Consider the following 286,642-nt stretch of genomic DNA (forward strand, 5'->3'; position numbering starts at 1 on the left):
TTGCTGAGAACATAAAAGCCATCAGGAAGGAAGTCCCTCATCCTATGGTACTCCTCCTACCCCACCAAGAAAAGGCTCTTCCCCATCTTGAGAGGCTGTGAGACCTCCTTTCCTGGCCAAAGGTAACCAACCCCTCCTGAGAGCTCCTGCAGCCTTGGCACCTCTTTGACTTCCTCAGTTCCCCTCTCTCCTCTACTTTCCCATCTCTCTATCTCATCTTGTCTTTCTTCTGAGCACGTAAACATGTTCTCTCTCCATCTAGATGAGATTCTTCTTCCCAGCTGAACTTCACAATAAAGTATGCTTGGTGAGGCCACAGCCCGCCATGACCATAAAAGTATGCAATAGCCACTAATTACCCTCTCATCGTCAAGTCCATGACCGCTTTCAGCCTGTCTTGGCCTTGCTGACGCTCTGACACTGTTGACCCTTCCTCTCTTCTTGCTTCTCTCCCTTCTCTCTTCCCCCCCTCCCTTCTCTTGATTGTCACCTCTGTGTTACTACTGCCTCTCCCCCCCACCATTCCAATCTCCTTAGACTTTGCCCCCCACCTACACCCCCGTACTCTCCTGGTGAGGATCCTTCAGGCACTTTGGGATGAAATTCAAGTTCCTTTGGAGAGCAGAGAAGGGCCTTTGTCATTTGACTACTGCTTTCTCTCCCTTCCCCTATTACATGATTTATCCCCTCCTCCACTGGCCACATTCTCTCTCATCTCTGTGCCTTTAGTGCATTTCGTCCCCGTCTGGAACACCCCTTCTCACTCCCCACCAAGTCACCAGGAGAACTCCATCTTTTAGGGACAAGCTCAGGGATTGCCTCATTCCTAAGTCAGTCATTCATAATCATGCCTCATCTAAATTCCCAAACCATGTTGAGCATGTCTTAGTATTTATCACATTATATTGAAGTTATCTGTGTCTGCTCCTTGAGGCTGAGGACGGGGCCTCTTCACCCCCATATGCTTAATGCCCAGCACAGCTTGGCATATAATACATGCTCAACTCATTCATGTTTGCTGAATGAGCAAATGACTTCATGTATTAGTTATTATTCCCAACGAGGCTACTACCGGGTAATGAATGTGATCAGTCAGAGCATTCATGTGGTAGATTTATATTTTATTGTGGTAAAACACATATAACATAAAAAGTTAATGTGTACAATTTAGTGACATTTACTACCCTCACAATGCTGTGTAGCCATTACCACTTTCTAGTTCCAAAACATTTTTATCACCCCTCCCCAAAAAGACCCTTTACCCATTAAGCAGTCATTCTTTTTTTAAAAATATATTTTATTGATTTTTTTACAGAGAGGAAGGGAGAAGGATAGAGAGTTAGACACATCAATGAGAGAGAAACATCGATCAGCTGCCCTTGCGCATCCCCTTCTGGGGATGTGCCTGCAACCAAGGTACATGCCCTTGATCGAAATCGAACCTGGGACCCTTGAGTCCGCAGGCCGACGCTCTATCCACTGAGCCAAACCAGTTAGGGCAAGCAGTCATTCTTTATTCCTATATCCCCTCACATTTGGCAACCACCAATCTGCTTTCTGTCTCTAAGATTTGCCTAGTCTAGATATTTTATATAATAGAATCATATTATATGTTATCTCTTGACTTCATTCACTTAGCATAATGTTTTTTTAAGTATATCTTTTAGCAAAATGTTTTTAAGGTCCATTCATGTCAGCTCTTCATTTCTTCATATGACTAAATAATATTCCATTATAAGACTATACAACATTTTGTTTATCCATTTATCAATTGTGGACATTTGGGTTGTTTCCACCCTTTGGCTATGTTGAATAGTGCTGCTATGAGGATTTATGTACAAGTTTTCATTTGAACACCTGTTTTTAATTCTGGGTATATACCCAGGAGTAGAATTGTTGGGTCAGATGGTAATTCTATGTTTAATTCATTAAGGAAACACTGAACTGTTTTCCATAGCAACCATGCCACAATACATTTATATTTATATTGCCATTTACATTTCATGCAGATTCTAATTTGTCCACATTCTTGCCAACAGTTGTTATTTTCCTTTTTTTTTTTTTTTTTTTTTTTAGTATAGCCATCCTTGTGGGTGTGAGTGGTAGCTATATTTTGAGGTATATGCTCAGCTTAAATGATTCCTATCCATAAATGCCTTATTGCCAGCTGTAGAGGGTGGCATTCCACAGCTGTTTATGCCTAATGGGACCCAGACCCCTGGTCATAGTTGACTGAATCAAGGATGGATTCCTGAGTCAACTTGGGTCAAAAGAGTTCCTTCCATGGGAGTTTATGTTCGAGAGAGAGGGATAGTAGGAGAAAGAAACTTGGTTAATAGGGCTGGAATGTGAACTTGAGAGCTGTGGGTGTCTGTCTTTGATCCCACATGTGGACAGAGCAGTGGAGGGAACTCCCAGAAAAAAAGATGGACACAAATGTTCAGAGACAAACAGAAATGAAAGATGAAGAGACGTATCTCTTGAGTGTCTGACAGTCTGCAAGTTCCCAGTTGTATTGTTTCCTTAAGCCTCAAGGCATTCTTGCCATCAGGGCCTATATATAAGTCACCCTTCTGTCCTATTGTGGTTAAGCCAACTGCAGTGATTTTCTGTTTCTTGCAAGCAATGAATCCAGGGCAATACTCATTGGTACTCTCACAATCTACTTGACCTAAGAAGGTCCCTCAAACTGTAGGCCAAACAAAATAGCTGTCAGGCTACTTCCATTTTTTTGGGGGGGGGGGTGTCCTAAAAATCATTTCTTATGACCTCAATGACCTCACCTCTGCCCACCAACCCAATATAAAATTGGAGTCAAATCCAGTGAACTAACATCATCTAATATTCATGAGGCATCCTCAAGGGCAGGGTGTCCAGCACTTGGCTATCACCTTGATGTGCCTTTTGGCATCTGTTCTAGATTCCCCTTTTCTGCCCCCCAATAGCAGAACTCCTGTTCAGTTTTCTAAGTGTCATGTTTTCTTGTCTTAGTTATCACTCTAACTTCTCTTACAGAGCTTTTTCAAGGGCAAAAAGGCAACATGGTGTGAAAGAGGACATCCAACTGGGAGTTTTGAAGAACCAAATTCTATCCCTCTTCCTGCCACTGGCTTTGCTTTGTAATGCTGAGTAAATCATGAGACTCTCTTGATCTGTTTTCCCATCTGTGGAAGTGGGAGAGAAAAATAATACTTTCTCTGCCTACTTCACAGAGATGCAAGCTAAAATTAGGTCGTGGATATGAACATTTCATGAGGCAAAAATACATAAATTCCTGTATACATAATGGTAAAGAAATCCTTGATTTCTTTCCTACTCCCAGACACCAAGTTCAAAGTCCTCACTCAATAATTACTTGAATTTAACTGTAGTTGCTTAGTTATTGTTGTTTTTTCATGTGCTCTGTCTCTTCACTTCTTTTGAACACAGATAAACACTTTTAAAAATTACAATAAAGGAAACAAGAGTCATGCATCCTGGTGTGGGTTTTTTCCCCCATCTTATTCTAAAGCAGGCCAATTTTTTGCCCTTTCTTAATGACTGCATTTATTTCCCTTTAATCTAACATGCCATTTCCAAACATGTCTCCACCAGGCATATTGTCCATTACACAGTGGTTCCCAAGCTTGTCTGCACCCTGGAATCAATGGAGCTTTGACAACTACTAATGCCTTTGTTCCACCCTAGAGACTGTGATGTAATTGGTCTGGGGTGTGGCCTGGGGTTTTGGAAGTTTTAATAGATCCCTAAATTATTCAAGTATCTAGCCAAGTTTGGGAACCACTGCCTTTAGGGTTCTCCTTTTTTTAAAGAAAATCTAATACTAATAATCTTGGGGTTAATTTCCATCTTGGCTTTCCCCTGAAACATTTCCTTTATAAATTGCTATACGAAACAACAGGAGAGTAATCCTAAATCCATCTCTTTATCCTACTGTGATTGTCTTGGTTTCATCAGGGTAAATGAAATCTCTTCTGATAAGTGCAGTGAAGCCATTAGTGGAGGCTTCACTTACCTGCACGCACATTTCCTGTTCTGCTGTGTCTTCCCTCCAATGATTTAGTTATGATTTACATGATACCTTTCCCCCCCTCCCAATTCAAATGGCCTCTTGCTGTACCTGAGAGACTGGCTGGGTCTCTCTACCTGCTATTTCACTTCTGGGAGGACAAAATTTCCCTCTCTCCACTTATGTCATCTCTGGCACATTCCAGATGTAGCCAGGCAGCTTGGTGAGCTTGTTCAAAGGGTTGCTTGGGCGATATCTCAGACTGAGATATTTCACAATTTGGAGCCAGACTTGGTAAAGCTTTTGCACTTCTGTGTTTATCCATTCCTGCCTGAGAGGGGGCCAGAGTGAATCTGAGGTTGATTCTGTAGTATAAGCAAACTGTATAAGGGACCTTCTGATGGTTATGACTGACACCTCATTGGCTTTGGTTAGGAGCTAGGGCAGATTCAGATCTGAACACAAATCCCTTTCGACCTATTGGGCCACTCCCTGACCCAAAGGAGTATATGAGCTTCATGTCAACATAGATGTGAATTCTAAAGTAAAAACCTGGACTGCTGTTTCACCAGGGCCTCATCCCCACTCAGGATGAGTCACTGTCTTTCATCTGCTTTGGCTCTCTGGGTTTATAACACCATCTGATTTCCAGGGGACGGGGATAACAGAAGAATAGATGCTTTCAGTCAAACAGGCATTACTTCGTCCTGGGCTGTTTTAGGCCATATGGTGCCACAGCCTGTGACAGTCCTCATTCCCTCTCTTCTTGTGGTTCACTGCCTCTTGAACTGGCTACAGCCAGAGCCTCAATCCTACCCCGGGGTGAGAGTTCAAACTCACCCATGTCATCAACAAAGGGCCAAAAAATCATTCTCTCTCTTTTTAAAGAACCGACTTTTAAAAATTATTTAAATTCTTTTATTCTCTGTCTCTGAAGAAAGCAATCTTTTACATTAAAATACAATTTGAGGTATTTCAAAGAAACTTACCATTACATTCAATGATTAAAACATATGGCATTTTTTCCACTTTACTTTGCTTCAGGAACTCAGGAGAATTCCAGAAAGGTATGTGATGCCTGAAGCCACAGTTGCTCCTCTGGATTTGAGTGAACAAGGGTCACTTCACTTATTATTGATGCAGTATCACTATTAATAATAACTGAATCTATTGAGCATTTACTAGGTGCCAGACACTATGCTAAGCCTTTTCCATAATTTATTTCAATTACTCTTTGTCTCAGACTATGAAGTAGGTATTACTTATTATCTCCATTTTATATATGAGGACATAGAAACTTAGGAAACATAAAGCTTACACAGCTAGAAAATGGTGGGATCAGAATTCGGACCTATTCTGACCACTGCAGAGTCTGTGCTCTTAATCTCTAGAGTCTTCTAAGATGATCTCCTTTTATGAAAATGTCCTTATGTCCCAGTAACATAAGTTTCTCTGATTTTAAAAATTAAGGCCTATATGATTGTTAGGGTTGTAAATATGAGGGGTCAATAGTTTAATGCACGTAATAGTCACTTGAAAAATAATTATCATGGGGTTGATCGACAAACAGCATTTTATTCACTCAGATTCTGAATAGGGTTCTGGATGTTAGAAGATGATGGAAGGGGAGCAGACTCTGACCTGCTGAGGGTTTGTGCAGAAGGCCTCTTCAGCCACACCTGGGCCTGTCACTGCTCACTTCGAATCTATTCGAAAAGGCTTCCTTAGTTCACAGACCTAACATGAAAGCAATGAAGCTGGCTGACAGTGCTGAGGATGACTGAGGTTTTTGAAGGGAAAGATAGCAGTTTCTGAAAATGAACCCTGTGGTTTAGAAAGAAATCAGCTAAATTTATGATCTGAGCTCATTTGTTCTATTAAAAAATAAAAGAATAGAAAAATGTTATTCTTATTACAAAGAAAATAATTTTCCTAGGCCTAGAGAATTACAGTCTATCCATGAGGCCTTCAACTCTCTAAAATATCTAGATTTTTTTAAAGGTGAAAGGTACCTTTAAAGATAGCTTTTTCATCACAGTCCTGAATATCACAGAAAGGAAACTAAGGCCCCAAGAGGGTTTGGGGCCACAAAACTAGTTAGTAGAAGGTGACTCCCAGATTTCCTCCCTTCTCTATCTCATTCTTTCTTTTCACTTACCCTTTTTGAGTGATGGAATATTCACAGGCCACTGGGTAGAAAAAAAAACAAACCATAAGATAATATTTGCTTCTTCAAGAAAGGTCAGCAAGAACTCCAAAACTTCTAGAAAGAGGAGAGTCAAATTACTTAATCTAATTTCACAAATAGCCTTGATCTTATTAGTGGAGGGAATGAATAAGGAGACAGAGGCCCCACAAAGTAAAATCTATTACTGCTTCCCATGAAAGCAGAAGGAAAATGAATATTGGCTTAATGGGGATTTTGGCCTATAATTTAATTCTTTGTCTCAGCTTAGAGAAACAACTCACAGACAAAAAGTCAGTGGGTCCTACCTAGTAGTGATCTCCTGAGCTAGTGAAGAAAGGGGTCTCCTGCTATTTGTCCATGGACCCTTAGGATTCTAAGTCACCTCTATGGTATGAAAACCTAGAAAAGAAAAAACTTCATTGGACTCTCATTGGCCTGGTAAGTGTGTTAACAGTGCCATTGCTTTCTCAGACCAGTGAAACAATGAGTAAGATTTTCTTAGAGAGAAGATCTCTAGCAAAGACGTGGCCAGCGATACTAATATTAATTCTCAGGAGAAGAATTTGAAAGTGAAAATGGAGAAAAAGAAGGAAGGCTGGGGCCATATCAATTCAATAAGTCTTTATTGAATGCTAACTATGAAGTAGACACCAGGAGATAAATAAAACCTTCTCTGTCCCTGAAAATGCTTGCAGATGAGTAGTTACTAGCAACCACAGAGAAATTTGTTACCCAGGATTCAGACCCCAAAATGCAAAACTGTCCAGCATGCCAGCAGCTCATTTCCATTCTGAGACTCTTGTTCTGTTACAATTATGGGGCAGCACAGTTCGCTTCTGCGGGCTACAAAAAATCCCCAAGTAATTAGCAGCTCATAGATATTAACCTGGCAGCTGGGTGCTGGGTGAGGAACACACATCCAGCCCAAGTCTAAGGGTGCTTCAAATAAAAAAAGAGAAATTCGGGGTGGGGGTGAGGGGGAAGGGGAGGTAAAAAAAAAAAAGAAAGAAAGAAAGAGAGAGAGAAATTCAGAGTTAACTGAAGCAACCCATTCCCTTCTCCAGATGTCATCAGTGTAAATGGGCAGCAGGCCCTGCCCCAGCCCAGCTCATACATTCAGCTCTCCAAGGCCGCCTCACTCTATCTTCAGTTATTGGGGAAAGGGACTGTTTACTTATGTTAAAAAAACAAAATAAATAGCATTACCCATCATGGGATCGGATCCAGGCCAGTGCCAGTTGGGTCAGTCAACCCTTTAAAAATCTTCTTAAGATAAATATTCAGTTGCAGTTATGAATTAAGGATGTGAGGGAAAGAAAAACAGTATGCCTCTTACAGTGGTTAACACTGGGTTTAAAACCAAAGTATGATACTGTATTGATCTTCTTATTGAAGCCTAAAAAAATTAGGAATTGAGTAAAATTTTATTTAACCATTTCTGTTCTGATAAACATTAAAGATAATTGAATTTTGTGTAAGGTAAGAAGGGGAGGCAAGCCCTACCTGGTTTGGCTCAATAGATAGAGCGTCAGTCTGCGGACTGAAGGGTCCCTGGTTCGATTCCTGTCAAGGGCACATGTGCGGGTTGCGAGCTCAATCCCCAGTGTGGGGTGTGCAGGAGGCAGCCTATCAGTGATTCTCTCTCATCATTGATGTTTCTCTATCTCTCTCCCTCTCCCTTCCTCTCTGAAATCAATAAAAATATATTTTAAAAAAAGAAAAGAAAAAAAAGAAGGTGAGGCAGATCATGGCTAAATCAACCTCTTTTTAAAAAATAAAATAAAATAAAAAACAAGATGAAATTTCCCACCAAAGCTGTGTATCTGCTAAATATTAAATAAATGCCTTATTGGCCAATTTTACTCATGCCCCTACAGATAATCGTTCCAAGTCATGAATCCTTGTATACATACAAAACAGTAGATGGTCGTTAGGGTAGCTCTATGAATCCCTAAGAGAATTACCCATGGTTCCTCTGTATTTCCACAGGTAGAGTCATGCCAAAGACTGCAGGAAACATTGAGGCTGGCTTCACTGGGTGTGCACCCAGTGAGGTTACACAGGACCTCACACTCAGAAAGGCCGCATGTGTGGGGTTTAATGCTCAGCATTCCCCATCTTAAAATTGTTAGTAATTTTGTCTTTGATTTTGTGTTCTGTAAGTGAAGTCTAAGGAGGCCGTTAAAACATGTGCCCAGGGGCTTGGAGCCTTGACTCTTCTTGTAACCCTGTCTTCCTAGCTTTGCTGCCTCCTCAGGATGGATCCTTGATTGTCTGTTCCATGTCCCTTGGTCACCTGGGCCTCACCTGGCCTTCCTTCCAAAATGTAGAGGCCAGTGTGACCTCACACATATGCTGACTTGATGATTGTTGTATATTTTTGGTTCAAGGCATTCCATATTAGGGGGGGGGGGGGGGACTATCCTGGTAAGAGAGGGCAATGTGGGAACAGGTATGGCTGATATGGACCCCTGAGTACAGAGGCCAACAGAACCCAGGTGTGGGATTAAGGTGGGAGATTGGCTGCATGGAGCTGAATTGTGGTGGGCAAAGAAGAGAAAATGGCCCTGACCGGTTTGGCTCAGCGGATAGAGTGTCGGCCTGCGGACTCAAGGGTCCCAGGTTCGATTCCGGTCAAGGGCATGTACCTTGGTTGCGGGCACAACCCCAGTGGGGAGTGTGCAGGGGGCAGCTGACGATGTTTCTCTCTCATCGATGTTTCTAACTCTCTATCCCTCTCCCTTCCTCTCTGTAAAAAATCAATAAAATATACTTAAAAAAAAAAAAAAAAAAGAAGAAGAAGAGAAAATGGGTTGAGAGCCTCCCAGCCATGCACACTGAGGTACATGCAGCTGGCTGCTACTGTTAAACACAGCAGGCCACTCAAAGTTCTTCCTAGATGGGGTGGGCGAAGAAAGGACAAAGGGAACTGACCTTGTGCTTAAGCAAACCATGGAGGGAAGTCAAGTTTCACAGTGAGCTCAATGATGAGGGGGAAAAGCAAATATTCTCTGGTGAAGGTTGACTTAATTAGCCATTTTAATAATTCATGAGTCTTTAAAATGTTTGCCAGAAGATTCAGAGCTCAGATTCTGCTTCTGGCATTTAGCTCTGGGATTTCTTGTTCACAAATTGTGCTGCCTCATGGAGCAATGGCAGCAGCCAGCCTGAGAATGTGAGGTCTGGTTCAGCCAGGCCACACATAGTTCTTAACCCTTTGGGGCTTAAAACCTCTTTGAGAATCTCGTGAAAGTTCAGGGCCCTTGCCCTAGGAAAATATATATTTTTTCATCCTGAACTCCAGCTTAAGAATCCCCCACTTACATGACCTCTAAGGACTTTAACATTCTTTTTTAAATTACGCACCAGCCAGGCAGTCTACCAATATGTCACCTGGAAATGCTGTGACTCTGGGATTGTAGGCAAGCAATCTCATGTGGATGTTTGCAAAGTGAGAAAGGCATAATGCGATATTTGTTCATTAGGCTGAAGCAATGCTAATGCCAAAAAGAGGGCTGAATGAATCAAAAGCCATGAGTCAGCTCCCTCTCCGCCACCTGCTGTCAGAGGCATCTTGTTGAAGCTGAGGGGATGAGCTCTGGAGTCAGACAGCCTGGGGCCCTCAAACCCTAGCCCAGGCACTTTCTGGCTGTGACTTGGAGGAGTGAATTAACCTCTGGTAGCCTCAGTTTCCTCATTTGTAAAATTGAAACCAAGAGTCTTATGACTGATTACATTTTGTTTTAAATCCTAGCTCTGAAAACGCCCCCACTCCTCCTCAGAGACCTAGCCTCTCCTCCAATAATCAGCAACCCCTGAGACAGCAGTAGACAGTAGCCTAGACCTGAACAATAGTCCAGACCTCTGGCAGGCAAAAGATAATATTTTGACCTAAGTTATGTTTCAGTTCCTGAACCCTGAGGTGGTATAACCCCCTGGCTACTTTCCCATGAGACTGGACAGAACGACACTGGAAAAGACCTCAGAGCTGTCCTCAAGACCTAAAGAAATGATTCATCATACTTACCTCACCTCTGACCAATCAGCTCCCAGCAAGATGTGGAACCCCCAACCCACGGTGTCTTGTGATTTTGCCCTATATAACCTGTAACCTATATGCTACAGAGGAGTTTGGGCTTGTGAGCATTAGTTTCCCATTCTCCTAGATGGCATCATTCATCAATAAAATAGCCAGTATTTCTCCACTCGGTGTTCACTGTTTGGCCCTGCTAGTACCAGGCAGACAACTCTTTCTGTTCTATAACAAGATGGAGCCAATAAGATTTATCCTATTTCCTCATGTTTGAGGATGAACTAAACCAACCTCTATAAATCATCATGCATAGTGCCTGGGCCTGGACAATAGTGCTCCGTCAAGGGAGTTCATTCTTCTGATCTCACCCAAGAGGAGGAGGGTGCTGTGAATTCAGGGACAGTGTCTTGATTTAATGCTGGAGGGAAGGGACAGACTGCAGAGTGGCTGGAACTCTCTGAACTCCTCTATATGTGATGCCTTCCCCCTTCCTCAACACCCCCCTCCCCTGATTCCCCTAAGGAATTAGGGATGAGTTCAGCACCCAAGGCTGGAGCAGGAGTAGCAGCCTTGGTTTGGAGCAGCTCCCTGTCTTTTCCTCTCCTCTGCTGTCAGAAGTGTGGAGGCTGCAGGAAACGATGGGGAGGAGGGGGCGGGAGGGGGAGATACTGCGCTTTTTCTGGCTGCAGGCCTGACTACAGCAGAGGAGGAGGGAGGGAGGGAGAGAGGGAGAGAGAGAGAGAAGAAAGAGAAGAGGAGACCAGCTTTCCCTCAGCTTCTGAACAAGCAGTCTGCATGCTATTCAGGAGCCCACAGTGAAGCTGGGGCTGGTGGTGGTGGTGGTGGGGGGCGGGGGGCATGCAGATCTGAGCAAGATGCAGCTGCCGCTCTCAAGGACCTTGCAACTTTGATGTGGAAATAAGATAAGCCCCAGGAAGAAGAGTGATGAGAGGCTGGCTGCACTGCTGGATGCAGAGCATCTTGTCCAAATTGTAGGCCGGGAAGGGGGGCGGGGGGCGGCATGGGGCAGGATGGTGGAGAACCCGCTTCCACTTCCGCAGTGCCAGGCACTGGACATGCACTCTCACGGTCACAGTCACATTCCAGCATAGACGCTGTTATCTTTTACTGTAGGATGAAGAAACGAGTTCAGAGTGTTAGTGACTCACTCAAGGAACAGCTGTTAGGTGGTGCCACAGCATTCAAACCTAGTCTTCCTGCCTCTGAAATATTTCCCCCTGTTCTCCATCCAGGCAAGCTAGGGGAATCAGAGACCTCCACAGTCCTGGCTCGGAGGCCTGGGAGCTGTTGCTCAGCTGCTACCATGCCATGCAGCCTCGCTCGGTGCATATTTGCCCCGCGATTGGTAAGGAGAAAATACTCCTTTCTGGGTTCTCAGCAGTTCACACACCCCGTTTACTTCCCTCCCACATTCCCCCATGAGGACTCATCAGCCCTGCCTTCCCTCACTGAAAAGGAAGGCGGAGTGGAATGAGGCAAAGCGCTTGGATTATATAGAGCCTATCTCAGACCTGCCCTAGGTCTCCTGTCAAATATTAGAAAATCCTAGTTCGGAAAAGTACCTCACAGCATGTATTAAGGCCGACTTCGGAGGAATAAATGTCTCGAGGCGTTTCCAGCCCCAACAGCAAGAAAGACAGCATGCATTTGCGCTCCTCGGAAGGAAGGCATTTTGGATTTCCTGGGAAAGCCGGCTCCCAGAGACTGACAGTGCGTCAGGGAGAAGTAGGTCTACTGCAGGCAGCAGCGGGGAGCGTCAGCTGAGCCTGGGCCTCTGCGGAGGAGGAACCCTGTCCCTGTTGTCCCAGGGAATTTTCTGAGCAGAGTCTCCTGACCTGATTTGTAGCTGGTTATGTGAATGTATTATCCAAAGCTAGGTGCCCAGCCAAGAGCAAAATGAGACCACCTCTCCATTCATTTTCAGCCTTTGATTCAATGATGTTGATGAACAGTGATTTTTTAAATGGAAAGGGCTTTGTCATCATGATTTTTCAATAAAATTCCAGCACAGCTCTTTATTTCCTGAGGCCCTAGGGATCCTTTTTAATATGCTGGGTATGACATATTCCCCAGGGTCAGCTTTTTATTTCACTGCCAGTTTAAGGGTATCAGAGCATGTGGTTAGAATGTACATCTAAATAATAGATAGCTGCATGATAAAAGCCTGTATCATTACTTACACTTAGTAAAGTCCCTTTGGATAGTAAGAACCAGCATGCTATTAATGTTTCTTGCTGTCACCTGACAATATGAATTGGTTTTGTGTAAGAACCAGGAACTCATTGGATTGAATTTAGGAAATTGGTAAAACAAATTTGATTTCAGTGGGTTTGAATGATTACAATGTAATAAACATATAAAGGCTAGGAAGCTAATTTATCATTGCTTTCAGTCGTATTTATTTGAAACTCCTTCATCGTTGGTATAAACAGGCTTTATTAAAGATGATGAATTCAATTTCCAAATGAGCTGTAAATGGCTTTCTATGGAGAAATTGCTTGATTCCTTATTTCCCTGAATAAAACATGCTTTTGCCCTGTGGGGTTGTATAGCCCACATATTAATATTAGAGTATTCTGTTGAGCTTGGCATCTATGATGTGCAGTGTTTGATTTGTTCTCTGATCTATTTGTCTTCACTATCTCTAATAAACACTGAGACGGAATGCATAACCTCTTAAGACCTGCACTTCAATGAATCATAAAAGAATGTCTGTCTGTGTGGCGGTTTATCATTTGGATGATAATTCTGGCTCCTTTAAAAATGTTAAAGTGTCTGCTCTTCAAAATAGACTACAGTGAACGGCATGAGAGATGCTGAGGGTCACTGATGGGAATCATAATTGACCTTAGCTTTGGTCGCATGGTAACAGACTCTCCGGGTATTAGATCATTGCATACCACAGAACTACCAACATGCTTCCCTCAAAGTCAGGGGAAATTTTTGCATTGGTAATTTAGAAAACTACATGTAGCAGACCCTGGTAGAGAGAATCAGACTGTCAGAAGAGGTGAAACCTCTGGAAGATGGTCCTCCAGAAGCCTGTCATATTGTAAAAACCTTTCAATTTCAATTTTTCACAAAAGGATTATAACTTTCACAGCCCAGTGCCTACTAGAATAATGCACTGCACAAATAAAAACACTGAAAAAGAAATTAGTATCTGTATGAAGCATCTTTGAATGCTGAGACTGGGGAGGACCTTGGTGGGAGGGGGCATTTATTCTCATTGTCTCAATGCCAGTTGGCATACTTTATAATATATTAAAGTTATTGTCTATAGAGCTGGAAAAACTAATTGTCTAAAGAGAGAAGATTCTACCTCTCCCCAAGAACCCTCGTTTGTTGTTGTTGTCTTACTATATCATAAAACTCTAGATGTAAGGATACAAAGTTCTGGTGGATAAGAAGTCGTTACCCAACCTCGGTTTTGGAAGAAAGGATTTCACTGTTAATGACGGTAGTATGTTCACTCCATAATCAATAACTTCAAAGCAGTCTGCAATAAAGAAACTTGGGGATTTCAGATTAAACTAAACTGGGCCACCGACCAAACTAATTTTAAATTTATTGTCTTCAAGCTTTTAAGTTGACTCAATAATTCTGAAGTCTAGTAAAGAAATACAAATAAACTATTTACTCATAAATGTGTAGCAACCTCAGGAGTGTCAGTCTAGACCTGTACAATGAAAGCAAGGCAAATTCCCATTTTCTGTCTGTGAATACTGTATTCACAGACAGAAAAGTGCTATGGGTAGGTTTGGAATTCAGATAGAGATGAGTTAGAAATCTAATTCTGAGACCTACTAGCTATGTGACTGGGAAAATTATGTAAATACTTTAAACTTCAGCTATTCCATATGTAATCTTGGGTGGTTGTAGAACTGACCCTATAAGTTTGCTATGAGGATTAAATGTACTCATACTAAATGTAAAAAGCTTAGCAAAGAACCTAGAATATAGTGTTTGAAAAAATGTTAGCTCCTATAATTATAACTGGAAGTGAAGCACACACACACACATACACACACACACACACACACACACAGGTGTGAATGTGGGAAATGGGGTTACTGAAGTTACTATGGCTGGGATAGAGGGTTAGCAGTATTTTAAAGAGTGTGGAGATGGAAGTCACTCTTATAAAGTAAAGAAGGGTCTAGACTGGGAATCAATGAAACTTGGTTCCAGACCTGGCTCTTCCTTCAACTAGATGCAGGACCTTGGGCAAATCACCTAATCTTTAGGACCTTAATTTTCTCATTAGAAGGTTACATTAAATGACCTTTGAACTCTGTTTCTACTCAATTTATAATTTAAGGAGAAAGATTCTTAGGCTGTCTCTCTCCCTCTTTCCCAGATCTACTAAAAGGGACCTTAAAATCAAGAGACCATGTGAATGATTTACAATCTGAGGTCCAAGGAGGCCATGAAACTTACCTCAAGATCATAGAGCTAACTGGTGGTTACTTGGATACAAATCCCTACCCCTGTGTCCCTGTGCAGTGATGGATCTTCTATATGATGTCCAATGACTTGGAGACAGAAGAGCACATAGCCAGGAGGCACTTGCTGGGGTGGGAGAAGTATAATGCAGTGCTTGCTGGGAGATAATGCCACTAGATATAGAAGGAATCAGCAGTTTGGTGCAAAACTAAGAGTTTTAACATGATCAAGATAACTAGGAATTATTCCAGTTTCATTTATTACTAAAAAAGTAATAAATCCCAACAGAATATATTCAAACACAAAAACTTAAACAGAAGCACGAGAAAAATTAACATAGGAATTTTCTATATAAATAGTCAAAATAATAGTCTTATAGTTCATATGATTTACTGAAATGGTTTTAGAGACCTAGGGCAGTAATCTCCCCTTTTCTCTCCTGACCTTGGCATCACCCTACCCCAAGCATTGAACTCTGAGATTAAAGCAAAGATCCTTCCCCACCCCCCCCAAGTTCTGTCTTCGAGGAAGCAAGCAGGTATGAGGATGAGAGCAGGGGCTGTGGGAAGGTGAAAGGCCTCCCTGCCAAGGGCAGTGATAGCTGCATTCAGCCAGTTATCCCTTGTCGAGGCCCTGCTTGTCTAGGCCTTTCACCTGCAGCTTCCTAATGGCCTTTGTCATATTATCCATTTTCTAGTTTGACCCAGTGCTCACCTTTTACACCCACAGGTATGACACGTTGGGAAAGACTAGAGGCGATGCGAAGACCTACACAGAGATAGCACAAAGAATTGAGCACTTTGAGCAAGAGTCCAGGATAAAAGCGATATTGAGAAGAAAAACTACTGAGGACTAAGAGAAAGCCATTGAAGTGTTTATGGATAGGCTGAATACAACAAATACAGAAAGATGACCGTTTACAAGTTTGGAATGAAAACCAAAAAAAGGATGCGTTAAACATTTCAGAGGATCCTTGAATAAAATGACTGATTCCAGGTCCGAGCAGAGAAAGTACAAGGTGAGCCTGGAACATTTTGTGCCAGAAAGCAAAAAACTACTCAAAAACTGTTGGAGGTATTTCAAAAGGACACAGGAGTTGGGCTGAACAGTACATACTGGCCAAATTTGGGACAACTTGAGCACCAACAACTAAAATAAATACAATTGATTAGGATACCCTGAATTTTTAAAAAAGTCCACCAGTTAGTAGGAATATTCAGAAAAGGAAAGTACTCCTTTACAAAAAAGAATGCCAGCTAATGCATACAGAAGGGACCATAGAATTAGAAAAAACACCATTTTGTAACTCACAATGTAATTATACTGTAAGACTCATGAGTGGATGATAAAATCACTAGAGGAAGAGTTGTTGGGAAAAACACGATATTTACATGGTGGTAGAATACTGTCCCACAGATTACTTATTAATTGAAAGTGAAAAATGTACCCTTATAGTGATGAGGTCTGGTAGAAGTCATCTTAACTAAGTGAGTGAATTTATCATCACTAAATGGAACAATGACTATTATGTGCTCTTGAGATGATGCAGTGTGAGATATACAATATTATCTGTGAAATGTTTTTTTCCCAAAGTCTTCAACCAAAGCCTTTAAGAACTAAATTCTGGTTTATAGACAATATAGGGTAGGGGGCAGAGAAACAAGTTAAATGACACTATGAGAACACAATCAGACAAATCTAGAATGTGGCCATTATAAAAAGAAAACTGTCCTGAATTCTTCAAAATATAAATGTATGATCAAACAAAGGTGGGAAAACTGATTTAGATTAAAAGAATTAAAAGAGTCTACAGAGATACGATGTAATCTTGCAAAGTGCAGGCCTTGTCAGATCCTAATTAGGAAAAAAAAACATTTTGGGGACAATTAGGGGCATTTAAGTATAGATTAGATCTAAGGTAATTAAGGGATTTTTTTAAAAAAAAACACAAAAATAACTGTGATAACACTGTTGTGGCTTTGTAAGAGAATATCTTTATTCTTAGGAGAATTATGCTGAAATATAGGGCTGAAATATGATGTCTGCAATTTTCTTTCAAATGGTTCATCCAAAAAAAGCACATCCTTCTGTGTGTGTGTGTGTGTGTATGTGTAGAGAGAGAGAGACAGAGAAAGACAAAAAAGAAAGCAAACAGCCATTGCTGAATCTAACTGGTCAGTAAATGAATGGCTTACTGTACTATTCTTTCAAATTTTCTATGCATTTGAAATTTTGAAAAATAAATTGAGAACTAAATTTTTGAGTAATATTCAGAAGTAAAAAAATAAGCTTACATCTGGAAAAACAAAAATTCATTCCTAATTAATCCTGTTATTGCAATATGGGCACATTTATGTCTCTTTGAGCTGCCACATGAATGGCAGGGGCTATTTTACTTTGGACCCAGGGAAAATGAGAATGTGGTGGTAAAATAAAAATGTTTTCAATAAGTGACTTCCATTTTCTCATCCAGAGGGGAAACTGAATTTAGTTTAGAACATTTTAAAATCTTTTTTCAAAGCAGACAATGATTTACTCCAAGTTCCATGAGCAGAACCTAGAAATATTGGCTAGTTAGATGTGGAATGGAAAGCAATGAGAAGTAGGAAAGAGAGGATTCCCAGTAATGCCAACTTCCCAATCTTGAGAATGAGAATTCTATTTTTTTCCTGTTAAACCAGCCAAAGAATAGTAAAAAACCAAGCTGGTATGAAGAAAATGAAGTTAAAATGTGAGGTCTTAAAAAATAAATAAATAAATAATAAAAATAAAATGTGAGGTCCACAGCAGAGAATCCATACCTCCATGTAGGCCCCACACTGCCAATACAATACCAACCACAACATCAATCACCTTTTCTGTGAAACCATTCAGATGGAAAGCACAATTATTGTAGCTTAATTATGTGATGCTAATTGTTTTATTTCTTAATTTCATCAAGCTAATATAATCTGAACCATAAATTATCTAAGTAAGATGGGGAAAAAACAGTTTAAAAATTATATAAACAGCTACTGTACAATGACATGCAAAATAATCCCAAGAAAGATGAAAATTTAAAATTATATTTGATTAAGTACATATTTAACATTTTCAAATTGACTTAACTATAATAAACTATATAAGGAGATCAAAATTATTCTCTTGACTACTTTCTCTGATAAAAAAAGGATTTCAATATTTATAAGAACTCATACTTCATACAAAATCTTCTGAGTGCTTATTAACAACCATATGAAAAAGGCATGTACAAAACAATAATTATTTTTGTCCATTCATCCATCTATTCATTTAAGAAAATTTACTGAGCATCAACTATGTCCCAGCACCCTGCAAGGTAGTGACAGCAAAAACATATTATAGACCCTGAAGGTTCTCCACCTAGTTGGAATGACAACTTGTAAAGAAATACTACCTTAAAATGTTGTAAGGATATTTTGAGAGTGATTTTTTCTCTTTGGGGCCAGGAGAGAGGGCTGGTGGAGTTAGGATGACATCATAGGGAGTATGATGCTTGGGCCAAGTATGATCTATGTGCAGCAGGCAGTGGGAAAAGGAAGTAGGATGTTCCAGGCAGAGGGAGCAGCTGGAGCAAAGACATAGGAGTAGGAAACTATATAGTGCATCCAGATCTCTACAAATAGTTGGGGTGACAGTGTAGAGGGAGGCACTTAAATTTTTTTTTTTTTTTAATTTCAGAGAGGAAGGAAGAGGGAGATAGAAACATCAATGATGAGAGAGATTCAATGATCAGATGAGATAGATTCAATGATCAGCTGCCTCCTGCACGTCCCCCACTGGGGATCGAGCCCACAACCTGGGCATGTGCCCTGACAGGGAATCAAACTGTGACCTTTTGGTGCATGAGCCTATGTTCAACTACTGAGCAACAATGACCGGGTTCCTGTGCTCATTATCATAGCACATTTATTCTATAATAAAAAAAGGATAATATGCTAATTAGACCAGATGTCCTTCTGGACGTCCTTCCATCCAGACAAAGCTGGAAGAGGTCGAGGCAGAGATGGCAGAGGCCCCCAGCCACAGCAGCGGTGGTGGTGGGCGGGGGCCGGGGCCAAGGCCCTTGCATGAATTTCGTGCATCCAGCCTCTAATATTACATAATAGGCTGCTGGTATTTATTGAATGAATGGTTTAGGGTGACCCTAGTTTGCCTGGTACTGTCTGATTTTAGCACTGAAAGTCCTGTCCCAGGAAATTCCTCAGTCCTAGGCAAATCTAGATAAATGGTCATCCTAAATTGACATCTCAAATTTTTTTGAATGAGCAAATGAATGAATGACAGTGTCAATATCAAAGTTAATGACCCTCAACTTTTCTTGTGTGTATATGAGCATAAACCCATTCGGAATGTCTGGAGGATTCAGTTCTTTTCCTATATGCTTCACCCCTCATTGAATTGAGGATGCTGTGGAAAGACATTCTCATGACCTGGTTGAATTCCAGTCCCAGCTCTGTTTTGCCCTATAATCCGGTAAGAAAATAGCTTAACTTTCTCAAGCAGGGCTCCTTATCCAAACCAAAGAACAAGAAAATGGTTTGAGTATTATTTCTCAATTCTCTAAAAGTTGGCACATAACAAGTATTCTAGATGCACAGGAGAGAACCTAATGCAATATTATTGATGCCTTAAGTCACTTAGGGTTTAATTCTTTCACCTGGAGAGAATTACACAGGCCTTACAGTCAAGAATGCCACTGTGATTGTCCTCTGCTCTTGTTCATTAGCACAACTGGCTGAAGGAGAAAAGCTATAGAAAATGTCCAAGGACTGGACTTGTGTTATCTGTGTTCTGCAAATTGAGGAACTGAGGCCTGGAGAGGAAGTGCATACTCATTTTACAAAGACAGACAAAGGTAGAAAGATCTCACTGGTTAGGAGGGGGAAATAGAAATACAACCAGCTACCTCCTATGCCTTGATGTAGTGGTTGTCACCAACTTGTTTTCTCAGCTGGCAATTGCCAAAGTCAGGCTGCACTGTATGTCATCTTGTGAAAGACAAATGATCTATAAATAAATTGACTTGGAACAGTCTCAAATACACAAAAACCACAATGGCTTTAAAAGTAAGTCTTGACTTTTCACCCCTCATTTTCTTTCTCTTCTTGGAGAGGTAAGCAAGGAAGTTTCCGTAGATAGGTCTTACTGAAAATCAACCCAAGAAACCAGAAAGTTCTTTGTATTTTCTTTAACAGGCATATTTCAATACCAAATACTTGTTTGGAAGCTCCTTGAGTCAATAATACATCTCTAAGCATGCGCCTGTATATTAGACTTAAGCTCCTGCTCGTTATATCAATTCTTTAAAAACATTCATTTTCTAAAGGAGGTGATTATGTATTTTGTCATTCAGTTTCCCATCATTAAAAATTTCATATGTAAATCACTGAATACGGGTAGGGTAATGTGTAAAGAGGGAATGTTTTTAGTGACTAAACTGAAGGAAAAGGTTATTGATGGCTCTTCCATCCGAGGAGGAATTTCTGAATAATACCTTGTATGGACTTAGGAGCTACCAGAATGCAGAGCAGTGGTGGCCTTAGGGCTCTGTTTTCAGCTCAGATTCTGGAACAGAGGTACCCACTTTTAAATAACATTCTTAATAGTATTTCATTTGTAGGATGCCTTTCCCCCATGGCATCATTACATCACCACAGGACAACAGAAGCACAGGGTCCTGAGTTTTCATTGAACAATCATTCATCTGAAAGGAAGGTCACAGGGTTGCCGATACTAATTTAAAAAGCACTTATTTTACGCCTGATTTGCATGACTGACAGAAAGAAAATCCATCTCTGGCCTAGTAAAGGAAATACTTTTGAAGGCATTTGAAAATGTCTAACTTGGCTAAAAAAGGTGGAATTCTACTGAAGCTTTACAAGTGGGTGCAGATAGCCACTAGAAAAGGTCTTGGTCTTGCTGGACATGAAGATGCTCTGGAGGGAACCTTCTTCTCAGAAGAAATGATTTAAAGTTAGGTTGCTAAGAAATGCTATTCACTAGGTTTAAAAGGTCCACACATTTGTGCTTTTTACTAGAAAATTCGAAGGACTTGATATGGCCCAAGATGATTTTTTCTAGATGGCTGCTCTACCAACAACCACCTTAAGGAATTTAGTTTGAGCATTAAACCCTAGTTCCTTTCTAACTTCCCAGTGCCCTCTTCTAAGCTCAGCTGGCTCTAGTAATGCCTAATCACTGGCAGCTCCTACAATTGCATGCCTTTGAGCCTTTGTTATTTTTTTCCCCTTTCATCTAAACTTTGATTCCCTCTTCCTCCCCACCTTCCCATTTTTTCCTGCCCATTTTTCATGTCAGACTTAATTTAGGAGTCACCTTTAGGAATCCTTTTTAAAACCTGTGGTAAGCTAAGATTCTCTCCTCTGTGTCTTGTAAGCCCCCCTCTATGGTAACAGTTATGTTATATTCAAATTGAGTTCCCACAGTAGGTGTTCACTATCTGCTTGTTAAACATTCCAGGTTATGGACACCCTTGCTTATTTTGGGGAGAGCCAAGGAGATAATTTAAAAAAAAAAGTGTGTGTGATAAAATACACACAAAATTTTGCCATCTTAATTTTGGCATTAAATGCATTCATAACGCTGTGCAACCATCACCACTATTCATCCCATAACTTTTTTCATCTTGTAGAACTGAAATACTATACCCATTAAACGACTCCCCGATTTTGACAATTCTAAGTACTTCATGTAAATGGAATCATACAGTATTTATTCTTTTTGTGACTTATTTTACTTAGGTTAATATCCATGTTATAGCATATTGTAAAATTTCCTCCATTTTTAAAGCTGAATAATATCCCATTGTAATCATATTTTCCCTATCCATTAATCCATTGATGGGAATTTGGGTTGCTTCTATGTTTTAGCTATTCTGAAATAATGCTGCTATAAATATGAATGTACCAATATCTTTTCATGATTCTGCTTTCAGTTCTTTTAGGTATATATACCTATAAGTGGAATTGCTGAGACAATCTGGTAATTCTTTTTTTAATTTCTAAAGGAACTACCTGCTGTTTTCCTCAGTAGCTGATCCATTTTACCGACTCCCCACAAACAGTGCACAAACAAGGATGCCAGTTCCAAGGAGCTGTCATATGGTTTTTAAAATGTCCGTTTAAATTTGAGACATTAGAGACCCAAAAGGGCAAATTCATTATGAGGAGACGATATATTACAGTGACCTGCCCTGTGCCAGGTGCTTCAACATTTTACATTCACTCTAATTCTATGTAATAAAAGGCTAATATGCAAATCAACCCAACAGCAGAACAACCGGTTGCTATGACACACACTGACCACCGGGGGCAGAAACTCAACGCAGGGGGAGCACCACTCAGCCAGAAGCTGGGTTCACAGCCGAGGTGGTGGGAGCCTCTCCCGCCTCAGGGGCAGCGCTAAGGGGCAGCGGTAAGGATGGCCGACTGTCAGCTTGGGGTGCAGGACCGGCTGAGGGACCGCCCCTCCCCACATGAATCTTGTGCACAGGGCCTCTAATCTTCTAATTCTCACAATAATCTGATAGGCATTATTATCTCCATTTTATAAATTAGGCTAAAAATTAAATCACTCATCCAAGGTCATACATCTAAGGAAGTGACCCAACCAAAACTCGGACCCAGAACTGACTCCAAGCCAGAACCCAATTATTCTACAGCATCAAGGAGCTATTGGGAGTGACTAACCCCACAGAATCTCGGGTACTGAGGGGTTTGACTTTTCTTTTCCCTGATAAATTACCCCTGGCAAGGAAGGCGAAGGGGCAAGTATAAACGGAAGGCCTTTTCAGATTGGTCAACTGAGCAGCTTCATTTGCCCTTATCCAGATTTTCACGGGTTTTGTGAGGGAGCGAAATGTAAAATGTGTGGCCTCCACGAGGCTGAAATACGAAGGTGAGCGCGGGGGACGGTTTTCCTGAGGTCTTTCTACATCCACTCAGGTGTCTACCCCTACCCAACGGGCGGCAAACCACGTGCGAGCGTGGCGGGGAAGCGCGCGTGGAGGAGGAAGGTTCTCCGGACAAGCGCAGGGAAAACGACCTGCCGCCCGGCGCAGTCGCCAGGACAGCGCGGTCGGAGCAGCAACGGCAGGATCCGCACCGCGTCCCCGCGGCGGCCGCTGCGAGCCCGAGTGACGCATTGCAGGTACAAACCAGCCAATCAGAGGCCGGCGCAACGGCTATCGCACACGCGCCTCTACGACTATGCTCCTCCGCGCCGCAAAGTAGCGCCCCTCAGGCGCCTCTCTGCGGGCATTTTAACGGCTCACCGGAGAATGAAAACCACTTACGTCGTCCGTTTGTCCACTTCTCTTTACCCTTTGCATCGTCGGCCAAATAACTGTGGAGGATAAAAGGTTCTCGAGAAGAGTCGGCGGGGGGAGGGGGGGGAAGGGTGCCTGGGAGAAAGGGCCGGGACTCGTTTGTAATGTTCCGTTATCTGGCATGCGGCGGAGGGATCTGGCGGAGGGAGGTGTTTATGAGGCGCTGGGGGCGGAGGGGGAGAATTAGTCCGAGTGGAGCGAGCGAGCTGACTGGTTGTGTAGTTGCGTCTCGGAGACCGGTAGCGCTTGCAGCATGGTGAGTGCGTTGTTAGGCTGCTGGCGCTTGGCCTGTGGGGGGAAAGAAGCTGAAGCGGATTGACTAAAGAAAGGGGACTCGCTCCCTTAATACCTCCAGGAGTGGTCTTCGCCTGCCGGAAGGCGCGCAAGGGCCTGGGGGCGCCCGCGGCGGTTGTGTCGCAGGTGTCCTCCCACCCCTATTCTCCTCCAGGAGCTGTCCCCTAGGGCATTGGGGGCCCTGCTCCCGAGACCGCCAGGTCCTAGGGGCTTGGCCGAGTGAGGATGGATCCGGGGCGGGGGGCAGCCCAGCACATGAGGGAGGCGAACGAGTGGAAGGGCGGGCGGGGGGAGCAGGAGCGCCAAAGCTTTGGGTCGGGCATCTCGAAAGGTCGCCGGATTCAAAAGCCCAACGGACGGTTAGCACGGTTGCCAGGAAGCGCCTTTGTCCGCTTGTGGCCGCCATGCGCCGAGGAGGCGGGAGGGCGCGCGCGAGACCCGGCGAGCGCCACCGCCGCCGTTAGCCCACAGCCTCCGCGTGCGGGGGGCAGGGGGGCGCAGGGGAACGCGCGAGCGGGTGCGGCGCGCTGTGTGGGCCGAGTCCGCGCCGCGCGGGGAGCGGCGTGGGGGGGGGGGCGGGCGCGGGGCTGGAGCCGCCGCCCGCTCGGCTCGCGCCCCAGCTGCTGCGCTGGCACCTGCAGGGCTGCGGAGGTCCGGCGGCCGCGGCGCTGCGGGGCTGGCCCGTTGGGGATGGGTGGGTGGGGGAGGGTGGCCTCGAGAGCTTCCCCTCCCCCCCGGAGGCGAGAAGGAAGCTCGGTGAATGCCGATTTTTCCCCCCGTCTGGTTTCTGGGGCCTTTTTCCACTACCCAGGCTGGACATTTAAAAAAAGAATTATTTTTAAGTGGCTTTATCGTTGGAGGAAATGATCTTTGTATCACGGAAGTCGGGCGCGTTCCCGAAGTACGCATCTTGTTAGAGAAAGCCCTCGTCCCCGGTTAGGTGAAAGGCGTTTCCTATCTGCCCTGCCACCTACGGAAAGCCGGCTCCGCGGCGACTGTTGTGAAAGTCGGTCTTGTTCTCATGTAACAACTGGAAGGATGCTTTTGAAAAGGGCCACTGGTATGTCCTATTTTTGAGCAATCACGTGCACGCCTTATGTCAGGGAACCACGACCACGCAGCAGCATTGCCCCCGCTCCAGTCCTCTTGGGGATCACTCCGATTTCCCTACAGAAGTTGCCAGATCATCTTCAGTTCAGTTCATTTGTGCAATAATGGTCGTCAAATTCCGGAGTATGATAGAAGAGTATTTGGAGGGCAGGGGATTTAAAAAAGCGTTTTCCTGTCACTGGAGACCAGAACTTCTGTTTTTAAAAAAAATCTAATGAGGGCGGTAATTTGCAGTACTTAGTTCGTGGTTCCTTCTGCCAAGTAATTACAGCGATGGGTGTGTCCAGGAGGCAAGGTGACATCTTAAACAAGAGCTGGAGCTCCTTGCCAACTGAAACCTTGAGCCTTAATGGGTGTGAGGAAAGGACTTCATCTTGGTTAAAACTAGTGCTCATTTAAGTTTGATGCATTCGTTCCATACTGATATTTTTAAGTTATTATGAGTTTGTATATGCTGGTTGAACTTACTACTATTTTAGGTGAAAGTACATTATAGGCATGTAATCGAAGTTCTTAATTGTGAGGTAAATTTTAAAATGTTTTTAAATGAAGGGTAAGATCGGTTTTTGTGTTTTTTCCCTTCAGTATAATTGGAAACAAACACTGGAATAGGGTTTTTTTCTTTGGTGATGGAGAGAGTTTATCTATGCTTTCTTTTGCCCGTGATAAACTTTTTTTAAAATATATTTTATTGATTTTTTACCGAGAGGAAGGGAGAGAGATAGAGAATTAGAAACATCGATGAGAGAGAAACATCGATCAGCTGCCTCCTGCACATCTCCCACTGGGGATGTGCCCGCAACCCAGGTACATGCCCTTGACCGGAATCGAACCTGGGACCCTTCAGTCCGCAGGCCGACGCTCCATCCACTGACCCAAACCGGTTTCGGCCCGTGATAAACTTTTAAGTTACTGTTTGCATCGTTGATGCTTTGGGGGTTTTTTGTTTGTTAAATTGACAGTCATCATTATTTAATTTGGAAATTGTCCTCTTTAACTTTATAAGACTTGGAGATTTAAAGTTTAGAACTCTGACAAGTTAAAAGAAAAAAAGTTATGTGAAAGTGGAATACGATTGCTCACATAGCTCTTAGGTTTACATATAGTTGATATATGCTCTTTGAAGGGGGGAGTGCTTTAAGAAGACTTAAGGGCTGGGGTGGTTAAATAAATAAAAGCTGTGAAAAGGTAGAAAATGTTGTCATTTGTCTAAATAAATAATCATTATTCCATCAAACTGCAAGGAGATCTATTTCTGTTAGACTGAGGAAATTCACTATGGCTCTATTAAAATGCAGGAAATTCTAGATTCAGCTAGAATGATCAAATTAGGCCCTTGGTAAAGGTCCTAATTTTTATAAAGTAATTTGATGGGTTCTTTTTTTTTAAATCCAAGATGCTATATATATTAAGTACTGTTCTACCAGTATTACTGATATAATTATTGAGCTAATTTAGAGACTGCTTTTTATATAGGTAAAAAACAATTCTGAAGTTGTAGGAAAACTTTAATTATGAAGCTTATATCTAAGTAGGACTTGGAAGAAACAGGAATGAATGAAGGATAGAAGTTTGTGTGCCATTTCAAGCCTATGGATTCATCATTTACGTAGATAAGAATTTTGGATCATTTGTATAAAACCTTTCACTAGGTGAGCTCCAAGAATACCCATACCTACTTTTGAGAGCCATTTAGGAAATATTTAATAGGTACATAATGCATTCACTTCAGGTCACACCTAGTCTAGATTAGTGTTTCTCAATAGGTGAATAAATCACCTGTGGTTTTGAACCTGAGAGTAAGTATGCTAATGCCTGGAAGCTTTCTCTGGCATGACAAGAGCAGTAGGAAGAAGTGTAGAAATAGAGTAAGAACTAGTCAGCTCTCTAGTGAATTATCCTTTACTGAGATAAATACACATGTTATTGAGCTTGAGTTTTCCCAAAAGTATAATTCTTGTAGTTCTTCTAAGTAAGAAGATGTCACTCTCCATAGACAGAAATAAGAAATTGATTCGGTGTAGTTGGGAAAGGCTTACAAATTAGAATGCTAGGAAGTGTTGTGTTTCTGCTTTTAGTAGGTTTTAATCTGAATTGTTTAATATAAAGATTTGTTTGATATAAAGATTACTTTAAAACCTTGAACTCTGGGTTAGTAGTAAATATGAAGAATGTCTCTAAGTTTCTCGAAACACTCCAAACAAAAATCACACAGTGCTTTTAGGTTATGTGAGTAACTTAGGCTCCCATGTACTTAGTTTATTCCTTGAAGCTTATTTGTGATCTTTTCTAAGATTACCTTTGCCTAGATAGAGGTAGGGAGCTGGACAAGATGGTGTGGGACTATTAAATTTGGACTTTAAAAGAAAATTGAAAAATTTCTGTTTTCTTTTATAGCTAACATCTTTGTTTATTCTTGAGGCCTTAAGCTTTCTTATAAACGAGCTTCCCCAAAATCTTCCCCCAACCATGTTTTGAGAACAAACCCACTGTCTACCATTCTGCACATAGCCCATCAATCCATCAGCTTTCATACATGCTACATTGCCTTCCACATCTGTCCCTGGACTTCAACTGGTGGTTTCAGTTTGTGGAAATAAATTTTCTCAGCTTAAAGTTAAACATGAAACATGGTAGGTTTGTTGTAAAGGTCTTGATAATACTGTGCATGTTTACCTTCTGTGTGGAAGTTGAACTAGTTAGGTTGATAGTTAACATTGTAGGTTCTTTCATTTATTTATGTAAAATAATTATCACTAAACTCTTTTGGACAGCCTTTGACATAGCTTCTGATTTACTCTACACAATAACCCTGTTAGGTAGGCATTACTGTGTTAACAGGTGAAGTTGATTTAGAGGTTGAATAACCTGTCCAAGGTGTCACAGCTATTAAGTTGCAAAGCTGGGATACCAGCCCCATGATGACTCAAAGCACTATGCTTTTTCCTGTACCATACCATATTGCCCTTCCTTCAGAAATTATAGAAATCTTGCAAAATGAAAGACTAGAAGTAAATCCTCGTAGGGGTGGGAAACCTTTTTTCTGCCAAGGGTCATTTGGATACTTACGACATTATTCGTGGGCCATATAAAATTATCAACTTAAAAATTAACCTGCTATATTTGGTTAAACATTTAATTAACTCACCCCTAATGCCTTGGCATGGCCATACCAAATGATATCTCGGGCCTGACATTCCCCATCCCTATAGCCTCTAACGAAGGAAACAACTCAGTGGGTTTACTGGGTTTTAAATCTTTTTCCTAGGGAAAACAATCTGGCTGATCTTATACCAGATTGCTGGAGATAATTTATTTTATAAATTTCTGCATTTGAACTTAATTATTTGCTCTTCAATTTTAATTATCAGGCCTTTGGCTTTTTTTCCTTTTTAATTTTTAAGAATGGAAATGAGTTGATTGCATTGAGATCAAAGCAAGCAGGGAAAGAAACGTCTGCTTTGTTTCTCAAATATTCTCATGCTGTCCCCTAGAGAAAATGTGATACTATTCTACATTAAGGTGTTACCCTTTCTGGGGGTCTTTTTACTTAAAAAGAATGAAACCAGACAGTGCTTTTGTTTTCATACCAAAAATGAATGGATTAATCATAGTATGTTTGACTTCATGTAGGTATACATACTATAGGAGGCTATTTCTTGTCAGTGCCTCCCAGAACCACATAAACAGTTGTTTCATGGGTATGTATACTGATAAGCAGAGAAATGTCTAAAGATGAAAGACACATGAAGAACAAAGCCTTGATATTTTGCAAATATCCTTATATATTATGTGCTCTGAATTTTAAACTTAGAGGCATTGGATATGTCTAACACCTTAATGTTTAATCGTCACTCTACTAGATAACTAATACTGCATTCCCACTCCCGGAAATATAATCTGAGTCCTTCTTTCCCCTTTTGTAAGCTAGGGAGTAAGAACACCATTGTTTGGTTACTATGAAGACTGAATAAGAACAACATATAAAATGGTTTTTGCAAATGCCTGAAAATAGGTTTGTTGTTTGTTTGTTTTTTAAAAAAGCAAGAACCAGTAACTTTCCCCATGTGCTAAAGACATCACAAACCTTAAGCTCACTTTGGGATTTCAAAAGTCAAGAGAAGATGAGAGGCTGGACTTACTTAACATTAAATAATGTAATTCAAATGTTCAGAATCCTGCATTCTCTGCAGTTGCCTGGCAGGTGAAGAGGAGTGAAAACTGGTAGCTTTCATGTTGCCCCATCCAAGACTGTAGATTTTAATCTTTCTAATAATTGGAGTTTTGCTTCATTTTGAGATTTGGAAAATTACTTTTATGTCCAATTGATGTGTTTTAGCCATTTATGGGGGCAATTTTGACCATAATCCGTGAGCATTATTTTTGGTTCAATGGAGATTTCTGGTAATAATTTGATATCTACCAGAGGAGGTGAGCTTAAGTTGAGGTATGCTAATTTTGAAAAAGGAAACAATGATTCTATTGGATTCTATCTTTAATTTAGAAAAACTCCAATTAAACTTTTTAGTATTCCAGATTTGTTTTTTTGTGGGTTTTTTTTTTTTTCCAATTTGTGTAAAATTTACTTTCAAACATATTCTGAAATACTTTCCTTATCTTAAATTTGGGGTCAAGACTGTTTAACTTTGAATGTAAACCAGATGTATGCATTTTCCACCTACCCTGTGTGCTTATTGCTGGTACTAAGAAATGTGGAACTAAATGAAGTTTATGGTTCATGCCAAGCCTTAAAAACTTTTAAAACTTGTTTTTGTAATTGCTAACCTACATAGTCTCAAGTCACTTATCTCTTGATCTCTTTGTAGGCTGACCAACTGACTGAAGAGCAGATTGCAGGTGAGAAATAATTTGCCTGATTGTACCCGTTGGATTTTATTATAAACTGAATAGCTAATCCAAAATAAGATACTTGTATGAAAAAATTGACTTTGATCTATATAGTACATAGCAAATGGCTGTAATGTAATACAGTAATTGAACCTGCTTTGGCAAGTGAAAAGGTAAACTTGCCCGAGAAAGATGTGTGGAGCTAACTGTAATTAAAGACATGTTTTTAGGCTATTTTTAGCCATGTTTGGAGCCAGGTGGTGGTCTTTTGTTGTTGTTGGTTATCTTACTTTAAAACATGAATTCTAAGCAGTTTTTAATACTGTAGCTCCAAATCAGTCTCTATAAGAGGGCCACGTCATGTAACCAATAGGTAATTTGAAATGTAGAATCAGAAGATGAACATTGAATTTACGCCATTGTAAAATAGCTAATATTTTAACCTTAGAATTGCATATATAGTCAGGGAATAACCCATTTTTCCAATGAAAAAGCTAGATCTAAAGGTTAGCATTCTATTTTACACATGTAATTATGTCTTATAAAGTAGTGACAGCTATTTAAATGAGCTTAAATCTTGTCTCCTTTGGTTTGCTATGGAAATATGTGAAATTGTTACAGAAAACTTGATGTCATGTTGTCTTTATGCCATACCATTAAACATTAGTATTTTTTATTTTATTCTAATATTTGAGATGTCTGATTAACATTAAAATGTTTTGGAAACTTATTAAAGTTTTGCTTTTTTTATGCAATATTGAAATGTCTTTCAAATTCTGTTCTTTTACTTCACATTAGAAGCTTTTGTTAACACAAGCATCAAGCAGTTTTAACTGCTACAATTTTCCTGGTAGGCAAGGAGTTTGAAGTGCTCAGAAAAACTGAAGCATTTTTTTAAAAACATATTTTATTAATTTTTTTACAGAGAGGAAGGGAGAGGGATAGAGAGTCAGAAACATTGATGGTAGAGAAACATTGATCAGCTGCCTTCTGCACACCTCCTACTGGGGATGTGCCCACAACCAAGGTATATGCCCTTGACTGGAATCCAACCTGGCACCTTTCAGTCCATAGGCCGACGCTCTATCCATTGAGCCAAACCAGTCAGGGTCTGAAGCATTTTTTAAAAGATATTTTTATTGATTTCAGAGAGGAAGGCAGAGAGAGAAAGAGATAGAAACATCAATAACGAGAGAGAATCATTGATCGGCTGCCTCCTGCACACCCCCATTGGGGATCAACCCTGAAATCCCAAAATCCAGGCATGTGCCCTGACTGGGAATTGAGCCATCTTGGTTCATAGGTCGATGCTTAACCACTGAGCCACCCTGGTCGGGCTGAAGCAATTTTTAATGCTAGAGAAAACTGAGAAACACAGAACTCAACTATATAGCCCATTTAAAGTAAATAAATAAAGTAAATAAAACCACCCTTATAAACACAAATTTAGAGGAGCCGGGCATCACTAATCTCAAATATTCATCATGAATATTATTTGATAGGATTATATAAGGTAGAAAGCTATTAGCATTAAGGACAAAATTTATGCAGGTTTTATGTTTAATTGCTGTGTGGATTTGATTTAAACCTGGGATTTGCTTTCTAGGGTTGGTAAATTGCATGTTGGTTTATATTATTATTATTATTATTATTTTTTAATATATTTTATTGATTTTTTACAGAGAGGAAGGGAGAGAGATAGAGAGTTAGAAACATCGATGAGAGAGAAGCATCGATCAGCTGCCTCCTGCACATCTCCCACTGGGGCTGTGCCTGCAACCCAGGTACATGCCCCTGACTGGAATCGAACCTGGGACCCTTCAGTCCGCAGGCCGACAGACACTCTATCCACTGAGCCAAACCGGTTTCGGCAATATTATTTTTAAATGTATCAATGAAATGTAAAATTATCTGAAATAGTTTTTAATATATCCTTCAGGAACTGACCTCTGCGCTATCTAATATTTCCATTCTTAAACTCTTACATTCTCTGATACATCTGGCCTCCCTCTCTGCCCAGTTAGGTAGTTGTGCCTATTGTACACAGCACAAAATGTTCACTTTAAGGTAGAAAATGTATTAGTCAAAGTGCCTGTCACAGAGTTGGTGTTCATTATTGCCTTCCCAAACACACGCGCCTCTTTAAAGAAAGATTGTATCTGTGAGATATAAGAACCGTCAATGACTGTTACAACATTTTGATCAAGAATAGTTGTTCATTGGAATATTGTCTTTAAGACAAATTCTGTCATTTCATTGACTTCCATCATACAATTAAATTTCAAATGGGAATGGAGGAAAATATATTGTAGATTCTCTCCCTACCCTGCCTTTTCCTCGACTTTTAAAGGTGTTCCTTAGACCCCAGGCTTTAATAAACCTCTGAACATTTAGGTTAGAGGAACCAAAGCTTTTATGCTGCTAATAAAAATCCTGTGAGAGCAGTGACCTTTTTGTTTTCTATTCCCAGTGATTCCCATAGTAAGGACTGAGTAAATACTTCTTGAAGGAATAAGTTTTATTTTCAAAGAGGACTGTGACACAAAAAGTGTTCTTAGAACACTACCTTACCCTATCCTAAGAATTATTCTGCTTCTTCCAAAAATCCCTTCCTAAATTTGGTATGTTTCAATGTCCACCTTCGAGGTAAACACAGATTTTTTCTTTATCTGGTAAATTATAATCACTGGTGACCAGTAACATCCCAGCATCTAAGACCTGCTTGTTGAATGTTAAGCTTCATACATGTAATGCAGCATTGAATATACTAAAGTACTTTTAAAAGCTATTTTTATCTTTATGTGACAATCATTACTACTTCAGATTTATTTAGAGATTTTAATAGCAAATAACTTGGTATAGAAAAAAAAGTGCTTGTTGTTTAGGTGGTTACTAGAATTGTTTACATTACTTAGTCTTAAAGAGCAATCTGGAACAGTCAGTGTGATTTCACAAGTTAATTTAATTTGACTCTGCCATGATGTCATTAGTAGTTGACATTTAGAGGACTAATAAAAAGATGTAACAAGAATTTTTCTTTTTAAAAGAAATTTGTGCCTAAACTGTCATTGAGCTTTCAGTCAAGGTCCAGTGAAGGGATAAAACTTGGTTGATAAAATATATTAACTGTACTCAGTTTATAACAATTACAGAGTGCCAACAAGGGATTAAACTAAATACATAAAAGTAGGCATTTGATTTTTCTTTAGTTGTAATTGTTTATTTGATAACCAGTTTTAAAAAAATTGCAAACTTATGTGATATAAATAATTGGAAAAGGGTCCTGGGATTGCTGATGAACACATAAAACTTAAATAATAAGTTTCATGAAAATTTCAACTTAGGCATAACTAGAATGGATTTAGAGGAAGGTCCTATCAATTGTGTTGAAGATAGCTGTTCTGTGTGACATTCAGGACCTGTTGTTTTCTTATTGTGTACTTAGTACTGGGTTTATATTTGAAGTCATTCCTGAGAATTACTGTTTGGAATGACATGCTCCTGTACATGAAGATTACGCTAGTTCTGAAGTACAGGTGGTGAGCTATACAGGCAGGTGAATTTAAATGGTGCTTTTGAGTTTATTATTTCAAGGAATTTTTACAGGTATTTCTGGCTCTTTAAGAGTTATTAGATTTTAAGACTTATTGAAACTTAGAATACACACATAAATTAATACTATGCATCTTCCAGAATTTGGCTTTAAGTTAAATCATATCCTATATAATAAAACCCTAATATGCAAATCAACTGAATGGCAGAAAGACGGGTCGCTATGATGCACACTGACCACCAGGGGGCAGATGCTCAACGCAGGAGCTGTCCCCTGGTGGTCAGTGTGCTCCCACAGGGGGAGTGCCACTCAGCTAGAAGCTGGGCTCTCAACTGGGAAGTGCAGTGGCGAGTGCATTGGCGGTGGCGGGAGCCTCTCTAGCCTCCACAACAGCACTAAGGCTCCCTCGGGGGATGTCCGACTGCCCACTTAGGCCCGCTCCCCTGAGGTCCTGGACTGTGAGAGGGCCCAGGCTGGGCTGAGGGCCCACCTCCATTTGTGCACTGGGCCTCTAGTAGTAAAGTAATTGTAGATACACATTGCGAATTTCGCATATAATGGTGGTGTTAAATGATGCCTGTAGCTAAGTATTACAGCAGAGAATGTAGTGTAAACAAATTACAATTCTCCAAGTCCTCTCATTTTCTTGTAGCCTAAGTTATTAGGTGATAGGTGTTCAAACCTGTATGTTCAAGCCCTAATAATGGTTTGCATATTTCTAGTCATTATTTCTACATTCTGTTTTTTTAAAAAAAAAAAAACATAAGAAATGTTTTCATTAAATTCTGCTATTTGTGGGGTTTATTGATCTATTTTTGTCATTGGATTGATCTATATTAGTACTATATACTATTTTCATAACATCAATGAGTAATTTGGTACTAAGCATTGGTATCAGATGATTTCCTCTAAAAACAAGTATGATTTAAATGAATGAAACTCTGTTACAATGCAGCAAACCACAACTAGTCAGTGATATCTGATTTAAACTAAGCAATTCAAAGATTTTAAATAGAATAAGCAGAAACAAGTAACATGGTATTCAAAAAAGGCAAATAGGCCCTGGCCATTGGTTCGAGCGTTGGCTCAAGGACCAAAGGATCTCGGGTTCTATTCCTAGTCAAGGGCACATACCTGGGTTGCAGGTATAAAGAACCCAGGTAGGAGGCTATCATGATTGTCCAGGCAAAAGGTGATGGTGCCATTATTGGTTGTAGTGATGAAAAAGTATCCGGTAGTATTTAAACAGCAGAGTTCAACAGGACTTGTTGACAGATTTTAGGGGAAGAGTTTTCTTGCTTTAGGTCAGCCAGAGGAGATGTCTGTCCTGTAGGAAATCAGAAATAAAGGATATTATGATGAGAGAGATGTGTATACTAAGACATGAAATCATCATTATAAGTGGGCATAGATGAAATGGCCAAGGAGAGAAGAAAGGATGAGAGTTGGTCACATCTATTTGGAAGAAACAAGTAGGAGCCAAAAACCTTTGGCATTGTAAGATAGGATATAAATTAAAGTACTATTGTGGAGGCCAAGAGAAGTTTGAGGGTTTTTTGGGGTTTTTTTTAGTATAATTTTGGATACTGCAGGAAAATGAGATCATCATTCTCTTAACATTCATTAAGTACTTACTTGCCAGACCTAGTTTTGAGTGCTTTACATGTAGTGACTATGTTCTTAAAATAAGGAATTAGGTATGTTAATCCCTATTTAACAAAAATGAGCAAGCTGAGGCAGAAAAAAGGTCTAGTAACTTAATTTGCTGGAGGTTACATTTCTAATAAGTAACAGCTGGGATTTTCTTTTTCAGTTTTTAAAATATATTTTATTGATTTTTTTACAGAGAGGAAGGGAGAGAGATAGAGAGCTAGAAACATCGATGAGAGAGAAACATCTATCAGCCGCCTCCTGCACACCCCCTACTGGGGATGTGCCTGCAACCAAGGTACATGCCCTTGACCAGAATTGAATCTGGGACCCTTGAGTCCACAGGCCGACGCTCTGTCCACTGAGCCAAACTGGTCAGGGTGCAGCTGGGATTTTTTAAGCCAGCAGTTGAGTTTCAAAGTCTGATTTGAGTTTCTATGCTTTATGGCCTCACATACTGACACATACTTGCTGGATTAGGCACTTAGATCGTTCTTGGTGAACCTAGTATTTTCAGCGGATGAGCTGGAGCTGGAAGCAATTTTAATAGTTGGTTGATAGAGAAGAAATAGATATGAGTAGTGGTGCCTTCCAGAATTTGGGGAGAGATAAGGATAGGGACTTTAAAGAAAAGAAAAAATATATATATATATATCACTAAGGTTTGAGTTTAGTTTTAGGCAAAGAGACATAAAGATAACTAAATAAATTAATGGCAAAATCAGTAGAATGGTTGAGTTCAGAGAAGAGATTATGATAAATGAAACTTTCAGGTATATGGATTGGAGCAAGGATAGACAGGCAGGGGATAAGACGAGACACACCATTTCTTAAATGTGTATCAGGTATATATTTTCAAATGTTTTAGATATGTTGGGAGAGCATATGGCTCCTTGAACTTTGGGACTGTTTTTGTATTTGCTTGCTGATAGAGTTTATTACAGAAAGTACCTTGAAAAGTACTAGGTTTTGTTAGCTCATTTATCTGACCTCGCACTGTCAGATTTAATCTCTGCTTTAGTTTCTCTGTAAAATAAATGGTAAGCCAGGTATTGTGGACTGTCGCTCCAACAGCTTCGCATGTAATCTACTAGTGAAATAAAAGTAATGCAATTTTGTAAGATCTTAATTTTAGGAAACAATTTATTTCACTCTTTTACAAGTTTGGGGTTATATAATGTAAAGAAAGGTCTAAGATATCTTTGTTCTCAGTAATACAGCTGAAACTGGCCACTCATATCTTGATCATCCCATTATCATCAGTACTATAGACTATTTGGTGATAGACTCTTCCAGAAAAGATAACTTAGCCCATTGTCATATTATTCTGAAGTTTAAAGTTTTTTGTTTTTAATTTAGTAGGTGATGAAGTAGACTTACTTTTTGAGGAGTATTATAAACATAATGCAAATAGTATAGTTGCTCTATAGAAATGTGTTTGGAACCAACTATCTTTATTTTTCTGTTCTGAGTAAAGGTTAAATCTGTAATTTTGAATTGTGTTCCACAGAGCAGCTTTAACAGAAAATAGAGAAGCCAGTCATTTGGGGTTTTGATTCTTTTCCTTTTTAAACACAGAATAATAATAAGGGTCTAGATCAGGGGGCCAGTTCACTGTCCCTCAGACCGTTGGAGGGCCGGACTATGGTTTAAAAAAAAACTGAGCAAATTCCTATGCACACTGCACATATCTTATTTTGAAGTAAAAAAACAAAACGGGAACAAATACAATATTTGTATTTGCATGTGGTCCGCGGGCCATAGTTTGAGGACCCCTGGTCTAGATATTGCAGTTCCTTGTAAGATTTTAGATGAAAAAATTTCCTAGTAGATCAATATGAGCATATACTGGTATGATTAGGTAAAGATGTTTAAAATGCTACAAGTGGCTTTCTCATCTAAATCCTTCAGAAATCAAAATTCCATTTCAGGTGTTATCTTCATATATATTTTTAAGAGTTGACTAATACATTTCATTTAGGAGGTTATTATTTGTTGTTAAACTATACATTTGGATTGTGGTCTCTCAAACAGAATTCAAAGAAGCTTTTTCACTATTTGACAAGGATGGTGATGGAACTATAACAACAAAGGAATTGGGAACTGTAATGAGGTCTCTTGGGCAGAATCCCACAGAAGCAGAGTTACAGGACATGATAAATGAAGTGGATGCTGATGGTAAGTCTAATTTTTGTGTTTGGGGAGTGGGAAGTTGAAGTGACATTTAAATTCTATTATAATGTTTCAACGAAACAAACCATTTCAGGTAATGGCACAATCGACTTCCCAGAATTTCTGACAATGATGGCAAGAAAAATGAAAGACACAGACAGTGAAGAAGAAATTCGAGAAGCATTCCGTGTGTTTGATAAGGTAGGTTTTCAGGGGCTGGATTTCTTAAATTTTAACTTGAGGATGAAATGAAGATAACAGTTCAGTATAAGCTCAGATCTCCTAGTAACTTGTATTGCCTTAATCTTGTGGCAAAGCAGGTATCACTTGGTTTTGGAACTAAGACATAGTGCTTGGCTCTCAGTGATGTTTAATTTATAGGTCAGTTGTTTGTAGATTGTCTTTAGTTTGTGTGGATTTCTAAAGTATGTTTTTCTTCCTAATGTGAAATTTAGTAAACTTCTATTCCAACTCTATGATCTTAAGTATTTTAATGACTTTTCTAGGATGGCAATGGCTATATTAGTGCAGCAGAGCTTCGCCATGTGATGACAAACCTTGGAGAGAAGTTAACAGATGAAGAGGTTGATGAAATGATCAGGGAAGCAGATATTGATGGTGATGGTCAAGTAAACTATGAAGGTAAGACGTTCACTGTCACCATCTCATTCTCTGCTTTGACTTTACGTTTAGAGGTACTAGGTAATCTGATAGGTCAAAATTACTAACTTCCTTACCCCATGAAGATGTTAAAATTATATTTTCTAACCTTTTGCTATTTAGAACGTGTGTACAGACTAGGCAACACCTCCTGTTGCCCAAGAACATTTTAGAACTATTTATTAGGTCCTACCCCTATACCGGGGACCTGCAATTTAACAGGATTCCTGGTGGTTGATTTTATATGCACATTAAAGTTTGAGAACACTGTACTCTAAACTGTGCTAAAACAATTTTTGTATAATGTTTGTGGAACAATTTGAAATGCTTCCAACTTTTAACTTCAGGATCCTCAAAATGAAAATAAGGTGATTTTCTTTTCTTCATTGGATTCCCTTCCTCTATTTAACAGATTTAGTCTGAAACTGTTTACATATGCTTCAGGTTAAGAAGTATCATTTGTAATACTAAACTAAGCAAGAATACTTTTTATTTATAATAGCTATCTAAAGCATTAATTGGGTTTATTTGTTAATAATTTTGGTTTATGAAGTTCCAGCTTTGGCAGTTAGTTAGCTTTCCTCATATAGTTAGCTTTTCTTATAATTTTGAGGAAAGAAAGAGGAATAGAGATTGCTCAGTAATTGAGTAAACGAGATTGATTTTGTCGATCTTTTGCCATTAACTGGCTCAACTTTTTGTGTATTTCTTCTTTTTCAGAGTTTGTACAAATGATGACAGCAAAGTGAAGATATTGTACAGAATGTGTTAAATTTCTTGTACAAAATTGTTTATTTGCCTTTTCTTTGTTTGTAACTTATCTGTAAAAGGTTCCCCCTACTGTCAAAAAAAATATGCATGTATAGTAATTAGGACTTCATTCCTCCATGTTTTCTTCCCTTATCTTACTGTTATTGTCCTGAAACCTTATTTTAGAAAATTGATCAAGTAACATGTTGCATGTGGCTTACTCTGGATATATCTAAGCCCTTCTGCACATCTAAACTTAGATGGAGTTGGTCAAATGAGGGAACATCTGGTTATGCCTTTTTTTAAGTAGTTTTCTTTAGGAACTGTCAGCATGTTGTTGTTGAAGTGTGGAGTTGTAACTCTGCGTGGACTATGGACAGTCAACAATATGTACTTAAAAGTTGCACTATTGCAAAACGGGTGTATTATCCAGGTACTCGTACACTATTTTTTTGTACTTCTGGTCCAGTACCAGAAACATTTACTTTCATTGTTACTTGCTTTTTAAACTTTGTTTAGCCACTTAAAGAAAATCTGCTTATGGCACAATTTGCCTCAAATCCATTCCAAGTTGTATATTTGTTTTCCAATAAAAAAAAATTTTACCCAACTGTTGCTCTGAATCTGAGTCATTTCATTAACTTTGGGTTGAATAATTTTGAGAATCAAAGATGTTTGTATTAGGAACACAATCTAAATCTAGGAGGGGTGTGTCATTATGTTTTAACCTCTATTTCCTAATGTTTTACTCATTGTCCTTTTTAAAATACATATATATTTTACCAAGTTCAGGGAGGAAAGGAAGGAGAGAGAGAGAGAGACAGAAACATTAATGAGAGAATAATTGATTAGCTGCCTTCTGCACGTGCCCCACCAGGGATTGAGCCCACAACCTGGGCATGTACCCTGACTGGGAATTGAACTCTGACCTCTTGGTTCATAGGTCCACTCTCAACCACTAAATCAGGCCAGCCGGGCCTAGGGCTATAATTTTAAACCTTATCTTCAAATCTTTACCATACTACCCGTTCTTTATTAGCAGGGTTATGGTAATTGATAATTATTTTCTTAGCACTATCTGTAGCATGTTTGCTCTCAGATAATTATAACAAAACCATCACTATTGTAGTTAAAATTGATCCTGGAATGTAATTTTAATTAAAGATCTGATGCATAGCAAAAGCTTGCCAAGCTCTACTTAATCTTGTATCATCAAAGAAAAATGCTTGTTGTTATGATCACTTTTAAACTTTTCCCAGTAGTATTATATAATACAATGTTATGAGAACATTTTGTTTATCCTATATGCTTAATCTGTTTTATTGGTGAAGTCCTTGAAATCATTGACCCATTATACTGTTTCTATTTTTGGTATACTCAAGCTATTTTCTCTTCTAGATGTTCCCTTGTGTGGGTTTCTGGACTTCTCTGTACCTTTCATCATATTTTAGTCTCTAGGGTACCAGTCCCTAGTCTGCTGAGCAATTTTCTTGAAGAAAATGAAATGAATCACAGTGATAGACTTGATTAATCTTACATTTGTGAAAATTGGTTTTTGCTTGCCTCTTGGCCTTATAATTCTTGATTTCAAACCTGGTGCCTGGTTGTTATTTTTTCCCCTTCTATATTTTTTAAGGTTATATTAAATGAATTTAGAATCCCATTATTTTAAGAAAAATGGAGCTCTCTAGTCTCTTGCTACTCAAGTTGCCCATAGAATCACCTGAAAGCTTCTTAGAAATGCAGAATCTTTTGCCTTGCCCAGAATCTGAATGTGTATTTTAACAAAATGCCCTGGTGTTTGTGTACATTAATTTTTTAAAAGCACTGCTGTAGTTTATCCTATTATAGAGAGGAAAACTGGTTATTCAGTAATTTCATCCTATATTCAAAGGCTCAGACGATGAAACCTGTGTTTTGGATATGTTTAAAATTGGGAACAATTTATCACAATGAGTCCTCCTATAAAGATAGGCACAGGGTCCCTTTGGGCTACAAGGGATTAAGCCAAGGGACTTCTCAGAGACGTTGACCTTTGAGAGGCTGTACCAGGCTGTCAAAGGAAGGCTAGCATATGGGAGACCTTAGAAGTGTGAAGACGGCATATTTGGCGTTTACAAGTACAGCTGACCCTGGGACAACATGGGTTTGAACAGGGTGGGTCCACTTAACACTTTCTTCCCCCCAAAATGTATCGACTTCCATATCCCTGTGTTTCACATCCACCGATGCAGAGAGCCAGTTGTATGTATTGTTAAGCCATTTTACATATAAGGGCCATAAACATCTGAGGGTTTTGGTATCCATGGGGGTTCCTGGAACCAGTCTCCTATGGATACCAAGGGACTGTAGTTAAGGTTTTGGGGAGTCAAAAATTACGCATGGATTTTCGGTGGCTTGGGGTTGGCAGCCCTAATCCTGTGTTCAAAGGTCAACTCCATACATCAAAGCATGAGCTTCTTGATGAGGGAAAGGAGACAATTGTAAATTTGTTTTTGTCCTAAAGGCCATATTTACTGAAAACATTGTGCCACACATGGTTCCAAACATTTCACTCAAGTTAATTATAATCACCTGTGGGTAAGTACCAGTTTATCACCTTTATAGACAAAGAAGCACAAATCACAGCAAATGCAGCCAATGCTCACCCTAACCCTCAAGTTCTGGTAGAGAGGAAGGAGAGGGATTCAAGAGTGAGGGAGTGCAGCAATGACAAATGGAGGTCAAGTTAAGAGCTGAAAAATGCCCACTGTGTTTGGCCATTGGGTCATTGGTTAGTTTAGCAAGTGCAATTTTAGTGGAAAGGTGTGTGTGCATGTCAGATTAAGATGATTTTAGGAAAGTATGGGAGGTGAAAGAATTGAGTCTAGAAAGTTTATAAAAGGGAGCAGAAAGTTCATGGTGGTTTGGACAGTGGGGCACTGGAGTCAGACCTGGACTTGAACTCTGCCACTGCTGTATGATGCTGAGGACACTGTCCAACAAAGCCTCTCCTCATTCTTAAAATGGGATTAATGCCTATTTCACAGGGTTATTGTGAGGATTAATTAAATTTATGTTTGTGAAGTATATGGAACACAGGTACTCCACAAAATGGAATTATTAGGTTGAGGGGAGGGTTTGTTTTTAAAGATGAGAATGTTTATAGGTTGAGATGCTACATCAAAAGAGGTTGAAAGTGAAAGGGTCAATACTGGTAGGAAAGGGCGGTCTGGTTTCTCAGTGAATCCTGTTGGGTCTAGTGCTTACAGCACTTCCAAAGTTAGGCTAGAGAAGTGACACCTACAGGATTTCCATCGGGAGGAGCTTAGAAACGATCTCAGAAAGTGGGTGCTGATGCTAATTTTTGCTTTAAAGCTAGGTATGCCTATCAAGCATTCTGTCCCTTTTTCTGAAGGAATGGGAGTGGGGGTGATTAGCAAAAGGGCTGATGGCGATTATGGTATGTTCAAGCCTTTACAAACCGCCTTTATTTTATTTTTTAAAATATATATTCTATTGATTTTTTCAGAGAGGAAGGGAGAGGGATAGAGAGTTAGAGAGAAGCATCGATCAGCTGCCTCCTGCACACTCCCTACTGGGGATGTGCCTGCAACCAAGGTACATGCCCTTGACCGGAATCGAACCTGGGACCCTTGAGTCCTCAAGCCGACGCTCTATCCACTGAACCAAACCAGTTAGGGCTACAAACCGCCTTTAGAAGTCTCAGCGCAGCCCAGGCCGGGTGTTCAGTTGGTTAGAGCATCGTTCCCAAGCCCTACAGGGGTGTGTGTCTGTCTCTTGTCTCTGTTTCTGTCTCTCTGTCTCTGTCTCTCTTTAAAATAAATAGATAAAATTTAAAAATATTGGTGCAGATAACTGAAGGCTTTCAGGCGGTTCCGCACGTGTGCGTGCCCAAGGCTAAGCGCAGGACTTCAAAACGTGTGCCTGCCTCCCCTCCCCCACTGGAGGAAGACTTGGCGGGGCCCCTGCACATGCGCGAACGCAGCCCCCCTCCCCCTCCCCGTGTCTCCTGGCAACAGGACTCCAGTCTTGGCCTTGGCACTGCGGAGGTCGCAATGGACCAGCCAGATAAGGCGGTCACTTCTACCCCAGTAAGGGAAGACTTGGGGCATGGCGGTTCAGTGGTCCTGGCCTCGGTACTGCCTACTGCCGTTCCCCTCTGAAGCGCCCAACTACGGGTCCCCTTCGCCCCTCTCTCCCGCCAAAATGCCACCTCTAGTCCCAGGCCTTTGCACCCCTCCTGTTCTATCTCCTCTCTCTCTTCTTGCCACCTTGTAGTCCTTTCTTCTGACCTTTGAGTTCTACTTCATTTTATTTCCTCTGCCCTTGCTACTCCTTCATCCTCCCGATTGCCCTTTGTTATCTGTATCTTCCCTCTTCTTCCCTACTACTAATGCTTTAATAGAGTGATTAGATTTCTTTCATTTTCCTCTAACGAGAGAATGTTTCTGTTGTTGTTTTCAGTCTATGAACACGTTTTTGAGTTTAGTATTTATAAAATATTTTAAACTACCTTTGTTTAGTTTTTAAATTTGGGCTAAGGATGTTTAGCCTATCTTTTGTAAAGTGATTCACCCTAAAGCGAATTTGAAGTGGTAGATGGGTGGAGTTTAGATCACCTGCCTTGAGCAAAACAAAGCAGCAGCTGCCAGTCACTTTCTTTTGGATATATATCATGTTTACTTTTCTCTTGTCCTTCCCAACTCATTTTCCTGGCCCAGGTAGAGGTAGGAGACCTGTCTTGACATGCCTGGGAAAGTTCGATTTCTGTGACTATAAATGTGCAACAGAGAACTTTCAATATAAATCTAACAAAGGCAATAGATCAGAAGAAATTCAGATTAGTGTGTATGAAACAAGGCCTTTCTTAGAGAAGTGCACATATTACATAGTAAAACTAAAGCCAGGGGTACTCATAAGTAGAATAGATATAAATTGCTAGACAGGAACAATGAATTATATCAGTTTTGCTAATTTGATTGTTTATTATTTTTAATGTATTGTTGTTTGAGATAACTGATATTTTGTACTAATAACAAAAACATTATAAGTAAAAGTAGAAATCAATATTTTAATGATTTTACTTAGTGGGAATAACACAGAAGAAAACACTGAACAATTGTGTTAACAGTGAAGCTGAATCAATGTGGAAAAATAAAAGGGTATAGAGTACTTATTATGGAAGACAAGAGTGTCCTTGGAAACTGAAGAATACCAAAATAATCTGCTTCTTAACTTGGCAGATGAGTTGTTAAAAATAAAAGCTATCATTTATTATTGAGCACTGGTTGTGGGTGCAAGTATTAATATGTACAACTAGAGGTCCGGTGCACAGAATTCGTGCATGGGGATAAGGGGAATGGTCCCTGAACCCGGCATGAACCCTCTTGCAATCCGGGATCGGGCCTAAACTGGCAGTCGGATATCCCTCTTGCAATCCGGGACCACTGACTCCCAACTGCTTGCCTGCCTGCCTGCCTCCCTGATCGCCCCTAACCATTCGCCTGCCTGCCTGATTGCCCCTAACTGCTCTGCCTGCCTGCCTGATCGCCCTTAACTGCTCACCTGCCTGCCTGATCACCCCTAACCCTCTCTGCCTTGGCCCCTGCCACCCTGGCTTAGTCCATTATGACGTCCAGAAGGTCGTTTGGCTGTCTGGTCTAATTAACATATTACGCTTTTATTATTATAGATGCCTTATGCTCGTGCCAACCCCTGATGTCTTATTTTTTTATTTAAATTCTTTATTGTTGAAAGTATTACATATGCCTCCTTTTTCCCCCATTGACCTCTCCCTAGCCGCTCCCACTCCCCAGCACATGCCCTCACCCCCCTACTGTCTATGTCCATCCCTGATGCCTTATTTTTATCCTCCTAAGAGGAAGTGTGGGCTCATAAGGGCCAAAGTAATTTGCCTAGTGCTCTTTAGCTAGTTAGTGGCAGAGCTGGAGTTCAAGCCCAAGTTTGTCTGGCTCCTCTATCACTCTGACTCTTCAGTGTGACAGCTAGCTGGACAAGCTGAGAGAACTAGCTATATCATATTTATGATATATATTTTTTTAATGTATGTGAACCTAGGAAATAGAAATTGGCAATGTTTGCCATATCTCCAGGAATTTGTATCTCAATATCACATTAATCTGATGACTACACATTTTGACCTTGAATTTCCAGCACAAACACCTGAGCCACACATATTTTTTTAGGGTAAAACATTCAAGCAGTTTTTATTCATTAATACTCACAAATGCACATAGCAGCTTCATTAGAGATTTCAATTTTCCTCTTCAGTTTGAATGTGGAGTACTAGGAGAGCCCTTTGCATGTCAGGGTACAGGAAGCAGAGATTAATCCCTGCATTGCTGCCTACATTTACCTGCTGGAAATAAAAATTAGTGGAAATGATCGTCACATCTATTTTCTCTCTTCCTTTTGAATGGACACAACATAGCAACAGACCTGAAATTACAGTCACCAAACAAACTCAAGATAACTGTTCACTTTCATTGACAAATACAGCGCTGAGGGCATTGTCTACGAATTGGGACCTCATCAAAGAGGAAGGGGTGGAAGCTCATTTCCTTATTTCTTTCTTTTAAATTTAGGTTTTCTAATGCCTCTAAAACACCTAAGGGAATAATATTACACAGCTCTTGGCATCAAAATGTGCCATGTCCCCCAGGTTATCCTCATCTGAGGATGAGCTCTCTTTACCCACTAAAGTAGACAGAAGGACTGAACCAGAAATCTTAATAACAATTACAATAATACAATTTTGATTTACATAACTCCTTTCTTTCCAAGAACACCAAATTTTGTCACATCTAATTATCCTTATGGCACCTCTGTCACATGGGGATGTTTATTGTTCTAATTTTCCCAAAGGGAATTTAGATATTTAAAAAGCACTTAAAATAATAAAATAGCAATTTAAAGAACTATTACAGGCAAAATGGATAACAGTGTTTTTATTTGAATTCAGACTGATAAATTTGGTGCAGGTATTAACTAATTTAAGTAAATATTTTATAAGTTATGTCTGACTTCCAGGGATCACCTCTCAAATGAATAAGCATATTTTATGTTTGTTAATAGAAACCAATCCGGAAGCGATCATCTTTTGAAAGAGAAGGATGGTGGAGAGTAGCGTTAACAGTATGTACATTTTCATTCATATTATTCTTATTCCCATTAACATTTGATTAAGTCAGTCTTACCGTTTAAATCACTAACAATTCGTAAGAAAACAGTAGGCTTTATTTCATCCTTATAATTTTAGCATCAGCATGTGAATGAGAAACTAAAATTTCAATTTAAAAGCTTGGAAAAGTAAATCAACTCTAGAAATCTATTCGTGTCACAAAATATCGAGGTAAGATCCACCTAGTTTATGAACTTGGTAAGAGGACACAAGAAAGATAAGGCATACATTCCTGAGAGGTTTTGGGGTTTCAGTTCTTATCTTACTTAGCACAGAGCCTATGATAACTTTTATTAGTTAACATGGTCAGCAGATGAAAGCAAGGTAGTAAAATGACCAGAAGATCCCCCTATAGGAGACGACATTTCTATATTGCAGAAATGTTTCCCATCCACACCCTGCAATAACAGAAGGGCCCCATGGGCCAAAGCCTTCTTGGAATTGAACTCATTGTAACAGTGGATCTGAGCCGAGTGCTCAGTGGAAAGATGGACACAAAAGCAGCAGTGACTAACCCTTCAGGTTTGGCCGTGTAGCTACATTGCGGTTGGGATTTGAAAGTACCCAACCCCTTATTGGACTAATTAGACAAAATGCTCTGCCAATTCGTCCTCCGCCTCCTGTTATTATCCTGTAGCTTCCCATTTAAGGGCTAGACAGAAGCATGTAGCATCTACGAAGCAGAAGTAGGAGAACGTTTATTTAGCCGAGAAACTAAATTTCAGGTCTCACTAGAGGCCTGAAATTTATAACCAAGTTGAATCTCGAGTTTAAGTATCTGTGAAGCGACTTTTTAAGAAAAAACTTCAACGATAGCCATAACCCATTGGCTATTACTCAGCAGCTGTCTCAGAAAGGAAATAACCATGATTCTCTTAAACTATTGTTCTGCCCAGAGTGTTTACTGTATTTTAATAGAATTTCATTAAACTGTAAAACTAAGAGATGCTGCTTAGGCATGACCCTTTCAAGAATGCTGCTGTTGGAGATGTTGCTGGTTTACACACTGATGTGAAAAACGATGTCAATTTTCCACAGAATACTCCTATCCCTGGCACTTACCACTTGAAAACGTTTATTGAAGAATCCCTATTAAATCCAGTGGCAGCAACTTACAATTTTAAAAATGAAGGAAGGAAAAAACCACCTCTTGTGCAAAGAAACAATCCAGTAGTAACGGACCTTCCCCCGTACATGCCTCCCGGCTTCTTGGACTTGTTGAAGAAGCAAGCAGCCACTTACTCATTTAAAGACCAACCGAGGTCAAGCCCCAGCTCCTTGGTTTACAAAGATCAGGTAAAGCCCTACTAGCAGCTGGGTTTTTGTGGGAAAGCTACCAAGAGCCCCGAGGAAAATAGTCTATATAACTTCGAGTGTATCTCCCCAGGGACAAAGTAACAATCTTTAGGATGCCTTATTTTCTGCAGAAATCAAACAAGGGCTGCCTAATTTGCAAATATGTCCTGCAAGATTTTTGAGGCCTCCTTAACCTAAGGAGAGGACTGGGGAGGGGGGTCTGGCGGAGGATTGTTCTCTCTGGAGGGAATCTTGGCAGGATTCCCCCAACTGGGGGAGCCTCTGGGATCTTATCTGTGGTTGGCCCATGCTTCTGGTCTTTTCAAGCAGTTTACACAGTGTACTCTTTTTTTTAAATAAAGATTAAAAAATATATTTTTATTGATTTCAGAGAGGAAGGGAGAGGGAGAGAGAGACAGAAACATCAATGATGAGAGAGAATCATTGATTTGGCTGCCTCCTGCACCCCCCACACTGGGGATATAGCCCACAACCTGACATGTGCCCTGACGGGGAATCGAACCGTGACCTCCTGGTTTACAGGTCGACGCTTAATCATTGAGCCATGCCGGCCGGACTGTACTCTCTTCCTTTAAAAAGAAAACTCTGCCTTTCAGTGAGTGAGTGCCCTTTTTAGAGCGTGAACATAACCATATGCCACAGGGAAGCTTTTCCCAAAATTTCTTGTAGAAATGAGCACTGGGGTACCAGGAAGGTAAGATTCTACTCTCAGGTCCACCAGTTCATTCATACATCGATAATAATTGCTATGCTTATGGCTCTGTGCCAGGCTCTGTGAATGGAAGATGTCCCTGACTTGCAAATATTTAAGTAACAATGCAAGAGCAAATATATCAAATGCTGAGATAAATCATCAGTTTCCTGATGATGATAAATAGTGTAGCAGGAAATCCCAGAGGAGAGTTCAGTGTAGGCTAGATTGAAAAGTTGGAAGGTTTCCTGGATGAAGTAGAACTCAAACTAGACCTTGAATAATACATGGCACTTATGTGGCTCTTAATAGTTTACTGTGAACTTCTACATATATTCTATTAGCAGTTCTTCCCAGGCATTCTGAAATAGGCAGAACAGATGTTAGCTCCATTTTACATGCACATAAACTGAGGTGAATAGAGACTAAGTAACTTGTTCAGTGGCAGAGGAGTACTTTTAACTGAGGGCTTCTGATCCCCAATTTGGCGCTCTTTCCAACTACCTTGGGCCTCTGGCCATGAATAAGGGGCAGGGTTTGGATGGGTGGAACCCAAGAGCTGTGTCTCCAGGGAGGGGCACAGCACTGTCAAGGCCTCTTCCAAGGACTGAGTTGTGACTTGGACTTTGTTACTTGGGACTTTGGGCCTTAATATCTCCCATTTATAAGGAAGCTAGTAATAGTATTAGTCTTCACAACCCTATCAGAGTGTTGCTGAGCAGAAATGCATTGTAACTGGAAGTTGAATTAAATACAGTGGTTGTAGCGATTATTAGGATGAACGAGAATTTTTCCCTGGGATGAGCGCATGTTGTACGCAACCTGTAAACCCATCTTATTGTTTTGCAAATTATAGCTTTGGAACAGGACAGAACCATAAAAGTTCACTGGGTAAGTCTTATCCTATTCACTTCAGTGGATGAATACAAACACTAAATTTTACTTAGTCTTTTATGGCTTGGTATCAGGTCACCATGCTTCATGTGAAATAATTTGGCCACATCCAGGACAAAACCATTCTTCCTTATTCACCACCACCATTTACTTCCCTTCTGCTTCATCTTGTCTTGCTTTTAGGGGTTTCTGAGGGTTGGTATTAGGCAAAATTTAAGGCTTTAAAAGACCAAAAGAATTTGGCTTACCCACAGGGGTGGACAAAACCTTCTGAAAACATATTTTTCCTGTTTCTTTTCTTTCTCCTCTCTCTCCTCACCTCCCACAAAGGATTGAGCTCCAGAAACTGGGAGAATTACATGTTTTCCTAATTTTCTGTTTCAAAGGTCTATGACAGTATGTTCACAGAAGGAGAGCTACCCAGATGTATCATTGTTTACTCACCAATAAAACTCATAATTCTGGTTTTTTTAATGGCAGAATTCAGTAAAATAATAATTCGAATAATTTGAGGTAGATATAGAATATATTATTATTACTTATTAAGATAGAACAACATTCTCTCAAGCTTCAGAATTTTTAATAGAATATTCACTTTATACCTCATTAAGGCTGTTTATTATTTGTAAGAAAGTTTTTACTATTTTTGTTCGAAAGCACGTAACTCAACTAGAGAACCTGTATCAAAGAATCCTATCATATACTAGAGGCCCAGTGCATGAAATTCATGCACTGTGGGGGAGGGGGGCGCTCAGCCTGGCCTGTGCCCTCTCTCAGTCTGGGAGCCCCGCGATTAATCACCCTGCAGAGGGAGGCCCCGCCCACTTACCGCAGAACCGCTTGCCAGGTAGCCAGGGCCTGCCTCTGAGGGGCTATCATGGGGCAATGGCAGGGCCCCCGACCAATCACATCACACCCTCCTTGGCGGGCCTGGTGCCAGTGGGTGTCATAGTGTGGTTGTCCAGACGGTTGTTCCGCTGTTTGGCCATTGAGTCAATTTGCATATTATGCTTTTATTATTATAGATATATTTGAATGTGTGTGTTTGTGTGTGGGTGTGTATGTGTATAAGGGGGTGGGGGTAGTAAAGGATAAAGGGGGCCAAATATATGGGGACAGAAGATTATTTGTCTATGGGTGGCGGGCACATAATACAATATACAGATTATATATCATAGAAATCTACACTTGAAACCTATATAATCCGTTTAATCAATGTCACTCCAATAAATTTAGTTGATAAAAAAGAGTATTTGAGATGGCCCTAAATTTTTTAAAATAAATTTTTCTTATCAGAGAATTAATACATTTTTATTGTAGAATTATACATACAAAAGTGGGACCATCTCTCTCCATATACACAGCTTGTGACCTGCTTCTCCCCAGTGTTGCTGTCATCCACTAACCCCAGGGTTACTCCCACTTATTTCTGGATGATTTTAACTCCCTTCTCTCCCTGCCTCCCTTGCCACTACTGTCATCATTTCAGTACACATGCAGATGACCTTCCAACAATCTCCCTTCTCAGATTCTTGAACTCTCCTCTACCTCAGCTCCTCACTCCTTGGATTTTTTCAAGACCAATAATTCCAACCCTGCATAATCTCAACTGCATGCACCCCACTCTGACCACTCCTAATGTTCAGCCTCACTCACTCTAGTGTCCCAACCCCCCTCCCCCCAATTTTTCTGTTCCCCACAATCTATAATCCATTGACCCTACTCGCAAAGCTTAAATCCCATAGTCATCAGAGTTACTCTCAGCATACGCCCTCAATTACCTTGCTCCTGATGGCGTATCTCACTTGTTTGTCAAAGCCACAAACCTGGGTGAATCTAACTCTCTGGGGACTTTGTACCTGCATCCATGTTTCGGAATGACTGGCCTCATTTTACAGTCTTCACCTCACATGGGCACTGGATGGACTTCCCTAGTCTGTTTACCTCCCACTCTCCTGGGTGGCTTTATTTCACATCTCTCCTTTCCAAATCCCTGACACCTCCACCTCAATCCTCCTCCTTATTTTTTCTTCTCAGCCTTTTTTTCAGGTTCAGCCCCTTCTCCCTGACCTCTTGTGGGAGTGCCCCAGGCCCCCAGACCTCTTCCTCCTCTACACTTGCTCCCTCTACACTCACTCCCCTGGTGATCTCATTTTAGTCTTTGAACACCATCCCTTTATGATCTCCAAATTATATCTCCTGCCCAGACTTCTCTCTTGAATTCCAGACTTGTATATCCAACTGCTTTTTTTTTTTTTTTTAACTTCTCTACTTATATGTCTAATTCAGGGTTTCTCAACTTTGGCGCGATTGACGTTTTGGAAGGAATAATTCTTTGTTGTGGGGAACTGTTCTGTGCTTTGTAGCATGTTTAGCAGCATTCCTGGAAAATTGATGCCATTAGCTAATTAGATGCCAATAGCAGTCCCCCTCTCAGTTGTAACAACGAAAACTGCCTCCAGACATTGCCAAATGTCCCCCGGGGCGGTACCCCCCTCCTGATTGGGAACCAATGGGTTTAAGTCTTTGCAATAGTGGGTGTGACCTCTGAGTGGTCGTTCTCAGAGTCAGCAGTTCTGTTGGGAACTGGCTTTATTCCAGACCTCCTCTTTTACTCCTCCCTCTCCCTCTCTTTCTGCCCGACTGGCCTCCTGGAAGCTTCCTGACTTGGCCACTCCCATCTCAGGGTCTTTGCACCGGATCTTGCCAGCTCATTGACCTTTGTTAGCTGTGTTTATAGCTGTGATAAAGATATCTCTGAAATCATGTTAATTTGAAAGTGCTCCACGGTACCACCAAAGGGATTTTTTTATTTTTTATTTTTTATTTTTTTATTTTTATTGCTTAAAGTATTACAAAGGGTATTACATATGTGTCCATTTTATCCCCCCGCCCTAGACAGTCCCCTAGCCTCCCCTATCCCCCAAACCAAAGGGATTTTCAACAGGATGGTTTTTCATTGAGCAAGGTATTAACTGGGCTGGCAAGTGCTACTGTAAGGAACTCAAGACTTAAATGTTGAGATAATAAAGAGCAAAGCATAGGTAAGATGGAGCAATTCATTGTACCAACACCATTTAAATTAAAAAAGTGACCCTAAAAATGGGCTCATTTAGCAGATATTTTTGAAACTGAATTTTCAAAGAACAAGTGTCACATGCAAATATGTCAAGAAAGTGGCAAATAAAAATGGACTTTGAAAGATGGTTACAGAAAATTTATCTCAGGGATTGGGACCCATGTAATTCTTAGTTCATTTGGAGCTGATAAAGACTCTAAGGTACTGGTAAATTTACAAATAATATCAGTGCTATCTGCTTTATTTCCACTTTTGTTTACCTTGCCTCCTTAACTCTTTCCTGCTTAAGCCTTTTCCGCTGAGATGAAGCTCACCATCTCAGCTCCAAGGATGTCAGGAGTACATAGCAGTGTTTGAATAGAATATCTCCTAGGATAAACCAAATAGTCTTAAGTGACTCTACAAGGTTGTACAGTATATGATTTTGTCTATATGGAAGACTGAATAAAATCAGATATTGGATAACCTAAAAAAACAAAAAGAACAATATAATTGGTATCATTAAGCAGGCTTCTTTTTGAGAAGGTCCTATATTGTTTTTCTCTCATTCCATAAAGAAGTCTGAGCAGTGAGTCAGTGATACTTCCATACGACACAAAAGACTTTACTTCTCAGAGAAAAGATACACTTGAATTTCTGCCAATAGTACCTACAAAGTATTGCACCTGCCAGCCCTTCGGCTGCATTCACCTTATGATCATTCCGACAGGGCTTGAACACATCGAAAAAATCTGTTTCCTTCTGTCCCACCTATTTATGGATTTGGTTCTCAAAATGTTGTCATACCAAGAGCCTAATAAGTAGGGTTGGATTTTTCCACTTATTCTGACCTTGATGGTGTTGGTACAACAGAACTGAATGAAGTATCCACACTAATATCATTCTGTCATATTGTATGGCTACAAGCTATTGCAAGATTTCTGAGTGCCTAATCTACATGGACTGAAACATTAACTAGAATCAGGTATTTTTCTGAGCACATTTTCTAGATTCTTTGTGCCTCATTACAAATGAAGAAGTGACATGCATCTGTAGGAATTAGGAAAATACATATGTATATTAAAAATCTCCAAGGACAGTGGAGCCACTCAGAATAGTTTGCAATAATGTGCAGAGAAACAATCTTTTACATAAGGCAGCTGACTATTCACAACTTTATGGAAAAAAAGCCCTCTCTCAGTAATATTAAATAGCAAAGAATGGCCAAGCCAAGTAAAGTAAGACAAATACAGAAGTTACAGGGAACCAATATTCCTTTCTAATCTAGTACTGCCTGAGTTTTTCCATAAGTACTTTTTTTATAGAAACTTATAAACAGCTGTTTAAGGGTGTTTTTTTTTCTTCTTCACTTTTCAATTCTCTTTCTTCTTCTGAGTATGTGTGTATATGTACATAAGAGAGTAAGCGAGCATGCGAGAGGAAGCATATAAAGGATTACATGCATTATTTAAAGTAAATAGAAAGCAAACACCCATATAACCATCATCAAAGTCAAGAAATAGGATGTTGCAGCCCCAAAAGCCCCCTGCTTAAAATACATTTTCCTGCTTCCACACTAGAATAATAAATAATACCCTTGTTTCCTGGGTGTTTATTTAATGTCAAGTGAACAATGAACAAGGCACAGGTGCATCAGGACAATGTGTGCATTTTATCATAAAATTTGTATTTACTGCTATTGTCAGTGTATCAACAACAGCTGCCTATACACTCAAAATGGGTACTAATATGTGAATGAAAGCAACAGGGTGAGCTGTATTATCTGAGCTTCCATGGGGCATAGAATGCCAGCATATGGATGCCTTATTCTGAAGGCCTGGGGTGGGGGTGGGGGGTGGAGGGGATGGGCAGCGGGGGCAAGCTAGAAGAGGTCAGTGGGGACATATGTAATACTTTCAACAATAAAGATTTAAAGATAAAATTTAAAAAGGCAGCATTGCATTTTAAAATCTGATTTTAAAATAATAGAGGGTAGGGAGTAGATTGCTCACTTTGGGAAGGATTCTTCCTAGGATTTTATAATATAATTGCTTCCTACCAGCTCCTTCAATAGGAGCTCTGGAGGTTGGGTCAGTCTTCCTGGCTCCTCATTCGGCTTCTTCCTCTCCTTCCCTTCCTTTACATATCCCAAGCTCTGTGCTTACCAGGTCCTTCTACTCCCTTACTCATGCACCTCTGAGCTAAAATCCATAACCCAGGGATGATGCAGCTACCAGGTAGTTTTGCAGCAAGTTTGACAATGGGCAGAGAGACAGTCTCTTCTGCAATGTTTCTCCTTAGAATACCTTCCTGGCTCCCCTCTAGGAAGTTCCTCTTCCTTAAAACCCTCAAATCTCTCTGTCTTTTACCACCTTCAGATCACCCAGTTGGGTTTATTTATCTCCCCCAGTTTTACAGATGTATAATTGACAAAATTATATGTATTTGAGGTTACAACATGATGATTTGATTGTGAATATATTGTGAAATGGTTGCCACAATCAAGTTGATTACCATATCCATCACCTAACATTGTTATCTTTATGTGTATGGATGAGAACATATAAGCTCTATTCTCTTAGCAAGTTTCAAGTATACGAATACAGTATTATTAACTATTGTTACCATGCTGTGCCTTGTATCCCCAGAACTTATTTAGCTTATAACTGAAATTTTGTACCAACCCCCCATCTCAACCCCAGCCCCGGGCAACCACCATTCTGCCCCCCGCACCCCCCCCCCCCCGCCCCCAGCAGGCAACCACCATTCTATTCCTTCAGGAGTACAGGCTTTCTAGTCACGAGTACAGGCTTTCTAGTACAGGCTTTCTGGATTCCACATATAAGTGATACAAAACAGTATTTGTCTTTCTCTGTCTGGCTTATTTCACTTAGCATTATGCATGTTGTTGCAAAAGGCAGGATTTCCTTCCTTTTTTTATGCTGAATTATCGAAATATATTTTTCAGTTATTTATATATCACATTTTCTTTTCCATTCATGCATCAAGGAACACTTAGGTTGTTTACATAGCTTAGCCATTGTGAATAATGCTGCACTGAGCGTGGGAGTTCAGATGTCTCTGGCAGATACTGATTTTGTTTCCTTTGGATAGATACTCCGAAGTGGAATTGCAAGATCGTATGGTAGTTCTAGTTCTAATATTTCAAGGAACCTTTTTTTCATAATGTCTGTACCATTTTACATTTCCACCAACAGTGCACAAGGGTTCCCTTTTCTCTACACCCTCACCAATACTAGTTATCGCTTGTCTTTTTTATAATAGCTATCCTAACAGTTGTGAGGCGACATCACATTGTGGTTTTGATTTGCATTCCTTGATGATTAGTGGTGTTTCAGCATCTTTTCATGTAACTGTTGGGTATTTGTATGGTTTTCTTTGAAAAAAATACCTATTCAGGTCTTTTGCCCAATTTAATCGGATTATTTTTTGGTTATTGGGTTGTTTGAGTTCCTTATATATTTTAGACATTAAAACCTTATCAGATGCATGGTTTGTATCTACTTTCTCCCATTGCTTACGTTGCCTTTTTACTTTGTTGATTGTTTATGCAGAAGCTTGGCTGTGCAGAAGCTTTTCAGTTTGATGTCTTCCTACTGCTTTATTTTTGCTTTTGATGCATTAGCATTATTTTCCTCTTTTTAGTGTCATATTAAAAAAAATTATTGCTAAGACTAATGTCAAAGAGTTTTCCCTATGTTTTCTTCTAGGAGTTTAGTGGCTTCAAGTTTTACACTTAAGTATTCAGTCCTTCTTGAGTCAGTTTTTATGAGTGATATAAGATAGGAATTTAATTTTATTCTTTTACATGAGGATATCCTGTTTTCCCACTACAATTTATTGAAGAGACTATTCTTTCCCACATGGTGAATTCTCGGTGCCCTTGCCAAGATAAGTTGATTATGTATGCATGGATGTTTCTTTGGGGGTGGGGGGAGCTTTCAATCTGTTTCATTGGTCTATGTATTTGTTTTTATGCTAATACCATACTGTTTTTATGATTATAGTTTTGTAATATAGTTTGAAATCAGGAAATGTGATGCCTTCAGCTTTTTTTTTTTTCTTTCTCAAGATTGCTTTGACTTTAAGCTCTTTTGTGGTTCCATATAAATTTTTAGGATTGTTTTTCTGTATCTGTGAAACATGCTATTGGAATTTTTTAAAATATATTTTTATTGATTTCAGAGAGGAAGAAAGAGGGAGAGAGAGATAAAAACATCAATGATGAGAGAGAATCATTGATTGGCTGCCTCCTGCACCCCCCACACTGGGGATCGAGCCCACAACCTAGGCATGTGCCCTGACTGGGAATCGAACGGTGACTTCCTGGTTCATGGGTTGATGCTCAAGCACTGAGCCACACTGATTGGGTGCTATTGGAATTTTTATAAGGATGTTATTGAGTTTATACATTGCTTTGAGTAGTATTAATTCTTCTCATCCATGAGCATGCGGATATCTTTCCATTTATTTGTATCTACTTCTTTTTTAAAATATGTTTTTATTGATTTTTTTAGAAAGAGGAAAGGAAAGAAACATTGATGAGAGAGGAACATCATCAATTGACTGCCTCCTGGCCGCACCCTCACTGGGGATCGAGCCTGCAACCTGGGCATTTTCCCTAACCAGGAATTGAACCAACAATATGTTGTTCCTGAGTTGATGCTCAACCACTGGGCCACACTGGCTGGGCTTCAATTTCTTTCTTATAGTTTTCAGTGTACAGATCTTTCATTGCCTTAGTTAAATTTATTTCTTAGTGTTTTATTGTGTTTGATTCTATTGCAAATGAGATGGTTTTCTTAATTTCTTGTTCAGATACCTGCAACTTGACTAAATTTATTGATTTGTTCTAAGAGTTTTTGAAATGTGAATATCTGTGGAATGTTTTGAAGCTCCACCTTTGAAAATATGCCATTTCCACTGTTAAAATAAAGAATAAATTACATAATGTTGTATGCTCATAAAATAAATGACAGATAATAAGATAAAGTGAGTTTAAGACCTGTATTAATCTATTATTGGTGTCCTGTCCATTCTGTATAGTCAGTTAAGCTTTCACCAGGACAATACAATGTACTTCCTCCACCAGTTCCCAAGTATCCTTCCAGGTAATTATACACTTATTAAGTTACCTTTAATCATTTACTAATGCCTTTCTATATATAGACTTAACAATCAATACTAATGGCTTTTAAACCTCATTTATGCCCATTATGATTAGCATTCTTAAATATTTAATGAGAGATAGGGAATAAATTAACAAAGATCCTCACATTAAAAAATAAATTTAGGAAATCATATCTATTTTTTTAATATAGGAGCTTCGTATTTCGTTCTACAGTTCAAAGATTTCCATCAGCCTATTTCATTCCTGTAAGTACATTGTAGACATTTAACTCATGGTGAATTTGATGTTTAAAATATGCAATGATTCCTTTTGATATATCAAGATTAACATTTTGCTCATTGGAGTAGATAAGCAATGAATGATTATATCATTGATTTTAAATATACATAAAGTATATCCGAAGCAATGCTAGGGATTTCAAATGTAAGTTAGCTATTTGTGTCAATTTACTTTTTTAGATCTTCACTCACATCACCTCAGTGAGGTCATCCCTAGTCTCCTGTTCAGAATTTCCTGTCCCCTTCCTCTATTTATTTTTCTCCATAGCACTCATCACTGGCTGGTACACTGACTACATTAAAGTTTGACCTATCCTGTTTTTATCTGTCTCCCTTACTAGAATGTAAGTTTCATGAAGGTGGGGATAGTTGTTTGTTTTTGTCCTGTATACCCAGTACCTAGAAAAATGACTGACACCTAGTATTTGTTGAGTTAACTAAGTAATAAAGCTCATTCTATTAGCAACAAAAAGAAAAAGTATCTCTAGGTTCTTTTCTTTAAAAAATGTGAAAATGTTTTCTTGTTTCTAAAAATTTCCAAATACATATACATGAATTATGATAAAAATGAACTCTTTTAGCTAAGTAACCAGTAGAATGCCAAAAAATAAATAATTATAAAAACTTTAGAAAGATAAGAAAATGTGAAATTGTTTTGAAACAATGTGATGGACTATAGCTATTTATTTGTAACTAGAAACTTGGGGGTAGGGGGAAGAGGCATAGAGAAAACATCTGAAAAAGTAATTAAGATAACTGAACCAAGCTCAGAAACAGACACTAGGATATAGAAGACTTATATATTTGAGAAAGATGATAGGAGAAATCCATAGGGAAAGGAAGAGACATTTTGTGTTAGACAATTGTTAAATGACTTGGAAAAAACATGTTAGAGTCTTTCTACCACATATTAAAATAAATTCCATATTGATTAAATAATTAAATAATTGTGAAACCATAAAACCAGGAGAAAATATATGAGCATATATCTAATTTTAGGATAAGGCAGATTTTCTGACATAATAGCATGGATGAAGTACAAAGGAAAAGAAATATATCAGATTATATAACATTTTAATATATTTGTTATATATTTTAGAAAACAAACTGTAAACAAGTTAATAGGTAAATGCCAATTAGAAGTTATGTTCAACATGCATGGCAGATAAAGAGTTACTGGTGACCTTATCTAAAATTCTCTTAATCTCTGGGAAAAACACCAGTAGATTGTAAAACAGATAAAGCCACAAATAGATAATTCATAAAGCAAGAAACTCAGATATCCAACAAAGGTAACAAAGTTTTGATGTCACTAACACTAAAGTATGAGAAACTAAAAGGCTGATTGAAAACTTGCTGTATGTGGGTGGTGTGATGGACTAAATAATGGCTCCCAAAGATGTCCAAATCCCCAGAATCTGTGAATATTACCGTATAGGGCAGAAACTTTGCAGATATGATTATGTTAAGGATCTTGAGATAGAGAAATTATCCTGATTATCTCGTGGGCCCTAAATGCAATCACAAGTATCCTTATAAAAGGTAGGCAGAGGGAGATTTGAGGAAAGAGAAGAAAGCAATGTGACCATGGAGGCAGAGATTGACGTGATGTGGCTACAAGCCAAGGAAGGCAGCCGCCACCAGAAACTAGAAGAGGCAGAGAATGGATTCTCCCCTGGAGTCTCCAGAGGTAACAAGGCCCTGCCACACCTTGCCTTTGGCCCAGGGAAACTGATTTTGGATATCTGGCCTCCAGAACTTTGAGAGAATAAAATTCTGTTGTTTTAAGCCACCAGATAGATGGTAATTTGTTGCAGCAACCACCAGAAACTAATAAGGTGGGGATTGTTTCCAGGTGGATTTCACAGTAGATGGATGTGATGAGGACCTGGCTTTTAATTTTGGTAGACCAAATTGCTTATGTCTGTAGGCCTTTTCTCTTGGACCCATCAGTTGCTTCAAAATGACTCCTTAGCCGCCTGCCTGAGGTGTAAGCCAGTTGCCAGTTCTCACCATTTGTAAGGTTTCGTTCACTCAATTCCTGTCTTCAGTAAAGGCCCCTGTCCTCACAGTGCCTGGGGCTCCTGAGTCCAGATCTCTGGCACAGTCTCCCCATAAATGAAACCTTCTGTTTCCTACAGGGATGTGGGATGGGTAACTACCTGACTGCTGGGGATGAGGTAGAGGGACTTGGGAGAAGACGATCAACAAATCCTGTTTTCAGCTCCACGCTCACCTCCATCTCACAGGTGCCTGATGCCTAAAATTTCTGAGCTTCTTTTAGGTTCTGCGGAGCAAATCAGCCTGCTCCACGTCAGGTTCTATTCCTCCTAACTGCTTCACACCTTCGAAAATATGTTATCTCTGTTGGCCATTGTCTCTTCTCTTGGCTCTCTGTGTGTGTACATGTGTGTACAGGTGTGTATGTGTGTGGGGAAGGAGATAGTTACAAATGCACTGTGCAGTCGGCTTTGGCAGCAAGCAGTTGAGACACCAGTTTTTCCCCCACTGGGTGGTATTGTAGTTCCTTTGAATTACACATTTTAAATGGATGCCATGAGTTAATAAGGATGTGTTTATACTCTTCGTAAAGAGAAATGCAATTAAAACAATTTATTAACAAGTTAGGTTAGGCATCCTGCAAGATAAGCGGCCTGGTTTGGGAAATGGCATAAGGCAATGGATTCTGACAAGTTTTGCCTTTGTACTCATTGCTTTTATGGAGGATAAGATTTTGGGGGGAAATGGAGATCACCATTTTCATTGCTATCACCTCATCCATTCCATTTTATGTATAAAAGTGATTCACTGATTTGGAACATCCTGTCCTTCAACCAGGTGAAAAGATTACTAAAATATTCTAAGATAAAGAAGTAGCCCAGGGCTGTGATTCATGTCTGTCCTAAACATGCATTCCCAGAGCAGACTTACGGGTTTGGTTTAGAGCCACAAATTTGTAAACTCAGAGAGTAAACTCCTTCGACCCCAGCAGTGGGAGATGTGCTTGTTCTTGAGATAAATGCACTAATCCTTAGGCCATTATAAGCCTTTATCTGAAAAACTCATTTGATTGACTTTATCATTCAGTTTAATGGTTTTAAAAATTAAAATCATAGTCACAGAACTGTTAAGGGCTCTTAGAACCGAAAGAAACTTTATAAATCTACTACTACTGCTGAGGTCGGCTTGAACGATAATGCATCGAGTGTTTTCTGGTGCCTGGCACGGTGGTCTGTGACAGACATATCCTGTTTCATTTAATTCTCACAGCAACTTGATGGGGTGGTATTTATTATCTCTATTTGATAAATTAGGAAATGGAAGTTAATTGTCTGAGTTCACACAGTTATTAGGAGGTATAGAGGGAGGCAGGATAGTACGAAGCTAGGAAAACTTCTTGGCAAGTGGAATGGGGAAAATGAGACAGCTTAACAAACTGACTGAGCAATTTACAGCCAGATACCCCCGTAGGGATAACATCTAGGCCTCAGTTGTATTTCAGCTCTAGGCCCAGAAAAGTAGCAAAACCAGGTGGGCGACTCTAGGACCAACTGCAATGACCAATGACCCCCAGCGCTGGTGCTGACCAATCAGTAGAGCATATGAGCCTGAAAGAGCACACCTGGAAAACTGATGAATATTCTGCTGAAAGCCTCCGTTGAGACCTCCCCTAAGATTCCCACTTGCAAGGGAGAGATAAAAACCCTAAAGACAAAAAACCCAGTGCTCACTTTCCCTCCCGGGAGCACACCCATGCCTTTGCTCTGGCCCATCTTCTTCCCCCACAAACACGCATCTCCTAAACTCTTAGGGACCCCACAAGACTTGTAACCAGGGAAGCAGCAGCAGCTCGCCCTGGACTAATCCCCTGACCCTATCCCCAGGGCTCTTTTCTCTGACTTCCCAGTGAGCTAAAGCAGCCCAACTTAGGCTCTCCTGTTGCTTCTTCTATGCTAAGGCCTTCTTTGTTTCACTGTCCCCAACTTTAATAAATGTACCCTCAAAGTCACTTGGACTTGTCATATGAAATCTTTCCTGCACAAAGTCAAGAACCCACACACTACCTGCCGACCCTTGGCAAACCAGCTCAGGGCCAGATCCCCTGAACTGTAACAGGCCCACTGTACAGCAGGCTGAGAGAGAAAACAATCCACACTAAGAAAGAAACTGGAAGAACTCCAGAAAGAATGTTCCTACAAGAAAAAGCACTCAAGAACAATTAAGAAAATATGTATAGTAAAATATGCAAGTGAAAAAACAAGTCACCAATTAACTCCAGGTAAAACAAAAGACTCTCCAAACAAGAAATCATGTTATGTATGTTGGCTCTGCAAGGAATAACAGTTATTTAGGAAACATTGATTTAAAATGTACTTTTTGATTGGATGAGCAGGAGAAAGAGCGAGAGATATTTCTTCATTTATTCTAAGAAGTCATCAATAGATAATGGCTAAAATGTCAACTAAGAAATAACAAAATGCACATACTATTTAGTGATAAGAAAATAATTGTCAGAAGAATAGCCAAGACTTAAAAATAGTTGTCTTAGGCTATTTAGAGCCTATTCAAAGACATGTGTGCCTAAGACATGTGTATGAAAGATGTTTCTAAGAGTGCTAGTTTTGTAAATGAATCAGTCTAGTTTATTCTAATGAATACTGTGCTGCATGTATGCTCTTAAAAATATCAAACAGCTCTGGCCAGTGTGGCTCAGTTGGTTGGTCCAACTGAGCTCCAACCAACTGAGCTACATTGGTCAGGACTTGACATTTTTTTTTAAAAATATATTTTAATGATTTTTCACAGAGAGGAAGGGAGAGAGACAGAGAGCTAGAAACATCGATGAGAGAGAAACATCGATTAGCTGCCTCCTGCACATCCCCCACTGGGGATGTGCCCGCAACCCAGGTACATGCCCCCGACCGGAATCGAACCTGGGACCCTTCAGTCCGCAGGCCGACGCTCTATCCACTGAGCCAAACCGGTTTCGGCAGGACTTGACATTTTGATTTTGAAAAAAATTTGTGATGGCCCAGCCCGTGTGGCACAGTGGTTGAATGTCGACCTAGAAACCAGGAGGTCACAGTTCAATTCCCAGTCAGGGCACATGCTTGGTTTGTGAGCTCTATCCCCAGTGTGGGGTGTGCAGGAGGCAGCCAATCAGTGACTCTCTCTCATCATTGATGTTTTTATCTCTCTCTCCCTCTCCCTTCCTCTCTGAAATCAATAAAAATATATTTAAAAGAAAAAGAAAAAGAAAAAAATGTGTGACTAATTCTTCCGAGGTGTGTTTTGTGTATAGTTGCCTGGTAAGGTCGTGGTGTCATTTGAGCCTATTGACTTGGGACAGGTTGTCTCATTGTTGCTATACCTGAAACCTACAATCACCAGAAATCTGACCTGTGGATCTGGTGCAACATAGTACGGCCTAGAGACATTCACCGAGTCACTTTAAACCGTTTTGAGAACGAGCAGGTTATAAAAGATGGATACATACAGGTGCATATCTCATCCTCCTTTCTTTCCATCATCCATGAAAACTAGCTCATTGAAATTTAATCATTTATGCATAAAATCTCTAGGAGCAGTCTATTAAAAAAGGACTAGATGACCATGTAAAGGCATAGCAGAGTACTACACGATTTGTCAGTCATAAAAAGTACATTAACTTTTAATCTGAAAATCCTCTAGGATCCTAGGTGCCTCTCAGGAGCCTTTTTCACTTGTTAAAAAACACAGCCTTCTTGTTTGTCAGGGATTCAGTTGTTGAATTACATTTTGTCCCTGAAGTGTAGGTGGCTCTTGGCAGAAGCAGTTGGTGAGGGATTTGTCTGGTTGGAAAACAGTTTTTAATCTTCAAATTACCAATGTAAGGTGGTGTACTTATTGGCTATTTCAGTTATTGATCAGCATAATTGCTTTGCCCATAAGAAAGACTAAGTATTTGGGGACAGATGCCAGAGCACATGTTCTACCATAAGTAAAAAGGGCCTTTTTGCACCTACAGAAAAAAATTGTATCGGGAACTTCTACAGCCACCATCCCCTTTTAGCACCTTTATAATGACCAAGCCCCACAAATGCCAAGACCCAGAGGTCCAGTCCTCATAGCAGGACTTTTTTATTTTTATTTTTTAAAGAGAGAAAGCAAACTGTAACAAATCTTAGTCATTCTTATGCAATCAGATTGAACAAAATAAAGCTTGTCATTTGTGGATTTTCTTCCTCTTGCCCTCCCTTTAATTAATTTAACTGCTTTTAGAAATGACCCCAAAAATCTCCTGATCTACCAACAAATTACATAAATGTTCCCTACTGAAGGTCTTTGAAAATGTCAGTAAGAAGGATATCAGATATTCTGCATAATTTCTTTGAACATATAGGGGCCACAAGTGATGTTATTTATTTATTTGTTTATGTATGTATGTATGTATGTATGTATGTATAATCCTCACTCGAGAATATGTTTGATTGACTTTTAGAGAGAGAGAGGGAGAGAGAGGAGAGAGAAACATTTATTCATTGATTGGTTGTTTCCCCTATGCACCAACCAGGGATTGAACCTGTAACCTAGGTCTGTGCCCTGACCAGGAATCGAACCCACAATCTTTTTGGTGTGTGGGATGACATTCTATCCATCTGAGCCACTCAAATGGGGTTGGTGATGTGATTTAGAAGAGTAAGGAAGATTTTATTTTTATTTTTCTAAATCTTTTTTTTCTCTCCAATATCTACTTGGCAGTGGTGAACTGTAGAGACTTAGTGCTGATCATATCTAATTGCTGGTGGGAGTATACACTAACACAATCCCTTGAAAAACAGTTTCACAGTATGTGTTGAGCTATAAAAACTATTTATATCTTTTAGCCTACCAATTCCATTTGGAGAAAATCCTCCTAATGTAATAATATTATATGCAGAACTATTCATCTATACAAAGATATCATCAAGGGATTATTTATAATAGTAAGATAGTAACAGCCTCAATTTAATATCAAATAGAAGGGAAATAATTTTTAAAAAATATATATTTTATTGATTTTTTTACAGAGAGGAAGGGAGAGGGATAAAGAGCTAGAAACATTGATGAGAGAGAAACATCGATCAGCTACCTCCTGCACACCCCCCACTGGCGATGTGCCCTCAACCAAGGTACATGCCCTTGACCGGAATCGAACCTGGGACCTTTCAGTCCGTAGGCTGACGCTCTATCCACTGAGCCAAACTGGTTAGGGATAGAGGGGAAATAATTAAAAAAGAATTTTATGTATACACTTAAAGGAATATTTTACAATCATTGAAACAATTGTTAAAATCATGAAATAGCAGCAAAAATGATTGTGATCTAAAATATAATGAAAAATTCAGGATACAGATTGGTGTGTATATTATGATTAAAATAATATAAGAAAAAATTAGAGTATAACAAACAGGAAATGCACCAAAATGCTATTAGTGGCTATGCTGAGGTGCTGTGATTAAGGGTAGTTGTTCACTTTGTTTCTCTCTTTCCATTTCTTTTATAATTTTTCAAAACCCAATTTTTAAAAAATCAGGAAGTAGACAATGTTTGAGGAAAAGAGCCATCAAAATGGTCAACATAAAAATATTTTGTTACTAAAATAAAAATAGTGCCACTTACTACTACTTAATTGGGAATCAGTCGGTCATATGATTCTGGGCTTCCAGTGATTTGCTGAGCAGATTCTTTAGTTATTATTTCTCACAGTTGTACGTAAAGTGAAAAATGAGATGTGCACATCTTTCCTGATGGTAGGAATAAAATCTTACAATGTCAAATGAAAATGGGTTTTTTTTTTTTACTTGATTTCAGAAATATTTTATGATGTTTTTGTACATCTTAAAATCTGACAAGCCTATAAAGAATAAGGCATTATGTGATTTGTCTGTTTTAGTCATGTTTAATAGTAGAGGTTTGAAAAGGGATATGGTATCTGTGGCATAATCTTTGCATTAAAACTAGCATTCTTTCAGCTGTTTTTGCATTGAAGGAATTAGTTTAATTAAAAACTAAGCTGATAAAGGGAAATAAAAGCGAAAATAAACAAATGAGACTTCATCAAACTAAAAAACTTCTGCACAGCGAAGGAAGCCATCAAACAGACAAAAAGACGACCTACTGAATGGGACAAGATATTCACAAATGATACATCTGATCAAAGAGTTGATATCTAAAATATATAGGGAACTCATTCAACTCAATAACAAAAAAATAAACTACCCGATAAAAAAATGGGCAGGGGATATGAAGAGAGATTTCTCCAAAGAGGACATAGAGATAGCCTTATTAAAAGATGCTCAACCTCATCAATCATCAGGGAAATGCAAATCAAACCACAATGAGATACCACCTCACTCCAGCTAAGATGGCTATTATAAAGTCAACAAATAACATGTGTTGTCAAGGATGTGGAGTAAAGGGAACCCTTGTGCACTGTTGATGGGTCTGCAAATTGATGGAGCCACTATGGAAACAGTAGGAAGATTCCTAAAAAAAATAAAAATAGATCTAACATGTGACCCAACAATTCCACTTCTGGGTATTTATCTGAAGAAAAGAAAAAAACTAATTCAAAAAGAAGTATGCACCCTATATTCATTGCAGCATTATTTATAAAACTCAAGATACGGAATCAACCTAAGTGTCCATCGATAGATAAAGGGATAAAGAAGATTTAGTATATACATACAATGGGATATTTTGCAGCAATTAAAGAAAGAATGAAATCTTGTCATTTGTGATAACATGGATGGATCTAGATGGTATTATGCTAAGTGAAATAAGTCAGACAGAGAAAGACAAATACTGTATAATTTCACTTATATGTGGAATCTAAAAAAACCCAACAACAAACAAACAAAAAAAACCCCTCATAAACAGAGATCAAAGGGATGGTTGGCAGAGGGGGGTTAGAGGATGGGTGAAAAAGGTGAAGGGGACTATAGTCAAAATATTGTGATAAGTTTACATGGTGGCAGATGACTACTAGACTTAGTATGGTGATCACATTGTAGGGTATAAAAATGTTGAATCACTATATTATATACCTGAAACTAATATAACTAATCTAATATTGTATACTAACTATATTTAAAAAATGAACTACAAAAAGAAACTAAGCTGATAATTTAAAATTTCATGAAGAGCAGAAAAATAATTAATAAACTTGGTCAGATTGCATAATGCCAAACACGAATTGAATGGAATCTGAAAGTTAAGATTATGAAAACAGGTCTCAGTGTCCTCAAAGATGAGTTCGGTTGTAGGTAACATTTTTGGAAAAATACAAGCTTTCAAATACAGCTACAGATGTACTAGGATTTTTAAGAAAAAGATACCCTGGCAATTTTTCTTTTTCAAAAAAGTTGTGCAAATTTTCCAATGCTATTAACACCAGCAGTCATAGATCCCTGCCTGACTGTGAGTGTGAGGAATTTCCTGCACTTCTTTTTTATTTATTTTATTTTTTAAAAATTGATTTCAGAGAGGAAGGGAGAGGGAGAGATAGAAACATGATGTGTGAGAATCATTGATTGGCTGCCTCCTGCATGCCCCACACTGGGGATCAAGCCCACAGCCTGGGGATGTGCTCTGACTAAGAATCAAACTGTGACCTCCTGGGTCATATAGGTTGACGCTCAACCACTGAGCCACACAAGCTGGGCGCTACACTCCTTTCTTATAACAATATCTTGACTGGAAATAGAAAAAACAATATATTAGGACTTTAGTCAGTGGCAAGTGACAGAAACCCAACCCAATTAGCTTAAGCAAAGAATCTATATATATAAAAGGCTAATATACTAAGTGTCCGACCGTCTGACTGTTTGCTACAACACACACTGACCACCAGGAGATAGGCGCTCAGCGCAGGAGCTGCCGTGACATGCACTGACCATTTACAGAGAAACGGCACTGTGGACCTGGCACCCACAAAGTAACATTCAGCCTCCCCCAAGTAGGACACAGGCTCTGCCACCACCCTGGAGTGACACCCCACCAAATCACAGCCAACGCTGCTGAGACCCCATGGCGCAAAATGCAGCCCACAGCCCAGCCCAGCCCTGAAAACAGTTGCGGTGGGTGCTGGGTGATGACATCATGTAGCAATGCCAGGTTTCCTCTCCCTAGTGACTAACCTCCTTGCAGTTTCTTCAGCCCAGAAACACGGCTTGCTTTATAGCCAGGTGCAAACATTTTACATTTTAACCAAATGTCTGTGAAGCATTTTCCCATGCCTCATCTCATTTGATCCTCACAAAAGTCCTGGAGTAGGTAGATAGGAGACTCGGTGGAATCCTATTTTCTTTTCATTAGACAGAAAAACGGAGATTTAGAAAGCTTAGAAACTTGACCTGACTGAAAAGAAGAAATGGGGACCTTGAAAATGACTTTAGTTTTTCTCACTGTGCAGAATATAGTCAAACACAGTTAAATATTTTGCCCTTTGTTCTCCCTGTGTGATCTACAATAATAATCTGCTTCGTGTTGATATTTACTACTGTGTTGCTGACAATTACCTGAAAGAGAAGTTGGGGTGCTTCACTGGGCTGGAAAAAGTTTAGCTAAATCAGAAAGCAGGTCTAATTAAGCAAGTTTATCTATATATATAAAGCTCTTGCTGGTGCCAATTGCACATGTGTGTGTTTCAATCTGTCATTGTCGATTGTGATTTTGGTTGACACTTCTATTAGAGAGAAAGGTCAAATAGCGATATTAAAATATTTCTTCTAATTAATTTCCTTTCAATGTGCACGAATTCATGCACCAGGCCTCTAGTACAAACATAAAGGTGGGGTGGGATTTTTTGATGCACATAGCCTTGGGCATGTTGGCCACTGATTTACCTTTCTCCATCCTTTGGACATGGTCTCTTCATGAGCTGGGCAAGACCACCTCCAGCAGCCCCAGCTGCTATGAAAAGGCAGGTTCTTCTGATTGGCCAGTTGGTGGTCCTGTGCCTGACCCTGGACCACTTGCTGTGACCAGGAGTAGGGGAGTGCCAGCTGGACTGGAAGTTCCCAGGCAGAAATACCACCTCAGATTTCTAATTATGGTGGGGCCCCTTCTGCTCCCAGGGTCATGTAGAAAAGGGAGGATGGGCCAGTAAACACCTGTGGCAATTCTAAATTACCTGGTGCCCCCTGGCACATGCATTTCTATACAAGCTACATTTCTAGGGCGGGCAGGTTTGTGATGACTCAGTGTTGCCCCACCCACACAGCCCATACCTGGAAACCGAGGCTGCCACGGTCTCAGCAGGAATAAACAGCACCGAGCTAGACTTCAGAGGTGCTCCAATTCCTAATTTCACAAATGTGAATAATTTTGGCCCCTGACAGGTTTGCTTGTACCCCACCCACCAACATGCATGTTTCCCTTCTTTTTCCTCTGAAGATGTAGACCAATATTTACCGAGTTCTGGAATTTCCTTAGTCAGATACACCGTGCCACCTGCCTCCCGAATTCCCCGAAGCTGCCAGCTTCTCTCTGTGCCACCTCCACACAGGATTCTACCCTCCTTGCAGGGCATCTGTTTTCTTCTTTGCACAATATGGTCCTCCTCTCACACCCTTCTCACCAAATTTGGGGGGGGGGGCGGGCATTTTTATTATCCTATGTAGTAATTTCAGTTTATGTTGCATATCACTTACATTTTTTTATATGTATACATTTGGGACTATACATTTTATTTCTGACCCTTTCTCTCCAAGTATGATTCACTGAAAGTTGTTTGTGCTAGGACCATTAGGGACAGACAGTGTGCTCATTCCAGGTTCCCTTTAGCTGTGATTAAAAACAAAAAGCTTAGAACTACATACTGACACCTCCCAGCAGGGAGGAGGGGGGCCAGGAGCTGGCTCTGGCTCCTGCAGCTGAGGTGCTTAGTCATTTGTTTCTAACCCCGCTGAACCTCACGTTCTCATCTGTGAAATGGAGGTAATAGCATCTCCCTACACTGTTGTGAGGGTCAAACGAGAATGGGTATGTGAGCTAGAGGTGGCAGCAGGGATGGGGCAACGCCCTGGCAGTGCCCAAGGTCAGGATGGAGAGTGGGGGTGGGTCGCTGAGCCCGAACTCCTGCCTGCAAATGAGGAGGCTGCGGAACACCGAGGACTTATGGAGACTGGAAATACAAGGGTGACAATTAAATTGTAAAATCATCCTTCGTGTTAATACACATGTAAAAAACAACAAAGTGATTAACTGTAGAGAGAAGGCTGAATTTTACATTCCTAACTGTATTTTTGACAGGAGCCTATGCACTTTATTTTATTTTATTGTTTGTGATGCAGTGAATTTGACTACAGGGTTAAAATGAACAACATCCTCCTCTCTAGGCTCCCTGCCCGCTTTGGCCTTCCCTAACCTTTCCATTACTGCTTCCTCAAACCCTCCCATCAGCCTTTTTACCCTACAAGCTTGCCCCCCCCCCCTCCTCTTCTTCCTCCTCCTCATTCTTTAAGTTTCTGCTCAAATGTACTTCTTTGAGGGGCTTCTTAGGCCCCTCAAATCAGATCAGTTTACCCTCTTACATGCTCTCCCATAGACTGTATGTGTTCCTTTGTGTGATATTCCACACATTCGTCAGTATATTTTTTAGTAAGGTATATATTCCCTGTTAGAATGTAAGCTCCATGAGAGTATATCTTTTCAATTAAGCCAGTAACAAGGACCCCACATGGCTGTTTTAAACAAGGTAGGAACATTATTTTCTCTCGCACAAACTGCCTGCAGTAGGTGGTTTCAGCTTGGGATGGCATTCTACAGCATCAGATTCCGGTGTGCTGCTCTGCTAAGCATGGCTTCCATTCCCGTGGTCCCAGAGAGCCGAGAATATGGGACAAGCTGGCAGGCAGGAGGGCGGGGAAGATGGACAAGCAGCCCTCTCCTTAAAGATGCTCCTTGGAATTTGCATACACTTCTTCTATCTCCATCCTATTGGCCAGGAATTAGCCATGTGGCCACACCTAGCTGCAAGGGAGGTTGGGAAATTTAGTTTTTACTCTGGGTAGACATGTGCCCAGTAAAAAATTATTCTAATACCAAGGAATAGGAGAAAGGATATTGGAGACAATTACATACTGCTGTATTCCCAACTCCCAGCGCACTGTGTGGCACATTCTACACATATTAGTTGAATGAAGAAATGGGCTGAACACTTGTGTATTTCATTGCTAGGGCTGCTGTAACTAAGTCCTACAAACTGAGCAACTTAAACAACAGAAATAGATTTTTCTTCACTGTTCTAGAATCTAGAAGTCCAAGATCAAGGTGCCAGCCATGTGGTTCCTTCTGTACCACTCCTCTCATAGCTCCCAGTGGTTTGCTGGCAATCTTCCGAGAGATCTCTGCCTTCATCTTCACGGCATGTTTTCCCTGTGTATGTGTCTCCGAGTCCAAAATTCCCCTTTATATAAAGAACACCCTTCATTATTGGCTTAGAGCCTGTCCTAATGACCTCATCTTCACTAATCACATCTGGAATGACCCTATTTCCAAATAAGGTCACATTCGGAGCTACTGGGAATTCAAAAGTCATAGGACTTGTGAACTTGGTGGGGGGAGGAGGAATGGGGGGAACACTACTATTCAACAGAACAACGAGTCACAGGATTTATGAATCTTGGAAGGACAAAATTCAACACATACAAACTTGTAATTCATCTACTCTCACACAGTCTTTCAGAGGCACCTGGTACCTTGTCCTTCCTGAGCAGTGTTGTATGGATGAACCAGTTCCATTCTCTCAGCCCTGAAGGAGTGTGTGTGGTGGGGGGATGGCAGGGCTTACCAAAGGCCTATAATGGTAATAGCGTCATTGGCCATAAGGGGTTGTAACCAAACGAGTCAAGCTTCTTCATGGTATGATGGGAACCCAGGAGCACTGCAGAGAAGTCAGGGGGGCCTTCGCATTCGAGTCCTTTGCGGTGAGTGGAAAGCTCCTGACCTTGTAATACCCCGTGGCCCCCAAGATCACAAGTGGCTAGCACAGGCCGGTTCCACCAGGGCCTGGCGTAGAATCCCGGAGCCAGGCAGCTTGCTCAGTCCTCATTCAGCACCTTGCCAACTCCTCACACCTTATTTCTTCTTTTGGGGTGTTTTTATTTGGTTTTGCCTGTATCCCTCACTGGACTATGAACTCTGAGCTTGAAGATAGTATTTTATTCATGTGTGTAATCCCTACAGCTCCTCAAGTAGAAACTCAATTAAATAGGACTTTTAAAAGGGAAAAGAAAGATATTATCATCTTGTCAGGAGGGTTGAGATATAATCACGCCCCAAAGCAGAAGAACGGCTACTATAAAAGGGCTCCTGTAGTTTCTTTTGGCAGCAGACTCGAGGAAGGTGACAGTCTGTTCTCCCTTGGCACCAAATGTCAGTGGTCTCTGAAAGGTTTCGTTTCGGGAAACCCAGAGTTGCCAAAGCATGGCCGTGACAATAGCAAGGTTTAAGAAGTGACCCATTCGATTTATGCAAGAGGTGCCGCCCTTCACCCATGCATCCCACCTTATGTGGACCAAAGCTCTGGGTCACACTCAGTGATCCCCAGTAAATGAGGGAGCAGAGTCCCCAACCTCAAGGAAGAGTAGGGCACAGTTCAAAGTCCTTGTTTTAAACCCCTTCCATTGAACGAGATCCACTCTTCAACGTGCATTCAGAGCCCGCCTGGCCAGGGTCCCCTTCCCTGCATTCCTGCTCTGCCCACTCACGTGTCCTCCCGGGGGCAGAAGCCAGGACTCTGCTGGAAACGTTTCCCACCCATTGCAGGACTCTGACCTGATCATTACTTTTCATTTAGAACAGTATTCCTGTGGCTTCTGGAATATGAGCTTGGGCCTGTGTCCATTTCCCTAATGTTCCCACTTAAAAGATTTCATCTGACACATGTGGGCCAAATAGCATCCAGTCATTTCTTTTTGCCCTGAGTCTTGGTCTTTTTTAATTCAGGTGGCCAAGCCCATGCAGGGAGGCTGCTGGATGGTGCAGGCAGATACCAGTGCTTCGCTAGCTAGGCACCTGGACTCCCAAGGAGCTCATGACTTGGCAGCTTAGAAAAGAAAAAGATAAAGATACAAATTATGAAAAACAAATACACATCTATCAACAAGTGAATCTAAAAATCAAGTGAATAAATAATCTGATGAACAGAATAAACTGGTGAATATAATAGAATTAGGGGCATAGAAAGGGAGTGGACTGACTATTCTCAGGGCGGGGAAAGGGGTGTGGGGGGTGCGGGAAGAGACTGGAAAAAAATCATACACCTATGGATGAGGACAGTGGGGGGGGGCGGTTTAAGGGCAGAGGGTGGGATAGGAACCGGGTGGAGGGGAGCTATGGGGGGGGGGGGGAAGAGAAACAACTGTAATAATCTGAATAAAGATTTATTTAAAAAAAAAAAAAAGAAAGCACATTAAGCAGCGGCGGGGGGTGGGGGTGGGGGGTGGGGGGGTGGCAGGAGGTGGGGTATAGGTGGTGGCATTTCTTGACCATCCTGCAGAAGCTGGGCTGTCGTAGGCATGCAGCCAGTGGTAGCACACTCAGCAGCAGCTTTTGCCCAGCTACCACTCTGGGCTTGAAAGTACTGTGCTTATTAGGGCCAAAGGAAGGGGACGTTGCACAGACTGTCCCTGTCCAGATCTCCTTGGCTTTCTATGCCTTTGTTTGTGGGGCGGCTCAGACTTCTCCAGTGGGAGTGCAGAGGTCACTCCGCACAGAGAACGTCTCCGTCCCCACATATGCATGTGTTTGAAAACATTACTGTTTTTATCTCTCTGCCACGAGTTGTAAAATTATGAGGTGCATCCATCCCTTGATGATCAGACTTGTGCTTGGCTGTTAATAACAGACTCCATTCATGGTGCAGTAATTGAGTTTGGAGCCCTAATTACACTGCTGTGCCCCCCGCAGGAGTGAACGGGGAAGCCCCGCTCCTGAATCCTGCCCTCCTAGGGCCTGCTTGTCCTGGCAAATCCCTTGGTTAATTTGTGGCCCAGCCTTACCTATGATAAGGGATACAGTCTTCCGTTCTGATCATTTTATCTTTTTTTCCCTATCTCCTTTTCTCTTTTACTCCTTTTTCATATTCATTTACCACGTGTACTGGTTAATAATGCGGATTTTTTTCAATAGATGGAGTTACACAAATGTTGATATATATGCGATTTGATATGTATGCTATTTTGTTGTATTGACAACAAGCTTCAAAACTTCATATGTCAAATTTTCTGAAGGTGTTAACATCATAGATATTTTTATGCTTAAAAATGTAGAATTTTGTGGATGTGAGGGCGATCTGGCTGCGACATCTGTCACCCCATTGATCTCCAGGGTTGATTCGGCTGATCTGGCTGGCTAGGCGGGTGTCCCCCTCCTCCCTCACCGATCCATGTGCGTCCCTCCCAAAAATGTAGAATTTTGTGCCAAAAAAAAAGCATTTGCAGGAAGTTTTAACTCATTATTTTGAAGAAAAGTGCTGCTGAAAGTTATCGTATACTTTGGGAAGCTTATGGTGAACATGCTCCATCTCAAGAGACTTGTGAACGCTGGTTTAAATGCTTTAAAAGTGATGATTTCAATGTGAAAGACAAAGAATGTCCAGGTCAACCGGAAAAGTTTAAAGACCAACAATTACAAGCATTTTTGGATGAAGATGCGTGTCAAACTCAAAAACAACTTGCAGAAAGATGAAACGTTGCTCAGCAAACAATTTCCGATCATTTACAAGCAATGGGAAAGATTTTAAAGGAAGGAAAATGGGTGCCATGTCAACTGAACGAAAGACAAATGGAAAACTGAAAAGTCATCAGTAAAATGTTGCTTCAACGGCACGAAAGAAATTATTTTTTGCATCAAATTGTGACTGGCAATGAAAAGTGGATTTATTTTGAGAATCCCAAATGCACAAAATTATGGGTTGATCCAGGTCAACCATCAACATTGACTGCAAGGCCAAATCGCTTCGGAAAGAAGACAATGCTCTGCGTTTGGTGGGATCAGGAAGGTGTGGTATTATGAGCTTCTAAAACCAGGTTATACCATTAATATTGATTGCTACCAGCAGCAAATAATCAATTTTGAACCACACTTTGACCATAAAACCACCAGAATGGGCCAGAAGACACAGCAAAGTAATTTTGCTTCATGATGACGCACCATCACACACTTCAAAACCAGTTAAAGACATGTTAAAAGATCTTGCCTGAGAAGTATTAAGCCACCCGCAGTATTCACCAGACTTTGCTCCTTCAGATTATCACTTGTTCCGATCGATGGCACACGCACTTTCTGAGCAGCACTTCAAAATGTACAAAGAAGTGGAAAACTGGGTCTCTGAAGGTCTGCCTCAAAACAAGAGAAGTTCTATTGGGAGGTATCCACAAATTACCTGAAAGATGGGGAAATGTGTAGCTAGCGATGGACATTACTTTGAATAAAGCACTTTTGATGTTTCTCTTGAAATTATTGTGTTTTCTTTGATTACAAAATCCACATTTTTAACTGGTACTGGATTTCTGCAACAGTCTTGTAACCAGTCTCTCTCCTCTTTCTCTCCATTTGGATAGGTATATATATTTTTAAGTTATTTCATAGGTTGCAAAATTGTGTTCCAGAAAGGCAATCACATTTATACTTTCACCAGAATTATGTATGAGTGTCCATGCTGGTGTCCTGCCATTCTCTCTCTCTCTCTCTTTTCCTCTCTCCCTTACTTTTTTCCCTTCTTTCTTTTTACCTTTGTTAATTTTCTAGACCCCCTCCCCAAAGAATCTTTTTGTTTTAATGAAAACTTATTTGGTTATTAATCAGGTTAAAACCTCCCACTCATCTCCTCATTGAACAATTGTATTTCCTCTTTGTGAATTTGCCTTTTGCTAATTTTTCTCTTGGGATGTTTGTCTTTAAAATTGTGTCCATCCACTTAGGTCAATCTCATGGCATTGTACTTATGTCAGTATGTTGCTGTGAATACTTGTTTGTACTTAGATGTCATATATTACAGTTATATGAAAGAATAAGCGTGTTTTATACAGCTAACAGCTCAGAGTGCAAGCCACTATGAACAGAGGGACAAGTATGGAGTGGGGCATGCCAGTCTGGGGAGGGGCTCAGGAGACTTTTACAGTCACTTATCCTTTTGTCTTCACAGTCATCCCACAGGCAGGTAAAGTAGATAAAGCAGGTATTTTTCCCATTTCACAATGACGTGTGCCAGGGCACACATGAATAAGATCTTCCAAGCCCCAATCCAGTTTTTCTACCATGTCACACTGATTCATCTGTTTATTTATAGAAGGCAAATAAAGCATTAACATATATCAAATATTAGTAATTATGAAACACTTTCTAAAAACTTTTGTATAGCATGAAGGCCCAGGACCAGGGCATTATGACTTGAAAATACCTTCAGCAAGTTCCGTCACTTCTTGTTTTCGATCCAAAGTACCTCGATTCTTGCCTGCTTGTTCAGTAAGTATTCTAAAAGACAGATTGTGGTTGTAAGTTTTATGGCCATGTGCTGGAGGGGGGGGAGGTTGTGAAGGTGGGATGGGGGTATTATATAACAATTCATGTGTGTGTGTGTGTGTGTGTGTGTGTGTGTGTGTGTGTGTGTAATTGCTTGTCAAGGCAGCAGAGTCTAGAGCTCAAATACCTGGCAAGCCCTGGGCCAGGTTCAGGCCCAGGTGGCTCCTGAAGACCGCAGCTGCATTGTGGGTCCAGCTGAGAGGAGTCAGCACAGTGATTAGCCATCCATGCTATGACCTGGGTGCTCTGTGGGGAAACGCCTTTAATGAATTGAGCAGGCAGTGGACAAGTGGCTGCCCCCTCCATCCAGAACTGTCTTTCTTTGTGTGTGTGGCTTCTAAGAGCAAAAAGGAAGAGCAGAAACATTATTATTGAACCCAAGGAGACCATGAGGGCATGCGCAATCATCCTGCCCTTAAGGACTCAGGAGACAGGGAAGAGGCGCAAGTCCACTTAGACATATAAAGCAGGTAGATTCTGGGAGTGTGTGAGAGCCTCAAAGACCCAGGGAAGACCAAGGAAGATCTCAAAAGCGTAACATGAAGTTTATGAACAGTGTTGTTGTTTTTTAATGCCTTTTAAAAGACAATTTTAATTTTCATGGCTTTGGTGTTTCCAGCCTGCACACAGTCTGAAAGTCTCTCAAACTTGCTGGTATATAACCAGATTTGAGGTAGTTGGGAGACAGGAATTTAAATCCCGCCTGTAAGGAAAGGGACCTACCCTGGGGGAAGGAGGCAGGGGAAGCTGGCAGTGGCTGGGAGAGGGTAGCCCAGGCGCTTGCCTTCAGGATCTGGTTCCAGAGTTGCGAGCTGTGCTGTGGGGTAATGCGGTCTTTATCTGGAGGTATGAATACTGAGGAGTCCCTGCCAATAAAATTAAAAACAGATGGACAACAGGAGGTTGGTGGATTCCTTACTCAGATCCTCATACCCTATCGGCATCGCCATGATCCGGATGCAGAATTTTGTTGGCGCTCACAGGGTTGAGCATCCCCAGGAAGCTGGAGCCATGCTAACCAAACCCCCAGGAAATGCTGGAGAAGCCAGAAGGGGGTTGCTGGTGTTGGGGCTGCTACTCAGTGGAGTGTCTCCCATTATAGGAAGCTCTTCATGGAAGCCAAGGACAACCAGGAGCTTCCTGGTGACAGTGAAATCAGGGCTGGTGGGTGGAGCCAGATGTTCTCAAGGTTTCAGAATCGTAATCGGCAGCCTCCTGAGGGGAGGTCTTGGTGGGTGAGTGGGGGGGCAGAGGGAGGGGCCGTGCAGACCCACAAACCTATCCCATGGGCGCGTTTTCCAGGACTTCTCCCACAGGCTGCTTCCTCATTAACAGCACTAATAAAGGCTTCAGCTTTTTTGACATCCGGCCAGGACTTGATGAGATTTCCAGGCTGCTCCTCTGCTTTTGGCAAAGGAAACATCCTGTCATTTAAAGCGGCTTCTGCAGGCAGCTGACCTCATCCAGGCCGGGCTGACTCTGTCCCACTCTCAGAGTAATCCAATTTCCACTCTCACTGTCTCCCGAAGAGATAACAAGCTGCAAGGAAGGAAGGAAATGACAAGAAGGTGATAACAGGGCTAGCTGGCGTGTGGACCGTGGAGCGCCTGTCCTGGAGGGCCTCCTGTGAGCCTCAGAACCTCATTTGATGGGGGAGGCCTGGGAAGCCCATGGCCCAAGGCGACACCGAGCCATTAGGGTTGGGGCTAGGACCTGAATCCAGGCCTATCTGACAATAAAATTCTTCCCTTAACCACACACACAGAACCTGGTGTCCCTCCAGCAACCCAAGATAAAATTCCCTTGGGTTTCGAGAATATGTGGGCACCCCAGCATGGAAAACACTGGCCTAAGAAATCCAAGTCGTAGTTTATGGAAATGACAGTCATTTGCATTTATCACCACACAACAGAAGCTTTGTTTAAACAATTGGCACAATAATTTCTTAAAGAATTTCATCAAAATGAAAACATGACTTTTAAAAAAGTAGAACTCATAGACCCCTTAGAATACGCTGACCCTGGGCCCACAGACCATGGCAGAGAAATGCCTTACGACTCGTGCTGGGTCAGCGAGAGAAACTCACGAGTTGGGGCTTCTGAGGTCAACCACTCAGGTGCAGAGTGCATTCTCTCCAACCCCTTACTGCTGGGGAGGTTCGCTAGGGGGGACGCCGAGGCATGCCCAGGGACACATTGCCCTGTGGGAGCGAGTGTGCCTTGAGCCAGAGGTGGCACGTGAGCTGCCACCCCCGCAGGTCTAGGCCCCGTTGCTTGCTTGTCTCTCAGCACCTGGTCAGCCATGGGGAGAGGGGGCGACAGGAGCAGGTCTGAGCACCGAGGACATGCGCCAGTGCAAGGGTGCCCGGGGCCTTGTCTCCCTCCGTGGGGTTTGCCGGCCACACCGGAGCCAGCGGCCAGGCTCGGCAGGCTCCAGGGTTTTGGTGTCACGCTCTCATCAGTGTCCTTTCCTGTTCTGTTTTCAGAAAACCCCGGGCCCAGGAACATACACATCTTCAGCACAATACCCCAAGCAGCCCCGGAGCATCGCCAGAATGGGGCGAGAACACAGTCTTTTCTTCAACAACACAATTGGCTTTTAAAATAAAGCCATCTTTGTGCTAAGCTGCGTTGTTTTAGCAAGTTATTGGAAAACTCTATTATGTTTACTCTTAGGAGGGTTTGAACACAGAACTGAACAGATTGCCCCAGTGACCACCCAGCCTGCTTACCTGGACTAGTCCCAGCACAACTTCCAGCTCACTCTCAAAAGTGTCCTGATTGGAGCAATAAGTTTTATGCTCAATCTGTTTATTGTCAGAGGTCGTCTTCCTGGAGAGTTTCCCGGCTGCCCTTGCAGCAGCTTAGACAGGCCCGATGTGTCCAGGCCGTGCTCTGTGGGCCTTGACCCTCGGGCTGGGCCTGGACTGCACGAGGGTTGCGATACCTCTCGGCCTCAGGGAGACTTCAGGGGGGTGGGGGGTGGGGGCGCATTCAACCAAGGCCAAGCTGAGCTTGATGGGATCCCAACAGGTGGTTCTTTCTCTCTCTCAACTCCTTGAAAAGAACAATATTTATTCAACTCCATGAGTATTTGTGGTTTCAAGTCAACACAAATATTTTGAGTATCTGCTCTGTGCCAGGTGCTGTGTAGGGACTGGGGAGTGGGGCTTAAAAAAAAGATGAAGGAGGCATGTGACTGAGTTTGGGGAGGGCTGTAGGGGAGATGAGGCCAGGAGGGTAGTTTGGGGTGGTCCTCAGCTGGAGGGAGGCTTTGAACGCTGGGCCAAGCAGCTCCTTCTGGTGCTGGGAGCTCAGGGGCAGTTTCACCGAGAGGACAGGCCCTCGTCTCAGAAAGCTGGTGCCCAGAGGGACAATTTCTCCAATGAAGGCCCAGGCGGTCAGAAGCAGGGACAAGGCAGCATGCGGGAGGACAGCCAAGGGACCAAGAGGCTGAGAGGCAGGGAGGAGAGGGAAGAAGGTGGCAGGCAAGGAACCTGGTTTGGACAAAAGGCAAGGATAAACATTTGCATACTTACCCGGCAGGGGAGACACCATGATCACGAAGGTGGTTTTCCCAGGGCGAGGCCTATCACACTCTGGATGTGCTGACCGTTGCCGTTTACCCAAATGTGGGACACTTGACTGCATGATTTGTGGTAGTGGGGGACGGCGCAAAAGGAATAAACATTTGCTGGAGGGGAACAGAGGGAGCCTAGCCTGGCCGGACTGGCATGGAGGATGGGAGGGGGTTGGGTGAGGTTCGGTCGGAAGGCCGGGACCACAGGCAGCCGCGCATGCCAAGGAGGCCTGCTCAGGGAGCTGCGCTGGAGAGATGGCACACATGAGAGCTGGGGTCTCACAAAGGGTGAGGAGATTCCAGTCACTGGTCAATAATTGGAAGGAACTTTAAAAAATGCTTATACAATAGTTTGTTATATTTTAAAAGGAGTTTGTTATATTTCTCTAGTCTTGTAAATGCTTATCAAAGGGTATTGGGGGCAAGGAAGGACAGGCCCCATCTCACTGAATTCATTTAAATTTCCCATTTGAGAAGAAACACCCAGCATTGCATTCCTTCAGGGCCTAAGAGCCACTGGGAGATCAGAGGGGTGTGCAGGCGCTGGCTCCTGTCCCACTCAGAGCAGAGGGTGGCCCAGGGCAGGTAGTTCCGCCTTTTATTCTCCAAGTGGGTCAGAGTCTCCGCTGGACCAGCTGGTGCTGACAGAGGTGTTTTCTCCAGTTGCACCTGGTGCTCGGGGAAGTGGTTCGAGAGAGAGGCGATTGTGTCCGTCTGAGAGGCTGTGGATGGAAGTTCGAGGAACCCCTCACAACAACAGGGGAGGAGGGCGATGGTGTTGTCAGTATGTAGGGGTACCTCCCGACAAGACTGTGGGCCAGGGGCTGGCAGGAACCACTTCTCTCTCCCTCTGTCTCCCCTCTTCCTTTCTCTGAGGCCTCCTCCCTCAGCAGGCTGACTTCACGGCCTCTTTAAGGTACAGAATCTGATGTAGCCACCTTAGCCTTTTCTCATATCATTTCCTGAGTCAACACCCTGAAAGGATGCAACCAGCTCTCTTGGTTCCAGTATTAGATTTTCAGGAGACAGAATCCAGACTTGGGTCAGGAATCCACCCCTGGGCTCTCAGCTCTGGCCAGAAGGGCCTACCAGGGGTGGGCAAACTTTTTGACTCAAGGGCCACAATGGGTTCTTAAACTGGACCGGAGGGCCGGAACAAAAGCATGGATGGAGTGTTTGTGTGAATTAATACGTTAACACTGCTGCTGGTGAAGGAGCGGAGGGGAGAGCAAGAGAACCCTCCGCTCTTTCGGCTCCGCGGGCCGGATAGAACAGCCCGCGGGCCGTAGTTTGCCCACGGCTGGTAGACCCTCGGTGCAGACCAGGCTGCAGGGCCCAGCTGCGTGGTGTGTGTAACTGGGTGGAGGGCAGCTCCCGGTGTCCCAGGAGAGAATGAAGACCATGCAGAAGGAGAAGGTGTCTGACTGGCCTGCAGATATTCCAGAGGTGAGACTGCAGGGCCTTCTGGACACCCTGGTGCATTGGGTCTGTTCCCTAAGCTTTGCCTTGGGTTCCCACGACATCTGTCTGCCTTTGTGGAGCTGGGGGACCTCGGCCCTGTCGTCCTCACCAGTGCCGCCATCTGGTCTTAATGCAGCCCCACCCTCCTGGGTGTTCGGGGGCTGTGACCGAGACTTTGACCAGGTATTCACTGAGGTGCTGGCAGGATCTAGGTGGTGAGGAGAATGTTTTACTTCTCCTCTTTGGCGTATTCCAATATTTTATAGAATTTTATACAGTTAGGGAGAGGCTCTCCCAAAGAGGCCAGAGGGATTCTGGATGGCTTTCTCTCTCCACGAGCCTAAAATCGAGACACAATTTGAAGAGCAGGGCTCCTCCTGTCCTTGCCAAGATGGAGAGACGGACAGACCTGAGTTGACCTCAACCTTGAGCTCTGAGATTGGGATAGTAACACCTGTCAACTAGGGCCATTGTGCACATCAAATGATATGGCCACAAGGGCTCAGCAAAGCCTAGTGCAGATGGAAGAGACTTGCATCCTAAGCCCCAGAGGCCTTCCCTGCAGGACCCCTCCTCCCTCCTCCATTGGCTGCTGTGACACTGGCTCCTCAAGATCCCTGCCTGGCGTCCCTGAGCAGCCTCTGTTCCTCTCTCCTCTGAATTTGGCTTCAACCAAAGGAAATGGCTCTTCTTGGCTGCAAATGTCTTCTGCTATTTCCATGTGAAATTCCTCTCCATTAAGTCAGAGCATGTCAAAAGTCACAGCACTGCTGGGGACAGTGTGTCCTCCCCCCTCCCTCCCCTCTTTCTCTCCTTCCTCACCCCCACTGCTTTCTGGACCTGCAGGTGACACCTTCCAGACCCACAGGCCGAGGGCCACAGGCTGCTTAGGTGACTGGCCTTGCCTCCAGCATCATCTCTCACCTGCTGGATGCCACCTACCGAGATGCAGCAGAGAGCTGTCAGGGCTCAGGTCCCCCATCTTAGGATTGCTTTGAAAGCCCTGTTATCTTGAAAATACAGTTCAAAATCTACAAGTTCAGAATCAGTGGTTCTGAGCTGCATTTTAGAATCCCCTGGAGAGACTTTAAAATTCTTGGTGTTGTCAGCGCCCAAACAGATCACATCAAACTCTCTGGGGGTAGAACTCAGGCCCAGTTTTTTTTGTGTGTTTTTTTTTTAAAACTTGTCCCCCTCCCCCACCCTAGTTGATTCCAATGAGTGGCCAAGATTCCAACCACCCTAAGATGGTGTGAAGGCACCAAGCACCAATAACTCTGGGTGAGGGCACAGGTAGTTCTCCTACCCCTACAGGTTTATGAGCAGGGCCCTTGCCCTAGAGGACCCTCTCCAGGTATGAAGAAGAGAGTGACCTGCATTAGCATCTGAGTCTAAAGGAAAAAGGATGGTGCAGGGCCAGTTTGCCTAGAGCAGTACCAGGTAGAGGTTGTTCTGGGTAGAAAGGACAGCAGGGCCCTGAACCCAGGCACCTCTTGCCAGCCTGACCCCTCTCTGGGCTCCTCACAGATCTCTGGTTTTGGCCAAAGGCATGGCTACTGGCTTGCCCAGCCTGCCAAGCCCAAAGTGCGTGTGTGTTGGGGTGGGGTAGGGTGGGGGGTAGGGTTGGGCTCTGGATTCAGGGCTGCAGGGGCCGGGTGGGCTAGTGGGGGCCAGCGCTGGAGACCCAGACCTTGCAGAGCTGATCAACAGCCTCCCTAGAGAAGAGGCCACTCTGGCAGGGGGAGTCCAGGCTGAATCCTCAGAGGCTGGTGAGTAAGAAAGGCGGGCCTGGCGGACAGGCAGGAAGGAGGAGTGGCTGGAGGAAGGGGAGGCCCAGGGGGTGGACACATGGAGAATTGTCTCCCAGGGGGTGCTCCTTGCTGCCTTGTTAACACCCTTGGCCATGTCAGATCCCAGAAAAGGTGTCACCCTTCTGAAGAGAGGGGGCGGGGGGGGGGGGAGGGGTGGGAGAGGCCCAGCCAGCAGGGGAGGGAGGTAGCAGTGTGGCTGCTTTGGGTGGGAGTGTGGCTTAGTCCTCGAGGACTGTGGACAGGAAGGTGTTCCATGACATTGCAACTCTGGTCACCAGAGTGGACTAGGCGGAGCAGGTGGCAGGGGCAGACAAGGTTTTCTATGCCTTACCACACTGGGACTGAGCGGCCCGGGAGGGGTCAGGGTGGGGCAGCAAGGCAGGGCCCTGGGGGCTGTGCAGGTCACAGACAGAGCTCAGTGTTGATGAGGGCTGGCCACTACCCCTGCCTCCCTTTTCTGAAGTCTCAGAGCTCAGAGGTCCTGCCTGGTACCCGAGGGCCATCAAGGAGAAAGGAAGTGGCTGGAGCTTCCTTTATGCCACAGGGCCAGAGGGGACCCCTGGAAGCGTGCCAGGCAGGGTCACATCTGCTTAGGCTTCTAATCCCCAACCCGTCCTGGGCTGGCATGGGAGCTGGACCGCAGAGCACTGCTGAGCCCATTGCCCAGGCCTGTGCCTGGGGCAGTTCTTTATCCAAACCGTCTGTATCAGTTTCCTGTGGCTGCTATAACAAATTACCCTAAACCTTGTTGCTTAAAACAACACAAATGTATTCTCTTACAGTTCTGGGGTTCAGAAGTCCCCAAATCAGTCTCACTGGGCTCAAGGCAAGGTGTTGGCAGGGGGGTTCCTTCTGGAGGTCCCAGGGAGAATCCATTTCCTTGTCTTTTCCAGCTTCTAGAGACCATCTGCAGTCCTCTCCTCAAATCATTCCAAACTCCTGCTCCCTTCGCTTCTGGTCCTGCCTCGGACCCTCCTGCCTTCCTCTTTGAAGGATCCTCTTGGTTACATCGGCTCACCTGGATAATCCAGATAGTCTCCCCGAGGCCTTTAACAAAACCCCTTTACCATGTAAGAGAGCGTCTTCACAGGTCCTGGGAATTAGGACGTGGACACCTTTGGGGGGATGTTATTCAGCCTCCACGCCATCTATCTAACCTGCAGCTGGAATGGGAGTGAGGCGTTCTGCTGCTGACACACTGTCCTCCCGGTGGCCCTCCGTGTACCCCAAGAACCCTCCCCAGTCCTCTCCAGGCTGTTGGGGGCCTCTCACCGGGGCCCCAGCAGCCCCTGATCCTCGCCTGAGGCCAGGTTGCACTGTGGGCTCTGGGATCGCAGTGGGTTGCCATCAAGAGCTGGCAGCACGGGCTGAGGGAGGTTTCGTTAACTGGCTGGTTCCCAAACAAGGCCAAGAAATATTTACATGGTGACGACATCTGAATGCCCGGGATGGGGTACAAATGAAACAATGAGCACTTTGGTACCAGAAAGGAGTCTGGGTGGTGGTGGCTGAAATTCCATTCATATTTGTGCCTGCAGATAAACACTATTAATACTGAAGGGCTCTGTCCTGGAGAGGGATGGGTGGGCCGGAGGTCCGTGGGGGTGATAGTGCAACGCGAGTCTTGTCCCCAGACTCCAGCCCTAGTTCTGACACAGTGGGTTGGACACAGGGCTGGCTTCTTCCTTCTCCAGTGAGGGTTTTTGTGTGAACAAGGGGTCTGAAGACGGGGGGTGGGGGGGATGGGGGGGTCAGGACATGTCTCCACCCCTGCCTGACTTTAGCGTCTGACCAACTTGAGGTCAGCTCAGCAGAGCCCTCATTGAACAGGATGGCCTCCATCCACTCTCTTCCTTGGAGGATGAGGCTTCTAAAACTCCACCAGGCTGGATGGTAAGGTACCACCACCTCACCTGTGGCCTTTAATTTTCACCCCGGGGGATCGCGAGCTGGGGGTGAGAGTATGTGACAAATAATCTGGTGCTAATTGTTAAATCACTGAAGACGGTGAATGTGTTTCCTTAAAAGAAAGCATCACAGCAAAAGAGAAGTTGGGCCCTGGCCTGGGTGCCTATTAGTTGGAGCATTGTCCCGTGCACAGAAGGGTTCCGGGTTCAATTCCCGGGCAGGGTACACACCCAGGTTGTGGGTGCCATCCCTGGTGGGGCACGTACAGGAGGCAACTAATGGATGTTTCTCTCTCACATCAATGGTTCTCTCTCTCCCTCTTCCTCTCTCTAGAAGAAAAAAAAAAGACCTTGGGCACCTAAAGGCTCCAAGACAGACCCTCCTTCACTAGGACAGCAAAGCCGTAACGGAGAATAGAACTGAGGGTCGGGGAGGCCAGGCCACAGTGAGGCCAAGGAAGCAGGAAGCTGGTCCGGGCCAGCCCCAAGTTCTAGGGAAAGCCTCAAGGGCAGCCATCTTCAAAGTGGGCAGGTGCAGCCTTGGGGGTGCACCAGATGATCCCTTGGGGTACACGAAAAAAACCGAGCTCCCGTGTAAATTTATGTCACCTTTCAAAATGTTCATGCACACTGTACAATACATGTAGGATGGTATGTGGTACAATGTATAGTAGATGTGGATTGTTACCGACTTCTCAGCGAAGGCGGCCAATGTAAATGCGGCCTGGATGCTCACCACACCCCTCCCCGTGTGTCTCCCCCATGTGCCGTGCCCTTGGGACAGTCTCTGTGCAGATTGCCAGTCTGGCCCTGGACTCTCCAGTTGGCCAGATAGGCAGCAAGGGGTCCAGGGCCACCTAAGGCAGCGGTCATCAACCTTTTGGACCTCATGGGCCACCAGTGGTCTGTGGACTACCGGTTGGCGACTGCCGACCTAAGGGACAGATGCCAGTCCAGAATGAGACCTACTCTAGCTGGGCCTGCCGGACCCTCTGCCTCCCCCCACGCATCTCCAGGTTTCAGCCTGACCTCGAGGCCCGACCCAGCTTCCACCATGCTCATCCTCTCACTGGCTCAAATCACAATCCCCTCAGCGGGCCCCTCCCTCCCCTCCTCGCTTCTCTACCCCCCGCCCCCAGCTGTGAGGCCCAGGCCTTGGCCTTCATAATTCCTCGGGCCTCTCTCCTTCCGAAATACCTGCTCCGGCTCAAGGCCTGTTCTGGGGCCACCCGCGCTGAATGAACACATTGCTTCAGACAAACCTGCTTCCCCATTCAGGGATCTCTTTATTCAATCAGCAAACTGTCAGCAACTTGGCCCAGCCCGTTAAGACCTCCTCTGAGGGCATACAATCAAAATGCATCTGGTGCCTTTCTTATTACCAAGAACTGACTACCAACATCTTTGGGGCCCCCAAGGCAATTCAATGGCATTTGCTTTGTCCTGTTTCTTTTTTTTTCTAACAGAATTCCAGAATAAAAATAGAGCTCTATCATATATATATATATTTATACACACACTTACATATATTGAGATCCTTCAACCAAGTGGCAGAGGATCTGCTGCTCTCCGCAGCGTTGCTCACCTGGCGGAGGCCAGGAGGCGCAGGCTCTCCCTGGGAAGCACCTGGGGGTGCAGTGCTGAGCCAGTGTAGCGAGGAGGGTGGGCCTCCCACAGAGAGACTGGGCTATGACAGACCCGGGCAGTCCTTGCCTGGCCTTTCCACACATCTTAAAATGAGAGATGTACCTAGAGCTTTAAAACTAAAACCCAAAGTGCTGATAAAAAAAGAATGCCCCTGATAGGCCTGTGTGGGAGGGGGCCAAATTCTTGGGGACAATCCCAGGAGCATCTTGCAGCAGGCTGGGGGAGCAGCAGGAAAGACACCCACCACCAGCACCCAGGACCCCTGCGGACATAGGTGTCTAGTATCCAGAGGCCTGTTCAACCAGTTAGGAGGTGCCGGGCAGAGACAACCAAATGACCAGGGTGGGGCTTGGGTTGCCCAAGAAAGCCTGAGGAATGGGTTGTGGGTGGTGAGATGAGCTGGGGACAGTCCTAGAGACTCCCATCTCCAGAGTGACGTGCATTGTATACCTATTGCCCAGAAAGGTAAGGCTTGAAGGAATGTGCTGACGTAAGCTACTAGAAAGGGCTGGGTCCAGCAGCCACGTTTCTGTCCTGAGGCCCATCCTGGGGCTGTGGCCTGGGGTCTAAGCAGGCTGCTTCAGCTGGGGTGTTTCCAGGAAGATGGAGATGGATGGAAATGGAAGGTTAGTTAAGGCCAGTGCTGTGTCGCTGGCCACAAGGTCACCTGGCAGCAGAGGGGTGCACAGTGGATCCCAACTGGCCTCGTCAGGCAAAGGTCAACGCCAGGCATTATCCACTAACTCAGCCTGGGAGAGGAACTCAGAGGTCCATCTTCTTCCCACTTACCAGTGGAGTCAAGCTGTGACTGCTCTGGGCAAGACCTGAGAGTGATCCAAAACCCTGTCCTGAGACTGGGGCATGGGACCAGGGCTGCGGGCTCCCCAAGGCACAGAGGCCCAGGGGGGTGAAGGGCAGCTGTGAGGCTCTCAAGGAGCAACTCCAGTCACCATGACTCTCCCGAGGCACCACGGGAGGAAGCCAGGAAAACCCTTGGCCCAGCCAGAGGGCAGCTTGCAGGGTTCGTCTTTGGTGCTGGAGAGCAGAGAGCTGAGGTTCGAGACTAAAGCTGGTGCAAAGCCGGGAATCAAGGGTCAGGGATGTTGAGGGAGGGTGGCAGGTATGGGATAGAGGTTTCCAGGTGGGGAGGTAACCAAGACACACAGACCTGACTACACATTTAGATGCTGCACAGATACTCTGGGGAGGGGCCCCCATGTTGATGTGGCCCCCCAGCTACTTCCTTGCTCATAAACACCACAATGTCTGAGTCCCAAAGAGCAAGGAATTTGCTTTTGATGCAAATCTGGTCCACCCAGCTAGATGAGCAGCTCTCAGACCCAGCTGGCCCAGGAAGGGGAATGCAGGGTGGGGTGGGGGAGGCGAGGAGAACTAGGGCTGCAGCTTGCAGAAGTGTTCCCTAGAGATGTATTTCCCTGAGGTCCTATTCCTCCCCCAACCCATGCTCCCTGCTTCCTGCCTGGCCCCCCCCATCCCCTCCAACGGGGCAGCCCCTCCCTCCCTGCTGCTGCGGGGTGTCAGAGCTCTCTGGGGATGATGGAGAAGGGCAGCACCGGGCTGCTGGCCTCCAGCTCCAGGGCGGTGAGGAAGCAGTCGATGGCGGCCTCGCTCTGGCCCTGGGCCTGCAGCACTTCGCCCAGGCCCTGCCATGCCTCGTGACAGGTGCTCTGCCTTTCCACGGCGTCCCGCAGCACCTTCTGGGCCAGGGGCTTGTGGCCCAGCCGACTCAGCATCAGACCCTGGGAGGCAAGCACAGGGCGGGGGTTAGTGAGGACGTCCTGGGCAGGGCAGGGCAGGGCATCCTGGCGATCAGGGCAAGGAACGGGTGTCTCTGGCTTGGATTTGGTCAAGTGACCGTGCCCATGACTAATGCAAATCCTACCGGCCCCCACCACAGACCCGCTTCCAGCCCAGCCTCCCAGATCATGCGCTCTGGGAGCTGTGTCCCTCCTGACCCCAAAGGATGGTCTTCCAAGTCAGCAGACCTGGCTCTGAGTGTCCCCCTGACCAGCTGGGAGATCCTGGACAGGCCACCACTCTCTGGCCCTCAGTTTCCTCATCTATAAACAGGAAAGACCACAGTAGCCACCTCGGGGGTTGTTGTGAAGTTTACACGAGTCAGTTTACGTAAATACTTGGACAGTGTCTACCTGCATGAGTCTAGTTAATGGGTCTTTCTCCCAGCCTTGCTGCCACGCTGCCCTTCTCCCCAGGGACCCCGCGAGATACAGAATGTAAGCTGCAGGCTCCGGCTTCTGTCAGCTGGGGGGAGGACCTCAAGCTTGTGGGCGGGTGGGGCAGCTCCTTTGCCGGCATCAGCAGACGTTCTTCCTAGGGATGTCTAGGTCCTGGGACCTAATGTCCGTCCCAGGCTGGCCTGGCAGGTGAGGGTCACCGACAGTCAGAGAGCCGGGGACCAGGGATGGAGGCTGAGTGAAAGGATTCTGGGAGGGTAGGTCAGGGTGGCCAGGAGCTTGGCCTTACATTTGGCTCCAACAACCCTGTTGCCAGAGAGATATAGGAAGTGACAGGAATTGTCACAAAAAAAGGGTTGGGAAGAGAAACTGGCACCCTGCCCCTCTACGTCCACTTCCACCCACACGGGAAAGGGTGCAGGGAGCTAGGGGGACAGGGTGGTGAGCAGAGGGAGGGGCCAGGGCCTGGTTTTGGCCTCTGTTCCCATAAAGGCTTCTCTGCATCATACCGACTCACTGATCTGTGTCCCAGCCCTCAAAGGTGGCAAAGGATAGCAGCACGGGGGCGGGGGAGAGGGAGGGCGCTCCTCTCGTTCAAAGGTACGAGGTACGAGGTAACGCAGGAACAACACTGACTTCCTGGACAGGCGGGGCCAGGGTGGGGTGGGGAGCTGCCTCCATTGTGCCCGGAGCCCCTCTCGGGTGCCCGCCCACTGATGGCCATGTACATTTTTAGCTGGAACATTTTCATCCTCACCACGCTCCCCAGAGTTAGGCCCTCCGTTGCCATGGAGACCCACTAGGAAAGATGCACATGCCTGATTTCATAAAGTCCTCCGAGAGCCTGGAACATGACCAATTAGGCAAGAGAAGATGGCGCTCAGGAAGCCCTAGTAAAGGCTCCCCCCCCCCCCCCGGCCCCCCTGCTGGAGGCGCTGGCTGGGGGTCCTGCCGCCAGGGGCTAGGAAAGGGAAAGCGGGACGTATTCAGTCTCCTCAACCCCAGCTGAAGCCATCGCTGGGAAACCACAGGGATGAGGCAGAGGACAGGGGAGGACAGGGGAGCTGTGACAGGCGGAGCCTCAGGCGGGCCCCCGCTCCGGCTCCGGCCAGATGGGAGCGGTGCTGACTCAGGGCTGCCTGGACCAGAGGGCTGTGCCCAGTCTGGCCAGCAAGGGCTCCAGGCCAAGCTGTTCTGCCCGCAGGGCCTGGGAGCTGGACCCTGAGCAGCTCACAGGGAGGAGGGAAGGAAGGCGAGATGACAGGCTGCCAGACGCCAAAATTAAGCACCAAAAATGGAAGGTTTGAGCCCTGTGAGTGCTGCCGATGGGGGAGCGACAGAGGACAGACGGGGAAGGCCCGCCAGCAGATCTTTACACACTAAGGTTGCTGTACTGCGCTTCCATATGAGACTCTGTTTGAAAAGAGGGCTCTGTCTGAAACTGAGTTTGCAAACCCCTGATCCCAAGGAGCGTGTGGGGTTTGGGAAGGGGCCAGGTGTGTCTGCAGGCTGAACAGGGCTTCACGCATGTGTGGGTGCTATTCTCGGTTTGGGTGCGCAGCAGGCCCGGCGTGCTCAGTGCAGAGGACAAGTCAGGGCCCCACGGCCACAGGAACCCCAGCCCTGCCCCTGACACGCGCAGTGACCCTGGGCAAGTGGCCCATTTTCTCTGAGCCACGGCTTCCTCATCTGTAAACTGGGGAACAGAAGAGTCCTTCCTCCTCGGCTACGGTGAGGAGTCTGCAATGATGAACTTGAAATCGCGGAGCCGGGTGGGGCACATGGTGGGCAGATGGCAAATGGAGTGTCCCCAGGATGAGCAGAGAATCCTGGGAGGGGGCGAAGGGGTGGAACAGCTGATTTCTCTAGAGGGCAGGGCTCTCTGTGGATCACCCCCCCCACCCCCCGGGGTGCTGACCTTAGAGCCTGAAAGGAGACACCGGGCTGGGGTCAGGCTGGGGCCCAGAGGCCCGGGGCTGGTAACAGGATCTGCTGCCACCTGCCCGAGACACCAGCCTGTTCATGTTTGGTAGCAACTCGGAGCTGTTTGCTGCTTGACAACTGCACAGAGCCCACCCCAGGAAGACTGTAGGGCTCACCTGCTCTGCCCCCAGCCTGCACTGCCATGAGCCCGGCACCCTGCCCCCAGCTGCCCAGAGAATGGGTCTTCAGGGAGATGGAGGGACCACAATTCCATTCAAATATCCTGCGGACTCGTCCCCACCCTAACCAGGGGCATCCTGAATCCAGAGAAACCAGACCTGCTGGTGACCCTCACTTGGGAGAGGCCACAGTTGTGCTGCCCTCACACAGGGATCAGAAAGGGCGTGCAAGTTGCTTAAGGGATGGAGAGGGGCCAGGGGTGCTTATAGCCGCTCAGGGAGGGGCAGGGGAAGTCCCAACAATTCCTGACTTCCTCCATTCCTTCCTCCCTCCCTTCTTGGATTCCAGGGAGGGGGGAACATCTGGCCACATCTCATCTACCTGGGACCCTGCTCCCCAAGACGCATTCCCCGAGGACAGCAGCTCCTCCTGCCCACACACCACCTTGACATTGTGCTGCGTTACTGTGGGATCCAATGGGATCCCTGACTTCCGACGCAGCTCGGGTGCGAGGGCCCTGGGCTCAGAGCCAGGCACACCAGAGGCACTTGTGGGTGCTCAGTGACCTGCTTAGGGCCTCTGAGGGGGGCCGTCTCTGTTAGGAGCCCAGGTTTTCTGTAGAGTCAGGGACTGCAGCCTGGGATGGGGATGGAGAAAAAAGATCCTGTCTTATTTTTTCAGAATTGCCCCTGCACACGTCTCACCCCATTCATTCAGTGCCTGACACTGTCCCAGAGGGGAGGGGTGGCAGGAAGGTCCGCTGGCTGCGCCTGCCTTTTTCTCCTTTTGGGGGTGGCCTGCCCTGGGAAGTAGTCCCCAGTGCTAGGCCAGCTGCAGGCCATGCTGAGAGCTCCCTCCCCGCCCCTACCCTCAAGTATTTATAGAAGTTATTTTGGGAATTTTCTTTCTGAGCTCAAGGCACATTCCTGGGATTCTGTCACAACCTCTCCAGCTGGGAAGCCGGGAATCAGCTGGAGGCTGCTGGAGCCTCTTGGTCCCTGCAGCCTCCTGTCTGGGGAGGAGCCCCTGGTGGGGTCACGTCTGAGGCTGCTCCACAGGAAGGCTCCTTCCCTTCACCCAGCCTGGGGGCTGACACGCCCAGCGAGGGAGGCCCGCATTCCTGCACGCTGGATTCTCCCAGGTGTGTCAGCCTCAACCTGTCCAGCCAGACTGGGAATGAGGCGGCTCTCCAGGCTGAGAACCCAGCCCACACATCACCACGTCCATCTTGAAGCTGGGGTGGCCCCCAAACCACAGACTGGTCCCACTTCCCTGTTGGGAAAAGGGGCACAAATCCTTCTAGATCCCACCCAATGCCTGGCTGATGACACCCCCAGAGCTCCCCCAGGCTCTCCTAGGAAGAGGCCCCTGTGGAGAGAGCCCAGACTCACTGGAGCCCAGCCTAGGGGGAGCCCCCTCCCTGGTCACAGCCAGGCCCTCAGGGCTAAGTCAGGAGGCTGTAGCAAGCCCTCTGGACTCCGGGTTTTAGAAGAGAAGACCCTGTGATTGGCGGTGGGAAGGGGCCCATGGCAGAGGCCCCACTCTGGGACCAGGAGACAGAGCCACTGGGGTGGTGGAGGGCAGTACTGCCTGGTGGACAAGGGGAAAGAGCTGACCTCCGCTCCTCCAGACAGAGCGAGCTTTCCGGACCATTGATTCTGGGCTAACATGGGCTGGCAGTGCTGCACTAGCTTGCCCATCTGAACCTGTGACAGGCTGACAGCTTCCTTTCCACTTCCTGGTGGGGACTGGCCCGCACTTCAGCAGCCCAAGCACAGCCTAAGGCGTTCCAAAATCCAGGGGAGCCGCCTTCACCTTCTGGAAGGTCTGAGCCTGGGCTGAGGGCTCAGTGTGTTGGGGAGCTGTATCGGGCTGGGCGTGAGGCAGGGTGGGCCCGTGCTGGGGGACATGCTTGTGCACCTCCCACCTTCCCCACAGTGAGCCCCAGAACTCTCTCTTCCTCCTCCTCCTCCACTTTCCTATCGGGGACGACAGACCCAGGCAGCACTGGGGGGCGGGGGATGGGGGGGAATGAGAAACACAGAACTCACAGTAAAACCACCACCCAGCAGGGCAAATGACCAAGACCTTCCTTTTAAAGTTTTCAGTCAACAAGAAGCAATTTTCCCCATCGACTGGAGCTGGTGGGGCAGAGAGACTCCACTGACCGAGGGGCTGTGAGTGTGCACGAACTCAGGTTCCATACAGTAGAGCCGAGACTTTGGGTCCTCCCAGTCCTCGGGGGCAGGCCAGACCCTCTCAGGCCCCTGCCACAGCTCACGAGGCCGACAAGGAGGGAAGTCTGGGGCAGATGGGCGCCCTGGGCCTGAAGGATGGGGCCCCAGGAACCAGAGACCCCACTGTTCTGAGTGCTGCAGCCTCACCCAAAGTCAGGGAACATCCAGAGGCCGGGCGCCGAACCAGCCTGGCATACGGTGGGCCAGAGTGCAGGGCTGAGGAGGACCTCCTCAGGGCCTGGCCTTTGGCACTCCTGCTCTCCCTTGGCCCTGGGCCCCAGCATAATGCCCCTTTAGCCGAAGCGTTTCACCCAACATCCGAGACTGTAACACCCGCTCTCAAATTTCCCTGTTCTCTCAGCTCACATTCTCACTCTCAACAAGGTCAGCCAGGCCTTGCACTGTGTATGCACTTGTCCCAGCCACAGGGCAGTTGGGGCCGATGGCTGCACATCGTGCCTTGGCTGGAGTCAGCTGCTGGGCTCCGTGAGGACTGAGCAGCTCTGCTACGATGAGTCTCTGGGCTTCCCTTTGCAAACCAAGAGCATCTGAACCTGCCTGGGAGCTGCACTTCTAAATGAAAAAGATAAAAGTAACCCCACTCCTGGGCCATTAACGTACGGAGTGATTCAACCTAATTGTGCCTGTGCGCTTGGCACCATGGCTCCCATTTTACAGATGAGGACACGGAGGTTCCGAGAGGTTGAGGGACTTGGCCAAGGTTAAACAGCAAGTACAGGCAAAGTGGGACTCAAGTCCAGGTCAGTCAGGCTCAAAGGCTGCGCTCTACCTCCAGGCACAAGCTGGCTCTGACACAGGCTTAAACACTGTCCCACCCAACCAGCTCCGGAGGCAACCCCGAAGGTAGCTCTGAGGTCTGAACATGACAGGCTGACAGCTTCCTTTCCACTTCCTCGCTGGGGCTGGTGTGCACTTCAGGAGCTCGCGCACAAGCCTAAGGCTTTCCAAAATCCAGCGCCAGGGGAGGCGCCCCCGCCTGCCCAGCACCCCCTCCCTGCCTTTTTAGCACTCTGCTGACACTATGGGCCACCTGGCAGAACAAGGAAATTTTGGCCAATGACCCTCACCCCATAGCAGCCTGGTCAAAGGTGGGCGCAAGTTTTCTATGCAAATGGTGAAAAAAAAAAAAAAAGCCTGATGTTAACTTATCTTTCCACAGGTCTCAACTCATCTGAATCTTAAAACTATCCCTTGAGCTCACAAAGGCTTGCATTATTTTCTTCATTTGATAGAAAACTAAGCCAGTGATGGGAAGAAATCTCTGTGCCCCCAAAGCTGGAGGGCTGGCAGGTTGGTTGTCTGTCTTAGATGAGTCACCTCTACTGTCTGGTCCTGCCTCCAGGATGGGATGGCCCAGCCAGGAGAGGGTAATAGGGGGCAGGAGCGGGGTGTGGGGGGAGCTCTGTGTAGCCACAGTTCACTTCTTTGGCCTTAGAGAGCAGAGACTTCTTGCTGGATCCTGGAGCACCAGTAAAGGCCCGGCCCAGAACCTCAGGGCTAGGTGAGACAGAGCCCTGGGCCTCACTGACTCAGAACCCACTTTGGGGAAGGCCAGGGATGTGCTGGAGGGCTCTGGGGACTTGGGATGTGCTGCGGCACGCCCCAATCTGGGGAGACGGGGGCAAGAGGCTCTGGGGTCATCTGGGGCTGGCCATGCCCTTGATCCCCCTCAACCCACTTCAAGAACGAGACAACAGCCTTACGCTGGGAGCAAGAGGGAACAAATGCAGGGACTCATTCATGGCCATGCTCTCAGAGGGCACTGGATACAGAAACGCTGGCTACCCGTCCTTCCAGGGGCATCTGGAGGGAGAAGAGGCCAGGTCACGTGGCCATGATTGCTTCAGAAATTACATCTCTGGGAATTACATCACAGCCGAAGCTCACCCAGGGCCATCTCTCCCTGCTGCTGGGGTGCCCGAGGAGGAAAGGGTTCTGGGGATATGGGGCAGCAGGAACCGGGAGCTCTGTCCCAAGAAGAAAGCATGGCCAGGGACAGGGGCCCGTGAGGGGCAGGAAACCCCTCTCTAAGAGTGTGCCCCTGGGAGAGAAGGGCGGGGTGCCACCCACAAATGCAGGTGGCAGGAATGCACCCATACCTGCCCACTGATGGCTGAGGCTTTTCTCTGCAGTGAGACAGGCTGCATCAAATCATCCATACTCCCACTCAGCCAAGTGGAGGGCAGGGAGAGTGAGTTGGTCTGTAGCCAGGGCTAGTGACCCTCTTCCCATTAAGGTCAGGTGACTTCAATGCAACCCTCTGGGGGGGGCTCTCAGTGATGTGGCCAGTCCATCACCACACGTGGGCCCTTTGCCATCCCCGGGCATCCCATTCCCTTGGCGGTGCAGAGGGGCTCCTGGGAGGGGCAGGGCAGAGACAGGCTCAAAGAGACGGGTGCAGGCTGCCTGGGGATCCTTCTCTGGCTGAGACCCTGGAGCCCTCTCTGAAAAGCACCCAGGGGCCAGCTCCTCTGCTGATCTTGGGAAGGACCCTGCTTTCTTTCTCATGTCTCCTCAGGGGCAGGCAGGTAAAGTTCAGGCTCCCCCTGCTTAACTAGACTCTTCTGCCAGGAAATAAACTTCTGAACACCAGGGTGAGTGGGCGGGGTTTCTCGCTACCTGGAGGGGAGGCTGGGACCCAGACGGCAGAAACTGTCAGGACCTGCTGCCGAGAGTCACTGGGAATGTCCGTCTGCAGAGAGCATGCCTCTCTCTTCCTGTACTTGGGCACTCTCTCGAAGCAACCTGGCCTCCTTGAGTCTGGCACAGGTGGCAGCTGCAGGACCAGGGCTGGAGGACACAGACTCCTCTGGGACTCTGCTGTGGGCACAGTGGAGACTTTGCCCTGACAGGGCACCGCCCAAGGAGGTGCCTCTTTCCTGCCTGACCTGAGTGGAAAAACCTGAATAGAGCCAGACCATGGAAAGGTCTCTGTCACATTCAGGGCGGGGGGGGGGGGGGGGGGGGGCAGCAGGATGGGGAGAGAACCTGCGTCTGGGCCAAAGTTCATATTCTTAGAAATGCCTGAACCCTGGCTCCTGAAGGCTTTCTCCAGCCTATCCCGGGGAGAGGCCACAGGGAGGCCTGGAGGCTGGCCTCCTCATGTTTGGTGACCCTGTGCTAAGAACTGCAGAGCCAGGCCTGACCTTGCAAGGCTCACTGAGTCTATCCTCACCCTCCTCTTTCCAGACCTCAGGGAGTGGGACTCAGCCATGACCTCAGAAGGCCCATGAGGGACCCAGAGCTCCTCCAGCCCAGGCTGTGGCCGTGCTCTCAGGGGCCAGTGTCCTCACAAAGGCACAGTGGCACTTTAAGACCAGGATGTCCAGGGGGCATCCTGGCCTTACCATGCCCCCCCTGGGAACCTGCCTTGTCAATGATTCCATGGGGAGGGGGGAGGGGAGGAGGGGGAGGTGGTGGGAGCACCAGTTCCCCCCCATGCTCTTTTCTCTGGATACTTCTCCAGGGATGCACCCACCTCTGGAGTTCACAAAGGCTCAGATAATGGATGTGTGCTCTCATCCTCTACCGACTATTTTGACAGTGACTCCCTTAGATACATGACAAGCTGACTCAGGCTGATGAGCGGTGTGACATGGGGAAAATATCCCAATGTCACATCTGTGCTCAGTGGGGAAAAGTGCTGCAATTGATTGGTAATGTCTGTCATGGGTGATTGCTTAGTAATGTCTGTCATGGGTGACGGACTGGAGTGGTGGCATAGCTGTTTTGTCTTCTCTGATATTGCATTGTGGACTTTTAGAAGCACTTTCACATGCGATGCCTCATTTGATTAGAACATGGGTCTAGGGATGATGCAGATCATTATTCATTTATGAAGGGAGACATCAGGAGCATTGAAGTCAAATGTGCCTTTTTCTAAGTCACCCACAGGAATCAGGGCCAGAGCCAGGGTGAGGCCTGATGTCCTGAGTCTGAGGTCAGTACTGGGGAGACACTAGCTTGGGGAACGCCGAAGATCAACCTGCCAAGGTGTTCATGTGTCTTTGGGAAAAGAGCGCTTGGTAGATCTTCCCCAGGCTTGAAATTTGCTATTCTGTATGCATATGTATAGGGTGCTGGCAGGAACAGAGCGTGTGGAAGGGCATGTGCTGCCCACGCTGGAGCAGACGGCCCCTCTGGTTGCTGGTAACTTTAAACATGGCAGGCCTGCCTCCGACTTGCCCCAATTTCATCACATTGGCAAGGCACCCCGGGAAGAGAAAAGGGACCATTTCAGGGAGCCACTCTAGAGCTCTTCAGTTACCATGGAAACTCACCCTTGGAAACTGCTTCAATTTCAGGGAAATAGCTACAAACAATAATAAGCATAAATGAAAAATGGTACACTGTTACTTCAAAATTGTACTTGTTATTGGATTTCGTCGGGCTTTAGGATCTGAACGGTAGGCTCATATCCGTGAGCACAGAGGAAAGCAGACATCTCTGCCTGGCTGCCGGCCTAATGACATAGCCCACATCCTCCCTCCCACCTCCCTAATCAAGTTTCTGGATGTGACCTCCGGGGAGGCATTCATCAGAGGAGCTCATGTCTGAACTGTGGGAGGAAGGAGGATGTGCCTCGCAAAAAACAAACATTTGCTGAGCAGACTGGAAGGCAGCACGGAGCCATGTGGAGGGAACATGGGCGAGGGAGTGATGTCGCTGTGCAGGCTTTCCTCAACTGACATGGACATTCGCCTGGGCCTCGGCTAAAAAGCCTTTAAGAAATCAGGTGGCGGGAATAATAGCTGAGTGGGGAATCTCCGTTCTGACCTGTTTTCAAGGACTCTCGGGGTTGGAAAGGACCTTATAAAGACGACCTGGTCCGGCTCCTACCCCCATGTGATGCTTCTATTCTCTTGGCTACATCCTCACCTGATGATTCCTGAGTTTGTGCTTGGACTTTTCTAAGAGTTACACCGTTTTTCCTAACACTGAGCTGGAATCTAACTCCCTGTAGCTTCTACTCCCGAACAATCAACCTTGTGGCGATGCTGGCCCTGCAGCCTCCTGCAGTCATTCCCCTGGTCCTTCGGTGTTTTCCACGCGGCAGACGCTAGTGGGCCTCTCGTGGCTGTTCTCAGAGCTCTCAAAGGAGACAGGAAGTCTCTGTTGCTAACTGCGGGCTCCTAAATCATACTTAAAAAACCACTGTGCCTATGCAGGCCTGTACTCTTTCAGATCACCTCATTTATCCTGATACCCGCTCTCTGAAAGCAGCTAAGGAAGGCAGGGGGGAAAGTTATACCTAGGGCCCACTGTACTATCTGTCAGAGAACCCCACTGCATAGGTAGTAAAAACGAGGTACAGAGAAGGTGGCTGCCCTACCCATGATCACCCAGAGAGATGGCAAGGCTTGGACAAGAGCACCAGCATTCTGCTCCTAGTCTCTGAACCTCCCACAGGAAGGCCACTGAGCCTTAGGCACCCAAGTTCTGAGCCCCATGGCCTGAGATTGGGGGTCCCAGGGGTCATTTTCAATGACAGCCTACCCTGGGACATCTGCTGAATCCTGCCAAGAACCTCCTCCGAAATGGGGAAGGCAACCTAGTGATCAGGGAGGCCGAAAGACACCCCCAGAGAAGAGCATTTTGTTATCCAGAGTCTCCAGGGTAAGGATCTGATGTGTAACAGTGAAAGCCTCTTGGGGCTAGACTGCCATATGGAAACTTACAGCAAAAAGCCACACATATATCACCCGATCCTCCCAGATTCTTTCACCCGCTCAGGCAGGCTCTGGTCGAAGGGAAATGCCCTGCCCCTGAAGGAAGGAGCTTGGCCTTTCCCAACAGAGCAGCAAGGAAGCCACCTCCCCGCAGACACCAGGGAACAGTGGCAGTGAGGCACTTGCAGGCAAGGAGGGGGCGAGGGGAGAGGAGGGCCTGAGGCCTTTTGCAGGCGTGTGGGGCTGACTCACCAGGCTGTGCATGATGCGCACGCCATCAGGGTTCACCGTGAGCGCCTCCTTGTAAAGCTGCTTGGCCTCCTCCAAGCTGCCCTTCATCTCGGCCAGCCGGCCCCGCATGTAGAGTACCGAGTGCGAGGTGGGGAAGAGGCCCGCTGCCTCCTGGATGCAGAAACCGGCTTCCTTGAGGTGCTGCTGCTCCATGAACAGCTCAGCTGCGAAACCAGAAGGACAGTGGGAGGTGAGAGTGTGGAAAAGTCAGAGGCAGTGGCCCCTCTGTGGGAACCGGTCTAGGCGATGGGAACCATCTTCATGAGCCAGCACAGGACAGGTTCCCTCTGAGTGCTCACTGTGTCAGGCACTGTGCTCCGTGCTCCACACAGACCGTCTCAGCCAGTGCTCACAAAGCCCTGTAGAGCAGGCCCTTCCATTGCTCCGTCAGGGAGGAGGAAGCTGAGGCACAGAGAGGGCAGGGAACTCGCCTGAGGCTGCAGGGAGAGTAAGTTAGGAGCCAGGGTTTGCATCGGGCCCTGGACTTCAGAGCCCACAGGGGCACAAGGGGCATCTCCTGGAGTTCGGCGATGCTCAGATGACTGACTGTCTCCAGTGCCATTCACACTTGCTCATTGTGTCCGGGGTAGGGGGTGGAGGCAGAAGTGGTGGCTCTCCTCCAGCTCAGTCTCCTGGGAGGGAGGCTGGCAGTGCCCACCGAGGGAGAGTCCAGCGATCCTGCCAAGGATGGGCTGGGCAGGCGAGGAGGAGAGAGGCCCAGGGAGCCCCAGTGAAGGGGCAGAGCTGGGCTCCACTCAGGAGAGTGACAGCTACCGAGCAGCCGGCACGGCCTGAGAGCTGACTGTGGGCCAAGGCCCGACTGTGTGAGCATCTCCTCTCATTAATCCTCACAAGTCTGGGAGGGAGGCAGTGCTCTCAGGAGCCCCACATTAACAAAGCAGGCTGACAGAGGGCGGACCTCACCCCCATCCCTCGATGGGCAGGGGCCAGGCAGGGCTGGGCCCCCAGCAGCTCCTGGCCTCCCTCCGGGGGACTTTCTTCCGCATGGAGAAGAGGACACATGCACAATTTGCCCCACAACCACTTTGCCTTCGTCCCTGGATCAGTGGAAAATGGGGCCGATTCTTCAATCCCTGTCCAGCCCACATAAATGCACATTTCAAAACCTCCTGCGCATGCACACACCCACAGCAGGTGCTTGCAGCAACACAGCTCTCTGAGGTTGCAGCATGGCCTCTGGGCACACCCAGGCCTCATGCAGCCCTGGACCCGGCTGCCCCTCCTGAGGCTGGTGCCAGCGCACAGATGGGAGCACAGAAGGGAGGCAGAGCCGGGCTGTTCCTAGCAAAGGCTGGGGCTGAGGTTACACAAGTTCAGCTTAGGGCTGGGGTGGGTTGGATAACAGACTTCCCAGAAGGAAGCTCCCAGAAGGAGGCGGAAAACCCGGGCTCAGGCACCCCATCTTCCTGCTCCGACAAGAAGCAGGAAGGAGGCCTAACCAAGGCCGGGACTGCAGTGCACAGCACTTGGGTGCTTGGGAAGGATGTTGCCCGAGGCTCATTGTGTAATCATATAGCTTGCCACTTCCTAAAATCCTACAGGGGCTTTCTCAGCAAGGTACTCTTTCTTCAGTGGAGATGAGAATTTGGGAGAATGAGAATTAATTAAACACAGGAGCCAGGCTCCCATGATAAGGAGAGAAAGAGAACTGCAGGTTCTTGTTCCCTGAACTGGAGATTCCCAAGACAGAAAACTTGGGGAGGTGAGCCCAGGAAGGGCTGCCCCAGTGGCCAGGGGTTTGGCTCTCTCAGCCTCAGCTCTGCTGCTGTGTTCCCTTCTGGGGCTGCAGCCTGGAGCTCTGAGCAGGCTGCCTTCCCAGCTAAGTGTCCAATGTGCAACAGTTGCGTCCTGCGGTGTGCCTGGCCCTCCCACCAAACCACTGGAGTGGTCCGGGCAGTGGAGTGACAAGTGCCAACTCTGAGTGTTCCAGGGCCTCGGAAGGGGTCAGGCCCGCTGTGCTGGTGTGGTCAGGGGAGTCTTCTGGCGGTGGCAACATTTGAGCTAAGGCCTGAAGGCCCATGGGCACTTGGACTGGCAGAGAGGAGAAGGGGGGCTGTGCTAACCTGGAGGGCCAGCTCCACTGTGGCAGAAGTCCCGGGATCACAAAGAGGGAGAAGCAGAAGGAAGTGTGCGGTGTGAGTGCCGGGGGTGGGGAGGCCTTCTTGCACCAGCCCACCTGGTGGCTTCCTCCCTGGCCAGGAGCTCAGCTCTGAGGCTGGCTCCCCGCTCCCCTAGACCTTGCTCCAGCAGGCCCGCCAGGCCCGTCCACCTGGCCACCTGGTCTTGGCACGGCTCATTAAGCTGTTTACAACTTGCCGCCCTGTCTCCTGAGCTTCATCTCTGGAGGCTAGCCCTGGTCCCTCCCTTGGGGATTCCTCAGTGTCTTGACATCAACAGATTTCAATGACAGGATCCCCACCTCCTTTCTTCCTTGGGGCCCTGGGCCTCGTCAGGCTGGCCGTACACCTGAAAGCATGCCCTGGAAAATAGGTAGGGCTGCTTTGCTTCAATGGACTTCATTACCAGTCAGGCAGGAAACCAGATGACACAGAACAGAGCCAGAGAAGCGAGGTCTCCTGAGGGCCTTGCAGACAGCCCCTGGCAGGCCCAGCCTCCAGGGCGGGGCCTCTGACCTGCAGACAGGCTCACAGGTCTGGGGGCTGCAGTGTACCCCTTCGTCCTCCACTGTCCCTGGGCAGTTTTACCAAATAGGCAGTCACATGGCACTGTGCCCACCCTTGCCCTGTTCCTCTAGCCCCAGGCCCTGGCTGCCAGGGCCCTGAGGTGCCCTCATGCACCCAGGCCTCCCCTGGCCAGAGCCCGATGAGCACTCACTGGTACTGAATTTTCCTTGAATTCTCATAGTTGTGTCATCCCCCCAGGAAGCAGGGGCCCTCAGTGTCAGAGGGCCCTCTCCGAGCCTCTCAGTTCCTTTCCTCTCTCCTTACTCTGTTTTTCTCACTTCTCCCATCTTCCTCTCTGCCTGCTTTTGAACCTCCTGTCTTGCCTGTCTGCCTCGGCTTTTCTTCCTCTTCTCTCCATCTCTCTCCACCCGCCCCCCTCTGTGCTTTCTCTTGGCAGACTCCAAATGGAAAACATCTGTTCCCTGGAGCTTTGCAACAGTCCCTTTTATTATTTTTTCTAAGGCATCCTGCTAACCCTGCACCCAGAGCTGGCTTCAGGCTTCCTGCCATTCCTGCCAATGCTGAGGCCTCATCCCCCGAGGCTGGGGGATGGACTCGCTCTTCATGGACTATTTGCACATCCTGGTCATGCGCTGAGGAGCTGGGTGAGGGAGGCCTGGGACCTCGCCTAGGCCTTTTAGGGGCCTTCTCAGGCGAGATAGAGACCCTCTGAGAGAGCTCAGAAAGGACAGAGCCCTCCCCTCCACCCCTCTCCCCTCCCCCCCTCCCCCCCAAGCAGGAGAGAAGTAAAGGTTAGGCCCTAAAAAGAATCCATCTTAACTCCGGGGGAGTCACCAAAACTGCCCCTAAAGGCAATAAGCATCTTCCCCTTGGAGCAGATGCAGGACCTTTCAACACCCAGAATAAAGGCGGGGCGGGGGCGGGCGGGGGTGAGGGAGGAATGGAAGAGAAGGCGAGAAGGCCCTGGAGATAAGAGGATCCAAAGGTCTAAAGGGATTTTGGGTTGGTCTGAGACCCTCTGCCCCTAGGACCTAGAGACAGTCATGATGTGCCTCAGCCACAAGGGAATGAAGACTGCAGGGGCCTGGGCTCCCCGATTTCCTGCCCCTCGGCCCTGACTCTGGGTCCGAGAGCACTCTGCTCACTAACTCAGGACCTTGCAAGGAGTGAATGACAGACAGAGACGCGGGAAGAAGAAAAAACCGGAACAAGGGAAGAGAGGACTTGGGAAGAAGGTGCAGAAGGCAGGAGGGAGTGGGTGGTGGGAGCTGGGAAAAGAGGAGAGTGAAGGAAGATAAGGAAAGGCACCAGGAGAAATGAGGATGGTGGCAATGAGGATGGGATCAAGGGTAAGACAGCTCCTTCCTTGACTATACTTTTATAACAAATATGACCTTTAGACACAGCTCTGGTTGCCCCACTCCAGTTCCCTAGCTGCCAGCTGGGGTAGCTTCCACCTGCAGGGCCACCTAAAGAGCTAGGGCACCAGTGCCCAGGCAGTGTGAAGTGGCCATTTGGGAGCTGAGATGTGGGCCAACTTCCCCCAACCCAGGGAAAGCCAATGGCCACCTGGGGGCCCCTGGAGCTCCAGGCAATGGAACTCTCCCTCCCTCCATCGGCCTCTCTCTAGCACAGTTAGTTCCCAAGACTGAGCAGTAGTGAGAGAGGGAGGTGGGCCATCTTGCTCTCCTGAAAGCACCGCCAGATACGCAGGATCCTGGAGCATCTATGGGGCTGGTGCTTCTATTCTCACACAGACCTGCTGCCAGAGGCCACATCCCTGAAATTCACCTCTCAAGTGGAGGCCCTTCTCACATCGGACTGGAATGGGAAAACGGGGGTGCAGGGGAGGGGAGGACAATCAGAATAGGGAGATCAAGGACGCAACATTTCCCAGCCTAAGCGGGGGGTTAATGATGGAACTTACTGCCAACACAGACTGGGATGCAGTTTATCTTGAACCAAACCAGGGAGATTAGCTCAGTCCAAAATGATAAAGGGGGATATTTTCCCTTCCTGCGAAATTGCTGCAGCTGCTGGAATCGTTAGGTGGTGGGTGGTGGTGCTGATGTCAATACTCTTAGCTCAGGTCAGGTGAGGGGAAGGGCAGTAGTTAGGCAGACGTTACTGCCGTGATCTGCCCTTGGCAGCCCTTCATCCAATAGGTGCTCAGCACATGCTTGTTGGCAATGATGGTGGCCAGGGAGGGGAGAGGGCTCATGGGATGCAGATGGCTCCAGAATTCTCCCATGTGCAGAATGGAAGATCTAGGACACGTTCTCATTTCCCCTCTGGCTGTGGCAGCTGTCCACCAGTCTAGTCCCCCTTTCTTCTCTAGTGACAGATCCCCTGATTTTTAATGGGGCATATGAATAATGACATTTCCCACAGTGCTTTGCAGCTAGGAGTGTGGTCATGTGACTAAGTTCTGACCAATGGGGTTGTAACGGGAAGTGATGTGTGCAAATTCCAGGATATGTCCTTAAGGAAGGGGGTGCCCCCTTCTCCCACTCTTCCCAGTTATGCCTTGGAAAGTGGATGTGGTGGCGAGCCATGTGGGATCACCGGAATAAGAGTGACTCAGGGAGAGCAGAGCTGCCATCCCAGACAAGGCTGCACCTCTGAGCTGCTGCGTGAAAAAGTGAAGCGTCCACCCTGTGGAAGCCACCCCATTGGTCACACATACCCAGACCTGTCTCCTATGCCACACTGCCCACCCTTGCAGGCACCGCGTTCAGAGTACTCAGATTTTGTCCTCAGAGTTCGCTGTGGGCTGAATGTCTAGGATAATGCCCAGGAAAGGAAGGCTAATGTGCCAACTGGTGAAGAGCATGTGTTTACAGCAATATCCCCACATTTAATGATAGGCTTCAGGAACGCTTTTAACCTTCCTTGGAGTTACCAGAACATTCTGGCACCCCTAGCATAAAGGAGCATATCTGTGACATGCAAGCAGGCTTGTAAGATGCAAAAACATTTTCGTTTGCTGATGACTGTAAACAAGACACCTCATTAAAACGAAAGGCCACAGAGCCCCTGGAATGGGTCACGGTGTTACTGACGCGGTCCTTGAAGTTGATGAGGCCCCCAGCGTACCCCGCCAGAGCCCTGATGGCTCCGTATCTTAGGAGAAAACAGGGCAATATTTGCCTAAGAGGAGGCCTTGTCTCTGATTCCCCTTTGTTTTTCAATATTCTTTGTCCTACTTAAAATGCAAGTAGTTGACCGTGGAGCACAGCCCCTACGCATCCCTGGCATCCTGGCGGACCCTGATATAGTAACTGGGGCAATACTTGCATTATTAAAATGCTTCCCTGTCTAGCCTTTCTGTGAATCCTGGTCCAACTTTTTTTTTTCCAGATTCAGAAGCTGCGGTGGGGAGAGTGGAGGCGTCCTGCATACTAATGTGTCCATATGTGAACTCCATGCAGCAGGAAACCTTAGATTCCCAGTGAAGCACAGTCTAAGTCTAACTTGCAAAACCCACATGTCCCAGGAACTGATTATCTACTGTGGGTCTCTTTTCCATCTTCCCTCGGGGGCTACTGGCACCACCTCCCAGGTAGAGAGGGGGCAGGTAGGAGGGTCATGGGGAGAAAGATGCAGAGCTTCACTTGGGCAGATCTCAGACAAGGAGGCATGTGGGCCTGGCTCATTTTCAGGATTCCACTGACTCCATCCCCTTCTTCTCTATTCTGTGGCTGCTGCCATTTTATCACAGGCACATCTCTGGCCTTGACTCTCTCTTTTTACTCTAATCCACCTTTCACAGCACCGTCTGGTTAAATTTTCCATCAGTCCAGTGAGTCACTCCTTGGCATTCCTTCGTCAAGCACCAAGGACGGTCACTGTTGGTGGTGATGCTGCCTCCAGGTCCACAGCCACCATGGGCGAGACAGAAGTCAGACACCATTTCCTGAGCACCTACTATGTGCCTGACACTGTGCTAACTGCCTGACCCAGGACAGGCAGGACTGAGCTGGCATTAGAACCCAGCTCTTTGCAACTCTTCCTCCCCAACACGGACCCTCAAACTCCATGGTTGCAATCGTGCCGATTAGCTGTCAAGGGGGATTGTCTCCTAAATGGCAACCCTATTGCTAACCAGCCCTCTGCCTTCAATGAACTTTACACCAGACCCGCCTTTCCTGGGGGCTGCTATACCTCACCCCTTCTCTCGCTATTCCCTGAGCTCTGGGGGCCTGAGCCTGACTAGTTTGACTCAGGAGAAGCTGGGCAGGAAGAAGGGATGGGGCCTGCTGTTGAGTCTAAAACTATCCTTCTGTGTGGCCTTTCCTCCAATCCTCTCCCATTGTATTTGCTGCCAGAGAACCTCTCCCAGATAGGCAGGTGCTGTCCCCATTTGGCAGAGAGGAAACCATGACCAGACAGATTGACTTCTCCTGAGCCAAGCCAAGGAAAAACAGCTGGAACGAGAGCCCCGGGTTGCCAGGCCTGAGGGAGGCCCATGTGAGCCTTGTCAGGGGTCCCTACCACCCGTATTCCCTTCTCTAGGGCAGGATACCGCTGAGGGCCTGGTAGCTTGTCGGGAGGTGGGTGGGCGTCACCCCGGGGGAGCGGGGGTGGGGAGGCACTCACCAGCCTGGAGCCAGATCTGTTCCAGCGTGGTCCACAGCTGCATGGGGCCCTGTTTCAAAACAGAGCTGGGCATGGTCAGCTCCGACATGGCCTCCTCTAGCCGCGAGGCTGCGATGGACGATGCCCGCCGAGAGCCTGCAGAGCAAGAGGGGAAGGGGTTGAGCAGCAGAGTCAGAGGGCCACACACCCCAGGCCCCAGAGAGAGACAGGGCCGCCGAATCAGGGGCAATAGCTCACAGAGCCACCAGTGAGGGCCCACCCACCTCATCCCCTGACCCAGAGCCGGGGAGAAGAGCTTCAGAGGGGCAATTAGGCGGCGAATCCACTTCGAGGAGTCTATCCCCAAGCAACACAATCATAAACGTTGGCAACCAAGCTTGTCTACTACTGCCTATTGTCATCACACTAACCGAAATGACAGAATGTCCAACAACAGGGACTGATTAAAAACAAGTGAGGGCCCTGGCTGGTTTGGCTCAGTGGATAGAGCATTGGCCCAGAGATAGAAGGATCCAGGGTTCTATTCTGGTCAAGGGCATGTACCTTGGTTGCAGGCTCAATCTCCGTCCCTGGTCAGGGCACATGTGGGAGGCAACCAATCAATGTGTCTCTCTCACATTGATGTTTCTCTCTCTCCCCCTTCTTCACACTCTCTCTAAAAAATCAATGGGAAAATATCATCAGGTGAGGATTAATAACAACAAAAACAACCCAAAAAACAAACAAAAAACAACTGACGGTGTAATCATACAAGACTATGCAGTCATTCAAATAATAATGCACAGATATGGACATCGATGTGGAAAGATGTCCAGATTCTACAGTTAGGTGAAGAAAGCAGGCTGAAAGAAAGAATGACCACATTTTTATAAAAAAGAAATATGGGCATAGAAAAAAGTGAATTAAGAACTTTATTAAGGACTGGGTGGAAAAATTACTGGTGATTTTTCTTCCTTTTGCTATTTTTGCTGTTTTCACAAGAGCATATTATTGCTTCCTACACAAAAATGAGGTTATGCTGTGAAGGACCCTGGGGTATCAGCTCAGGTCAGACCCCGTGCCCTCTGGAGAAGCCCTTCTTGTGGCAGCTCTGGGTCCCGGGTGGGGGACGTACTGGTTGGTCAGGGTATATGAGCTGTTGGCATTTACAATTCACATGCAGGTGAAATGCAAGCACTTTCTCTCTCTCAGAGGCAATAAAGGCTCCAATAAACTCAGAAGACCTCAGGGCAAACCACAGACGATTTCAGTCTGTAAGACGAATGCACATGGAATCCTAATAATTTGTTCGTGGCTCCTCCCTCTTTCATTGCAAGGGCGCTCTGCCCTCCTGCACAGTTCTCTCCTGGGAGCCAGCAGCTCCGTGTGCACCGCACTCCTCCGGTGCACCTGTCAAGTCAGGTGCTGGGCTTGGCACCGGAAACCAACGCCGTCGCTTTACAACGAAGGCGCAACTTGGTTCATGTCCACAGAAGTGGAAAAAATGAGCAAGGCCACTAAGTACGACTCCCCCACACTTTCATTCCTGTGACTAATTCTTCTTGTGTCTTTGAGGAATGCACACTGCTTTATTCAGGTCCTCAATTAAAAGTCAGCTTTGGGCTTAGAGTTGTAAATATAAGCCCAGCTCATTCCTTCCTACTAAGGACGCTAGGATGGCAGACCTTGACCTCAGGCTGTAGCCTCTATGCTCCACAGCTATCATTCACCCCAATATTCCCTCTCTCTTCGCTTCCAGCCGGGAGGTAGGGTCTCTCCCTTGCCCACTTCAGCTGTCCACTTCCCACCCAGGCCTAGCAGCCATCCTGCCCCAGAGCCACAATGGGCCCTGAAAGACCTGATGGCAGCTCCTTAGCACAGGCCCTTGGGCAGGGGCCACTCTCCCGCTGGTGCTCTGGCTGGGAGAGGGAGCTGTGGGCCCATGTGGGCAGCTGCCCGCGGGCACCTTCTTACCGGAGTCTGCGTCATGGGCATCCGGCAGAGTCAGGTGCATGCCACTCTGCTTCTTCAGCATGACGCCCTCGCCGAGGCTGCCATCCTTTTCCAGGCCTCTGGAAGGCAAGAGAGGGCCAGGCCCCAGTGACATAGGGGGCTGGCAGGGAGGACGAGGGAGCCTCCTGCCAGGCCGGCTTTGGGGCTGAGAGTTCAGGCCCACAAACAGAGCCTATGCCGGGACCATCAACAATGTTCTCGCTGTACGTCTCCCTCCACCTCAGCCCCCCATCCCCAGTCCCCTCCTTGGTCTAGAAAGCCTCCCGTGGCTCCCCTGCCCCTCAGGGCCTTCCGTCCCTGTTCTCCGTCAGCATGGCTCCCCGCACCACAGATGCTGAGGGCCAGACACTCTCCCTTTCTGGCCAGAAGCTCTCCCAGGCCATGGGGAGGCCTTTCCACATTTCGTTGCTCTCACAATGTCTAGCTGAGGGCCAGGCCGAGAGCAGGTGCTGAGGACTGGCTTCCAAGGAAAGCCTGGTTCTCAAGGGCCACCAGCCCATCTCCGCCCAGGAAGGAAGGCCCAGATGCCACTCTGCCTCAGGCACCTTACCTTGGCTTCCAGGGTGGCCTCAGAAGAGCCAAAGGGGGCCCCTGGCATGGCAGGTAAACAAGCATGGTGACCTAGTCCCCTCCCCTACCCCCATTCCCCAGGTCTCTGCAGCTCCCACGCTGCTAGGAAGTTCCTCTTTTCTCAGAGTGGGAGGCGGGGGAAGCCCCTGCCCGCCTCAGAAAGGCAGCACAGCCTGCTGTGCCCTTCAGCTCTCCCTGCCCACTGCCAGGGATGCCCGTGGCCCTTGAACCTCTGACTGGGGAAGCTGAGGAGGACCGGGGTGGAAGGGGTGAGAGAGAAGGCAGGCACAGCCCGGATGCTTCTCCCCTTGGGAGGGGTGCCAGGATGATGGTCCCACAAAGAATGCCAGAGCCTGGGGCACCCTCGCCATCCTAACGCAGACTCACAGCGGCCTAAACGTGGGCCTGTGGCTGCACAGCCATCATTGCGGGCTGTGGTGCCAAGAAACCACCCACAAAAGCACAGTGCATCAGGGCTGGCTCCTGTCCTCTCCCACCCTCTTCCCTTTCCCAGGAGGCACCGAGTGTGGTGCCAGAGACACTGGGTTAAAACCACAGGGCCACCGCTTCTTGGCTGTGTGACCCTCGGCAAAGCCACCTTTCAAGGTGAGTTCTCACGGTGAGTTGTCTTGTCTTGAAATGAGTGTGAGAATGTCGATCTCACAAGGCTGTTGTCAGAAGCATATGATATAGGCAGGTGCCCAGCACCCGCTGACGTGGAGCAGATCCACAATACAGCTTCTCGCCCACCTGCCCTCCCAGCCTCTGAGGGGGCCTCTCCTACAGCTCCAGAAACAGCCCATCTCGGGGACCTTTTGCCACTTGGTTCTAGGCCAATATACAGCTTTGCTCCTGCCCTAAAGAATCTGGCAGCTGGATGGGGAGAAGAGAAAGTCAAGGTTGAGCAATCAGCACGACCCAGATGGAGAGGACTGAGCGGGGAGGATGAGGCAGGGTGACTGGAGGCACCCTGAGGAGGGGCATCTGAGCGGGGTCTGAGGGGCAGTGTGGACATGCGGGGGCAAAGCAGGAGGTGGGACAGGGTAGGCCAGACCCTCAGGCTGTGGATTCTGGCCTTGATCCCTACTTGCCCCAACTGGATTTCACAAGCCTCAGTTTCTGCGCTGTGGCTCCAGGTCGAGAAAGAATGTTTCCTGTTCTTGGGAAAGCCTGGAGGGTATTGGATCCAGGCCTCTGGTCCCAACCATTTGTCTCCAGGTAGCAGCCTGGCTGAGCCCTACCCCACCCTGAAGTTCCCCAGAAAGGGGGCCCAGGGAAGGAGCTCTATCAGGCTCACCAGAGAGCAGATGAGTATCAGCAGTGGCTTGAAAAAACCCCAAGGCAAGCCCCACTGACCCCGCAATCTCATGGTCCTTCAGCCTGGGGTGGGGGAGCACAGGCTGGGCCTGGAGACAAGGCTGTGGTGCCAAGAGGCCTGATGAGCAGACAACCAGCCATCTGCCAGCACCAGGGGTGGTGGGAGTCAGGTTGTGCACCTGCCAAGTGGCCACAGCCAGTAAGTTGCAGAGTGAGGTGTATCTGAACACTAGAGTCTGGCCCTCACCTCACATCATCCAGGTAGCTCCCCATTTCCTTTCTGGAAAGTCCCTCACCCCAGAGCCTTCTTCTGGAAGCTTCCACCCATTGGTCCTGCTCTGCTCTGGAATTTTCCAGACCCAAAGGCTGCAAGGAGAAGACTGACCCCACCCTGCCCAAGGGTTTTACTCCATGGGATTACCCTGGGACCTCCTCTGAAAATTCCACCGCTAGCGACCTGCCTCTGGGGACTGTGCAAGCCAAACACATCCTCTAGGGTTGGGTTCCCCTGAGGCCCTGGGAGAGGACAGAGCCAGCAGTCCCAGAGAAGGGGAAGGGGTGGGGTCCACAGGACCAGGAAGAGGCAGTGCACTGCCCTGCATGACGCACTTTCCCACTGTGGGCCCGCAGGTTGAACTCCAACATCCCAGTGGGTTTGAACAAAGACGTTCTGCAGGTTCAGCCTGGACAAGAGTACCCTGCTCTGGCCCAGGAAAAACCCAGAGCCCAGGCTGTGGAGACAGGATGAGTAGAGATAGTGGGTAAGTGTGTGTGTGTGCGGGGGGGGGGGGGGGGGGGGGGGAGTAGCGGGGTACGGGGGTCGTCCAGAATTCTGCTTCCTCTTCTTCTGGCTTTCAAATAGAACCAGGAAACAAGTGTCAGGCTTCATAGGCTGTGGCTCAGGAGACTCAGGTTCAAGCCACAGCACTACCATCTACCAGGCAAGTGGCTCAGGTCCCTGAGTCTCAGTTTCCCCTCTGGGATGAGAATAAAATCCAGTAATGTCTAAGCTATAAACAGCTGATGTGGAAGATGGAGCAGTAAGCCCAGGACCCAGCCCAGATGCTCAATAATGATTTCTCTTTCTTCTTACCCCTCTAAACGTCAGTCTCCTAAACAGGTTCTTTATGTGCTTCGCAGAGGATTGTCACAAGGTTAAAATTAGACCAGGGATGTGAAAGGCCCCAGGAGCAGCAAGTCCCACACTCTCATTCAAACATTCTCATCAGCCCCCATCCACCTGGCATGTGGCCACTCTGCAGTGGGTGGTTGCCCTGGCAACCACTGCCTGTCAACTCTGGCAAACCCGAGGGACAATGACAGCCACTCACCCCAGCTGGGAGAAGTTGTACAGGGCCTGCCACAGTCGCAGCATTTGTCTGCAGGTCACGAGGGCTTCCTCTGGGCCTTTCAGTACCTGCTCCAGCTTCACCTTGGTGAACAGCAGGCTGGGGGGGGGGGGGGGGGGGAGAAAGAGAGCGGCAGTCAGCACCCGCCCCAGGAGGCTCCCTTCCCTCCCAGGGTGGGACCCTAAGGGGGCTCAGCTCTACCAGAGCAGCCCCCAGCCCACAGCAGGCAGAACGACCACGAACGTGGTGGCCTCGGCTACACCCCTGGGTCACTCGCTCTCTCCGTGCCTCAGAATCTCCATAGTCTGAGCCAATGCACAAAGCGCTCTTCTGCATTTGTCAGCATCCACACTGCTCATCCACGTGTCCCCCGATCATAGCCTATCTTGCCCCACCCTCCGAAACACTGTCAAGCGTGGTGACTAGTCTTGTTTTGTTTGCACATCCTCACTGGCCACGTGGCTATCTTTATCTGACAAGTCGAACAGGCCCACAACGGGGCCTTGTATAAGAGGCAGACTCAGGAAGCAACTCCGAGTCAAAGGAAGAGGCTCAGCCAGGTAAAAAGGTCACGAAAGGGCCGGGTCCTGCTTTCTACCTTGCCAGCACACAACAGCTGCTCAATTAGCATCTCAACTGAATTACAGACTTTGTTTCCTGATCCAGGATACATGAGGATACCCATGTTTGATTTGATCAAAGAAGTCTTCATTGAGTTTCCTAAAATAGCCTGGTCCCCTTATATAGTCAATAGGATTAAAGCTACAAGAGGCCCTGTTCAGTCACCATTCAGGAACACAGTTACTGTGCAAAGGGAGAGAGCCAACACAGAATCACTTTCGACCTGAAAACCAGAAGTCCTCTGATGGAAGAATGGTGTGGGGATGTGACCCTCGGAGGGGCTTGGAAGAGAGGGAAAGAACTGGTTCTACAGGAGGGGCAGGGGGCTACCTCCCTCTGCCCAAGACATGGCAGAGACCTTTGGACGACTGCCCCGCCAGGCCTGGGTGGGGTCTGGACACCCCGCAGTGCCAGGGGTTAGACTTTAGCTTGTTGGGAGAGCTGGAGACACTTAGGAAGTTTAAGTGGCTATTTACCAGTGGGTATGGAGATACTGCACTCTTATCACGGGTACTGCCCGCAACACGGATACACACCAGCAGACTGGCTGAGCCACGGAGGCCCAAGCAAGACCGAGCCTCTTGCTTCTCACTGGGCAGTGAACAACAAGACCCTTTTATTCCCAGAATGGCTGCTGGGCCCTGAACTTGACTGCTGCTGGGTGGTTCTGCCAGTCCATCTGAGGTGGGCACACAGGCCCTCATGGAGGCCCAGTCCTGCATCTAGGGAGGGAGCATCCCTGTGACCTAAGGGTGCAGCAGGGGCTGGCCCTGGACAGGGAGGCCAGGTGTGCATCTGGGAACATTCCCCTTGGACCGCCCTCACTCAGGGCCTCCTCCCGCACCTTCCCCCTCTCTCATAAGTACTGAGACCTGTGCCTCCAGGCTCACAAAGGACTTTGATCGCCTCACTTTGATCCTTTCTCCTCATACCTTGTTTTTCTTAGATTGCGACTTGTTGGTAGAGAATGAAGAGGGCGGAATGTGCCCCAGTCCTCTTTTTAGAGGAGGGGTTTTGGGGTCTGGGCAAGCATATTTTTCCTTCTCACGTTTCCTCAAACATGCCTTTTGTACCCTGTGCATAGGGTACCATCCCCACCTCCACATGGCCTCTCCTCTCCATTTCCACCCATTCCCCATGATGGACTTTAAACCTCACCTCCCTCAGGGAGCCTTCCCAGACGCTCAGGATGCCCTGCTGACCTACAAGGTCCCCAGGGCATAAACCATGACCCCACAGTGTGGTCTCAGCCCCCCAGTGGGCAGCTGCTGGGAGAACTGGCCCTCCCACCCCTGCTCCCCTTTCCCAGATCTCCAAGGGGCCAACACTCCACAGGTGCTGGAGCCTCTGCTTTAGGGAACATGACGTGGGCGACAGTTTCTGCCTGCAAGGTAACAGCAGTGCTACAAACGACAACTGGCCCAGAGACTCAGATGCTGGATTTTTGGATCAGACTCAGTGCCAGGTAAAAACAGAGAAGGGTTCTTGCTGGTATTTGATAAACAGGAGGGTGAGATGGGAGAAGGTTAGGAGCGGGGGACAGAGGAGAAGCATGGCCGGGGCAGTGGCTGGAGCTGTAGGTGTGGGTGAGGAGTGAAAACCCGCCCTGGGGCAGGAGGAAACTACCAGGCTCAAGTCCATGCCAAGGCTGCCCCTCCCCTGAGGCAGCAGAGTCCCCAGGGCAGGTCTGGGATGGGAGGGTCACGGACAGCTTCTGGGCAGACCAGCCCTGCAGCATTCCCCTAACACCCAGTCTCCCCCAACATGCCGGCCCCCTCTTCAGCATCTCCTCTCTGCTAGGGTGCCTGCCCCTTCTGCTCCCTGCATCCCCGAGAGCCAGGCTGGGGCCATGGCAGACCTGGCCAATCACGGGCCTGGAACAGAAATGAGCTGGCGTGACAGGGACTGCTACCAACACAGGCCGCTGACATTCCATCAGCATGAGTGACCCAGAGCAGAATTTCTCAGCCCAAGCACATCCTTTCTGGACTGCTCAGGCCTTTCACGCCGAGATCCTGGGAGGCTCCAGATGAGCTCCTGAGGTTTCCTTGGCATCGCCTTCAGCACGGCCAGTGAGACCTTCCTCAACAGCAAGCTTGTCCCGAGTATCTATGACATCTGCAAATGCCCGTGTGCCACCTTTCACTCCGGTCACCCCTCCGCATGGCCTGGGGGCCGTGCGCTGCTCAGATGCACAGTAGCAGCTCCCTGAACTGCAGGACAGGCTGCTGGGACTCACCCTTCCCCCTCCAACATCTGGCCAATCCTAGGCAGATGTCACCCTCTGACTGTGTTCCCAAGGGGGCTTTACACACACCCCTCCAGGACAGACTTCATTGCGTCAGGATATGCTCATCTGCACACTTCCCACCTTCTCACCTTCTTGCAACAGCGACCAGCAAACAGTTCTGCTCCCTCTGAAGGAGCAACAATGCTGCTCTCCTGATTAAGACCATCAGACCTCAGGCCTGCCAGAGCTCAGGACTACCCCTCCATCCCATCTGCCAGGGTGGGTGGATCGATTCTTCAAACAGCGGCCTGAGGAGGCTGGTGGCCACCCAGGCTGGTGGGAGACGCTCTTGGGCCCACACGATGGGCCACAGCCGCATGAGAGCGCCGTGCTTCCTGGGTGGGCCATGGGAGATGCGAGCAGTGGGGGGGTACGAGGGGCAAGCCCGGCTGCCCAGCCCAGCCCAGCCCAGCCCCTGGTACACATGTCCTATATCCTGAATGATCCTAAACTGTCATTTGAAGAAAGGATTCTGAGGATTTTAAAAAGCCCACTATTTTAATCCAGTGGCTCCAAGTCCTCCTCCTCCGAGAAGTCCCAGTATGACCACCCTGCCCTTCTCTGAATGTTCTGGAGAGTCTGCAGTTAGCACTTAGTCACATTATATATATATCAGACATTTTTAAATTCAGACAAGTATGTGGCCAATCTTGCCTACAGGTGGTAAAATTGGGCAGACCAGCCCTGCAGCATTTCCCTAACACCCCGTGGGGGATTATTTAATCCCCCACCAGAAGGACAGGGCCCTGCCTCCCTCCACACCAGTGTCGTCCTAGCTCCCCCAGTGCCCGACCCAGCGCTGAGCACATAGTTCTGCTTTGTTCTGTGTGTTGCTAAACCATCCGGCCTCACAATCCTGTTAAATCAGAGTTGATTTCAGATCCTATTTCCTGGTGCTGGGTCCTGGCTAGGAAGGCAGGAGAGGGATCAGATCACGTGCTGCTTCCTGCCTTCGGTGAGCTTGGCTCACGCAGCCAGCAAGCAGCGCGCGGGCCGAGTCCATTTTAAGTTGTCCAGAAGCAAAGCTGCCCAGGGCCTGGGGAGGAACAGGGCATTCTGGACACACCGTGAAGATGCCTGGCTCCCTGTGACTGGGGGGTCTTCATCCCAGGGGACAGTCACCCAGGCAGAGCCAACAGAACCACTGGGAAGAGTCTGAGACAGGAAGGCCTGGAATGCTGGCACCTAGCAGCCTGCTCGCACCCTGACAACAGCCACTCCGGGGCAGGAATGGCCACGTGGCTGTCCTCAGGCCCTGCACTGTGACTTCGCTCAGCGTGGACAGACACTGGCCCCGGAGTGAGAAACCCAAGCCAAAGTCCCAGCTCCGGGGCGGCACAGCTGGGCAGGTCACAGGTTCCAGACCTGTGAAGCAGGAGCGAGGCCTCCTGCCCCGTCTGCTCAGGGAGCCCACAGCCGAGAACCCGAAGCTGCATTCAGGCTCAGGGAAGGGACTCCCGCGGTGACCCTGCAGACCTGGCGGACTCGGGCAAGCAGCTTCCAGGCAGGAAGCCCCCACGCTCGCAGAGAGCCCCCACGCTCATGGCCTGTTCGGCAAGACGGGTGGTCCCCCTCGTGTCTCCTGGGACCCAGACCCGTACGAGAAAGGAAGAGGATGGAGGGTGGACAGACCCACAGTAGCCTCAGCTGTGACCCTCCTGCAAGCACTTTCCTGTTTTTAAGCTGTAGAAGCCCGTGTGGAATAAACACTGAGGCCTTTTAAGGCCGCACGCCCCCGCCACGCCATTGCATCTGAAGGCAGATGTGAAAGTGCGTGTTCTCTCCGGAGAAGGGCAAAGAGCAAGGGTCAGGTAAACACGCCAGGCTCTGTCCCACCCAAGGCGAGGCTGCTGCCGCAGGGGGGGAGAGTCCTGGGTCCCGGCACTCTCCACAGCCCCATCCAATGGACGCAGCTTGTGCGCCCTGGTCCAGCAGGGAGGTCAAGTGCAGCCACAAGCTCACTTTCCGAGAGCTGATGCCCTTCCTGAGAATGCCACCAAAGTCTCGGCAGCCAGCGGGCACCTCGGCCTCCGCTCCCTCAGCCACTTCATCTACCACTGCGTTCTGGTCAGCGGGGACCTGCCACCCCCGGAATCACCTTCCCAGTCCAGTCCTGTAGAGTCTGTCTGTGTCTGGGCCAACCCCGTCCTGTGGGGGAAGACAGAGTCCAGTGAGGTCAGTGTCTCTGGATGTCACCACGGGTCACCAGCTTTGCCAATCTTCCCCATCGCTCTGGCCAGGGTGGATGATGGAGGCTCCCAGGGGAATGCTCGGTAGGCCTGGCATCCGCCTCCTCTTCCTCCCCGCCCTCCCTGGGCCCTGCCTGGCCTCACTCCTGGGGCAGGATCAGGATGGGCCTGCTAATTATGTCAAAAGGATTGGGACTCAGAGCCGTTCCATTCGAGGCAAAGACAAATCCTCTCTTTCCACTGCTGCAAAGAGGAAGTATCTTAGGGGAGTCTCCTCAGGACTGGGGAGCATGAGCCTTTCCAACATCTCTTTTTAAAAAGAACTGCTTTGTGAATAGGAGAATGGCTCTGGCTAAGCACGCACTGCTTTGGGGTCAGAGATCATCTCGTCTGCTTCCCCCTTTCCAGGAGCCTCCATCGTTCTGCAGGGTTCCCTCCCTGGCTGCTCACCCCTGCCCCCCCACTCTTGGTGGCAGGAGGGAACTGGCAGAGGAGAGCTGGCTGCAGGGAAGGGCCTGGGCTGTGTGGGCGGCAGGTACAGTGGGTCCACATTTTTCCCTTCATGTTCCTGAGAGCAGCTCCCTATGAAACTACTCCGCATGCAAAATAAACACTTGAGCATAGTAACTGCTGGCACCCATGGGAGCCACCTGTGGCCCCTGGGTCACTCCCTGTCAAAGGGAGGACATTGTGCAGAAACATGGCCTCTGGCATCAGACACTGCCAGGCTCTGCAGCCTCCTAGCAAGTGCCTTCACCGCTCTGAGCTCTACCTGCTGTGTAAAGCAGGGGCAGTAATGGCCCCACCCAGCAGGGCTGTTGGGGGCCTACGGGCAATAGAACTTATCAAGGCAGTTCCGGTGCACAGTCACCCCTGGGAAAGGTCAGCTGTCACCTCCCTCCCCCAGATGGCTCACTCATTACCAGTCTTCCATGCCAGACCCGCGCTCTGGCAGGGACCATGTCTTTCTTATCTTTGTACCCTCAATACCTGACCTAATGTCACTCAATGGAGACTCACTGGAGAGCTGTGGGCATTCCCAGGGTCAGACCAGCCCAAGGAGGTGCAGCTGCAGGGCACCCCGTGGAACTCTCCATTCTTCTTGGCCCCACCGGCACATTCGTCCATTTGCTGGGACGTGGGTAGTTCTGTCCGATCCCTCTGGCTCCTGGCCGTCAGGGGAGCCCTCCACACTGGGGGAAGGGGTGGCGGCAGGTGTGGCGAATGCACAAAAGGGGGCATTATCTCTTTAAGGGACAGTAATTAGTAATTCCAGCTGATGGTTGCACTGTGCTGTTTTAATGAAGTGTTCTATTTTTATAGAAAACACATAATTGAGTGAAAAAGCAGGCTATTCTCTGAGTCAGGCAGCCACGCCTCTGGAAAGTCTTACTCCTCGGCCGGGAGGCCAAAGCCTGCACACAGCACAGGGTTCACAGTGAACGGGCCCCTACCGGCTGCCCCAGGTCTGGCTCAGTGGTGGTGAAAAGCAGGGTCCACGTTTGATAACCCAAGTTCAATCCCAGCTTCCCTCCTTCTAGCCATGTGATCCCAGACAAGTCATATAACTACTCGGAGCCTCTGTTTTGTATCAATGAAATGGGAATGACAATAGCCACATGCCCTGGGGGTTGGAAATAATGCAGGGTTGGCACAGCACAAAGGGCCCAGCCCACGCTTGCCCTGTTCTTACTATTTACATCCGTGCCTCCGTTTCCTGATCTGTCAAGTGGGAACAATGGCAGTTCCTATAGTTCCTAGGGCTGCTGAGGGGCCTCAGTGAGTAAATGCAGGTGAAGTGCTCAGAGCAGGCACTGGGCGAACCGCTGCTTTATTGTTACTGAAGCTTGTGGGTTCAAGCTCCCCAGGGTTGTTCAGCGCATCAGCTGCTGTGGGTTCTGGCTCCTGCTCTGCCATCAGCAGTTACCTGACCTTGAGATATCATCCAACTTTCCCATTAGTTTCACCTTTAAAGTAGGAGGTTTATATAAATTAAAATAAGTAAATCAAAACAACAACCAAACAGGGGAAGGGGTGTGCGCACGCTGGAGGACTGTAGGATGCCAACGTCCCCTGTGTTCCCTTCCGCCCTCTCATGGCCCACCCACGGGAGGGTCTCCTTGGTGCTGGGCCCAGCTGTGGGCTCCCTCCAGGAGGACAGGAGGGGGCAGGGGACAGGTCACAGTTTCTGCCCCAGAGGTGCTTCCAAGCTCCGGGGAAGCTCAAACAACACATCCGGGCAACCAGGAAACCAAGCAGAAGAAAAGAGCAAGCACTGGTTTGAGTGGGTCAGCTTGAGGAACATGCAGGGGCTTCCAGGCCCAGTGGAGTGAGGGGAGCCTCTGAGGATGGGCAGGATTCGGAAGCAAAGTGAGGGCACCTAGAGGGCTGGACCGGCAGGGATGGAGGTCTGGAGGTGGGGTGGGAGGGGCCAGCCCAACCAGGCACAGATCCCCTCCCTCCAGGACAGGATGGGGGCAGGAAGAAAAGGGGAGCAGCCCTTCTGGGTAGGAGCCAATCGCCCCCTCACCCCCTGCCCCATTCAGGCTGTGATCACCAGGCAGTCACAGAGCGGCCCAGAAATACAGGGGTCACTGAGGGACACGGGTCTCCCAGACGCCTCTGTCATGCCTCCAGGACAGACTCCACCAGGGCACTTAACTGATTAAAATCTCACCCGGTGCTCTCTGAGGATATCATTTTAAAGTTCCAACAGGAGAGGGAGAAGGCCATAGCCAGGCCCAGCTTTATTACCTTCCCATGGACGAACCCCAACGTGACCCCGATGGCAGCTCTTCTTAGCCCTAAAAACCAATGGTGACACTGACCCACGTCCCCTAATGTTTAAGGCCCACGCTGACCTCTCTCCTGATAAATTCATTCTCTGTGATCTGAGCTTAAAAAACCAGCAGCCTGCAAGCTCTGCTTTCTGGAGTTAGCCTCCCCTGACTTCCCAGCCCTGCTCACCTGGAGGACCGCCCTCCCCGTGCACGCCATGTGGCTGGCTGTACGGCAAGACCTCCTCACCCGCTGACTGATGGCCTCCAGGCCCACTGCTCCCAGCTGCAAGCCACCTGCAGTCACCTCCAGATGACTCTCCAAACACGAATTCACGATCTTGGAGGATATGGACACATCACCCAGAGCCATTCCACAACCATTCGGGGGTGGAGGAACTTCCAGAAGGAAGGTCCTCAGGTAGAACGAAGCTAGGCTCCCAGCCAGGATAAGACACCAAGAAGCAAACACCTTGGTCCTGGTTTATGATCTCTGCCCAGCGAGCAGACCCTTGGGACCTGAAGACCACCCCCGGCAAAGGGGAAGGCAACCCCGCTCTATGGGCATGAGTGCCCCTTGCCCTCTCTTCTGCGGGCTGGGCCCCTCCTGCTAGAGAATGGTGCGCCCTGGGCCCCGGTGCCTGCCTCAGCACAGAGTTAGATGGAGGAGTCAGGAAGCAAAGTGAAAGCCACTTCAGAACAAAAGAAGGAACCTTTTGGAAAAATCAGCAAATACCTCTTTCCTTTCCTTCCTCTTTTCCACAAACAAAAAAACAAAAGTTCGTCTGCCCTCCTAGTCTGAGTGTGAGCAGCCCCCTCTGGGGAGAGACCGAGGCCAATGTGACTGCTGTGTCACACAGAGTGACATCACAGGCGGCTGCAGGGAGCAGCCAGGGAACAGCCAGCGGAGGGAAACGCTGAATGTCAAACCAGCTTAGCGAGGAGGAACTGACCTTTGGGGACGAGAGCCCAGTGCCAGTGATTATGCCTGGCTTAACACCCCGCGACCACATGGCCCGCAGGTGTAAGCCATGGCTCTTGTCCTCAGCGGGGCGGCAGCAGCCAAACATGTTTAATGAATGCGGCAAAGTGATAAAGTAGGTTTGTGCTCATACCTCCGATTCCAGCCTTCTCACGGGAAGGCTGGTATTTCAAGTGTCCCTTTGATCTACTGCAAGTCCCTAAGAGGATCCATCCAATAAACACACTGGGTTTAAGTCAGAAATGTTAACAGGACCCTGATCTGCCCTGGGAATGCACCACTACAAACATGTCACATGTCACTCGAGAAAAAGCTGAGGCAGGCCAGGTAGATCAGAGAGGTGCCCCTGGGGCCGATGTTAGCCTTTACCGGATAAGGCTGAGGTCTGGCCGCAGCCAACGCCTAGTTATCAGCTCAAACATTTTCCAAAACAGCTTAGGTTTCTCTGGGGAGAGGGCTTTGATGGTTCCATTTGTTTACGTGCGAGCTCCAGCTTGTCCAGAGGGCCACATTGTTCCTGGGCTGGGGAGTGCCCCTGGGGCTCTGACATACCTTCCCCCAGGGCCTTTCAAGTCCCCCTGAACCTGAGGTGGCTGGGCAGAAACTCCCAGGAGGGCCTACCCTGATCCACAGGGGTGGGAGGAGGCAGGCTTGGTGTTGAGGAGTTGGGCAGGGCAAGCCAGTTGGCTCCTCTGCCTCCAGCCCTATGGCCTGGGCTTTCAAAACCCGCCTGGCAGGCTGCCAGGCCTGGGGTGGGGGCAGTGACTGACTGGCTGGTTATTGGAAAGCTCCCATCATTAGCCCAGGAATGTTGTTTGGTTACCATGGCGACTTTCACTACAAGCAGCCTGACTAAAGCACAAGGAATCTGTTACCTAAAACCACAGAGCCCCAAGGAGCCCTGGGCTTCAGGAACCACCACGCTTATCAGGGCCTGTTCCCTTTGACCCCATATCCCCGTCCCTCCTCTCAGGGCCTCCCAGCTGCCTCCCACACCCAGGACCAGGAGAAAAGACTAGCAAAGGCATCTCCAAGTTGGCCTGGGCCCTTTCACATTCCCCTGCCGGCCTGGCTGGGAACCAGGCCCAACCAGGGTGGCTGCTGCCCCCATGAGGCCCCTGCAGTCCAACCAGCACCGGCCTGGCCAGCACATGTGTCCAGGGCTTAGTCGGAAGCCCTCAGGATTTCAGGAAGCTGCTGAGTGTCTCGTTCCCGCCGTGCCAGGTTCACACTGTCCCTGCGGCCGGCCGGCAGTCTCTGCCTCATCACGTTCCTGCCTTTTTAAACCCAAGCTCCATTAACTAAAGGTCATCCCGTAGCCCGGAAATTAACAGGCTTCTTTGCGTTGCTTTCTAATCCCTGAATTCAGGAGGATTTTCGAAAGTTCAACTCCACGAAAGCTGGGTTTTTCTCCAGGAGTCTTGAGACTGCCTGCAGGAAGAGTGGCCACTTGTGCCGCTGAAAAGCTTAAACACCTTTCACCGAGTGCGCCTGCCCTCCCTCACACACAGGGCTCCCTCCTCCAGCGCCTGGTCCGCGTGCACTGCCCACCTGCTGCTGTCTTACACGGTAGTGGGCCGACTCCCAGACCCCTCCACACTGCTGTCTCTCAACAGGGTTGTACACCGACCCCAAGACCTTTTCTTGTCCGAGTCTCACCACAGACCTTGGGAGCAGAGGAGGCAGGATAGATGCCATCATCTATCCTGCCTCATCTTTGGCAGATGAGGAACGAAGGCATGGGAAGCAGGGGCATGCTGCTGGAGGGGACAGGTTAAGAGGCAGGCATGCCTCACAAGGGGATAGCCCATGTGGAAAGGGGTCCACTGTACGCAGCGACACCCTCCCCTGTGCCATGCTTCCTCCACGCCTGACATTGGCCTGGCCCACCTCTTTCTTCACGAAGGCAGGCTCTGCAGCCTCCAAAGGCCTCGGCCACCTGGGCAGCCGGTGGGGAGGAGCTCAGTGGCAGACAGACCCCCCCGAGTATACAGACCTGGTTGGGCTGACGTCAGTGGGTTTGATTTTTTTTTTTCTGCAGTGATATTATTGGATCGGTCATTTAATTAACTGCTGTGGCAATAGCCAGACCCACACAGCTTGTCCCCAATGTAGGGAGCAGCTGGAGAAGCAGGACACAGTTTCCATTGAAGAGCAATGACATTTTTCAGTGATCCCTGACCGGTAATGGACTCAGTGACATTTCCTGCTAATCCGTGGGTTTCTGTGCTCCGGGGTTTCATCTGTGGGGAATGGTATTGACTTATCTGCAGAGTCATGGTCGCTCCAGAGCTGTGTGGGAGGTGGGTGTTCCACCCCACCTTTTTAAAAGATGGATTTATTTTTCCTGCCTAAGGAACAGGGATTGTCCCCTCACAGTTCCGGCGGTCAGAGCTCCCATATTACCTCCAGTTACTCTCTCAGCCTTTTAGGGCTGGCTCAGATCGAGCTGGTCATGGAGGTGAGGGGCTCAGGGTGGCTCAGAGACAAGAACCTGTCGCTGCTTCTCCACCCCATGACCCGTGTGCAGACATCACAGGGATGGGATGCTCTGGCCCCCAAAAGCTCCCCGGTGGGCCTCTCTGCAGTGATAAAGGAACAGAAGACCCTAAGGAGGCCTCCGGGCTGAGACTCACTTTCCTTCTTGGCTCAGACCTCAAAGCGGTCCCCCTGCTGCTGGCCCCACGGCCCCAGCCCCTGAGGCCCCAGGAGTGGCCCTGTGGTGTCTGGATGGGGGAGCTCTGTTGGGAGGCTGTCCCTTAAGAAGGCTCCTGCCTGCAGAAGCAGGGACACAGCTGACAAAGTGGGGCACAGTTACCCTACAAAGTGATCACAGCACAGTCTGCATTGAGACTTCTCACCTTTTTTGGGTTTAGGGTCCCTCTGAGGGTCTGAGGAAAGCCATGTCCCTGGATGCATGCAAGTGCAAACCTTAGAGTGCAGGTCCAGGTGTTCATGGAGGCCCAGAAGTCCACCCATGGGCCTCCCAGGGGAGCCGCCAACTTCACAGCAAGGACCACCTCCCCCACCTACCCAGGAAGACACTCAGTGAGTGAAGCATCCTGGGGAAGAACTGGGCACCTGAGGTTGGAGGAAAGGGGTGGGTGGACAGTGCACCTACTGCAAATAAGGGAGGGAGGACTGGGGAGAAGCTGGCTTCCTCACCCAGGCCAAGAGCCAGGGAGGATGGGGGAAGCTGGCAGGAGGCGGGAAGCCCTTCCCTGGGTTGGCTGGGAGGAGTTGAGGGAGAGCCAGAGGGCACCCCCACATCCTGGACACACCCCACTCCTGCTGTGCCTCAAACAGCATGGGCTTCAAGCAGGTTTTCACAAGCGGCCGTAGCCTCCCCACATTAGCCCAGGGGAGGTGATTCTGCCAGCAGAAAGCATTAGGTCTAGAAGTTAGGAAGGGACGGCGAGCAGTAGGATGCCAGATGCTGGGCCTGGGGACTGAGGAGGGGCCTGAATCCCCTTTCCGTATTTCCATCAGGACAGCTCTGCCCCCATCTCTTCACAGTCTTGCACCTGTGGCCACCCGCCCCCCCAGCCAGTGGTGCCCGCAGGGAACTCACTTGAAGTTCTCGGGGTACTCCGTGATGGCCATGTTGATGACGTCCAGCGCGAGCTGGTAGTGTTTCTGGGCGGAGAAGAGGAGAGCCAGCAGGTGGAGGGCATTGGCATCATCCCTGCACAATTTCAGGGCCTCCTGCAGCTGCTCCATAGCGCTGGAGATCTGCCAGAGAGAACCGCCAGTTCAGTGACCTTCCCCGAGGCCCACACCTCCCTCTAGGACTTTGGTGCCAGGCACCATCCATCAAGGGGACATGAGACTCAATTGAGACCCTGGGCACTGAGGGGCAGGGCTGGTGCTCTGATGAGAAACCCCCCACCACCCCCCAGTCACATGGCAAGAGGGATCTGCGGCCCAAAGTCAGGCCCAGGAAGCCTCTGCTGTCCCCACGTGGAAGTAAGAGGAGCAGGTGTGAGGTGCAGCACAAAGGATCTGTAAACACTGGGAAGCATTTCCCAAGCTGGAGTGGGGGTCGGTAAGAACCACCAGGCCACGAGTCTGTACCTGAAGGTAGCCAGGCCCTCTTCTCTGGACCAGTCCATGCAGTGACAGGGGCCGACAAATAAATGCCCCCCCTACTCAGAGGCTCACAGTGGCAAGAGCATGGGGTCAGGTGGGGGCAGGATTCCAGCTCTGCCATGTTCCAGCTGGTGCCTTAGGACAAGGGGCTTCACCTCTCTGAGCTGTAGTTCTTAGGCTGCAAAATGAGAGCAGCCAGAGCCATTGCAGTGGCTGAGGGGACGTGGACAAATGCTCTGCAGAGGACCATGCACGTGTGAAAATGTGTTTCCTTCTTCACGCCCTCAAAGCCAGGCAGCTAGCCAGGCAGCTAAGGGTCTGGTAGGATTCCTCCTTCTAGTCCTGAGGGGCGTGTGGTCCCATGCTCTCAGGCCTGGCACTTAGATCAACTACTGTGACTTTGTCCACATCCTCCCAAGAGCCTTGTAAGTCTTTTTAGAAAGGCTGGTTTCTTATCCGATCCTCCCATGTTCCTTGAGGGACCTATGGTGCAGGCCAGTGGGGGCCTTGGGTCCCGGGGTGTCCGGCCCCTGCCTGGTCTCCACTTGGCCTCTGTGCAGGCTGTGGGCGGTGCCGGACCCCGAGAGTTCCCATGAGGACCTTCCTTTGTGGAAAGGTTGAGGAAAGGCAAGGAGGAAGCTAAGGCCAGTGTAGCTGCCAGCTTGGCTTGCCTGTGCCTCCCTGAGGGTGCTCCTACCCTGGTGATTCTCCAGAGTGGACCCCATCATCCTGGGCTGGAGCCACACCCACAGCCTTCACTGCTCGGGTAGCAATACGTGCTCTGGGCAGAACAGGCCAGTGGGCCTGAGACCCAGGCAGGCCAGGGGGCCAGCTTAGAGTCCATTTAGGGGTCCTTGACCCACTGATGCTACCAAGATCTGGGGTCCCCAAGAACACTGGGTGCCAGGGTCCACTGGGCTGGCCCAGCCATCTCTCTGAGACAATAGCTGCCATTCATCAGAGGTGGCTGAAAATTAAAGATATCCAAAAACACATCACCCACGGTCTATCCCAAGTTTGATGGCAAGAAAAGCACCGGTTCTTCTACAGAGACTGAAGATAAAGTGGTCCCAGGCATCTCGCTGTCCGTGCTCCAGGAGAGAGTGGCAGGGAGGTGTCAAGGGCCTCGTCCAGGGGTACGTGGAGCCGTGCCCACTGGCCTGGAGGCTGGTCTTACTGTTTGTGTCAACTCCTGGCTTCTGGTCTCATCTCCAGTTGGCTCACTGAACTGTTTCCCTGGGTTTGTCACGTTGCTGTTTGCTTTCCCTCAACCCTGCCTTGGCCTGGCTTTCCCCCCCGCTGCACCCTGACTCTTATGGCGAGGACCCTTCTCTTTCTGTGTGCTACATATTCCCAATGCACCTGTCGACCCACTTGGGTCAGGGGCTGTACCACATTCTCTGACTTGATCCTTACTAGGTCCCTCTGAGGTGGAGTTTGAAGGTGCTCCCGCAACAGGTAAGGAAATAGAGGCTCAGAGAGGTCAAGTCACTTGCAAAGGGTCACACAGCTGGTAAAAGCAATGGTGCCAGGAAAAGGTCAGCAGCCCCCAGAGACCTGGGGGTTAGGAACCCACCTGTCGGACGAGGGCCAGCTGCAGGGAGACATAGAGGATGACCTGTGGGTCGCCAGGCGCCAGCTGCTGGGCTCTGTATGCGGAAAGGGAGCACCAAGTCAGTCACCAAGGGTCGAGCAACCAGTGTCTGACACAGGCATCCAGCATGCCACGTGTGCCCCGTCTACACCAGGGGGTCTGCTTGGAAAGGTGCCCAGCCGGCAGGTGATGGCTTGGGCAGAAAGCCACCGGTAGGGGCAGCTGCTGACCTGGCTGGGGCCCTGCGGTGGTCCTATACAGAGCCTGGAGCCTGCCCTCTCCACCGTAGGACAGAAGGAAACACCTTCCTGAGGGTGGAGGCGCTGGGAACGGCCTCTCTGGGCAAGAAGCCTCAGGAATGAAGAGGCGGCAGAGAAAGGAAGAAAATGTCTCCCTATCCTGGCGCCCAGGATGGGACTCTCCGATCTCCCTGGGCTTGGGAACAACTTGCCCAGGGGGAGGTAAGTGTGCTGCATTTTCCAGGGAAGCTGGCACAAGGAGTCTGTACCCAGGAGCTTCCACATCAGTGCTAGGGGGGGTCGGGGATCAGACACACAGGGCTCTGAGGAAGGAGTAGGGGGGAGGTCAGGGGCCAAGGCTGTGTGGAGACAGGAGCTCAGCAAGGATGGGTCTGAGGGAGGGAAGGCTGCTGCTGGGGGAAGGTCTTCTCTGCCTCCCCTCTCCACCTCCCCACCCGCACATTCCTGACCCCCTGGCTGCCAGGAAATCTCTGGGAGGACTATGGACGGGGAGTCCTCATAGCCATTGAATTTTTGGCTATGGTAAGGCACTTTTTTGCACAGGTAAGGCACTGTGCAAGGTGCTTTTCCTGCTTTATCTCAGGTAGTCATCACAACAATAATGGGTTATTATTCCCATTTTAGAAACCTGAGCTCAGGAGGGCTGAGGCTCAGCCCGGTGGTAGGGCGGGGGGTGTCCACCAGTGTTGAAAGGCCCCACCGCCCACCCAACCCCAAAGGCCTGTCTCTGCTTCATGCGTGAGCTCTCAGAGCCTTGGTTTCCTGGTCAATAAAATGGGGACAGAAACCTTTGCTCCATCTACACCAGAGGGTCATTGAGATCAAATATGCACACTGGTACCTGTGCTCCTGTGCAATTCGGGCCCCCTTACCTCTCCAGCGTCTGCAGTGCTTTCCGGTGCAACTCATCCTGCCTGCACTTCAGAGTCGCTGCAGAAGACAGGATGGAGAAAGCCATGAGGGGGTGCTGAGGGTGCGACCAGCCCTGCCCCACCCCAGGGCACACATGCTCTGCAGGGAGAGGCCGCATCGGGCCCTGTCTGGCAAATGCTGGCACTCCAACAGCCTCCATTGATGCCACCCATTGCCCTGGTTACTGGGGGAGGGTGTGGGGTGTCCACCTGACCCCAGCCCCCTGGCATGGTTCTTGGCACACCAGGCCCTTCCACTCCACTGCCTTCTTTGTCACCTGTGTCAACCTGACCCTCTCAAAGGCCTGAGCTTGGAGAAAGAGGTTCCCACTTCCATCCTGGCCACATGCCTCCTTGGGCTTCCTTATCCATGAGGCTGCTGCTTCTTTCTTAGCTATTTTAACAAATTTTAAGTGTACAGCTCAGTGGCATTAAGTACATTCACAATGTGTGTAACCACCACCACCATCCATCTCCAGAACTTGTTCATTATGCCTAACAGAAAGTCTACACCCACAGAGCACTAATTCCCCTCCCTCCCTCCCCACCCCATAACCTCTAGTATACTCTCAGGGGCCGAGTCCCATCCCAGGTTTAGTCTGGGGCGTCCATCGCTCCCTTTCTCTCAAGCCGCATGGATACAGAAGTAGGTGGCTGCCTGATCCATGGGGACACACGCTGAGCTGTCAGGGTTGGAGAGCGAATGCTAGGCTCTGAGTAGCAGAAGTGAAACCCCTCCTCCAAGTGCAAGTATTTATTAAATGCTTGCTGTATACCCAGCTCTACACTATGCACGGAGAGGGATTCAAAAGACTCCAGAAGATTACAGCAGTGCTGAGGTTAAAGGTGAACCAGAATGAACTAGACTATGGGATCAGGGCTGGCGGGCCACTACAGCTGCCAGTACCACAAAGGGTCCCAGAGGCAGAGGTTGGCATGAGTTCTGCCAGGAGCTGGGGCTGGGTCTTGAAGGGTGGGAAAACTGGTTGATGAAGACGACATCTCTGAGAGGTGTGAAGTGTGGACAAAGGAGTGGAAATGGGACTGAGGGGTGTGTGTGTGTGTACACACATCTATCCCAGAGGAATCAAAGGGGGTGTATTGGGAGGTAGACACTGCTGAAACAAGAGGCCATTAGGAGGCCTGAGTCACCCCAAGAAGAGGCTCCGAGACCCCGGCACTCACCGTCAGTGGCCTGCAGGCTGTAGGTGAGACCCAGTGCCAGGTAGGCCTTGGAGAGGAACTCCCCAGCTTCCTCCCCACGGTCAATCACCATCATGGCAAAGCACTCCGCCTCCTCCAGCTGCAAAGAGGAGAGGCAAAGGTCACTGGGAGGGCTTTGCTGGCCTTGGCATGCAAGCCACTCACAGTCACTAGCCCCGATCACTCAGAACTGTCATTCCTTGTGTGTGGGCAGAGGCCAGGTGGCTTGTCCAAGGCCACACAGCCAGAGTGGATCAAAGCTATTACCTCTACCAGTGACTCCCTGGACCTCTCCACCCACCCAGGGGCCTGTGCTCAAGGGCATTACCTCGCTCAGAGAAAGCGTCCCTCATCCCAGGGCCCTGTGTCTCCCATCACTTGCTCTGCTGAGAGCATGGACCCAGGCCCAGGCCAGTCTGAGCTAGGCCCTTTCCTCATCTGGCCTCCGTAGGTACCTGTGTCTGTCCCTGCTCAGCAGAAGGAAGCCAGGGCAGGGGGAACAGACAGGGGTCTGGGCTGGGCCTGGGGGCCACTGCCCACCCCACAGAGTGGTCAGGCTGCCGCTTCTGCTGTGCCTGTGAGCTCGCTCCCCGACACAGAGAACTCAAAGCTTTCAGGGGACAAAGGCCTGGGGTGGTTTTTGTCCTGTTCCAGTTGGAAAGGGACCAATTGGCACAGGTCACGTGTGCATGTACCATCATATACAACATGTGACACAGAGAGAGGGGCATGCACAAGGCAGGCCTCCAGAGCCTCTGGGCAACCCACATGTTCAGGCCAGTTAGGGGGGGAGGGGGCAGCCAGGGGCCTCGGCCATGTCCACTCCCAGCCCACAGGCCTCCAAGAAATGCCCCTTCCTCCTTTCAGGCCCAGGAATGCCATCTGCACACAAGCCTGGTATGGCAGTGCACCCAAGTGCGTGTCACCAGGAACAAAGATGGGTTCTACCCATAGTAAAGGGGCTTAACAGATCATAGCCAAAGCCCACTGCCACCCCAAGGTCCCCTGTGTGGGGTGTCTTCCCCCAGGAGAGGCCCATGAGGTCAGCCAACCAGGGAGAAGAGGCAAACCTAAGTTGGCTTCTGGCACCCAAGCCAGTGTGGCCCGCCCCGCTCCTGTCCCTGCCAGGCCCAACCCCGCTCCCTTGGGAGAGGGGCAACTCTGCATCTGGTGGCCTGAGCACTGGCCATATGGACTCTCTCCCTGGAATATGGAGCTGAGATGCTGAGACGGAGGCCATCAGCGTGGAGAAGCGAGTTGAGCTGAGTCCACCATTTGGGCACAGCGGTGGCAAACCACGTGCAGGGAAAAGGCTGATGGAGCAGAGAATCCAGTCAGAGAGGGAAAAATAAGCCCCACGTACAAGGGAACCTGAGAGGGTGAGCTGAGAGCCCAGATAGAAATGACTGAGGAGGGCTGAATCCCTCTGTGGCCCAACCACCACCCCTGACAAATGCTGACCAGGGTAGCCCTCCAGTGCCCTCGCGGTAGAGCTCAAGCTGTTGGCTTGGGCAATGGGCCACCTCCATCCAGGATGGTAGGCTGGTAAACAAGGGAGCCTGGCCAGTGTGGCTCAGTGGTTAAGCATCGACCTATGAATCAGGAGGTCACGGTTGATTCCCGGTCATGGCACATGCCTGGGTTGTGGGCTCAAACCCCGGTGTGGTGTGTGCAGGAGGCAGCCAATCAATGATTCTATCTCTCTCCCTCTCCCTTCCTCTCTGACATCAATAAAAATAAATTAAACATACAAAAAACAAGGGAGTCAGGGAGCTGGGCCTCTGACACCATCAGACCCTAGGAGTTGGGGCTCAGGGGGAGGCAGCAGCTCAGGAAACCCCACGGCTGCCGGCTGCCCAGCCCCAACTGGCAGGTGTGCCTACAGCTGGAGATGCTGAGCTCTGTCTGCTGGAGTCAGAACCAGGTTGTAAGAAGAGCACTGGTGGACAAGCCCCCGACCCCAGCTCTGACCCTGGCTCGGCACCTGACAGCCATGGGGCTTTGAGAAAGTCATTTAGTTTCTTGGCCCCAAAGGTCCTCATCTGCAAAATGCAAAGCTGCAACCCCCACTGTAACTGCTCCTCCCTACAAACCACACTCTGTGCTGGGCCCGACTGGGGATGCCCAATGACAAGGGGGAAGGATGCCTGGTGAACTGGCATGGGATTCTGTGAGCCACACAAAGCAGGGCAAGACCCCACAGAACAAGGTGGCTCTTAATTAAGGTTACACTGTGTGGGCCTTGCTTGGGACTATGGCATCTTCAAGAGAGAAGCAATCGTGCGGCTGGGGTCTCATGGCAGGGCGAGGGGAGGCAGCAGGCATCATGGGAAGGGTTAGGGAGCAAAGAGCACCTTTCCTCCTTCCTAATATCCCCACTGCTGATCGGCTCATCTCACACACTGTCTTTAGGCCTCGTTATGCCTCATGCAAAAGGAACAGGCTTATTTTTATAAACCACCAAGTACAAGTTATAAAAAGAATCCAGAAACCTACTGCACTCTATGTGTAAACACTTCCCATGCCCATGTCCTTCCACTCGGCCAACGCCAGCTTCTACCGCCTGCAACCCACGTAGAAAGGGTGCTGGGAACAAGGCTCAGCGATGTCTGGCAAACAGGGAAAATTACTCTCCAGTTCAAACACATATTCTGGATGAATAGAGCTCACCAGCCTTTCGCTTTAAAAACACAATCCTTAGCTTGTCCACCTGTGGTCCACTCTGACCCCCAGGCCAGTGGCCTTCCTTCACCAGTATTTGCCAGTCTTTTTTTTTTTTTTAAATATATTTTATTGATTTTATACAGAGAGGAAGGGAGAGAGATATAGAGTCAGAAACATCGATGAGAGAGAAACATCGACCAGCCGCCTCCTGCACATCCCCCACCGGGGATGTGCCCGCAACCCAGGTACATGCCCTTGACCGGAATCGAACCTGGGACCTTTCAGTCCGCAGGCCGACGCTCTATCCACTGAGCCAAACCGGTTTCGGCCAGTATTTGCCAGTCTTATTCACATAGTTTAACATGATCTCTAAGCACGGTGTCAGCATGTATCTCAAATCAAACTCACAAGGCTTCAATGTGCCATTTTCCTACACAGCCAACACTATTTTGAGTTCTGTTACCAGAAACAAAGCAGCCTTTACACGCGGAGCCAATGCAGTGATTATGAAGGAAAAGAAATATTATCAGTCTATTAAGTATGACCATATGCAATATGATAAACAACCTCCAAATACATATGTATTTTAAATATAAAAATATATATTAAAAATAAATATATATTTAAAGAAAAAATATATATAATGCCCAATTCTAAGACAAGAGTGGGATTCCTAAACCCCTTGAAATGTGCCCTTTCCATCTTTGTCCTCAAGTCCTATAACCCAACCTAAGTTCTGAGTCAGCTTCAGACCCATGAAGAGCTCTTCACACAGAAAGCAGGGCAGCCTAGTAGCTAAGAACACAAACCCTGGGGCCGCACTTGCTGGGCTCACATCCCGGTTTGGCTACTTACTAACGGCGACCTTGGGCACATCACTTCACTCTGCTGTGCCTCAGTTCCTTCTTCTGCGAAAGAGGGGTAAGAACTGTCTGCTCCATCGAGTTCCTGAGAGGACTGGATGAGATGGAGTCATGGGGAATGCTCAGAGCAGAGCTTGCATGAATGCAGACTGCATTATTAGTTGTAATTTTATATTTACAATTAGTTCAACCTTCCAGAAATGTTGTAAATCTCAGCCTGATAGATGTAGCCAGTGCCATCTGAGCAGATCCTCCCCTATAGCTACGTGACCTCAGTGACCAATTAGGAAGTGGCATCGAAGACCCTCCTGAATCCAGAGAGGGGACATGACTGCCCGCCCTCTGTCTCTGGCCTGACCCTCACTCGGTCACAGAAAAGGAGTGACTCTACACAGGACAAGCTGGGTCTCCACAGCCTTGGGAGGCCACTGACGCCGGCCCACGGTCCAGGACGCACAGACATGTAACCATTAATCTACCCTTTGTCACAACACTCGCCCCAACCGAGGGCAATACACTCGGATATTTTCTATCCCATTCTCTAACAGTCTATTTCAACTACTTTTTAAAGAGTTCTATTTCACAACCCACTAATGGGTGTCAACCTGGGTTGTGAAAAGACAAATAGTTGATTGAGCTCCCCAGCCGCTGCCCATCTAGCCATTTTCTCCCCACCCGGGACCTCATTGGTCCTTTCCAATCTCCCGATGCTTCCTCCCGTGGCCTGAAAAGTAACAGCGGTAGCTCTTTAGTGGTGGCTCCTGCTTCTGCACGATTCACTCAGGTTACAGCACTGGGCTCTCCTTGCTCATCAACGTACTTCTAGGCTGAGGGGTTTTCAAAGTTCTTTTCAACTGTTCCCTTCCCAACAATACACTGCTTTCAATACATCCTTTACCTACGGCAGCCATGTCACTGCACAAAACCCAGGTGTGATCCTTGCACCCTCGCCCTCCATAATTCGAGTGAATTAGCGCTCACCTGACCCGTACTGCGGCCACCTGATGGGATGGTGTTTCACAGTCGAAGGTTCTGAGGCACAGGGACTTAGGGGACCACCCAGGGTTAGTAAGCAGCAGAAGTGAGTTTCCGACCCAGGTCTCCTGATCTACAGCCGGCTCTCCCTGAGCTGCCTGCTCCAGTGCTGCCCTCCATGGCGCTTCCTTTTCCTCCTCTCTGACCCTTGGGGAAAGGATGCCCTCAAGGATATGGGCTGAACCTTGGCTTTTGCCTTCCACAAGTAAGAAAAGTGACCGGACAAGTTCCTGCCTCTCTCCAGCTGTCCTAATTTGGTCCCCACACAAGGCCGGCATTAGCTGCACACCCTGCTCACGCTCAGGCTGCCTTCGGACTCCAGGGCTGCCTAAGAGGTTGTCCCCTGGAATCTTCACCGCCTCCTCCCTTCCTGGGAACTAGAGAGGGGTCACTCCTGAGCCTGCAGAGCTTGTTGAACAGCACCCAGCACCGGGGTTTCTCCCGAGCCGAGCCCCGAGGCCCGTCCCACAGGCCCAGGAGCTGCTGTTATCTGCTCTACTAAAAAGACTGAAAATGCGTCTTCCCCAGAGGGGCAGGCACTCTCCCTAATTCCCACAGCGAATGGCAGGAGAGCCGCCTCATCCACACTGAATCCATCTTCCCACCCCTGAATCTGAAAAGTGAAGGCAAAACCACAAAAGCACATCCCTCTGAGAGCCTCTGTGTCGAAGAGGCTGGCACAGGGATAGCTGCCATTTACCAGGGACCTGCAATGTGCCGAGTGGAGACACTGCTCAGCTCCAGGCTACGGATGAGGCACAGCGAGGGCACGTTACTCCCCTGAAGTCACACAGCACCCAGTGGGCAGGCAGGAATTTGAACCCTACCCTCTCTGCCTCCAAAGCCTGCACTCTTTCTACCGCCCCACAGTCTCCTCAGGGGAAGTGGCCCGAGACAGTGCCCCAGACCCTGAGGGCATGGCCTGCTATTCTGTTTCGTAACATCCTCCCCTTCTCTTTCTGTGTGTGGCACACAGCACACATACATACCCCATCTCCCATCCTCCTAGAAAAGTCAACTTTTTAAATTGCATGACTTTTAAATAATTGCGTTTGAAGAGATATTAAAAAATATTTACAGCCAAAACCGGTTTGGCTCAGTGGATAGAGTGTCGGCCTGCGGACTGGAAGGTCCCGGGTTCGATTCCGGTCAGGGGCATGTACCTTGGTTGCGGCATATCCCCAGTGGGAGATGTGCAGGAGGCAGCTGATCGATGTTTCTCTCTCATCAATGTTTCTAACTATCTCTCTCCCTTCCTCTCTGTAAAAAATCAATAAAATATATTAAAAAAAAATATTTACATCTCCCTTTTCTCCTGTCCCAAATCACTGACTGGGGACCCTGGTGAGATGCTGGCTGTGCCAGAGCAGGAGATTGCCACACACAGCTGTCACCTAGGGGAGCGCCAGGCTAAGCCTCCCACCTGATTCCATAGCTGCCCCAACTGCTTCCACCCCCCCCCCCCCGCCCCCCGCCCCGCAAACCCCATATCAACCAGCACGTGACCATCCCTCTGCCTGGTCCCCTCCCTACCCGCCCTGAGACCCAGACCCAGCCTGGGACATCCCACACTGGCTCCAGGCATAAGGACAGGACGTGGGGACAGCAGGTGCTCCGCCTCTGGGCACATGGCCACCCAGTCCGGTTTCATCCAGCACAACTCGTTTTTCAAATGTCCCAGTTTCAGCCTCCCTTTCTGCAACCTGGGCCAAACTGTCCACCTGGAGATTTCTGTCCCCTGCTAACAGCGCTTGGCTGGACCATGGCTGGGCCTGCTGGGGGCTGATGTGAGCCAGAATGGCCACGAAGAAAGCGGACAAGGTGATGTCAGAAACCTTTCGGGATCCATGCTGTGTCCCAAGTACTAGCAGCCCGCTGTGTGCCCCGTCAGACCCATTCTTCCTGCTCACAGCCTTGATAACAGGGAGTGCTGCTGCCCCTCTCCTGGCCTCCTTGAGAATGGGCTGCTCTTGGCTACCAACAGCCTGTTTCTGTTCTTGGCCCAGCACAACCCAGGGAGGCAGGGAGCACCACTGAACCAGATGCAGACCTCCCACACCTGTCCCTCCTGGCCAGCTGGGGCAGGCATCATTCTGTAAGGCAGTAGTGAACACCTCGTATGTGCAGGGTTCTGTGTGGGGAAGGGGGCTCAGGGTGCAAGTCACAGCAGGTGAAGAAGCTCCCTGTCTAATCGGGAAGAGAAGTACCATGTAAGGCAGAACTGGGTGCCACGTGTACTGTGCTCATCAGCAAGTAGGATTCATCCAATAAGCACCAGGCATCAGCTCTGGGCTGGGGTTTCAGGAAGGAAGAGAGATAGTTCCCTCCCTCAAGAAACACTGATGAGCCCTAGCTGGTTTGGTTCAGTGGACAGAGCGTCGGCCTGGGACTGAAGGGTCCCAGGTTCGATTCTGGTCAAGGGCACACGCCCGTGTTGCAGGCTCAATCTCCAGTAGGGGGCAGGCAGGAAGCAGCCGATCAAAAACTAATGACCACAATGAGATGTGCTCCGTGTCCACGGCAGGTATAAGTGAGGCTTTAGGGAGCCACAGAGGTGAGGTTTCGATCAGGGAAGGCCACCAGGAGACCCCCCACCCCGCAGCCCTCCAACGGGACCCACTCCAGCCTGTACCCGATTTAAACCCAGGCTCAAACCAGCCCCCTAACCCAAATATGCTCTCAGCTGAGGTTAAACAACTCCCCTCCTCCCTGATTCTGGTGACAAGTCTGCATGTTTAAGTTGCCTTTTGGGCTTTTCTATTTATGTTGTCATTGATTCCTTTGCTCCTAACTCATCTGATTTCAATTTGGACTGATTTGATCCTAATTTTATTACCATGTAATCTGAATGCACATAATTACTGTAATTATGCTGCTGAGGGAAACAGTTCCTCCACGGCGGGAAGACCTAAATTTAGGACTTCCTGGCAAGGGCGGCCGTTGGCTGGGTGGACCCACAGCCACCTCAGAGCTGGCAGCCTTTGGGAGCACAGATGCCCTCCCCCGCCCCACCTCAGCGAGGTGGATATTTTGGGCTTCATACTAGTGATGGAGCTGGGGCCCCTCTCAGAGCCTGGGAATACACAGGACTGTGAGCTAAGGGTTGGCGAGCCCACCCTCTTTGTTTTCCAGCTCATACCACCACCCGCTGTTGCATTGCTCAGCCTGGGTGCCTCCTTTCTGCCAGCACCCACATCCCACCCACATCCCAAGGCTGCTCTACCTCTAGGGTGCAGGATGCCAGCGGTCTCTCTGGGAAGAATTGGTTTTCCTGCTAATCATGGGGCGAGGGCGAGCAAGCTGTGACGGAAGGGCCTGCCGCTGGCCTGTGTGGACCCCTCCCAGACCTCCAAGCCTCGTCCCAGACCTCCTCCTGCAGGAAGCCTCCCTGACCCACCCAGCTCTCTCCATATGTTTTCATTATATCAACGTCATATACACAGCAAGATGGGCATGTCCCCCCATCATTCTCCCGCAGGAGGCGGCCAGGCCCTGGCCCCTGCCCACCCCGCCCCCACAGCTCACTTACCCAGTGCAGGGACCCGATGCAGACTTTGGCGGCCATCAGGGGCACGGTGGGGTCCGAGGGCCGCAGCTTCACACACTCCCGTAGCAGCGACACAGCGTAGGCCGACTGCAGAGAGAGAGCAGGCATCGCCATCACGCGCAGCCCTAGGTGGCAACAGACTGGGCACCTTGTGCACAATGGGGGCAGTTCCCAAATTGCCAGCCCTGTCTCTGCATCCCTTTCCTCTCAAGAGCCAGGAAGTGGGCCCAGTAGGAGCCCAGGCAGTGTGGGCAGGCAAGTCCCTCCTAGGCCTCAGTTTCCACACCTGGAGAATGGAAGCTGTGATCCTTACCCAGAAGTGATATGACAACAGCTAAGGTGACAACAGATGGAGGCTCTTTAAAAAGAATTCAGATGTGAACCACACAAATTTTAGAGGTAGAAAGGGGCTGTCTCAAACTTCTAACTCTTGGGTTAGCAGATGATGAGATCAGGCCCAAACCACATGGGACTTGGAGGCAGGGCTGGTGGTAGGGAGTGGGGTGGGAGTCTAAAGACTGGCAGACTAGCAGGAGAGAAGCCAAGGTGGTAGAGCCAGGGAGAACCTCCAGACAGGAATCTGGGGATGCCCCAAGGCTCTAGGGACTCAGTTAGACTGGACCTGCTGAGGATGGCCACGGGTGGACGGAGGCCCAAGGGGGGAGCATCCTGGGCGAGGCAGGGATATAACTAATCACAGTAATGAGAAGAACACCAGCAACACTTATCTAGATCTCACTATGGACCAAGCATTGCTATAAGTATGAGGGCCAAATGTGGCCCTCAGCTTGCTTTTGTAAATAAAGTTTTATTGGAACTCAGCCACATCCATTCATGTATGTATTGTCTTGTGGCTGCCTTCACGATGCGAAGGCAGAATTGAGTAGTTCCCACAGAAACTATTTGGCCTGCAAAGTCAAAACTGTCTATTCGCTGACCCTTTAGAGAAAGTCTGAGCTTTTCTCGGCCCAGATGTGACTTCCCGGGCTCTGGGCTCAGGCTTATTAGGCCAATTCCAGGTGTCTCAGCCAACCGCCTGCTCTGCCCTGTACTGTGGGAAGGCCATGGCTCTTGGCTATCAGGAAGGCTGGAGAGAGAAGAAAAACACCACTGTCCCCCACTGCTCTCTCAGGAATCAAGAGGACCACCTACAAGAGGGTGCTAGCAGATGGCAGCCTTTGTTAGGCTGAGGATGCACAGGGTGCCCTGTGTGGGCTGGAGCAAGAGAGGCTTTGAAGGGCTTGACAGAGCTGCCTGGCCCTCCACCTCTCCTGAGACCCCTGTGAGCTATTCCCAGCACCCGCACCACCGCCCCTCTGGCCACACACCCTAGCGAGCTTCAAGGCCTTTCCTTGGCTTCCTTCCCTGGTTGCTGACCTGTGCATCCTTGAAACACAGGGTTCTCTAACCCTGACCTCCACATTCACATTCTCCCCCACACAGACCACAAAACGCTGCTATTTAAGGAGCCATCTGAGGACTCCGCAGTCAGAGCAGCCGGCATTTTTTTTGGTCACACTGGTTACCTAGCAACGCAGCCAACGTGACTGCTGAGGAGACCAAAAGATAGAGCGACCTACATCATGCCATGGAACTCACTTTCTTCTTGCAGGCTGCAGTGCCGGTACCTTTCTATCTGCCCGCCTCACCTCCTGGAAGACCTTTCTGGCACAATCACAGGTACAGAACCTGGATTTCCACCTCAGGGTCTTAGAAAAGGTGAGGTCTGGCCAACCAGGCCCACTGATCTCTGGGCAGGGCTCCTGAGGAGGTGGAGAGTTCAGAACAATCGTCTGCCGCACGGGTGGGTGTAACCCGGCTGGAGGGGCCTCGTGTGAGGAACTCACCAATCACCTCGCACCCACCATAAGCACATTCTCCTGTGCGCCTGGCTCCTGTGAAGGAGCGGGCCGGGCACCAGCTCCCGGGACCCTGGAATGAGCCAGGCTGCATCAGGGCCCCTCTGAGCCTGGTCTTCTCAGTGAGGAGGTGGAAGGCCCCTACCTTCCAGGCTAACACGGCACCTTCTCCGAGACTGGGGCCTCCGGGAGCAACCAGAAATTAAAGCTAACTTTGTGGGCGGTGCTTTTTCCTGAGGAGGGGTCCCAGCTTTCCTCAGCATCTCACAGGGGTCCATGACTCACAGAAGGCGAGAACCCGTATGGCCCTGGATCTCCTGGGCCACGCTCACTATTACAGAACTGGAGGCATTTTCTCTGTTCCCTGGAGGCAGGAAGCTCTCACATGCCCCGTGCACTGTCTGCCCAGGCTCCATGGAAGCCCCAGCCCCCACTCCTCCCTCCTCATCTCTGTTCTGAACTCTCCCTGAGCCCTGACAAGACCCTGCTGAGCACAGAGCTGGGGTACATCAGGTCATGTTCAGGGTGCTCTGTGGGGTGGCCAATGTGATGGGGGTTGGGGGGCGGGGAGAGGCTTGGGAAGACAAATGCCCAGCAGGGCAGGGGCAGAGAAGCTCCCACTTGATTCTTGGCTGGACTTCCCACCGGCTAGGCTACAGCACCTGCTCTCCCTTCCTCTCCCTGCCAGGACCCAGCCTGTACACCCTGCATTCATGACGGAGGCGCTGGCAGCCTAGGAGGGCCCTCCTCGGAGACGGAGCAGGGCTAGAAATGGCAGGTGGCACAGATGGGCGGGCAGGGGCAGAGGGGGCGAGGAATTCCCTCAGCCCCACGAAAGGGCCCTGGGTGTTTACAGCTCTTGGAATGATCTGCGAGCTCATGCCACCTTACTTCCTGCCTTCGAAGCAGCCTCAGTTCCAACAGCCCCAGTACCCAGCCCCGGGAAGCTTTTCGTATCATGCCGCTACTTAAAATAGGGGCTTATGTAAGTGTGATTCTCATCAGAGGAAGAGCGAGGGGTGCTGGAGCAGGGCTTGGAGGGCAGAGAGCAAATGCAGCCCGTCCTCCCGGGATCCGGTCAGCTCCAGGTTCACGAGCAGGTGCCTCCCGGACTCCACGCTCGGGGGCAGGAAGTCAGCCACAGCCCAAACGGAACACAGTTCCCCTTGCTGGGACCCACTCCCCACGCCTGACTCGTGCAGTCTGCCCGTCAGCTCACTGTGGAAGTGCCACGATGCTCCCTGCGCGCACACACACCCTCAGAGAAAAGCACAGCCATAGACTCACACGTGCACACGGGATTCACGTGCACAGGGGTCTGTGTGTGGCCCTCCCATGACCTCACCCTCCTGGAGATGAAAATCAGCCGCCTGACAAACATTTCTGGGTCCTGCATGCCATCCCCACCTCTGGGAGGGACCAGAGGAGAGCAGAGCCCCCTGAGGGTGATGCGCAGCCCCAGGCCGGGGCCTTACCTTTCCACACGCCACCATGGAGAGGGCCACTTGGTACCAAAGGTGAAATTCTCCACATGCAAACTTCATGGCTCGCTCCAGGCACTGGGGAGAGGACGCCGGTCAGCACTTCTCTGCCAGGACACACCAAGCCCATCCCGCCCTCCAGGGTCATCACTGCCCAAGCCCCTGGCCCAAGAGACTGCAGGAGGCCTGCTTGGTTCCGGTCAGAAAACCTCAGGGGCTTCCCGTCCATGCGGAACCCCTGGCCCTCAGTGCCCACCTCCATGGCAGGTGAATGGTCTCACAGGGTGATGGTGAAAAGCAAATGAAATGAGATTTGTGAAAGTGCTTTTGAAATGTAGACAGACACCCAACAAGAATAACCACAGCTGACAGTTATTAACATTGCGCACGGCACTGTTCTCAGCCTTTTACAGGGAAGGGACCATGGAGGAGGACCCCCGGTGGCTCCATCACATTTTCTCCTGGGAGGGAGGAGCTGGCCGTACCTCCGAGAGCATGACGTACTGGCCCCTCCTGCCCAGCGTGATGCTCAGGAGGTCGTAGATGGCCGCCGCATTCCTCAGGCTCACCGCCCGGTCCTCCTCCTGCTCTGGCGCCCGGCTCAGCACCACATCCCGAGTAGCCTGTTGGGGGACATGGTTTTGGGAAAGAGTGAGAACAGAAAATATGCAGATGCCTGTCCCAATAGAGCCCCTGTCCCCCAGGCCCAGGGACCCAAGCCAGGCAGGTGGCCACACTCCCAGAAACAGCCAGATCCTTCCTCACCCCCACATAGGCCCTCTCTAAAGAGAGAAAACTCCACTCCCAGCCCAGGCTGGTGTGAGGGAGCAGTTCTGAAGGCTCAAGTTCCGGGTAGTCAAGGTTTTATTCTGAAAAATCTCAAACCACCGGCTGGTGCGGCTCAGTGGTTGAGCGTCACCCTATGAACCAGGAGGTCATGGTTCGATTCCCAGTCAGGGCACATGCCCGGGTTGTGGGCTCGACCCCAGTGGCAGATGTGCAGGAAGCAGCTGATCAATGATTCTCTCTCATCATTGATGTTTCCCTCCCTCCCTCCCTCCCTCCGTCTCCCTTCCTCTCTGAAATAAATAAAAAAATATTTTTAAAAAAGAAAAGAAAAATCTCAAACCAACAGGAAAGTTGCAAGAATAATACCATAACAGTAAACCCAACTGTTAACATTTACCACATCTGCAGTGTTTCTCTATCCTACATAATAACAATAAAGCTAGTATGTTATGAGAATATGACCCTTTACCCCTAAAACACAAGAAGACATTCTTTTTATAACCACGACAGAAATGCCAAATTCAGGGAATGCAGCACTGATATCACTATCATCTAATAACAGTTCATATCCTGATTTTACTGTCCATCCTCATCTCTGTTCTGAAGTCTCCCTGAGCCCTGACAAGACCCTGCTGAGCACAGAGCTGGGGTACATCATTCATAGTCGTTTACTTTGGTCACTCCCGGATCCAGTCCAGGGCCATGCCCTGCACTGGGTGCTAGGTCTCCTTAGCCCTTTCACCTGGACAAGCTGCTCAGCCTTCCTCTTTCGGACGCTGGCATTTTTGAGGAGTTAGACCAGTTGTTTTGCAGAAGAGCTCTGTGTGCTTGTAACTGTTCACTCATAGAAACAGCTTCAGAGAATCCGTGGAATGGTCCCCATCAGGGGGGTGGTCTGCTGCGTGACTCACGGAGCCTCAGGCTGTGGGCCCTCAGCTGCCCCTTCTCTGACCCTGTAGGTCTCCCAAGTCCCTCCGATAAGGACCCCCATACTTCCTTCCCATCACCCACAGGTCTGTCCTTGACCCCCTCCAACCACGGAACTCTCTGTTCCTCCCCAAAACCTCTCCCCCAACCTTGAGGCCTCTGCGCTGCCATCCAGCCCTCAGGAGTTCATAGCTCAGAGCTGCCTGGTGGCTGCTCGGGAGGGCAGGGTGCAGGCTGAAGGGGGAACACTCTCACCAAGCCTGAAATCTTACCACCAGGAATCCCAGACCCCCTTGCTCTGTGGGCTGTGGCATGCGGCTCCAGTGCCCTTATACTCAAACCCTGGAGACAGCACTCAGAACAGCTGAACAGAAGTGGCAGGGGTTTCTGAGCTGAGCAGCAGCAGGGGCGGGACCAGGCTGGGGATCCTCTGGTGCCCCTGCATCTCCCAGCACACACCCTGAGGGCTGAAGCAAAGCTGAGTTCTGGCCAGATGCTCCCAGCATCCTGCCCTCTCCTGCATCTTCTCCCCTCTGCCAAGGGGCCTTTTCCCAGCTTCCCCTCCCTGCATACAAGGGTCAGAACCTCCTCCACGTGTTGGGACTCACCCCCCTCTACTTCCCAACACGGGACCTCAGACCTTCCTGACAAAGTAAAAGGGAACTGCTGGCCCTGAAAAGCCAGATCCCACGGGTCAGCTCCATCACAGCCGGTCCTCACATCCTCCCCCCGGCCAGGACCACCACCCCTCCTCCAGGTCAGGGCAGAGGACCCCAAGTGCTGCAGAGGCAGAAGCCCGAGGGCGGCTCAACTGTGGGCTGGATGTCCTGCTGTGCACACCCAAAGTGTGTCCCCACAGAGGCTTCTGGAAGCCATAGTGACTGTCAGACCCAAGGAAGGGACTCGCCCACAGGGGCATTTCAAGCAGCAGGGCAGGCCAGTGGCCAGGGGTCCACAATGTGCGAGGGCTGCCCACTGCCCCCATGGACATGGACCAGCCCTAGGAGAGGGCACGGGAGGCCAGGAGGTCCCCGGAAAGGCTGAGCGCTGTGCCAGCTTGGTAAACAAGAAGGGCCAGGCACTCGAAAGGGTTCAGGGAGAGGCGTGGAGAGGGAGAGTGCCAGAGAAACCCCCTCCTTCCTGGTGAAATCCACCCACACAGGCACCAACAGGAAGAGAGATGAAATTTTAAGGAGATGCTTGGCAGGAGCTATTTCACTGAGCTGAGTAGGAACACAAACTCCAGAACTTGCTCTGAGCCTGGCCACGCTCCTCCCCACTCCCCCACCTCCAGCCTTCACCCCCAGCGACTCCGCAGCTCAGGCTGCCCGGGATGGGGCCCAGAGAGGCAGCTCCCACCAGGCCGCGTTGGGGTGGGGGTGTTAGGGAATGAGAGGGCGGGAGACACAGTCCCCACCCCTCAGCACAGTGCACAGGCACGTACCGAGTGGAATCTGAGAACTCGGGTGGGAGACAGAGGACCTGATGGAGACGGAGCAGAGCAGGCAGCCTGCAGGGTGGCTATTCCATGGGGCTGGGCGGGGGGCGCGGAACGTGATGGGAGAAGCCTGAATAGACACATCTAAGATCTGGGGACCCGCCCATGCTGACCAGTCTCATTCAGGGGCAGGTGAGCAGCAAACTGTCAAAAGCCTCCGCTCTGGTTGGTCTGTCCTTGAAGGGTAGCCCCTGCCAGAACCCAACTCCCACCCCTGCTGACCGCCCCAGGATAGTCTAGCCTCCTTGCTGTGGCCGCCATCAGAGGCCCTGCCTGTGCCCCAGACCCAGACCCCAGCTCTCCAGTCCTCCCTGGGCCCCCACAGAACGCCCCGGCAGCTCTCTAGCCTCACCATGGCCCGTCACTGTTCCCGCTGTCAACTTGGGTGCCTGCAAGCTCCTCACACTCAAAGCTGGTATCTGCACGTATCTCGCCAGGCGAGGCCGGACCCTCACCCTCCCCGAGCACTGGGCACACTGCAACCCTCACACCCGTCCAGCTGGTTCACCAGTTCTTGAGGCAGGGATGTGTCTCCAGACTCCCAGCCCCAGTACAGGCTCACACAAAGCACGTGTAGGAGTGACATCTGAGAGATTTCTGGGCCTGGTGTGGGAACTTCCTCCTGTCCGCCCTCGACCTTGACCTTTAAGAGAACAGTGTCTCCTAAGGTGGACCCGGCGGGAGGGGGTGGATTTCCAGCACTGGGAAGGAATTAGGTCATAAGAACAGGAACAGGAGAGAGGGTTGCAGCAGCATCCCTGGGCCGAGGGATAGGGTGGTGGTGGTGGGTGGCTCCCCAACAGGCAGACAGCAGGGAAGGCATTTTCTCAGGGGTCCTCAGGACTTGGAGCCTGTGCCAAGAGGGAAGCGTGGTTCCCCAAAGGCAAGCCAAAAGCAGAAGTTTGCCCAGCCGTTGCTATGGCTTCAGGGCAGGGCTGCGGTGAAATGCTCCGGTGAAATGCTCTGGTGCCCACTGGGCCTGGCCTATGTACGTAACCATGGCAACAGGGTGGGTGGGGGAAATAGGGCAGAAAGAAGGAAGCAGAAGCCCAGGCAGGGAGCAACAGAGTAGAAATTCACGTGCAGCTCAGGGGCCAGAGCAAACCTCAGAGGAGAAGGCATGCCGGGGGCTAAGTCCCTGCCCAGCGCACCGGGGGTCCTGCTCCCTCCCCGGCTGGGCTCACACCCTTAAAGCCACACATGCTCCCAGCACCATCCGCAGCCTGCCTCAGTCTAGTCCCCGTCACACTCTCTTCCTTCCACCATGTACATGGCCTCGCTAGGAAATCCTCCAGGTCAAATGTAGTGACAGATGTGGAAGGGCCTGTGAGCCTTAAAGCAACATATGGACCCTAAACTTTCTTCTCATCATCATGGTCCTTTCTGGTAATGGAATAATGGCAGAATCTGCTCCCGTGGTGTCTCCTTGCATCACCCCCAGGGCCCACCCCCAGGCCTCCCGCCTCTGGGGGTTCCCAGCTCCTGTTGACCCCACACATTTAATCCGGGGCAGGGTTCACAGGGCTGTCCCTACTCCTAGTCTTCCCGGACACGAGGACATTCGTCCCAGGCCTTCTAGCAGATCAGAAGAGACAAAGCCACAGGACGTGCTCCGCCCCACCCCCCGTCACCCCACAGCTCCTCACAGCCACCGTGCCCACATCTGGTCTCTGGACAAATACCCATGAAGCCAACACGGGTCTCAGGGGAAGGTCCACGAGGGACTGTCCATTTCCCACGTGGGCCGGCCCCAGGGAAACCCATGGCAGGCGACTCCTGTTCAAACAACCCCGTCCCCCCTGATGTGTGTGCCGTGCACTACCCTTCCAGGAGCTGAGTTTTCATGCCCATCACCATCTGGTCTCACAGTGAGCCCAGGATGAAACCAGTAAGTAGGGCCCCTTCACAGGTGGGGAAACTGAGCCCCAGAAGGTCCTGAGAGTTAAGGCTGAGCCCCTGGTGGCCAGTCCTGTGCTCCTCTGCCCAGCCCCTTCTGACTCTGTGAGCCACAGGGCCTCAAACAGTAATAGTCTTCACTTCTGTCCAGCTGTCTCTCCTCTCTAGCCCTGGACACAAACAGCGTAAGAGAAGGGAAGGGAACTAACCTGTGGACGCTTTGTAAGTGGTATCTCATAATTCTCACAATGATCTCTCACATACTACTGTCCTATTTTACAGAGGTGAAGACTGAGGCCCAGGGAGTCCAGGCAGGCACCCAACGCATACAGATCGGTGGTTGGGACTCAGATTAGAACCTAGACATTTTGGTTTCACTCCCAGACTCCTTCCTGCCCCCAGATGCCTCTGAGGAAGTGTCCAGTAGGCTAGTCCTGGCCATCAGAAGGCCTGGCATGTCTCTTCTTGTGGAAGAACCAAAGCAAAACCTAATCAGGCCTGGACGCTGCCTCTCTGAAGAGAACAAGCTCCTTGGGCAATGTGGCCAGGGTCCTGCTCAGCCCTGTCCTCAGACACAGCCTCGCCATTGGCCAAGGACCCAGCCTCAGGGTCGTCTGCTGACACCCCACAGCAAATGCCCTGGAAACGAGTCTCCTGGCAACATCTGTGCCTAGCGCCTGCCCCCCTTGGAGGATGCTGTCATGTTCTACTTGGGCTGCTGTCCCCCACTAATTACCACCAGCTCTCGAGCTGCACGTCCAGAGCCAAGAAAGAACAGGCTCTGCGATGTGTCCCATCTACCGACCGACAGGGCCAGGCCCGCACCAGCCCCCGCTCCTGCTGCATCAGCCTGCCGCAGAAATCCCTGCTCTCCCTCCAGCGAGGGCGAGGCTCTCCCTCTCCTGAACTGAGTGTTCTGAGCTGGCAGTGTGATCATACCCTTTACCGTCGCAGCCCGCAGCAGAGCAGAGCCTCATGTGAGAGCAAACCAGGTGCCAAGAGCTGGAACAATCTGTGCTTGTCTGAGTCCCACATGGAATCCAGCCCAGGAAGCCCCCACACCCCTTTTTTTTTTAACCAAATGGTGTCCTCAAACCAATTTTTTTCTCCCAACCGGATATGAATCTAAATGTTTTCTAAAATGACTGAGTCAGAACCACGTATTTATCAGGACAAAACAGACACGTGTTGAACACCCACAATGTACCAGGCACCTTTGTGCTCATTTTCTTACTTAATCAGCTCAAAGCCCTGCAAGAGAGGCTTTCTTAGCCCCATTTTACAGAAAACTGAGAATCAGGAAGGTAAGAACCCTACGCAGGCCACATAGGTTATGAATGACAAATTCAGGGTTCAAATCGTGGACGTCTGACATTGGGTCTGGCAAACATTTGGTTTGTAAAGGCCACACACCACCCCCTCCCCCGCTCCATCACTCACCACCGGGCCTTTTCCGCCCTCTCACTTCCCAAGAGCCTGCCACCTGCAGCGACTTTTCCAGCAGCTGAAGGAACAGGGGCCCAGGATTCACTTTGCTGTCCCACATATTTTTATGCCCTAGATCAGTATGTTAGACACAGCCAAGATTGCCGTGCCTCCTGGTCCCACGACTGTTTGAGAAAAATCAGGCTGGTTTTGAGACATGATTCTTTCAAAACCTAGACTATGCGTTTGGGGTTCAGCAGATGGGGTAATTCCTTCTGATTTGGGGACCGGGATTTCCCTCATGTCTATGGACACACACTCCACTGGTGGGAGTACACGTGGGACCGGGGCTCCGATTGCACTGTTCGCCACGGCATCTTGGTGCTGAGCACAGCCCGCACGCTGCTCAAACAAGATCAGGTGGATGGGAGACAGCTGCGTGGGTGGGCGGATTTTAAAATGCTCTTTTGGCCCCAAAGACTCAAAACTGGATCCAAAACACAACTCTTCAACCAGTTATAGCTCCATATCCCTTGCGATTCTGTGGAAGCATTTAAGATTTCTATTTGCTTCTCGGAAGACAAGAGCTTACCCATTCTTTCTGATCACACTCAGTCAGACCATAACAAAAACCATGCCCAAGGCACCAGCCCCACACCCGATCCCAGGCAGGCTGCTCCTCTGAACTCCAAGCCACAGAGCAGGGGCTGCAGTGCTCGGGAGACATGTAGACGCCCTGGCCTCGCGATCCTGGAGGTGGAGAGCTGGGAGGACACCTCCTGGGCTGGCTGCGCTGAGAAAGCGTTCACTGCAGTATAATGAATCCTGCAGGCATTAGGAGAACCCAAGTAGCAGCCACAACAGGCAGCTGCTGTTCTAGAGGTTTGTCCCTGTCATCTGCAGGCAAACACAGCCAGCGCCAAAGGGAGATGAGGAAAACCCTGCAGGGACATGGTGGCCACACTGAACCTCAGTCCAATGGAGGGCCCCAGCAGGAGCCGGGGAGGCTCGCACAGCGATGCCCACACCTGCTGGAGAATGTTGCCTGCAGGGAGGCAAGAGAGAAGCCAGAGGCCGTCTGGTCACTGAGAAACAGCTCTGAGCCACAGCAACCAGCTCCAGATTCCAGGTGGAAAGCGCTCTGTAGATGAGACACCAAAGCAAAGTCCATTGCCAGAGCTCTCCCCCCAAATGCTGAAGTTTCTGAATGTGTGACAGGCTTGGTGTGAGCAAGAGGAAACCAGCCAGCCAGCCAGCCAGCCAGCCCCGGAGGTGCCTCCTCCCGCTGCAGTGCACTCGGCGGAGTCCGAGCACTTCCTCCGCTCTGCATGCTACAGGGAATTCCCAGGACACCGCCTGGTCTGCAGGCCTGGACCCCCTGAGTCTCCTGATCAAGCCAGCCAGCCAGCCACACAGCCTCTCAAAAAGGGGAAAGAGCTGGTTGGAGGGAAACCACACATTCAGGAAAATTCTCCCTGGCTCCAAAGGTGGGCCACCTTTTAGCAAAAGGTGTTCTTCATCTTATTTTAGGGCAGCTTGAGGTCCCAAAGTTATTCCTCCCTTCAATGGGAAGGCTTCCGAACTCTGGTCCTGGGCACCCACAGAAAATTCTTGGGGAGACAAAGCCCAGCCTTGATCCCCGCCTGTGCTTTAGAAGCTACTTAGGGAAACAGAAGTGATTCAAATCTCGGTTGCGAGGATTATTAGTGTGACCTTGACCAAGACACATACTTGTTCTGGACCTTACTTATCGCATCTGTAAGATGGGACCGTATCAGTATTACACTGAACCATGTGAAATCGTTAGTAGCTCAATACAATGCCTACCTCTTGGAACCTGGCAGAGAAAGGACCTAAGAAATGTTCACTTTCACCTTTGACCTTCCACCTGCGGACCACACTGTAACCCTCAGCACAGGAAGGTGACGATAACAACCCATGTTTCCTGAGAGAGGTGATCTCAGTGCAATTTGCCTGAGGGAGAAAGTGGTGAGATAACTGAGGTGTGTGTAGGGGACAGAGAGGGGGTGCTGGTCTATGTCTGAGGTTTTATAATTAGAAACTGGGGTTCAGTCTGTGGTCTGAGTGAGGGTCCTTCTTTTCTGTGAAAAGTATACTATTCTCCAATGAAAATCAGATCTGGCACTTGGTACTTCTAGCTTCGCATCAGACTCACCAGCTAGATGTCCCCTCCCTGTAGCAGCCACATCCCCCCTCACAAGCCCACACCCTGCAAACCTTTCAGGACCACACCCTGGCCAGTTTGCACTCAGATTCAAATATCCATGCCCCTTCACAGAGCTCTCAAATCCCAACGGAGCCGGCTGAGGAAGAACACAACCTCTTGCCCCCTAGTCCAGCGTCCCTCCTTCTGTCTATTTGCCAGAAGACCTGCTGAGCCGGAGGTCACCCACTGACCAAAGTTCTCTAAACCAGCCCTGGCATCGCACGGTCCCAGGTCCCCAAAGGAACATCCGTATCTGGCTATTCAGGGATCCAGCCCATTAGGTCTTAGTTTTTTAAACTTCACTTCCACATCCTGCTCTCAGATGCATCATTTTAAAAAATCTAGTTCCCAACCTGGGGTCCCCAGCTCACAGGCTCTGAGGGGCTCCTCAGTCACAGGGCTCCCCCAGGCCACGCCGTGTTGACAGCATCTCCACACCTGGCTTCTGCTGCTCCTGCTCACTCTCCCCCACCTCCCTTGGACCAGGGCAGCCATCATCTCGCCACCTCCTGGACCACCCAACTACACCTCTCCCCTTTGCTGAGCCTCCAAACCCTGGCATGTGTGTGTGTGCGCACGCGCATGCATGCATGTGTATGTTTGCATGTGTGTGTGCTGTCTCCCTGCCTAGGGCAGGGATGGGGCTCATAAAAAAATCTGAAAAGCACCTCACGTGTGCTCTGTCCCGCACACCGTATCCCCCCATTGCCTTATTTTCCTACGCACACAGACACTGGTACCCGGGTTATTTTAGTAGTTAATGCATTGCCCATCCCTCACTAGAACGTCAGTTCCACAAGAGCAGGGACTTTTCTCCGTTTTGTTTGCTGGTGCAACTCTGGCATCTAGCAGGTGGCCTGGCACAAGGTAGATGACACTGGAGAAATAGTTTTGTGACCAAGTAAATTCCTTTTACAGGCACGTTGTACTAACTTCTGGGAGTTGCTTTTATTTTAAAGGTGAGGAAACTGAGGCTCAGAGAGGTTAGGCGGTTTGCCCAGGGCCCTCAGCTAACGAGTGGCAGAGCTGGAACTTGAACCCAGGCCATCTGCAGGCTCCTCCCATTCCCTTACCCAGCACAGAGCTGCAGGATGCAGACAGCTGACGTGCTGATATCCATCTCTCGTAATCCCAGAAGAGGTGGGTGGGGACTTGTTAGCTCAGGCCCGCCACATTTGGGGGCAGGACCCAGGACCCCAAGTGCAGCCTTATGCACCCGACCCAAACCTTGTGCACCTCACCCCAGTGGAGGTGGGGTGGGATGGGGGTAGATCTAAGAATCCTGCTTCAGGGATGACCCTGGGAGGCCAGGACCTGGTGGGGCAGGGGAAGGCCTGGAGCTTACCATGGACTCGCTGATGAGGAGCAACAGGAGGGCTTCCTCGATGTTGTCCTTTGGGCAGTAGAGGCTGAAAGACACAAAAGGCGCGTGGCTCCAGCAGGGCCCTCACAGTGCCGCTGGCCCGTCACCTGCCGGCCTTCTGCCCAGAGTCTGCCCCAGCCCTGTAAGGTGACCCTCTCCTGCATAATTCACAGGCACTGGAGCCACCTGCAGTGCTGGCTCACGCCCCAGAGTTACGGATCTGAAATGCTGGGTGGCGCCAGCCTGGAAATACTGTGACTGCTCCTGGGGAAATGGCCCTTCCAGTGCCTGGCACTGTGTGAGGAGGCTGGGCGAGGAGTCTGCCGGGCGGTCACAGACCCCACCTTCAATTACTGCCACAAACAAGAGAGATGCGATATTAAGTAAGACAACTAGGAAGGCAGGTGCTCCCCCAAAAATTTGTGTGGCCTTTGGATGCTCTACAGGAGTCTCCTGCCAACCCCCACTGGAGACCTGCCTTACCAAGGTTACGTGGCTCTTGCTAACACTGAAGAGCCTGCCTGGCAGTGAGCTGGGTGGCAGCTGGAGTGCATGGGGCAGAGAGAGGGGCGGCCAGTGGGGCTGGAGCCTGGCGTGGTCCAGCAGGGGCAGAGCTTACTTGTCTCCTTCGTAGAGGTGAGGCTTGCGCAGGGCTTGCAAGATGAAGGAATTCTCCTCTTTATTCATGAACTCGGGCAGAGGCTGGGACAGGGGGCTCCAGTAGCACTCCTCACTCAGGGAGTGCAGCAGGACCCCCGCCAGGTGCTTGGCCGCCACCTGGCAGAGAGGGCGGGATCAGGCCCAGGCCCAGGTCACTCTCCCCTGATGTGGCCAGAGTGCCCTCCACCCACCTCCCAGCCTTGCCAAGTGCAGCCCCTCCTGGAGGCCCACCATTCCGCTCCCAGGAGCCCCTTGGGCACAACAGGTGGTGAGCCAGCGTCCTTTCTGTTGGCCTTTGATGGCTCCTACTTAATCTTTTTTCCTCTCTCCCTCCTAGACAAGAGGTGCATTTCTCCCTTCTCCTGACTCTGTGGGGCCCAGCACAGCTCTGAGTATCCACAGGCCCTTGCAGACTGGCCTGCCCCTCTCTAGGCCTGCATGATCACCCCATCAGCCTTAGCCCATCCAGTCAGCCCTCTGTGCCTTAAAATAATTTTCAAGCTTTTAAAAGTGTGACCTATAGTAAAAAAAAAAATACATTTGACATTGAAAAGCCATAGCACAGTCAGCTAGCTCTTTCTACCAAATGCCTTTCTGATATTTGAGCAAAAATTCTACAATGAATAGCTGCTCTGGCTCTGATATGGGGTGAATGAAAGCCTCAGAAGGCAGGCCTGAATTGGAGCAGCAAAGCAGAGTCAAGGTTATTTACTAAGAGCAAAGATCCCTAAGAATTAGTCCACCACCTTGCGAGGGTATGGTGCCAGCAGGCTTCAACTCTGACCCAAGGCTTGGGGCTATCTGCAGTGTGATGAGAAGGCTGCTGCGGGTGCTTCCTGGCTTCGTGGGAAAGTGCTGTGACTGACTGACAATGTGTGCCATGAGCACGCTGGGAGAGAAGTATGCATGTGACACATGGCCATCCCTGATGCCTGCCAGGACTTCTGCCGTCTCCCACTGAACTTGACCCCCGAGTAAACCAGCTACACCCAGCACCCAGCACCCAGCCCTGGGGTCCCCTCCATGTTACCACTTTGAAGTTCTGAGTTGCTTTGGTCTCCACAGTCCGTAGGACCTCCCGGAGCTCTCTCATGCCTTTCACGATGTTCCTAGTGGGAAGACAGCACAGCCAGGGTCAGAACCAGCCTAGTTCCCCCAAAGACATCCTCATCAAACCTGCAGACACGAGGAGCCTGCCTGAATTCTGTTTGAAAACCCTCAATAACTGGAATGGACGGTCAGAGTTGTAACACTAGCACCCCAGATGGCCAGGACATCACCCATTAAAGAACAGGGGGATCCTTCGCTCCAGATCCCCTGAAACTCAGGCCTGCAGTTTGCCACCAGAAGGGGACCAAGATCAAGTGTTTCAAACAAGATGTTATTTTGGCCCAAGAGCTTTGGGCTGGTGTCAAACTTTCTGACTTGAGTTGGTTTCAAATCCTCTATCTTTACTCTCCACATCGGGCCAACACTGGAACCCACCCTCACCTTTCAGTCCCTGCTACAGGGCCCAGATTGGCTTGCATCACCCCAGGCCCACATAACCACCCTGGCCAGCCTCACCCCTTCCAGTCAGCCCTCTGTGCCGTGAAATAACTTCTAAGCATTTAGAAGTGTGACCCATAGTAAAAAATACATTTGACATTGCAACCAGGATATATATACACTTTCCTTACATTCAACTGAGGCAAGTGTCTTGATATCATCTGCCTCTACTACATGCAATCCACTCTGATATTTCTATTTTATGTCTCCCTTATTCCCCTTTTTAAGTAATGTCGGCTGAGGCCCACTAAATAGATCTTGCAACCCACCAATGGGTGTGGCCTGCAGTTTGAACAACTATTTCCACTGTCCCTCAAAGGGTCTACCCAACATGCAAGAGTATCTTGTTGGCCCCAGGTTGGCCCCTTGGTTGGCCCCTCAGTGCTTACAGGTCTTCAGCTGTTGAGTCTGCCCCTTGCCCTCTTGCATCTCATCTCCCACCACTCAAGTCCTTTCTGAATGACCGACCACGGCTCCCTGCATCATGTCTCCTCACACTGCCTTAAACAGCCTTTCCAGTATTTATCCTTTAAAAACTCTTTCCAATATCACTTCCTTCTTGCAGCCTTCCCAGGTCCCTCACCACGCTGTGTCACTCTTGCACCCTGTTAATTCCTCTTCTGAAGCAAGCACGACATTTTTGGTCATTTTCTGTTTATGGGCTGACCTCCCGTGCCCTGAGGACTCCTGCCGTGCTCCTGAAGCTCAGCCCCAGCACAGCCCCTGGTGCATAGCATGTGCTCAGCCAACATCTGAGGATATTCTTCTCATTTATTCTAAGAGTTCCCTGGATCATAGCACTTAAGCGAAAGCAGAGGCTGATGGGCCAGAAAACAGAAAAGCAAGATCACAGAGGGTGAAAAAGCCAAAGGGGGCAGCCAGGAAAGTCACACGAGTCCCTCCTGCAACCTTCATACACGGAACAGATTCCTGGGTGCTTCGGGGCCTGGAGCCATAAAAGGACAGATTTGTAGATCAAGTCCCTGCTTCTGTTTTCACACAAACAAGTTCCAAACATGCAAACTACCAACATTATAAACACAGACCCTTGTCTGTAAAGCTGAGAATAGAGGCTAAGACCTGTGGGATGGAATCAGAGTCACAATGACCTTCCCAGAGCTTCTGAAGAACTAACTGTGAGGGGCAGGCAGGACAGGGCACCATAGCGTCCTTAGAAACAGTTCAAGTATGGACGCTACTACTGATGGCCAAGAGGCTCAGGGAGGCAGGCTCGCCTCTGTGGGCCGTGCATGGTCTCCTCTATAAAGTCAGCCCTTCAGTTTGGATCAGCATCTCCCAGACTTGTTACTTGTATACTACATTTACAATTTTTGCCACTAGCTGCATACCATCAGAGTTATTATTCATGTAATACTTTTCTTTATATCTTCTTTTTATTTCAGTAGTTATCTTACCTAAATAAAAAATACTCGAAATCAAGGATTTGGTGTGCTAGTTATTTTTTTTTGCTAACAGATATTAAATACAGAAGTACTTTTTAAAAGTTGGTGGTTTCTAAAACCACCTTGTGTATTGCTAGAGCTATTCAGCCCATATTTTGAGAAACCACAGTTTAGACCATAGGTTCTCAAAGTGTGGTCCCTGAACCAGCAGCAGCAGCATCCTAGAAAAACAAATTCTGAGATCCCCCACTCCAGCCCAGCAATTTGGGTTTTATCAGATCTCCAGAGGGTTCCGATGGACACTGAGATTTGAGAACCACTGGTTTAGATGACCCCCCAGTGTCTTCCCATTCTCCTATGCCAAGAAGCCAGGTTCCAGAGACACAACCAGTTGTGGAAACCCCAGCTTTGCAGCCAGATCCTAAATCTTGGGAAGGAAGGCATTGAGTCCTAGTCCCTCCATCTCTGGGGGGAAGATTCCTCATTTGCTGTCAGTAAGATGAACATATGAAAAGCCCCAAGCATACCCAAGCATGTGGTAGAGGATCACTAAATATTAGTTATTTTCCTTTCTCCTTCTAATTTGGGTCCTAAAGACCATATTACTTATAACATAATTTGCCACATTATTTTGCATGGATGCTCAGGAGCTAATAGTAACTGGGGGAGGAAGCAAGTGCCTGAGGAGATCCTCTAGCTTTGTGTCCATCTTACTCCACCAACCCCCCTTCCCCACCACCCCCCCACCCCCGCCGCCCAGGGGACATAAGAACAGGATTCCCTGGTCACACCAGAGACAGGCTGGGAGCCCCCATGAGTTCAATAGGAAAAATTGGCAGATAGCCCTTCGATGCCACTGAGACCACGACCCCCGCGCTGGACAGCAGGCCACCACCAGGGGAGAGGAAACAGACAGACTGCACGAGCTCCCGGAGAGAGGAAATGGCTGGCTGGCAAGTCTGCCGGAGAATTCTGTCCTGGCAGCTGGGCCAAATGGCCATTGGCTGTGGGGCTGGATCCTGGGACCTGTGGGTGATTTTCCACTCTGTGGGCCACCTGCCAGCCTCCTCCCTGGCAGCCTGGCCCAGGCTGCGACCAGGAGGCCAGAGCCAAGAGGGACTGTGGCCCCTTCTTTCCACTCTAGCGCAAGGACTGTCCTCTTTCTGCCTTTGGTCCCCACATCATCAGCACTGAAGGGTGCTCCCAGGCTCTCGGGGGACACGGGCCTCACCTGGGGGCTTGAGAGAAGTGCAGGCTCTCAGAGTCCCCAACACACACACAGGCAAGGAGTTAGAACTCCTTTTACATTTTAACAAGATCCTATGTTCAAAAAATTGTGTATTTTTACCATTCTCAAATCTGTAAGGGCTTTTGGTATCAAAATAAATTCCCAGGAATTCTTTAGCTAAGGAATAATCACCCTCAGGCATCTTTTGGGGAAAGCCCAAATTTTATTAAATGCATGTAGAGAAAACCCAACACATGGGTTCCAGCGGCCAGGACTGCACAGGAAAAGATTCGGGCTCCTAGCTGGCGCTGACCTGTTGAGGTGCCCCTCAGCTCACCCCTCCAGGAAACGAGAACCCAGAGGGGGTTTGTCCCACCAGCCTGAGCAATCTGCCCCAAAGTCTCAGGCTGCCCACACCAGGTAGAGCTGGGGCTTTTCCGAGCCTCGAGAGAGACCAGCTTCAAAGATCTCTTTGTTCTGTCTCTCACGCTGACCTTTCTGAGCAAAGCTGCCACTTTTCACAATATCCAAACAGGGTCTCAAACAAACCCTGGCCCAGGATCAGGCTGCACGTGGAGAAGCCAGGAAGCCACTGATTCCAACTCCAGGAAAGCCCGGCTGGCCGGGAGCAGAAAGCAAGAGGACTTGTGAAGGCGGAGAGAGGTCAAGGCAACAGCTCAGGGAGGCCTCCAGTGGGCCCTGCAGGAGGCTGCACGCGTCTCGGGTCCCCTGTCCGCAGCAGGCAGCAGTGCGGATTTTTCAAAGTGCTTCATCTCCTTCAGTTTTCACAGCTTTTATAAGGTGTCTGAGGCAGACTTTGTTATCCCAGGACCAGCACGGGGCTTGGCACACGGAAGGCACTCGGGAAGGCAATGTGGAATAAATAACTCCCATTTCCCAATAGGAACGTGAAAGCCTGGAAGATACCTGCCTTTCCAGGCTATCACTTACCCAAGGGGAGAGGCAGGCTTCCCACGGGCACCACGAGGTTCAGCTTTTACTGCCTTTGAACTAAAAAGACCCCGAGAAAGACACCTTTCCTTTCCTTTCCGGCCATTAGAACTCCAGGACTCACAGGACTCAACTAGCTAAATGTTTCCAACGCCTGCTGCATCCCAAGTGCCTGGCCATCAGACCTGTTCTCCACAGGCACCTAACGGACACCGGGGGGATGAACTTAGAGGTGCCTGAGCATCGCACTGGCACCCTGCACGGAAGGAGCTCAGCCTGTTATAAACTAGCCCCTCTTGATGTAGTCAGAGCTTAGCAAACTGTTTTGTACACAGTAGGTGAGCCACACAAACATTTTGGGGGTGTGTGTGTGGGGGGGTGTGGGGGGAGTTAGTTTGATTTGAAACAGAGAATAAAAAAGTGCCTGGAATTTATGGCTGAATGGAACCTATTCAGACACTAGTGCATACGACCCCGGCCAGAAGTCCCCTCTCGGGGCTGGCACTACAAACTGTGTATGAGAGGTTTCTGATCAAAGACTCAGATGAGCACAGCTAGCTGGCAGGTCCCAACAGCAGGAGGGCTGAGTCTGGAGGCAAGGTCAGGTGAAGTTCAAAGGTTATCAAGCCGTTCACTCCGGCCATGGACCCACCCACACCATCAGTTTTAAAAAACGAAAGCTCTGCTCTTCACCCCCAGCCCCAGAAAGAGGCTGTGACACTCCTTGAGGGGCACTGAGGAGGTCCAGGCGAGGGGTGGGGGAGGGGCAGGGTGCTGACAACAAGCAGGCTGTGCATTCAGAGGCTGGAGAGCGTGTGCTCCCCAGCAGGACTCAGGTCTCCCTGTGCCCCCCAATGTGACACAGACCACCCAGAGGTTCTCCTGGGCTTCGCTCTGGAGTGATCCCCCCTTCGAGTGATATGCTCCTGCCCTCCCCCAGCACTGCAGATACTGCGTGGCTGGCTGCTGAGAGTAAGACAAAACGATGCTGATTGAACACAACCCCCACAGGGTCACCAAAAGCAGGCTGGGCTTTCTAAGGTGTCTCCTCATAACCATCTGCAGCCCTAACTGCCTTAGCTGCTTCTCAACTCAGCACCTAGTTGCCAAGGTGAAGCGTGCATGTGTGTGTGTGTTTGTGTGCGTGTGTATGCAGCGAGTGCTTTCATAAGGCTGAACAACCTGCCAAGCTCCTGGGAACTCCCTTAGAAAACACACACTCCCTTCTCTATTGTTTGGTTCTGGTATAATGAGCACATGTGGCTTTAGTAATTAAAGAAAATTTTTTTTTAAAGAACACACACAAGACATAGCCCCCCTGGTTGAACACACAGGGCCGAAGCTCACTCCCAGCCCTGAGCCCAGAGTGGGCTCTGCAGGGCTAGGCAGAAGGAAGAAAAAAGACACCCCCCCCCCCGCCCCCCGAGAGAAATGGCCCCTTGCTCACTTGGAGAAGAGCTAACTGGGCTCACGTTCTTATTCTTGGGAGATGCCCAGAGACCTGGTCCCTGTGGTCAAGGCCAGGGAGGGACAGTCAGCTTCCAGGGCATTGTATTGTCCCAGCTCCCCTGCTGCCTCACCCCCTGGAGCTACTTCCTGCAAAGGAAAACCAGGCCTCCCCTGCTGCCAGGGCCCTGGGCCCAGCTACCACTATTCCCCCCCCTCCCCCGCTCCTCCCAAGAACATGCCAAAAAGATGCCCCCTCCTGGCAGCTGGCATTCTCAGAACTGCCTGGGGCGAGGCTCCAACCAGAGTCCACGGCTGCCCTCTGGTGGCCACGAGGGGAGTCGAATGCCAGGCATCTCAGACTGGGGCCTCCCAATTCTTGACTGTCCTTTCACGCCAGCACTTACAGTCCCAGGTCATTAGGCTCTGTGTCACCAGCCAGAGGAGGGGCAGGAGTCATCTGGGGGAATTAACTGCTGGATCAATAGGGCAAGACCCCTGGAAAAAATTAATGTCCCTCAGACACACTGAATGAGTAACCGGGCAGCCTGAGGGAGGCCCGGGCTTCACTGAAGCTCAGAATAAAAGAAGTGCTGTCTGCAGCTCAAGCAGACGTCACCCCCTCTGCACAGTGGAGAACACCACACCCTTTAAGTTATGTCAAATCCCAGAGGGAGGGACAGGGCTGGATCCTGGGAGCAGGCGCTGCTGTGGCCATCTGGTCTGGGGAGGGGGGAAGTGGGGGGGCAGAGCACTCAATTCTCGGCAGGGGCTCTGCCCCAGGCCCTCTGGGGGCTGGGTTCGCCCCAGGCCCAGGTGGGAATGAGCACTGGCTCTCAGATGCCCACCCAGAAGCAGGTCCCACCATCTCTACTGTTCCTTAGGCCCTAAGGAACCTCTTCTAGCACCCACACAGCTCCTGGTTCCTGGCTCCACTCCACCGGGCCCTGGGAATGCTCACCTGCATCCTGGGAGTCCACCCTACCCAGCAGCACTCCCACCTCCCTGCCTTTTCCTCCCTAGCACACAGCGTGGTCTGGCGACTACTTCTGGCTCCTTCGCTGTTGACTCCCACTGGGATGTGAGCTCCATAGGACGGGACCTCGTCCTGTTCCCGGCTCCAATCCCAAGTCAGGCGGGGTGCCTGGCACACCGTGGGCTCTTCTCTGGGCTTTCTTACCTTAGCCCCATCCCCCCTACTGGGTCGTGACCCCTCTGGATGCCCCTTCCCCCACCAAGAGTCCAGCAAGTGGGGGTGAATATAACCAGCAGGAAATGGCCTGGAACATCCCCACCCCCCCGCATTTTTTTTTTTTTTTAAACAAAGTGTGTGTGGCCCTAACCAGTTTGGCTCAGTGGATAGAGCGTCGGCCTGCGGACTCAAGGGTCCCAGGTTCGATTCCAGTCAAAGGCATGTACCTTAGTTGCGGGCACATCCCCAGTAGGGAGTGTGCAGGAGGCAGCTGATCGATGTTTCTAACTCTCTATCCCTCTCCCTTCCTCTCTGTAAAAAAATCAATAAAAAAAATATATATATTTTTAAAAAGTATGTGCGTGTGTTTTTTTTAAAATATATTTTATTGATTTTTTACAGAGAGGAAGGGAGAGAGATAGAGAGTTAGGAACATCGATGAGAGAGAAACATCCATCAGCTGCCTCTTGCACATCTCCTACTGGGGATGTGCCCGCAACCCAGGTACATGCCCTTGACCGGAATCGAACCTGGGACCTTTCAGTCCGCAGGCCGACGATCTATCCACTGAGCCAAACCAGTTTCGGCGTGTTTTGTTTTTTTTAAATATATTTTTTATTGATTTCAGAGGGAGAGAGAGATAGAAACATCAATAATGAGAGGATCATTGATTGGCTGCCTCCTGCATGCCCCACACTGAGGATAGAGCCCACAACCCGGGCATGTGCCCTGACTGGGAATTGAACCCTGACCTCCTGGTTCATAGGTCGATGCTCAAGCATGGAGCCACACTGGCCTGGAGCCCTTTAAAGGACTTTCCAGAGCTGCCCTGGAGGAGAAGACTCAGTGTGGGTGTCTGGGTCCCATCTCCCCCGACCTTCCGCTTCTCACACCTTAGGTTAAGACACTGGTTCTCAACCGGGGGTGACTTTGTCCCCCCACCTCCACCCCAGGACATCTGTCAATGTCTGGAGACATTTTGGTTGTTACACTTTGGGGTGGGGCAGGTACTGGTGTCTAGCAGGTGGAGGCCAGGGATGCGCCTCACACACAAAGGGCAGGCCTCCACAGACCCAGGCCAGCACCAGATCTGCCGGCAACACCACCTGCTGGCCCTGTGGCTTCACCTCCTTTCTTCAGCAAAAAGGGGATTTATTAGTGCCACTTCACGGCACGCTGCCTGGCAGGCAGTAAGTACTGAACAAGTATTAGCTACTATTGAGAAGAAAGGTGTGAAGAAATGATGAAAGCCCAGCTGGGCACAGGGCTGGGACCTCTGCTTTAGATATCTGTCACACCCTGGGCTGCCTCTGAGTGGGATGTGGCCCCAGGAAACCAACAGTTTGGGCTGTTCGCTTGGAAAGAAATGATGAGTCAATTTCCATTCCTCTTTATTAGGGAGGCGCCAGAGGATGGGAGGGGAGGCGGGAGGAGTCAGCATCCTGATTCTAAGGACTTAGTTTGTGCTTCAGGAGGAAAGAGTTTGAGGGGAGTAGAGTGACAGGAACAGAAAAAAGTAATTGAAATTACTTGGGATTTCCTGGAAGGTGATGGCTGGTTAATGCCTCTGCCCACTGCTGGCAACACACACATGCACACGTGCACGCACACAGGCACACACAGCAGGGGGAGGAAACGGGTCACGCCGAAGAGGGTGTGGGACCAGCTAAAGGAAGAGGAGCCACCGCCTCGGGGAATGGAGACTCGGGGCCTGAGAGGCAGAGAGTCCTGGACAGCATACCAAGAATCAGCCCAGACACTGGAACCCTCATCAGGTCCTCCCGTCCTCCCCCACCCCCCATAGGCTGCCCAGGCTGCCCCTCCTCACACCAAACTGGAAAGGGCATGGCTTTCCAGGCCACTCAGATTGAAGTTAAAATCCCAGTGAGTGAGGTCAGGCAAGCGACCCAACCTCTTTGAGCCTTTGTCCCCTCGCAAGTGAAGTAGGGTCACACGACCTTGTGCAGATCACGTGGTCTGCCTGGCACACAGAAGGTGCTTGGAACTTGCTGGTCTTCTCCCCGCTTCCCTCCTGGCCACCCTGACGTTCACCTTAACCTCATCACACCTGCAGAAAACGCAATGTGGGGAAGGGAAGCAGGCAGCCCTGAGGGGGGTGGACCTCAGCAGAGAGGGAGTTAACGGTAATGCCTCGGTGCTCAAGGTATCTTTTCATTCCCTCCCTCTTCTGGGACCCCCACACAGAAGCTCCCTGTTAGAGGGGAGGAAGCAGAGCTGGAGGAATGATGGAGGGTACAGAGGAACTCGCTCAGGGACATCGCTGACTTCCATCGCCCAGGTCCTGTCCTGAAGTCCTCTAGATGGTGAGGGCGCCCACCAAACTCTTTGAACCAGAAGCTGGGAGCACACCTACCAAGCGTGAGCACACTCAGGGGAACAAATGCTAGGCTGTGAGCAGCAGGGTCTTTAACCCCAGGGCTTCTGCTGAAGACAGGGTAGCCTAGTGGTTAAGAGTGTCAGACGGGAACTGCATACATAATCCTGGCTCCACACACGACCGTCATTTATGTTCTCTGTGCCTCGGCTTCCCACCTGTAAAACGGGGATGCTAATAACAGCACCTACCTCAGGGGACTGCTGGGAGAATTAAATATACATGCAAGCAAAGCACTTAAGCACCTGGAACAAATCCGGCACTTAATAAGTGCCATGTATCAGTGTAATGAATAGTTGTTGAATGAATGAATGAATGAACAAAGGGGACAGACCACTGAAATCAGATCTGTCCCCTCCCACAAAATTGACTCTACGGGGCTCCCAGGCAGAAGGGCACCTCTTCGATAAGAGGCCCCGGGAGCGAGGGCTTCCTAAACGCAGAGCAGGCATCGCTCTGCAGACTCTTCTATACAGGGCCAGAGAGTAAATATTTCAGGCTTTGCATTACAGGGTTTCAATCTCAAATGCTCCGCTCTGTGGGTGAGAAAGTATGTAAACAATGGGTGTGGCTATGTTCCAATAAAGCTTTATTTGCAAAAACAGGTTGCAGAGGTTCAGCAGCCCCTTCTCCCAAATCTCTGCAGATAGGGGCTGAGGGTGGCATCTCTTCTTGTCCCCCATTCGTCCCTGAGCTGCCACTGCTGACTAGAGAGCCCCCGGGGGAGGGGCAATGCAGTCTCCAGCTAGAGGGGGGCAGCCAGGCCCAGCCACCTGGGCAGCAAAAACAGGAACCAGGCCTCTGGGCCACCGTCTCTCTGAAACCGAAGCTCAGCAACGAAAAAAGGACCAAAAAAGCAGAAGGTGGAGCTGGAGCAGAGCCAGTGTGTTCCCCGGTGTCCCTGCGATGCCCTCCAGACCCACCTCGGGCACCCTTGGGCTGCCACTGCTCTCTGGGCCCCCTGGTGTACATGGGGACACCACTGACTCCCTTAGCACTTGAGAAATTTAAAAAAAGAAAAAAAAGAAAAAGAAAAAAAGAAAGAAAAGCAGAAGGTATAAAGTTCAAGCATGGTATCATAAGAACCGCCTATTCAAAAAAAGTTAAATTAAAAAAATGAACAAAGTGAAATAAAACATACAAAATAAAACAAAGGAAATAAAACATACCAAAAAAAAAAAAATATAGGGGCTTCCAAGGGCTCCAGCCAGTCAGAGCAGAGAGAGCTCCGTGGTGCTGGCCCTGGGTCCTCACAGCCCAGGCCAGCGTCTGCGGAGGGGAGTCATGATGCACGGAGTGGGGGGAGCGGATGGGGCACACAGTCTCTGCTGTAGGGCTGTGCAGGAGCTCTGCCTCAGCCCCCACCTGTGAGTCTCTGGCTGGTGCTGGCATTCCCGCAGGCAGGCTGACCCCTGCAGAGCCCCAAAGAGCCACAGTTGCCTGCAGCATGTCCTCCTGACTCTATAGCTCCTCCCTCCCTCATCACCACCCAGCACACCCCGTGAAGCACCCTCTGGGCCTGGCACCACACCACGGTCCCAGCCCACCCCGGGAAGCACCCACCGCGCTCTTCACGCAAGGAGGGCACAAAGGCTGAGGAGGGCAGGGGCACCATGCTCTGGGGCTGAGGCAGGCGAACATTCCCAGGGCCCTCCAGGCAACGCAGAACCACCCCTTCTGCCACCTCATCGGCAGACGGCAGCATCCCCAAAACCATGCCAGTCCTTTCTGTTCACCACACGCCCCCTCACATCTCACTGCCCCTTGAAAGCTGGGACGAGCAGGAACCAACTTCCCTGTTTCATTTTGGGGGAGACTGAGGTTCAAGGAAGCAAAATGACTCTACCCAACACCTGAGGTGCCAGTGAACGATACAGACGGACACCCGCTGCCCAGCGCACGGCCCCTCACTCTCTCCCTTCACAGGTCCGGCTCTCCCCGAAGCATGTGCAGGCTTTATTGCTCCTGAATCTTGGCCCTTCCCCACTCTGAACAGCTTGATGTGACAAATGTGAGCAAGCAGCCCACGGATCCCTCCAGAGCACACACACAGAGAAGAGGGAGGCCAGACTAAACGCCACGGCCGGCAGAGAGAAACTTCTGCGTCCCACTTGGCGGCCGGCGACCTACCCCTTCTTCAGGTTTGTCACGTAAGCGCTCTGCAGGGCAGCTTCCAGGAAGTAGGTGAGCTCATAGTCAACGGGGTGGGAGCCTTTCAGGTGCCGCGATGTGTTGTTGTTAGTGACCTGGGAAGGGAACAGAGAGAAAGCCACTGTCCCTGAGTTTTGAGGCACAGCCGGCCCCGTGACCACCCCGAGTCCCCAGCCACCCCATGGGAACATGGTGCAGTACTCAGACCAAATCCAACCCAACTTGCTTTTGTTTACAATACGTCTATAGCACTCTCTCCCCACCCAGATGCCGGATGCCATGACAGCCCTACAAAGCTGGCTTTGTCTGCATTTTACAGAGGAGGTAACTGAGGCTCAGAAAGCGCCGAAAGTCACAAAGCTGGCATGCGCCCGACTCAAACTCAGGTGTGGCCAGCTACCAATTCCAGGCTATCTCTACTACTTATTGATTCATTCATTCAACAAACACCCGAGTGCCTCCCATATGCCAGGCGCCACACTGTCCCTGTCAAACAATCACGGAACATCAAAAGAGCCCAAGGGCAGGGCCCCCAGGTTCCAGAAAAGCCAGGAACAATTGTGCTATTAACTGAGCTGGCCTTATTAACGGGGCTCTAAGTCTCTCAGTAAGAGGCCCCCAGCCCCACCACGATTGGCCTGCCTTCAGGATGCCATTTCCCTTCTCTGATCCAAGAAAAATATCGACGAGCCAACCGCCTTATTTTTCAGAAATCAAAGTAGATTTAAGAGATGTTCTCAGCTGCTCAGAGGCAGGGGCTGGGTCTTCGGAGGAACACAGCGTTTCTGAGAATGCACAGGGTTCTCTGGCTGGCCCTCCCTCAACGCGAGGTAACCAGCGCCCAGGCTGCCCACTGCCACCAGGCACTGATTCCAGGTCTGAGCACCACTGCAGCTCATCACCTTAATCTCCTTTCAAAAGTCCAAAGTCCAGGCTTCTGGCTGAATGAGAGACTCTTCTTTTTCATGAAATTTTCCTCCAAACCCCATGCCATTCAAATGTGAAGAGCACCTAAAACGCTGCTGGCTAGCAGCGATCCACCGAACCTCACGAGGTCAACTCGACCCCTCGGGTCTCCCCGAGGACCTCTGCCAGGGACCGCACTCCGGTCCTGTCTCTGCTGAGCACCTCGATCACTGCTCCTTTCCTCCCGAAGTCCAATCGAGGAGGGGGACTCTGGGGCAGTGCCTCTCAACGGGGCGGGGGGTGGGGTGCGGCGGGTGACTCAACTAAAAATGGCTGCTGGCATCCGGTGGGTATAGGCCAGAGATGCTGCTCCACATTTTATAAAATGCAGCCACACAACCAAGAACTATCTGGCCCCAAATGTCAGGAGTGCTGAGACTGAGCCCCAGGAGGACTCTGCCAAAAAGCTCCATCACAAGCACAGGTGCTGGGTGGACATGCTGACATTTGCCCAAGGAGGTGAGTGAGATTCAAGTGTCTCCTGGGCTCGAAGACTCTCAGCTCATAACCACCTCCTCCTGCAGATGCCTGCAGGATGCCAATCCTCACCTACTCTGCCATCGCACCCGCTGTCTAAAAGCGTGTCTAAAAGCGTGTCTTTGGAGGCGTGCAGGGCACATTTTTCTAATTTGAGAGGTAGGTTCTCAATAGAGGGCAGCCATGAACCCGGTGCTGTAATTCCCAGCTCACCTTCTCCAATTCCTGCAGGAACACCTGCGCGATCCAGGAGGCCCTCTCGAAGCAGGTGATCACTTCCTCCTCCCGCTCAGTCATGCGGTGGCGGGAAGCGATGGAGTTGGGGAGGCGTTCCAGGGAGAGGCCTGCGGGAGGAGGAGAGCAACTCAAACCTGCCCTGCTCAGGCCCCCCTGACTCCAGGTCCTTCCCACGGGGCCCGGGGTGGGCTCCACCGAGGAGACCTAGGCTCTGGAGCAGCCAGCGGGAGCCGGAGGTCCGCGGAGGGGAAGAGGGGGCTAAGCAATGGTGGTATTAGCAGCAGCTGGGATCAAGCGGTGGGCAGACAGCAGGTACCCATGCCCCACATGGGGAACCACACTGTGACACCCCCACATCCTACTCCTACCTATGCCTCCAGACCAATCTCTCCAGGAACCATTCCCGATCCTCCTTCTGGCTGCGAGGAGAAAACACCCCACACCCCCAGGCACCCTGCACTGTAGACTGGTAACTTGTGCCAGCTCTTCTCCCCGGGGAGCGGAGAGCTCCCTGCAGACAAACGTGATTCTCTTGGGCCATCCACCATCCCAGGCACACGGCAGATGCTCGATGCTCGAGCTACACAGCTTTTTACATGCACCTCTCCCGTGGAACCAGTTTCTACCTCGCCAAAGTGATCTGCACCCAGGTCTTATGGGCCGAGAGTGGATGCACATCTGCTGGTTGTGCCTCCACTTCCCATTCTTTCAACAGCAACACCTCGCTTTCCCTTTGAGCACCCCTCCCACAGTTTCAACCTGCGTGGTTCAAGGGTGATGACCCCGTCCACCTCCAGGGCAGCATATCAGCCGGGCTGACCCACCCTCAGGGCCACAGTCAGTGGCTAAGGAGGAGCACACGATCCAGTCTGAACCGAGAAAGAACCAGTCCCTCCTTCCACTGGACTTGGTAAGCTGGTGAGAGGTTGGCCCGGAAATGTCGGGAAAGCCTGCCTGCACATGAAGCTGCACAGCGTGAATGCAGTTCACCCGCTGCATGTACACTGGACAACGGTTAGTATGTTGTTGTTTTTAGTTTATTGATTTTTAGAGAGAGAGGAAGGGAGAGGGAGAGGGAGAGAGAGAAAAACATCCATCAACTGCCTCCTGCATGCCCCCTACCGGGGATTGAGCCTGAAACCAGGGCATGTGCCCTGACTGGGAATCGAACCTTCGACCTTTGGTGCACCAGATGACACCCAACCAACTGAGCCACACTGGCCAGGGCGATGGTAAATTTTATGTTATGTGTTCTTTACCATAATTAAACATTTTTAAAATTAAAATAAAAGCAGAGTGCTAAAGCAAAGCAAAACAAAAACCCCCAAATCCCAAAACAAAAAATCTAAGAAGCCAAGAAGGGAAAGCACTGTTGTACTTGCTAGAAGTGACCGGGGTAAGGGAAAACAACTACATCTGGATCTGTTTTTTTTTAAGACAGGAAAGATTGAATAAACTTAGTCATGAAAGAAAATCAATGGTGCCTACGCAGAGTAAAGGTGAGATATCATGGAAAAGAGCTGGTTCTTAAAGACACTATTTGAGCACCTTGCCTGAAGCTCTATCCCCTGAAACTTATACACCTTTCCCCCCAACCTCTTTTTGAGTCTAAGTCAGTTTAAATTGTGTTTCTGTCACTTGCAACTCGCACAGACCCGACTGGAGGGGGCTGTCCTAGACTGCCGGTTCCCAATGGGCAGAACCAGTCTCTCTCATCTTCGTGCCCCACACAGTACTTGACATGCACTGGGTGCTCAAGATGGACTGACCGAAGGAACTATAAGAACAGAATCCTCAACTCTCTCCTGCCTCCACCCTCCACATCCAACCGATAACTATGCCCTACCCTCCCTTCTCTTACTAACTACCACTCAAGAGGATGCCCACATCAGCCTCCTAGCTGGCCTCCCTGCCTCCAGCCTCCCTCTAATCCATCCTGCACATGGTTTACTTACAGCTCTCCAGGAGTACCCACTGCTACAGACTAAAGTCCAACCTCCTAACACTCCTTTCCAGGCCCTCCAAGATCCATCTATGCCACCTCTCCAGCTTTGCCTCTCAACATATGCTGTAGATCGGGTGTTGTGTCCCCCCAAATCCATATGTTGATGGTATTGGGAGTGGGGTCTTTGGGAGGTGATTGGGTCCTGAGGGTGAACCCCTCATTAATGGGATAGAGCCCTTATAAAAGAGGCCCCAGAGAGCTCCCTCCCTCCTGCCACCACGTGAGCACACAGCAAAAGTTGGCAGCCTACAACCTGGAAGGGGGCTCTCACCACAACCCGACCATGCTGGTGCATTGATCTCGGACTTCTAGCCTCCAGAACTGTGAGAAGTGAATGTCTGTGGCATATAAGCCTGTGGTACCTGTCATAGCAGCCTGAGCTGTCTCATACACCGTAACTGCCATGTCCACACCCAGCCTCCTGCACCCAACTGCTGACCCTGCTCAAGTTGCTCCTGCTGCCTAGAATGCACCCACCCCCCGTCCACCCCAAATTACCTCTCTCCTTCTGCCCCACTGAGTCTCTTCTATGATGCCCCTCCCAACATACCTGGTATAACCAACCATTCCCTTCTTGGATCTCGGTCTGTATTTTATACATACCCCACCATTTCTTACACATATTTGTTCACACATTTGCCCAGCCAGCCTGTAGGCTCCTTAAAGGCATCGACCTTATCACATTCATCTTTCCACAACCTGGCGCACAGTAGGTGCTTGGCAAGCACTGGATGGCTGAAGTAACAGCAAGCCTGATCATGTCTGACAAAGTACAAAGTCTCTGCCAACACAAGGTGAGGAATTATTATTGTTTTCTTGGCTACATCCCAGCTCTATGGATCCAGTGACCTTGCCCTCTGCCTGGCTGGAGTGTGAGCAGGTCTGAAGGTTGGGGTGGCTCGGTCTAGGGCAGCTGTGGGCAAACTACGGCCCGTTCGGCTGTTCTATCCGGCCCGCGGAGCCGAAAGAGCGGAGGGTTCTCTTGCTCGCCCCTCCGCTCCTTCACCAGCAGCAGTGTTAACATGGCAACGTCGGGAAACACGGCCGCAGCTCCTTCTTCTGAGTCCAGTTTAAGAACCCATTATGGCCCTTGAGTCAAAAAGTTTGCCCACCCCTGGTCTAGGGGGAAGTGGTGAAAGTGAAGGCCCTTGCTCAACACAAAAACTCAGTTCCTTGTGTCCCTGAGTGTCAACTGCTTCCTGCCAAAGACTCACAACCATTTCAGCTCCTCACTGGAGAGGACTAAAGGGGGAGGAGAAATAGAGGGAGTAGTGGAGGAGCTGCAGAAAGAAGGCAGAAGGCGGCCCCACTGCTCCCTGCCCATGCTGGCCCAGCCCCTGCTCCTCAGTCATGTGACCTGTCTGCCCAGTAGGAAGGTGGGGCAAACATATAAGCTGTCCCGAAACCTAGCCTGGGAGACCAACTGCAGAAGGCAGCGTGGCCCTGTTTTAACACAGCCACCCTGCCCCCCAGCCCCAGATGTGCCGCTGGGTGGCTCCCCTCCTGCCCCGACTCTGGGCCCTGAACTAAGATAGACGATGCCAGTGGCCTGGCAGGTTCAGGCTGCCGGTCCCAGGCCTGCAGTTGAGGGGTGGCAAAGCAGTGAACTTAGTAACATCTGTCTGGGGGCCTCCTGTGCTTCATGTCTCCTTCTGCTCCCGATTCTCCGAGAATTCCAAATCCTACTGTCCTTGGATGCTCACAGCAAAACCACCGCCTCTCGGAAACCTTCTTCAGCCGCCCAACCTCAAACCAGAGGAACGTTTTAGCTGCATCTCCTTGTGTGAGCCTTTGTCCTACATGGTCACCATCCTCTCTGCCCATTTCTGACTGATCTTGGCACCCAGTGAGAGCAAGGCCTGGCACTGAGTGAGTGGATGGGAGCGTAGATGAGCAAACACACACACTCATGCCGAGTACAGAGCCCACTGGGTTTCTCCCTCTCCGTTCCAAAACTAGTTCTTGCAGAATTCATAAACAAATTGTTTTTACAATGGAATACTACTCAGAAATACACAAAAAGACAAACTCCTGGTATACATACAACATAGACGAATTTCTCAGAAATTATATTGTGCAGAAGGAGCCAGATCAAAAGGTACATGCTATATTATTTTAGTTAAATAATACTCAACAAAGGAAAAAAATTAAGCTAATTAATAGAAATCAACTAATCACTGCCTGGGACCAATTGGGAAAAGTTGAGGAATGTCCTGGGATGGTGGAAACAGCCTTCGTCTTTATTGGGGTGTTGGTTACATAGGGATTTACATTTGTCCAACTTATCACATTATACACTTTGTGCCCCTTTCTGTATGATAATTTACCCAAAATTAATGGATACACGCCTTTCCTAAGGAAGCAGCTGTGGTTCTGGGGAAGTGAAGGATGGAAAGCAGAGGGGTGCAGTCCCTGAGGTGGTCTCTAGGAAATAATTTCCAACATGCACAGGACAGAAGCTTCTGGAGCTGGCAATGGTGTTTCCCGACCAGGGTTACCCGTTCTGCCCATACAAAGAGGCTTCTTTACCTCCTATTTGCTCTTTGACTTCTAAAACGGTCCATTTTCCTGCCCACAACCATCTGATAGAAAACCTGCTGGGGACTCCAGCTGGTGGGTTCCCCTTCGCTCTCCGCCTTTGAGCGTTTCTGCCCAAGTGGCCGGACTCCAACACTAGATCCAGATGGAGATGGGCTGCTCCGGCACCACCAGGCCCTGGGAGGACGCCGGGGGTTGTAACGCAGGCTTGTCAATCAGATAGGAGCCGGGGCCGGAAGTGCCAGGCACTACCTTCCAACTCCCACTGGCAAAGGGGCCTTTCTGTGAAAACAACCAGCTCTACCAGCCAAGGGAGGGCCGTGGTTGACAGAAGCGCTTGCTTCTTTCATTAACTTTCGGTTTGGACGCAGGCTGATGCTGGTACAGCCCCGGGCTCGGCACCCAGGCTGGTGGCAGCCTCTTCGGCCTGGGATGACTCATCACATCCCAGACAGCTGCCCTTCCAAGAAGCCCCACCCTGGGGGCCCTGGGCCTGGCTGCAGAGGTGGAGAGCACAATGCTTCCTCTGCCACGGAACTTTCCACATGGGTGGACCCCTCCCTCTCGCCTATCCAGCAGGTCCAACAGCACAGGGCACCCACAGAGGGCACCCACAGGGGTGGGGAGAGGAAGAAATGCAAGCCGCTGCTTCAGCCCTTAGGGAGGAAGCCTCAAGGCCAGGTGAGGAAGAACCCTCATAAATCACACACAAAAGTGGGCAACCGTGGGAATGTAAAATGGTTCGGCCGCTGTGGAAAACAGCAGGGCAGTTCCTCAAAAAAATTAAAAATAGAATTACCATATGACTTGGCAACTCCACTTCTGGGTATTTATAACCCCCCAAAACTGAAAGGAAGGTCCAGAAGAGATATCTGCACACCCATATTCATAGCAGCATTATTCATAACAGCCAAAAGGTAGAAGCAAGCCAAGTGTCCATTGGCGGACAAAAAAAAAAAGAGATTTAACCTACAGGATCAATAATGGGATAAGTTTGCTAAACTACAAAAGATCCTTACACTGAAAGGCTTGCTACACAGCCACTTTAAGTAGTGATGTCAATGTGTACTGGAAACTGTTTCATAAAAATATTAACTATAAAAATATGTCTGGCTGGTGTGGCTCAATGATTGAGCATCAACCCATGAACCAGGAGGTCAGGTTCGGTTCCCGGTCAGGGCACATGCCCAAGGGTGCAGGCTCAACCCCCAGTAGGGGGCGTGCAGGAGGCAGCTGGTCGATTATTCTCATCATCGATGTTTCTATCTTTCTCCCTTCCTCTCTGAAATCAATAAAAATATATTAAAAGTATGATTTATGAACTTATTTTTGTTTAAAAACACACACATATAAACCAGTATTAAATACTGGAAAACAATGGAAGAATATATCTCAAAATGTTTACAGAGATCCAAGTTTCCCCAAACACAAAATGGGATTACGTATTAGCAATGCCTGCCTCCTAGGGCGCTGTGAAAATGAGAGTAGATGGCATTATAACGAGCAGCACTTATGCTGCCAGAAAACCTTTCCAAGTGATGCTCACAATGACCTCTCAGGTAGGGGTTAGCTCTTCCCTAGAACGACACATAAACAATCAAATTCAGGGCGAAGAGATTCCTCCCACCACCACTCGGCTAGAAGTGGCAGAGTCCAGACTAGATCCAGGTCTCTGGCTTCAATTCTGTCTGTTCTCTCAGCCCAGACTCCAGGTGTCTTTCCTTACCCTCAAGTTAGGTTCCAAATCACAGGCTGCTGGCCAGCCCAGGTGTAGCTGACGGCTCAGTTAGTTACAGCTGTCTACCCTAGTGTTGAAGCTGGTTTCTCAAATGCACCCCTTGAAGCCCTGCTCACACTCCACACCCCCACCGACTACTCTCGTTTCGGGGTGGCCTTCCACAATGAGGAAAAGGCTGCCAACAGAAGGTGTGGGGCGAGCACACCGACTTCCCCTCTCCAGCCCCAGGGTGTCCCCTCCTGGGAGCCTGTCTGCCGTGTTGCCCTGTTTTGTATGCTGCAGCTCAGAAAGACACTCAACGAAGGCTTGGTGTGCACACAGTTCACACACCCGCCTCCTTCCGAGATGCCCCAGCCGTGGCCACTCATGCCTCTCCATCCGGGAGGCCAGGCTCCTACTCCATGGCCCGCAGCCTGGGGCCAGGGCTGCAGAACCAAAAGTGTTGACCTCCTTCCCCACAAGGCTAACAGCCCACGCCCCTCTGAGAAGGAAACCAAAATAAACAGCTAATTCCTGCCAATCCAGGACTAAAAAAACAAAACCAGAATCAACTATGTCACCATCTTCTGCCCTAGGGGACGCCTGGTGCTCTTTCTTTTCTTTTTAAAAGTTTTAATAAGCCACAAAGCCCCAGGTGAGAGCAGAATAGCCGGGGGTGTATTGACTAAAAGAACAGAAACAACAAATCTTGTGGGGGTGAGAAGAGAATTTGCAAGTCACAATTCTCATGGCTGCTTAGTATTTTTTACATTTTTACTTTCCACAGCACCTTCACCATTTAGCATCTCACTGCAGTATTTTGTGCGAATGGGGCCATTTTTTCTCCACAGCCAGGCCAAACGTTTATTGGCCAGCCAGCAGGCAAGCCTGCCCAGAGCATGGACTGCGGCCTCCCTGATGCGGGGCTGTGAGCGAGAGGGGTTGGCTAGGCTGAAACACGGGGCACACTGGTTTTCAAAGGGGCCTACACCTCATTTGTGGGGCCACAGCCAGCCCCAAAGTACACTCAGGGCAGGGGGTCATTCCCCACATCCCTACCACACTGAGTTGGTGCCAGAAATGGAAGCGGCACAGGAAGGCTTGAGAGGAAGGATGCCTTGCAACTCGGAACAGGCCCCTGAGAGGTGGCACTGGGGCTTTTCGGGGTGAACAGGGAAAGGTTTGAGATGTCAAAGGTACAGGATCCGAAGCATCCCGCGTGTCCATCAAAGCTGGGAACACCCCTTGGGGCTTGGACCGGCAGAAAAGAGGGCAGCGTGTCACCCTGGGACCACAGAGGCCTTGTCCTCGAGTCTGGGGTCCAGACCCCTCTGCTCCAGACAGACCAGACACAGTGCTGACCAACAGGAAGGCCTGACTGTAAGCCACATGGTCATGGTGGGGCTACCTGGCCAAAGTTCTAGAACACCAGCATGGAGAGACGCCTGCTGGGCTGTCAATGCCTCCGTATTTCCCACTCCCTTCGACAGGCACCCCTCAGCTCCAAGAGGTGTGATTACACCCCGCCTTTAAACAAGCCGCCTCCATTTCCCTTTGGACTCTACCTGGAAGGCATAGGTCTCACGCCTCTGCAGGTGAGTCCTCCCTGGGAAGGCTCGGCACTAGCTGGGTCTCTCTCACTCCCCCCTCTGGAACACAGCAGTCCAAGCAAACCAGTACTTGCTGGACGAGCCCAAAAGCCAGAGAGAGCCAAGTCAAATGCTGACCCGGTTACTACGGGTGCAGCCTGAGGTGAGTCAGTGCTGCCTCAGCTCTGAGGCTCTGCCTTCTGAACCTTTCACCTACTTCGGTAACAGCACCTTGGTTTTCCTAGAGGGAGCCATTCCTCCAACTCAGTGCACAAGATTCAGGTGGGGAAATCCCACCGCTGCGCCAACCCAGCCACCCAGGCGCTGGTCACTGTAACTGGTCCCAGGTGGGCATGAGACCCGGCCAGGTCGACGGGAATGACCCCGGGGCACTCTTTCTCGGGTTGTGAGTGCCGTGTTGCAGGACCATGTAAACCTGGAGATGCTGAGAAAGACCTCAACACACGGAGCTTCTGGATCCAGCTATGCCTGATGCCACCCACCCCAACAACTTAATAGTTACATGAGCCTGTACATTTCTAGTCTCTCCCCCTTTGGGTTGTTGCTTTCCCAGATGGTTGGAGTTGCATTTTTGTCATTATAACCGTAAGTCTGGCTATAAGGAAACTGATCCCAGAGTGTGATGTCAGAGCAGACAATTCCTGAAGTACAGGACTGGATGAGTAGAGGTCAGGTACGGGAATGAGAATTTTGACGCCTTCCAGCTAAGAAACTAGAATTCGAGATACATAGCAGCAGCAGTTAAAATTCAGCCTATTTTGTCTTGAGGCGAGACCTTGGGCTCTGGAGGCTGGAACTTTAGGGGGCAGCTGGTGAAACATTCCAGAATATAAGCCTATGGTGGATACTTTTTGGGCTCAGAGTAGGGCCCACAAGAGGGGGCAAGCTTCACTTCTGGTAGCCCTCTGAATGACACAGCTTTGCTAAGGATCCCTCTTCCTGTGGACAACGATTCAAGGTGGCCGAGGGTCAAGTCAGATAATCAGGGCTGGACATTCTCTGCTCCTGCTAAAGGTAGCGCAGAGGAGGCAGGAAGACCAGCCCCTCTGAGGAGCTGGGGCTGGGCCTGGGAAAGGCCCGACACCCCAGGACGTCACCAGGCTCCCCTGCTGTGGCTCTCACATGCTGCTAAGACAACCAGATGCCGCTTGGGGGCAAAGGGCGTGTGTACCCCAGCCTAGCCCATGGCTTACCCATTAAACTGAGGGTTGGGGTTGCTGAGAGGAGCCAGGGGTCTGCTGCTAAGAGACATACTTCTAGGCCTGGATCTAGATCCAAGGACCCTGGGTCAACACAGTCTTTGCCTCTAGTGTCTCATCCATGAAGATGATCTAATGCCAAATGCCCAAAGGCTTCTTACTAGGGAGTTCTAGGGAGGCAGAGGCAGGCAGACCCCAAACCTGGCGAATGAGGCCTCAGACCACTCAACTCAAAAGGCTGTCCCAGGTGTGGCAGCCCGTTTGGAAGTGGGCTGCTGAGGAGCTGCAGCCCCAGGGGGATTCACAAATGCCCCTCTTGGGTGTCAAGGCCCGAGAGGTCCCCACTGAATGGAACTGGGGGCAGCCACATGGCCAAGGCACCACAGCGAGGCAGCAGGCCCACTGTCCCGCCCTAGCAGGCCCTGGCAATAAGCTATAGACCGGTCACCTCGGGGGTGTTTGCATGTCCTGGTGTTTCCAACAGCAGACTCCACGACACTATGGCCTGTGGTGCAGAGACCGGGCAGGAAAGAGCGGCACCAGGTAGCTCGCGACTCACCAGTTCTGCCTCTGCAGGCTTAGCTCCTTCCCCCGAGCAGCTGTTTCCTAGAGCCGGGGCCCACCAGCTGCAGGCTTTGCTCACCTACCTGCCTGCCTCCCGCAAGGGAAGGGACCTTAACTGTTCTTCTCGGTACCCCTGGTAGGCACTTGCTCAACCAACTTCTTGCCAATTGTACTTTCCCCTGCGAGAGCTGGGCTGGAGGCCTTGAGGGGTACAACTATAAGAGGCCAGGCCCCTGGCAGGAGGAACATACTGACTGCCCTGTAACTGGGGAGGTTGAAAGAGGGAGAGAATGCTGTAGCTCAGCAACCAAGGGGAGCCTCCTGGTGGAGGAGGCACCTGAGCGGTGTCTGAGGGAATGTGGAGGGCTATCCATGTGCGAGGACAGTGGCCCAAGAAAAGGTGAAGGAAGAGGCTCTGTCTAGCATGTTGTACACTGGGAGCAGACCTCATTTGGCTGGAGTGTGGGGCTTCGGGAAGGGAGAAGAGGGAGAGGACACTGGGGGTGCCACCACCTGTCCTCGAGGGGCTCTAAGTTCAGTGGAGAGGCAGGGCTGACAGCCCAGAGCGCACAGTCAAAGGAGCAGGGACCTGCCAAGGGCTTTATGAGAGTGGGCGACCTTCAGAGAAGAGCCTCAAAACCAAATTATTCTAGACTAGAGGCCCGGTGCACAACATTCCCTCAGCCCAGCCTGCGCCCTCTCGCCGTCCGGGACCCCTTGGGGGATGTCTGCGGGAAGCAGGCCTAAGCCAGCAGGTGGACACCCCCCACTCCCAGGGGTCTTTAGCACTGCTGTGGAGGCAGGAGAGGCTCCCGCCACCACCGATGGGCTCGCCAGCCGTGAGCCCAGCTTCTGGCTGAGTGGCGCTCCCCCTGTGATAGCGCACTGACCAACAGGGGGCAGCTCCTGCATTGAGCATCTGCCACCTGGTGGTCAGTGTGGGTCATAGTGACCGGTCATTCTGCCGTTTGCTCGATTTGCATATTAGGGTTTTATTATATAGGATTGTTTTTAAATACAAAGTAAATGGAAGCTTCTCCCCCACCTCCCCCCAGCCCCCCACACACATACACAAACCAAAGTGGTGGTGGACTACAGCACCTACCATCTGAACCTGGAATGGACTGGGAACATTTCCTTTCCCAGGTCCGTCCCCTGGTCTGACATGCTTGGGAAGAGGGCAAGGGTTTGGAAGAAGTCACAATGGGGCCATTGCAGGGTTGGGGGAATAGGCTAGGAGTGGGGCAGGCTCCCCATTCTGAGCCAAAGTGACTGATGCTGACATATAAAAGCAAATTTTCTGGGCAACTCATCCACTGACACCATGGCCTTGGGCTGCTTCTGTACTAAGCAGACCCTGGGACAGGGGTGCAGGGCTCTACCCAGGGCTGAAGGAGGCCAGGAGAGGCTCAAGTCCCTATTTCCACAAGGTCCAGTTAGGGCTCCCCTCAGGGACAGAATGATGGTACCCAAAGGCATCGTCCCTCCTGGCTGGCTCCCCCCTCCCCCTGCAGCTTTGCAGTCAGCGCCAGGAACCTCCTTCTCTGGGCTCCTGCACCTGCACCCTCATCTGCTCGAACCCATCTTGGAAATAACTCTAACTGCTCCCCATCACCCTCTGGTAGGCTCCTCTCTCACAGGCAGAACACAAGCTGGGGAGACAACCACCTGGCCCAATCCGAGCTCTGCTGCCTACCGGCCATGTGACCGGGCATGCTTCAGTTTTTTCATCCATGGAGTGGGCACAACAATGACCTCCCACCTTAGAGATGAGCTGCAGGTGATGGTACCTTTGGGAGGTGATTAGGGTTAGGTGAGGTCCTGAGGGTGAGGGCCTAATGATGGGATTAGTGGCTTTACAAGAAGAGGAAGAGAGAGGGATCGCTCTAGGTGCACACATGGTGGAGAGGCCATGTCTTGTGAGGACACAGTGAGTAGGTGGCCACCTGCAACCCAAGGAGACAGATACCAACCCTGCTGGTACCTTGATCTTGAACTTCCCAGCCTCCAGAACTGAGAGAAATAAATTACTGTTGTTTAAGCCACCCAGTCTATAGTATTTTGCTTTGGCAGCCCGGACTGAATAACACACCCTCTTGCTCATAAATGGAGTCAGGACCAATGACCAGCCATCCCCATCCCCTGCTCTGTGATGGGGAAACCCACTGGGTGCCCCCCAAACCTAGGAAAATCAACATCATGCACACTCTGGAGGCCACGTGCACGGTCTCCGTCAAGCACACGCAGGGCCGGGTGAGCCTCGCATGCCAAGCAGCAGGCAGTCACTGCCACAGGACAGGGAGGACAGGCAGAGAGGAGGCAGGCAAGTGGGAGGCCACGTGCAGTGAGTGAGGGGCGGGGAGCTGGCACAGCCCACAACCGAGCAGCCCACGCCTTGGTGCCTGGTTCCTTACCTCCCCTGCAGGACCTCTGACCACCAAGAAGCTGGAGGCGTGCTGGAAAGAGTAGAGAGCAGGAGACAGGGAGCAGTAGGCACCGAGCCAGTTCTACAGGAAAAAAAGTGCTGGAAAGGACCCCCAAGGAAAGGTGTTAGGTTCGGGAAGTCTGTGGCAGAAGTGGTTTCCAAGAGGCCCAAAGGACCCAAATGCCAAATGAAGATCGCCCCCCAAGACTGGCCTGTGCCAGGGGCCCAGAGAAGGGAACGAGAGAGCAAAGGGAGAAGAGCCCACAGACTGGACCACCCCAGAGGGGCACCTGCCCTCCACAGGCTGGTGCTGGGTCTGTCCAGGGTGACATTCTTGGCAGATTTCCTGGGATGGCGTGAAGAGTCTCTCAATGGGGAAAGGGGTCCGGGCCCCAGCAGTGGACAACAGCCATTAGGAAGCCCCATCAGCCAGGGACCAGGAGGCTATGCCCTGCACAGACATCACAGCCAATTCCCCAGGATCCTAGGGAGACAGAGGAATGGGGGTGGGGACTCATATTCCAAGGCCGACATCAGAGAGTGGAGGTTCCTGTCCTGGCTCCACCTCAAATCTCTGGGTAACTTTGTACAAGGCACAGAGCTTCTCTGGGCCTCAGTTTCCCCATATGTAAGATGGAGAGAACGTCCCTCTCTATGTTGGAAAGAGGGTAACATATAGTCTGCCAATGCCAGACACCAAATCCCCACAGGGCCACACACGTTTCTAGACTTTTCTCTGGGGATTGGTTTGTGCTGAAATAGGGAGATGACCAAACATTCAAGATTCCTGGGCAGAGGGCCATGCATCAGGCTCTGTGATCCCAGCGCTTCTAGATCCTGGGAAGGAGCCTGAAGCACAAAGTTTGGGGGGGCTTCTACTAACATGAAACACTTTCGGAGTCCAGTTCAGTGGCACTATTACCCCAGGTGGGCCATTCACAACCCCCTATATCGTAAAATTCCTACATCACTGACCCCGTGTGCCGGGGCCTCCACCAGAGCACCCCTCACCCTAGGAACTGGTTCGGACCTGCCCGTCACTGGGCCCTGCCACCACCTCCCCTCCCCGGGGCACTCACGCCAGGTGCCCAACAAATATCTGAGCAGTTAACAGACTGCTCTGTACCATCAAGCACCCGATTTGTAGTCATTGTCAGCCACCGGCACCAGCCTAAGCCTTTCTCAACCTGGTTACACAACTAATTCCTCTTGGTCATGGTAACCCTGTGAGGGCAGGTATTACCGCCCTGTCTTACAAATCAGTCAGCTGCGGCCAAGAAAGGTGATGAGGTGATTTGCGCAAGGGCACACAGTGGGCAGCTAGCTGTCGACAGAGCCTGGGTGAGAAGCTGAGTCTTCTGACATCCAGCTTGGTGCCTGCCGTCAGCCAGCATGCCCAGTTACTACTGGTGTCCACCTAGCTGGTCAGGTCCTGGGCACTACCCAGAGGTGATGTATCTTGGACATTGGCCCAGCAGGCTCACCCTCAACCCAGCATCTGCTGCCCTACAGCTACCACCTGCTCCTGGCACAAGGGAACCTGAGTGTACCGAGCAGGGCACGGGTGGGGAGCCCCAGCGGTGCCCACACCTACCTTTGATGACAAAGGCCTCTGCCAGCAGCCGCATCTGATACAGGGGCTTGTTCTCCATGGACATGTCATCGATCCCAGCCTTCGCATACATGCTGATGGCATCCCGGTAGGAGCCCTCCACGTAATGCAGCTTGCCCAGGATCAGCATGGCCTCACACATGTACCTTGACTGAAAGGACAAGGACCGCATTAGCAGGCTCCTGGCCCAAAGTCCCTGCCTCACCCACCCCAACAGGTAGGATGAGCACCCTCTCGCTGGAGCCATGACGATCTGCCTAAGACCCTGCTCAGAAGCCTCCTGCAGGAAGCCTTCCCTGACCTTCGAGCGCATGCCCAGGGCCCTTCTCTCCACACCTGCAGTCCATGGCCTACTTATTGAAATTCTTGACATTGGTATTGAAATCCTCTTAGGAGCCCCTAACTGTTTCACGTGTGTGTTGTATGCACCCTGCTCCACTGCAGGCAGCCTGCAGACTGGGCTGCCTTCTCTCTCCTGCAGCCCCCAGAGGCTGCAGCAAAGGCTGGCACTCGGGAGTTCAGACACTTGTTCTCAATGCCAGGGACCCAGCCCCGTTTTGTGGGGCCTCATATAATTTGGGGTGGGGGTGCGTAAATATACACAAATATACAATTAGGTGGAAGGCCTTGGAGAGAACCATGCAGGTGACAGGCCTCAAGCTGAAGCCCCCGCACCACAGCAGGACCTCTGCGGGGAGAGGGGCGACATCAGCAGTGTGGGACAGAAGGGAGGAGGAGAGTGAAGGCCTGATGGGCCACCGTCCCATCTTATCAGAAACAGGTAATAAAAGTGCCCAGTCAAGTGCCTGAATTCACACCCATTCTCTCTGCCTTACTTTTCCAAGTGCTGCTTATGCCCAAGTCTGTGTCCCATACAAGGACTCTCAGGCCTCGAGGAGGTCTGGTTGGCCCGGCCCCAGAATTATGGCCTTTGATGTGGGCCGGCCTGGCTTCAGGATCTCCCACCTTTGGGGCTCCCTACTCTAGTCTGCTGTCTTCATTTCTATGCTCAGCAGGCCCACCACCCCTTTGGCCAGGCTGCAGGCACTGTCCCACCAGGCAGCATCCATTCTGTCCACAGAGCTCCCTGGAGAAGTTGCGCTGGTTCCCAACCCAGCCTGTCTCCGCAGGAAGGAGCTGCCCCTGACTCCCTGCGGGGCGATCAGATCAGACTCTGGGGCACAGAGACAGACTCTGGGGTACAGTGACAGACTCGGGGGCACAGTGACAGACTCTAGGGCACAGTGACAGACTCTGGGGCACAGTGACAGACTCTAGGGCAAGGTGACAGACTCTGGGGCACAGTGACAGACTCGGGGGCACAGTGACAGACTCTGGGGTACAGTGACAGACTCTGGGGCACAGTGACAGACTCTGGGGGACAGTGACAGACTCGGGGGCACAGTGACAGACTCGGGGGCACAGTGACAGACTCTGGGGCACAGTGACAGACTCGGGGGCACAGTGACAGACTCTGGGGTACAGTGACAGACTCTGGGGCACAGTGACAGACTCTAGGGGACAGTGACAGACTCGGGGGCACAGTGACAGACTCGGGGGCACAGTGACAGACTCTGGGGCACAGTGACAGACTCGGGGGCACAGTGACAGACCGCAAGGGAAGCTTCCACCACTCCGCACCATCTACTGCCCTCTCCGAAGCCAACTAAGAGAATGGAGCATGGCACAACCAAATTCCCCTTCCTCATGGTCTTTCTGGTTTTTGTAAATACACATTCTACCTTTGCCTTTGCTCACACAGGCTCCCTATCTGGAATAGTCTCCCCTTCCCCCAAGCTATCCAGCTCCTCCTCCATCCTTTGGGGTCTTGCTCAGGCCCACCTCCTCCTGGAAGCCTCCCTGACTACCAGGGAGCTCCCTCCTGCTGAATTCCTACAATGCCTCTACCAAATGGGCCCAGTCAGCTCCTGCAAGCCTGACCTGCTGACTACTGATTAACTATCAAAGGCTGAATTTTTCAAGGGCATTTGCTGGTCTCCCCAGTAGGCCACCCCCTCCCTGGGCCAGGGCCATACATTACACACCCCCAGGGGCATGCAGCCCACGGTTCCTCCAAGGCGGGCAACATCTCTGCTATTCTCTGCACTGGTCTCAAGCCACAGGCATGTTTCCTCCTTGCTCGGCCTCGTTTTCCCATTGTGAGGGCCAGATCCTAACACCTACTCCTCACCTCCCATCACAGCTATGCCGAGAGCATTAATAGGGCAAAGTCCAGAAAAGAGCTTTGAACTTTTCTTTAGAAAGAAGCATGATAAATACAGGGCATGAGTAATTATTATTATTATTATCCTGTTCTGCTGTAAATGGGGAAAAGGGCAGCTACGCTCCGAAGGACAAGTTTCAGGGCGTGATGATAGGGTGGTGCGAGGTGGTTCCTGGTGGACCAATGACAGTTTACAACAGAGCTTCCACTTAGCTGGGGACACATTAAGGACAATGTGGGAATGTTTCATAAAGCTGAATTTATGCTATTTAAACAGCTGCCCTTAATTCTGAAAGCATATTTGTCTTGCCTTTTGGTGTTATGATGGTAATAGAGAATGGTACAGTTTTGCTGTTATTTTTTTAATGTCCATATTTGGCAGATTTGAAAGTTGGCCACACTGGGACCCGTGCATTTGAATTTGAAATGTTCTTGGCCTGTCATCCCAATAGTCAGGGAACCACAGAGCCCGGGCCCAGTGGAAGAAGGCTACGCAGGAAGTCGCTCCGTCTGGGGAATAGTCCCTCGGCTGTGGAGCAGGCCTGTCAACTAGTCTTTGTGCCTCATTGTCTCTGTCAACAGACAGGGAAGGACGACCGCATGTGAATACCCAGGTGAGAGGAGAGGAGAGGTGAAGAAATGCTTCACGGAGGCAAAATGGGACCTGTGAGAGCCAAAGTGTCACCATCATCACTAACACTAGTACGAGTCATCTGTCATTATCTTGTTTCCATTCCAGGACGTAGGGACACAGCACCGAGAAGTAGCAAAGAGCATGAGGACTTGAGAGGTGAAGACAAACAGGCCTGTGAGTAAGTCCTGGAGCTGCTGCTATGGTCCCTTGGCTAAGTGACTAACCTCTCTTGGGTCTCAGTTTCTTCACCTGGAGAATGGGGATACTAGAAAATGCCATTGAGAGGGTTACAAGAGGCACCCAGGAGATGGTGCAATGCCTGGCGCTTAGTGGATCACAAGTTATGACAAATGGTTGTTTTCACCGACCTCCACAGAACTGAGCTTGGCAGGCCACCAAGAGTAGGTTTCAAACTACCCTGAGGAGATGCCCCAGGACCCGCCTCTCCACTCTCCTCGTCCCATCAGTTACTATACAGGAATCCACCTGGGATTTCATCTGCTGCCAGGAAAAATCACCCCCTCCTCAGCCATACTCCAGCCTTTGGGGTAAGATAGAGAACCCCATAAACTACTTTTAATATTTTATTTTGCCTGATCCATGTTAATTTTTTTGGCTTTGGCCTGGATAACAGGGAATTTCTCCGTGTTATCAGTGACTCTGTATGTCTTTGATGAATAGAGCATGGTAAAATCTGCAATATAAAATAAACAACACAGTTTTCCACAACAATACCTGAGTATACTATTAGGCCAATACAAAGGAAGAGGCATTGGCATGGAGAAAGCTCCAAGTGAAAGTTCTCAGTGCAAAAGAGCAACTTGTCAAATACGTAGCCTGTGACTCTAATAAGAAAATTAAGCTCTATATGTGTGCACGTGTGTTGGTTAACACACAGAGAAGTGGGACACACGCCCAATGATGACCAGTGCTCAACTATGGGGATGGGAATGGGGTAGGGTTTTGAGGGGTGGCAAACAAGGCCTTTTATTTATTATTCAAACCACTTGTTTATGTGGTGAGTTTTTTACAATAAGCCTAAGTCATATTTATTTTAAAAACAATTTTTAAATATTTAATGGCATCTACTGGAAAGAAAAAAATTAAAAGAGATCTTAGTGGGAAGAGTTTGGGACTCACCAATCATGTCCAACCCTTTTGATTGGTACATGGGGAACTGGAGGGCCCAAGAGGTCAGGGGACATGCTCAGGGTCAAGCAGCTATTTTAATCCAATGCGAAATCTCCCAGAGCCTCAACCATCCCATCACAGCATGAGTCTAAAGGCGGTAACCTTAAACTTCCAGAACACTCTCCCCGCACTGCTTACAGAAAAAGCCGTGTGCTTCTTGGTGTGGTGTTCCAGTCCCCATTCTCTGGACCCACTGTACTTTTATAACCTAATTACCCACCATTCCCTTTTACTCTTCCTAACTGACATATTTTAATGAAACTCTTACAAGAGGAACCCTTAGATTACACACTGCTTCCTTAGCTTGGAATGCTCTGTAGCTCTGTCCTATCTCTATATGCCCATCTCCCTCCCACTTCAAGGCCCAGCCCTCCCCAGGTCCAATTCTAGTATTACCATCTCTGAGTTGACGCCTACCTCACCCCCAGGACTGTTCCCCTCAGACTTGCCTGTGCATGTACACATGCCTGTGGCTTGTGTCACAGTCCACCCTGGGCAGTGTGCTGATAGGAATTATCTTTGCAGAAGACCTGCAACATGGACCGGAGGACAGGGTCCACGCTGAACTCATCTTTATTGCCCTCAAAGTACATAACACAATGCCTTGCACATCGTAGGTTGTAACCAAATGCTTAGGTTAATAAATATATTACTTTAGAATATTTCTAGAAACATTGTATCTTCTTTGGGTCTCTAATGACATATCAATACCTCTACTATAGCTCAGGGTACTCTGTAATCTAGAGTAGTCTCAAATGTTAATGTGCCATAATCACCCAGAGAGCTTCTTAAATGCAGATTCTGATTCAGATTTTGCATTTATAACCAGCTTCCAGATCATGCCCAATCTATAGGTGGGAAGACCATGCTTTGAGTAGTAAAGGTCTAGAGAAGGCTGTGACTATACTTCCCTCGGTGTCTTGCATACAGTAGGTGCTCAATAAATGCACTTGGACTTAAACTGGCTTGCCCTGTTGAGCTCTTCCGTCGCTAGCCAGCTCTGTATGTTTGCCTGTTTCCAACTAGATCTTGGGCTCACTGTTTCCCTGAGACCCCCAAAGAGCACACAGGACCAGGCACATACTAAGTCAACCAAGCACTGTCCAATAGAAATATAATTTACGCCATATGTGTAATTTAAATTTTCTAATAAAATGTTCTAGACACATTAGAAAGGGTCAAATTAATTTTAACGATTTTATTCAACTCAATTCATTCTATCATCTGAACATGTAATCAATGTAAAGTATTAATGATCTTTTACATTCTCTGTTTTGTACTAAGTCTTCAAACTCCAGTGTATGTTTTATGCTTATAGCACATCTCAATTTGGATTAGCCACATTTCAAGCGTATATGTGGCTAGTGGCTACTGTACTTAATAGCACAAGGCCAACCCTAAGGGACACATGCTGCTCAGGTGACGGAATAACTCAGGGAGGTTGAGAGCAGATAGGAGGCAGGAGAGGAAAGGTGGCCCCAGACTCAGAGGGCTGACAACTTACCGACAGCTTCCCATGGTTGAGGATACTACTCAGATAGTTTTTGGCTTCATTCATCTTCGGCTCATTCTTCTCCAGCAAAGGGATGGAGTCTTTTATCTTGGCATTGTTCTCCTTCAAACACTGCTCCAGGAGGGACTCAGCCAGGAGCAATTTTCCAAAGTCATCTGAAAAACAGGGCAGTGATCCCTGAGCCAGGCACATGTGGAGACTGGGACTTGTCCCTGTAGCGACCCAACCACCTGATCCCAGCACATAAATTTCCCAGGTCCAAAAAAATCAATGAAGGCACTGTTTCCATAAACTTAAACAGCCTTAAACACACACACACACACACACACACACACACACACACACACACACCCCAGCAGGCATTCTACCATTGTACCAGCACAAATCGCTCCTTTGGGTTTATTTTCTGTAGTTTGGTGGTTGGGAAGGCAGTTTCCAGGATTTGGGACAAATTACCAGAACTTCAGAATTGAAAATGAGGCACAAAGTCACACCCATGACCCATTGTGGGTAATAAGTGTAGGGAGTGGCTATTGGGTCAAGCTTAATTGTGCCAGGAGGGCTCTGCCCTCCAAGCTGGGACTTGTATGTGGCTCTGCCACAGGTCAGTCCGGGGCTTGACCCTATAGCCACTCCCTACAATAAGTTCTTAGACCAAGAAGGAATTTCCCCAAATGACCGGAGAAGAAAATGATATGAGACGGTTTAATAATGCATTTTCACGTGCTCCTAACTTCCATAAAACCACATTTGGTTTTCTCTACTTTGAAGGCATTTTATTTAACATGACCCAGGGAGAACCTAGCAACCAAGTGAAGAGGTAGGAAGCAGATTTGCTTGTCAGCAAGGCAAAGCCTGAACAGGTTTAGTACCAGCACTTTCTCGGGTTCTCTCACATATGCCAGCTTATCTGCAGACCTCACCGCCTGGCAGGTGAATTTATACTGCTTGGTTAATTTGCTGCCTCCCCCACCACGTTGAAAACGCCAATCTAGTGACCACCATATTCCTGCTACCTTCAGCAAAAGTGACTCGGGTGGGAGTAGAATTCGGGGCTTCAGTGTGCAGGGCCAGAGGTCAAGTGTGCTTTCATGATGGCCTCTGGAGGTAGTGCTTGATGTGACTGGCTCATTGTCCTTCCCCTTCAACTGGGTGAGGATCAGGCCCACTACTCACATGGGTGCCCAGGAAATATCTGCGGAATGAACTGGACCCTCACCACTACCCCAGGAGGCAGCCACAAGCCTCAGGGAGTTGCGTGCCACTCCAAAATGTCTCCAGAAATATGTGCTTGGTCCCATCTCTTCACAGAGCTCTTTCTCCTGCCACCTACCCAGGGGTGCCTCTAATTCCTCACTCTTAGGACCACCTCAGTTTAGTCACAACTCAAAGCCACTGGTTCCAGCCAGGCCAGTGGGGCTCACTGCTTGAGTGTCAACCCATGAACCAGGAGGTCTTAGTTCGATTCCTGGTCAGGGTTGCAGGCTTGATCCCCAGTGGGGGGCATGCAGGAGACAGCTGATCAATGATTCTCCGCATCATTGATGTTTCTATCTCTCTCTCCCTTTCCCTTCCTCTCTCTGAAATCAATAAAAACATTTTTTTTTTAATAAAAAAGAAAAACAAAACAAAGCCACTGGTTCCAAACTGCATGCCTCTGAAGATTCTCCATCCATAAGGGAGATTCCATGCAGAGAACATCCCAAAAGCCCAGAGTCCCAAGGACAGTCACAGTTCCCTCTAGGGACGCCATAGCCTTTTAGTGGATCCTTTGCTATACCTACCTCTTGATTTCTCAAATTAAGATTTGGAGGAAATGGCCAGACAAGTACCTGGTTGAAACCATCATCCATCACTAATAGAATAGAAGTTGGTAGGATCTCTATAAAGGGCAATTTAGCAACATATATCAAAATTATTTTTGTACATTGCCACTGACTCAGCAATTCTGCTCCTACAGATGTCCTTGCAAATGCGTAAAATAACCTACATATAAGGTCATTCCTGTAGCATTATTTGTAATAGCAGGAAATTAGAGGAAACCTGTGTGTCCACCAACAGGAGGCTGATTAAAGCATGGTACATCCATAAAAAGGGACACCACGCTGCTATAAAAAGGAACGAGGAAGCTCAATCTGTGCTATTATGGAGGAATGAATTCCAAAATAAATTGATAAGAAAGCAGAATCCAGCCCTAGCCAGTTAGTTGTTCAGTGGTTAGAGCGTCATTTCCAAATCTTGGCCAGAAGGAGTGGTGGGATGCTTAGCAGCGGGTGCCTGAAAGGTGCACCTCTAGGCAAACTGCTCTCCCTCACCTGTTTTGCCTTTGTAAAACCAGGGGTGGAGTTAGGAACCTGTTCCTTGCAGGGACCAGCCTCTCCCTGGGCTCCGCCTCCTGGGCTGGTCCCCGCCCTCCTCCTGGGAGTGCACTAGCGCTCTGCTCTACAACAGCCAGCTCCCCACCTGCGCAGCAGCAGAGCCATCCAGCCACCTGGCCCCGCCTCTGCCACCCAACCGCCCAGCCCAGAGCTCTCCACGGTTCACTGGCTCGGTTCCTTTCAGGCCTGGAGAAACCAGCTTCCTTCCAGGCAACCCTCAATCTTGAAATATTCCCCAGGGCACGCACCGCTCCTCAAAATTATGCGAGTGTCCTCTGAACACTTGTTGCTCAAAGTGTAGTCCCAGGACTAGAACCGGTAGGTCTGTGAGTGTGTGACCCGGTCCCTGGAGGTAAGTGCAGAAACGTAGAGTACACGTTCAACAAAGGTTGGCAATAACATGACAGAATGATTTTGAATCTGTTGAATCGAATAATAAAAAATTGGAGGGTAAACGTTTGTGTATCTTATGCAAGTATCAGAGCACATCAGATTGGGAATTTAAAATCATAAAGCTGGTCCTCACAGATCATTTGAGAAGCACTGCTCTAAACCACAAGAGCACTTTTAAAAAAAATGTACATGTTCTATGGTTGACACTATTGCAGATGGCCCGCATTTCTTCGCTGCCCCCCTCCACTCCGCCCCTGGCTCCCCCTCCAGGGCCCTCGCATCACTATCGCCTGTGTGCATGTGCCCTGCATATATGTTCTTCAGCTAATCCCTTCACCTTTTAATGAGTAAGGGAGACTAATATTTGTTGAGGGCCTACTGAGTGCCAGGTACTTTATTATAAAGTATCATTTAATCAGCACGGCCCTAAAAGGTAGACATTATTCCCATTTTATAGATGGAAATAAAAATATGCAATAGTATTACAGCCACAGCCCATAACAATAGAATAGCACAGCCAAAGAATAATCTGTCTCCCTGGCATCCCATGCAGAGCAAAGCTTCAGATACTTTAGAAATAAAGAACAGTTTAAGGTTAAAAACTAATAGTGCCCTGGCCAGTGGCTCAGTTGGTTGGAGCATCATCCCGTGCACCGAAAGGTTACCGGTTCCATTACTTGTCAGGCACTACCCATGTGGTCAAGTTGATCCCTGATTGGGTGCGTGCTGGAGGCAAATTGATCGATGTTTCTCTCTCTCCCTCTCCCTTTCTCTCTCTCTCAAATCAACAAAATCATTAAAAAAGAAAAAAGAGCCCTGGCCGGTTTGGCTCAGTGGATAGAGCGTCGGCCTGCGGACTGAAGGGTCCCGGGTTCGATTCCGGTCAAGGGCATGTACCTTGGTTGCAGGCACATCCCCAGTAGGAGATGTGCAGGAGGCAGCTGATCAATGTTTCTCTCTCATCGATGTTTCTAACTCTCTATCCCTCTCCCTTCCTCTCTGTAAAAAAATCAATAAAATATATTTTAAAAAAAAGAAAAAAGAAAAAAGGATTAATACTAATTCCAAGGGCAGGGATAAGAATTACAAGTTTTAGACTATTTTATAAATTAACACTTCAGGTCCTTCTCCAGAGCCATTTTCCCTCCTCTTCACCCCCACTCATTCTGTTTTGTTTAGCAGACACTCAGTAGGTGTTGGGAATTTACTTTCCTTTCTTTCTTGCTCACTTCTCCCTGCACCAATCTTTCTCTCCCCCCCTCCCCCCCGCCTCCCCGTTTCTTTCCATCCTATTATTCTCAACTGGCCAGTCTATGGAACTGAAGGATATTTTACAATTAAAAGTTCTTGATTTTCAGTTGTTAAACGAGAATCCAGGTGCATAGAGGCTTCCCTGTCCTTCTCTGAAGGTAGAACAAATTGCTTTTTATCATCGTATTGTCCAAAATCTACTCCCTACACGGTTTGGGTAAGGGGCCCAGCTTCTCCCCTGCTGGGGGCATCCCCTTCTTGACAGAATGAGACTCTGGGAGCCTGGATGCTGGTTCTGGCAGCCCAGCCCAGCCCCCTGCCCTTGACAGAGACTCAAATGAGGCCACCACCGAGTGGCTACCCTGTCTGCCCACCCCCTTGTTTTGAAGGACTCTGGCAGCTAGCTTCCTCTCTGCTCCTATCTTCTCCAGCCTCTCCAGGGTGCCAGGTCACAGAGACCCACTTCAAGGACACCTGCCTCCTCCCCGCACCCACATTTGCAGGACAGTGTTCACCTCTCCACAACCTGCCAATTCGCTCTCTGGAAACCTGGGTGCAGCCAGCAAGCCTGGCGTCCAGACCAGGCCCCTCCTCACCAGGTCACATGGGGACGTGGCGGTCTCCACAGCTGCTCACCTCACAGGGCTGCAGAGGGTGGGGGCCTTCCAAGCGTTGAGAGAGAAGGAAGAGGCTGAAACTAGTCAGAGGCCACCTGCCTCCAACACCCCTTCTAACTTCATCTGAAGAAACACTCTTTAACCACTTGGATAGGCTCTTTGTTTTTACGCGAACAAACCCCACCCCAGAGAGCTGTACTCCGGGGTTCCCCTGCTCCATCCTGATCAAATCTAAACCGGATGTGAGTTTGAAAGTAAGTGTGCAAAAAGGGGCAACCACCTTCCCCCTGGGTGGGTGGCCGGGAGCGGCCTCCCCAGACGGGAAAAGGGGGTAGGGCCCTTCTGAGGGAGCTTCTCCTAGTCCTTCACTCCCACCAGACCAGCAAGAAGCCCCCTCAGTGGGGCCCTCCCCTCCTATTCCCTGCAGTGAAATCCATGATTTGGGATTTCTAGCTTCTGAGGGAAACCCCACAGATGCGGCAGGGCCTCAGGGCCTCAGGCTGTAAAATGGGTTTCAACTGGGGGTTGGCTCCCCCTCAGTGCCTTCTTCCCCTCTCCCAAGTTTAGAACTGTTAAAGCTTCCAGGCACTGACGGGAAGAGTCCAACTGGCCAGGTGGGACTTTAAGGAACTCCCTCCTGAGTTGCAGGGGGTCAGTTCCAACAACACCACCCCGCAGAAAACAGCCTCTCAGTCCCTCAAGTGATCAAGAACCCAATGGAACCCTAGACAGTTTGGCTCCGTGGATAGAGCGTCAGCCCATGGACAGAAGGGTCTTAGGTTCGATTCTGGTCAAGGGTATGTACCTAGATTGATGTTTCTCTCTCTCATTCTCCCTTCCACTCTCTATGAAAATCAATGGAGAAAATATCCTTGGGTGAGGATTAACAAAACAAAAAAAGAAAGAAAGAGAAAGAAAGAAAGAAAGAAAGAAAGAAAGAAAGAAAGAAAGAAAGAAAGAAAGGGGGCTTTTCTAGGAAAAAAAAAAAAAAAAGAACCCCATGGAGAGAGAACCAAGATAGCAGACAATCCAAAAGAAAAAGCTCCATGCATGGGCTTTGGGAGTCACTGTTTTCCTTGCTCATGTGCATGCGTGCATTTGGGGATAGTGTATCTGGATTTAACAGTGGGGAAAAAATCACTGACCCCAAAATTGACAGGAGAGACCTCCCACCATCCTTCAATCTCCCTCTGTGCTGGTCAGTTCCCACAGTGAAGCCAGGCCAGGCTCCATATGCCCCACTCGGTTACTAACAGACTTGGTTGCAGGGGCTCAGGCTTGGGGACAGGCTCTGCCACATACACATCATGTGACTTCTCTGAGTCTTGGTGTCCCTGTGTTTAAAATGGGGACAATAGCCCTGCTGGTGTGGCTCAGTGGTTGAGCGTCGACCTATGTTCGATTCCCGGTCAGGGCACATGCCTGGGTTTTGGGCTTGATCCCTGGTAGAGGGCATGCAGGAGTCAGCTGATCAAAGATTCTCTCTTATTTATGTATCTCTCTCTCTCTCTCCCTTCCTCTCTGAAATAAATTATTTAAAACAAAAATATAATGGGGACAATAATTCCTGTCCTCCCCACAGAAATTATAGAGCCCTAGCTGGGTTGGCTCACTGGATAGGGCATCAGCCCGTGGACTGAAGGGTCCCAGGTTCGATTCCAGTCAAGGGTACTTATCTCAGTTGCAGGCACGATCCTGGCCCTGGCCTGGGTATGTGCAGGAGACAACCAAGTGATGTGCCTCTCTTACATCGATGTTTCTATCTCTCTCTGTCTCTCCCTCTCCCTTCCACTCTGTCTAAAAATTGATGGGAAAAAATATCCTCGAGTGAGGATTAACAAAAAAATAAAAAAGGAAAAAATAGAGAAAGCACTTTATACCATACCATTTATAAACTGTCATACCAGTGTTTCCCAATAATGCTTCATAGAATATAGTAAGGGAAGTCTGAGAAATGTGGTATTTATACTCTAACCTTGGCTTTAACATCACATGCAGCTGAGCATATTAAAGGCCCTTATAAGTCCTGCAGTTTAAACATCTGTTTAACGATATTTAATCCATTAGGTCTAATTTCTTAACTTGTGTGGCTCTCTAAACTCTTTCTTTCTGGGATACCAATGAATAAACATTCAATGTCTTGAGACCGCTAGAGAATAGCTTAGGAAATACAGCCCAGTATGGACGGAAGGAGGCCTGGTTCCTGTCTTGGTCCCAGTGTGTTTCTCTGCAGTGCCAACCTGACTCAGATTCCCATATCTTTGAGAAAACCCCAATGCCTTCTGTGTGGGTCACTTTCCATTTCCCACCCTCACCAGACTTACCCCATATCAACCCATACAGGGGATAGAGGGGAACCTGTAATTTATCTATTCTGCCCTAAAAGGGGGGGCTCACCAGCTTCTCCCATATATGTACCAGCTCTGGCCACTGCCACACTTAGAACTACCTCAAAGGTTCAACCTGACTGCCCGTCCCTGCCACCTAGCCCCCCTCAGTGTCCTATCCTTCCCCCTCAGTGGACAGACACATTCTGCCCTTTCCACTGTCAGAGGTCAGTACACATTCTGCTACTTCCTGAGCCCCACCATCTAATGCGCAATTGCCCTCTGGTCACCTCCCTGCCTCCCTGTCCATTTTGGCAACTCTTCAGGCTGGGATTTGGTGCTACACATCTTTGAGAGGTAAGACTACAAGCGATTACAAGGATGTGCTGAGAAATCGGGGTTTAAATCCTGATTCCACCACTTATCAACAGGATGATCAAGTTACTTAACTCCCCTGTGCATCAGTATCCTTATCTGTAAGTGGGGCAAACAAGAGTACCTGCTTCTTGGGGTTGCTGGGAGGAATTAATGAGTCCATTAAAGTGCTTAGGACAGTGTCTGGCACACAGTGAGTGCTAGGTAAGTGTTAGCTATTACTATTATTTTCATTCCTTCTCCACAGAGCCTTCCACAGGCAGTGTTTAAAACTCTTTATAACTGGGTGTATTTACTTCCTTCCACAAGGCTCTGAAGCGCTCAAAGATAGGGCTCAGAGAGGGCTCTCCAGGCTGAGCTGAAGGCACCAGGGACAGGATTTGAGGTTGGAGCCGGGGGCGGGGTTCCCCCACTGCCACATCAGGGTACTTTCCCACCCAGGAGCCCAGCCCTACTGCTAACGCCACGAGCTGCCAGGGCTAGAAGGGTCCCGAGCCCGGCCACAAAGGAGGAAACTGAGGCTTACCGGGCCTCTTTCACACTTCACCACCTCACCCCCGTGATCATCAACCCCTCCGAGTAGGTCTGTTGTGGACAGAGCTCCCGCTGTCAACTTGACTTGGGGGAAGGCATGGGGAGACACACAGTGTTCACCTGATGGGAGCTCAAAGGTGGTGCAAGAGTCCAGCCCAAGCCCTAATCTGACACGTGCCCATACCACCATTTCACAATAGATGGAGTTGCCCACATGATCCTAAAGGGCAGAGAGCAAAAGACGATCCCCCCTTTCCCCAAAGCACCCAACCTGCACGGGTTTTCTCCTGGGGCAGGAAAGCCGTTCTAACTGCCCGGGCACTCCCTAGACTAGCACGACAGGAAGGGTAATACCAAAGACGGCCGGCGAGGCTGGGGGCAGTCGGGGCGCACTTCCTGGAGGAGGAGGCGCGTTTCGCGCGCTCCAGCTAGCGAACCAGCCCCTTCCCTCACTCACCGGCGTCCGGGGGGGTGAATAAGGCGCTCGAGATGGCTCTTCGGTTGCCTCCACCACTGGGCAGGACCAGCGCCCTCATCTGCCGGACCAGCTGGGGCATGCGGTCCCAGAGGCCCTCGGCGCGGCAGCGCTCCAGCTCGCTCTCTACCTTCAGGTGGGAGCTGTGTGAGCCCTTCGCAGCCATCTTCGCGCGGGCGCTGTCATGGGAGGTGCGGCTAAGAAGTGGAGACCCGGCCGGGGGCGGCGTCCCGGCTGGGGCGCACAAGCAGGCGGGGTCGACGAGGGCGCGGACGGCGTCCGGGGGCCCGGGGGCAGCGGGGGCCCAGGCGGCGGCGGGAGAGCAGCAGCAGCAGCACTGATTGCAGCGCCCGGCGCCTCCGGGCTGGGGCTCCGGCCGCGCGGCCCGGACGCGTCCAGAAGCAGCCTCCGCCTCTGCTGCAACTGCCTCTGTCGCTGCTGCCTCCGCCGCTGCTGCAGCTGCTGCCACAGCCCCCGCCCCGAGCCCGGGCGCCGCCAGCTGCGGACCCGCCCCTGGCCTCCGCTCCACCTCCGCGAGGGCGTGGCGCGGCTCCGGGGAGGCGGGCGCGCCGGCGGCCAGCGGGGCCACAGCCGCCAGGCCCCCGAGAAGCGCTCGCGGCCGCCCCGGCGCCAACCGCCCGCCACCCGCGCGGCGGACTCGGCCTTCACTTTAATGCTGGGCGGAGTCCCGGAGCCCGGGGGCGCCCGGCTGCCCGCCCCCTCCCCACCCACTGGGGCTCTTGGCCTGGGAGACCCCCGCCCCGACGTTCCGGCTTTGTGTGATGGCTCCGTCACCACTGCTGCCCTCGACACGTCACAAATCCGAGGAGAGGCCGGCCGGCCGGGAGTCCCCAACCCCGAACGCGAGCCTCCCCGGAAACCCGCCTCCGCCGCGTGGGTCCTGCCCGGCTCCCTCCGGGGAACGCGCGGGCCTGGCGCGCCACCCCCGGGGTACGCGGGAGAAAACAGGCGGGTTTTGAGTCTCTCGACTCCATGGACGTCTCCGCTCTAACAGGCTGTTTCTTTCCTTTTTTTTAAACAGCGGAGTTCCTCTTTCCAACTTGACTCCCTTACCTAACCGACTGTCCTCAGCAGAATCCAGTTGCCCTGGATTTCTTAAAGGTTTTAAGCTGTTTCTCTAACTTGGTATTTATTTATTTCTTCCTTCTGGTGTCTAAAGACTGTGATCAAGGCTGTCCTGCGCTCTTGGCAAGGCTTAGCCTGGCTCTGTGGGGTACTAAGAAGTTCAGAGGATTACTTGGTGGCCTGTGGGGAGGGGCAGACCAACAACGCCCTGTGCCTGGTACAGGTTCTGGTGGCCCCACCTCCGGGGTGCCCTCGGTTTAGTCTTGTGTAGGGATGGAGGCCATCACGCATAAAATCACAGTAAGACCAAAACAAAGAGCAAGGAAACAAAAAAACCACCTCCCTGTGTGTAAGCGAAGACTCCAGAGAACGGGGGTGTCAGGGCAAGCTTTTAAGTATAGATTCCTAAGACCCCTCAAGTAGGTCTTTCCCACTGCCGGCACGTGACCTTGAGAGTGAGCATGGCCACTCAGTGTTGGGAGCCTCTGGACAGCTGTAAACGTGGGAAGGCTTTTGTCAAGAGGAACCCAGGCTCCTGGTGCTTATCCCACTGGGCCCTTGGCGCTGCAGCCACGGGAGGGGGGTGGGGGTGGGGGGTAGTGTTATCAGTGGAAGGCAGTCTTCCTGCCCCCCACCCCATCCTCCTAGATACCTCCTCTCCAGATTCCAAATGTAGCTCCATTCCTTGCTTAGCAGGCAGGGTTTCCTGAACTTGGAGGCTGTGCTGAGTACCTGGGGTCTGTCCTGATCTCCCAGAATCCAGGAGATAAGCGAAGAAAAATTGGGACAGCTCTGGCAGTTAGAATTTGCTCAGTTTACACACATTCCTCCTTGCCTACTACTGTCAGCTCCTCTAGCTGGCTTTTGGTTAGTTGCCCTTGGCTGCCCTTGCTAGTTACCAGAACCGGATTTTGCTAGGAGAATGATTTGAGCATGTCCTTCCGGGGAGGGTGGCCTGAGAACACCCTGTGATTTACCCCAGATCTGGCAGTCCCCAGAGTCAGCCCTGGGGCAGACAAAGAAAAGCAGAGTTGATAAGCAGGAGGCAATCTTTATGGAAAAGAAAAACTCCCTCATTTCTGCGGTCCTTTGCCAATCCTGCCCCCAGGTTGCAGCACTCCAGGGAACTAGCTGAAGGGGAATGGCTCCTTGTTTCTTTGACAGGTGTTCCAATATGTGTGTAGGCATGGGCCCAGGTGGGGAGGAACATCCCTTGCACTAGGCGGGGAAAGCCCTGCCAAGTATCATGGTTTAAACTTATGATGAGAAGAATTTATCTCAGTCTATTGAGATCTTGCTTCTAGGCGCATCCTTTGTTTGGCTCAAATATATTTTTATAATACAGAAACAAAAAACTTATCATGAGCTGCTCCTCAATACTGTGGAACACCTGCCTTCATGGCTCTTCTCCAGCAGAGATAAGACCCCAGCCTGCTAGTGACCAGCTTTTTGGGGGGACAGTAAGAGACTACAGTGGGGCCTTGACTTATGAGTTTAATTCATTCTGAGACCGAGCTCGTTAAGGAGCTCGTTAACTCAAATTACTCTATCAACTCAATGCAAAAAATCAGCCAAGAGACAGCTGGTATCTCAAAAAACTCGTAAGTCAAGGCCCCACTGTATAGGCACAACAACCATGACTAATTAGTAACATTTGCCAAAATCAAAGGCATATAAAAAGGGTGGTGGTGGTTTTTATTTTTTAATCTGAAATCTCTTAGGTGAAAGTTTAGGACAAATTCTGATTGCTACCAAGATAACTTGCTGATCAGGTAAAGCTGAGCTCAGAGGAAGTAATGAAGTTCATAGGAGGTATTGATTTACTTCTTACCAGTGTCTATGTGGCCTCCACTTTCAGTTCTTGGTTATCAGGGTTCTCTCCAGCTACTCTTCAGTTTATTATTCAAGATGATTTTTTCTGTATTTAAGTTGTAATTTAAGTTTGGTCCTGGGAGGGTGTCAGCGTAGCTTCCATTTAATCTGCCGCCATTTCCCTGCTCTGAATCTATATCTTGCCTACTGGGTTTCTCAGTGGGACAATAGGAGGCGATATGAAGACTCCTTTCTCCTTCAGGCTTTTGATTATTAGTTTTATTCCTTCTGTAGCACCTTGTTTTAGAGCAGTGGTTCTCAAATGCTGCTACCCTTTAATACAGTTCCTCATGTTGTGGTGACCCCCAATTTCATTGTTACAAATTGAACATAATTAAAGCATAGTGATTAATCACAAAAACAATATGTAATTATATATGTGTTTTCCGATGGTCTTAGGCGACCCCTGTGAAAGGGTTGTTCGACCCCCAAAGGGGTCGCAACCCACAGGTTGAGAACCGCTGTTTTAGAGGCTATTGTGCAAATTTGGGTAAAGGTTTAGGTAGGTCATTCTGAACCTTGATGAGTTTAGTCTGGAAGAATATCATTAGAATTGTTTGCCCACAAAAGAGCTTCAATCTGTGCTTGATCTACACAAAAAGTACTGGTACAACAACATCCAAGTTAGCCAGGACCTCATTATGAATAGAGATGTCCTCTGGGACTGGAGGGAAGAGACCATCAGGACACAGTAAATCCCTTGCTATTAAGTTAATGATTGTCACAAAGGAAAAACCTCTTTGGTTAAAGATTCTAGGCTAAAAAGGGGGAAAAAAAGGTTCAAGGGTGACAGTTATACGGGTTGGCGGGGGGTGGGGGGGGTGGTTCCTGGAGAAGGTGCGATGAGGATTATTAACTAGATGCATGACTGGAATAGTTTGTTGACTCCAAGGAACATGCTGTATAGTAGTGCTCAGGTTTAAGATTGATATTATTGTGCCCATATCAATCAAAAAGTTGTAATGTTATCCTTTAATTTTTAGAGAAATGTTTCCTTGCAGGTTTAAGAATAGAATGTGAAATGGAACACCTTCATTGATAACTTTTTTCTTTTCTGTTTTTTTAGTTTCTTAGTTCTAGAGCTCTTTCAATATAGACTCTTTCAAGATTTTGATCATAGCATAATAAGTCCCTATTTCTGGTTTAAGGCCATTCACAAAAAGTTAAGAGGGAGAGAGCCAAAGTCAAGTCGGCTTCAGGATTTACTCCTCAATACTGTCCCTCCTTTTTCTTTTTAAAGTTTATCTTTATTGTTGAAAGTATTACAGATGTCCCCTTTGTTTTTTCCCCCTTTGGCCACCTCCATCCCACATCCACCCCTCCCAGGCCTTCAAGTTCATGGGCTATGAATATATGCATATAAGTTCTTCAGTTAATCTCTCCCTTCACCAAACCCACCATGTTTTTTGCCTTGAAGAACTGAATCAGAGTACCATCTATTTCCACAGGAAAGTTAAAAGATAGTTTACCAAAGACCTTGACCACCATCTATAGCTTTTCTAAACCCCTTCAATTTCCTATGCAATTTAAGGTCTTTTAAGTCACCAGAGGTCTTCGCATTCTGAAAAAAAATATATATATATATATATATATTGTTTCAGAGAGGAAGGGAGAGGGAGAGAGAGATAAAAACATCCATGATGAGAGAGAATCATTGATCGGCTGCCTCCTGCATGCCCTCCACTGGGGATTGAGCCTGAAACCCAGGCATATGCCTAGACCAGGAATCAAACCATGACCTCCTGGTTCATAGGTCGACACTCAACCACTGAGCCACATGCTGGGCCCATTCTGACTTTTTTACATCTGAGCTTCCTACTAATGTATGAAGTAATTTATATATATTTGGATGCTCTGGACTAGATGTCCCTCAAACTATCCTAAATTCCTCTGTGATGTTCTCTGTCTTGTGTAGGCCTTGAAGAGTCTTTGATGATGGTTTTCAGCTGAGAACAAAACCAGAGCTTAAAAGTCACCATAAGAGATGTTTTTCTATGTGGAAGGAGGTTTACCCTAAAGAGGGAAGTGAGGTTTGGGGTATCTGGCCAGCCAGGAGGGGAGGAGATTAGGTCAGAGGGAGTGAAGGATAGCCTTTTCAACTCACCTTAGCCATTCTGCCTCCCCCTGCAAAAAAAAAAACAACAAACAAACAAAAAAACAAACAAAAAAAACAACAACAAAAAACTCCTAAGGGGACCTGAGTGTCTGCCTTTTGATGATTTTAGCAGTTTTAGACTTTAAACAACAGCTTTGCTCCATCTGCTTTTCAAATAATTTATTTTTCTCTTCTGTCTTTTAAAAAACATACTTGTGAAAAATAACACAATTAAAGGCAAGTGCATACAGTAATTATTATAAAGCAGTGAGAGGAAAATAGAGTAGAGGAGCTGTTCCCTGGACACAGGGACCTCTCCCCCAGGACGGCGCTGCTCTCTTCTTCCTGCAGCTGGGGCTGCAATCTTAGAGCTGCAGCCACCCTGCCTGACTCTGAGAGCCTGGGGCTGCCCAGCCTTCTACTGTCCAGCCCACTGGAGGACTGCAGTGCCTTCTGCTCCGCTCCAGGCCTACTGTGCATGGTACCCAGGAGTCCTTGTCCATCACAGTGAGCAGGTGTAGATAGATGCTTCTGATAGACTTCTCTGGATTGGGCTTTCCAAACTACTCAGAACTTCAAGGGAAAGGTTCTAATTGTGAAGGATAAAGGTTATGTGAAATATGGAGTAAGTCTGTATGGATGTTGCAAGAAAAGTAAGACAGTACACAATAGTGTTTAACAATAAATTTTCTCCTTAAACTTGGATGGAGAGTGTTGTGGATTAAAATCCTCTTTGCAATTCTAGTAATAAACCTTCAGGGTGGCACCTAAAATGGACCTGCTTTCTCCTCCTAGTTCCCTTCTCTACTTTCAAGCACTAAGGAAACCTTTGGAGCAGCCGTCGCCAGCCTGTGGTCCATGGACCACTGGTGGTCTGTGAGGTCCGAAAGGTTGGCAACCGCTGCACTAGAGGATGAGCCATCAATCAGTACAAAGAGGTTCTATAAACACTCTGGATGATTCTTTGACTGTAAGGAAGCTTCTAATCTTCTTTCAGAAGGATCATTTTCTGTCATTCGAAACTTTACCCTTTTCTGAAAAAGAATGCTCTGTCAAAAGAAGTCCCTTCTAATTTTAATGTGTTTTCTCCATGTCTAGGGTGGTCCTCGAGTGTACCTTAGACCCTGAAAACACTTATCCCTCTAATCACTTACAAAGAATAATGAATCAATCAATGACCGAGCAGAGGGTTTGAACTAATTCTTGGAGTAAACACTGTGGCTGGGAAAACTCAAGAATGAGTAACTGCCTCTGTTCATGCAGTGGCTATCATGCTGAAAAGTGCCTTGTCAATAGAAATTTTGTAAATTAAATCTTAGGCAAAAATCCTATATAATAAAAGGCTAATATGCAAATAACCAAACGGCCGAGCAACCGGTTTCTATGACGCACACTGAACACCAAGGGGTGTGTGCGGAACATGGCGGGTGTTGGTAGCAGGTGGCAGAGCATGGAACATGGCAGGTGTTGGCCGCAGTGAGATGGTGGAGCAGGTGAGCAGGGGCACCAGACCAAGGCAGGGCACTGGTCACTGTCATTGGGGCGAGCCTCTGGTGGTTACTGAAAATTCTTTGCTTCTGTGCACCACGGTCCTGCCTGGCACGCGCACCCGCTGCTGGCACCCGACGCCAGCCCCGATGGCTCGGAGCCGTCAGCGGGTGGGAGCAGTCAGTGGGTGAAAGCAGTGGCTGCTGGCTCTGATTACCCCTCAGGGCTTCTCCACCTCCCCCTGTTCCTAAGGGGCGACTGGGCAGCCAGTCGCCACTCACACCCACTGCTGGTGCAGGCCCCAATTGCTCTGCGCCCTCAGCGGGTGTGAGCGGGGCCAGCGCTGTCAGTACGTGGGAGTGGCAGTGGCAGGAGTGGGGCTGTCGGTAGAAAGGGGACTGGGGGCCATGGAGGATGGGTGGAGACCCGCCCCTGTGCCCACTGCAACCTCGTAGCCCACAGTTTCTTTCAAGGTGCACAAATTCATGCACTGGGCCCCTAGTGATCATCATAAAAAATGCCTTCTATAAGAAGAGACTTTCATAATGTGAACAGTCTGACTGTAACTATTGTGTTTGTTTAGCTAACGGCCTCTGTGTGTCCCAGTCTCATGACTGAATGCCCAAGTACTTGACCTCAACTCTCACCTACTCGGTAAAGCCTTACCCTGCCACCCAGGTCTTACAGTTTATATTCTTTCATCTCTGCACTAAATTTTAACATGGTCTGTGTCCTACAGTTCAGCTCTTTTCAATGTTCAATTCCTGCAATGCTTAAAAAAAATAATACTTAATACATTAAAAATGTTTCTCTTGCTGCTTCCCTTCTTTTCTATATTTCTGTCATTGCAACCTTCAGTATATTTATAATAAGAATTTCAGGTATAGGTTAATAGGTGTCACTGTGAAAAATAAAATTTAAAAAGCTTACCATTAAAATTGATTAACTGATTCATTCACACACCACCACCATCCCCCCCTTCACTTATATTATTAAAACTATTAGATGGTGGGTCAAGAAGAGAAAACAATTATTAATTTTGCTTAGAGAAGAATAAACTGTAATGGTGGGAATTTTGAGGGAAATCAGGAGACAAGTCACCTTACAGGTGATATGATCAAGTTAATTTATTCTGAGCAGGTATGTGTCAATATTTTACTAAAAAAAAAACAAACAACAAGTGCAGTGCACTGAACTGACCTGTTTAAAAAAAAATACTGAAAGCTGAGTAGAAGCGGCCCAGATCCCTAAAGGTCAATTTATGGAAGGATCAATTAGTTCAACGTCCATACTACCCCCCAATTTGCCAAATGTGCAAGTTACCAAAAACTTAGAGCACTCTTGAAACTATCCAATGACTATTAAGGTATTTTTTATGAATACCACATGTAACATTTTTATTCTTCCAGGTATTATTTTCCAATATTCTAATTCAAAACATTCATATTTAACATATTCTAGAATGCTTTTATTCATGAATGCGTTTCATAAATGTATTTACGTTTCTTTCAAAACATCTTGAAATTATGGTAAGATAAATCAAACTTTCTATTAATTGGAAAGCTAAGCTCATAAGAAAGTAGATGAAATCATGTAAGGAGAGTGGGAACTCAGGCTAGAACCCTGGGTGCCTTAACATTTATAAGTTGAACAGAAGGTGAGAAGTCAGTGAAACGAATCCTAGAAAGAATAGACAGGCCTGGTCAGAGTGGCTCAGTTGGTTGAGGTCGAAAGGTTGCCAGTTCGATTCCAGGTCAGGGCACATGCCTGGGTTGTAGGTTCAATCCCTGGTTGGGCACCTACAGAAGGCAACAGATTAATGTTTCTCTCTCATATCGATGCTCCCCCCTCCCTTTCTGTCTCTAAGCATGTCCTCAGGTAAGGAATTAAAAAAAAAAAAAGGCCAGTGAGATAGGACTGCATGATATCAGAAAACACGAGATGGAAGTGTTTCAAAGTGGGGAGTGGTTGGCTGTGATGAACAGCACTGAGAGGGTAAGTAGAAAGAGAGGAGAAGGTACCATTGGATTTGCATGAAGATTGCAGTTTCATTAGTGTGGTAGTGAAGAAACCAGAGGGAAAGGGTATTTGACGGTAGGAATGGTTTATTAGAGAGGGAACAATTGGTGATTCAAGAGAAGGAAGAGGATAAGATCCGCAGAAGTGGAGGCATTGGTATCAGATACTGAGCTTCTTTTTTAAAAAAATAATTCTTTATTGTTGAAAGTATTACATATGTATCCCCTCTTCCCCCCTTGGCCCCCTCTAGCACGCTTCCCCCCCCCCAAAAAAAAGCCTTCAGCACTGTATTGTCTGTGTCCATGGATTATGCATATATGCATACAAGGTCTTCAGTTGATTACCTCCCACCCACCCACCCTCCCCCACCTTCCCTCTCAGATTCTGCACTCTGTTCCATTCTTCAAGTCTCTGGATCCACTCCGCTCATTAGTTTATTTTGTTACTTAGATTCCACATGTGAGTGAGATCATGTGATACTTGTCTTTCTCTGACTGACTTATTTCACTTAGCATGATACTCTCCAGGTCCATTCATGCTGTCACAAAGGGTAAGAGAGCCTTCTTTTTTACTGCTGCATAGTATTCCGTGGTATAAATGTACCACAGCTTTTTTATCCATTCATCTACTGATGGCATTTGGGCTGTTTCCAGATCTTAGTGATTCTAAATTGTGCTGCTATGAACATAACGGTGCATACATTCTTTCTGATGAATGTTTCAGGTTTCTTAGGATATAGTCCTAGAAGTAGGATCACTGGGTCAAATGGCAGATCCATATTTAATTTTTTGAGGAAACTCCATACTGTTTTCATAATGGTTGCACCAGTCTGCATTCCCACCAGCAGTACTAGGGTTTCCTTTTCTCCACATCCTCACCAGCACTTGTCATTTGTTGATGGTAGCCATTCTGTCAGATGTGAGATGGCACCTCATTGTCATTTTGATTTGCATCTTTCAGATGATTAGTGACATTGAGCATGTTTTCATATGCCTCTTGGCCATCTTGTCCTCTTTGGAGAAGAGACATTGAGTTTCTTGAAGAATGAGACCAGGTCTTATTTGTACTTGTATCTCTAGTATCTCCCAGTACATAGAAGGCACTCAAGAAGTATTACTGAATTATTGAACAAATGAACAAATGGAAAAATAGATGGATGGCAGGTGCAGGGCTGGAAAATGAATGATATCAAACTAAAACTTCAGAGTAAGGAAAAGAGAAGAGGTCCTGGATTAATAAGGTATCTTCAGGGACTTTGGGATCCTGGGTCTTGTCTCTGGGATAGGGTAGACAGATTTCAAACTCAGATGAAGATGAGAAGGAATAAGTGACTATTGAAGGCAGTTGCCTTAGCTAACTTTCAAGGCACGGATCTGCTAAAACCAACTGCAGTGAGGGTTCTGAGACCATTTACTTTCTTTCTCTTTTTCCGAATCCAGGCTCATATGAAAAGTGATTATGTGTCTTTACAGAGCCAAACGGGAGGAGGTTCTAATAAATGACAGTGCCACATTCAGTTACCCATCCGGCCAATAGCTACCCACTGAATGACAGTCTTGTATGGAGGGAAAGGTATAAGGGCAGGGTTACGCAGGGCTTATCTGTTCGTTTCTTTTGCTTATGGGTGTGTGTTTTCTATTTTTATGAATGCTTGCCTTCTATTGAGATAGCAGCTGATTTCACGAACTGCACAGGTGAGGTGGTGTTTGAACTGGGCCACCCCTAGTCTTGGTGGGACTCCCCTGTGGGTGAGTCGGTGTTGCAGAAGGCGGCTCTGTGGAATGGAGAAAGCAGAGCATGGAAGCAGGCCCGTCCTGGAAACACAGGACTCCAGGCCGGCTCCAGCGTCTTCCAGCCCTTTCATTAGGAAAGGATTTAGGATTCCCATTTTTTTCCAGTTTGCAAGTGACGTGGAGGCGGAGCTGGAAGCTAGTCTTGGCGTCTGCTCGGATGGTTTTGCCCCTCTACGTCCTACGCGGTCTACGTTCCTCGGGGTTTCCTAGCAACCTCCCGGGCCCGCCTGGCAACCTCCCGGACCCCTGGGTGCCCAGGTTGATCACACCGGGCTGCAGCCGAGTGTCGCCTTCGGGAAGCAGGAAGAACGGCGTCCGCCCGACCCTCGGGCCCGTTACACGTGGGATCTCCAGAGCCGTCCACCCTGCGCGTCGCCGGGCGAGGGCGGGGCCTCGCGGCGGCCAATGGGCGGGCAGAAGGGAGCGCGCCTGCGCACGGCAGGCCGGGGGGCGGGGCCGGGAGAGGCGCTGAGGACGGGGGCTGGCGAGGCTCACGCGGGGTCGCTGCGTGTCTGGCAAAGTTGGGCAGCTGCGGGCCGCGAGGGTGAGTGACCCGGGAGCAGCCCAGGGGCGGCTGCGGCCGGTGAGGCCCGAGTCCCCACCTGGGGGAGGAGGCCGTGGGGCGGCGCCAGGGGTCCTCAGCGGGGCTGGGTCCCGGCGCCCCTCTGTGGTCCTGGGCGCCGCGCTCGGGGTGAGAGGCTGGAGGGCCTGCGTGGGGGTCTCAGCCCCCGAGCCGCCTCGGGAGGCTTAGCCGGCTTAGAAGCAGAGTCTCTCTCTCTCTCTCTCTCTCTCTCTCTCTCTCTCTCTCTCTCTCTCTCTCTCTCTGTCTCTCTGTCTCTCTGTCTCTCTCTCTCTCGGCGGGCCGCTGGGGGCTGTGAAGCCAGATGGCCCTGCCGGGGCCGATCTCCGCCCTCTTGGAGGACCGGCCGTGGGCATGACTCCATCTGCTGCTGGCACCCCCTCTCCTGCGACCCTCGCCCTCCTCCCCCTCCCCCTCCCCATCTCCTCCTGGAAGAGACAACAAGCAGGTCCCGTCTGGCCGGGCGAGCTTGGTTAGGCTGTGCCCGGGAGTGGGAAGGCGAGGGGAGGTGATTTCCTCTTGTGCTCCCTACCTGGGCATGGGCACTGCCACCCACCCGGTGCCCAAGCCACAACCTGGGCGTCATGCTCGCCTCCCGTGCTCCTCGCCACCCATATCGGATCCATCACAAATCTCTCTTGGGTACGTCCGCTCCTCCACGCCCGGCCTCTCTGCTCCAGCTGGCTCAGGCCGCCGTCCCCTCTGCCCCGGCTGCCGCAGGAGCCGCCTGACTGGTCCCCTGCTTGTCTTTGATGATCATCTGGAGCTGGTTCCCTACGGGAGAGCCAGGGTGATGGTCTGAAAGCGCACACCTGGTCACCACACCATTCCCTTCCCGACCTTTGAGGAGCTTCTCGTTGCTCTTCCACGCTCTCCAACAGGGCTCGCAAGCCCCTTCCTCCCCTGTCCTGTTTTCACTCTTAACTCACCAGTCTCTGCTGAGTCTCCAGCCATATTGGACTGTGGAGTTCCTGGGTTGACCAAGTGCCCTCTAGGCTCAGGTGTCGGCTATATCATGTTCCCTCCCCCTGAGGTGCTGTCCTTTGGTTGGGAAAAGTGGTCCTTAATGAAGTTCTCCAGGTGTGGGCTGTGTGTCTTACTGGTCCGCAGGTTGTAATCTGTGTGAGTGGGCTTTGCCTCGGTCATAGTCCTGTCCTCAGTACCTTGTGCAGCACCGGCTGTTAGTAAAGGGTATGTTAGTTCCATATATAAATGAAGCATGGCAGCTCCTTGGGCTCCCCAAGATGAATAAGTAGACCCAGGTACCAAATGCCTGCACTTCCAGAATCTGTTCTCAACCCCCAACCCCTGTAGAGGTTGCTTTGGCCTAGGAACTTGGTTCTTTTCTCATCCTCAGCTCAGGCCCATGGAGGTTTCAAACGGGGAAGTACCGATCTGAGCTTTTCTTTGGCATTGACTCGGGGTTCAGGATGTCTGGATGTTGGTGAGTGTGGCTGCTCTGAGTTTGGATTCTTAACCGAGGGCCTTCGGTGTGAGGGAAAAGCTGTTAACGGCTGCTGTGGGCTTGATGGGAGGAAGGCTGGCTCCAATCTCTTCGGTGCTGGTAGGACAAACTACATAATGGGAGGGGTGGGTGGGCCAGGCCGCACCAGTGGTGGGAAGGCTGCAGAGGGAAGTTGTTTTTCCAGCTTAGGCCAGATCTTCTGTGATAGGGAACGACATACCTAAGGCCCAGGCCCCCTGCTCGGATTCAGACGTGAAGGCCTGCTGCCTGTAGGTCAGCTCAGCACTTGGTGATACATTTAGCAGGGGATAGAAGAGACAGAAAAGATGGGTTCCCAGGCCTCAGAGCCGGAGGAGAAAAGAGAAGCAAAAGGAGAACAATACCGTATGTTAAGGCAGGGGTGGGCAAACTTTTTGACTCGAGGGCCACAATGGGTTCTTAAACTGGACCGGAGGGCCGGAACAAAAGCATGGATGGAGTGTTTGTGTGAACTAATATAAATTCAAAGTAAACATCATTACATAAAAGGGTACGGCCTTTTAGTTTTTTAGTTTGCCCACGGCTGTGTTAAGGCCAGATGAGTGTGAGAAGCTGCAGACTTGAGGTCAGAGGAGGGGACAATGGATCTGGGCCTGGAAGAATCCAGAAATGGTATTTTGAACTGGGCCTGAAAGGAAGAGAGAGGACAGACAGATGGAACCAGTGGGAGCAGTGCTCTGGGACGGGGAGAGGATCAGCCAGGGGAACTCTGACAGTCCGAGCACTGCGGGATCTCGCGACTGCGGATGGCCGGGTGCTTTGCTCCCAGGCCTGTGCCTTCTCCTTGTGAAGGATGCCTCCCAGCATGGGTTGTACTCTGAAGTCTCTTTCAGAAATCTCTCCTCCTTTGGGTGTTTCTCCAACCTGGCCTTTACATTTTCTCAAAAAAGCCCAGCGAGGCCAGGAACTCCCAGGGTTTATCTGCCCGGCTGTTTGCTCATGGCCTTGGACGAAGTGGTTGGAGTATGGGTGATGCAACTTGTTCATGGGGCGGAAGGGAGTTGCTTATGTTTTTTTTCGAATGTGCCAGTTTAAAGTGTTAGGTGGCGGTCAGATTCCCTGCTTTCATTACAGCACTTGGAGGGAGAGTTTCTCCTTTGTGTTCATAGCTTTGTTTTTGTTGTTGTGATCTAATACAGGCATACCCCGAAGGTATTACAGGTTCCATTCCTGGCCACCACAATAAAGCGAATTTCACAATAAAGTGAGTCACGTGAAGTTTTTGGTTTCTCAGTGCATATAAAAGTTATGTAAAAGCTCTGGCCAGGTAGCTCAGCAACAAAACGAAGTATGCCGGTAGTTAGAAACTTGCAACAGCACACCACGCCGGGACATGCTCAGTATTAATGGTTCTTGCCGTTATTCTGCCTCCCTTGAAGAGGGGATCGTTTGGACCCATAGTTACTATACTACCAATCACTTTTTGCTGTTCTTCAAAGAGGACCCCCTCTTCCCCAATTTGATATACTGAGTTTCCAACCCCATAGTTATAGGAAATGGTGCCATGGGTTTAGTGATCATTTAGCTCAACTATCTGATAGATATCTAAAAATACAAAGTAGTTTTATGTTCAGTTACATTGACATCTGGCAGCATGTTCGTAAAGTGGGACTCCCTTCCCGCCCCCCAGGGACCATGGCACACAGACTGAGGATTGTCAACCTCTGTGCCTGGTACTGTGCTTGATGCTAGGAATGTAGATGCAGCCCCCACCCTCACAAAGCCCAGTCCAGCAAAGGGCACCGACAGTAATCAGGCCTTGTTCAAGACCACGTTCACAGCTGTTGCCTGAAGGGCATATGGGAAGAGCACCGAAGCCAGGCTTGATGAGATTGAAGACGGCTTGCTGGAGAAAGAGGCCTTTAAGGCGTAGGAGTCTGAAAGGCTTGGGAGGACCTGGCTTCCCACTCTGATCCCTCCTGTCCAGAACTCTAACAAACTGTTCTGTTCTGTTCCGGCCGGTGCAGTCACTGCTGAGAGTAACTCGAAACCTTGTTTTCTGGTACCAGGTACCGTGGCAGTGGCCTTATCAGGGTCTGGACACTTTTATTTGGTAAAATTGGAAATGTGGTTTCTGTTTCTGAATTATTTTATTTTTAAAAAAATATATATTTTATTGATTTTTTTACAGAGAGGAAGGGAGAGGGATAGAGAGTTAGAAACATCGATCAGCTGCCTCCTGCACACTCCCTACTGGGGATGTGCCCGCAACCAAGGTACATGCCCTTGATCGGAATCGAACCTGGGACCTTTCAGTCTGCAGGCCGACGCTCTATCCACTGAGCCAAACTGGTTAGGGCTGAATTATTTTCTAGAAATGAAAACTGGAAGCCCCTTTTTCATTCCCGCCATATAACATTGGAACAAAATTATGGGATGAATTATATTAAATACATCTTTATAAATAAAAAGCACATTTATAGTAGAAATTTTAGAAGCAATAGAAAAAGTAAAAATAAAAATCACTCCTAATCTCATGACTCAGAAGATAATCTTTATTTTTAGTTGTTGTTCTCTGTGTGAAATATACATACATTTAAAATATATATATTTATATTGATTTCAGACAGGAAGAGGAGAGATAGAAACATCAATGATGAGAGAGAACCATCAGCTGGCTGCCTCCTGCTCACACACTATGATCCAGCCCGCAGTCTGGGCATATGCCCTGACGGGGAATTGAACTGTGACCTCCTGGTTCATAGGTTGATACTCAACCACTGAGCAACACCAGCTGGGCTACATACATTCTTTTCTACAAAAGTGAATTTTTTTTACAGACTTTTGCAGCCTGTTTTTTGTTTGATATATATTGAACATCTTTTCCAATTATTGACATACTGCATTATGATATCCCTCCTTAGTAATAAGACTAGATGCTGCTTTTTCACCCTCTAAGTCAGTGGTTCTCAACCTTCCTAATGCCACGACCCTTTAATACAGTTCCTCATTTTGTGGTGACCCTCAACCATAAAATTATTTTCGTTGCTACTTCATAACTGTAATTTTGCTACTGTTATGAATCGTAATGTAAATATCTGATATGCAGGATGTATTTTCATTGTTCGCGACCCACAGGTTGAGAACCGCTGCTCTAAGTGATACATCCCACTGACTATTGTCCCCTTAGGGAGGGGGCCATGGGAGGTTATGCTGCAGATAGGCAACATAGGTTTGGAAAATTTTCCTAAATGTAGGGGTGGCATTTTCCAGGGTCCTTCCTTTTAGGATGGGTGAGGGGGTTGCAACACGTCTACTTCCCAGCCCAGGTACAGGGAGTAGAGATGGCAGAGCTTCGGAGCTGAGCTCCATATGTAGCATGCGGAAGGGTATGACCAATAACTATGCTTTACCTTTACTGCTATAGGTTTGGGGCTGTGGCTGCAGTTGGCCCCTTAGGAATTACTGGCCCTTGTTATCCAGCAGAATCTGCACTGCCTTTTAGGAAGTGAATGTGTTCGTCGGGGCTTTCTTTGTATTGATGTGCAGGTCTCCTGGCTGTCCTTCCCCTTCCTGTTTGAGGTCAGTCCATAAGCCCCAGGAAGGACCAGGACTTGCAGTTTAACAGTAAAGCCCTGCCTGAGCCTTGGTGGGGAAGGTGGACGGGAACAAAGCACGCCCGACCTCGGGGAGCTTGCTCGTCGCTGACTGCCTTCCTGTTGTTGACCACAATCCCAGGTCTAGCCAACGGGAGAACTTGATGGAATCCGAATTTCTGTGTACCCCTCCTTTCCACAGCTCTTTCACGTGGTTAAACTACTTGCCTCTGTCACAGCGCTGAAAGTGGACGAGGCAGGGGTTAATGTCCTCTTTGCGCTGGCCTTGAACTGACCCACCTCATCGCTTCCCTCGGCTACCTTTGCTCCACTAAATACCTTCCCTACTGTGTGCCAATGGAGCCATTCTGAAAGCAAGCTCAGATCTCATCTCCCACTCAGGAATCCCCAGGAACTTCAGTCCCCTTGGCTGACCTGCCAAGTCGTGTTCAGTACTGCCTGGGCAACCTTTGCAGCCTGTTGTTCCTACTTCACACTCTCTGGGCTCCAGACAAACTAAACTACTTGGAGTTTCTTTCCCACTTCGCTGCACCTGCCCCTCTGCTCCTGCCTTTCCCTTTGTCCTTCAGTCCCTGCAGGTCCACAGCACACTCCTCCATCCAGGCCCAGCTGAAGTCCCCGTGCCTGTCGGCACTCTCTGATTTTCCCTCACCCAGAGGAAGTTTCTTTCTGTGAATTCTCAGGGGTTATCTGTCTTAGGACACCCCACTGTCTGCCTGTGTTCGCCCTCTCAGTAGGAAGTACTGCTCTCACCGACTGTAAGCTGCTTGTAGGCAGGAATGATCTTCAAACCCATTGAAGCTCTCAGTGAGCTGCTTGGCCTTCTGGAGGTGGTTCAGGAAGGTCATGGACCTGCCGGTTTGAGTGATGGGGACCTAGAGTCTAGTGGTCTAGTGGCAGAGCTGTCCTCAGAGTCAGTTTAACATATTCTCGTCCCCAACTTTGCTCCTTTATCAGGTTTCTCCGGGGCACACTGTTTTGAGTCTTGAAAGAACTTGAGCTCTGGTGTTCTCACTTTGGTCTTCTGTGTTCCCCACCTCCCAGGTGCCAGCGACCATGAGATCTCTACAGCTGCTCAGAACCCCCTTCCTGTGCGGCCTGCTCTGGGCCTGTTGTGCCTCAGGCACCAGGGCCGAGCAGCCTGGTGCTGGTTCTTCCCATCACGGCAGCATGGGGCTGGATAAGCACACAGTGCACGACCAAGAGTACGTATTCAGCCAGCGCTGTGGCCGGGGTCCCCCTTCCTCTCGGCTGCAGCCGGCTGCGACGGCACACTCAGTCCTCTTCCTTCTGCTCACATTTTTCAAGGATGAGGTGGATTCCTTATATCCACCTGTAGGTCAGGTATTCCTTTTCTCGTCATCATATCACCAGTAGAGGATCTTGAGGCCCAAATGGGATAAATGACTTGCCTGAACTCATTCTGTCTCTCACCACAGACACACACACACACACACACACACACACACACACACGCACGCAGTAGTGGTGGTGGAATCCAGAATAGAGCTAAGGTTTCTTGACTGTGACAAGACCATTTTCTTTTTTTATTGGCATAAACATTGAGTCATTTGTTGCAACTTTTGTCTTGGGCTAGTTAGCCTTACACCTTATACCCTGTTATCCTTGAATTGCTTTAAAAAGAAAAGTTTTTTTAATTGATAGTCTCAAAAAATGTTATAGCAACATTCTAGCAAGAAAGAGGAAAAATCACTCATAACCTTGCCAGCATAATAAATGCAGCGTTTTATTTTATTCCTGCTCCCTTCACGGCCTTGCCTACATCTGCCATCCTTGAGTGTGGTCTGCCCTGTTTCTCAATGGATGAGTTTCAAGATTGAAACTTTTAAGAGTCCTTAAGGTTTCGGCATGATCCCACTGTCCCTGCCAAGTGGTCTGAATCTAACTGTTGGTTTCTAGGCATATCATGGAACATCTAGAAGGTGTCATCAACAAACCCGAGGCGGAGATGTCTCCACAAGAACTGCAGCTCCATTATTTCAAAATGCACGATTACGATGGCAATAATTTGCTTGACGGCCTAGAACTCTCCACAGCCATCACTCATGTCCATAAGGAGGTAGGTCAGGCAGTGGTGCACTGGGCAGCCTCGCGGAAAAGCCTCCCTTTGGTCCTTCAGCACCCCGTCCTGATGGCCTGTGCTGCCCAGTGCAGTAGTATTGTTGCTTCTCTTCGTTCTGCTTGCCACTCTGTTCTGTCTCCTCCTATTCAGTGGTCCTTCTTGCAGAGGGTGACCTGCTACAGCTGAAGCCCCAGGGCCTTGTGTCTTTAACAAGACCTACAGGCATTTCTGCTGCATACCAGAGTTGAAAACCAGCACCCAAAAGGCAGACCATGTTCAAGATGCAGAGCAGGGAAGATGTCATTTTATTTGAGAAGAATGGGGAACCAGGGAACCAAGGGACCGAGGGGCTTGGCAATAATGGAGGGTTTGTACAGTGCTGCGAACAAAGCAGTTTGCAAAGCACTTTCAAGTAGGTTAGATATCTCACCCGATCTTTGCAACAGCCTTTGAGAAGGCAGGGGCTGGCATTGTTACTACCTGATTGTAGAGGGGAGGAAATGGAAATCAAGATCTTTTGTCTTCAGATCTAATGCCAGTTCTGCTCTGCACATTGCAGTGTAGAGAGAGGAGGGGAGGCAACGTTGGTGAGGTGGCTGTGATCACATGGGCGCCAAGAGAGCAGGTTTGGGTTGACTTCGAAGGCCGTGGGGAGCGCTGATAGCTCCATTCAGGCGATGGCGTGACTCGAGCAGTGTTTTGGGAACATCCTTTGCTGTGGGAGGCTGACTGTTAGGCACGAGGAGAGTCTGGTCTGAGGAAGAAGAATGGTTCAGAGTCCTGGCAGGCGAGGGTGGTGGTGGCAATAGGAGAGAAAAGGTAGATATGGAAGAGGTGCCAAAGGAAGAATTGTCACAGGATGTGAACAGCGAGAGCTTAGCACTCGGCACAGTGAGCCTCTGGAGCAGGAGAAATACCTTCCCTCAAAGACCCTAACAGGGTCTGCTCTGGTCGGCAGGCCTTCTTCCTCTTGTGCTCACCCCAGGGTCTAGTCCAGGTGGGCCGTTTCTTACTGTGTCAGGACAGATGGTACCCAGAGCTGGTCCTCGGGAGGGCCTGGGCTGTAAGCTTTTCTCTAGGATGGCTTTGTGGGTCCTGGAATCTGTGAAATGCATCATTCTTTTCAAAAAAATCTTTATTGTTGAAAGTATTACATATATGGCCCCCCCACCATTGAACTCTTCTAGCCCACCCCCACTCCCTGCTGAAACATAATTCTGTGTAAACCATACCTAGCTTTCTACAGTGAACATGGATGACTTTTGTAATTAGAAAAGGATGAGAAGTAATTTTTAAAATAAGCAAGGGCCTACTTTGATTATATCTTCTAACTGGCAAATATAATTTCTAAATTGGATTGTTATGAATTGACTGTATCTGATACATGGTTTGTGGATTCCTAGAAAGTAGCCACGTCCTACATTGAAGTCTTCAGACATGTATGAGCATGGACATTTTGGAAATTGGCTAAGTACCTCCAGTAAAATGTGCCAACTCATTGTCTCATTTAAATTTTGTAGGGAGGGAATGAACAGGAACCACCGATGAGTGAAGAGGAACTGATTAACTTAATAGATGGTGTTTTAAGAGACGATGACAAGAACAATGATGGCTACATCGACTATGCTGAATTTGCAAAATCACTCCAGTAGACATTATTTGACCATCTCCTAGTTATTATGCAAATGTGACCCATTATAATGTGATTGAACACTTTCAGTAATGCAGAATAATTCATTTCCAATTCCTGCTGAGTATTTTGGTAAAAACCTGTAGCAAGTGTGACACTGGTGTGAGAAAGAGAAGTCAAGAGCAATGGGACATGTTGTCCCCAGGTACTGTTAAATCTGTTGGGCAAGGGCTCGATGGAAGAGTCTTTGTAAGAGTATTGGATAATTGGAGCTGAGGACTCAGGAACAGGACTAGAATACTGCTGTTCTCTTGGTTTTAATTCATGCTGCCTGAAAACTAAGACGAGCTTTGCCAAGTGGACACACTTTTCAGTAACAGTGAAGGAATGGAATCAATGCCAAATGTTCCCCCTTGTGGGTGCTGTCTCTTCAGGAAAATGGTCAGTATTCTGTAAAGTTCCCTGGCTTAAATGATTACTTGCTTTGGGCAAGTGAGTATTGATTAAGCTATTTCAAAGCCACAGCCTCACGTGAATGTCAGATATTGAGTTCAGCTAGCCAGAGTCTGTATCTTCTGGCACTTGGATATGATACACCACTGACCTAAGAGATTATTAACCTTTTTCAGTTTTTCAATATTTTATGAAACTACTGCCATATCCTTATACTTTATTTCTTTTATGTCTTCTTCAACCTGGGAGAGACCTTGAATTTAAAACTGTTCTCTAATCAATAGCACATGTTTTAGCTTTCTTAATATTTGTATTTAACTCTTGTTTCTAGAGTTTCGCTTTTGCAGTTTAGAAACGTAGGCATGCAAGGGTTTTCCCTTCTGCCTGATACAGCGGGGGTAAAACTACTAGCTGCTGTAGCCAAGTGCAAGTGAAAAGATCGTTCACCGGGCACAGTGATTAGCCTGATACAAGTTGTATTTAGAAGGAGTATTGTTTAAGTGGCCCCTTCTAGCCTAAACATGTGAATTCTTTCAGATCAGGAAAGATTGGAAAGAGAAGCCTAAAAACTCAACAGTGTGAGTCTCAGTAATAGCTGAAAGTGAGAAGCAGCAGCAAATTGTGATTTGGTTTATTGGATGTAATGGACATACTGTGATAGAAATCATAAAATGATGATTGAATGGGGGAAAACTGCATAAAATTTACTGTAAGATGTATAGAGACTTATTTTCTTTATTGAAGTATTCTTATAAGAAAACATGTATTTGTAAAAATGGTTTCCTGTGTCACGTATTTGTGCAATCAGAGCTGAATTATAAACTATTCTTGTAAAATCTAGTTATTTTGGAAGATTTATATAATGAATTCTGGATATATGACCAATAAAACTGATGAAACACAAAATATAGGGCCGTTGATTTTGTCTAACAGGCTTCTTCTCCCATCACCTGAAGGCTTTGTTTATCTGATGCAGATGTTTACATGTGCCTGCCCTTGTGCAGGTCCTGTGACCCTCCCTGCCTCTACCGCTCCTTTTGCAGGGGTTGATTCCCAGTATTCAGTCACTTTCCTCTTTTAGACATTTTTTTTCTTCTGAATGAAATCACTTTTTGGACCTTTTTTTCCTGGCCAAGTTCAGATTATGACAACATTTTCTGGCTTAGGAAAACACAGTGTTTTCTCCTTGAGTCTGGTGACTGTTCTTTCTTTGCTGGAAAATTTAATTAGATAGCATTATTGCAAGCCTCCCAGGCCCAAGCAAAAAGTACAGTCCTCTGGCTTTTTGGAAATAACATTTTGTTCTGCCAGTTGAAAAGCAAGGAAGGAAGTTGCCATTGCCTCCCCCTCACCCCCCCCCCCCCCCCCGCCCCCCCCCTCAGGATCCTTGGATCTTGCACTGGCCCTTCTTCATCCAGAGCTGCCCTTCTGGACGGATCTAGTGAGTGGGCTTATGGTTGGAGGAACCTCATACTGTTGGCAGCCAGGAAGGGGGTCAGTGAGGCAGCTGGGAGGAAGAGAAGCAGATCCTTAGAAGGTAGAGTCATCCCGTTAAACAGGATGGACACCTTCCCCCTGCATAGCTGGCTGCCATTGGAAATGAATCCCCGCTGGCCTTTGTGGTCCTGTTAGTCTACCTTTCCTTATAGAAAGTCTCCCTTGTGGGCGAGGGGCCTGTGACCTTAGGGACACAGCACGATTAGCCTTTCCCCGGAAACCCCTTTACCCGGAAATCCCATCCCCTCTGTGGGGCCTCAGCCTTCGCATAGCTCACCTCAAGGGTTTTTCAGAATGTATCAGAAACCCCTCTGTACTCAGTTTTCTTACCGCAAAGAGTCGGCCTTATGTGAGCACAAGCTTTGGACTTGGGCAGACTGAGCTGAAACCCTTGGCCTGCTACTCTGTGAACTTTAGCTTCTCATGTAAAAAATAACTTCAATAATACACCTACAGAGTGGCCATGAGGATTAACAAAAGGAAGAAAAGTATATAAAGCATCTAGCAAGTGCCTGGCAGAGTAGGTGCTAAACACACACTTACCTGTTCTCAGCCTTGCTGAGGAGCTGGTCCCGCCCTCAATGAGCTGGAAGAGCGACAAAGGAATTGATGACTCCTCGGGCATGGATCTAATAAATATCCATTGTTTGTCGTATAACCTCCCTGGTCTAGTTTCTGGATTTCAATATCTTATGGAGAAGAGAAAAAAGAAAAGCTTCTTTTCTTTTACAAAGTCACATGCCAGACTTCCCCTCAAGGTTCTGAGGGGAACACAAATATTCTTGCCCAATAAAAACATGCTAAATCACATTTGACCTCAAGAGGGAATTCATTATCTCAAGAACCTAACCAAATATCCATCAGGAAATTAGTAGCAGGAGCCATGAATGTTATGTCTGAACTTCTTGGGTGTTAAATAATTATAGGACTTCTGCTTCTGGCAAGATAGACTAGATGTACTTTCCCCCATTCCTCTAAGCACAACAAAACCATGGGGCATTATATATAAAACAAACATAAGAAGACTGAAAGGTGGAGAGAAGTCAGACTGGCTAGGGGCCTTGGGACCTAAGCAACAATGTGGAGGTAAGTTTCCTGTCTTTTTTTTTCTTCTCTCATATATTCTCAGACTTGGAGCTAAGGAAGCCGGCAACCCAGAAATGCCAAAAGGAGCAGACATTAAAAAAGAAAGAAAGAAAGAAAATCTGCTTTCTCTAGCCAAAGGATGAAGAAAAGGCCAGCCCACAACGCAGAAAACTTTTAGACAATAACTTCTCTGCTCCAGCCAAACCCTGCAGGGAACTCTTGCCCTGCCAACAAAGGCTGACTGGGGAGCCTGGACGTCTACCTTGCCAAGCAGTCATGAGGCACCCCTCCGCCTTCCTGTATTTGAAGTGATGCCAGAGGAGGCCAAGCAGGGAGCTGCGACTTGCATTCTCCTCATGCTCCGGGCACTCACAAGCCCCCTGTCTCCTGCCCACAGGGTCAGTGGAGAACACACAGGGGACCTGGACCTGGGCTACCCTCCCCTTCCCCCCTGGGTGTTCAGAGGAGGCGAGTGGAGGGTCAGGACCTTCACCACTGCCCAGGGATAACAGGCCCACCTTCCACTGCCGTGTCAGTGGAGGCCATGGCAGGGGTTGGGGGTGTGGGGCAGCGTGCAAACTCCCACCCCTGCTCAGCAATAATGAGGAGCTCCTGGCCTTGGGTGTCAATGGAGGCCAAGTGGAGAGTCTGGACGTCTCCCTCCACCTGACAGTACTGAGGCAGCACCCTGTCAGAGAGATGTCAGAAAACCAGTTAAAACAGAAGTTTAAATAAGATCCAGTCTCATTACACAATACAAACATGTCCAGACTTCAATAAAAAATCGCTCATCATACCAAGAAACAGGTCATCTCAGACTGAAGGGGAAAAAAAAGATGCCAACACTGAGGTAACAGATGTTAGAATTGTTGGACAAAGGTTTTAAAACAGCCATGATAAAAAAAAAAATACTTTAACAATTATGACCATGCATAAAACAGAGAAAAAACCACAACCAAATCTCAGCAAAGAAATAGAAAATATAAAGAACAACCAAATAGAAATTTGAGAACTGAAAAATATAACCAAATAAAATAACCAAAAGAAAAACATTACTGGATAGGGTCAGTGGAGTGGAGGGGGCAGAGGAAAGAATCAGCAAACTGGAAGATAGAACAATGCTGCAATCTGACCAACAGAGAGATGGACTAAAAATAAATGTGCAGCGCCTCTGGGACCTGAGGGACTGGAAGGAAAGATCTGATATTCTTCCGCCATCAGAGTCCCAGAAGTGGAGGAAAAGGAGGCAGGAGCTGAGCAGGGATTCAAACACCTACAGGTTCAAGAAGCTGAGCAAACTCCAACGAGAATAAACCCAAAGATATCAACCCCAAGACTCATCACCTTCTGAGAATTACAGACACAAAAAATTTGGAAGTAGTGGGAGTGAAACAATACCTTACCTATAAAAGAAATATGGTTATTTTATGTGGTTATATTTTTCAGTTCATCAGAAACCATGGAGGCCAGAGAGAGGTGGCACAACAACTTCTAAGTGCTGGAAAAAAAAAGAAAAAAGAATCCTCAATCCAGAATCATGTAGTGAAAATATCCTTTGGGAATGATGGAGAAATCAAGATTTTCTTAGACAAAGGAAAATGAAGAGAATTTCTCACCGGCAGACCGACCCTAAAATAATGGCCAAAGGAAGTTCTTAAACAATAAAAGAACAATATATAATGAGATATTACTCAGCCATAAGAAGAATGAAATCCTGTCATTGTGAAAACATGGATGGAGAGTATTGTGCTAAGTGAAATAAGTCAGACAGAGCAAGACAAATGCCAGATGATTTCACTTATATGTAGAATCTGAAACAAACAAAACAAAATAGAAACAAACTCATAGATACAGAGAACAATTCATGGTTGCCAGAGGGAAAGGGAGTTAGGGGGAGGGAGGAGATGGGGGAAAAGAGGAAGGGAATTAAGAAGTACAAACTGCCCTGACTGGTTTGGCTCAGTGGATAGAGCATCACCTGCAGACTGAAGGGTCCCAAGTTTGATTCCAGTCAAGGGCATGTACCTTGGTTGTGGGCACATCCCCAGTAGGAGGTGTGCAGGAGGCAGCTGATCAATGTTTCTCTCATCGATGTTTCTAACTATCTCTCTCCCTTCCTCTCTGTAAAAAATCAATAATAATAATAAAAAAAACATGGCCAGTTATAAAATAAGTCATGGGATGTAATATACAGCATAGGGAATATAGAGTAATAACATTATAATGAATAACTAGACTTATTCATAAGGTATACAAATGTTGAAACTAATACAATATGTCAACTATAATGAGAATAAATTTTAAAAAGAAAAATAGTTAAATACAATAGACCTTCCTTCTCTCATATATTTAATATTTGAAGTAAAAATTATAATATGGTCTGATGTGATTCTAAATGTAAGTAGAGGAAATATTTAAGACAATGATGTTGCCAATGGGGGAGGGTAAAACCATGTAAAGAAAAGTAAGTTTTTTTATACTTAAGATGATGAATGTGAAATGGTACAGGCACCCTGGAAAACAATTTGGCAGTTTCATAAAAAACTAAGCATGCGACTACCATGGGATCAGCAACTGAATTCTTGGGCATTTATATTGGCACAAAAACCTGCACATGAATATTTAGAGTAGCTTTATTTGTAATAGCCCCAAACTGGAAACAACCCTGATGTCCTTCAACAGGCAAATAGTGAAACAAGCCCTGGCACATCCATTCCACGGGACACTATTCAGCAGCCCAAAGGGACAAACTATCGATATGGACAGCAACCTGGATGGATCTCCAGAGCATTATGCTGAGGAGAGAAAAAGCCAGTTCCAAAGGGTGACACTATAATTCCATGTACACAGGGCTCCTGAAGTGACAACATTATAGAAATGGAGACCAGATTTGTGGGTGAGAGCAGGAGAGAAGTGGGCGTGGCTATTAAAGGGCAGCAGGGGGGATCCTTGCAGAGATGGAAACGTTCTCTGTCTTGACTGTATCAGTGTTAATATCCTGGGTGGATGTTGTATTATAGTTTTAGAAGATGCTACCCTTGGGGAACTGGGCCTAGGGTACACAGGATCTCCCTATATTTCTTACAACTGAATGTGTATGGACCTAACATTTATTTCAAACTAAAATGTTTATTCAGACAGGATGACGGATGATTACTAGAACTAGTGGGGTGATCACGTGATAAGGTCTAAAAATGTCGAGTCATCTGAAGCTAATATAACTAATATAATATTGTATACTCAAATAAAAAAATAATTAAAAGTTTAATTTAAAAACCAATTTTGAAAGACAAGGTCTTTTCAATACCCCCATGGCAATTTAACCTTGGGACAGAGTGGAATGGGGCCGGTTGGTTGGTGTTCAGGTCCCAGGGGAGATACTGGCTGTGCTCACAGTCTTCTTTGAGAGGCTTTCAGAGAATTTGCTTTGCTCTGCCAGATCATCTGAAAGGAAACATTGCACTGGGCATTTTCTGTCCATGAATTTCTAATTGCCTTCCCACTAGCTGGCTAGGGAAGGACATACAGGCCAGGCCTGCCAAGGATAACAGGCCCTGCTGCCCAGAGCGGGGAGAAGGTTTGAGGAGGTCCTTGTACCCTGCTGGACAGGAGGATGGGAGGCTGGCCTAGATGGCTGGAGTCCCAGGGACTGAGAGAAAGAGAGTCTCCTGCCCCTGTGGGTACTGGCAAGGGGTGGGGAGGGAGTATGTGGCTGCAATTGGTGAACCTAAGAGATCCAACAGGTGTACACATCGGGGAGATCTTAGGGAGAGATCTTGACTTTCATGGAAGTCAGAGAACTAAAGTGCAGGCAATAGTGATGGCTTATTAGGCAGGCTCTGGTGTTCATAGCTAAATTCTATGGGTGCTGTGAAGGGTGAGAAGGAAATAGTGGGCCCATATCTGAAGGGACAAGGGTGCTAAATCAAGTGTCCCTGGGCTTGCTTTGAAGGGTTTTGGAAGTGCCCATTCTCATAGCCTCTGGGTTAGGGGAGCCCAGGACCCCATCAATAACAACTTCATCAAAACCCAGCCTTGGGCTGTGCAGCAAGTCCCTGGGTGGGAACACGGTGGTGTAGAAGGATCAGAGCACAGAACAGAGGCTGATGGTGCGGCCTAGAGCTATAATCAATGACCTCCTCTGCCTCAAGGTGGTTCCCACCCTTCAGCTGGGGCACATGTGTGCCTGTCTCTTGACTGTTCTGATAACATTTCTCCCTCTCCACGAAGGTGGACCTACCCAGGCTATAAGGCCCTGTCTATCGTCCATAGTTCCAGAGCAAGGCCCTGATACCACTCAAGTTGGGCCAACACATTCTCTCTTCCAGAGATTTGATGTTTGGGACTGAGGGACACAGCAGCAGGAAGGCACGGGGATGGAAGCAGGGGAGTGGTGCCCTTGCTACTGAATGTGTGGTCCGAGGACCACCAGCATCTCCCCGGGGTTTCATGACGGCTCACCTCAGGCGTCACCCCAGATTGGCTGGTAGGAATTTGCTCTTTACCAGGTACCCTGTGACATGTGCAGAAGCACAGCTCTAGAGAGAAGATCCCCAGATACCGCTTGCCAAGAGGCCTGAGCTGCCCCCTTCCTGCTGCTCTGAGAAGCGTGGTTCCACCCTTCCTTTGATCCCAGTGGAATCCTATTGAATTGTCTTATTCTGAGTCTGGGCAACATGGTTTCTATGCTGTTTATAACCCAGGGGATCTTTCGAATGCATATGGGCAAGTCAGGGGGGACAGTGTGATTGAAGGGCAGGCTGACCCCATGTGCCACATCAACCAAATTTCATCAACAGATGCTCTGTTCACAGGTGCTCTGAGTCTTGAAAAATCCTGAAATGGAGGTGTTCTTAGTCATTTATCTTTTAGTATGAATGCCTTTTCAGGTTCTTTCCAAAGGGACCCATTTGCTGGGCTGGACATAGGAGAAGTCGTAGAAACCCATGTTTATACTGTGGCAAAGCCTGGCTCTGCACCCCCAGGTAAGGCCTGTGTTGAAATTGCTCCATGGGGCCCCTTTTAATAAAGTATAAAAATAAGTATGACAATTATATCTTAATAAAACTGAAAGAAAAAAAGACATCCATCCCCTATCACCTGGGAAGTCTTCTCTGATCGTCCAGCCTGTGGCCATCTGTCCCATCTCTGAGCCCCCGGAACATCTGTTCTTGACCTTTTGTGTCCTTGGACTCCTTTATAAAATAGTATGTTCAAATGCATTAAACACACACACACACAGGATTTCAAAGAAACCAATTAATTGAGATACATCAGAATATTTAAAAAGGGGAATGATTTAATAACATATGCTTCATAGTTAACATTAATAAGACCTAGCAGCAGGTTTAATAGTTGCTTTAATTTCACAGTGTGGTGCGTAAATGATTTGATACCTGTAACAACTATACTATGATAGGATAATATTTTATAATTGCCATGAGTGATAAAGTCCCACATTCTGATAATACCACCACAGTTTTTTGCTTAATTTATAGTTGAAGAAAATGCTAAATTTCATTCTGAGGTTTATGAAAACAAAGATGTGATTTTTTTTGCCACCCAATTCCATGGGTTCCCTGAAGTGAATCTGGGAAGGGTTGGTAGCAATATATAATTATAACCACCAAATGATAAGTGTTTAAAAACTGCAAGCCAAATAGATGTGTATTAAAGTAATATTCCAGTTCCCATCGCTCCTCGGCTGGCCATTCTCCGGGGTCTGCTCCTCTTCCACGTGGCATTGTTTTGGCAGGTGCTAGGTATGCGGTACTCGGTGGACCTGAGTCTGTCTTGTCTCCTGGACTACCCGCCTTTCTCCAGTGCATTTCAGGGACTGGGCCCAGCATTTGCTGACTCTCTGCCTGTGATGACTCTTTGAATGCCAACATTTTAAGATTCTGGGATTTTTTATCATCAATCCTGACTGTTGAACCCCTCAGTAGATCTGATACAGAATTTGTCTTTGGCAACATTAACCACTAGATGGCAGCAGCCTCTCATAGAATGTCCATTTCCAGCCCCTAGTATCCCTTCCCAGGGCTATTTATTATTTTAGAGTCAGTTCTATTTTACTCCTGAAAACCCAAGCTCACTCTCCCTCCTGACCTCCCCTCACCTGCGTGGGTTTCCCAGACAGAGCCATCACTGCATTCTTTTGTTCCTCCTGTCAGGAGGCAATGCGGAACAGTGGAAAAACACGGGTAGGTCAGTAGACTATCCAAGGTCCAGCTCATCTGCATTCACTGAGCACCTAGTCTGTGCCAGACCTAATGCTACGCTTCACTTACTAGACACACTGTCCCTGTCACAGGTGCGTGGCCCCGCACTGAAGATGAAGGGGAGTGTAGCTGTGGTCTTTCGGGGAAACAGAGAAAGGTTTAGTTAGAGCTGCAGGCAGACCCAGTGCTGGTGTGAGCATGCTCTCACAGGGCTGTTCATGCCACTTGGAAAATTTAAGTCACAACAGACTCTGACTACAATGAAGCTAAAATATGTATGTGGACGAAGCCCAAAGGTGACATGTAAATGTGAAATCAGTGGCTGTGATGGAGTTGGAAAATGGCGGTCCATACAAAATGCTCTCCGCAAATTGCTCTATCCTATTGCCATTTTATAATTAGAAAAACAGAACGATTAAAAACCATATAATGACTGATGCTAGTAATTACCCCAAACCTATTACATGTATTGTTGGTAGATGAACCGGGTTTGGTGAGAGACCTTTTTGTAGATGGTGTATGGGTGGCTGAAATGGTGGGAACACAGAGTGTTTCCATGTGGGATTCACTGCTCTGTTTGCTTCAAGGTGGAACAAAAGCCTTTAATTTTTAAGTTCAAGAGGCAGGCTGTCCCTAACCAGTTTGGCTCAGTGGATGGAGCTTTGGCCTGTGGACTCAAGGGTCCCGGGTTCGATTCTGGTCAAGGGTTCGATTCTGGTCAAGGGCATGTACCTTGGTTGCGGGCACATCCCCAGTGGGGAGTGTGCAGGAGGCAGCTGATTGATGTTTCTCTCTCATCCATGTTTCTAACTCTCTATATCTCTCCCTTCCTCTCTGTAAAAAATCAATAAAATACATTTTAAAAAAACAAAAAAAAGAGGCAGGCTGGCTGCCATCAGATGCTCATGTGGACTCCAGAGCGCAGAGCAGATAGATCCACAGTCTTCTTAATTGGATGTGACTCCCTCCTTTCCACTCGATCCTTTACAAGGGCAACAGGACGGGTCGACTCATCTTCAAATCTCCCTGAATCAAATGGCCACGAGAAGTCCCACCCATTCACCACACACATTCACATACAATCACGCAACAAGGAAACAACTCAAAAACCAGCCAGTATTGTGAGGGTGGTCAGGAGTCTCAGGCCTGGGGTTCAAGGTCCAGGCTTCACAAAGCCTCAGTTACCTCCTCTGTAAATTGGGGATTATCTGGTGCCTATTTCACAGGATTATTGTGGGGACTAAGTGTAAAGTGATTGGCATGGAATGTGGGCATTTATTGATAATTAACCAATAAACTATATATTGATATGCTGTTGGGCATGTAAAATGTATATATTGATATGCTGTTGGGCATGTAAATTGTATATATTGATATGCTGTTGGGCATGTATTCATTCCACCAAGCCTGATGGGTCTTTGAGGACTTAAGGATGAGTGGGACCCAGTCTCGCTCTCAAAGAATAGAATATTTAATGAGCTATTGTGAACCTGAGAGAGATATGAGTGTATGTGCACTCATGTGTCATATTTCATCGATTCTACAATGTACTTTTTCATATTTTAACATCTTTGACTTGGCAACACTTTTTCCCCTGGTGGTAAATGAAATAATGGTGTGGCTGACAATCAGAGCAATCTTAGATTTGGTGAAAAACAGTATAGTCTTAAAGACCTTTGGGAGAAGGAGTAGGAGGGGACTTTGGGGTCACTGGACTGATCAGCTTCTTGGTGGCTGAGGTCTGGCTGTACCTGAACTCAGTGCAGGTCCAGGCCTGTGTTTAGAATGTAGGCCTTTAGGCCCTGCTCCAGAGGATCTGGCTGAGTGGGGCTGGGGGTGGAGTCCTAGGTGATTCAGGCAGCCCTGCTCCCTCCCTGGTGTGAGGGGGTTCTCTGTTTTCAGGGAGCATCTCAGTCATGGTGTCAGGAAATGGTCTTTACCTAAAATGGGGGCACCTGCATTTGCTTCCAGATCCAGTAGTGTGCTGCAGCTATAGCTCTTACAGGTTAGTGTGAATCAGCCACGGGGGGTGGAGAGGGGGCAGTATTTATACCATAGCAATTGGCAAGCCCTACAAATCAAGAAACCAAAGCTTGCCCTAACCAGTTTGGCTCAGTGGATAGAGCGTTGGCCTGCAGACTGAGGGGTCTCAAGTTCGATTCCGGTCAAGGGCACGTACCTTGGTTGCAGGCACATAACCAGTAGGGAGTGTGCAGGAGGCAGCTGATTGATGTTTCTAACTCTCCATCCCTCTCCCTTCCTCTCTGTAAAAAATCAATAAAATACATTAAAAAAAAAAAGAAATCAAAGCTTCCCCCCACCCCCCTCAGAGAGTCTGTTTACTAGCGCACCACTGTGACTTCTCCTTAGCTGGGTGACCTTGAGAAATAATATCACCGAAAAGGACTCCGAGCCTCTGCCTGCCCATCTGAAAGGAGCTAATTACATTTCTCACCTCTCAGACTTGATGTGGAATAAACAAATCTTCAAGTATGAGAAGACATCTAGTCCAGTGCTAGGCTCTCTCAATGTATAGTTTATTCTTTAGCTTCAGGAGTTTCCTGTAATGCTTTCTCCTTGGGAACTTGCCAAGAAGAAAGTGAAATGAAATGTACAGTCTTCATAATATAATTCAAGTCTCTGTGTGGATAATTAGCATTTAACAGTAAAGATAATAACTAACTTTATATCACCTTTTACAGTTTAACACCCTGTATTTAATGTGACATTTTAAACATGGCCGACCTCGATATCCCCATTTGTCAGATGAGAAAACCAAGACTCAGAGAAGTTAAGGGACCTGCTCCGTGTCCTGTGGCTGCGGTGAGGCTGGAACCACAACTTTTGATGTTATCCCCCCCCCCCCCCCCCCGAATCTCGTCACAAGCAGAACCTGTGTGAAGAGCCTGGGTGGGTGGGTGGTGTTAAAACAAACCAAACCTCAAGTCCCACAAGGTTCCTGCTTGAAGCTTAAAATTTAGTTGGAAAAGTTAACCACCCACAAGGGAATCACTTGAGAATGACGACCAAGCAGAGTCACAGAGGGTGCCGTCAGCAGACGGTTTCATGAATTCACTTAAACACATGGAGGGCAATACAAGATCAGAACCTTTCGACTAGCAACACGGCCCAGACATTTCCTTTGACTGTGTTCGTGGCTGCGCTGTGGCTTTCCTAGCACCGCTCCGTGTTTGCAGGGGAGCAGCTCAGGGCTGAGGCGGCAGCGTTTTTCTCTTTCCCTTGGCTACAGTTAGGCTCTTGGTTTTCTCCAAGACAAACACTAAATTCTTGAAAGCTGAGACTGTCCACCCTGGGTGTGAATGTGGATGGTGATTTAGTGTTTGGTTTCTCCAACTATGAACTTTATTGCCCAAACTGCTCATTGACTTATGAGCTGATTAAAAGGAAGGGAAAAAAACCTCTCCCAGCTGAAGACATGCACCAGACTTGCCCAGAGTTTAAATAAAGTTGAAATTCAGCAGCAGGTTGGCTGCGGTTGAGGAAAGGGAGTTCGAGCCAAATGCAGCCTTGGAATTAAAAAGGTGTTAAATGGTCCAGCCTTGCACCTCCAAGGAATACAACATCTTCCCTTAAAACGAGCTTCCGGTCCTGGCCAGTGTTGCGAAGTGGTTAGAGCATCAGCCTGCACACCAAAGTGTTGCAGCTTCGATTCCCCATCAAGGGCACATATGTAGGTTGCAAGTTTAATCTCTGGCCCTGGTGGGGTCGGGGACCAATCCATGCCTCTCTCTGTCTCTCTGTCTCTCTTTCCCCCTCCCTCTGTTCCACCCTTTCTAAAAATCAATGGAAAAAATGTCCTCTGGTGAGAATTAAAAAAAAAAAAAAAGAGAGAAGAGCTTCCAGTTGATTCTCTCAACCTTGAACTTTGCTGAACAGATCAAAGCAATTATTCAAGTAATTCAGGAATCCAGAGGGAGCAGAGGAGACCTGGCTGTAAGGGTCTGGGGGCGGTGCAGCTTGATCCTCATGATCGGCGGCCTGATCGTGCCACCCACAGGCCACCTGGGCACACAGGTCCTCTGGGTCTCTGAACTCTCACCTGTCGGCGAAGGGGTGGCTTTTCCGGGGCTTCCCACGGAGGACTGGGGCTGAATCTTGCACCGGGTTTGAACGTTCCTTCCCTCCCAAAAACGTGTGTGCCATTCGAAGGGGAAGGCCAATTAGTTCCCACATGTCCTGACATTTATATTCCCACACCCACAGAGGAAGAGCCTGTCAAGAACGTTTTCAACTTTGAAGATTCTGTGATTAAGATGTTTATGATTCATGCACATTTCGAAATACTAAAATCATTTGGTTGGGGAATATTTGTCGCTATGGGAAAATAGTCACCGTCTAATGCTGTGTGTAATAATAATGACACTGACACCTGGAACTCATGCACTAAAATGCGAACCCTCTCTGGGCTTCGAGATGACAGGTGACTTGTGTTGTATTTTTAAATCTTCCTGCATCACCTGACATCATAATCACTAGTGTCTACCCAGATAAACGAACCTGAGTGCAGGGTCTGCATCTAATGTATTTCTTGCTGTATCCCATAGTGCTAAGTAAGAACCTTGTCAGCCATACAGAAGGCACTAGATAACTATTTGCTGAAGGAATTAATGAATGCATTTCTGGGTTGTATGAGCTGTACAATGAGCCCATATGACTTTTATTATTATTGAAAGGTAGGGAGAGCAATACATGTTCATGTAATAACATGAGCTGCAGTCTGATGAAATTCATATCCTTAAATGCTTTTATTAGAAAACAAACATCAACAACTGATGGAGGTCTGAATATTGTGTAAGGAACCAGATGTTGGACAGGGATCATGCTGTGTCACTTTAGGAGAAGACATTGTCAAGGCCAGGACCCCCAGCGTGGGGAGGCTGAGCACATAGAATCTTCTCCAGGGTCGGCTGGAAACCCGCGCACCTGACCCCAGAGCCACCCCTGATCCGGCTGGAGTGGGGAGGGTCGACATTTAAATTGGGTGAGAGTCTGAGGTTTTGCTAATGAACTGAGCTGGACTTTTCTTTATAAAGTATGGGACTATTTATTAGAAAGCTATGGAGTCTGCCTGCAATGCCAGGGGAAGAACACAAGTCGCTAGAGGCCCTTCTGAGTCTCTGCTCACACGGTACCGAAGCAGCTCACCATGATGATGGATTCTCCTTGTGAGGAGGTAAGGGTTGCTCTGTGCTGGAGGGAGCTTGGTTGACTCCTGAGTCCCTGCTTCGTGTGAGCCCTCTGCCCAGCGCAGTCCTGGTGCCCACTGCACACCGGAGGCAGTCAGCAAAGGCTTGTAAATGAAATGAAAGGTGCTCCTCTGGCAGCCGGGGATGTTCTGCCAAGGGCAGGGGAACAAGAAAGCAGGACCAAGAGGACGCATGCACGTATGACCACCGCATGGACGGCCAGCGTTGGCGTGCATCGGTGGGAACCCCAAAACAGATTCAGCCTCTGGGCCCAGAGCAGGAGTAGCTCCCCCGGTACCATGTCCTACATGCAGGCCACCTCCAGGGTCTTTGTCACCGTGGGGAATGGGAGTCAGCAACGTGGAGCCTGGGCAGAAACTCTGCCCTATTTCCGGGTCCCCCTACTAGGGTGCACTTGCTGAAAGCCTGCTGTTTGATTCATCGATTGGCAGGCAGGGTAAGGCCTAGTGAGCCCTCAACCTTGGCTGCATGTCAGAATCACTTGGGTGGCTTTTAAAGCTCCCAATTCCCAGGCGCCACCGGGACAATTACATCATCAATCTCTGCGAGTGGGACTCAGGTGACAGGGTCATTGAAAGCCCCTCTAAACCTCCCGCTTCCAGAGTTGATACCCACGAGCCCCCAAGGTTGGGAACCAGGGATGCACCTGAGCTCCAGCCCTGCGTGCTGCCCGCCCTGGCCCGCTCCTGGCCCTGGCTGACTCCTAGGTGCTCTCTCAGGACACTCCGGTTTAATGAGCAGGTGTGAGGCCGAGTGATCCCCGCTCTGAGGCTGCCTCTGGCTGTCACCATGGTCACCAGCTTGGGTGATTCCTCACAAGTGTGATTTACGAGGCAAAAATTTCTCTCTTCATAAATATGTCCTCTGTTCCTGTCACGAAGGGTAATTGAGGCTTTTAGCTTCTGTGTCACAGCCCTCTCATTTCCTCGTGTGCCTGGTGGAATTGCCTGTGGGAATTAAGTCATATTCTCTGCCAGTGAGTAACGGAGAGGCTATGGACTGGGCACCCAGGCCAGGCGACTCAGCCAAAACCCGGTCCCCGGAGAGCATCTCCTCCTGCCCCAGGCCCCAGGCCCCAGGCTCTCAGCCACCTGATTAGACTAGTGGGGCAGCATGGAAGGACAAGTTCAAAATGACTTCTGCTTCCTCATCTGTAAAAGGGGTGACTCTATTGACTCCTGGGGGTCATGTTCACGGTCAAAGGAGGCCACGGTCAAAGGTGCCTGGTGGGCAGTGCATTGTTTATTTGAACCACCCACCTAGGTTTCCATTTCCCTCCGCTCCCCACCTGGCCCCAAAGTGGGCGCTCATGCTCGCGTGCGCGCGCGTGCGCGCGCACACACACACACACACACACACACCTGCACCCGCAGTGGGGGCTGAATAGCTGCTTGAGCACTGAATTCCGGGATCCTGTGAGTTAGGGCTGGTGGGGATTGTAGGGCCCTTCCCTTTACCTGCCAAGAAGCTGAGTGCAGTCCACACCAAGGGCTCTCCTGTACCTGAGATGGGAACGCTGGAGTGACAGCTCCTCAGGCTACCTTCTCATCTCATCTGCAACTCTCTGTGGTTAAACCTAGGGATAAAACATATGCCCTTTCAATGGACAGATGAGGAAATAGGGCCCAGAGAAGTTAAGCTGTTTGTACAGGTCAAGGAGCAAATGCCCAGCAGGTGACCCTGGGCCCTCGGCTCTTTCACTGAAGGATGGGCACCCTCCTGGGAGTGGAAACTTGGAGGAGAAAGCCTGGCATTGGGAGCCGGGTCAGGGTACCGAACTCAGAACTCAGAGACCTGGAGATGGGGGAGCAGGGTACCCGGGAAGAGAGAGGATGGGGCAAGAGTCCCCAGGCTTGGTCCAGGCCAGGCCCCCTGCTCCAGTGCAGCAAAGACACCAGCTCACCAGGGAAACATGGCCAAATACTGACCAACGGTGGGTCTGTCCTCCGGAAAGAGCCCTGCAATCCTGCAATCCTGCTGGTGAGCCCAGGAGCCTGCAGCAGGCGTGTCAGGGAGAGTGTGAGAGGTGGGGAGGGTTTGGAATCCCGGCTCTCCCAGCTACCCGTGGGCGATCTCATCTGTCAGGTGTGGGTAATTGTATCATTCGCAATGGGCTGTTATGAGGATTAATTGAGTTAACACAGAAAAAGCACTTATAAAGTTCCCGGCCCAGAGCAAACACTGCGTAGGTGTCTACCATCATCTTATCGTCCATGAACGTGCCGGCGGGTGGTAGGTGCCCCATGCTCAGTGAATGTGAATTTATCAGTCCTTCTCCAGGGAACAGGGACAGCAGAGCCCTCTGTCTCTGGATGCCCCTCCCATAGTCCCACCTGCCATGTCCATGGCCTGATCGAGGTGGGGAGCAGTGTCCAGGCTGCCTCAGCCAGGGTGCAGGTTTAGTTCAGTCAGGTGTGGAGGACATTCCGTCTGTGCCTGTTATCTGTGTGTTTGTTTGGGCAATCGATTTATGGGTAAAATATTGTGTTATTTTTGTCTTTATTTGTATTTCCCTGAATACCAGTTCCAGCTGTATTTACTTTGCTCTCCTTCGGATCTCCACCCAGCGGCATATGTGATTTTGACCAGTGTGTGATGAGCTGCGCGTTTACAAAGCCCCCTCACATAGAAGAGCTATCGCAGTCCTCCCACCAGGAGATGGAGTTTGCTTGTTGCCCCCACTTTGAGACATGGAAACTGAGGCTAAAGACATTAAATGATGGGTCTGAGATGCAGTGGCCTTGCACACTGACCTAATGTCCCAGCCTGCGTGGTGCTTTCCACCAAAACACCTTTCCGCCTAACTTTTAAATAACTCCAAGCTTACAAACTTTAAATTCTTTTCTTAAGATTATTTTTAAAATGTGTATCTGTAATATTATCAACAATAAAAATATATTTTAAACATGTGGTTACCTTTTTATTTCTCACAGGGTCGTTCTATCACTTGAATGGCTGCATAATGTTTTACTATGATTTACTCATCAGTCTCAGGTCATTGCTCAGTCAGGCCATTCTGGTCTTTCTGTGTTAGAAGTGAATCTCCCACAATCCTTTGGGGCCAGAGCAGTTTTCTTCCTCAGAATTGATTCCTTAGAGCAAATTCACAGGAACAGGAAGAAAGGCTCAGTGAGCCGGAACATCTTTATGACTCTTGAGTCACCTTGGTCTTCTTGACCTTCAGAGGAACCAGGACTATTTATTCCTTACCCTCCAATAGATGCATTCATTGCTCTGTTTAGCCATCCTTCCATCCACCCACCCAATATATACTGCACTTCCTCTAAGCCTTAGATATATGACGGGAGTCCCAAAAAGAGTGTGCTCCAGGATATGTGAGTGATGCCCTTGCCCTGACCTCCGTTCTATCCCCCAGTTCCCGTTCTTTCTTACACCAGCCCCTCGGCAGCCCTGGCTCCCTGAGCAGCATGTTCCCAGGCTCTGGCTGGGCCTCATTGCCCTCAGCCAACTCCCTCGTTGATGTTGATGCTGGCAGTCTTGGCTTTCTCGGCTTCCCTTTGCTTATTTTGGAAGGTCTGGCCATTTAGCTGCAGCCCCTGGAGTCATTTGGTTCCAGCTGTTTCCCCAGGGCCTGGCTGGTGCAGGGCCTGTGCTGTAGACAGCCAGCCTGAGTTGGGGGAGGTCAGGTCCCTGGGGGAGAGAGAGGAGGGCAGTAGCCCTGGGACATCTTCAGAGGCCAGTGGCCTGTTGTGGGAGACTTGACTGTGGGTGAGCTTGGTCCTAGTCACCCCTTGGAAGTCATGTTTCTGAGATGCTCCACTTCCTCCACCTATAGCCATGGCCCACCGACCCCAGGTTGTTACAGTGTGTGTGTGTGTGTGTGTGTGTGTACATATTGGTAAACACTGGAAATACTAGAAGGGACTATGTTTTTTTCTCCAAGAAAATCTTGACAATGAGTTTTCTTCTATTTTTGAAAATTATTTATTCATTTATTGATTTTAGGAAGAGAGAGGGAAAAACCACACATCTATTTGTGTTCCACTTATTGATGCATTCACTATTAGATTCTTATATGTGTCCTGACCGGGCACTGAACTTGCAACCTTGGCCTATCATGATGATGCTCTAACCAATTGAGCTACCTGGCCAGGGCAACAAAAAGTTTTTTTAAATAAAGAAAAAAACACACAAAAACTTTTGTTTCTTTATTAAATAAGTCAAATATTACCATGGTGGAAAGTACAGATGAGCAATAAGAAAAATCACCTCTGGTTTCACTACCCAGGGATGCCAGTCTAACACAGGGTGTACACCAAGCATGTCAACTCAAAACCTAACATTTGTCAAATAAATGAGGCATGCGGCCCACGGGCCATGAGTTTGACATGCTTGGTGTACACCCTTTGAAGGCAAGTAGTTTGGGGTCAGGACAGGGACTTTGCTGGGTCCAGGAGGAAGTGAGGCCTCAGGCATGGATTAGGGCCAGATCATTCTGTGTCCCCAGGAGCTATTAGGGGAGATCATGGACCTTCGCTTCAGACCTGGGGTCAGAACCTGACCCTGGACACTTCCTGGCTGTGTGATCTTGGACAAGTCACCCAACTTCTTTGAACCTTCCCTTGCTCATCTGTCAAATGGGAACAATAATATCTACCTGATGGGATTGAGAGTGACCATGTCTCAGGCCTGGCATGTGGTAGCAGTTGTCCAACAGCTGTCAGCCCCTCCCCAGCAAGTTTGGGTGTTCCCCTGTGAAGCCGTATTTTAAGCAGAAGAGGGGAAAGTGTATTTCCTATGACTGCCTCTTTGAAAACCATTTTCGGGATCACAGGACACAGTGCTGGTCAGTTGTGAGGGACTGCATGCTCTCATAGGCTGCCTGAAGTGGAGGAAGGGTTCGTTGCTACAATCTTCTCTCAGTCGCAGAGCAGGTAGGTGGTATGCTTAAAAAATCGTTTAAAATGCCAATACCTACCCTTTAGTCCAGCAATGCTACTGTAACTTATCTAATGGAGATCATCAGGAAGATGTATGTGCACAGTGTTCATTCATAGTGTCGTTTTCAATGTAAAAATGACAAGCTAAATGGCCAACAATCGGCACACACCTCTAACTCTGACACATCCTTCAATGGAAACACTGCCAGCAACAAGTGAAGTTTTAGATCTAGGTTTATTAACATGAAAAATGTTGGCAATATGCTATTGAATAAAAATAGGTTACAAAGAAAGGACGTGCAGTTTGATTTCATATTTGTAAAATATGTCTTGGTACCCACATTTGGATAGAATATGTTTTGGGACATTTCTAAGACCCTCATGCTTGGGGTAAGGCCCCCTGAATTCCTTAAACTGCGTTTCCTGAAGCCAGCTCCAGGAGGCAATAGTTACTGGTCGCCAAACACCACAACCAATTCAGAAACAAGCCCTTCTGCTTACAGGCTCATGTTCTTCAGAATGTTCCCCAGCTCAGAAAACAGACCCCTTGCTGCCTCGGTTTCCCCAGGGTAGAGTGGGGAGGCATATGAAGGGGACCAGTTGCTCTCAACCCGCTAAGCCGAGGGGAGTTCAGGCTTCTACAGAGGCAGGGGTCATCAAGGCTAAATGGGGCTCTTTCCACTAACTGCAGGAAACAGAGAGGGAGGTCAAGGTCAACACTGGCCTTGGGACATTAGCCCAAAGGTGTTACAACACACTCAGTATGTGCACCCGCTGGGCTAGGTGTACAAAGATAAGTGAGCCACAGCTCTGCCCTGGAGAAGCTCGGTCTGGCCCTGGCTCAGCTGGTTGGAGCATCTTCCTGTACACCAAAGGCTGCAGGTTCAATCCTCGATCAAGGCACATCCCTAGGTTGTGCGTTTGATTCCCAGTTGGGTGGCATGTGGGAGGCAACCAATTGCTGTCTCTCATATTGATGGCTCTCTCTCTCTTCCTCTCTCAAAATCAATTCAAACATATCCTTGAGTGAGGATTTACAAAACTTTTTTAAAAAGCAGCTCAGCCCCAGCCAGTTTGGCTCAGTGGCTAGAGCAGCTGTGGGCAAACTACGTCCCGTGGGCCGGATCCGGCCCGTTTGAAATGAATAAAACTATTGAAAAAAAAGACCGTACCCTTTTATGTAATGATGTTTACTTTGAATTTATATTAGTTCACACAAACACTCCATCCATGCTTTTGTTCCGGCCCTCCGGTCCAGTTTAAGAACCCATTGTGGCCCTCGAGTCAAAAAGTTTGCCCACCCCTGGGCTAGAGTGTCAGCCTGCTGACCAAAGGGTCCCGGGTTTGATTCTGGTCATGGGCACGTGCCCGGGTTTCAGGCTTGATCCCCATTAGGGGGCGTGCAGGAGGCGGCCCGTCAATGTTTCTCTCTCATCACTGATTTTCTATCTCTCTCTCCCTCTCCCTTTCTCCCTGAAATCAATTAAAATATATATATATATTTAAAAAGCAGCTCAGTCTGGTGGGAAAACAGAATCCAACCTTGATGATGTGTCTAGTGAGAAGAGGGACTGACTCAGAGGAGGAAGGAGATGCCCTGCTTGAGGTTTTGGGAAAGACCTTGCTGAGAAGGTGACTCCAGAGCTGGTCTCGCAGGGTGAGGACAGGTCTTGCAGGGTAAGGACAGGGTGTGGGGTGGGGCGCAGCAGGGCAGAGGCCCAGAAGGGCTGTATATTCAGAAAATCTCTCCCCTCCCCGATCCTCTGGGCACCTGCTTGATTCTCCTTCTCCTTCTCTCAGGAGCTGCCTTTTCTGCTTTCTAGTCCAGAGTGGGGAAAACAGCTTCATCTTTATATGGCTCTGGTCAGGGGGACCGTTGGCCTGAGGATGGAATCTTAGTCCCAATTCCCATCTCCCGGTTCTGTGCCCAATCCTGGCCTTGTAAAGTGTGTCCAGGTGCAGGGGCAGGGGACATGCTATAGGGACAAAGTTGACGAGAAGTAGACGAGGGCGGCCCCCAGGAAGAGGGAGAGGGGTGGATGCAGTGCTGAGTGGACAGGCCCTCCATCCCCTGGTACCACTGAGGGATGGGTCCTGAGGCTGATGCCTGTACTAGTCACGGCCCTGTTACCTTTAAGACATAAGCTTGTGATGGAGGGACAGTCATTTCTACCCCAATTGTGTAAGGAAATGGTAATTTTCCAGGTACGTGCTGCACCATGTGCACTCAAGGGAATTCAAGCACCCATGTACACACATGCATGCAAGGACACACACACATGCACACACGCACATGCACACTACACACACACACACAGGCACCACACACACGTACACACAGGTAAACTCACATGCCCAGAGCAGCTGAGAAAAGCCAGCTTCTCCCATGGCCCAGCCCGATGCTTCCTCCTGGGATCATCTGCACTCGCAATGCAGGGTGACTCACTCCTGTGACTCACCGGCTGCAGGGCCTCAGGTCCTGCTGGCAAAGGGCAAACATCTCATTACTTGTCCTTTATGTCCTCTGAGATGTGGGTCCCCCAGCCTGGCTTCCACCTCCCACCCGAGGGAGCCTGGAGGGGAGCAAACATGAATGCTGGAAGTGGGGAGTATCCTAGAGAAACCCCCCCCAGTCCCCCGCCCTGTGCACTGGGGGCGGGGGTAGGGGCGGTTCAGGGGGGTTTACTTTATGAAAGGACTTACGGGAGATGTATTTCAACACAGCATTCCCCACTGGACATTAAGAACAGGGTATGATTACCCCAAAACCGATTTCCTGGCAGCTTTTCAGGAATCTGCTGATTGTGCAAAGTGAGGATGGAGTGTAGCGGGTGAGGAATATCTAGCGGGGAGCAGACATTCCCAGTTGAAAGGTCAGAGAGGGTCTTGGACCATCAGAGCCACTTCCTACCACCACCTTGAGCACATCCCAGATTCCCTGACAACACTTTGCCCCCTCGGCCCCTCCTTCCCCTGCCAGGCCGCACCAACTGGGTCCTAACAGGGAACTCTAGAACCCTGATGTTGAAAGGAAGCTCTGAGAGCCAACATTTTTGTTTACAGGCAAAAACATGGAGGCCCAAAGAAGTGACATGCCTTCCCCTAGACATCCAGGTACTCAGTGACTGACTCCCCTGGGACAAGAATGCAGGCCCCATCCCAGTCTGGGGACTGTGCTGCCTCGAAAAGCAAGCCGACCCCTCTGAGGAGCAGCCCCAACCCTGAGGAGCTGCGGGCGGGGATCGGCCTCTGGGTGCTCATCTGCACAATGAAGCACAGTATCCGCCTGCCCAAAGGGAGGCAGGCTGGGCCTCCTGCTGCACAGTGCCGACACACAGTAGGTCTCCACAGAGGCACGGCAGGGGACAGTGCAGCACTGAGGCCAAGCAGTCTAGAATCAGGAAGTTTATTGGGGGCGAGGAGCCAGGATTCACCATAGGAACCTCTGTTTCCTGAGAACACTGTGTTCCCAGAGGCCTCCCCTGCTCTCTCCTCAGAATGCCGTCCACCCAGCCCCACCCCCACACAGTCACCCATCCCTGCACGGTCAGCCTCTGCTTCCAAATCTGTGCCCCCAGCCACGGCTGCCCTCCTGAGAACCCGCCCCACAGTCCCACTGGCCAGCTGGACCTCGGCCTGGGCTCTCACATCCTCACCCCAAAGACGGAAGGTCTGAAGCACTCTGGTCTTCTGCGTGACACCCCGTGGCTTGTCAGAGCTGCCTTGGTGTGGTTAGAGCTTGTATTAAAGGACGGGAACGCATCTGATCTAAGTCCAGGTGCTCTGTTAGCTCCGCGGGGCACAGGACACACGCTCCCTCTCCACCTCTCCAGCACTGCCTCCTGCCCATCACCTGTCCTCCAGCCCATGTCTCCATTGCTCTTGGACTTGGCTGCCTCCCTAAGTCCAGTGCTGCTGGCATCGGAGGCCATGTGTCTCCGGGGAAGGCCTGGGCTTTTTAGCTGCAAACTCCCAAGGGCCAAAGACACAATCTTTTTATCTCCACAGGCTCAAGGCCAAAGTCTCCCTCCTTTTTTCTTTCTTTAAAAGATGTTGTTGTTGTGTGTTTTTGTTTGGTTTGGTGTTTTGTTTTGTTTTCTTTCAGTATAGCTGCCACTAACCCCTGAAGATGTCACAGTGAGATTGAGATGGCTATCAGGTGGACATAGAGGCACTCAAATCTTTCCCAACCTCCCAGCCCCTCCCAGAAAAGGTAAAACAAAGCAAAAGGACAGTGTTGCTGGCTGGAGCTTTGACCACCGTTTTCCTCACGGAGTCAGTTCCCAGAGCCTGACCCAAAGGACCTCTTCCCCCTAATGCCACGCCTGAGCAGAGGCCGGCACAGAAGCAGTGGGGGGCCTCAATGTGTGGGCCTAGGTGGCCTGCCCGGGAATAGACTTAGACTCACCTTGTCTGAATGGAGCAAGCGTGGGTTGCGGGGAAGAAGGTGCAAGAAAGCTGTGTAGGGCGACTGCAACAAGTGGGGAGAAAGACACCCAGGGAGACATCTGCTCTACAGGAGCGCGATCCTGAGCCTTTGCTCTCTGGGCTCAGCCCTGGCTCCAATTGCTCGGGCTTGGTCTGCAAGGGGACCTGCCCTAGTGCACTGGGTCTTAAACAGGCACGAAGAGCCTACCCACTATCACGAGGCAATGGAAAGAGACAGTGAGAACTGTTTTCTTCTACAGGCCAAGAGCCACACCTGTACCTCCCTGCCTGATATACATGCCTGGCTTTTTTTTTTTTTTTTTTTTTTTTACAAAGTTTCCTAAGATCACTATGGAAAATCAGGTAGCAGACAACAAAAGCCACAGACATGGGAGGTCACAAGGGTTCTGCAGTCCTCAACTTCTTCTTTTTAGAGGAGGCCAGGATGCTTGGTGACCTGAAACAGTGTCCTAATTGGGTGATGTCCCTTTCCCACATCTCAGATTTCTCCAATTCCCCCAACACACCTCCCAACATTTTTTTACTCAGATAAAAGGAGTTGCACGGCGGTTGGTGTAATGAAAAAATGACTCAGCCAGGTCTGCATTGCGATTTCTGTTTTCTCACTTCCTGGCTGCGAGAGCTTGGCAAGTTCCCGCCTCCCTGGGCCTGGGTTTGCTCATCTGCGAGATGAGGGCGTTGTCTTCTGGGCCGGTTGTGAGGACCACTGAGACACCACGTGGGGACAACCTGTGCTGTGCCTGTGGCATTAGGTGCCCAGCGAGTGGTTACGAACAGTTGCTCTAGATTAGAAAACAAACACAAGTGGCAGTTAATGATAACGACCAACATTTAGAGAACACTTCCTATATGCCAGATACTAAGGACTTACAAATCTATTCTAAGTTAACCTAAGAATAGCTCTATGGGGTAGGTACGATCGTTATCCCATTTTCAGAGAAACTTGGGGCACAGAGAGGTTGTAACTTGTTCAAGAAGCAAAGCCAGGATTTGAACCAGAGACCTGGACTGCGGAGTGGTCATTATAGGAAGGGGCAGCCAGAAAGGGCAGAGGTGAGGATGGGGTGCCAATCGAACAGAACCCACAGTTTTGTCTGTTCTTAGAGATGAGAGGAGCCCTCTGAAGAAGATGGTTAAGACCTCAAGGTCGATCCCCTTGACAGCAGCTGGTGCTCTGAGCCATCCCAGGTGCGTGTAGCGTGGGGGGAGTAGTTTCTCCTGTCTTTCAGAGTCTCTGTTGAAAGAGATCTTCCAACCTTTTGCTCAACTCTGATACATTTCAGGCAGTCCAGCCCCAGAAACTAGGGGACCAGGCTCCACCGGGGGCAGCATGTCTCAGGATATGGAGGGAAGGGTCCTCTGTACACTCATGCTTGGGATTGGAGCGAGGAGCTGGATGGCAGTGCTGCTGACTTGCAAGAGATATCTGCTGGCACACGGACAGTGTGAAGGAAAGCTTGTAATTGCAGCCATAAATCAAATGCAGACAGAGGAAAGCTGTCAGACTTTCTGGAGTTATTTTGTACAGAGAGGTGGGAAAATGCAGCTGTGAGGTGGTAGCTGGGCTGGCTGGATGTTGGCAGAGGAGGTCACCATGGAGTGGAGGGGGGTCCCCTGCCCCAGAACGCTATTGCTGTGGCCCCCACTTTCAGGATGATGAAATAGCCAGTTCCCCGGAGAAGGAGGCGCCTTCATCTGGGGCCCCCTGTCCTGGGGAGCACCATGAAAAGCCCCGCTTACCTTTAGCACTTTTCTCCTCCTCTTTTGGATTTGAGTTCTGGCTCTGCCACTTAGTGCTGTGTGCCCTGTGGCAAACCATGAAAAGGGAAATGACTATAGTATATGGTGCCCACTATATACCAACTCTTGAGCTGGCCTTCTCACCAATAGAACCTGATTTAATTCAGGCATCCACTGGTCCCTCGCCAGCCTTGTGCTTCAGCTCGGGCTAGGCCCATTCTTAGCTCCAGAAGGTGGGTCCTGATTAGTTCACGCCAATCATGATGGTCCTATTCCTCTTTCCTGTGATTGCCTTAAGCATGGACATGTCACCCAATTCTGGCCAATGGGATATAAGGGGAAGTTTATTCGGGGTGCTTCAGGGGAAGGTTTCTTATCTCATTCTCACAGGAGGAGATCAACTCTTAAGCCTCTGGAGATTGTGCCTGGAACCACTGCAAGCATCTAGCCACCAGCCCACGGCTGACAATAGCACTGAGGAGAGCAGAGCAGAGAGGTAGAAAGAACCTGGGAGTTCGGTGATGTCATTAAGCTGCAAAATGAACCATTGCTGGAGCCAGCCTACCTTATGATTGCTTGTTTTGTGGGAACCTTGCTTCAGTACGTGATATCAATTGGAATGATGGGATAGTTTGCATGTAAGTTTGTGTTGGATAATATTGGTGTGTTATTAAGCTTCTGTTGTCTAGTTTTGCCTTAGAATGCCTGTACTTCCTGAACATAGAGACACAAGGACTGAAGACTGAATGGGAGCCTTGGAGATCTCTGGCTTTCCAAGAAGAAAGAAATGAGGAACTGCCCCATCTGGTCCTCCCAGCTCAGCTCTTTGCCTGAGGGAGGAACTGATTAATGCAGGACTGTCAGTTCTTCCTGGTGTCAAGAAGAGGAAGATTAGAAAAAGGAGAAGAAGAAGAAGATTAAAGGCCTGCATCTCCCCTCCCCAACCACTCCCAAGCCAGCAGCTGGGGCCCTGAAATGCTTGTCCCTTGTCCATTTCTGAGACACTGGGGGCAGTGGGCAGGGAGGAGTCCATTTCTGCCCAGAGGACTCCCAGCTTGCGGCATCCCACATTTGACTAATGTGTTTTAACCAAGTAGGCCTCTGCTTAATATCCTGGGGGTCAAGTGCTCAAGTTCAAATAACCCCCAGGGAGGCGCAGGGAGACCCGAAATGGCTTGTCCCTACCGTGACCCACAGTTAACCCCGCCTACGGAGGGCAGGGCAGGGCTGCAGGAGCTCCGGGCGCAGTGGAGCCCCGAAGTGGTCAGAGCCATCTGGTCACTCCAGGGACAGCCTCACCGCCCTGAGGGCTCTGCCAGGAGCAGGCAGGGCGCTCCGCTGGATGTCTCCAGGGCTTTTTGCTCTGGAGACAGAGCGTGTTCTCTAGGAGGCAGGGAGGGTCTGACCCACTACCTTCAGCCAGGAGAACACTCAGAGCAGCAGCTCAGCGACTGAACCTGCCTCAGGTCACAGACCGGCTGCGCCATTGCTATTTGTGCGCTGGGTGCTCATTATGTGGCCCCTCCACGCCCGCTTTCCTCACCCACACCAGGGAGACTCACAGCACCCCTCTCTCGGAAGCGTCAGGAGTGTCCTGGAGGTGGTACCTGAGAGCCCTCACCAGGCACGTGGGAGGCCGAGTAGAGGGGAGCTGTTATCATAAAGTCCAGTTGCCCCGCGAGGTGTCCAGTGGGTTCTCTCCCGGAGGCCTTGTCCTCTCGTCATTTCTGTTTGTAAGACAGGCTGTATGTCTCGTGTTCGGAGCCCCAGCCCTGATTCTCACACAGCCCTCGCATCAGCCTCAGGAGGCAAGCGGTCCTCTGTCACTGGTTCCATTGGATCAATCCCTGTAAGTTAAGGAGGCTCGGGAGCAGCTGAGCATGTATCAGTTCTGTGTAAGGAAGACAGGTATGTTCTCAGAATCCCCCCCCCCACCCCCCGCCCAGGTGGCCAGCCTGAGATCCCCATGAGGAGAACCAATGAGGGCAAGTCACCCCCCACCCCCCAATCTAGAGAACCAAGGCTTGTGGGGTTGGGGCTGGGGCTGGGCCAGGGAGGGATGGGCAGGGAGGGGTAGGCAGGAAGGTGGGCTGCCAGGCAGTCCTGGGGCACTGGTGCAAGGGCTCTAACGCGCAGAGAGAGAAGAGCTGAGTGGGCAGTGAGGGGCCTGGACTGTCTCATCCAGTAGGGAGGACATCCTGGTGCTCACAGACAAAGGCGACAACACTGGCCAGAGTAGAAAGTAACAGCTCCCAAGGACTCTGGGGCAGAACTGAGGGCTGAGGGGCACTAGGGCAGCTCCCCAAGCCTTTGCCCCTCTCTGAAGTGTGCCCTGGGTGTGCCTCCTGCTGAGATGGAGTCCAGTGCTGGGGAATCCCCTGCCGTACCCCAGAAAGGGGCTGAGGCACATGAGAGCCAATGCGGGGCACCATCCAGAGGCCGAAAAGGGGAGGATGGTAAAGGCGGGGCATTCATCTATATTCCTTTGCTAGGGCTGCCATAACAGAGTGCCACAGACTGGGTGGCATATACAGCAGAAGTTTATTTCTCACAGTTCTGGAGTCTAGAAGTTCAAAGTCAAGGTATCAGCAGGTCTGGTTTCTTCTGAGGTTTCTCTATGTGGCTTGCAGATGGCCACCCTTTCACTGTGTTCTCATTTGGTCTCTCTTCTCTGTGTACATGCTGCTGGCGTCTCTGTGTCCAAATTCCCTCTTCTGATAAGGGTACCGGCCAGACTGGATTAGGGCCCACCTAATCTTAAGGTAACCACCTCTGTAAAGGCCCCATCTCCAAATACAGTCCCATTCTGAGATCCTGGAGGTTTGGGCTTCCACAGGAATTTCGGAGGAACACAATTTAGCCAATAACATCATTTCCTTTACTCCCTTTCTGCAGGGTCATTGAGGGCTTGCTGTGCCCCTCAATAGAAGGTCACAACTCTTGCCAGGCAGCCAGCCCACAGCCAGTTCTTTCCCGGGTCCCACCAGGCCTAGTGGAGTTAATGGTGCTGGGCTGTTCCAGCCCCTGAGGTATACACACACACACACACACACACACACACACACACACACACACACACACACCTCACCTCCACCTTTGTAAATAGTCCCTGTATTCAACTGTTCGGCATTATGCATTTGAGCATGCCATCTGCTTCCTGCTGGACCCCTGATACACCAGGTAGGGTGGCAGACCCAACAGTGCTCCCCGAGCTCTGAGGATTTCCACCTGGTGGGTGGGAGCCTTTCCTGATCACTGTCTTCCTCGGTGTTGGAATACGCTGCCCTGGCTGCTTCTGCGACAGCAGATGCCTTAAAACAGAAGGCTCAATCCTCTAAGAGTCTCGATGGCCCTTCCACTCCTGCCCACAGATGTCAACTGAATGCCCGAATGTTCTACTTGGCAGCTCCTCACTTTCCCCAGCTGCCAGCCTGACTCTCAAATTTCCGTGATTTCTTTTGTATCATGCAATTCAGTAGCCTCCCTCCACTCTTTCAGCCCATTCAGGACATTCCCCAGGGGGCTTCACATTTCACACCCCCAAAGGCCTCTGGTTGGGGCCCAACAGAGGCATCCTCTGGGAGACTCTGCCACCGATCTAAGCTAACAATTTCCCCCCTGCATTACGGCCTTTTTTCAACTGATGTTGCATCATAACAACCTTTCTATGTGTTATACAGTTTCATGACATTCTAAGAGCTAACATGCCTCAGTTCACCCAACCACTCCCCTGTTGTTGGATATTTATGGCATTTATTTTTTGTTAAACAAATGTTTAGACCCAACCCCTCATCTTCTTTTCCCAGGTCTTAGGCACCCTGAAGTGGGCCATAGCCAGTACTTTCAACCACCCCCCTTTGCAGAGAGCAGCGACTTCCCCTGAGGTGTTTTGAGCAGATGGATGTGGGTGGCACTGGCCCAGACCCCCAGGACCGTCACTGAGAGGGACTCGTGAAGACCAGAAAAGCTCTCTGTCGACCTTGGGACTTGTCTGAGAGGGAACAGCTGCCAGGCCTGTCAAACGTGGAGCCGTGTTAAAGGAATTATGACAGGAAGAGCTCTGCCATCAAACATTCTAATAGCTGCTGCTTACTTCCAGGCATCTTAGTCTAGAATCCTACAACCTGTGTAACGGGCAGTGAGAACACTTGCGTTTAATGTTGAACCCAACAAACACAGGATTTCCCGAAGCTGGGGCCATGGAGCACCAGGCCCAAGGCCTCCTCCAGAAAAGAGTGCTTAGTGGTCAAGAAAATTTGGAAAATACTCTCCCCACCTCTAGTGCATTTAGGTGCCTTGTGCGACTGGTTCCAGTTGTGTTTTGTCGTTTAGCCTTGGCACTCCAGCTATACTTCCTCTTGCGCTTGGTGCGGTAGCTGCCCTTGCTGCAGGTGGACTTCTGCAGGTGGTGGGCCTTCCAGCCACAGAGGCAGCACAGCATGTGTGTCTTGTTGTGGCACTTGCCGAACGATGACGTGCCCTTCGTCATCTTGCTTCTGCTGCCGAGACCCCCCCCCCCTCTTTTTTTTTTTTTTTTAACATAATATCAATAACATCTCATGAAACTTGAGGTTCATAAAATTGACTTTAGAAAACATTGCCCAAAGAGCCTCAACGTCTTTTCCGAATAAAAATAAAAGGGAGAACGATCACATTAGCCATTGCTTTAGAACCTTTTGGTAATTGCTGATACAGACGTGAGGGTTAACTGGAGCACTGGATTAACGAGGTCACTCCATGCTTGGAGGAGGCTAACCAGCAGCAGTACTGGGGTATGGAGCAGCACAAGAAGAAAATACCAATCAGGTCAAAGGGGTTTGCGGTAAGGTCTGGAGTGACAGGTTGCATTTTCTCAACTACAGATGCAAAGAAGTTAGGGACATTTGGGACGTATTGTGAATCTTTTGTGGAAAAATCAACGTTAGAAAAAATCCTAGTCTTCTCCTAAACCCGTGGTCGGCAAACTTCGGCTCGAGAGCCACATGCGGTGCTTTGGCCCCTTGAGTATGGCTCTTCCTAAGCCTTAGGAGTACCCTAATTAAGTTAATAACAATGTACCTACCTATATAGTTTAAGTTTAAAAAAATTGGCTCTCAAAAGAAATTCAATCATTGTACTGTTGATATTTGGCTCTGTTGACTAATGAGTTTGCCGACCACTGTCCTAGACTGTTTCTTACTACTTTTTTTGTAGACTGTATTCTGAGCTGGAGGGGCCGGAGGTGGGTCTGTGTCTGAGATTTCCCACTTAACCAGCAACCGGGCACTGTCAAGGTCAGGCAGTGCAGGGACAGCTGGAGGACAGACCTTCCCAATTCTTTTTAGAACAAGGGCGTGTGAAGTGGGTGGTCCTAATTCTGTGCCATTTTTGCCCCTGTGCTGCCTGGGATGGTTTTCCCTGGTGCCAAACAGGACACTGTGGGGTCATGAGCAACCATCCACTGTGACTTCCCTCCCTCCCTATCCCCTAACCCAGTCCCAGCCTTCCCCCAAGGTCAGGCCAGATCCCAGGGAAGAGACTGGTGGGAGTAACCAAGCTGAGGTGCTTGGACAGGCTCAGGAGCCACTGTGTTCTCAACACACACTGGCTGAGCTGTAGCTAGGAAGGGTGTCTGCTTGCTCAGGACAACTGCCCAGAGAGGAGGAGGGAAAGGGAAGGGCGGAGGTAAGACCCGATGTGGGAAAAGAAAGGGTCAAAACTGTCGTTGTGTGCTAGTCTGGGCGCCCACTTCTGCATTTCCCGTGAGGCCCAGCTGAGTGCAACACAAAGCTGGTCCTTCTCAGCCTCAGCTTCCCACTCAGTGCCCACCAGCCCGTGGATGGAAAAGCGGCCTGGCAGTGGGTGCTCTAGGCAGGCGTTTGCGTCCCCAGTGGGACTCCTCATCCACGCGACTGACCAGTGCGTGTGAGGTTCCTTGTGAAGCTGTCTACTTAGGAGCAGGGAGTCGCAGGGATATGCAGCTGTCCCTGGTTCATGCTTCCCAGTGAGGACGGACAGCAATGGCCCCAGAGAGGAGGCTGCAGAGAAATCAGGGGAGGAGAGGAGATGCTCACAGCTAGCTAGGGCCATGCAGAGGGCCAGGGAAAGTGCCCTCAGACCTGGTGTTATTGAAATAATAATATCAACAACAACAACAATGAGAATGAGAACAGTAACAACAATATGATAGCTCATGCCTTATTCATTCATTCAACGAATACTCACCGAGTCCCTCCTAGGTGCCAGGCATGTGCTGGGCACCCAGCATACAAGTAAACAATATCTTTGTTTTCAATGTACTTACAGGCCAAGGTCATATCAAATGAGTTTGCAAATACATCATCACACACCATGATCACAGCAACGGTTTGCTGGAGAGCTTACCAGGTACAAAGCATTGTGCTTTTTATGGGTGTTGTCTCATGTAATCATCACAGCAGATCTATGTGGCTAGTGCTTTTATTATCCCATTTTACAGATGAATAAATGGAGGCTCAGAAAGATGAAATCCAATGCCATCAGACATAAAGACGGTCTGTAACTGGACATGGGGAGGGAGGGAGCCAGACTAATCCACCACTTTTCTTTAGCTCCTGGAGGGAGAAACTCTCAAGGGCCCTGGACAACCACATCTGGTTGTATCTGGAACTCGAGGGAATGGCTACTGGCCCTCTGAGAGCCAGGGGGGAATTAACTGCTGGCTATGAAAGGGCCCCAGGCCCTCCAACCAGCAGCATCTCCTCCTGGGCGGCACATCACAGTCACTGGAAAACCTACACGTCCTGCTGCCTGGGCCGGGTCTCCAGGGGCATGACTTAGTCGGGCTGGGGTGAGCTGGACATCAGGATTGCAAAGAGCTCCTCGCAGGATTGCAGAGTGCCATCAGAGCTGGAGCCCGATGACCAGCAGCATTCATCAGCTTTTCAGTCAGCGGTGACCCTGGAGTTAGTCAACCCTCCCCAAATCAAAGTATTTCCTGGAGACCAGAGGCAGAGTCTTAACGTGATCATAACACTGAGTTTCTTGAAATGCCCGGAGGTCCTGAGAGGAGACGTCCGATTCCCTGACGGCTGAGAGCGCCTAGTCCCTGCCAGCCTCCCTCCTGTCCATCATACGACTCTTTCCTGCCCTGAGGCAGGATGCTCACCCCCACCTGCTTCCCAAACCAATTATTTTCTTTTTGACAACCATTAAAGATAAAATTTTAAAAATCATCTAAGAAGACACGTAAAACCCACTGGAAATTTCAAAGCCATGAGTCATTGCACTTCTGGGCCCCCTCAGATTCTTATGTAAGGTTGAGTCACTTTTTGTGAGGTCCATGCATAGCAGATGTGTGTGTGTGTGTGTGTGTGTGTGTGTGTGTGTGTGTGAGAGAGAGAGAGAGAGAGAGAGAGAGAGAGAGAGAGAGAGAGAGAGAGAGAGAGGAGGGAGAGTCATTTTCAGCTTTAAGAGACTGGTGGTAACTCTGAATTAACTTCACAGATTCCTCATCCCCTGTACTTGTTCTCCACTTCTCCACACTTCATTTTCCATCCACAGTGACATCGCTCCAGAGTGCCTGCACGAGGATTCTGTCACCTGCTGCTCGGCCTCAGGCACTGCTGTCCCTGTGTCCCAGGACAGGCCAGTGGTGTGGGTGGGGCATAACTGCTCTGCTCCCCACCAGCACATTCTGGGCGGGTGCTGTGCCCCTACTACAGGCAGGTCCCAGAGCCTGGGATGGTGGTGGTGGTGGTGGTGGTGGGGGTGGGGGTTGGGGATAGATAACAGATGTCTGGGCCCAGCTTCCAGGTCTGTATCCTGTTTATTTCTGGTTTTCTCAGAAAAACACAGAGGCAGTGGAGCAGGGTCTGGGAGAATAAAGAATTGCAGGCATTCCAAGGGAGCAAAATGAGGGAACCCATTTGATGGGGAATGAGGATGCTCTCTGAGAGTTTGACCATAAAACGGACACATAGGCATCAAACAGACAGAGGCCAAGTCATCCTCAAAAGAGAGAATGGGCCCCAGGCTGGCAAGACCGATGTTGGTCGGAGGAGAAAGATGTCCATGGGTGGGAATAGGTGGGTCTGCCATGCAGGTGCAGAGAAGAGCCAGGTCCCTGCCCTGGCCACACCCAGCTCAGACTGTTCTGGAGAGGAAGAGGGAGAGGGAGAGGGAGAGGGAGAGGGAGAGGGAGAGGGAGAGGGAGAGGGAGAGGGAGAGGGAGGGGAGAAGAGGGAGAGGAGAGGGAGAGGGAGAGGGGAGGAGAGGGAGGGGAGGGAGGGGGGAGAGGGGGAGGGAGAGGGGGAAGGAGAGGGAGGGAGGGGAGAGGGAGAGGGAGGAGGGAGAGGAGAGGGGAGGGAGAGGGAAAGAGGGAAGGAGAGGGGGAGGGGGAGGAGGAGCCTGGCTGTGGCCTCAGGGGCCATGGGTGGGTCTGCTGGGGAGGTGGATGCCCCACACCGTTGCTGCCTGAGATTTCCCATCATCCACACTTGATAAGGACTGTCCCTGGTTCTGAGTCCAGGCTCCCCAGAACTGGCTTCCCGAGAACTGAGCCTCAGGGAAGGGGTGGGATGCACCAACAGATGAGAGAGCAACCAAGTACTGATCCTTTTCCTTGTGAGTGAACAAATCCACCTTCCCGTTTAATACAGCAGTGCTGTGAGCTGGCCCATGTGGCTCCCTCCCCCACCACTAAGAGGCACGGATGAAAGATAACCAGGAGAGACCCTGGAGGGGGTGAAGCCATCAATAAATGCCACCCCCCTGGGGTCCACTGGCATCCCTAGGGGAGTCCCCAGCACTGCCACAGGCCTCGGCCCTCTTCCTCCCGGAGCTGTGCTGTCCAGTGTGGGAGCACTGGCCATGTGGCTGTGGAGCACTTGAAGTGCAGCTGGTCTGACTGGAGATGTGCTGTGGGGTCCAATACAATGGGACTTTGAAGATTTAGTATGAGAAAAAGAATGTAGAATAGCTTATTGGTAATTTTCTGTATTGATTATATGTGGACAATATTTTAGGTATATTAAGTTAAATAAAATTAATTAAAGTTAATCTTACATGTTTCTTTTTACCGTGGGCCCTGCTCCAAGCAACAGCAAAGTGAAAATAAAGGGACAAGCTAAATAACAGAACAGACAATAGCAACAGAATTTTGAGAGCCAAGAATCAGATGGGTGAGTGGTCACGGACCTCACGGTTCCGATGAAGTTGGATCTGACATTGTACTTGGTTGAATGGTGTACCCCTAAAATCATGCCGAGCTGGAACTCAGAATGTGACCTTATTTGGAAATAGGGTGTTTACAGATACAATTGGTTAAGTTGAAACGAGCTTTTACTGGAGTAATGTGGGTCCTAAATCCAATGACAAGCATCCTGGTAAGAAGGCCATGTGAAGCTACAGACACCGGAAACCAATACACGTAGCATGAAGAAAAGATTGTAAACTATCTCATCAGTAATTTTTTTTATGTTAATTAGAGTTTGTGATGGTAATATTCATTTAGGTTATTATAAATATATTGGGTTTAATCAAACATATCATTGAGATGGATTTCACATGCTTCTTTGTTTAAATGTGGTTATTAGAAAACATTAAATTATATATGCAACTCTCATTGGTGGCTTGCACTTTCTTTCTATTGAACAGCACTGCTCTGGGGTGAGCAAAACGCCGCATGCAGACCCTGGGGTTCTTCATCTGGGGAAGAGAAGGCAGTGGAACTTTTGAACCAGAAGCCACAAAAGTAGGAAGGTTGTTTCACAAAGCCCAGCAGATAGGACATGTCGACATGTCAGCGAGAGGTCAGGCCTGAAGGAGAACAGAAGGTCCGGGGTGCAATGGCAAGAGAGGTCAGGAAATGCCTTCCTTTACCTGTAGAATGGGAACCCTGAGCTGCTCCCAGCCGGGGTCAGGGGTCAGGGGTCAGGGGTCAGGGGTCAGGGGCCAAGGGCCTGGGGTGGGCTCCTTCTCTGAGGACAACCACCCCTTCCCAAAGGGATCCCTGTCCTGGGAAAGCAGAAGGCAGGGCCGTCAAGGTGGGCTGGCTCCCAGCAGCCAGAGCCCCACATCTCATACTCTCCAAGGCAGTGACTGAGGGCCAGGCCAAGGTCCCAGAATCCTGCTGGTAGGCCCAGGCTGGCTGCAGGCAGTATGGAAGGGGGGTCTTGGGGTTACCCAAACAGCTCACTGGCTCCAGAGGGTGGGGGTGGGAGGGAACGGAGGAAGGTGGGGTGAAAGAAGCCACCTGGCTTAGCCAGACCGAACTCATGTTTTCCTTGGCCAGAGCTGGGATTCCTCTCAAGGTTTCTGCCCGGAGATAGCAGCTGTGCCGGATGCTGTATTTCACCGTCTGTCCAGGCTGAGAAGGAACTGAAGATCATCCGTGGAATGTGTGCTTGCCATCCCAGTGGGGGCTGTTTGATTGTCTTTGGAGGTGTGAGTCCAAGGGGGTAAGGATTCAATGAGGGTCCAATTAGAACCCCCAAACACCTCCCACTTTTCAGGGTTCCTGGGATGCAGGGAAGCAGGCTGGCTACTCTGGTTCTTCTTCAGTTTCCAAGAAGGCCCAGAGGTGACCTTGAAATGATTCTTTAGAACCCCTGTCAGAAGAGCCTCATTTTCCAGTTCCCATGAGTACCATCCTCTGCACACTTTATCATTATTGGTATTGTTATTGTTGGATGACTTTCCTAAAAACACCCTAGAGACCAAGAGCCCAGGTCCCCCAAGTCCCCCTGTGCAGGCTATCTGCACCTAATAGAGCCCCTCTGTGTTTGCTTCCAAGTTACCAGGTTGTCCTTTCTGCTCTGAAAATCGTCCCTGGGGAAACTGTCCCAGCTAAAATGCCAGCTCGATCCGGGAGAAGGAGCACAGCAAGTCATTCTTTGCACAGGTTTTTACTGAGCACCTCAAGGCCACTTGCAGACCTGGTCCAGACACTGGGGCCCAGGGTGAACAGAGCCTTCCCACACCCAGTGCTTAGAGCTCTCTGTCCCCCCTTCTTTGAAGTCCTGCAGGGGTTCTGCCCATGGTCAGGGGAGCACAGGTTCTGACTAGGGAATAACTGCTCCAGCAGGGGGCTCAGGTTCCAGTTGCTATGCTGGGCCCAGACTCAGTGCAGTGTCAACAGTGAGAGCCGCTGTCCCCGCCTATCATGTCCAGTGTCCAGCGGGATCTGGGGGCCTCTGCCTCTCTCAGCAGGAAGCCTGCTTTCCTCCCCATGGCCCATCTCCAGCTCCCAGGCCTCTCCTCCTGTCTGCTTCTTATCTCTATCTCCGGTGTTTAGAAAATGTCATCTTGAGTGGCCAGGGCTGTGAGCTGCTGCGGGAACAAGGAGAGTTTTGCTGTGGGTGATGGGGGTCCCCCAGGGCCTTGAGTCAGAGCTCAGAGTTTGTCAAAGCTGGAGAGGCCCCAGAGACCAGCCAGCACTGCCAGACGCCCATTTCCCAGCCCACCAGCCCACCTCCACCTCAACTGAGGGAGTCGAGATTTGTAGTTTTGATAGAATGAGATGCTCCCCCACCCCCACAACTTCCCGCACCAGCACTTTTTTAAACAGGAAATTGAGGGACACACACTCTGTTTTTCTTGATCAGAGCAAGACCAGAAGACTGACGCCCTCTGTTTAGGAAGGTGACCTCCCACCAGCGCAGTGCCGAGGACACTTGCAGATCAAAGGGACAAGAAGGCCTGGGACCACCCTGGCTCAGGGGTTGTTGCTTTTTGGGACAGGGCAGGTCTTAAGGACTGAGTGTCCTGGGGTGACAGGGACCCCCAACTGCTTTCCTTCAGATTCTAGAAGGACCCAAATCACTGTCTCTTCTAGTCTCTTGGACATTTTCCAGTTCCCATCGGGATCAAAAGGGAGAAATGGACTTTAACTCCAGCAGTAAGAATGTGAATAAACTGGAGGTGGGGGTATTTTGAGTTTGGGGGCCCCGGTGCTGCTGATGGAGCCCCCACCCCCAGCAGGTTATTCATAGGCCAGCCCCTCCCCAAGGACTTCAGTGTGTACCAAGTGAAGATGGAAGTTTTCTCCATCTCTTTGCAGCCTTATAGTTCTTATAATTAAATCTGGAAAAACATCTTTCCCTTTCTTCATTTCTTTGAAAAAAAAAAAAAAAAAAAAAGCAAGATTGGCTTAAACACAAAGTGATCATTTGGGCCCTTTGAAAGCAGAACAAAGAAAAGATGACCTTTTGAGAATAACGCGCCCCCATCCCCGCACCCTGCCTCAGCCAGGAAACGCCCCCACCCAGGCTTTGACTCTAGAGGAGAGGGGAGACCAGATAACACCCCAGTGTTTCAAAGGCATTTTCCCCAAGGGCCCAACTGCTTGCAAAGCCTCTGAGAAAACCTGGGCCAACCTCCTGGCCCAGTTGCTGGCCTCCAAACCAGGCTGCTTGGCCCGTCCGGGCGGCCCATAAATCCCAGCGTCCGCACGAAGCTGCACTCTGGAGCTTGCCCCTTTGCTTGGAGGCCTGGCTGCAGGCCCTGGGCCGCCCTCCGCCAGTCTAGAAGCTGGTGGAAATAAGCACGTTTACTGGCGGTAAACCTCATTTCTCAGGAATTGTACACCCTCAAGAGCATCTGAAATCAGCCCGTTGTTCCTGCCTGCCCGCTGGGACCACAGCTCTCTCCTCCTGACAGGACAGGCGATATTGAATTGGCTGCTGTCCCCCATAGGGTTTTTACCACATCACCAGTAGAGGCTAGTAGGGTGCCAGCAACATGTTAACTCCTTTGCCCCCATGGCAGAGAGTGCTGCTTCTCCTAATATCTATTTAACCTGCTATAAGACCCCAAAGGGTAGATGCACATATTTGAGGTCAAAAATTCAAAGGTCCTGCCCTCTCTGAGGCCAAAACCAAGCCCAGCTGGCAGATGGGAGTCTAGGAGTTGAGGCAAGCTGAGAGGTGTGAGTTACTCAGGATGGCTTCGACTCTGGGAGAAAAGAAGGGACCTTCATCTCTGCGTGGTGTAAGAACCGGGGACACATCAGTCTAGAAGCCTTGAAGATATGAGAGGCACAAGTGAGCAGCCAGGGTAGAATTTGGGGACCCCCCCCCCGCCCCACCAGGGCCATGCAGCGGGCATGGATCAGATGAAGTCGGACAGCCCATGAAATACATTTCCAAATGCTGGGCATGGCGCTGGACAGGAGAGAGCAGGACAATCCTAGACACAGTCCAGGCTGCCCCATGCAGCTTTATAGCGTCCGGAATGGGGCTGTTACCCAGACTGGCTGCCCAGAGCCTGTGTTCTAGCCCACCCTGGCTCCTCAATGGCTACCTGGCTTTGGACCAGTCCCTTCATCTCTGTGCCTCAGTTTCCCTCTCTGTAGCAAGGGGTGGTGATGGTGAAGGAGAGGATAAAAATACACAGGGTGTGGAAAATGCATAGAACAAGGAAGGAGCCAGCTGGGGAGGGGTGGCTGCTATGGGGACCACTGGCCAAGTCTTGCCAGCTGAGTTCCACCTTGGGCCGGGAGCCAGCAGGGTTTATCACCACAAATAATCCTGAGATGGCTGTTGAGCCACAATGCCCTACAACCAGGCAGTCCTGGCCCTATGCTCTGTTGGCTGGGGGCATGCTGTCTCCTGGATACGGGAGCTCTGGGTGGACTGGTGTGCTTGCCCTGAGAGATCCCGGCTGGCCCGCTCCCTCTCACCCCACTTCTTCCTGCTCGTGTGTTTGGGATTAACATGTATCCCTTGAATCTTTTCATTTTCCTACTGAGATGGAAACTTGGCCCGAGCCCAGGCCTGGACGTGCTCGCAGTGTGGCTGGGCTCAGGCCAAGCCCACGGTAATTGTAATCACATGTGAGGCCTCGCTGGCTCGCTGGGCGCTGGGGCCGGGGAGACACACGGCTGCCAGAGGGAAGGGCACTGGGCCGGCGTCTGGGCTCCGGGTGAATGTGCAGACAGTGTGGCCTTGGGCTCCTGCCCTCATTTCTCTGACCCTCAGTTTCCTCATTGATAGACTGAAGGTGTATTTTAAAGTGATTGGCTTATAGGACCAACCAGGGCTCTGCCTAGGCTCTGGGAATCTGGGCTATCATGAGATAGGGACCAGCTCTCCTGTGGCCCTTTGGTCTTCCCAGCCCTGGCCTGGCCTTGCATGTTCACAGAGAGTGACCATGTCCAGGGTGTGGCAGGGGGCTCCAGGAAGGCCTGCCTCAGCCCTGCCTCATATACAGGGAGGCTTTCTCACTGGACACAGAGCATGGAGGGTTCTCTGAGCCAGCGGGGGCTGAGCCTGACATTATCCCATGAAGGTAAGCTCATGGGTAGCTGGGGTCTAAGATACAGGGTGGGGTTGAGGGTCCTTAGAGAAGGCTACCTGGTGCAAGGGCAAGCCCGATGCCCATCCCACATTAGCCCAGGGGCTGGGGCTGCCCCCTGGCTTGATTTACTCTCTAGTGTAACATTACTCTGAGCACCGATGGGGAAAGAGCTCTCCCCCCAGCGGATTATTGTTTTTTCCCCACTCACGTTGGAATCTCAGGAAGCCTGAGCATTGGGAGCGGTTGAGGAGCTGTGGCCAGAGGTTACCTGGCTAATGGCACTGCCCAGAGCAGAGCTGACATTCTATGGCGGCAGTTGCAACTGGTGGTCCGAGAACCACTGGTGGCCTGTGAGGTACGGAAGGTTGGCGACCCCTGTTCTATGGCACACCGTCTGAGTAGGCTGTGAGGAGAGCTTCTCCAACTTCGCATAACCCTTGGGGTTTCTCTTCACTTTCTCCCCTTTCTACTTGTACACGTGTCTCCTTACACTTCTTCCCTGTCAGTCTCTCTGACTTCCTCCTTCTGCTGCTTTCCTCTTTCCCTTGTGTTCTTCTGTTCTCCTTCCCAGGAGGAGAAGCAGAATGACTGTGTGGAAAGAGAATGGCTTGGGCGCGGGCAGCTTTGACCTTGATGAGCCTCAGGCTTCTAATCTATGAAACTGGGATAGCAATATCCTAACCTTGGCATTGTTGCTAAGATTAAATAGGATGATACATAGAAAATTTTAGGCAGCACATAGAAAAGTATCAATAAAAAGCAGTAAATACTGTTATTTACATAAAATATCAACTGAAATTTGTCTTAAAAGATTAGTTTGACTCACCCTGGTTAGTGTGGCTCAGTTGGTTGAGCGTCATCCCATGCACCCAAAGGCTGCCGGTTTGATTCTGCTCAGGGCATATGCCCGGATTGCAGGCTCAATCCCCAGTATGGGGCATGAAGGAGGCAGCCAATCGATGTATGGATCTCACATAGATGTGTTCTCTCTCTCTCTCTCTCTCTCTCTCTCTCTCTCTCTCTCTTTCTCTCTCCCTTCCTCTCTCTCTCTAAAAATCAATTTTAAAAAATCTTAAAAAAGAAGATTAGTTGGACTTGATTAACATTTGTTCCCATTCTTTATAAAAACCAAGTAATTTAAACTTTTTCTCTTTCTTGCTCTCTTAAAGTTGGAATGACCATACTCAGGTCGATTGCTCTTGATTTCCTTGTGGCTTCTGGGTTTTGCGCTGTGTGTCCACAGGCCTAGAGGGAAGGAGGCCTCTCGCCTGGAGCTGGCCCTGTGGACCACCCCCCTCTTGGCTCCCTGTGGTGATGGTGGGTGTGGCAAAGGGGCTTTCCTTTCTGGTACAGGTCTCAGAGGAGACCTTCGATGCTCACCTTGTGGTTCTGAGGCCACACACCCAACATGGCTCCTGCCAAATAAACAGAAAACAAACCTACAAACAATGGTTCAGGGGCCACTTTGTCGCTTTATAGAAAACCTTTCTAGGAGGAATCTTTTACATTCCAGAAGGTTTTCCCCCATTTCATTTAATATAGCTTCTCTATCTGTGACCATTAGGGTTTGGTCAGAAAAACAGAAGTTACTCTAGATACCCCAACTATGCAGGGTTTTAACACAGGGGATTTAGAGGCTTATATAGCTGACGGGAGGGCTGGGTGAAGGCAGGTCAGAGAAGCCACCATCAAACCCTACAAAATCAGGAAATGCCAGAATCACAGAGAGGATGCTGGGATCAGCCTTTTCGTGAAGGTGCTGCCAAATGCGACGAAAGAAGCCCCAGCCCCTCCCAAAGCCGAAGCCAAAGCCGAATCTTTGAAGACAAAGAAAGCAGTGCTGAAAGGCGCCCACAGCCACAAAGAAAAGACGCCCACATCACCCACCTTCTGATGGGGTGAAGACACTGCTGCTCTCAGGCAGCCCAGGTATCCTGGGAAGAGCGCCCGGGGGAGAAACCAGCTTGACCACTACTCCATCATGAAGCTCCTCTGACTGCGAGTCAGCCGTGAAAGAGAAAGAAGACAACAGTCCATTGTGCTCACCGTGGATGTCAAGGCCAATGAGCAATGATCAAACAGGCTGTGAAGAAGCTCTATGACACTGACATGGCCGAGGTCAACACCCTCATCAGGCCTGAAGGAGAGAGGAAGGCATATGTTCGACTGGCTCCCGACTATGATGCTGTGGATGTTGCCAACAAAATTGGCCTCATCTAGACTGAGTCCTGCTGGCTAATTCTAAATATAAAAATGCTTCACTGTAAAAAAAAAAAAAAAAAAGATGCTCAGTTCATCCAAGCCTGTAGCGCCACCAAAGTGAGCCGCTTAAAAGCGCTCACCTGGAGGCTGTGGCAAAACTCACACCCATCCCCGTGTGAATAGTACAATTAAATGTCCTGCTTCTTAAACTTCACATTCTTCTGTGGGCATTTTTATTTGCCAGAGGTCTTTGTGAACTTCTTAGCTGCTTTGTATTTCATTGAGTGGATAGGGCAAACTTTAGTTTACCATTGTTTTGCTTTTGGACATTGAGGCCGTTTTAAAATTTCAGCTTTTTGTTTGTTTTTTAATGTTGCAATGAGCATCTTTATGCACCTAACTCTTTTCACATTTTAGAACTTTGGCATGAATCCCCAGTAGTAAGATTACTCTGTTGAAGAGAACCAATGTTTTTCTAGTTCTTGGTGTCTTATCGCCTTAGTTTCCTTAACAATTGTAAGGTAAAATTGTTATCCGACCTACGTGAGCGCTCTATCAACTGAGATGCTTTTTTTCTATTTAACTTTGCATTTCTCTGGTGATTAGCTAGGTTGGGCATTTTTGTGAAAATCCATTTCGTAGTTATAATTTGTTTTATGTAAATCACTCTTTCTTATGTGAAATGCCTCTTGCCTATTTGGCTTCTTTGTTTTTTCAACTATCAGTTTGTATGAGATCTTTATGTAATATTCCCTCCTCAGAACTTTTTAGGAGGGGGGCAGAGTATAGATAAATAAAAACAGGTAATAATCTTTTATTTTCCTCATTTGCTGTCAATATTTCTCCCCACTTGCCCCTTTTCAGTCATTTTTAATGCACAAAATTTACATTTTTTGTAGTCAAACGTGCTAATCTTTCCTTTGTGATTTCATTGATGATTTCCAAGTTTAATGAAAGACGTTCTCCCTCTAGAGATTTGATAAAAGTTTGTCTCTTTACTAGTTTTCCTAGGTTTTTTTTTTGTTTGTTTTTTTTTAAAGGATGTAATTCTTTAATCTCTGTAAAATTTCTCTGAAAAAACTCCCTCTGCTCTGAGGAAGGGGATAATTTCAAAGCATAAGTTTCTCAAACTCAGCAATTTCCTTCCCTGGTCTTCCTGGTTGTGTCGGAGCCTGGGATTCCAGGCTGACCACCTTCCTCAGGCCAACTGTCCGAGGGAGGAAGGGGATCACACAGAATCAGAACTTGCTTCTCGAGCCAGACCCCCATCCGAAGGGGCAGCACAAGGAGGCAGAAGAACATAACTTGGAGCCCGAGTTTGAGCTCTGGCTGGGTGTGGACTCTCAGCCTCCTGTTCTCCCTCTGAAAAATGAGCCAAAAGATCTTGACTGATAGGGCTGCTGTGAGGACAACAGGAGATGAAGTACAGAAAGTTCTAAAATACCGCCTGGTCTATTATGGATCTCCCAGGGCCCTGCGTTTGCATTGGCTTGGCTCCTGGGTACCACTCATGCCCAAAGGTGTTCCTCACGGTAGAGCTTGGGCAGACTACCAGAATAATTAAGAATTTACTTTTTTAAGTAAAAAAAAAAATGGAGCCCTGGATGGTGTTCTCAGTGGTTAGAGCGTTGGCGTGAGCACTGAAGGGTCGAGGGTTCGATTCCCAGTCAAAGGCATGTACCTGGGTTGCAGCTTTGATCCCAGGTCCATCTGGGCTTGTGGGATAGGCAACCAATCAATGTGTCTCCCTCACACAGATGTTTCTCTCCTTCCCTTCCACTCTCTCTGAAAAGCAATGGAAAAAAAATATCCTTGGATGAGGATTAAAAAAAGAAAGAAAGTGAGAAAACGGAGTCTGGGGTTAAATGGCAGAGCAGCAGGTACTCTTGACGGCCTGGATACAGCGTCCTCCAGCATTACTTCGCCTCCCGGCACCTCAGGTCCTCTGCTTCCTCAAATGTGAAACGGAGCAAATTGTCCCATCATCTCTGCTGCAGAGGGGTTATTTGATGATCAAATGAAAGGCTCTGAAAAAGGCCATGGAAAAATCCAGAGGCAAGGTAGAGTCCCCATGGGCCACTCTGTCCACTCCTCCCTCAGCATGGACACAGACGAAGCCTTGTGTTAGCTCCGCGAGGCTCCCCGCCCCTGCGCCCCAGGAAAACCACCGAGGCCTCTGTGAAGGCCCCTGGTGCCCCTGGCTCACCAGGCAGGAGGCCAGGGCTGGCCGGGGCCCCGGAAAGCAGGGCCTGGAGGTGAGCCGCGCTCGGCCCAGCTGGGTTCAGCTTGGAGCAGCTTCTGAAGACTCAGAGGGCCAGGCTGAGGAGGAACCCAGGGTCACCCAGGCCACCCCCACGTCACAGTTGTGCAAGTTCAGGTTCAGAGGGGGGAGCCAGTTAGTGGCCGTGGCAGACCCTGGGCCGGGGATCCTGCTCCCAAGTCCAGTACACTTTCCACTTGGTCTCTGCTGCAGTGGCCTCCGTGGGAAGGGCTCCTCTGGCCCTTCTGGAAAATTCTTTGCAATCTGATGACATCTGAGCAAAACTGCACAATGTTCGAGTATCAGAGCGTTTGACAAGCACGGCAAAGCACTAAGAACAAGATGCCCCACAGCCCGGAGGGAATTTCCCGGGAATAGACTTTTCCAGGCAGGGAAGGGAGGGTTTTGAGCAGGAAGAACTGCAGCAGCTGGAAGAACATGGGGGCAGTGGCCGGAGGCAGGCAAAGCAGGGAGACTTGGTGCTGCCACCCCACCCCGGACTGGTCCATCCCAGTCTAAGGGATTGGTATCTTTGGTGGAGCGTGGTTTTCTAGGCAATACCCCTTCCTCACCCTCTACCTTGAGCCACCTCCTTCCTCCGTGTGGGTGTGGGTGTCAGCTGCTGTCCTTCTGGGCAGAAGGTTCAGGTGGTCACAGTACAGGGACACCTGGTCTGATGTGGGACGAGAACACTGTAAATCTAAGTCATCCTTCAGTGACTGGAACATGTGGTTTCCAGAAGCATCAGGGCACTGGTTCCCTGAAGAGGGGGGAGGGGAAGCGAGAGAAAGTGTTGAAAGGGTGGGCAAGGTGGGGGATGTGGGGGCAAGACCTACCTAGCACAAGTCCCGACTTCCTTCGGGCTGGCCGGGGGAGGACACCGCCTGCCTACAAGTGTGGGTCAGCCCCTCCTAGACCCTGGTGGCCGCCCCTCCTGCCCTCCTGGGACCTCTGCTCCCAGCACATTTCCTGCAGCATCAGCAACCAACTTCTGTTTTTGCCCTGTCTCCCTGGTGCAGCTCATGCCACCTGTGGCCGAACGCTCCCCTCCCTCTGTCAGGAGACGTGTGTGAGGGAAGGGAAGTCACATCTTCCTAGTCCCCCAGGCTGGATGGCAGGGCCCCGAACTCACCAGCCAATTGCAAACGTGCACTCAGGATTGGGCCAGTGTTCGTGCAGGCTGCTCCCTAAGCATCGCCAGCTGGGCCCGGTGTCTGGCACAGGGAGCACACCCCACCCCACCCCGCCTGACTTCAGAAGGAGGGGTCACAGGACCAGTGAGGGGAGAGGGAGAGGGAGAGGGAGAGGGAGAGGGAGAGGGAGGGGGAGGGGGAGGGGAGGGGAAGGGGGAGGGGAGAGGAGGGGGAGGGGGAGGGGGACAAAGGCTTTTTAGTTTATGCGGAAGAGACGCATGGAGACACCTTCAGTTCTGGGGTGTGGGAAGGTGGAAGGGGGATTCCAGACTGGGTTGCAGAGCCTGAATGTAACCCAGTGGCCTCCAGGATGGCTCTTCTGTGCCATTGATCGTCTTCTCAAGAAGCGATCTGATTGGCCAGTTAGGCACCATCCCGCAGAGTCACCATGTTGGACCAACTCTCTGGGCAAGCCATCAGGAGGTCGGACTCCCTCCCTCCAACCGGGGTCCCACCGCTGGTCTCACCTGCTGGAGCAGGAGGAGTAGGTGGTTTCGCTGACCACACGGCACCAGCCATACAATTTACAACTTACGCAGAAAGGATGCTTCGGGGCCACTTTCCTTTAAGGGGCGGGGCGGGGCGGGGGAGGGCGGAGAGCAGGGTAGGGGGGCAGGTACCTAGAGCCGCCTGAGTGACACCCAGCTCCAGGGCCTCGAGGCAGGTTTCTTCCTTTACTCAGCGAACAGTTGCTGAGTGCCCCAGCCCGTGCCAGGCAGGGAACATAGAGTCCAGACCTTCATGGAACTTGAAGGCCGGTGGGCCAGCATGGGAGTCGCCATGAACACAGCCAAGTGTGGCGCATCCTGTAACAGGGAAGATGCTGTTCTGGGCACTCATGGGGTTGCATTCAGTACTGGGGGGCAGGGAAGGTCCTCAGAGGACGAGGGCACCTAAGATGATGCCCGATGTGTTAGGGGACAGGGAAGAGCTCCTGGATGGACAGCACGGGCGGGCGAAGGCCTGAGGCCAGAGTCAGGAGAGTATTTTCCAGAAAGGAGGCCCAGGCAGGCAGTGGAGAGGGAGGGGCCACAGAGAGCAGCAGCCACTCACAAGGGCCTTGCAAGTGGTGTGTTTTGATACCTGTCTTCTGCCAGAAGTTTTCTCTGCCTCCAGCTCCAGCAGGAAACCCAGGGGGAAATAGTTACTTAGTTACTTCCTGCCCTCGGAGGGAAGAAAACAAACCCCCCAGCAGTTTCTGCCTCTCCCCAGAATGTCAAAGTTGACTCATGCTGGTGGAGGCAGGGAGACTTTCTTTTTTAAAAATAGTGCTCATTGAGGTTAGATTTATAAAGGTAATACGTGCTCTCCCTAGAAAACGACAGAGAGGAAAATATAATCACACATAAGCCCTTTACATGGCGATCATGGACATCAAGATTTTGCTTTTTCCTTGAAATATGTTGTTGTTGCATAGCTGAGTAAAGCTACAGAATACACAGTTTCATTGCCTGCTTTTCCCTTAGCATGACGTTAAAAAGTCTTCCCTTTGAAGGCGGCATCGTGGGGGCTGTCTCGGGTCCCCCAGCCTGTTGCCTCCAGGCCTTCGCAGCTGAGAACACGGTGCCCCAGGCAGCATGGTGAGGGTCACCTGGGGACCCTGGACCCCCCAGGCTTCTGCAGCAGATGTGGGGCTGGAGAATGTGCTTTTTAAAAAAGCCCCTCAGGATGCCCTGAAGCTCGGCCAGCACTGGGGGAGGGGGTGCGGCGCACCTGGACCCCTCCTTCCTGGAGCTCAGAGTTGAGGTGTCTCATTTTAAATCGACAAAATGAGATCTACCTTGTTGGGAAAGAGGGCTCTTCTTCATGGAGCCCAGGGTTGGGCAAATTGTAGGAGCTCAAAACAATAGTAACTGCTGCCCTGTGTGGCTCAGCTGGTTGGAGCATCATCCTGTGCACCAAAAGGTAGGGGCTTTGATTCCCAGTCAGGGCACATGCCCAGGTTTTGGGTTCGATCCCCAGTCGGGGTGCATGCAGGAGGCAGCTGATTGATATTTCTCTCTCCCTGCCTCTCTCTCTCTAAAATCAAAATCTGTACTAATAAAAGGGTAATATGCTAATTAGACCGGATGTCTTCCAGAAGTCCTCTGGACATCCTTCCGAACAAAGCCACGGTGGCAAGGGGGCCAAGGCAGAGGTGGTTAGGGGGATCAGGCCAGGAGGGGTGACCAGGCTGGCAGGTAGAGCGGTTATAGGGGATCAGGCAGGCAGGCAGGTGTGTGGTTAGGAGCCAGTGGTCCCAGATTGCAAGAGGGATGTCCGACTGCCCTGGGGAGGGGTGTGCTGCCTCAGCAGGCAATTCTCCTCATTCTCCTTTGCATGAAATACAGAAGTCATGTTCATCCTCTCAGGAACACACCTGCTGTATGGCAGGCCTTAAAAAAGTCAGAACACATTGCCCTGAGAAAACACGTATAACCAGGACGGGCCCAGAGACACTGAGGTACATGGCCACAGGACCAGGGAAGACCTGGGGAGCTCCTCAACACATGGCGAGGGCTCTCAGAACCCCTTTCCCCATTCAGTGAAGGAGGTGAGACTGCAGCGGGGAGGAGAGGGCAGTGAGCCTTCACTGAGTGTCTGCTCCAGTGCAGTGCGGCTGCACACGCCTGGCACAAACCATTTGTCACCGGTTGCTGATGAGATAAGCCCAGAAATTGTGAACAAACACTTACACATATTTAGAGCCACTTGCTATTGACACAGTACAAGTGTATGAGCTTTTTTTTCTTTTTTTATTCATTTTTGCTGTATTTCACAAAAGCATTGGTCGGTGACCGATCGGATATTTTAAGATGGGTCCTTCACAGAAAGGTTCAGAGGCACTGGTCTAGAGAATGATGTTTGATGTCTGTCCACACACAGCTTCTGCAGGGCTTGAATTAGGGGTTCTTTTCTCCCCCCTCACACTCCCAGGAAGGCAGAACCCATCCTGATATTTGCTAAGCTTCAGCCAGAGGAAGGCAACACTCTACTCCTGGGTCCCCTGTCCCACCCCAATCATGAGGGGGGGGGGGCCCAGGCTCCCCAGGAAGACCCCAGAGAGAGTTTGGGACTCCCAATTTCCTCAGGAGATGAGGGCATCAACCCTCAGGGTGGACTGACAGAGGGACTGCCATGTTCCCAAGGCCTCACAGGAACCAAATTCCCGAGCAAGTCTCTGCCCTTCATTTAAAAAGAAAATATTTTTATTGATTTCAGAGAGGAAGATAGAAACATTAATGATAAGAGAGAATCATTGATAGGCTGCTTCCTGCATGCCCCCTGCTACAACCTGGGCACATGCCCTGACTGGGAATTGAACCGTGACCTCCTGGTTGACGCTGCACCACTGAGCCACCCCAGCCGCGACCCGGCTCTGCCCTTCATTTTGAATCACCTGTCCATGTCAGGGGCCCTTTCCTCCTGTTCCATCCTGCCCCTGCTGCTGTAGCTGCTGTCCTGAGCTTGCAATCCACTAATAGTCAGGATCTGCTGTACACTGAGATGTAACTAGCTGCCCTGGGACACAGCAAATGAAGATATTTTTGGTAAGCACTTACTCTGATGAACTTATTTAATTTTCATGATGACCTCATGAGACAGGTCCTGTTTTTACCTTCGTTGCACAGGAGAATCTCAAGGAGGTTAAAGGACACGATCGACATCACTCAGCCAGTGGCAGGACTGGAGGTCACCTTGAGCCTGTCCTAGTCCAGGCCCCGGGCCCAAAACCAGTTTGACGGCATCACGGACCTGCCCTCCAGGGGACTGCAGTCTGGCTGTGTCTGGGGACCTTTGGAGGATCCCAGGAGAGTCAGACACTCTTGACCGTGGGACCAGGAACCTAGATGGGGGAGGATACTCGGGCGGGGCCGTGGAGGAGCTCAGGGAAGGAGGCATCTGCCCTCAAGGCCCTGCTCCATGGCCTCGCTGGGCTCCCCTGGGAGCACACTCATATCCTGTGTCCCTGGCCCTCTCTTCCCAGACATGATCTCACTCCTCCTCACCCCCTAGGCCCCAGAGAAGAGGCTATTGTTTCCGTCCACATTCGAGAATTTAGACAATCTCAAGACCCTTTCCCGATGTCAGGGCAGCCCAGGATCTACCTGTGATAGGGATGAACAGCCGTCACTACCCCATGCCCCTCTGCCCCTGACATAGCACCACCTCCCCAATTTATCACATAGTTTCTCAGCCTCCGAAGTGCATCTTTTGTGCTTTTTCTTCCTTTGAGAAGAATATGCACTAGCAATCCTAGAGGGAGGAGCCCTGCTGGGAGTTCTGCCTTCCACTTCTTAGTCCCCACGCCCACCTCTGGTGTTCTCTGCTCTGTGGAGGGGGCAGCGTGGGACCAGGCACCCAGCATCCGGAGCTCCACACCGGTACCTGGCTGCCTTAATCTCTCAGGGGCCAGTCGTTTACACTCTCGGCCTCCTCATCTTCTAAAATGGGGGGAGGGTTAAATGGGAAATGGCTGTGGGAGCTCTTTGCCAGCTCTAAGTGGCCCTATCTAATTTGGTTCCCTCCCACTGGTGGCTTATTCTAGTCTTGGCCAGCTGAAGTCCACTGCTTCCAGGAAGACCTACCTGACTACACCACCATGGACCGAGTCTTCAGCCTGGAGGGTCACCGTCCACATTTGGTGACCTGTTTGCTGTGTGCTCCTGCAGCCCTAGAGAGCCATGTGTACCCAGGCATCTCTTTCATGAGCGTGTGTTGGAATCCGCCATGCTGCCTCCACAGCCACAGACCCAGCAGGTTCTCAGCTTGATCCACTCATAACCTCCATGTCTTAGGGCTTCTCATTTTCCCAGTGCTTTTACCGGAATGGCCAGATTTGAGGGATCTCTTAACAACACAGGTTGTGGAGGAAAGTGAGGCTAAGAAAGCTCAAGAGACCTGGCCAAGATCACAGGTCCGAGTAATCAATTGCAGAGTCTGTATTGGAACCCAAGTTCTTATGCTCTTAACAATCCCCAGGTGGCCACATTCGCTCGGGCCCGACGAAAGCTGAGAAAGCACCCAAAGTGCCTGCTCTTGGGCTCATGACCTCTGAAGTGGGCTTTTGCCTTTTCAGCTTTCCCCTGCCCCCTCCCCCTGGCATCCCTGACCCCCGCCCTGCACCTGGCAGAGACAACTTCAACAGGCCACAGAGGCACAGGGAAGCTAGTCAGGCCCTAGAGCAGTGGTTCTCAACTTTGGCTGCACATTAGAATCACCTGGGAATCTTTTAAAATCCTGATTTCTGGGTCTCATCCTCCGGAAATTCTGTTTCTTTGTTATGGGGTGAGGCCCCAACATTAGTAACAAACAAAGAAACAGAATTTCCGGAGGATGAGACCCAGAAATCAGGATTTTAAAAGATTCCCAGGTGATTCTAATGTGCAGCCAAGGTTGAGAACCACTGCCCTAGAATGATACTCATAGGTCTGAATCCGGGAAGCAGCAGGCGGGGTTTTGTTCTTGGTAGGACAAACAGTCCTGGTTCCCAAGGGCCCCAGAGGCCAGCATAGGGTTTTAAATAGCCAGTGACAGGCCGATGGTGAGGCCCAGTTTAAATTAGTTGTCAGTGCTTGATTGAATCAGGTTTAATTGTTAGTTGGTGCTGAAATGATGAATGAGGCATGGCTTTAAATAGGAACCATAAGTGTTTCAGCCTCGCCCTGGGCGGGAACTGCAAGTGCAGCTCAGGTCTCAAATTCAAAGGGGGAGGTGAGAGAGAGGGTGCCCTGAGCTGGGCTGGCTGGGCTGCTTCACCTGTTCCCCGGCGGTTTATTATTTTAGGAGAGTGATCAGAGAAGAGCCTGAAGGGTGCTCAGGAAGGTGGGGGCTCAATGGTTTAATCAATCAATCAATCAATCAAGCAATCCATCAATCACTTTCTCACTGCCCTTTGACTCAGCTGGCTTCCTCCCATCTGCAACGTTGCAGTTGTGCCCAGACCAATCTTCCCAGATTCAACAGAGGAAGAGGGGGGCGCGACAGAGCGGGAAATAAAGTTCGCTGAGCTTGGGAGCCAGAGGCCCTGCATGTGGGCCTCACTCTGCCCCTCATTAACTGCGTGGCCTTGGGAAGTCGTAGGAGCTCTCCAACATCAGTTTCCACATCTGTAAACGAAGACGCAGCTCACCCTACCTGCCCCTTTCAACAAGTTGTTGAGGGACCAAGACGGCTAATGTGGAGAAGGAGCTCGGGAAGCTGTCACCCATGCTGTCACTGCTGGTGGGTCCGTGTCTCCCCTAGTGGCCCTGGGCAGGCGGGGATGTGGGGACAGTGAACCCCAGTTTGATCTCTGGAGCCTAAGGGCTCTCCCACCCACAGGTTACTGCCCTCTCAGCGGGACTTTGGGATTTTCCTTGGTGTTGCTGGAGATTTCTGGTTCTCTGGGCTGTGGCAGGAGACCCCATTCATCCCTCTCACTTGGGGCCTGCCTGGTAGGCTCACCTGGTTGTACCTTTCACCTCTATCTTCTCCTAACTCACACCCAGAGCCAAGAGGGGCAGTCAGAAGGGAGGGCCAGAGAAGTCCACAGACCAGTCTCCTTGGGAGGGCACCCACATCCATGTCCACACCAGCTCTGGGGCAGGACCGGGGGCAGTTACGGGTCATCTGGGTCATCTTCCCATGTCTGAAGGACCGGTGTGGCCAAGGGTAGAGATTTAAGTTTCCTCTTCTTGCCTGCAGTTAGACTTTAGGACATCTGCCCGTGGGAGAAAGTGACAGGGAGGCAGGTCTCAGCTCAAGCCCAACACACCTTTCAGGTGAAGCTTTCTCAGGGACTCGGACAAAGCCTGGATGGACCTCCTGTTGAGAGCGGTGCAGGGAGACGCCTCCTGGGCTGGGACAGACAGAGGTGGGCTCCGCGCTGGAGGACTACACCCTGGTTCCCCTGCGACCTACCCACTTCACGACCTTGAGCCAAATGCTTCGCCTCTCAGAGCCACAGGCTCCACATTTGTGGACACGGGGAAATAAGGTCTTTCTAAAAAAGGGTGGTGTGAGGACTCCCAAATATAAACCAACAGATGCAAAAGCCTTCTCGCTGGGCCCAGGGCTGGCATTCGATAAATGTGGCCGACGGTGAATCTGAGTCAGGAGGGGACTCGGGCCAGAGGACGGTGACAATCCCCTGCAACGCTGAGCGTCTGTGACTTTAATCAGCACACTGGCCACAGGTGGCCGAATACCGGGAGGCAGACGCCGCCTGACAAAGTGCCCACAGGGTGGACAGGGGATCTGCTAAGAGCGGACAGTTGACTGCAGCACCGTGTCCTCAGCTTGACTTTTTTGGGAGGGGGAGTACGGAGGGGCCGGCAGATCTTAGGATCTGTCTGAAGTGGAAAGAAAGCTCTTATCATTCCCTGCTCCCGGCTCCATGTGGTGGAGAGGACGTGCTGGGAGATAATGGGAACTGACAGGCAGGGCCACATTCTCCGGGTCCTCTTCCCACAGACGCGTCCAGAGCGGGGAAATCAGGCCCTCTCCGCAGTGCCAAAACAAACTTACATTGTTCCCAGCAACACAGAGTCCTCAAGTGAGGCCGGCTTTTGCCAAACCCTATAAGGAAGGAAGGCCAAGGGAGGAAAGAAAGGTTTGGAGTGGGAGGTGCAGCTCCCCTCCCCGCAGCTTTCTCCTGATTTCCAGAAAACTCCATGTAGGTGAGCCCTAAAGCACATCCCAGAGGGCCCTGTGGAAATCTGCGATTTTAGAGAAAAACAAAGGGACTGGAACTCCTATTTGTCGAATGTCAATGTGCTAGGGACTGTGCTTATCAGGAGAGTCCTGTAAGTGGGCTGGCACTGCACACAGGCCTGGGTTGAAATTCTGACCCTGTCATTTTTGAGCTCTGTGGTCTGAGCAAGCAAATAACATCTCTGAGCTTCCGTGTCCTCCTTCTCTCAGGGGCAATGGAACTTACTGAAGGTTAAGCTCAGGTCACGTAATTGAGTACTTGGCACGTAAAACGCACTCAATATAAGCGAACTGTCCTTGTAGCAAATAGCTGCTATTAATATGAATAATAATAACTTTCATGTGGAAACTGAGGCTCAGGAGGGATTGGGGCAATTTTTCAGAGTCTGGTGGTTAATGAGGGACAGGCCCAGGATTCAAACTCAGGTCCTACTGGCTCCAAGGCCCACACGTGCAGCACATGCATCTGAGAAGGAGGCCCAACCTGGTTTCCTGAGACAGATACCAAGTTGCTCTGAGGCTGGAGAGTTGGAAAGCAGTGAAAACAACCTGCCAGGCATCATTTCATGGTCCCTGTCCCCTGGGCTTCATCGGCTTGGCCACTGTCCAGCCGGGCCTGGCTGACCACCAGTGCCCAGGGTTCCCCTCGCCAGGCCCGGGGCTCCTCTGTCTGGAGCGTCCAGCTGGAGTGCATGTCTGTGCAATCGGACCCAGGCTCTGCACCGTTGGCCTCCCATTCCTGCACGGACAGCTTATTGAAGCTGAGCCAAAGCAGCCCGGGGTTTACACTCTGGCTGTCACTCACTCGCTGGGTGACTTTGGGCTTGTTACTTGAGCTCTCTGAACCTCTGTTTTCTCAACACCAACAGTGGAGCAGTAATCGCTAGCTTTCTGAGTCCCTGTGAGAGTTACATGAGATAATGAACATGACAGGAAATGTCTGGAAGGCGTTACCCTGCCCCCCGCCCCCCCGTCCCTGTGTCTTGAGACAAGTGCTCCTTAGGACCAAGGGGGGCCAGGCCAGGACCTATTTTTCATCCTTAGATATGGACGCTCTGCATGTCATTTTTAATGAAAAATGAATTACTCATGTGTTCATTTCATTAAGTGCTGCCCCCACAAAAGCGTGGGCTTATGTAATTCTCCAAGATTGTCAACTGGAAGATATCTCAGAATTCCTCATAAATCAAAGGTTTCATTTTGCTGCCAAGACAGTCAACTTTCTCTGCTTTGAGTCAGGCAGGGGGTGGTGCTGGGCTGGGAGTGGAGTCAGGAGACCTGCCTGCTGGTCCAAACTCTGCCAATTATCAGCTCGGGAAGGAGCACACTGCTTCTTGTTTCTGGGGCCTTGGTTTCCTCTCTGGAAAATGGGTGGCGAGGGGGTGGGAGTGGGGGTAGTGCTACTGGATGAGCTTCTATCTCCTCCAATTCTAATTGGAGGAAACTTCATCTTTCCTTCTCTCTGATTCTTTCTACCCTCCCAGGCTCTGCTTCTCCAGACCCCTTCCCACCCAATCCTTCTCTTCCTAGAATTTCTCTCTCTCCTGTCAATCAGGCCAGATCAGCCCAAGGCAGAGACTCTGGAGAAAAACATCTATGCATTCCTGGCAGACGACAATCTTCTAATGCCCCTTATTGCAAAAGCAGCCTTTCTTGGGGTGAAGAGAAGGGCAGCCAAAATCTGTGTTTCTATTATGGGGTCCAGAAAGGAGGGGTATTTGCCCTTGGGGCTAAGGATGAATACATTTAGAAGTAATAAATGTCCCCTTCTCTGGCTGTGGGCTTTGTGGTTGCCTGGTGGTGCAGATTCTAGGCCACCCAGAGAAATACATGACTACAGGGCGGAGGGGGCGGGTGGGAGCGGGAGAGCGGGGGAGAAGGTAGCAAGTGGTGGGGTGAGGGGGGAAGGAGGGAGGGGTGGGGGGAAACTCGGGGTAAAGGGCCCTGAGAGAATTCAGTCTCCTAAAAACCACAGTCATTGTTGGTCTCCTGGGGAGGAGAGCTAAAATGTTTGGGTTTCTCTACCACTAAGCCCATCTGACTGACAGTAGGAGGTATAAATAGAGGACTGGAAAGATTGCCAAGTGCAGAGGTTAGAAGAGGAGAAAGAGCTAGAGAGAGGGACAAGACGGAGATGGAGAGAGGCAGAGGGGAGAGGCAAGGAAGGGAAAGAGGAAGAGAGGAACAAGGAGAGGGAGAGGAAGAGAGAAGAGAGAGGAGGGGAGGGAGAGAGAAAAGCAGTCAAGAGGAAGGGAGAAGGAAGGAAACAGGGTGAGGAAGGACAATGTATCTCCAAACCCTGTCACCTGAGTGCCCACCCTCCATGACTGAGGGTTGGAAGGGCAATCAGGAAGCAGCCCGCACTTGGCGTGGCTTTCTGACACCCCCTTCCTGGGTCATCACTGTGTCCCAGCAAAGGCGGGTTTTGAACCTCCTCATCGCACAATTCTGGGAGCACTAATTTACCTGGAACACAAAGTGAGCCACTTCCCTGGAGCTGTGCAAGGAAGTAGCAGGCCCTGGGTGGCTGGCAAACCCAACAGCATAATTAGATAGTGATATAACTGAATATTCAAAATATAGATGTATGTCCCATTCACTAAAATCATGCTTTAAATATGCTTTAAAATCTGTTCCCTACTAAAAACAATCAAATAAGTAAATAAAACTTCTTCACTAGTTCTGAAAATAAAATCCCCTATTTATGCCCGGCTGGCGTTGCTGAGTGGTTGAGCGTCGACCTATGAACCAGGAGGTCATGGTTCAATTCCCAGCAGGGCACATGCCTGGGTTGTGGACTCGATTCTCATTGGGGGGTGTACAGGAGGCAGCTGATCAATGATTCTCTTTCATCATTGATGTTTCTGTCTCTCTCTCCCTCTCCTAAATCAATAAAAATATATTTAAAAACAACAACAAATCACCTATTTACTAAAGACCTGCAACCATTAGGATCTCTATCCATCCATCCAGCCTTCCATCCATTCATGTGGAGTCTATCCTTTCAGCCAACTTTTAGTTGAGAATCTACAGTGTGTCCTGTACCCTATTTTACTGGGTCAGCCATGAAAACTTTTCAGTCCTTGCCCTCAAGGGGCTCACCCTCTATTGGGGAAACACATGCCCGAGTTGCAAGCTTGACCCCATATTAGGCGTTCAGGAGGCAGCCGATCAATGTGTCTCTCTCATCAATGTTTCTATCTCTCTGTCCCTTTTCCTTCCTCTCTGAAATCAATAAAAAAAAATATATACATATTTTTAAAAAACAATCTACACCCTCAAAAAAGAAAGAAAAAGAAATAGACTAAGAACATCTCCAGTACCAGCGAGCTTCCCTAACCCCTCCACCTCTCCCAATCAAAACTGCCCCCTCAGAGGTAACAATATCCTAACTTTTCTGTTCAGCATTACCTTGCTTTCCTACATGGTTTTATCATGTATGTGTGCACCCTAAACAATATTAGGGTGAACTGCAGAAAGTTGCTATATTAGTAAAACAAAAATGGTTGAATATCAGCAATTTCATATAGGTTCAATTAGTAGTTTAGTCTATTTTTAGATTTGGTAAATAAGTATCATATGTTATTCATTTTTTTTTCTTGTAAACCAGAGATATAATTGACTCTGTGCAGCCTGCCATGCCTCCCTCTTCTAGGACCTATGAGTATAACAAATTCATTAATTTCATATGCTTCTCTGAGTGTAATTTCCGTGGCCATGTTGGAATGATCCTTAAAGACCCCACCAGGGAACCATTTAGAATACATTTCCCCATAGCTCTTTTTTTCTAGCATCATTTAAAAAAAAAAATCTGCCCTAACCGGTTTGGCTCAGTGGATAGAGCGTCGGCCTGGGGACTAAAGGGTTCCAGATTCGATTCCGGTCAAGGGCATGTACCTTGGTTGCGGGCACATTCCCAGTGGGGGTTGTGCAGGAGGCAGCTGATCGATGTTTCTCTCTCATCTGATGTTTCCAACTCTCTATCCCTCTACCTTCCTTTCTGTAAAAAATCAATAAAATATATTTTTAAAAAAACACATTCCAACTTTAAAAAAAATAAAAATAAAAAAATCTGTTCTTTCCTACTGCTTTGTAATCATGCATATATCAAGTGTATATATATATATATATATATATATATATATATATCTGTTCATGGCTCTCTATTCTGTTTTATTGACCCATATCTCTGTGCCAGTGTCACACTGTCTTAATTATTATGGCTTTATAAAGTCATGCTACCTGGTAGGAAAATTCCTTCACCTTGTTTTTCTTCTTGAGTACTTTCATGTAAATTTTACAATGCATTTACTAAATTCTACATGTAAAGCTTTTTTGGAATTTTGATTGGGATGCATTGAATCTATATATAAATTTGGGAAAAATGACATTTTTACAATGCTGAATCATCCACCCATGAATATAGTATGCCTTTGTATTTCTTAGAGCATCCTTTAATGTTTCTCAATAAAGTTTAATAATTTTTTATAAAAGTCTAGCATAAATCTTGTTAGATTCATTCACAAATACTTCATTTTTGTTGCAAACATAAATAATCACTTTTAAAATATTACATTTCACAATGCTTATTGTGCATATACTGAAATAAACTCATTTTTTGTACATTAATCTTATACCAAGCAATCTTGCTAAACTTTCTTACCAGATCTAATAATATTTAATATTACCTTTATATATTTAAAGTTTTGTTTCTTTTATCTCAATATTAATCATTACTTTTTTTCTTTCTTTACTGACATGTAGGACTTCAGTACAATGCTGACAGAAAAAGTGATAGTAATCACTCATCTTGTTCTCTGTCTCAAAGGTAGTCATTGGACAAGATAATCTCTTGCAATGCAAAGATCTTGATTTTCTTAATGACATATGGTAACTCACAGCTCCCTAGTCTTTCTCCTGGTCCAGAGAAAGAGTCCTAACTTGTATTAAAAACTTTGAGAGTTGCACATCTCTGGCCCAAATCTAAAAGATCCTGCAGTCTGATCTCTTATTCTCTAACAGGTCATACTTGTTGAGTCATTTCCTCTGAAATTCAGTTCCTACCCAAACTCCCAAATATTTCTGGTCCACATTTTGAATCACAAATAATCTTCAGAAAAACTACTAGTATGATGGCTGGGAGGTTGGATGCAAACGTCTCCCTTTTTTGAAACTCTCCCTGACCTCCTTTAGGGTGGGAGAGAGGGACAGTGTCTTTGCTCCCTTATGTAAACGCTGCCTGAGAGAACTGAAGTGTGCTGTGCTACGCTATTTTCTCTGGGTGTCTACATGATATCCAGGTGAAAGAGCACCAGGAATACCAAAACTGGAATCACCAGATTAGCCCTCTTTCACCAGAGAAATGCCTAACGTTCTAATCTACAGTTGTTGAGGACGGACATAACACACAGTTATTGGAAGAAAGGTTTGCCAAATAAGTATTGAAAGTAGTGTTCACCATGTTGGTCAACATTCCTGGCATAAGAATCCACAGAATACATTTCTTTTGGAATGTAATATCAGCATAGTTGGTCTCTCCTGTTGAATGAACATGTTTCTGCCATGAAGTAATTATTGGAATTACTTTTGGAACACTTTAGGGGAATTTTTATATTCTGTCAATCTTATTGTTCTGGGTTTTCTTGTCCATGGAAGCAATGTTTGGGGCAGGAGGTAAGAGGAAGGCAGATAGAATACTAGCTCGACATAGTATTCAGATTAGATTTTGTCTGGGTCTGTAACAAGGTTCTCAGATGGAAAGCTAGTAATTGTAAGAGAAAAGGTTTTCTAAATTTTTTTGAACTCTCATTTAACATATCAAGAGTTAGGTGTATCCGACTCAATCTTTGAACACGAAGAGGGGAAAGCCTGTTCCTTCTACTCTGATAGATTGTAGGGGAACAGGTAGTCAGGCACCATTGTCACCTCTTCTGTCTTCCTCACCAATGTGTCAGGGCACAACCTCGCATGTCAGGAGCTTTGAAGCATGCAGAGAAGTATAAAGAGATAGCGAGTGTCTGGGCTAGGAGGGCCCTTATTCAAGCAGGTAGAGGGAGACCACAGTCGTGGAGAAGCACCCACACCATGGCATGGAGGCGTGGCAGGAAGTAGTACATAGGGGAGCCCAAGATAGCATCTGAGCAGGTTCTGAGAGAGCAGGCTGAATGGCAGGGGACAGTCCTGGCAACGGGACCAAGTGGTCACGGGTCCTGGCACAGCACAATGCAAAGCAAGACGGGGCCGTCCCACCACGGTGACCATCCGCTCAGGGAACAGGCAGTTCAGCCCTTGGCAGTGCAGAGCAGCGAGGACCCGGGTCATCCCTCAGGAATCCAAGGACCTTCTCCGGGGCCTCCAGGAGCGTCTGGTCGGAATCATTCGCCACACTGCATCCCACAGGCAGAGAAAGCAGTTCCCCAAGGTTGAGATTTGCCCGAATCAGACAAGTCACCTAGAAAGACAATGTTGGTAACTGAATCAGATCAGAAGTTTACCAAATTGGACAAAATTGAGGGTTTTTTGCCTTCTCCTGATACCTAGTAGAACTGATAAGAAAAAAGTAGATGAATTATAAAGTAAATAGGAAAATTACATTTTTCCACATTCACATTATAAAGTGAGTATGCCCCACTGCACACCGTTTTCATGACACTAAGAATTATTTATCGCATCATAGTCTCCTTTTAGTTTCAGAACCGACTTGCAATTGTACCCTTTCGCAGGCGTGGAAACAGCACAGGTGTAGAGTTGGGCAGGGGGAGTTTGTGGTCCTGGGCTGACTTATGACTTTTCAGGGTCCTAGGAACTTTTACATTTGGGAGTCCCTTTCTCCATTAAAAAATAGCAAAAATTATATTTTATAATTATGTTGGTATAGAGAAGACTATACAGTATCAATATTATATGTGAAAACATTTTCTCCAACCTAAATGTCCTTTATTTCTTCTGATTTTAAAAGAAATTGTAAAACATTTGCCTGGCCTCTTGAAAGTATCATGGGCCCCGGACCCCGTGCCTGCTGTGCCTAACGGAGGGGTTTCGTTTGCGCCTGCACTTGCCCGGGCACACCTCTCTGCTCTCGCCTTTCTCATCTGTAAAATGGGGTTGTTAGATCACAAGACCGAATGCACTCAAGAAGTTGGTGCATGGTGATAACAGACGCTGCTTCTTTTCCTCCATTCCACAGATTTCCTTTTCAGTGATCTTGCTGCATATGTGGTTTTCATTGTGAGTCACTTTGGGAGTAGGTGGGTAGAACTTATAAATACAAATTCCTTTGTACTTCCTCAGCCCTCAGCACAATGCTGGCTTTATATTCTCAATCTTTGTTTATTGACGGTGCCGGTAAACAGCTCCCTCCCTTCCCAGCTTCCACCCACCACCCTGTCCCACCCGGGGCCTGACAGACTCCAGAAGCTTCCCTCCTCCCTTGCTTTTCCCTCTGCTATCTCCCTCCGAGTCCTTCCTTCCTTAGTGGCCTGTGCTCAGTGGGCTGTTAGAGCAAGGAAGGCACCCACGAAATGTCAGACACTGAACTGGTAACTGGAATTTATGTCCTATTACACAATTTCCCACAGTCCCGCTTCATTGATGAGGAGACTGTGAGGAATTTGCTCCATAAATCACGGGACAAGGATGTACACGGCCTGCCTGGCCACAACCGTGGTGCGTTAGGTCTCCCTGTGTTGTGGTTTATAGAGGGCGACATTTTTATGCTTCCGGGGACTTTCTGGGTGCCGTTTAAATCAAACTCTGTGGAAAACATCAAATCTCTCTAGGTGTATACTCAGCTTTGTCATTGTCACCTGGGCCTTGCCATTTACCAAGGTGAAAGTTTGTGCCCAAACCGCCTTCCTAAATGTTAGTGTTGTGCCCAGATTTCAAGATTCCCAAGGGCCCACCAGGGAGCCAGCGAGTCCGATGCAAAAGCAAAGAGTCCTTCATTTCAAGCTAGCTTGAGCTCCCCGTCCACCACACTCATCGACACAATGGCAAGCCAAGTGGCTGAGAGAGGGAAAACTCTGTGTGGAGAGAGGTTTTATAGGGGTTTGGGGTAAGGGGAGGAGAAAGGACTGTGGGCCCTGCCGATTGGCCAGGCGCAAGTCGGTGTCTTGTTACACAGGATGTGGTCATATCTATGGCGACTTCCCTTGATTGTCATTGGTTAGTTTAAAGAAGTCCTGGGTGTGGCTAGCAGAGGCTTGGCCTGGGGCAAGATGGAGAGCGTAGCCCTTACCCTGGGGCAAGGTGGAGGGCGTAGTCCTCACCCTTTCATTAGAGGGAGTGACACCAGAAGTTAAGGGAGAACAGTTAAGGAGCCACAGAAATCAAGCTGGGGGTTTTAAATGATGTGTCCACTAAGAGGGTAGAAACTGAACACATGTGCTTTATTCACTAGGCTTTGAGCGCTCATCATCTGCCAGGCACGGGGACTTGAGGAGGGTAGGAGAGCATTAGCGCGTGTGAGGTGCTGAGCTACATGGTGGCTGGGACGGAGCCGAATGCACTGTCACACATTGAGCGCCTGCTGCCTGTGCTGGGAAGATGCGCATGAATAAAACATCTTCCCTCCGATTCAAGAGAAGACAAAGCAAAACTTGCCCCGTGATGGGGTAAAATCTGACATTGAAAAGGAGACCCATGTGCAAGTTTATTTATGTCCTATTACACAAGCTCCTCCGTTCTCCACCTCCACCTCCACCTCCGCCCCCTCCCTCTGTCACATTCAGGGATCTGAGCATGAGAATGAATTAACCAGATTCAATGGCATGTCAGGTTTGCAAGGAGGAGGAAGGGAGAAGGTGGAGGAATGAGAAGGAGGGAGAAATTGAAAAGAGACCGGATATGAGAAGTCAATACACGAACCTTCTGGAGAAGAGAGTGGGGGTCAGACAGAGACCTGGCCTGTTCCAGCTGGAACAATCCTAGCCTTAATGATAGTGATAAAGGGTCATATGTAGGAGTGTTTCCAGTTCCAGCCGCTGTTCTGAGTCTCTTACACGATTAGCACATGGAATCCTCCAGTACCTTGTGAGGTATCTTCCACCACAAACCTGATATTACTGATGGGAAACCAGGGGCTCAGAGAGGGACAGTGACTTGACCCAGAGTCCTGGCGCCAAGAGGCAGCCTCCCCCCTGAGCCTACATTCGTCTATGGCTCCTGCTCAAGTGCCTGTGACGCGGTGGGACAGGTGAGGTCAGGGTGGGCTGTGCAAAACCCAGTGGGGTTCGGAGCAGAAAGTGTGGAGTGGGACTGCCAGGTGTGCATCCTGGCTCACCATTTATTAACTCTGTGGTCTTGGTCAAGTTTTTTGCCCTGTCTGTGTCTCAGGTTCCTTATGTATTAAATGGGGATCGATGATGCTGATGGCAATGACGGTGTCTGGTGGAGTGATTGTAAGGATTTAATACGATTCTGCATATAAAGGATTTAGCACAGTGGGCTGGCCCAGCAAGTGCTTGATAAATGGCAGGCTTTTCTGAGACCAGTTTGCTTCCTGGGAGAGCTCCTGCCACCCCATTGTGGGGTTCGTGGACACCCTGTGGACTTGTGTTGACCCAGCACCGGTGTCCAGCCTTCAGCACTCACACATGCAGGGGCTGGAGGCCTAGGGAGGAGGCCAGCACACAACACACAGTGGGAACCACAGAGAAGCTGATGAGAAGGGTTCCCACCCACCCCCAACCCCCAGAGCCTGGCCCCATGGGAAATAAGGATGACTGAGACAGGCTCGCGGGAGCAGCTTAGACACAGGCAGCCTGTGATTGGCCACGGGGATGCTGGAGGACATGGGCTGGTCGCTACCTCCAAGTGGAGGAAAAAGACTTGCCTACACAAACTAGTTAGTGGACCAGGCAGGATCTTCCCAGGGCCCAGCAGTCCTGGCCGTCAGAAAGCAGGTGTGGGCAGAACAGCAGGGGGAAGGGCATGGGTCAGGTAGGCAGCACGGGGTAAGGGATGCAACTCGGCCACCCCAAGGTTGAGTTTCAGGTCTTTCCGCCCCACCTTCCATCGGATCTCTATGCTTTTGACCAGGTCTGTCTGATTTCCTCTCCCCTTTTATTCCTTCTGGTGAGGGGCCACTCTGGCCACAGGTGAGGCAAGGCTGAGGCCAAGGTCCTCCTTCCAGAGTGGCTTTGTGGAATCTGCAGCTTGAATGTGCAGGGCTCAGCCTGCAGGATGCCAATAAATGCACCAAGCAGAAGGAAGCCATCAGAGATGTGTTCATGCAGATGATTCTGTCCCACCTGTCGAAGAGAGTCACGCCAACCATCTGTTAGAGTCTTTATTTCCACTCCTCCGTGTTCATTTTTAACCACAGATTTTCACAGTTTGCATTACTTATTTAACTGTTATATAAAAAGACACGTGTGTTGCTAAGTAAGGAGACAGCAGCTTTTGCCCATTGAAGCCTGTTCTTTCCACTCTCCGTAGTTGGCTGTGGCCCCACGGGAGACCGTCGTGTGCATTCCTGGGTGTCCCTTGACCAGGCTGGACTTAAGAGTGGCTCCACCCTGGACCATCCGCTCTGGCTCGATTTAATATTTAGGACCTGATACTCTGTACTTGAGGGTTTGCAAAGCCTGTTTCTCTCCTCTCTGGGGAAATGAGTTCATGACCAGCAAAAATCCACAGGTCTAGGTGTTCTCTGAACAGGAGTCCAGCTCCACGTACCCCTGCCAGGCTGAGAGCCTGGTCCTGCATCCATTCACCCAGCTGTCAAGGATAGCAGACACTAGCCAGACCCTTGACGCAATTGTCTCTCATCTCACTCCAACAATCACACCCATGAATCTGATGAGGAAACTGAGGTTGAGTTTGGCTAAGTAACTTGGCCAGAGTCACACGGGTAGGCAGCAAGCAGGGTTGAGATTCAGACTGGATGAATCAGACTGGGCTCCAAAGTCCATTTTCCTTCAGAGCACCACATTTTTTCTCCAGCCCAGTCTCCTCCCCCCGCCCCCCCCCCCCCCCGCCTCCCCCACTCCAGAGTAGAGTTCACTGACCAGGCGAGGAGACCTTCAGGGCTTCATTCCAGATCACAGACAATGAGAAGCACCCCCTGGAAGTGTTAGAGAGGCAGTGACAAGGCTATAGAGGGGAACAGTAGTATTCCCTTCGAGGAACTCAAAACCAAAGGTGAGGCAAGACACAGTTGCATTCATACACTGTGAACAACACAGGTCAGTATAAAACCCATGCTTAATTCTGGGAAGCAAGAGGTGAGTGCTTTAAGACCTGGAGAAACCTGGACATTCAGGGTGGAGGCCTTGAAGCAGGATCTTGAAGGATGGGAGGAATTTGGAGAGCAGGGCACAGAGGGAAATTAAAGAGGTGGGTTGGGGAGATGAGAAGTAATATTTATTAAGCACCTGTTGTAAGTCATGAATGGTGTATATATTATTTCATGTATTTAAATCAATTCTATTTTGTTTTCATTTACACATAAGAAACTGCACACATTTTAGTGTACCATACAGCCTCAGAGACCTGTTTGACAAATATTAAGCAGTCTAGTGTTTATGAAATTGGAATTCCAGAAAGATAGAAGGGAGGGGGAAATAAACAGAAAAAATGTTAGAAGAAATTATGACCAATCTTTTTCCAAATCCGATAAGAACTATATACCTGCAGATCCAAATGTCTTACGCTATGCCACAATATGATCAAGTTTCTGAAAAACAGTGATAAAGATAGTATCTTTAAAACATCCAGAGAAAAAAGACACATTTTTGTACAAAGGAACAAAGATAAAACTTAACCATAGACTTATTATTAGAAACAATGCAATCCAGAAGGCAGTGGAATGCATCTTAAAGTGTTGAAAGAAAGAAAAAATCAACCCAGAATTCTAAATCTAGCAAAAATATAATTCAGAAGTGAAGGTGAAATGACTTTTTCAGACAGAAAAAAAGACAAGAGCATTTGTTGCCAGTAGGCCTGAGCTTAAAAAATATTAAAGTTCTTCAGGCAGTAGGAAAACGATGCCAGATGGAAACTTGGATCGACACAAAGGACTAGAGAGATCAAGGTATGGTAAATATGTGGGTAAAAATAAATCCCCTTGTTTTTTCATTTAAAAACTTAAAAAATAATGATTTAATGCAAAAGAATGTATTGTAGTGTTGTCATCTATGCAGCTGTAAAATGTATGATAACAATAGCACCATACAGGAGGGAAAAGTAGAAGAATACCTTTGGAAGATTCTTATATTATAAGTGAACTAGCATTTTACATGAAGGTGGACTGTGACACATCAATAATGCATATTTTAAACCCTAGAGCAACTATTAAAAATTATAACAAGGTGATATAATTAGTAAACGGACAGTGGAGCTAAAATAGAATACTAAAGAAATGTACAGTTCATGCAAAAAAGGACAAAAGGAATGAAAAGGAAACAAAGAACAGATAGGACAGATAGAAAATAAGTAGCAAGATGGTAGATAGAAACCTGACTATATCAATAATTACATTAAATGTAAATGATCTAAACACCTTCCCTGGATGAGCAGATGTGTTTTAGAAACAGAACCCCCCTTCCCCCTTGAGGTGGTTCGGGGAAGAGGGGTTAGTACAAGGATCTATGTGGGAAGAATGGCGGCTTCTAGAACAGGGGCCTTGACTTAATTGTCTCTCTTGGGAGCTGGGACTGAGACAGGAAAGCTGTTCAAAGCTAAGGCCATACTCCTCAGGTGACTGGGGTGGGAAGTCATCTGCATGCATGCACAGGAACAGCCCTCTGAGCCTGCAGGAGACCTCCAGTGGATCAAGGGTATGTGTGTGGGACACAGACCAGGCCACACTGACCAAGTTCCCCAGGCTGCTCTCCCTACAGGTGCTAACATCATCTGTGGGACCCGGGAAGCAGGCTCTGCAGCCAGAGCCAACGCTGAGCAGCTATCTTTACTTCTAGGCCTTGTTTTTCTCTTCAGTTGAAATGGAGGTACACATACTTGCTCCCACAAGAATGTGGTCAGTCCTGAAGGAGGAAATGGATGCGACTACTGGAATGTGCTCTAGAAACATAAATGCTCCTGGAGAACAAGCAAGTCCCCAACGCCTGAAATAAACAGCAGGATGTCCGCCAGCCACCCTTCCAGGCTTCCCCACTCCCCAACCCTGAACACCACTGCCCAAACCAGAAAACATATTCTGGAATGGCATTGCTGTGTGGTTTTTGAGATAAATGACGTGTGCCAAGATTTATATTATTCGGTTCATTCACCACGTGCTGCAAGCAGTTGCTGGTAATTCTCCACCAACCACTGTGGACCTTTCACTATGAATGAGAACCGGTGTGGCCACCCCGGTGCATTCCTGCTGCTTCGCTACTTGCCTACCTCTTACACGCCTGATTCCAAATGTTCTCCCGGCCTCCAGCTCCCCCTCCCTTCCCTTTTCCCTCGTCGTTCCTATCCTGCACCTTCCCAAAGGAGAGGTCTCTAAAGGGCAGCTTCCCCCTAGCATTTGCCTGCTGAAAAGCAAGGGGCTTTCTTCTTTCTCCTCTTATTGTACCGGACACCGAGTGAGACATTCACATAAGCAAACAAAGCAAGAGGAAAGAGTTCCTTCAGTTGGGTTAGGGTGGGGCGGGAGGCGGGGAAGCCAAGCTTTCAACTTTCAACACTTCCTGAGGCTGGGTATGTGTCCGGCCAGTGACAATGCAGGCGATGCAAAGAGGGACGAGATGCTGTTCCCACTCTTCAGGCACCCACAACCAAGTGAAGTGTCCGGCATAAGAAACAAAGGAGTTGTAATGCAAACAACCGCCTCCCCCCCACAAAAAAATAAACAAACAAACACAAAACCATACGCCAGTTATAATATTCGGAATCCAGAGGAGGTGGGCGGTACCGGAGAAAAGAACAGAGAGGAGATAACAGGGCCTGGGTTTGAGCAGCGCTGGGCCAGGCAGATGGGAGAGGGTGGCCGGGGGGGCAGGGCAGGCAGGCTAAGGAGCAAGAACAGCAGCATAAAGGCAGAGAGTGTGTGTGTGTGGGGGGGGTGTGTCCCAGGACTGTGAGAATTCCAGAGTGGCTAGAGCACAGAGTGCATGGGGGAAGAGTGGCTAGAGGGAGGTGGGGAAAGGTGGTTAGTGGTCAGACCACAGAGGCTCTTGTGTGGGATTAGCCCAAGGGATCTGGGTTGCATTTGTGGCCCTGGGGAGCCAGTGGAACAGTGATCAGAAGAAGTGATGTTCGGGAGCTGTGGTGAGAGGCACAGGCCTGAGTAACCGGGGTGAGGCAAAGAAAGGAGAGGTGGGAAGAACATGAGGAAGGCCCTGTTTGCCTTAGAGGCAAGCCCAGGGATGCGCCCCCTGTCCCACCGAACCAGGGTTTTATGAAAGGCATGCTTGCTTCTCATGGTGAATTTTAGGTTTGTCACATTTGCTTGTTGTTTTATATAAAAAGCCTTGCCTAAAATTAAGTTTAAAAGTCACCATTTAATCTACTTCTCAGGACCCCAAATAACCTATGTGGAATAGACCTGGGACCTGGGATGTTGGAATAAGAGGGATCTCAGGGATCCTCTAGTCCAGCTCCTTATTTGACGGCAGCTCTTACAGAAAAGGCTTGACCTTGCTTGAGTTTCCTGCAAACAGATGGGTATAATTCGACCAGGGTCCTCTGTTCTGCCCACGGGGCTGAAGGACCAAGTAAACAGAGGGTGCAACATGAAGGGTTTCACCAGGAACTGTTGAGAAAGTGGTTTTCAACCTTCCAGATATCATAGGTTTTTGTTTCCAATGTGTTTTTATTGATTTTAGAGAGCGAGAGGAAGGACGAAGAATAGAGAGATAGAAACCTGATGAGAGAGGAAGATCATGAGTCAGCTGCCTCCTGCACGGCCCCACACTGGGGATGGAGCCTGCAACACAGGCATATTCCTTGCCAGGACTCAAACCTGCAATCTCTTAGTTCATGGGTCAATGCTCAACCACTGAGCCATGCTGGCCGGGGCCAGATATCATAGTTTTGAAATTACAAATGGAATATTTTCCATTCTTACTAAGAGTTTATAATTATGATTAACATTACTGAGGCTGGGAGCAGGGATGTGAGCTGACATCAGTCTTGGAAGCCCTGCTCTAAGTCAGCTTTGTCTCACCTCCAGCCTGGCTTTGAGAACCTGCTACCAGTGTTCCTTATTGTGTCATCTCTAAGTTGCAGCAAACGCCCACAGTAATCAGTAAAGTAGTTGGTTGTATCTGTTTGTCTCACCCTATAGTTCTAAACAAATGATGTGTCTCAAAAATGGGCAAACATTACATTGGGATTAGTGGAAAACATAAATTATTTTGTTCTTATAAAAATGTTTTTGGCAACAAAGATTTTCATTAGAGGAACATAATAGCTATACTTCAAATAAATAAGCCAACAGGTTGAAAATAGTTTGCTGATAATTGGCGGACTGTGTGCTATTGAATAGAGGAAAATAATTAATATAAAAATTATATGTATACATAAACATATAAACATACACATCTATAACATGTTTATATATATAACATGTATGTATGAATTCAGCTCTAGATGAGAGAATAGACACAGGTTAGATTTTCTGGAATCCTACTAAGGCAGAATTTGGGGTGCAAGATATTCTTAGGGATCAACACCTGTAAAGAAAAGAGGGAGAACATTGGGTGGGACAGAGGGAGAAGCTGAGTTGCCATGAGGCCTTGGTCAGTCCAGCAGGGAGCTCTGCAGCCGCCTGAAATGGCTGTGCCTTTGCATCCCTGCCTCTCTGTTACGGTTGCAAACTGCCTGGGGAAGAGCATGACCTTGAGCAAGCTCTTGGAGGGAGGTGGCTCTTTGCAGCTGAGGCAGACGCTGAAGGAGCTGTCAGCTGGAGACCGACTATGGCCCACACTCCCTGCAGAAAGGGAGCCCGGGTAGGGATCTGGGCAATGCCTCTCCACATCCACCTCAGAGAGTGGTGCCCTGGTCCTCTTGGTCATTTCATCCCAACATCCTCTTTTGGCTGACGGTAGCTCACTCTGGGGTTTCCCTCCAAATCCTGCTGCCTTCCGCATTTCTCTTGCTTCGCCTTTTATCCTTCCTTGAACAAGCTAAAGGCAGTTTGAGGCTAGGTGGATGACGAAGAAAAGAACGATTCCAAATCTTCACCTCTCCGGCTCAGGAAGTCTGTGAGGTCATAATAATACCGAGACACCATTCACTTTTTTCACTTTTCTTGGTCTCAAAAGTGTGCAGTGGGATTTTCCAGAGGCCACCCAGCATATGACATCATTGCTCTGGCAACTAATGGGAGGCATGTTTTGTGAATTCTTGTGTTTTCAATAATTTTCTTAGGTGGTAGGTTTAAGGTATAAATATGTGCATATTTAGAGACTAACTCAGCTCTTAATGCTGTATACTCTTACTATATTTTATTATATTTGCTATAATTTCTGTAACTTCATTATTGCCCAAAGTATTGTTTTGAAATCCCAAAGTTTCCCTTCAATCTGTTTGGAAACTCAACAAGAAATAAGTATCCTTTGTTGTTGTTTTTGCAATATTATTTTATTTTCCCCCCAAAACTTCCAAATTTTAAAAAGCTTATCTCAAACAGTTATTACTTTATAATTCATTATTTTTTTCAAAAATAAAGAGAAAATTATCTATAGGATATTTTTCTTATCTTTAAGGATAGATCATTGACTTAAATACAAGAGAAAAGAAGACTTGCTTTTTTCTTTAAAAATATTTTATTAATTTTTTACAGAGAGGAACGGAGAAGGGTAGAGAGTTAGAAACATCGATGAGAGAGAAACATCGATTGGCTGCCTCCTGCACACCTCCTACTGGGGATGTGCCCGCAACCAAGGTACATGCGCTTGACTGGAATCAAACCTGGGACCCTTCAGTCCGCAGGCTGACGCTCTATCCACTGAGCCAAACCAGTTAGGGCAAGACTTGCTTTCTTAATCCATACCTATAGCATCTATATTCAAAGATGCTGAAGAAGACGAAATTGAAATAGAGACCTTGACTCATGGAAGAAAGAATTAACCTCAAAGAAACGGGATGAAGCTATTCATAAGAAATGAAAATACAATGGAAGCTACCTTCTGCTCACCTTTCTGGAAGTTAATAATTCATCTTTGTGTGTCTTATGCAACAAAACAATTTCAAGTTGTCATTTTGAGGTTGATCAGAGTTTGAAAAAAGGAATAGTTTAAATGTGGGCATGATGTGCTCTTTAAAAGCTAAAAATTGTTTTACATTTTCAACCTAGAAATGGGAAAAAGGCCGAACCACCTTACAGGGTGAGTTATCATATTGCAGTCGCTGGAGAAGTTCACACAACTGAAGGAAAAATAAAGCTTTGATAATTGGATGAAAAGTCAGTAAAGTAAACCAGTGTCCCTTCCCGAAGACACAATAACTTGTCAAATTACCAATTTCACTGCAAACATGAAGACTAAGTCAATATCTTATCTGCAGAATTGCACTTGTGCCTTCAAAATGCACAGATTTGCAGATATGGCTGGATTTGCTATATTGTCCATATTAGTTCCAATGAATCACTGAAGACCTTTTATTATATGAATGCTTAGAAACAAACACATCTGAAACAAAGTTTTTGAATTAACTTACACAACTGTGTCAAAACTTGCATTGATGGGCGAAAATGCCTTCCCATCAATCCAGGCCCCAATCTGTACTAGAAGTCACTGACTCCTTTATCACCATGCACTGGCAAAACAAAATTGCCAGCTTCAGCTAAGAATGTTCTTTATGAAACAATACAAATGATTAGTTTTATTAAATTTTGATTCCTTGAGTACACCTCTTCTAAATATTGTGTGACAGAGCTGGAGTGCACCAGAGCTTTCTGCTGCATCCCGAAGTAAACGGTCCTCTCCAAGAAAAACACTGGCGTGACTGTTTTGAGTTTCAAGCTGAACTAGCCCTTTTTAATGGGACACCATTTTTATTTGACTGACAGACAAACTCTGGTCGTTCAGACGTGAATGTGTGGCAGTAAAATTTGAGCTCTCAAGCAAAAATTAGAATGTTGGAATACTTGGCCAATACTTAAAGATGAGATCAGAGGTGCTATTACCAAATGTGATTTTTTAAATATTCTATATTGAAATGAGTAAACGTTTGGAAGAACTGCATAACTCGGTTAACTAATATTTTCCAAATGACCAATGCATGATGCTACAAAATCCATTCAGAGTGCAAATGAACCACTGGATTTTAATGCAATGATTTTTAAAGTTCATTGATAGAATTTCAGATTCTGGTTTGCAACGAGCCTTTAAGAAACTACCATTTTGCTCTAGTATCATTGAAGAGTGTCTACAATTATTTGAAAAGTCTATGAAAATACTCCTCTACTTTTACAACTACATAGCTAGGTGAGGCCAGATTTTCTTCATATTCTTTGACCAGAGCAACATATTGCCACAGGCTGAATCCAGAGGCAGATAAGAATATCCAGATGTCTTCTATTAAGCCAGATATTAAAGAGAAATTAAAACAATGCTGTTCTTCTCACTACATTTTGTTTTTCAAAATATAGTTTTTTTAAAAAAATGTTAGTTATGTTAATGTTTATTGGTTTATCATTATTTTTAAAAGAAATATACATTTGAATTTATTTCTGTTTTAATTTCTAATATGGCAAATATTGGTGAATAAGGCAACGAATAAATGTTTTGGGGAGTCATCAATAATTTTATAGAGTATAATAGAGTCTTGAGACCCAAGAGTCTGAGGACCACTGTCCTAAACTGATGGAAACATAGGATATATGGGGAGATGAACTCAAGTGGCCTAAGGTAACTAACTCCAGAAAGAGACAAGAGAACGTAGACACAGATAAAAGGCCACACAACTGCCATGCTTGAATGTCTGGTAGGGACTAGAGCACAGCTTTTGTAGGGCTGGGCCATGCCCTTTCTTGAAGGAATCATTTATTAGACACAGAGACTTCCTGGTATGAGAATATTCTTTATATGTATATGTATACATAAACATAAACACACACATCTATAATATGTTTTTATATATAACATATATGTATGAATTCAGCTCTGGATGAGAGAATGGACACAGGTTAGATTTTCTGGAATCAGATACTAAGGCAGAATTGTGGGGCTGGGACATCCAGATGGTTATTATTATTTTTGACCACTTAATATATTTAACCAAAAAAATCAAATTAAGTATAATTTGGGTCATTCAAGTTTGTTCTCCATTCAGTAACAGAATAAAATAATCTTAGGATCAAACTGTAAAGCCTTTAAACCTAAAATAACTAGAATCACCCAAAGAATAGGTCAGTGGTAAATTGAGATCAGGACGACACTCTCCTCAGCATCTTTCTGGTTTATGTAAAACAACAACAACAACAACAACATGGTATTCGCTTTCTTGAACTTAATGAAGAATCAAATAATTTAAAGTAGACTTGAGCTTTAATTCTAAGGATATGGCCAGAGTAGTTTGTTTTGGAGTTCCCTTCATTCACCTTGGCCTTCCTTCCCACATAGCCAGACCTGGGAGAAATGTGGGCCTCTGCACGGAATAGCACACGCAGGTCCTCAAGCCAGGACCTCAGGTCAAGACATGCACTAGAAGTCACTAACCATCAAAATAAAACCACCACTTTTCTTTGGCTTGATCTATATTGTGGTGTTCAGAGACATTCCTTAAAAGGGAAATGTAGTTTTCAAAACATTCCGTTGGAAACCGCTCCAGGGCAAGTCCCAAGGACAAGCTCCTGAACGCGTTGTCTCAAGAAGGAAAGCACCACTCTGGAACCCAATGGCATAAATAAGTACATTCAGAAGTGACAGCTACGCGGCCTTTTATCTATGTCCCGCTGTTTCTTTTTAAGAAAAATCTTGCCCTGGCTGGTTTGGCTCAGGGGGTAGAGTGTCGGCCTGTGGACTGAGGGGGTCCCAGGTTCCATTCCAATCAGGGCACATGCTAGGTTGTGGGCTCAATCCCTTGTGGGGGGGCGTGCAGGAGGCAGCCGGTAGATGATTCTCTCTCATCATTGATGTTTCTGTCTCTCTCCCTTCCTCTCTGAAATCAATAAAAAATATATTTAAAAAAAGAAAGACAGAAAAATCTTTATGTTAATTCGGTAGAAGCAATTTCCTCTTTTTACTGGGGCACTACAGGTCCTCAGAGCCTCCCTTCTCAACAAATGGTAGGCACTTCAACTTCAAAGCAAAACTGACATCTTCTAAACCTCCAGCAATTCTAGAATCAGGTGTGAATGCAGCCTTTTTATGATTTAGAGGTTAGGGTCTAGAATCAGCAGAATGATGCAGTAAGGCCTAAGAAGGTTGAGTCTCAATTTAAACATTAACAAAGTTAGAAACTTTTAACTATTCAGCTAATTGAGTCATAAGGTTAGAATAAAGCACAACTACTTTTTATCAACGTTTTTGACATAAGGTAAGGTAAAACTAGCAATTACACGATGCTCTCTTTAATTCCTTCAAATCAAGATTTGGGTTTTAGGTCAAAAGATCATGTTTCGAGTTAGCCTGGAGGTCAAATCACCCCCGGTATTGCCGACAACAATCAAGGCTTAACTACAACAAGACTGCGCACAAAGACCACTAGGGGGTGCACCAAGAAAGCATAAAAAATGTGGAGACAAAGAAACAGGACAAAACTGTCAGTAGAGGATATTGAATTCAGAACCACACTTTTAAGGTCTCTTAAGAACTGTCTAGAAGCCGTTGATAAATGTAGTGAGATCCTCAAGAAATCTAATGAGACCCTCGATGTTATGATAAAGAACCAACTAGAAATTAAGCATACACGGACTGAAATAACGAATACTATACAGACTCCCAACAGCAGACCAGAGGAGCGCAAGAATCAAGGCAAAGATTTGAAATGCGAAGAAGCAAAAAACACCCAACCAGAAAAACAAAATGAAAAAAGAATCCGAAAATATGAAGATAGTGTAAGGAGCCTCTGGGACAGCTTCAAGCGTACCAACATCAGAATTATAGGGGTGCCAGAAGATGAGAGAGACCAAGATATTGAAAACCTATTTGAAGAAATAATGACAGAAAACTTCCCCCACCTGGTGAAAGAAATAGACCTACAGGTCCAGGAAGGGCAGAGAACCCCAAACAAAAGGAATCCAAAGAGGACCACACCAAGACACATCATAATTAAAATGCCAAGAGCAAAAGACAAAGAGAGAATCTTAAAAGCAGCAAGAGAAAGAAACTCAGTTACCTACAAGGGAATACCCATACGACTGTCAGCTGATTTCTCAACAGAAGCTTTGCAGGCCAGAAGGGAGTGGCAAGAAGTATTCAAAGTGATGAATACCAAGAACCTACAACCAAGATTACTTTATCCAGCAAAGCTATCATTCAGAACTGAAGGTCAGATAAAGAGCTTCACAGATAAGGAAAAGCTAAAGGAATTCATCACCACCAAACCAGTATTATATGAAATGCTGAAAGGTATCCTTTAAGAAGAGGAAGAAGAAGAAAAAGGTAAAGATACTAATTATGAACAACAAATACGCATCTATCAACAAGTGAATCTAAGAATCAAGTGAATAAATAATCTGATGAACAGAATGAACTGGTGATTATAATAGAATCAGGGACATAGAAAGGGAATGGACTGATTATTCTTGGGGGGGAAAGGGGTGTGGGAGATGTGGAAAGAGACTGGACAAAAATCGTGCACCTATGGATGAGGACAGTGGGTGGGGAGTGAGGGCGGAGGGTGGGGTGGGAACTGGGAGGAGGGGAGTTATGGTGGGAAAAAAGCGGAACAAATGTAATAATCTGAACAATAAGGATTTAATTAAAAAAAAAAGATCATGTTTCATGCTTTTTAAATATATGCTCAATAGGTATTTAGTTACTTTATTTTTGAAAATTAATTCATTCTTTCAACTGATATTATTTACTGTCTGCCATGGGCTGGGCACTAGACATACAGCTGGGGACATAATGGTAGGTCTCTGCCCTCAAGAGGCCCATAGTAACAACTTAGCAATGATTTTGTGTATAAGATGGTGAATGGCAAACACATATGATGGAAAAGGATACAGGAGTTTTTCCAGAAATCTCAATCATAAAAGGAGCCACATTGGTTTTCAAAGTCTCAGCCAGTAATCAATAATAATGTAGATTTCCCACAGGATGACACAGTTGCAATAATTTGTATTGGTGGCACAAGGTGGCTACAAACAGGTCTTATGGCTTACTGTAGCCATGCCCATGCTGTGTGTGCATGTGTGCATGTGCCTGTGTGTGCGTGTGTGTCCCAGTCCTGTGGTCATAGCCACAGTTATAAAATAGAAGGGTGTATTTAGAGGAAAAATAATTAAACTTTAATAAAACTTTTC

General features: G+C 48.7%; 5 protein-coding genes and 1 pseudogene across 13 annotated transcripts; 5 read left to right on the forward strand and 1 right to left on the reverse strand.

Moving 5' to 3' along the window:
* Positions 1-23,216: 23,216 nt before the first annotated feature.
* Positions 23,217-38,717, forward strand: CALM2 (calmodulin 2). The gene is made up of 6 exons (XM_036334664.1): positions 23,217-23,321; positions 29,296-29,326; positions 36,555-36,698; positions 36,787-36,893; positions 37,199-37,334; positions 38,073-38,717. The coding sequence occupies exons 1-6, from the start codon at positions 23,319-23,321 to the stop codon at positions 38,099-38,101; spliced, it is 450 nt and encodes a 149-aa protein (XP_036190557.1). The 5' UTR covers positions 23,217-23,318; the 3' UTR covers positions 38,102-38,717.
* A 6,486-nt stretch (positions 38,718-45,203) lies between these two features.
* On the forward strand, positions 45,204-77,860 carry STPG4 (sperm-tail PG-rich repeat containing 4; the record flags this gene model as incomplete). The annotated part of the gene is made up of 6 exons (XM_036335540.1): positions 45,204-45,260; positions 46,345-46,602; positions 56,334-56,398; positions 56,609-56,663; positions 75,087-75,191; positions 77,734-77,860. Coding segments are annotated over 6 exons (657 nt in total), but the record flags the coding sequence as incomplete, so codon positions are not given.
* A 918-nt stretch (positions 77,861-78,778) lies between these two features.
* Positions 78,779-78,926, forward strand: LOC118669548 (annotated as a pseudogene).
* Positions 78,927-85,265: 6,339 nt separating this feature from the next.
* Positions 85,266-191,839, reverse strand: TTC7A (tetratricopeptide repeat domain 7A). Of its 5 annotated transcripts, none has more exons than XM_036334653.1 (20): positions 191,392-191,575; positions 183,051-183,214; positions 177,480-177,648; positions 163,804-163,934; positions 162,127-162,242; positions 150,864-150,942; positions 149,793-149,950; positions 149,156-149,219; positions 139,534-139,671; positions 139,043-139,126; positions 135,691-135,795; positions 127,582-127,699; positions 126,358-126,415; positions 125,208-125,280; positions 123,114-123,274; positions 110,666-110,782; positions 107,409-107,506; positions 105,456-105,590; positions 98,152-98,354; positions 85,266-87,413 (listed from the first exon to the last, which is right to left on the reverse strand). In XM_036334653.1, exons 1-20 carry the CDS (start codon positions 191,573-191,575, stop codon positions 87,192-87,194), a joined length of 2,577 nt encoding a protein of 858 aa, XP_036190546.1. In that variant the 3' UTR covers positions 85,266-87,191. The 5 variants fall into 5 exon arrangements, with proteins under 5 accessions (XP_036190546.1, XP_036190547.1, XP_036190550.1 ...); XM_036334655.1 differs by lacking the exon at positions 85,266-87,413 and adding an exon at positions 106,207-106,297 and having other exon boundaries at positions 98,216-98,354; XM_036334654.1 differs by lacking the exon at positions 110,666-110,782 and having other exon boundaries at positions 191,392-191,836.
* MCFD2 (multiple coagulation factor deficiency 2, ER cargo receptor complex subunit) lies at positions 191,419-228,510 on the forward strand. Of its 5 annotated transcripts, none has more exons than XM_036334662.1 (4): positions 191,419-191,545; positions 208,448-208,608; positions 209,324-209,483; positions 211,007-212,475. In XM_036334662.1, exons 2-4 carry the CDS (start codon positions 208,460-208,462, stop codon positions 211,136-211,138), a joined length of 441 nt encoding a protein of 146 aa, XP_036190555.1. In that variant the 5' UTR covers positions 191,419-191,545; positions 208,448-208,459; the 3' UTR covers positions 211,139-212,475. The 5 variants fall into 5 exon arrangements, with proteins under 5 accessions (XP_036190555.1, XP_036190553.1, XP_036190554.1 ...); XM_036334660.1 differs by lacking the exon at positions 191,419-191,545 and adding an exon at positions 202,181-202,306; XM_036334661.1 differs by lacking the exon at positions 191,419-191,545 and adding an exon at positions 202,322-202,345.
* LOC118669028 (collagen alpha-1(I) chain-like) lies at positions 191,564-194,696 on the forward strand. The gene is made up of 2 exons (XM_036334658.1): positions 191,564-192,360; positions 192,452-194,696. The coding sequence occupies exons 1-2, from the start codon at positions 191,594-191,596 to the stop codon at positions 192,549-192,551; spliced, it is 867 nt and encodes a 288-aa protein (XP_036190551.1). The 5' UTR covers positions 191,564-191,593; the 3' UTR covers positions 192,552-194,696.
* Positions 228,511-286,642: the final 58,132 nt, after the last annotated feature.

This window comes from Myotis myotis, unplaced genomic scaffold, assembly GCF_014108235.1.
Source record: "Myotis myotis isolate mMyoMyo1 unplaced genomic scaffold, mMyoMyo1.p scaffold_m19_p_14, whole genome shotgun sequence".
Lineage (NCBI taxonomy): Eukaryota > Metazoa > Chordata > Mammalia > Chiroptera > Vespertilionidae > Myotis > Myotis myotis.

Bases quoted from the DNA above. Each gene is read 5' to 3' on its own strand.
- CALM2 (XM_036334664.1), top strand. The intron at 36,699-36,786 runs GTAAGTCTAATT...AAACCATTTCAG, and splicing joins AAATGAAGTGGATGCTGATG to GTAATGGCACAATCGACTTC. The intron at 36,894-37,198 runs GTAGGTTTTCAG...TGACTTTTCTAG, and splicing joins CATTCCGTGTGTTTGATAAG to GATGGCAATGGCTATATTAG.
- TTC7A (XM_036334653.1), bottom strand. From the start codon at position 191,575: ATGGCTGCGAAGGGCTCACACAGCTCCCACCTGAAGGTAGAGAGCGAG. The intron at 107,507-110,665 runs GTGAGTGGCTGT...CTTGCCTTCCAG, and splicing joins TACAACTTCTCCCAGCTGGG to AGGCCTGGAAAAGGATGGCA. The intron at 87,414-98,151 runs GTGAGTCAGCCC...CTTGCCTCCCAG, and splicing joins TGCGCATCATGCACAGCCTG to GGTCTGATGCTGAGTCGGCT.
- LOC118669028 (XM_036334658.1), top strand. From the start codon at position 191,594: ATGGGAGGTGCGGCTAAGAAGTGGAGACCCGGCCGGGGGCGGCGTCCC. The intron at 192,361-192,451 runs GTACGCGGGAGA...TTTTTTAAACAG, and splicing joins CCTGGCGCGCCACCCCCGGG to CGGAGTTCCTCTTTCCAACT.
- MCFD2 (XM_036334659.1), top strand. The intron at 208,609-209,323 runs GTACGTATTCAG...GTTGGTTTCTAG, and splicing joins CACACAGTGCACGACCAAGA to GCATATCATGGAACATCTAG. The intron at 209,484-211,006 runs GTAGGTCAGGCA...TAAATTTTGTAG, and splicing joins TCACTCATGTCCATAAGGAG to GGAGGGAATGAACAGGAACC.